The sequence below is a fragment of the Tympanuchus pallidicinctus genome, unplaced genomic scaffold (genome assembly GCF_026119805.1).
Source record: "Tympanuchus pallidicinctus isolate F22 unplaced genomic scaffold, pur_lepc_1.0 scaffold25, whole genome shotgun sequence".
NCBI classification, from domain to species: domain Eukaryota; kingdom Metazoa; phylum Chordata; class Aves; order Galliformes; family Phasianidae; genus Tympanuchus; species Tympanuchus pallidicinctus.
Window position 1 is genome coordinate 7976478 of NW_026294742.1, and position 281986 is coordinate 8258463.

General features: G+C 44.4%; 1 protein-coding gene across 3 annotated transcripts; it reads left to right on the forward strand.

The window, feature by feature from the left end:
* Positions 1 to 55650: 55650 nt before the first annotated feature.
* Positions 55651 to 243194, forward strand: FSTL4 (follistatin like 4). Of its 3 annotated transcripts, XM_052689640.1 has the most exons (17): positions 55693 to 55766; positions 59754 to 59957; positions 60047 to 60182; positions 71111 to 71144; positions 116963 to 117211; positions 153427 to 153617; positions 156731 to 156851; positions 206206 to 206372; positions 216772 to 216892; positions 224185 to 224346; positions 225239 to 225373; positions 226746 to 226772; positions 231149 to 231267; positions 233665 to 233814; positions 234393 to 234500; positions 236765 to 236874; positions 239733 to 243194. In XM_052689640.1, the coding sequence occupies exons 2-17, from the start codon at positions 59851 to 59853 to the stop codon at positions 240430 to 240432; spliced, it is 2637 nt and encodes an 878-aa protein (XP_052545600.1). In that variant the 5' UTR covers positions 55693 to 55766; positions 59754 to 59850; the 3' UTR covers positions 240433 to 243194. The 3 variants fall into 3 exon arrangements, with proteins under 3 accessions (XP_052545602.1, XP_052545600.1, XP_052545601.1); XM_052689642.1 differs by lacking the exon at positions 59754 to 59957 and having other exon boundaries at positions 55651 to 55766; XM_052689641.1 differs by lacking the exon at positions 226746 to 226772 and having other exon boundaries at positions 55694 to 55766.
* Positions 243195 to 281986: the final 38792 nt, after the last annotated feature.

The window sequence follows — 281986 nt, forward strand, 5'->3', positions numbered from 1 at the left end:
AGAGAGTGTGGTGCTGGAATGACTGGTGTGCAGTTTAGAAGGTTGCTAGACAGGGCTGTAAATTATGTCGTGTGTGGCTCATCAATTATATAGATAAAACTGTGAAGGAGAGTGGTTTGTCAGAAAAGATAAGAAAAGAGGGACTGAACTTAGATATATGTTCTGTGCTGATGATGTGGTCGTTTTTAGAAGTGAGAGGAGTCACTTGTGGAAGCCACTTAATAAATTTAATGACTATTGGAAGGGACAGGATAAAAAAAGAGCTAAGATAAAATGTTAAGTGTGCTCCCCATTGCAAAATCAGCGCCACTTTGGGAAGTTTGCTAATGGTTTTAAGTGTGGTCTGGAGATAAAGATAAGTTCAGGGTTACCTTGTTCTGAATGGAAGGGGCCAAGGCTGGAGTGAGGGCAGTGCTGTCATCCCAGATGTCTCATGCTCCCATGCAATGTGATTAGACTGCAGATGTGGCAATGTCAAGCACACCGCTGGCATTCGAGGTGTGAAGAGGCACAATGAAAACATTTCTCTGTGTGCTTTTAACATTTCCTCTCTATTTCACATGGAAGAAGAGAGGAGTAAGGGAAAAACAAGTTGAACGTCCAAGAAAATGCAAATAAATCTTTTTAGATATTGAAATAAGCATGGGTTGGATCCACCAGCATTTCTTCTCTTCGCTTACCCAGGTTTCGCTTCTCTTTGTGTTCCTTGCAGCAGGGAGGTGGCAGAGCCCCCCTTCCCCAGAGGTGGCTGAGCAGAAAGCAAGAAACAAATGCCCCCTTTGGCTGTGGCCCTGCTAACATTTTTCAATAGCAGAAGATGAAATGGCTTCCTTTATGTCAATGACAGAAACTCCTCCGAGCTGTGTTAGAGATGCACCATGTGCAGGTGCTGATGACAAGGACAGTTTTTCTTCACTGCGTTCCTCTCCAGCTTTCAGAAAAAGGAAGGTCCTTTGGGAAGGAGGCAGAAGGGACTTAGCCTAAAAAGTAAAATGGGGACTGGGAGAGCAGGAAGAGCGAAATGTGCAATTGTCTTTTTTGTTTTAATGGTCTGCCCGTCCAGTCATCCTATAGTCTAATTTCTGTGTGCAAGAAATTGATGGATGGGATCAATGGGGTGCTTCATCACAGCCCATAACTGGTACCTAGCACCAAAATAAAACCCTGCTCCAAAAGCAATCTTATTCATAAGTGTTGTTAATAAGTGTTGTCAGGTTGGGGTTTTAACTGCCCTACTGGCAATATCCTAATCTAATTCCCAAAGGCTGAAAAGTCAGAACTTGCAACCACACTGCTTCCAATGCCACCTGCCCTCTGCCCTGCCCAGAGAAACTCCCCTCACCCAGTGCTGAATGGCATCCCCACCATCTCCTGACAACTGGTCATTCGTAGAGCTTGTGATGCTGAAAGCTGAGCTCCTTTTGGTGGGGCACAGCACCTTGTTCTGGGCATCAGTGTGCTGTGCCTCCTGCCATGGCTGCATGGGTGGCTTTGTGGCAGGGCCACCGAGGTGCTCCAATGCTGCCCAGCTTGCAGAGCCTCACAGGGGGGATTTTCATTAACAGAAAAGATGTTGGACGAAATTCACCTCTGTGATACATCTGCATGACTGCTGGAATTCTACCAGGTTACATCCTCAGTCAATTTGGTCTATTATTTGATTTTGTAAATTGTATCGACAGTATTTTTTTTTTAATGAAACCAGATCGTTCCCCCTTTCCATACCTTATTGCTGACAGAAAGCTCGCACACAGCAAAGTTTACCTTTCATTTGTTCCCATGTAATAACCCATTAGGTCTGCTGAGAAATACTGTGTTTCTTATGCAATGTCAACACCTACTTCCATTTACTTTTTCTCTTCAGAAAACATGGTGTGAATCCCAGATGCAGCAATGTGCTGCTGTCCTTGACCCAGTGGAGAGCTATGAGGAAGTAATTAAAGGAAACACATAATGAGGATTTGGGGCGCAGCTTTCCTGAAGCCTGGAGGTCTGAATAATTTCTGGAATGCTGAATTTTGTTTTTCAAGTCTACTTTGTGTGGCTTGCATCAAGCATTGGTGTCCAATTGCACGCCAGCAGGAGGCACAACAGACCTCAGAGGTTTTCTCTGTTAATAATTTTCACTAAATTATGAGGAGATGGGCAGGGATAACAGGATCCCACCCTTTTCTATGGGATGTTTACCAACAGCGTCTCCCAGCAAGTTGTTTCATCTCTAAATCCTATCTTCAGTTGAAAACCGACTTGTTTTGCACACTTGTTGTGTGTGCAGCAGGTAATGCTGTGCTCATTCCCCTCAGCACAGTGGTGGCAGGAGCTGTGGGCAGAGGTTACCTTTGGCTGTGCATTGCATGTCCTTCTGCTGGCAAAGCCCAGATAGCGATGAATAGGGATCTTGCTGAGCTGTGCTTTCTGCTCTGTAATGAGCTGCTCATTTGGGATGAAGTAGGTGAGACTTTGGAGTTTACTTGTAGACAGTTGAATCCATGCAGAACAGCTTCCTCTTCAAAGCTGGAGACTTCTTACAACTCCTTATTCTGCAGAAATGTGGGATATCTGATCCTAACCGCCTGCCATGAGAGTCTCAGGAGTAGATGAGAACTAGGATAATGCACGAGAGGTAATGGAAGAAGGATGGCATTGTAAATGGTCTGAGTAGGGAATAAATACTGCAGAGCTGTCTGTTATGAAAATGCTTTATTGCCACTAATAAGACTCAGAAGACATGTAGAGGAGCTATTATAGATAAACAGTGTTAGCTTTGTGTTTCTCATTCCAAATTCTTCGATTTGTGCTTTTGAGAGCATCGAGTGAAGCAGCTGATGTGTAGTGCCTGGGTAATTGTGTTTGTGCACCTTGACTCCAAGCATCAGGTCATCAGTGTCTGCCTTCAGTACTTAAGGAGGTGGTCTGGCAGCAGGGGAGGCAATTCAGAGCACACCCCAGGAGTCTTCTCCGCTCGGCCTGCATAATGGCATCTCCAGCCCAGCTGGGACTAGTTCTACATTGTCTTTGTCTACTATATTTATAATGTGTAATTTATGTCTTTAATACAATTTGAAAGCTGAAATATTACTTGCACTGAAGTTCGGGTTTGAAAAGTCCCCTGAGCACTCAAGCACTTACCACTGAACAAAATGTATGTTGTGAAGAGGTACCAAATTGCGTCACTTTAATTCCCACGTTGCTGAATTTCTCCTGGTTCAACCAAAGTAGCACTGAGTGTGTTTTTAAAAATCTTCTCCAGTTCACTTTTTCATTAGTTTGTTTTGGATTTGAGCCCACCAAAATCCCCACAGACTGGGAGCTGGGTTGTGCAGCTGTTTGTATTGATTTCTTGCCCTTTTTTTTTAGAGCAGGTGAAAAGAAGCCATTAGTTATGTATTTTGAGACACGTCAGTAAGTGTAATATTTAATATGCACTTATGCAGTTGCACTGAATATTATGTGTGCTTACAAATGCTCATACACTCAGAGGAAGAAGGACTTGCTTGATGCCACCAGGGTGTATCAGTGCACAGATGCTTTGTGGTGAAGGTTCAAACTGACCATTAGGTTCGCTGGAAGACCAGTGGCCATTCACCTGATGGAACTGCAGGCTTCGTTCTGCATTCCCCAGGGCTGTTGTATTAAGTGGGTGAATGGACATCTTCCAGTTCAGAGGGCTTGGTTATTGTCTGCTGCCTGTGGCTGGAGCACTGGTCTGTCTGGTGGGGCTTTGAGCCAGAAGACATGATGGCTGGGTCTGCCTGCGTGTGTGTGGTGTTGGGCAGGGGGGGGAGCATCTCCACACTGATCTCTTTCTATCTGACACTATTCTGAAGTCTTCATCAGAATGGACCAAAGATAAAGAAGGATGGCTGTTCTAGGGACAAGCTTTATTTTTGAGCATGCTTTGATGGTACTTGGGAATACTCAGGAAAGTCTGAAGTTCATGGCATGGCTGCAGTGTAGATCGAGTCTTACGGAACACGCACAGTGACTGGAGCCTGTGGCAGGATAACAGTTGATGGAGGAGACCATGTATTAGGATTTGCAGATTAAATCTTTAGAACAGCCCAGTCAGTGTGTTTCCTGTTTGCTAAAATAGGATGGATGTTTGCATTTTGTTGGGATGGTATTAAGAGGAAAAAATCCAATAACTGTGAGCGTTTCAGGTGCTGGTGACAAACTTATCCAGCAATTTGTGCAGAGAGCTGCAATTCTCTTGGCTTTCTACAGCCACTTAAATAGAAAAGTTGTCACGTCTTGCTGGCTGGTTTTCTTTCACCACGTGCAAAGAGAAGGAGCGTTAGAACGATGCTCTGGACAGGGAAACAATGATGTTGCTTGTTCTTTTCACTCTCCTTTACGTTTTTTAACTTTTATTTATCTAGTTGTTTACGAAGTGTTTGTGCAAGACAGTCGATAATGTGGCAGGAAGGAGAAAAGTAGAAATTATTGAATGCCGAAGCTTTTAAAGATATCTATTGACTTTAGGACAGTTCTCTGCTGCTGTTGTGATCTTCAGTGAGGAGTATTTCACAAATCTCATTTATACAGAGTAATTATCTCAATTCCTTTGCATAAATCCAAGCTGTTGATTTTTAAGAACTACTTTAGAATGAGCACACCTGTTCTTCAGGAGATTTATCATTGCCACTGTTGGGAACAGCTCCAAAACAAGTAAATATTTAGTGATGTCTCTGAATCACAAGGACAAATAACCCACAACTAAATATTTTAAGTCATGCTTAGGATTTTTGGTCTAATCTTGTGGTTTTTAGGAATGGGGTGGAGAGAGCTGACACAGAATACTCTCACTTCTGGTGTTGTCAGTATCAGCAGCTGAAGACAGCATCTCTATTGGGCAGTAAAACTTGTCAGGGGTTAAAATCCAGCTGGACTGATGGTGGGCTGCAGGTTGGAAGGGCTCTCAGTGCTGTTACAAGGTCTGCTTGCCATGGGCTTTGGTACATGCACGGGTTGGGACCTTCAGCTCTGTGAACATCCAATAGCAATGCCTTTTAAGGGGAAAATCCACGCGGTCTGCCAAACATGGGATGCTGGTATAGGAAAACCTACTTCCTTCCCCTGATGCCCCACAGCAGGAGAAGGTCCTCGGTTCCCCACCTCCTTCCTTGGGTACCAGCAAACTGCTTCAAGTGGTTCAGCTCCAGGAAAACAGTCAAAATAAATACACTTCTACTTAGACTAATGAAACCTCAGTGCTACTGATAGGGGTTTAGCACTGTTTAAATGTCTTCTCTATGTAAAAGACACTGCTGTATTTCTTAGTCTTTGTGTATTTCCCCTGACAAGAAGTCTTCATTTTATTTTTCTGTGATTCTCAGTCCTTAAGTAACTCTTGTTAGCTGTTCAACTTTGCTACCTTATGTTCTGTATGCTTCTGAAATTTGCACTGTTTGTTACAGTTCCCTAATCAAACTTTAAAACATCTGTGTATTTAATGAGTAGTACTGGCAGTCTTAACTATTCAGTATGGCTGGATGATGAAAACATTTAATTTTCTCAGTGAGAGATACACAAGACAAAGCTTCGCTTAACAATGGTGCAATTAAATTCAAGTAGTCCATAGTTTTCCCAGACAACAAGAAATTGTTTTTTAGTTTTTGAATGTACATCTTCGATGGCGAAAGTGGAGGCGCTTCGAAAACTAAATCACAGCCTGGGAAATAGCTTTAAAATTCATGATCAGCCTTGTATACACAGCTTCTCACTATGGCTGGTAATTCAGGCTCTTACTTCTGCCCTTTAGCTCCTGAGAGTTTCTCATGATTCATGGCTTGAGCACTTGGGAAAGCATGCCCACTTTGTTGGCAGATGTTTGCATGGCTACAAACAGTGCTTCTGTGTAGAGTCTCAGAGTCCGGGTTGCAGTGCTTTGGTATCTCTTTAATTACAATCAGAGGAAAAAGGTCTGTGAGGGTTCTACCTAATTTGGAAGCAGGAATAATTGTCCAGTGACTGGGAAGCAGCAGCCTTTGGTGCTCACAGCTCACCTGCAGTTGTGCACCAGATGCTGGAGCAGTTCTGCTGCCTGCTGCTTTGGGGTTTGTTAAATGACCTCAGAGCAGCACAGACCTGCTTAGGTTTCCAAGGATGTTTTCTTGCTGTTGTTATAGGGGCTGAGTAAATCAGTTGAAAACCTCTGTGGCAGGTGCAAGTAAAGAGCTTTTGTTAAAAATATTGTGTTAGGGGTGTTGTTAGGGAGTGTTGGAGTCTCTGGTGGAGCTTCCACCAGACTGATCGTGGAAGAAAAGGGGCCTTGTACAGTGCTGTGATCTGATCCAGTGCTGTCTCATCCCTCTGGATGCTGAAATTTCCCACTCACCCTAATGGCTCTGAGACGTGAAAAATGAACAGAATGAGAATGAAACTCTTGATCTCATGGTGACCACCAAGCAAGCCTGTAACAATTATTGCTGCTTTTGCTAATAAACGGGGTGGGTTTTGTTTGGTGCATTAAAAAACTCCTTATTGCACTGCAACTTCTCGGAGAACAGAGACACAGTCCAGAAATGGCTGAATTTCTCCAATAGCCATGACCTGTTGTGCTCCTCAAACATCTAAATGTTGTTTGATACCACAAACCGTTGCTGAAAGGCAGATTTTTGCCTGTGAGTATTCACTAATAGCATGAGTGATTTTTTTTTCCTTGATTTGATTATTTCTCTGTACTAACAGACATCAAAAAAAGAACAATTAGCAAATATTATGGCAAAAGAGGAAATCCAAAGGGAAGGAGGAAACCTGGCCAACACAACCCAAATCAACAGTTCATTACCAAGAGAAATGACACCATCTCCTCTGCAATTGATAGAGACCAGCACCGCTGCCAATATGAGTTAATTCCTGCTGTGAAGGACTGTCCTAACGATATGAGATGGAAGATTACTGCAAAATGTCAATGGGTTTTAAATCAAGGAAGTTGTATTTGCAAGAAAATCTGTTTTAATGACTGGCATCCTGTAACATATGGTCTTGGGTTGATCAATAAGTATAAAATGAATTCCCTTGGGGAATATCCTGAGAAGCTACTAAATTGTTGATAAGAAGTGGTAGGGCTTTGATTAACGTGATTGAAGCAATCTGATAGAGTAATTGTCCGTTTGATACGGGTCCTTCAGACTTGGTCCCACTGCTGTGATTGCAGCATATCCACCAACTTGCTGTGCTTGGACCAAGATCTCCTGTACCACAGCAAATGCAGTAAGCACTGTTTCACAATGCAGATTTTCTTCTCATTTTGTTTTTGTCTATTCCTCTTTCTCCTTCTTCTCTCGAAGGGTTTTGTTTTCATTATAATGTCAATTAAAAACCACTTCTGAGACCTTGAGATAATTTTATGAAGTGGACCTTTGTTTTCCAGGCAGCCTCAATCAAAACCTTAAGTAAAGCTGTGTGTACTTGTTTTCTTGTTTTCTTTGCACCTGATTCTGGTCTGTAAGGCAACTTTCTGCCATTGTGAGGTGTCCTTAAAGGGTTGGGGGTTTCTGACATTTACACTTGCTGGAAGACCAGGGCAGCTGAAATGCTTTAGCAGCTTTATTTGATCCTCCTGCTCTTGAATTATTCATCCTTTATTTACAAGCATTTGCTACAGACCCTCACTAAAAGTGTGCAATGCTTGGATTTTCTCTGGAGACTTCTTGCTAAGAGTACTTACAGTCTCACTCTATGGGATAGCTCCATATCTTCTGTCTTTCAGCTCACTTTTTAGCTGCCATTATTCAAGTTTCTGCTGACTGCTGATGTCACAGGTTTTTTTCCAAGCTTAGAAAGACAGAGCAGCTCCTGCTCTGCATCCCATCTGCAATTAAGCAGAGCTGGAAGTGGAAGATAGGTCTGAAAAGTTTGTCAGCACACATGGCAGGAGGAGGGACCCCCCTGGTCCCTTCCAGGCACGGAGTGACAGCTTCAGCAGTGAACTTAATCCATGTTTAATCCAATCATCCAAAGCTAAATATTTCTTTTGATGTTTAGAGAGGAAAATATGTCATCTGTCTAATTCTTTTTGTCAGGGGAATACATCATCTGGTGATGAAGTCTTTTCTGTGTCAGAAGGTCTCCGTCACCCATTATCGGAGCGTTTCACGTCTTTCTGCAGCCATCTCTTTGCCCTTTCCCTCATGTCAGTGCCAGGCTGCCTGCAGTACCATGGTTTGATGTTCAATTGGCAGCAGGATGGCACTCGTACAACCTGAAATAGCTGTATTTCTAAAATATTTGTTTCCCTACAGCTTGGGGAAATCGATGGTTTTTACATTATTGATGCCAGTTTTATTTCTCCATCTAACTAAGGCATTCCTATTTAATTAAGGCAGGGGAGGTTTAGGTTGGGTGTTAGGAGGAAGTTTTTCACCCAGAGGGTGGTGAGGCACTGAACAGGTTGCCCAAGGAGGCTGAGGATGCCCCATCCCTGCAGGCATTCAAGGCCAGGCTGGATGTGGCTCTGGGCAGCCTGGGCTGCTGGTTGGTGACCTGCACATAGCAGGGGGTTGGAACAAGATGATCATCGTGGTCCTTTTCAACCCAGGCCATTCTGTGATTCTATGATTTTATGATCTAAAGAGGGCAACTCACCTCAGGAGAATCATTTCTATTCCCATTGAGCTTTTGAGGAGTTTGGTTCTGGGCACTATCTGCAGCCACAAGAACGATGATAGATGCTTAGTTGACAACTGTCACTTTTTCCTTTTGGAAAAACAATTGGAGCATCTTTCTTTTACAGTTTCAGTTGAGTTTTTCTATTGTTGGCTTTGATACATACATTTTTTTTTTTTTTAAACCTTTCTCTGAAGTGCTTTCATGTTTTGCCTTTTCATTTTTGTAGTGCTCCTTCTGTTGGACAGAAAGAGGAGGACACTTCCTGACTTCCCCAGTATACTGCAGTTACTGTTCTTGTTCTCAGGTTGGGATTTCACCAGGATTCCTAGCTCTCCTGTTGAGAGAGCACAGGAGAAATAGCTGAAAGTATAGAATGGAGATACTGAGAGTTACACGTCATCAACTCTGTTGTTTGCTGTGGATGATGTGTGGTACGGGCCAGCAGCTGGGTGCTGATCACAGTGCTTCTAGGCAGGCCACACATAACTCTGGGAATCATGCTAAGGTTGTTAGCTTTTTCTTGTATTTTTTTTTTTTCATTGTACTGAGAGCAGAGTAATGCAGCTTTCAGGTAATGAGAGGTCAGGTTTTCTCCCAAAAGCTGAAGGAAAGAACTTCCCAGCAGTTGCTCGTTCTGTTACAGACCTGGAATTAAAAGTAAGCAGGAACCAAGGCAACGTTTGATTTACAGCCAGACCTTTTGTTTCTTTCTTCTTTCCTTTTTTAAAAAAGAAAAAAATCCAAGATGTGATGTTTAGGAGTTTGTGTGGACTTTTTCATGCAAAATCTCTTCTCCAATGGCTATATTTATGTTGATTTTTTTTCTCATGCAATTGCCCAACTGAATACAATCCCCTTACCTACCAAATTAGCTGAACCATTGGCGTATTCCTGGCACTAAAATGTTTTGACCTTAACTTGCAGCCTAACTTTTGTTATTTAGAGGCACATCAGTACAGCAAAGTTTAGAGTTGAGTTGCTTTGGTCACTTTTTGCTCTTTACTGATTAAACCTGCCATGCAGTGGGTAGGTTAGTCTCCTCAGCTATGTATTGTATTATTACTCGTGATAAGAGAGCATCCATTGGTGCTATTACTGATATTCATCTTTAGCCCATTAAAATGCAAATTTTAAGGTGTGCAGCAGATAGAAATCTCTGCACCTTAAAGCACTGAAAAGCCTGGCTAATTATGACTCCAACTATTTTTCAGATAAGTCAGCAGCAAGTCATTATAAAACTTGTAATGTGAATCCTTTTATTTCCCTTATCCTGTGACTATTGAGCTGCTCGTGGTCTCGTGAGGCACTTTTTTGCTCCCAGAGTTAATGCCCAAGAGTTTATTCATTACCGTTAAGGAGAAAGCAAACAAAGCTAAGAAAGCCACCCCGAAGGGCCTATTTCTTGTCTGGTGCAATGGGAATATTTGCAGCCCAGTGATGCATAGCTCGTGTCGACAAGACCAAAGTTCAAGCTTGTTCTTTCTGTGTAGCTATCAGATGGCTCTTTTGGTTGCAGATTTTTGGATAGTCCAACTATTTGCATCCTCTCTCAAGGGTCACTGTGACCCTAGAGATTCACACCATTAAATATGACTCCAGGACTTCTCTAGCAGAGTGCTGCCCTCTGTGGACAGACCCCATCAGACACTGCCTGAAACCCCTCTGTACACCAGCACACCATGCAATGCCCCTCTACAGATTCCTGCCCTGGGCATGTAACTCAGCTGTGCTGTTATGCCAGTGTCTGTGAATACACCAGCAAAAGAATGTGGCTTTGGTGGAATTCAGTCAGATGTGGCCAGGATCAGCTGGGCAATGGCATTTATGTATGGCTGAACCTGAAATTCAGTTTTCATACATGTGAATGCTCAGTGGGCAAAGCATACTATACATGCTGTTCCATCTGAATTTACTCTTTTACTGGAGTGTCTCTTGATCTGGTTGGTCTGGTATTTGTATAGATTTTCCTTTTCAAGTGTGGATGGCCCCATTGTATTGCAGTCTACAGCATGAATGCAGTCACTGTGATTAAATACACAGAAAAATCTGATCTTCTACCTTAGAACTTCTGAATTTCTTATTTAATATGACACATTAATTTTTCTCTTTTCTCAGGATTTAACTCTTTGGCCGAGAAATTAACTAAGTACCTGTTAAGCCAGGAGTAAGCCCCAGGCAATGTGGCAGAGTGGCTTTGAAATAAAGCAGGTCTCAAATATTTGTTCCAAACAGCAGCAGAAACTTTTCTTTGAGTTAAAGTTGAGCTAACTTTCCCCATGTCACAGTTTTTCCTTTGCCTCTATTTGAAGAGCTCACCCCCAGCTGGCTTTGGAGATGTAACCAACACCTTTGAAAGACCAACAGCCACATCAAAGGAAGAACAGAGACCAGTTCTGCTACCACAGGTTAAATTTGAAAGCCTGTCAGGGGCTATAATTACAAAGATGACGCTGTGTAACTACCTTGGTGTACCCTGTGCTACTTGCATGCAGAGATAGGGATGAGCTACAGAAAGCCTCACCAGATACCCCCTGAATAAGGCATGAGCAGGGTGAGATTTTGAATTGAAAATAGCTTCTTGTGATTTGTGATGCAGAAGGAAGCAGTCCTGAACCCCTCTTTCCACTGGGCAGTGGGTACCGTGTGTTGGCAGCATGTGTTTGGGATGATCTCCCCCAGAAATATTGCCTCTGCTGTGGGGATTTGGTAGGAGCTGGAGGGCAGTAGATAACTGCTCCTATTTGAACTTATCTAATAATGATGAATTTGGCTCTGCAGACTTGGAAAGGCATTCCTTCCCAAACTGGGGGGAGGAAGAAGAGTTTCTCTGTAGAAAATGTGCTCATGTTTTGAGGCATTTTCTGAATGTAATTGAACAAGTGCAGCTGCCTCTGGGGTTGCTGCTGGAGATTTGGTGAGCTGAGGATGAATTGCTTTGTGCAGGGTTCCCAGAATGAGCAGAGCTCCTGGCAGGGCTGCCTGTCCCACAGCCTCAGGAGTTACTCTGAAGTTCTCTATCAAACGGTGGAACTGAAAGCTTGACAGGGAGGGGAAATAAATGCTTCTGTAGATTAAAAGATAGAGGAAGGTGGGGGAGAAATCCCAATCTCAACTCAGAAAATAGTGGAAGAGGGGGGAGATGTGCAACTCCTGACTCCATTTATGCATGGATGAGCTGAGGACTTGACTCATGTCTCTTCCAAAGTGGGCACCTGGGCAGTACCTGTAGCCTTGCAGGTAGTGGCCCTTTGACTGGTGCTGTTCTGGGATCTCTACTTCTGCTGTTTTTGAGAGCTCCCAGGGAACAGAAGCTCCTGCTCAGCCCCACCAGCACGGCAGTGTTTGTTGTGCAGCTCTGCAGCATCCGCCTTAAATCTTCTGTTCCATGGCAAGCCTTTGGCATGGATCCACTCTGGGGTGCGTCTGGCATTTCTCTTTATGTTAAGCTGTATGGAAGAGAGACAGGATAATGCGGCCAAAATTGGCTTTTTCTGCCCCTAGCCACTTCAGATCAATGAGAAGATCTATGGAAACTCTCAGCCAGGAGAAAATAAAGAAAAGCAAAGGGAAAAAGAAAACTCTTCTCTTGAGTGATCGCTTAAACCCCTCTGACAGCCCTGGAAATGGAATTTCACTTTCTCCTCTGTGATTCCAGCACAGATTGTTTACTTTTATCTGTGCACTTGTCTTCAATGGTTTCTCACCTTGAGTTAATTGATTGACTGCCACAAGGCAGCTTGTTAAGACGGCTGCAGACCTGGGTGGGTGCTCCCCAAACATTTATTGCAGTGCTGTTACCTGAGGCCACGTCCCAAATTAACACTGGGAACGGGTCAGAATAGAAACCTGTAGCATCTCTCTTAGCTGTTGGTCTGAGTCACTCGACAGATTCATAAATGGTTTTAGATATCACAAATGCTAAGGCAAAATTTATGGCAGGAGAATCAAAGGTGACCTTTCCTGATAGATAACACCCGTGTCATTTTAGTAGCTCAGGAGGAACATGTCAGGATGCAAATACCACCTTAAAATACTCCCCATAGCTGGGATTGCTTGAAAGCAGGCAGTAACTGTGTACAGTGCAGCAGGAGACTGTAGAGGAGCATCTTTAAATTAAAACTAAGTTGAACTATGTCTTCGCAGAAAGCAATTACCCAGCCTGAAATTTGACTCGACCATCAGGATTAATTCACCACCGTTCTTGAGGAAAGTGCCTTTGGATATTTAGATTCCATAAGCAGATAGCAGACTCCTTTTATATCTCAACAGAAGGAGACAAATAGTAAATAGCAATAGCTCTAGCAGCTGGCTTATTACAGAAAACTATTAAAACGTCATCCTCTGTATGGCCAGTGGCCCGGCTCCCATCTCCATTCCACTCAGAGCTGGATTGCATGGTTCACACCTTTGCCTATAGAGCTGTGATGTTTGCATGCGCAACATAAAACATCTTGGCTTTCGACCATTTGTTTCTTTCCACTTGAATAATTTGTTGTAGCTGCAAAATAGTATATCTTTTTATTCAATCTTTTACATATAAATGAGTTTTATTGAATAAATGTTGCCATTGTCCATTCCCCACGCCATATTTCAGCTCTGTAACTCCAGCGACTTTATGATTCCTCTTCGATTCTATTGCAGTAACAAGTTTGTTTATTGCTTTTTAAATCTCCTGCGCTGACACTGTGTAAAATTAAGGATGTGGTTAAAAGAGCGTTTCTGAAATTTTGCATTTCCATAACCTTGAACGGGCAGCATCACAAATCAACCCTGGGATGCTGTGGCCACTTGGCTGTAGCTCACGGCAAGTTGCTGTGGTGTGCTGGCAAAGCCACTGCGGAGCTCTCGAGGTCCCCCATGCAAAGGCAGCACAGTGCTCTGTGTTAATGAGTGGGACTGAAATACTGCATAAGTATTTTCATCTATTTTTATTGTTTTTCCTTTTGTTTTATAAGTCTGCATAAATCCTAGCTGGGAAGCAGTGGAGGTGTGTGACTGGCTCCGTCTGAAGATTGAATAAGCCAACTTTTTGCCCTGCTTGGGTAGCTGTATTTTGTGATTGCCTATGTATGAAACATTAAAACCAAAGCAGTGTGAGTTTGAACGGGCTTGTCAGCAACTGTTATTGACAGAAACTAATTACACAGCCAGTCTCAGTGCTAATACATGCACAAATAATGTGTCTGTGGCAAGAGATCTCTTCAAACATCCAACATAAAATGAAAAACCACAGGTCTTAATCCTCATCTCCTTTAAGTCAACGGGAGTTTTACCTTTCCATGCAATGGATCGTGCCTGCTGTTGCTGTTTGCTGTAACCCAGTGTCAGCTCGGGGGGCTGAGAGCACTTCATGGGCACAGTGGGAGAAGTGGCAGGGAATGCTCTGTTGCCTGGCTGGCAGGGCTGGTGTAGGCTGGGGTTGGGCAGAGTGCTCATATGCTGCCAAGGCTCAGTGCAGTGCAGTGCTGGGCCAGTGCTGGTTGTCTTCTGGAGAAGACAAACATTGCATGAGCTTCTGGTGTCCTGTGCTGGGGGATGATGGGCTTTGTGAACCACTTCCAGGCTCTTTGTGCAATCAAGTTTTAGAGTATACTTAATGAAAACATGATTTGTTGCAGATTTTCGGGTACAAAAAGCTTCTGAAGTAACACAATAGGGATGAAAATAGTACTGTTGTGCATGCACATGCCAGTGTTTGAACCCAGGCACTGTAATAGCTGAAAATAGCTGAAATGTTCAGTGATGAAACAAAGCCAGAGATGTGGCTGAATGAAAGAATTTCAGTCTTTTCAGTAATATAACAAACATATTTTTCTCTCCATCTTTGATCTGTTAATTGGGAATGTTCCAAGCTCTTTGTTTCCCTCATGTGAAATTGGGGCTGCAGTTTGGTGGTGAAGCTCTCTGTGGCTGTTTGCCTCTACTTTGCCCACGCACTCTTGCAAGCATTGCAGCACTGCTCCCTGTTAAGGCAGTCAGTGAGCTGAGTGCAGCGCTTTGTTACAAAGCATCGCGTCGTGGGGGCAAGAGAGGGGCCATCAGATAACAAAACAAATCACCACCCCTACGTTCCCAGGTAATTCAGTGTATTAAGGGAATAGAGGAACTTCTGTGGGAGCGAATGGCAGCTAAATACCTGTTGGAACTGATGTCAGGACTCTCACATCCCCGGAGGATGCCCATAACTCAGCCACAGCCAAATTACCGCTCCTGGATCAGGGAAGGTGACGGCGAGGTTAGTTTATTAGCAGCACAGTAGTATGGAGCTATTTAGGGGAAGAGGATAAGCTTCAGGGTGAGAGGGAACAGCAGAATGAGTTGGTGCCTCCCTCGGATGGGTAACACACGGGCTGGGACCTGATTCTTGCCATTGGCAGAGAGAGGAAACAAACTATTCCAGCATTGAGGCAAAGGAGGGGCTCTTCCCTGGCTCCTGAGCATGAGGCAGCCAGGAGCATCACCCCTAGTTTGAGTGCTCATTTACCAAGACAAGCTAAGAAGTTTTTTGGATGCTGAGCTTATTTTCCTTTCTCTGTCTGCCTGTGGCAAATAATGGTTTTAACTTCAAAAGTGATAGTGGTACATTATACAGCAATAGATTGGAGTTAAGTCTTAAAAATAAACCAAAGTGCAGCTGAAAGCTTTATTTTTTTTTTTAATGGAAAATATTGATGCTAATCTGCTCCTTTTCTATATAACTTTCCTTGCTGTATTATCCGTATTCCTTCCAGTAGTGCTTTGTGTTGTTATGAACATCTGACACATTTCATTCTTCCTACTCTGTAGTATTAAAAAGAAAAAAAACAAAAAAACCCACCAGAAAACAACCAACAGCAAATGATTTACATAATGTATGGGATACTTTTCTTGGAGGAAAATCACACTTTGCTTCAGGGAGCAGCCCTGCCTACTGCTCAGCAATACTGCCCTGCATGCAGTGCTCACTGCCACTCTGATGGAGTGCTTTGTGTCTCTGAATGTGGCAGTGTTTTATGTGACCCACACATATGATCCAGGCTGTTCCTCTGCTGCTTCTTTTGGTCCTTTCTGAGAGATAAAGGTGTGACTGAAGCACTGCAAGTGCATCCAGGCTGGCAATGAGCACGGACTGGGGGGAGTTTCCCTAGAAAACTGCTGGCAACTGAATTAAGTGACCAGCCCAGGGTGAGCCACACACTGCTGCCTTCAGCCCAATTTAACTAATTAAGTCATCTTAAGTGAGTGTACACAGCTTTGACCCTGGCTGGGCAGAGGAAGCTGCAGTGGGGTCTGCAGGAGCATCCCAGGTATGTCTGCATCAGCTGCTATAACAGAGCAACGTTGACACGAGTCAAATACAGAGCCCTCAGCTGCTGGGAGGACAGTTATTTGTACTGTGGATGTAGCCAAATTTTGCAGCTGGCAAATGATGTTAAGTCAAATACTCCAGGGGTCAGGCCTAATTAAGATATTGGTAGCAGATTCTAGTTTAATTATGCAGGGAAAGTGAGCTCTGCCTTGTTACGTGCAAGTGGTTGCACACCAGATGAAGCACACTGAGTTAGTTGTGCAGGAAGGAGCTTTGCATGCGCTCTGCATCACCAGACCCACCGCCAGGCCTGAGTGCAGCAGAGGGGCTGGGGTGGATTCTGGAAGCTAATTGAAGAGGGACTTCTTTTTGAGGAAGCAGCGTTCTGCTGGAGGGCATTCTGCAAGCAAAGAGCAGGGCCAGATTTGTCAGATACCTCATTTGTTGTAAATAATTCACTCTGCTCCAGATGTGCTGTGCGGGCACTCTGCAGCACCGCTTCCAGAGCTGAAATGGTGGCACTGCAAAATGCTCTCAAAGGTGCCCCTGCCAGCAGCCAGCCCCCAAAGTTTGGTGATGCTGCTCCTGTTGTAAAAATGTGCATGATATCCTATGCTGAGCTGCAGAGTACATAACCCTCTTTGTGCAATGCATTTGATATCTTCAGGACTAGGTTGGATGAACACCTGGGGCTGCAGCACAGCGACAGCCACGGAAGCAGCTCCTCCCGCTCTCCACTCTGCCTCTCCCACCCTTTGTGTCCTTAAATAAACTTCTGGTGGGTCATCTTAACTAACAAGCACCTGAGGGCAATGCATGGGCTAACTCCCAAGCAGAGCAATAAATGCTAAGTTCTGATAAGAGCCATTTTACCCAGAACTTTTCAAATCCTAATAACACTCCATTTCAGCCACGTAACTTCTGAAACCAGCCAGATTTTCACACTTCTTCAGTAACTTGTTTGAGCTCTCTGTCCTCCAGCCTTCCCTGGTAGAAGGGCGGCTGTGTGCAAAGGCAGAGCAGGACGCTGTGTCCTGGATTCTCAGGCAGCCCGTGTCACTCCATGCACTGTCCCTGTTGGTTTTCATCAGGGCATTCAAATGACCCAATTTTCTCCTGCATTGCTGCTGCCCTCCCTCTTGCTTATAGGTATCAGTGATGTTGAAAGTCAGCTTTCCTTAGGAAACGTCAGCTGCTGAGATGAGAGGACAGGGAGTAGGAATTGCTGAAATAGGGAAACAGACCAAAATGGCTTCTGGACCAACAGGATGTGTTTTCCTGCAGGCAGCCTCTTGACTGTGCATGGCACACTGGGCTCTGCTAGCAGATCCTTTTCAAAGGCAGCAAAGGGCATGGGGTGCTGGCAGCTGGGATGTGGATGTGGGTAACAGCAGCCCAGTTGTTGTCACCCCATCTTTGGAGCTCATGCAAGGCAGGACAAGCCCTGATGGTAGTACAGCATAATAAATAGAGCCTGTGAATCATCCAGTTCTGCTTGAAATTCAAGTGGTTGGGGATGGAGTTGATTGTTATATGTGCCTCTAAAGTTGATGTGTTCCCTACTTCCCCCTTAGCCTGCGCTGTGTGGTAATGAATAACAGCTTAATCACTCTGGTATCAAGATAGCCCTTTTACAGCTATGCCGATGTTCTTTGGAATATAATTTGTACATGTTTCACTCATCTATTATCATTGTTCTTTCTAAATGAGAAAATGCAAATGTTACACCAAGGGCCCCATCTTCACAGCTTACTGAATATAATTCCTGACAGCAACATGAAGTTGTTTAGCATAATTTTCCTGTTAATAAACTGCCAATTACAGTCATTTAGTTCTTAGCTTTCAAAGACCAAAAGGTACACAGTGATTTCCAGCCCCTTTCCAATTATTGTTTCCATTTATTATTCGGTATATCTGAGAAAGCAGAAAAAGTAGAACACTCAGTTGTTTACAACTACTGCAGCTCCCTTTCACTGATGCAGAAGCTTTTCTAGAGCAGAATGCAGTTTTGCAGTGATGCACTCCCCATTGCTCATACAGCTGTTCCTGTTCACCACACACTCAGCATCAGAGATATCTGTATTACACACAAATGTGAGTCAGCTTGAAAAAGTAGCAAAATAGATTTTGTAAAAGCTGCTTAGAAACACCTGGCAGCAATGGACAACTTTTTTTTTCTTTTTTTTTTTCCTCTCAACGACTTCTGTTTGTAGTGCAAATGCTTCCCAAACTCAGATGGTTACGCAGCATTTTATTAAAGTCAGCAGAAAATACTATGAAAGGGAGAGGAAAAAAGAGTGTTTCAGGAGATGTTTATGGTTGCTGGAAGGGATTCGGAAGTGTTGTATCTAGAAGCAATTAGGTTTTGAGCAGCTCTCCATGCGCAGTAGTTTCTGTTCAGATTTCTTCTCAACTTCTCTTACTGAAGGGAATTCGCATGAAAACAATCTTTTATTTCTTGAGAGTTTATCTGATTTTCCTGCCTATTTCCAACTCCCTGCTCCATCTGCTCCTGAAATGATCCTTCCATGTGGTGCAGCAGAATAACTTCTGGAGCAAGCTGGGCTGATGTTAATTGAGGAATAAGTGACAAAGGGTCTCAGGAATGAAAGGCCAGACTTGCAGTGCAAACATGGAGACAGGCTGTAGGTGTGGGGAGAACTGAGGAGCGTTACCAAGATGCATGAAGCCCTTCAGGTGCTTTGTTCAGGGTGCTGCTTTTCCCTGCTATTTGCAGGAGGCTCCAAACATTCATCCCCTGTTTTGTAAATCTGTTGTTTCAAGAATATACCCATGGATTGTGGGAACGACTTTTGTCTCAAATAATTTGTGTCTCAATCAAATGAGCAAAACAAAAAAATGCCTCCACAAAGCAAAACCAAACGGAAGTGAGACAGACTGCATCCTTCCCACAACTGCATGCCATCCTCTGCAAATGTAAGACGCTCAGCCTCAGCTGAGCCTCCTGTTACCTGTGGGAAGACAGAGGCAGGCTGCAGTGATTAGACTCCAACTGTAATATTTATTAGACCTTCAGGAGGTGGATTTGGCAAAATTTCTGTTGCTTGTGTAAATCCTCACATGAAAGCCTGCTTTGGCTTTTCCTGGAGTGGGCTGTTTCAAAGGACTCAGCATTGGTGTCACTGATGTAGGTAACGAAAATAAATTGACTCTTGAGGAAGCATAGTTAGGTCAACACTGAGCAGTTACTTACGTTCCACCTTCCTGCAAGCTGTGTTTAAAAATAAAGCATGAATGCACGCCTGGTGCCATCAGCAAGTCTGATTTGCCTGGGCAGCTCCCAGCGCTTGGGAATGCCTCAGCCGAGATCTCCAGAGCCCAGCCTTGTGCTGAAATAGCCCTGCCTGCTTTTGTTAGCCAGCAAAGCAGCTGGTTTTGGTGCAGAGGGCTCCTTTCCCATGGCTGGGTCCTGCGCTGTGTGCCAGCACCGCCGTTGTCCTTGCAGGCAGTTCAGTGTGAGCCGTTCTGTACGGCGATGCACGATCTTTGCAGAGAAGTTGCAATTGCTTTGAGGAACAAAGCCAGGTGGCCACGTCTGGGGATGCTGTTGGAGCAGGGCGCATCCTGTTCAGCTGTTGGTGGATCTTTGATGTTGTTGATCGAGCGTTGGCTCACTTGGCCAGCTCCTACCTGCTCCCATGCCTTGGGCAAAGGCTCAAGGCTCCTCCTGTGCCATGAAAGCTGACTTGAAACAGCGTTATTGAGGTTATTAAACTTGAAGAAGCTGCAAGTGTATGTGCCAGCTAGTTCCTTTTAGGTAAGTATAAGCTATTAATAGCACTTGTAAAAACTCAACTCAAGATCTGCAGTCTAGGTATTATTCTTCAAGACACTCTTTGCCTATTATGAGATTAATGGATATGGGGCAGTTTGGAACTGAAACATTAATTTTAATCACCTGGCTCCGTTTGTATTAATGAGAGAGAAGTGGGCAAATCCTATAGAAAGACACTAGAATATGTACCTAAAGGGCATATGTGATGATTGTGCGTTTTGTTAGAAAATTATTACTAGCCCTGGAAATAACTAACAACCAAATTTATTAGTTGAACTCTTTGAGGATATAAAGCGGTGCGGCAGTATATACAGCAGAATGGCAGTGCTACTCATCTATTAGGTTAAACAAATTCTGAAATAAATCTGCAAAGCAAAATAATTGTATTTCTTCCCTCTGGGGAGCATCATACGTTCGTATAGAGAGTCTGCTGGGGTACATTTGTCTGTGCTTGTACCGTCTATAAGGGCTTATGACTGTTTTATGTTGGTTTTTTTTTTAATACACTTGAGCGTTCAGTTGGAGCTGAATGACTCCAATTAATCACATCAATTTTCAGCACCTCTGGTACCAGGTTTTTTATCTATAGGCTAGAAACTTAGGGCTCTGTGGTATTTCCTTGCTGGCCTGCAGAGTAACGCATGCTCTTCTATTCCAGCCTGACCTCTCCTTTGCTTATAAGCTCACTGCCAAAGCTCAAGGCTGATAAGGCTGCCCTGGACCCATGTCAGGTTATTATATGCAGCGAGGAAAGAGCTTTATATGGGAGTGACACCCCTGGGAGTATTGCCTCCTGGCCTAGATGTGTTACATCTATAGGGGAGCAGAATGAGGACCAGCAGCCCTGCTAACCTCAAACCACATCAGGCTGATGTGCTGCTGACGTCCCGTTGGGTTTGCTTTGCTCATCAGACAGCCTAGAGGTGATTTAACATGATGGGATGGGATGGGATGAGCTTTCATCAGTAGGAAGCCTACAAATGTTAGTAGTTATAATTAGGAAAGTGAGAACTCTCCTATTAGCCTGATTGATGGGAAGGCTTGATTAAGCAGAAAACTGATTTTTCCCAACTGGCTGTGACAGAAGATCCATTTAGTTGGAAATGGGAGTTAAAAGGAGTTCAAATTTTTGCTTATTCCTTTAACTGATGAGCAACTGGTTGGGTGCATCTTCGAAGGTTTATAGTGAGGAAAGAAACATCAAAATGAAGATGTGTTTTAGGAGGGCACCGTTTTCTAATCTTATTTTTAGGGATGGATGGTCTGTACATGACCACCACACTCTGTCCTTACATCAAGCAAAGCTTGCTTGTGTTACACTGTTCTCACCAGCTATCTGATCTAGGGCACGTGTCCTTCCAGAAAGACAAGGTCACTTTAAAACTGGAATGCAGTTTTAAAGCAGAAGAACCACAGAAAGCTGAATGTACCCATGCACCCATATGGGGATATAATTTGGGAGCCATGCTGGTATCTGCACAGGCTCGTGCTGTCCGTTCCACCTCAGGTCAATGCTATTTCCAACGTCTCTGTACTGTCGTCCATGATGCTGTGAAGATGTGCCCTTGCTGACCTAATGGATTGATAAAGAAATCTGCTCTCTTTTTAATGCAATTCTGGGAGAAAATTGTCGCTTTTCAAAAATAAAATGGTTTCTGCTGAAGGTTTACCATGGTACAAATGCAGTAGTGATGTGGCTGTAGCTCTGCTGAATGGCTCTTCACAATGCAAAGCTGACCTAAAGAAGAGCTCGTGTGCCCAAAAGCTTTTTTGTTCTCCAACTACATTCAGTAGGTTAATAAAAGATCGCCGCTCTCCATGCAAACCTTGCTGTCTGTACCATGAATTAAACCCCTGTGTCCAAAGGGACTTGATGTTGACCTTAAAAACCTTGAAAGCCTGTTAATATTAGGCAGCACGGAATATATAGCTCCAAGGCAGATCATGTTTTACTTACAGGCAAACAAAGCTCTCCAATATCTTCAAAGGCCAAAAATTAGTTGCAAGTAGATACAACAGAGCCTCAACAACTCTTATTGGACAGTGTTCTGTCTAATTATTATTTATCTATTATTTGAAGTCACAAATAAATTCACTAAATAGCTGTGTATTTTAATAGCACTTCCTGAGCGTGTACAAATTAAGCTGAAGTGAACATACCAACCTTTCCTGAACCAACTTGCAAACAGAGATAAAGGCCATGAGGAGCATGTTGTAGCTCGAGCACATAATAGCCTCACTGCCAGCCCAAAGCTTGGGGAAAAAATAACTGTGGACCTTTCATTTGCTGCAGACCTATTAATTAAATGTCCTGGTTTCAGCTGGGACAGTTGTTTTCCCCTTCTCCTCATAGTGTTTGGTATGATGCTGTGTTTTGTGCTTTGGGAGAAAGACAACACGGGTAACATAACGATGTTTTAGTTGTTGCTGTATAGAGCCAAGGACTTTTCAACTTCTTATGCTGTCCTGCTAAGAGGGGGCAGAGCCAGGATAGCTGACCTAAAGTGGCCCAAGGGATATTCCATACCATATGGCAGCATGTGAAAACAAGGGTCCGCATTCAGTTGATGCAACCTGCAGGGAATACATCCGTGTGACAGTAAGTGCAAATTGGGAATTGACAGATATTGCCTGGGGTCAGTGTTGCGGGCATCCCACGGGCCTCCCTTGTTCTGGGGCTGGCACTTTGCAGGCCCTGTTGATTGCAAAGTGCCCTGGCATTGGCACAGTGGTACTCATCTGAGTTTTCAACGTGCAAAACTCAAATATTGCATTTTTTTTTTTCTTTTTTTCTGCTGAAGTTGCAAGAACTCATGAATGCAGACTTAATTCCCCCAAATATGCAGACAAAATACTTGCTTACTTTCTTAATGATCCCTCTGGGAGAGCTGGCCAAGTCAGACAGTAATGTTCAGTAAATCCTTGTTATCTATGCTTGCTTTGCTAATGAGCCTGAGTATCATGTTTAAATCCCTGTAGTTGCATCTCATATACTGGCTGGAGTGAAAATAAAATATTTTTGCTCAGTATTTGCCTTATATCATGGGTAGTTCTGCTGTGCTCCAAAAACACCTTTTCTGCTACTGGCAGGCTGCAAGGACTTTGTAGGGTTACTGTGAAGAATAGGAAGGTGGAGGCTATCCTGTTTCAAACAGCAAATGTTACTGCTAGTGGAGGGTAACTGAGATAATGACTATTTACACAGGTCTGCCTTGGAAATGCTCCTTTAGCGAAGGCCAAGTTTGATTAAGAGCTTTCCTCCTTGGATTGGGGCAAAGACAAATTCAAGGAGCAAGAGGAAAGAAGAAGCAAAGGAGACGGAAAATAAAGCAGGGCATTTCCAGCACAGCCCAGCCAACAGGGAGCCGGGGATGTCGGTCAAGGGCAGAAGGATGCACCACGGAAGGAGGTTTCTTAGGACACCTTGTGATTTTATCATGACCCATTTTCTTTTGATTGAATTTGTGCTGCATTATGCAGAATATTTTAACCAGCGTTTTCTTGAAGGGTTATTTATAGCAGACTCAAACTTTAGGAACGAGCGTTTGTTGGGCAATGCTCTCCATTCTCGGCGTGTTTTTCTACTTTTTTAACATGAGTTAAGATGAATAAATTCCCTACATGTTTATAGAGGTCTGTGTCCCCTTTGGATCATTAGTAAAATCAAGTCTCCAACTAATGCTGAAACTGAGTTGATGTATTTGATCCCCGGTCCCAAGCTTGAGCTGCAGCGAGGAAGGCAATAGCATTTTAGAGGAAAAAAATCTAGACAGCATAGAAAATAATCACATTTTTTCCTTTCCACCCTCTGGGAGTTTTCCTCATCTGGATCAGAGCAGAAGCAGTGGCGAGTTGCTGCTCTGCAGTGCTTACAGGCAAGGTGTGCTTCCAACAAATTGCTGGTTCTGGAAGCAGGGGCTTCTCTTTTCGTGCAGGAGTTTTTATGGCCTGCCGCCTCGCTATCTCCGTAACTTATTACAGCTTTATGTCTGTGTTGTGCTGCAAATGGACTGCCCATAATCCCCTCTTTATAGACTTAATCTGGCTGGTGATAAATGCTGCAGTGGCAGGGTTGGGTCTTCCTCTGGATGGTGGGGCACAGCGAGAGCAGCTCCCTGCAGGCTGAGCCCCTCCTGCCCGTGGTTTGAAACCCCCTCTGTTCCAATCTGGCATTAAAGAGGTGTTGCTATTGACATATAGAACTGGGTTTTCCACCGCAAGGATCAGTGCCAGCTCCCATAGCTGTGGCCAAATTAACCCCTCCCCCCTTTGATACCTGGAAGTTAACACCAAGATGAGAATCCAAAAAGAGATTTTGGAGATTTTGGTGGTTTATGTTCTTGCTGAGATAGACACGATGAATATTAGGAGTCTTCTCCTCCAGCGCCCTGTGAAATAGCTGTTACAATTTTACAACGCCTGTACACACAAGCTGGTTAATTTGTTTTCAGTGAACATTTGTATGAGTGAATTATTCACCCATCTGCAATATTTATCTTTACAATGATGAGACAATTCAAGCCTGTGTGGAGATGTGCCTCTGTGTGAATGCATAAATCCCTGATCGCTGGCAGGGCAGTTGCTGCGGGAGCTGAGGATCTATTATTCTGCCTTTCCTCCTCTCTAAGGGTTAGCCCAGACCCTCTTGCTTTGACATGAACTGCAAGCAAACAACTTGTATAATATTTTACTACTTCCTCATTGGAATATAAAGCTCCGATGATGCTCTCTGCAACTGCAGCTTGTCAGGTTTGAAGCTCTCACTGATCTTCAGGCAGCAATTTTGTGCTACTTTTCCCTCACACATAACGAGCATTACGTGATGAGCTGAGATGGCCGAGGTAAGGAGGAATTGCAGATGCAGAGTTGGAGCCTTTGGTGCTATCAGTGGTCAGCTGGGAGCCTGCTTTTTTGGGGTAGGCTTTTTCTGTTCAACAATGCTTGGAGCCCTGGGACTACAGGACAGCACAAAAAAGGGCACAGAGGGCTGTAAAACTTCTGGTTTAGATACTGAAAATCATCCTGAAGATCAGTGTAGATGAGTGGAGCTGCATCCCCTGCCTTGGGACTGTCCTGGGCTGGGAAGCAGCTAGGATTGCTCTCTGGTCCAGTGGATTGGGCATAATGCAGAGTTACCTAAGGTAATGGTTCAGAAAATTGTTCCTACAGCTTCATCTTGCAAGATTTTTTGTTTTAAAGGATAGCTTCGATTTTAGTAACCACAGAGGAATGCTATTTAATGGAGCCCCTCTCAGTCAGGGAAGGTCCAGCAATGAGCAGCAGGGACTCCATCTCGCTGGGCTGGAGCTCAACTTGAGTAAAGGAGAGCAGAGCCAGTCATCCAGGTGGTAATTTTTGTCACCTTAGGAAGGAATCCTGAGTATCCATATTTCTGAAGAGCAAATTTACTTAAGAAAATGCATTATTTGCATAGATCAACATTTACTGAAGCGCTAAGGACTGGTAGTGCACTGAAAGGCAGTGTGAAGTAATAGCTTTTACAAACAATTACTACATGTTGAAGTCTTACTTTTGTTAATATTTAACATGTGGCATCCCAAGATCCATCCCTGTATTTCTTTTTTAAGAATCTCTTTCGTGATCTATTTCCCTCAGCCCTTCCCAGAAGAAGAAAAGCCGTGCTACTCTGCTACAAGAGAGCTTTCTCCATCTGCACAGGAAAGGCTGTATTTGCCCCAGCTTTAAATTATTCTGAAATGACTCACAAATCTTACCTTGAAAGTGAAGTGGTTCACTGCATTAAAGCCTTGGGAAGACAAGCAGCTAAAATACTGTAACCTATTTCCAATGATTTTAGGATTTAAGTTCTGCTAATGCATCTGCTAATGCCTATGCGAGGAATAAAGTGCTTTCCTTTTGAACTTCAGTACCTGAAAGTGAGAATAGTGGAGCTGCCATTGCTGTCACAGCCACACGGCAGAAATGTTCTCACCCACCCTGGCTCTCACTGCTCACTGCAGCAGATAACCTGGCATGGGGTAGGGAAGGCTTCTGCTGGTACCTGAGAGGTTTGCCCCAGAAGGGAAGAGTCTAACTGGAAGTTGCCCAGGATGAACAAAACAACGGCTCTCTAACCTGCATGATTTTGTTATCTGAGCTATTATCTGCAGTACGCACCCGTCCACGCTGTTCTAATTACAAGGAAAACTAATGGAGTGCTGTGACACTGCTAATAGGGAGAGCAAAGTTTTAGGTGAATGCACAAATTAGCTTTGAAGTTTCCTGCCGTCTTTAAGATTTTATGGTAATTTTCCATTTCTGCTTAGGCATATTTGCATTTTGCACGACAGTGTAGTTCTAATCACTTGTCAGAGAGCACCGATCTGCTGTCAGGAGGGCAGAGCCACCAATCTAGAGAGCTTTTAACATGGCTTTTCCCATTGCCTTCCATGGGTCTCTGGGAATGGGGCTTTGGGGATCCGATTGTGGGTATTGTAGGGCAGGAAAGGCATTGGGGCATTACCTGGACCTAGGGAACAGTCCAGGTTCAGTCTGCTGCAGGCAATCAAGCCAGCATATTGCATCAGACCAATAACTTTTTGCAAGAGTGTATTGCCTCCCACTCTTGTTTTCTCGTCTCCCTTTGCTGCACAGAAGCTGCTGATCTGCTTCCAGGTGGGCTTGTGTAATCCTTGGGTTTGGGGGCAGTTGCAGAAATCCATCGGTATGTACCAGCAATACCAGTTACACCACCAGCTCTCCTTTTGGTGGCTGCTGTTGGAAAGTGAAGAATAAAACCGGGAATAACTTCAGAGCATAAATTGTCTGGATGTCCTTTCCTCAGCCAGGTGCAGTTTCATTATGGTGGTTGGCAGAAGGCTTTTGCTCCTTGGTTCTTCCGCAGTGTGGAAGTCCAAGTTCCATTATCAAGCAATTAAAAACTGACATCTCGGCGACCTTTCTCTTATTTATCTGTCAGACTGTTTTCTGGTGCTGTGCACTGTCCCTCCTCCCCTGAGCTGTTACCTGCTGCCATCAGGTCACAAATTTCCTTTGCTCTTCCAAACCTTCTTCACTCCCAAACCTTCACTTTGACCTCTTCCACCTGTCTAAAGCTCACTCCTGTTACTGCCCTTGAAAGCCTCTTCTTGCTAACTAGATTTTGCCTTTCTGCCATGCACAAGGCTCCCCCAAGACCTTTGGTCACAGCCTGAGTCCCCCAGAACACAAATAACCCAGCTGTTCCCTTGCAATACCTCTTCTTTGCCTCTCCTCTTTTGCCTCCTCTCTGCTCCTGACCCCTTCTTGCAGGTGCAGCCCTATTTACCACCTACATACTTTCCCACTTTGCCGCACGCTTTGTTTTCAGAGCATGGCACAATTCACACAGGCTCACAGTTCCTCCTGCCCACAGCCCTGATTGAACCGTAACCAGCTCTGTCACAGCCCAGGCCTCATTTGTTCACCCCTGCCTTGTCCAATTGATTCTTTCACTAGCCTTGCTGGTTAAACAGCCTCATTGAAGTTCATGTAAATCATATCTCCGATTTCACTCCTGTTCTCTCTTGCTGTCCCTTTCTCAGAGATATGAATCAAACATTAATATTGATCAGCATTTACTGCCAGACACAAAGGAAAATTTGCTTTCATGTAATACGAAATATTAATAAAACATTAATGAGGGCAAAGGAGAAGGTTGCGAGCATGATAGCCAGCTCATCTCCTTCCTCCAGCTCTAATTCAGCATTAAGGATGTCTGCATTATGCAGTGATCTGGGCTTTCTGCCTGCATTAAAATTTGGATTTGATTTCTGAGTCCAGATTTGGGAAAGTCGAGGGACTTTACACTCAAAAGGATCAGCTGAGGAACCTGAGGTGTTCTTGTTTTCTGCGCTGTCAGGATGGCTCCTCAATACTGTACTCTGAAGTCTAATATCAATCATTTTTGTCAGAGTTGGACTGTGTTAATCACATTCAGATGCAGTGCCTCAATTAACTGGGCGCGTGCTTTGGTATGTGTTGTGCATGAAGTCACGTTCCTGATGGTGTGCACTGATGCTTAAAAAGCAGCAACTGAGCTCAAGTAGCCCAAAGGACTTCCACAGACAAATCTTGGTTCTGATTTCAGGTATTGGGCTCTCAGTTGTTCCTTGGGAAACTCTGAGGTAGAACTTGAGTGCAGTAAGTGCCTTCTCATTACTCTCTTATTAGCTCAAGAGTGCAGCAAGGGGGAGAAAGTAATGAATTCAGGAGTGGAGGAAAGCAGAAAGTTAAATGCAGCTAAATCTGTTTGGAGAGCTGGGAAATAAGGATGTCAGAGCGATATGTAAAGCTTCACTTGGATCTGGTTTATAACCACGGCGGGAGATCACGTGTGGGCTGCAATGAGACAGGCAGTGCCTCTCTGCTGGGTAATGGTTATCAGGTATACAGCAAGGGGAAGATGGAAGGGTAGGAAAAGTGATTGGACTTGATGATCTTAGTGGTCTTTTCCAAGCTTAATGATTCTATGAAATAAAAAAACAGGAGGAGAAGGCAGGGTGAAAAGAACAGAAGACCCAGAGCAGGCTGAGAACAGAAATGCATCTATGAAGGAAAAAGACCTCAGAGTACTGTCTGCTGTTAAATGAGTGTTCAGTGCTGTGGAGTGACTGGAGGAGGAATCCAGCTCCTTGGGAGGCATTGCTGAGTGCCTCCTGGTGTGCTGGGTGTGATGCTCTCCCAGGCTGTGCCTCGCTTTGTTTAAGTGCAATTGAGAGAAGAAGCTGTAATCTGAGAGCAATCGCCCACTAATATCAGGATATAAGAAAAGTGAGGCTAAAAAGGTTGAGAGCTGCCTAACCTGGAGATCTGTCATTGCACTTCCAGCATCAAATCTTGCTGGGGAAATAAAGAAGCCACTCTTACCCCAGGTTGATTTCTTATAGCGAACTTTGAAGTTGTTCCTGAGTTTACCAGTATCTGCTGATTGGTTCGTCTCAAGCTAAGTGTGGCCCCTGCTGGATTTATGAGCTGCTGGAAGAAGGAAAAGCACAGCTGTATTTCTACCAAGCCATAGAGTCACTAGAGATGCTGCAGTCTTCTAAATCATCATTGCTTATTAGGAAAACTTTCATTTTCACTGCTGACAGTTCCTTTTAATTTTCCTTTCTAAGGATCCTCTCCATCGATGACCTTCAGCCTGTGTAAGTAGGAATATAAAGCAATTGACATGAAATCAATATTAATTCAGGAGTGTTTAGGGTTCTTTCCTCCTTTTGTAGCAGAATCTTATCAGGGGTTACAGCCTGGGAATCTGAAGCCATTGAGCTTCCCAATATGGGACTCTGCAGTGCTCAGAGTGAGCACAGGCAGTGGCTGTGCTCTGTGCTCCGCCATGGTGTGACATTAAATGTCAGCTTTTATTTTAAAAAAAAAAATCACAAACAAAACAGTTATTGCAGTTACATCCAAGGCTCAAATAAACCACTGCAAACTTCCCTGCTGTTTCACACAGAAGTGTGTTGAGGAAATGAGTTTGGTCAGCATTCGGGTGGCATGGGTCTGACCTGGTTTGGTTTCGTTTCTGTGGAAGTGGTGTGGTTTGTTTTTTTTCATTGGTGGCTAAAGCAGAATGTCTCACTTGTGAACCTCTGATCAAGACCAGATTTTTCAGCCATTGCAGAAGACCAAATATAAAAGGAAGACTGGGGCAGGTGTTGCTGGGATTTTATCCCAGTGTGAGAGGTTAACTGGAAGGAATAAGTGGGGATGTGTGAATGTGGGATCAGTTTGGCACAAGAGTAATAGCAGGATGCTGCATCAGAAAGGATAGATGTGACACATAGGGACATGGTTGATGGGCATAGTGGGGATGGGGTGGGCTTGGACTTGGTGGACCTAGAGGTCTTTTCCTGTCTTTTTGATTCTGTGATCAGTGGGCTATGCAGAAGATGAAGGTATGAAGAGTTTCATATTTAAGGACAAGAACAAGATATTTCGTGTACTTTTGAAGCAGGTAACACTGGATGGACCACAAGAGAAACTTGTTGAGCAAAGGGGAATGAACTAAGATGATTTTAGGGACAGCATCTTAAGAGAACGAATGAAAACAAGGTTGCAGAGCAGATGACAGTGGAAAGCATTTCAGTCTCTTATCAAGAAATAACCTAAACAGTCAGGCTTGACAACAAGCTTGAGCTCAGGAGATTTGGGGTTTATTTCTGCTATTGCAACTTATTTTTAACCTTGAGCAAGTCATTTTATTGCTCTCAGCCTCAGTTTCCCCTACTTAAGAAAGGCATTTGTGGTATGATGTCCCTTTACAGCATACTTTGCTACGTATTTCATAACAGTGTGCAATAAAAGGTTAGTACTGTAGCTGTATCTGATAGTGAAAAAGACCCATCGAGAGGGGAGACTGGACCCTGAGGGCCTCTCCCTTTGCAAGAAGGGCAGCAAGCTGAAGCTGCAGCACAGCCCTGCCCCCTGCATGCTGCTCCTGTAAGAAGGATGGAGGATTTCAGTACCTTTAAGTGGATACCTATAAAAAGAGGGGGAAATGATGAATCATCATTCTCAGGTGCTTGTTAAGTGCTCTTGTTAGACACTGTTTCCAATGGTCCGTGGCTTTACTCTGCTAAGAGTAATTCTGTTCATCCTCCTGGCTGCCCAGCAGATGAGCAAAATGACTGACAGCAGAAATATTCCAAACCAGGGGATATTAAGCAGGCGCACTGATGACTGATGTCTGCTGTTCTCCCCGGGGAGTTATCACTCATGTGATTTACTTTGACTCTAGTGACACTTCTGCCCTTGAGGATTTCTCTCCTCCTTTGCAGAGCTGCGTGCATTTGAAGTTTTGCTGAAGGCTGTGAGGGGATCATCCTCCACGTGGCTGCATTGCCATCAGAGTCACAGGGGATGGTCAGGCAGGGTGATACCAGTGGCAGCAAAAACCCTGACTGCCCCAAGACCCGCACAAGTTCCATGCTGGCCATTTAGTCAGACCTGAGGTCCCCACACCAAGCTCTAGTGATTTTCAATGACCGTGAGCCACCCAATCTGCAAGTCTGAAAGTCTGCACTGAAAGAACAGCTTTGGCAAGGGATTGTCAGCCTGATTTCCCAGCTTAAGGCAACTGTAGAATCGTAGAATGGCTTGTGTTGGAAGGGACCTCAAGGTGAGTTTGCCAACTACTTGTTAGTACCAAGTACTAGATAGATTGCCAGTGTCCCATCCAACCTGGCCTTGAACGCATCCATGGACTAGGGAGGACCTTCACCTCTGCAATGGGTTTCCCTCCAATATCTTACTGGCCTTTAGGACTTGTTAGCTGGTGTTTGTAGAGGCTACTTACAGAGCTACCCGTGGTGTATCAGCCACAGCAAGGAGTGGATGCATCTTCCTACACTGACGTGCACATCACAACTTATAAATAGGCATGTAGGGTAAATTCATGCAGTATCAAACTAGAACGATGTGATATAACAGCTTCATTACCATATTTATATCCTCCTAATTGCACTCCATTTAGATCACTTGCAAGGCTATGATGGATTTCCATGTAATAGGATCAAGTTTTATTTGATCTTAAGCCTTTTTCAAAAGGAAACCAAAATGAAATGCGAGATTCAGAAAAGATCATGAAACTTATTGCCTAAATTTAATATCAGAAAGTATTTTCACTTGACAAAACTTTCTTCCTGTAGATGCCTGACCCACTTCCTGGAGTCTGTCCATGTATTTAATACACTATGTGAACGCCAAAGATTCATCAAGGCCAGGTCAGGCTGGCCATGAACTAAGCACAGCAGCAATGATGTGTAGGTGCAAGAGGAAGAAAAATGCCTCTTGCATAGATTATGATATTGATTTCAAACATATTAGTAGCTGGTCTCAGAGGTAGCCTTCAATTCTGAAGTACTTTTGGTTTTTGTGGTCAATACTGGATTTAGTTATTGACTGCTTTGAGTGACAGTGATGAGAAAAAAATATGTAGGAAGCATTCTTTAGAGATGATCAGCTTTTGTAGAAAATGGCCAATGAAAAGCAACTGGTCTTTGTCACAACATGATAAACTCTGACATCAGTTTCTGGAAAGAATGGTTTTGAACTTTTCCTTGCCGTTTTACACCTACTGGAGACTGATGGGCAACTCTTGCTGGCTCAGAGTTCTGCTGCGCTGCACAGAACTGGAGATTGCTGCATGACAAATAACATCTGCATTAACACTGTCAGTATCAATACTGATATCAAAATCAGTAACAAACATTATTCTTGTACCCATTTCACAGATGCAGACTGTAAGTCCACAAAAACTGGGATCTCAAGACATCCCATTTTCAGTTGTGTTCTTACACTTGCATCTGAGATTGCTGAGATCTCTCACAAGGGCAGAACCATACATGGAGTCTCAGGCACTCAACCACCACTACAGGTGACCATTCCTTCACGTGAAAAGGAGATTTTAAACAAATTGGTTGTTTAGAGGATTGGTACAGAGCCAGCTTGGAAGCACTCCACCTACGTATGCCAGGTAGAAGCTCAAAGAGGTCCTTGCCAAAATGTTTTGTTGCTGGGAACGTGAAAGACTAAAAACCATTAGCAGGAAAAGTCAGCAGAATCATACTGAAGAGTCTTACCAAAAACTTTCTTATTCCATATTATTCTTGTTGATAGCTGCTGTAAGCATGGTAATTGCCAGAAAGACAGGCAGGGTTCCTGCTCTGGGAACCATTGCTCTTGGTGAACAGTCCATTGGCTGAATCGGTTGCTGCTCCAGGGCTGCATCTGCATGGACCACTGGATGGTTGTGGCTCTGGGCAGCCTGGTCTGGTGGTTGGCAACCCTGCCTGTGGCAGGGGATTGAAACTGGATGATCTTTGAGGTCCTTTTCTATGGTTCTATGATTCTTTGAGTTGTGAAGGGCTTCGGACAGCTGAACCATGAGCTCTGCACTCAGCACCTGGATGCACTTCCAGGGTGGCTAGCAAAGTTAAAAAAGCCTTGGCATAAAACCGTCAAGCTTTATCATTTCCATAAATTTGCCCAAGGACTAGGAATGTTTTAAGGCATATCAACCTAAAGAAGTTTTAGAGTGCACCGGAAAAGAGCTATAGTGCTGCAATTTACAGCCAGGAACACTCACCTGGACAACAAGAAGCCTGGTGCACTGAGCTGAAAAATATGCTGCAGTGTATGGTATTGGCTTGTTTGTAATAAAACACTAGCCTAGTACATTTTATTGGCTTTACAGCCATGTATTGTTTTGTTTTCAGAAATACAGTATGTAAGCAAAACCAATAAAATAGTTTATCGTGTAGTAATTGTTCAAGAAGAAAAAGACCTCTTGGGGGAGGTATCCTGTGATCTCTTAAAAAGTACTCAGTGGGTCTCCTGTCTTGAGAGACAATATGGAGGAGATGGTTGAACACCATCCTGAGTTGTCCACTGACCTTATTGGGGCTGGACAGTGGGTTTACATGAGGTCTTAGACAATTTCCCTTGTGCTTTATCAGCGGGAGCACAGATGAGCCAAGAATGCAAAGCAGAAGCACAGCATTTACTGTTGGCCATTCATCAGCTTTTATTAAATGGGCTCAGCTCTCTTGTGAGGGAACAGAGAGAATACGAGGACACTTCTGAGATGGACACCAATAAGGCACCAGTGTGACCAACCAGCATCGTTTGGTTCTGGCGGCCAGCTGCAGCTCTCCAACTCCTTCTGGATTTTTCTCTCAAAATATTAGATGTGTTTGCTTAAGTCCAAGTTTGTGCTCTGCAGAACCTTCTCAGCCCACTGAAAGGAAATCACCACAGTTGTCATGATTTGAAACAGAGCTGAGTTTATTGTGATCTAAAATGGGGATTTTGCTGTAAATCTGCAGAAACGGGCAAAATAAATGGTAAACTGCTTTGTCAAAACTGTTAGGGAGCAGATTGTTTTGGAACCTTTCTACCTGCTTTGTCCATGGTTAAGTAGTTTGTTTCAGTTGTCAAGTCCTGTAGAGCATCTTAGCATCAGTGCCTGGTTTGTATGGGAGAGCAAAGTCACCAGTGCTGCTCCTGCTCAGCTTGTGTGCACAGCAGCACCCAGAAAGCAGCAGCTCTTCCAAGGGACAAAGTATTTTTATAGCATAGCATTTATCTTTCCAGCCCCACTGAACAAGAATCTCCTGCTTTATTTTTCCATGTAAGGTTAAAAAAAAAAAAAAAAAGAGAAAAAACATATTTTCCTGACTCGTAAAGGTGCAGGTGATTTCCTTTTCAGAGGTACAGAACAACTATGGACCAAATCCCTAGATTTCAGATTAGAACGTCAGCCAGAGGATACTCTTGGGAAGCCCAATCCTTTTGATACACATAAAGCATCCTAAATTTTACTGTACCTGAGCAAGTAAGGAGGAGTGCTGGTGCGTGCTCAGCTCCACCTGCACCCCCTGTGCTACTGCACCCCATGTCCTACAGAGCCTCTGCACAGCCCTTTCCACCTCCTGCACTGCAGCTCCATCCTCATCCTGCAGCAGCTGACTCCAGGCTATTAGTGCACTGCTTAATGATCCTGTTTCAGCTGCTTTGGAAGAGCAGTCCTTAGCTCCGTGTCTCATCCCAGGGATTTAAATTGTCTCGTATATCAAGGCTGAGTTTTGGTGGTTCCTTTATTCCTAGTGTCATTTCACATCACGTGGAAGCCAGGAGGGTCTTCTGAGCAGGAAAATGACTTCCTGCCATTGGGCAGTGCCTGTCAGCAGCCAAGAGCTCTCCCAGAAGTTATATTCTTAACTCTGACCTTTGCTCAGACCTACTGAAGTTGGGCTGGGATAAAACAAATCACAGTTCCAAACGCTAAATTTCTCATCAAAGGACTTGCTTTTAAAAGCGTTGTTTTCATAACAGAGCTGTTTTCCCTGTGTTTTTAAGTCAGGCTGTAAGCCCACACGCAATTCCTTATTGCTGCTTCAAACTGTACCTCTGACAGCCAGCACGCCGACTGCCTGCTTCCGTGTTCTCTGTGCCCATACACCCCACTCTCTTTGTTCCGATTTTAAATCTCTTTAGCCTATGAGGGACTCGTAATACAGAGGAAGCAAAACACCTTTACATGTCTCCCATCAAAATCATAGTTTCACAGAATCATACAATGGCCTGGGTTGAAAAGGACCACAGTGATCATCTCGTTTCAACACCTCTGCTATGTGCAGGGTCGCCAACCACCAGACCGGGCTGCCCAGAGCCACAGCCAGCCTGGATTATATTAAAATGAAGTAATAATCTGCATTGTAGCAGTAATTCAATAGTTGTACTCCTGTGGTTTGTTGAGAACTCCTTTATATACCCCCAATATCATCCCTCCAAAATGATGGAATTCCTGACCTGTTCCTTCTTCCAAAGCCCTCTGAGCCTGCAGCTGTTGGGAGAACTCCTGGACTCTGGGTGCTCTCAGCTGAACCTCTGGCAGTGAGAAATAAGTTATTTCCAGAGTGTGAAACTCTCCTGACCCTGGCTGAGTGCTGCCAGAAATTATAACTGAAGGACTGCTTTGTAAATATTGTTGTTGAAATGGAAGTCTATCAGAAAGGCAGGAGAGAGTGGTGCAGTTCTTTCCTTGGAGACATCTTTATGGAACTTGGAGCTTTTCCTTACATGATTGTGCCCTGGGGCTGAAATCTTCCAAGCAAACTACAGAGGTTGAAAACAATAGAAGGAAGTAATAACACCCAATAATTCTAATTTAATCAGAAAATAGAACCTAGAGTCTATTGGAGGTACAGCCGAGAGTTGGTGACAGCCTAAGTATGTCCTGAATTTTAGCATGAGATTTGTTGTATGCTTGCAAATATACGCACTTAATTACTACCATTCATGTAATTGGAACTTAATGCATTGATAGAAGTTTTTTAGGAAAGTTTGTGGAAAATATTCAACCTCAGAAATACATGAAGTTGTGCTGTGTTGGTGAATGAAATGTCGATGTTTGTGCAGTGATAAAAGTCTGTAAATCATGAACGCTGTATCTGTTTGGATTTTGCTGTTTTTGGGGTTACCAAAAATACAAGTTTCCAAGATAATTTATTTTAAACGTTTGGAGTCACCGTGGTCCAATGTTTTTTAAGCTAGTATATATAATTCTGGGACTGGACGTGCAGCAGCAGCAGCTGGATCCCAGCTGCCTTATGAATGCTGGTGCAATAGGAGCAGCAAGTTACAGAGCTTGCACTGCTCAGAGCAGAACTACATGTGGCTTTTGCAGCTCGTGATGTATGTGGGGCCATTAAGCACTCCACCCATGCTCCTATCTCCATAATTTTTTAAATGAAGTTCTCCAGTATGTTCTGCTGCCATGCCATCGTTGCCTGCAGCCCTGTCCTGCTGCCCATACTCCCTCCATTCTAATGCTTCCCCCAGCCCGCCAAAGAGCTCAGAGTGGCTCCATGGCCCTGTTTGTGTCACACAGACATGCTGTGATGAATAATACACCACACTCATTTGCACGTGTTTGCATTTCTGATGTTAGCCCCCAAATTAAAGTATTTCTTTGGTCTTTCTTTGTCTTCAAGTTGATTGAGAGGGTTTAACCGCATGCAATATTCAAATTACTTTTGTGCATGAAGAGATTTTCAAGAATTCAATGCACTTTTTCTGTGAAATAATGAATGCATGAACTGACTGCCCTTTAAAGACAGTAGTAATGCTCTTTACTAAGACCAATGCACTAATATTACATGCAGTAATGTACTTTTTAAAAGTTAAATTCTTCATCGTTGGTATTTGAGAAGGACACAGAATTAGGCATGCATGCTGTATTTATTAGCAGAAAACTGATTATTATTACTGGCCAATCTGCTTTTTAATGATTCAGCGAGCTCATTGGATTTTTATAGTAATGAATACGGGGCTCTTAATCAGGTGATCTGACAAGTGTGCAATTTGCCTGGAAAATTATGCTGGGCTGAAAGTGTTTTTGTGAAGAATAAGGGACCAAAAACCCCATCAAATGTTGACATTTAGAGGAAAAAGAGGAAAAAGACACGAAAAGGAAGGAAGGATGCAGTAATGCTTTGTGTCTGACTGCAGGTCTTGGGCCAGAATTCCTGGCTGTGGTGCCCAAATGAAGGCAAACTGAAGGTTTGTGTTTGCTCTGTTCCACCTGAGGTGGAAGGAACAGGAGAGTGATGCTTTGTAGGAGCAGAAAGCAGTGCTGGAGCTGGGGAAGATGGGGATGGGATCAGGTGGTGCAGACCCCTTGTGCTGTGGTGGCATGCATACCTTTTTTTTGCTTGTTCTTAAATGGAGCAAACAGGCAATTTCAAGTCTCGTCTCATAAATACCTTCAGTTTTTGTGATATTTTTTTTCCTCCTAGGTTTAGTATTATTTCTATATGTGCAGTGACCTCACACAAAAAAAGGGTGTGTGAGGCTGATAGAGAAAAAACGGCGGTGGTAAATCAATATCAGTGAGCTAACCTCCAGGAGTAGAAGTGCATTGCAGAGAAGCAATATTGCATTATTTCTGTATTGTCTGCAACACCTGAGCCTTGGCTATCATTTGGAAATATAGAAATGTCCTTTCATCTCCATTGTTTAACTGAAAGGATTCCCTATTTGCTCTCTGTCATCAAAAGCTGTTGTCAGTGATTGCGCCGTGTTTCGTATTGTCTTCTGTAAAACTCTAAAATGATTGTTTAGATTGAATGCCTGAAGTGAGCACTGGCTAAGTCACAGTACATTGTATATCCTTTCCAGACGTGGCAGACGGATGCATTGCTCAATGATATCTTTTCTCTTTATTGCAATCACAAGAAGCTTTAGTGCCTTTCTTCCGCCACGATGAAAATTACTCTTTTTTTTTTAATCTGTGTTGAAAGACACTTGGTGGTGTGCAATTTGGTGCAGAGAAATGTGAAGTTTAAGCCTATATTGGCATGATTTGGTCACGATGTTGCCTGCAGCTGACCCTCCCAAACCTGTAAATAGCTTAGAAGTGTTCACTGTTGTCTCCATCCCTCCCAGAGTGTGGCTGTGCTGCAGCTTGAAGTATTCATTATTTTCATTACGGTAAAGCTTGAGAGATTATCAAGAACTTGGCCATGTTATAGCAGGAAGGACATAAATTCCAAATAGTAGATGCTCTGTGCTCTGACGAGCTCACAGTCTAAAAGGACTGGGCTGGAGTTAGAAGTATGACTGCGTTTTTCAATAATCTCACATCAACCTATGGATTTTTTAAAGAGTGATGGAACACAGTCTTCAAACGTTATGATTCCCTGTACAACTTCATATCTTCTTAGTCTTCAGAATAGGATCTCTGAAACTCTATTTTCTTGGCCAAAATAGATCAGTGACGCAGAGAGCATTTTTATGCACTCTTATCCTGACCAGGGAACAAACCAACTCACCTGCTCGAAGCTTCTACAGCTGAATACCACCACCTTTGTGCTGGGATGGCTGAAGTCAGAAACTGCTGCTTTCTAAACACTGGTGCAAGTGAAACCCTAAGGCTGACCCCATGACTGACTGGTCCTTCTGTGATACTTTCCCAGTATTTATGGTTGCAGCAGGTGTACATTCTTGTTGTAATATTTTTTAGGTCTTATCCAACTTGACCAAGATTTCATCAGAAATTCAGATGGGGATGAGCTACGGGTGGGTATCAGACAAACTTGCATCTCTCCTTGATGCTGGTGCAGACCTCTTGAACTCGAGGGTTTCTGAGCATTGCTCGCCCTTATGGCTGACTCTGGAAGTTTAGTTCTCTATAAGCAGCAAGAAGAATGGGGCCAACAAAACCAAACATCTGCCAAAACTTGCTTAAATGCCTGAAATGACTTTCAGTGCTATAAAACCTTAAAAGAATGCATCTTGCCTCAAGTTGGGTTGCTTTTAGCCTTGAGGGGGAGAAAAAATGAAAATTAATCATCATTTAGAGCAAGTCCAAGGAGCTCATTCTGTACATGTAAAATATTTACTATGGAGATCAGATATAGTTCTTTTCAATGTCACCCTTTCTAGACATTCACTGTTCTGACAAATCCTTAACAGCAAAGCCTTTCGGTGGTGACAACTTGGGAACCAATGGAGAATGTCACCAATGCAGGTTTTTCTTTTTCTAACATGAAGTTGATAATCCAGAGGGTTTGGAATAAACTAGTAAAGAATAGCAAGATCCACATCAGAATGGAACTGGAGATCTAGGAATTGTTGGTAAGCAGGAGGATTGTGGAAATGACTAGATTGTGACATGACGTTTGTATTGCTTTCACTGCAGGGGATATGGATGGGTAAGGACAGTGCGTGCACCATTCCTGGAGATGCCAAGCAGCCATCTCCTCTCCGTTTCATGCTTCAGTTGTACTTTGAGAGCTTTCTCGTGTGTTTGTTTCTGCAGTTAATGGTTTTGTCACATCCACGCTGTCTTTGGCCACCCTAACAAGTTCTGTCTGAACATAGAGGTTATTGTGTTGTTTAAGAATTGCTGGTAGCCATGGCAATAATCGCTTTTCTTGACCTAACGGTGTTCTTCTGCTCTCCTGCATACCTCAGCATTTTGGATAATTTAAATGTTTGCTGTTTAAATGATGCAACGTGGCTGTTGTGCTGTTGAAAATACACGGCATAAATCAGTGAGAGAGGTTGCTTCATACAGAACAAAGCCTAGTCCTTGGATGCACACATACATCACTCGGTGACTGAAAGCAATGCCATTTCGTTCACCTGAGGACGGACTTTCTCCCATGCACTGTGTGGGAAAACTGAGCTGACAAAGAGAAGGTGGAACACGCAGGAAGAGGGGAAAAAGCTGATATCCTGTGCCATAAAAATCAAATGCGAAGAAGTTCATAATTTAAAGCTGCCCCGGGTCATAATAAATAATTCAATCCTCAATTATATGCAGTTTCTCCATAACATAGAGCTATCCAGGTTTTTGTAAAAATTAATCCACAGGCTCTTGCCACATATCCATGCATAGGAACAGATAAATATACGCCTATAAAATCTCCTGTCACGGTGATCATTTACCTGGTTTCATCAAGATTTGGTTTTTGTCCGTGAATGGATTTCTCGATGGTCCTTTGTACTGCATAACAGCCCATAACCTGAGCTGTGAAATTCAGGTTTCTGAGTGTGGCTCCGTTGGATTTGCTCCCATATTCTGTGTGTGAATGTGTTCCCATATTCTAGATGTGTGAAGCAGTGCCAATGTGAGATGTGACTAAAACAATAACACTGAGTATATGTTTTGCCAGTAGCCTTAATTCACACTAACTTTCTCTTCCTAGGGTTGTCGCTGATAGGCAATGACTAATCCTTAATTATTATTTAAGTTTAATAACAGATTATTACCTCTTAATGATATGAATACTTTCAGCTGTGTTTGGTCAGAGAAATCACTTTGCATTTCAGGCTCCTGAACAGAAACACTGGTAAACATTTTGCCTGGCACTTTTATTTAGGAAAAGTTTTAAATCCACATTTCACAAACATCTTTTTTCTGAGTCCTTTAAATTCTGGTTCTGCACCATATCAATTGCTCTGGGAAAGGCAGCGAACTTTTCTCAGATACGAGGAAAAATAATTTAAAATTGGATGAATATACACTTATTGCTTTGCTTCATTGCCTCTTCAGTTTTATTTGAAATAGAAAAATGTATATTGAATCTGGTAATAGGAGCTGTACTGGAAAGTCTTTGTCATGCAGCAGATGCAGAAGAGCTCTGCGCTGAGTTAACGTGGCCTGACTCATCCCACCTCATTTGAGGTGATGCACTCAGCAGGACCTCATTTTTGGCATCTGCCAGAACACGTGCCCTGTGATGCCCATCTCCCTCCTAGGATACAAAAGTGCATCTGAGGAAACTCATCTCCTCCCTAAGCAGCCACGACCCGGTGATCTCAGTGGTCTTTTCCAACTTTAATGATTCTGGGATCCTATTTTTTTTTTTTTTTTTAGACTTTGTATCTCTCTTTGAATGATCTTCCATATTGCTGGCCAGATATTTTTGTTTATTTGTTAGCTTATTTATTCTATAATAAAACCCACGAAACTATAGCTTCTTCCTTTCCCACAGGCTGGGATACTCAGTTCTATGGAATAAAAATAATCCGTGAGCCAGCCAGCAGCACTGTGTGAGGAAGTAGGTAAATTTTGCTTCTGCAGAGAGGCTCAAGCAATTAAATTCGTGAGATCTTCCCCAGAAGAGTTATAACACTCATAGATTTGCCTCTGTTTTTCTCCTTCCCACCTTGGCTTCCCTTGGTCCAGGCAGGCAGGATTGACTTCCAGTCTGCGGTGCCTCTGGGACTGCCAATGGACTTGTTAAATGGTGATAATAATTTTTAGGCTGTTGGGCACACATTTGTTATGAAACGAAGTAACTCTCTTCACATGAGCTGTCAGACAGAAATTACTTTTAGTCACAATCAATCTAAATTTCAACTGGAGACTTCAAGGTGAAGGCTGTGAACTCTGCTACCTATTATAGGCCCGTGAAGCCATCCGAGCTTTTTCATTCTTATATAGAACGGCATTTCTATATTCTTGTGATGCAGAAAGTATTGTTTATACGCTCTAACTGCATAGCATTAAATGCAATAAATCATATATTTCAAATACCTACCTCCATCAAAGCTGAGATTTAACTTCTGTGGGTCAAATTCTGACCCTGCCCCTTTCTGTGGGGAAAGTTTCAGACCCCTTAGGAGCAAAACTCAAACTCGATCCCAAATTCTGCATTTCTAACATTTCATCAGACTCAAAATTACCCCTGTTCTTCTCGTGCAAACATTAAAGAATTATCAAGCAAATGGCACTTCCATTATTCGCATTATAAAATATTCACCCTTGGCATATTGAGCCCACAAACTGAGGCTTTATGATCTTTAAAGACGTCTCTTGGAAGGAGCTTGACTACGAGTCAGTGTCTGTAAGCACCGTATGGCTGTGCACACAAGGCTGTACAACATATTTTGCACGTGCATATTTCTCCCACATACTTTTTGCTTACACTTTGTTTTTAATCAAAGTGAATGCAACCTAAACAAAGACCTTTCCCTAATGCTGGGTTTAATGACCCTTTTAATACCAGCAGTACTGGGCTGCATCTCGCTGGCTGCTGTTCTCTGCCACCTTTGGAGAATTAAACATGTTATAAAAATGACTTTTTGATATGACCCACAAATTAACTGGAAGGCACACGGAAGCAGTATAGTCATCCAGCATGAAATCAAAAACTAATCACTGCAGATTATGTTAGATTAGCTAAGCAAGTAAACAATTAGCCAAGTTAATGCCACCTACCCTGTCCTTCAGGTAAGGAATTTGTCTTCCCAGATGAGCTTAGTTCCCAGCTCCTCTTGCTGACATTGCATGTTATTGGATGAATTTTTCAAACTTGTGAGTCTTGAAGAAAAATGAAGGAGGTGTTGGTAGGAGGAAAGCTCAGCTCTCAGGAAGGAAGAGTGGATTTGGATGTGAAATGATGATACAGAGTTGGGAATTGCACTTGAGATTGAGGGGTTGCGCGTAGCTTCTTGCCAGGCTGGGTTACACGATAGCACCCAATGGCACCCAGTGACATGGGATTATGGTGACTGGGGCCTGGCTCTGGCCGTGGGAGTGGTGACTCTTACACCAAAATGATGGAAATGCAAATTCCAGCCCCAAATTCACGTCCTTTCCTGGTGTGGGCAGGGAGCAGCTGCCCCGCTGTCTCTCAAGAAAGGTGCTCTAAGCCTGATGCTGGAGCATTTTTTGTAAGTGTGGAAATAAAACAAGTAGCTGTTTTGGTTTGGTTTATTTGATGTTTTGCTCGTTGTTTTGTTTGTTTGTGTTTAATTTTATTAATGGATTCTGTATCTGATTCCTTCCTCTGAATGCCCCATGCCGTTTTTAGCCGTTAAGATCCCAGTGAAATTGAAATCAGGGCCGTTGGGCTTTTGAGATGGAACACCCTGCTCCAGCACGATGCACTTTGCTTCAGGTCTCACGACACTGCTGCTCCTCTTGTGCAGCTTCCTGGAAATGCAGAGTGTGTGTGCATGGGTCTTTCTGCAATGTGGCATTTCATGTTGGAGTTGTTTGGCCTTGCTTTGTGTTCTGTTTGGATTAGAACCAGCACTCCAACGAAAATAATAATTTAATGATATTAAACTAGTTTCAGAGCATCTGTTTGTTAATAGCAGTGTTACCAAGCTACAGGAAAACACACGAGTCTGGCTTTAAGGTTCTCACAGTAATGCAGGAATTAAATTGTGTTTATTTGCACCGTTAATTCTCTGAAAACAAACACAATCCACTTTTAGCTGAGGTTTTTACAGAATTTCTGATGAAGTAGAATTCACCCAGTGGTCACATCCGATGTGTGACATTGGCTCCTGTCATCAACACAAGCTGCTTTTGTTCTTTTCACTTTAGATGTCTTGCCAGCAGGATGTACCCAGTGATACTTCAGTGGTCCTCATTACGTGCAAAATTTGTGATCCCTTCATTTTTTTTTCCTTGTTGTATCCTTTGCAATGGACTCGCAGATTGCAAGCACTTTTGGACATGAGGACAAAGCTCAGCAGTGTCTGGGCACTAATATGAAATAACACCAACATCTACAGAATATTTCTTTGTCTTTACCAAAACCGAGAGGGTGAGACGTACACAGAAATTGAATACTAATTGAACAACTGACTTTATGAGGAAATTGTACAAACGTTGAAGCCACAGAAGTGTTACTCAAAGAATGCAAATGAAGAGAGTGACTGCTGGGTAAAGGGAGGTGGATTTGGGGTGAATTGCATGCTGGTTTGGAATGGCCTTAGACCATGTAATAGGCCTGGATGTTATCAATTACATTCTATCTATTAGTAATAGTTCCATGGTTCTGCACTTCTGCAGCTTGATGCTGGGATAGCTGACTCATTCGTGCTCATTTCTTTTAACAGAGTCCATTCTGATTTCTGTAGACATTGATATGGAATGATAAGCTGCTAAAATTTGGTGGGTTTGCGTATATATGCAGGCTGCTCTGAAAGTAATGCCTCCCTTTTCTTTTTTTCCATGAAAACAACCTATACAAAGAGCACAGTAACTCTGTTTGACAGAGTTCTTAGCTGCAAAACACTTTTTTCAACACAGTCACCACTATTAGCTGTGCGTTTCCACCAGCAATGAACAAGAGCTGCATGCTGTGCTCATATGTATCTGTCCCAATGGAGGGGACCACTGTTGTTGTCACCACTGCTGAAATGCACCTCCACTGCTCACTGTGCTCACATCCACTGGTTGGTCTCCACAAACATTCAGCAAACACCCATGAATGTCATTGAGTGCCATTTTTTGCACGTGGTGGAATTCACTTCCACCCCTTCGCTTCATTCACACTTCCATGTCAGATGCCAGGCTGTCAGATGACCCATCTGTGACATGGTAGTAAAATATTGGTGGGAAGGTTCAACCTCCATGGCCATTCCACCAATATCTGCCTCTGTTGTCACAGGCCATCATAAAACGGGAGGCATTACTTTCAGAGAACCCCTCATATGTAGACTAATGGACAGAAGAGTAACCATTGCCTGAGACTTCCAGACACCTCTTTTCTTCGTAACATTCTTATGATGTTTTCTGACAAATGTCATGGAATAAAAAGGATCAGATTATCTTCCAGTCCAGGGCAGAACATATGAAAAAATAAGTAGCAATTCAATTTGATTCAACCGAAAATGAAATCTGCTGCTGGAGTCTGACATTTTTTAAAAAGCAAGAAGCTGAAAGATGCATCGGGTCAGACATCTTCAGCTGAGAGCCCCCAGCCAGTACTCTGTAGCCTCGGGCGTGTGTGTATCGATCTGAACCAAGTCATCTAGAATTCACCCTCTGCTAACTGACACAGGAGGCTGTTACTGTGTGCAGGGGGGCTGCAGAACAGCACAACTTTGCACTCACCGCAGCAAAACCTGTTGCTTTTTAGGGATGAAAGTGCCTGGAGGGAGTGTGATGGGAGGAAGCATCCGAGCATCTCTTTGCATCCCTTGCAGAAGAGGATTTCTGCTGGCGGGTTGCTGCGGCTTGTTGGAGCTCTGGTAAGGAAGTGTGGAAGTTTGTGCACTCTGCTTCACTTCAACCAGCGTGTCGTGCAGTGACAGTAAAGAACAATCAATAATCAAGGGGTATGATTAAAAAGAAAAATTAATGACTCTTGGTATAAAATTGGATCTCCAGGTCTTCACTCATCCACTTCAGAACCAGTTCGAAGCCGTCCGACGTAATAAAAAACCTTGCTAAAATAAAAGACCTATCCAAGCTAATAAAAAACTCAACAGAGTTGTGTCATTTTCCAGGGAGCTGTAACTACTGCGTTATAGGCAGCTCATTGAGAACTAAGTGCAGAGCCCAAACACTGAAGGCTCTGGAAGAAAAATGGATCGAGGCTGGATCAGATACGGGCACAGAAGTGCTGTGTTAGAGGTTAAACCCATTCCAGGAGCTGAATGCTTTTGCTGCATAGAAAAGGATGTGACAATGAGTTTCATTTAAAGGCTGAATTCATTTGCCACAGGAACAATGAGGTTTTGCTTTTTTAATCAAAATGCAGACAAGTAATTTCTTAGGCAAGCAAAGCTCTGAATTATGGCAGGGAAGATACAATGAGAGTAAACAGTCTTTTCTATAATACAGCTATAAAATATTATAATATACATATACATGAAATAAAGAAGTGATTGAACTTGTCACTTAATTGTATTATCAGATTTGTAGCTTGTGAAAATGTCAGAGAAAATAACACAGTGCATAGGATGGGTCAATTTATTAATTGTGGATAATTTTTGAGCCAACCACAGCCCATGCTATTGTATTTCTTATTTATAAGTATTCATCACATAGCTTGGACAAACAATTTGCAGCCAGCAGGTTAAGTCTTTCATGGCCTTCTCCTTTGGGTTCCCCCCTGGATGTTTGCTGCTATCAGAGCGTGGTCCCTGGGCTCCTGGAGCATCACCCCTGCCTGGATGTGTGTAACTTTTCCAGCAGGACACTGACGTTTGGGTCAGTTCTGAGATGGTGTAAATTTCAGAAGCTCTGAATATTCAGGACCTCCCATGAAACGCAAGAAAAGTTTATTTAGTCATGAATATCTGTGTAACTGCTGCCCACTTTCCCATTCTCCAAAGCAGCTCTATCATAGCCAGCTCTCAAAGCTGAATTACACTGAGCCTGTACTCCAGCTCCACCAGTCCCACTGGCACCAAGTCTTGGCCTCGCAATCCATTCTCACTCCAGCAGCACTCGGGGGATTTATCTAAATCAGAATACAGGAATCAACCTTATTAACTAGCAAAGGAAAATGCAGGTTAGAGGTGAAGTCTGGGGCTGCTGAGATGAGAATGATCCACCAATATGTGCCTGAAGGGCAACTGACTGCAGTTAATCCCAAGAATACACACAGTGATGTGCACGTTTCTATCAGCTGGAGGAGAAACACTCACATCCCTGCTCCAGGATGGGTGCAGGCCACCCTTCTCTCAATGCTGTGACTCTTTTTTTGGGTTTGAAGTTAAACTTGCTTACGGAGACTTGTTTGTATGTTGCTCAGGAAGCCTGGAAGGAAGGAATTATTATTTTTTAGTTTTCATTTTGGGGTTTGGGGGTTTGAAAGAATGTTTAAATGCAGATCTTTGATTGTACCCATGTGCCCCCAAGGGAGGCAGGATCGCACAGTCCTCATTAAGGCCATGTGAGAGCTGAAAAAATAAAGAAGAAAAAAAGGATTCAGCTCTTCATATTATTCATAGACAAGAATACATTGTCTTGAATATTAGCTGCGGGTCTTATCCCCCGAGATCTGAGCATGCTGACACAATGAGGAGTTTTGAACAGGTTCCCAGGCATTGGGGAATTACACAATATGTGAAGAAGGTGAGATGAGAATAGGGACTAGAGATGTCCCCGTTCTCTATTTCTTCCTGTTTAAAATGCATCAATATTAAAAATAAATAAAAAATAGCAGCATGTTTTGTAACCCTGCCAGAGAAAAAGGAGAAACAAGATAGATACAGCCTGCAATTGACACTAACTTTTTCCTTTCTTTTCTGCCTGAGCCCGAGCTAATAGTAATAATAACTGTGCTGCCTGCCCACTGGCCCAAATGATTTGTTATTGTGCTAATCCACCTCTACCGGTATTGACTGCTGATCTCTAAGGGGTTGCCTTGCGGAGTCAGAAATAAATTACCCATCAGAATCAATGAAACTCGTGACTGCGGCTTACACAGATGTAGCTCTGTCACTCATGCTTGCAAATGAGAAGTGCTTGACAATTACTTCTGTACTTCATCTTTGGAGTGGGGAAGGGTGTGTGAGCTGCCTTGGGGAGAAACCCACTCATCGGTGTGGTCACTTTTGGATCATTGCTATTTCTTCACAGTACCTTTGAGTTAGACAAATTAAAGTATCTTAAAAAAAACGCCATTGCTTTTGCTCGTTGGTATGGAAACAAATTGTTAAGTGAATGGAGGGCCATGACATCAATGTCTCAGTGATATTGAGGTTATTGCAGTAAGATGAACTGATGAAGAAAACTTCCTTTTCCTCCTATCTCAACAGCTCCACCAAAGCTCACATAAAACTGAGAGAGCACAAACACATTGCTGTCCTTGTTGTACCTGAGGACCTTTGGCTCCTGGTTAGTTTTGTTCTTCAGTTTTAGGCTGCCAGATGTGGGTCGTTCACTGTGACTGTAAGAACTAAGCCAGCTGATGGGCGGCTTCTTTGTGGCTTTGAGAGAGGCTCTGCTATCCTTAAAATCAGAGCAGAGGGATGTATGTGCTGAAAGTGTGCTGTCAAGTGTTGGAGTCAGGAAGATGACAGCAGCACCAAATCAGCAGCAGCAGCAGCAAGACTTCAAGCCAAGCCAAGTTACCTCGGGCTGAAGGGAGCTGCAAAGAGAGAACTCTTGAAGCTGCTGAGTGGGTGCTGCTGCACCTCGAGTCTTGTGCTTTCACTGGGTGCCCCCGAGGAGCACCCTGCTCCATCTCGGTGCCTCTCTGCAGCCTTCTCTCCATAAGGCTGAACCGACTCATTGGGATAATCCTTTGTTCTTTTGATTGTGGAGTTACAGCACAGGGAGTTTTGCTAGCACAGCGTAACTATCACAGAATCACAAAATGGCTGAATTGTAGGCTCATAGAATGGCCTGGGTTGAAAAGGACCACAATCATTTAATTTCAACCCCCTGCTGTGTGCAGGTCGCCAACCAGCAGACCAGGCTGTCCAGAGCCACATCCAGCCTGGCCTTGAATGCCTGCAGGGATGGGGCATCCACAGCCTCCTTGGGCAGCCTGTTAATGATGCCTCACCACCTCTGAGTGAAAAACTTCCTCCTAACATCCAACCTAAACCTCCCCTGTCTCAGTTTAAAACCATTTCCCCTTGTCTTATCACTGCCCACCCTCTTAAACAGTTGTATTCCCTCTTGTTGAAGGACCTTTGGAGACCATTTACTCTGATTGTCCCCATCCACGTTTGCTAATAGCTTCGTGTAGCAGCACTGCTCCTGCAGTTATCATTCATGCAATGCTTCTGCTGCCTTCTGTGCAAGTGATGAGCATACAGCTAGGGTGCTCCACCACATTTTGGCTTTGTCTGTGACCAACGGTGCTTCCTTCACACAGGGAAAGTTTGCAGAAGCACTCGGTGCTGCACCACGCATCATTCTGCAGTGCCAACATCTGGTCCAATTGAACACAGCAGAAACATCACTGTTGGTTCCAGTGGGGCTGATGGCTCCTTGATTGATTTTGCTTTTCTTTTTTCTTTCTACAGAAACTGAAAGTCATTGCTGTGATTAAGGAACCTGTCTGAAGCCATCAGAGCCCCAACTCAAAGCGTTCGTAGGTGTGAGCAATTACACGGCTGCTTGTGAGGCTCGGGCAGACCTGATGCTGATGCTTTCTTCCAGGTCAGTCTGTTATTCTCAGAATGGAAAATTTAAAGATCAGAAAGCATCTGATAGGTTGAGGGAGACAATGCGTTTATAAAAATGTTATTGCTATTGACTTGGTGGGAGATTTGATTACAAGGAATTGGCAGGGAAATGATTTAATAGTAAACATTGACGTCTGCGGTACCCAGGAGTTATTCTGACAATAAGAGATGAGAAAAAAAAGGCATTTTCTTTTACTGTGGGAGAGAGTGTTGCTAAAAGGATAACACAGTGATGACTAAAAGTGATTGGCTTCTGAAAGCGGTTTCGAAGTAACAAAAACTCTCAGTAGAAATCTGGCCAAACAAGTACAATATGTATGAAGAAATAATTCCATTAGCAGCCAAAATGTAATATTTATTATTATTATTATTATTGTTACTTAAAATACTTTATCAAGCACTGCTGCAAGAGAATGGCCATAAGGCAAAGCTGCCTAAAATCAATGTCTACCCGAGGTCCCAAGGCAGATTTGTTGAAGGCAGATTTGTTGAAGGCATTCACACTGCTTTCTTACCAGTGTATGTTTGAGCTTTAAACATGAGAAATTTCTCCTACTGGCTCATAGCACGGTCCCCCAAATTCTCTGTCAAGTGCGATTACTTCCCCGCTCTCTCCACTCCACCTCTCCATCTCCCCGTGCATCATTCTAGCTCCAGTTTTATACCTCCTTGTTTTGGTTCAGCTTGAGATTGTGCTGCAGCGCAGCCAAAGATCTGTCCTCCAGGAAGTACAAATCGTAGCACTATTCCAGCTGGAGACTCTTTATCTGTAAAATACGGCATTGCAAAGCCTAATGTCCTCTGGTTTTATTAGCTGTTCTTGAAGGGTGCTTAGCTGGCAAGTGCAGCATCTGGTGCTGCCTCGGCACGGCTGGAGCACAACCTTCCAAATAACCTCTGCTGGGGCATGAGGGCTGCTGGTGGCAGCGGGTTTTGCTGGCCTTGCTTTGCTTGCCCTTCCAGCATTGGGTCCTGCAGGAGGATTTGGGGTGCAGGATGCGGTCCTCACCGGAGAGTGGGGAAGAGGGACCCGCAGGGAGCAGCAGCCACACTGAGAGCTGTGCAGCTCTGCTGGTCTGCCTATCAGAGGAAAGGAGGATCCACAGCTGTGCTTCGTAGGCTGATCCTCGGTGGTCCAAGTGGGTCCCAACCCGGTGATGGAGCCTGCTGGTGTGAGGAGGACATACAGAGGCAGTGACATTCATTTACCAGGAGGGGAAAACTGCAGCGTAAGTGGTCTCTACTGTGTATAAAGCACTCAGTGCCAGTGACGTTTGCCTCTTATCTTAGTGATAAAATATATTTATTTGTGAAGTAGATCTTAATCCATCTCTGAGAAGTGTTTTTAGTTTTTCACGGTAGCATTTATAATGATTGAAAGTGTAGCTGGAGAGGACATCTTTCTGTAGCAATGAACAAAAATAAGAATAACTTTTCAGCATTACCGTATATCAATAGCCAATTATTTTTGTATGGATGGGTTCTGGCTGGCTGCTAATGGACTGACAGTGAGATAACTCTTCCAGGAGAGGAACCATCATTTTAAAGATGGAGTGGCTGGCCTTTTAATTTTCAGGTATTACCAAAATCACATCTTTCACCTTTAAAAATTGTAAATGATCACAGTTCTATTCTAAATCATTTCATTGCTGTTTGAGCTGAGCCTGGCTAATGCTTTGCAAGGGCTTTGTCTTTCCATTTGCGTTGGTGGCATTTACATTTCTCAATTTTTCTCAAAAAACATCGTCCTCTTTGCTTGCCTTCTTCCTTACAGCCCACACTGTCTGCAGAGGATATTTAAGGAATCCATGGCTAAGTCTCCTTTGCCCCAGTGTATTCCTTGAACTTGATATAAAGCATCACTATGCACTGGCATAAATTAAAACCTATTAAGCAATGGGATTAAAACACAGAGATGCTTCAGAAAACTTTTTCACATGTTTTAGACGAAGCAGGCTCACGTGTCTTGCTCGTTTTTCTCTGGTGCACATGCTTTCATCTCCACATGCTTCATTCATCACCTTTCTCTATGGCATGGGGAATTTGGGAGGAGGTGAGCAGCCCTCGCCTCTGAGCAGCTGCCTGCTCACCTGTGTCCTCACTGCTCTACAAAGCTCCTCATTTAAGCATTCCTCTCAAAAACAAGTTGAAAAAAGTACAGATCACCATATGCTTCAAAATATGCACCAGGACTTTCCTATGGCATGACTGCACTATGAATTGCCAAAGAGCTTGGAAACAAAGCTAAACACCTTATTATCCACTGTGCCTATGGATCAAAGTGCTTTCTTGTCTTCAGATAAACACTGTCCACTGTCTTTGATGATCTCTCCAGTGTACGTGGGCGAGGAGAGCAACAAAATATTGAGACAGGAAAATAGAGGAAAGCATCATTCCCCAAGCTCTGAGCGCAGTCCCTGGCCCTGCTGCCAGCCCGCTGCCCTCCATCTCACAGGGCAGTGGGAACAGAGGAATGCTGAAGTCCTACATCACCTTTAATCCAGGTATCTGAGGTTATTTGTTGGACCATTCTGACATCCCGTATGCAGCTGCACTGACAGCTCCCAAGAAGTCAGAATTGTGCCTTGAGTCCCTGCAATGTTCCTATTCCAAACTTTGCCGACGGTTCCTCCCTCCAGTGGCACATTGACTGTGGGTACGCTTAGGGTGGCTCTGATTGCGTTCAGTATTTGGAGCTCATCATCTGTTATCCCATTCGCATTGTCATCCCGGGCCCAGACAGTATCAAATTGGAAGCAGTAGAGTAGAAAATTACGAACAAATCAAAAAAGACTACAGCTGTGAAATGAATCAAACCGCTGTTCCTACGTTTAGTATTTCCTTTGGTATAAAACATCTTTTACGATTTATTTTTTTATTATTCTGGGCTGGCAGCTCCGATGGCAGTGACGAAGCACCGCGATTACCAGCGCTGCCAGGCAGCCAGGGCCAGTGGCCCAGCAGAGCCATCACTTACTAAAGCGTGGCCAAGGCAATGAAGAGCGGGTCACTGAGGGCAGCACCTCTGTAGGTGTGAGCCAAGACCCATTTGGGCCACCTAAAGGACTTGGCACTGGTGCGTGTGCCCATCCTGAGCTATCCTGCTGGCTGTGCAATGGGAGAATGATGCCTGCAGACTCCTGCCTGTTTTCGGCTCTTGACCCCGTTCCTCTCCATCTGCTGCATCCTATGGGGTTGGAAAAGTTCATATCTGAGCTCCCTGTCAGCTTTTCAGAGCAGCCTCTCAATCTGCGAATGCTGAGAGCAGGCTTTGAGTCTGTGTTTGTATGAAGATGACCGTATTAAATTTAAGCAGAAATAAATGGTAATTTAACCAGCACGGATACACAAAGCTGACATAATCTCCAAAGGTTTCAGGCTGCTATTAAATTTGTTCCTCACTATTAATTTGTGACCAAGAAGATAATGAAAAACCAGCAACTCTAAAGTTGACATAAAAAGTAAAAGATATACAGTTGGCATGGAGAATTTTATGCGCTGTCAAAGCGAAAAGGCTTCGCTAAACGTATGTGGGCAAAGATACACACTGCCATCTTAATGAGCAATTAAAAGATGGACTCCTAATAATTGAATTGTGACTCTCGTCACATTTGTATTTGTTTAATATCCGTAGTTTGGGTTGAGTCTGCGGTTGAGTTCTTATTTTAATCAGGCCTGATTATGGCTCTTGGTTCAAATAACGGGGAGTGGTGAGCATGAATCTTGTTGTCCTATTACTTCCTCGGCTGTTTCTTTCCACTGAATACAATGTTCTTCCGAAAACTCGCGTTCAATTACTGCATTTGAACAGCAGGGCAGGACAAAGAGGGGGGAGATGATTTGCTCTCATTCCAAGCTTGAGTTTTCCAAGCGGTAATCGTATCTTCCTGCTCTGAAGATCACGGAGTGAATTTTGGAATTACTTCAGATGCTTACCGGTTAATTCCTTTGCTGATAGAAGCAAGCAGCCTTGGCTGTGCTCGTTGCTGCTTCTTTTTTTTTTCTTTTCTTTTCTCTCTTTTTTTTCTTTTCTTTCCCCTTTTGAAGTCCAATAAGAGAAGACCATCTGTTCTTCAAAACTGTTTCCCTTCAACTCACAGCCGCGGTCATTGCTGAACGCCATCGCATCATCGGTGGCGCGGGGCTCCGCGCTGCCAATCTGCTGCTTAACATTTCTCATCAACTTCGCAGAGCCGCAGCTGTCAGAGCTGACAACAGTTTGCACATTTCCAGCTCCTCTCAGCACAGCACAGCCCAGACCCGGCCCAGCTCTCTCCTTTTCACAGCCCCTGGTTGTGCCCACGTTGTATTGAACACCCCCTGCTTCAGCTCCTCTCAACTTGCAGAGTGCTTTTATTTGATTTCTTCGTGTTTGGTTTAAACACACGTATATATTTTTAAAGTGCGTGGAAGGGAGAATGCCTCATTCTCATTCCAGTGGGTTATCCCACTGAAAAAATAATGGCAAACTCTTGTTTCTGCCCTTTCTCTGTGTGGGAATCTTCCCCTCCTGCAGTCTGTCTTTAAATTCATCTGTTTTTCTTTTCCTCCCAGCTCTAATCACTGTCTTTTGGGCCTCTCCAATTCACAGTTCAAAGGAAAACAAGAATTATTTTGCTTCAAACTCACATGGCCCCAAAGATGAGGAATGTATTCGTGTTTCCTTTATTTCCCCAGCTCCATATCAGAGCTGTTTGCTTTGCAGCTGAGCAACGCAGCGTGGGGGGACAGCAGCTCTTCCAGAGAGCCCTCCCAGCTCCTTTAGCAGAGAGGCTTTGGGAAGGTGCTGTGGGGAAAGCAGTGACATCTCCCTTACCTAAACGGTGGCTTCTGCAGCTTACTTTGCCTCAGTGCAGCTTGCACTCAAAAGAGGAATGGGGCCAACCGGAGGGCAAGGCTGTAGGGAAGGGCTCTTCTTTTTTAGAAATGTTTTCAACAGGTCGGAAAGGCTGGAAACCATTGGAGAATTGCAAAGAACCCCGGTGTGTAAGAGAAGTCCCCCAAATGGGTTTTTTTTCCTAATTGCACCTGTAACGCACAAAGAAGTTGGGCTCTGGGGATGCCTGATGAGGAGCAGTCAGCACAGCTGATGGAGGAGCAGGCAGCACCTTCCATGAGCTGAATTGTCCCATAAATGCTCCTCACTCAGCTGTCAAGACCCAGTGGCCATGGGCATAGAACTGCAGGGCCCAGCTTTGTCAGGATGGGATGCAGGGACCTGGAGGTGCTCTGGGCTGGGGGCAGGTAAGGCACGCATGGCCAGATTTAGGATTGTTTCCCCAAATCTCACTGCTAATGGGGACAGCTGGGCGGAAGGAGGAGTGGGATCACCCTGGTGGGGAAAACCAAGCTTGGTACTGAGTTCCAGGGATCGCCTTTCTGCCCAGCACAAGGACAGGGCCAGATGCTGCTGCTCTCATGCTGCATGGAGCAGCATGACCAGCCATCTCAGCACCCCCAGTCTGTGCACCCCCAGTCTGTGCCTTTCAAACTGCACCAGATTATGCAAAATGAGCACTGAGTGCCAACTGCAGCATCGCCTGGCACATGGTGTGTGGAAACAAATAGAGGCTGTGGGGATACCTCAGGTGTCTGTGAGTACATCTCATGTTTATGCCCATCTTTTAGAGAAGCAGAGGAATGACCAAATGCTTCAAGCTGGCAGCGCAGTCTGAGGTGTTTCCATGGAATGAATGATGTTAAGCAACGAGACTTTCTTCCCTTTGGGAAATGGGAAGGAGATGTCTCCGCTGATATTATTTCTATTTTCTTTGGGTTTTTCTCTTGTAGAGTCCCTGCAAGCTTTTGCACTTTGTTCAGGAAGAGTAAACCCCATCTATTCTAATTTCTTTATTTTGTAAATGCTGAGAATATTTTGGAGGTGCAGCATCGCACTGGCCATAACGAAGTGTGAGCACTGACCTGTCTGACCACTCTGCATTTCCTGCCATGAACAATAGTGACAACAGAGAAGCTGGTGCTTGTCAGAGAGCCTCTTGCTGCCATTCCGGGAGCTAATTTTTCGAAGCCATTTTTTAATAAACGGATTTTCTTCCAGACATGGGCTGCTTTCCTGGGGCAGTCTGTGTCTTCTCAAACAGCTGAGTGGGGGGGGGGGGGTCCCGTTCCTTTCACACCAAAGCCAATGACAAATCCTATTTAAACACTCTGATCCGGCTGGACGTTTCTATATGCGACGGAACACACAAATTACCATATTTTATCGGGTCATTTAGGCAGCTCATCTCCTGCTGCTGCTAATTGTGAGCATTTGCTCCTTTGCGATGCAGTTTGTGCCTTTGAAAGCAAACACCCTCAATCCTCTTTGCGGTCCGGTTTTGTGCTCTTCTCCTGTAAACACTCAACACTATAAAAAAACAACTGAGCAATGATTTGATGGATTTTTATTTTTGTTTTTAACCAGATGAGACGGCGAAGAGGAGAACGAGTGAATGTCAATGTTTGTTTTCTGAGCGACCACGAAAAGAAAAGGAACCCTTTGTGAAACAGAGTGCTGCTGTGCTGCTGCTGGTGAGTTGCACAGTCCTACTGGGACAATTTGGGGCCTCGTCAGGGCAACCCCGTGTCGCAGAGATGCTGGCAGTGCATTGGGGTGGAGCAGCTGTGATCTGGCTGCGCCGTTTTCCCCTTATCCCCGTGGATGTCCGCCCCACTGAGCTGCTGCACGCTGTGAGGTTGCAACAGCAGGGCACTCGGGGCAGTTAGTTTGCAAATCTGCAGTATGCTGGGAAGCTAAACCCAGCAGCCCGACACCTTTCCTATCCCCCTTCCCCAGCAGATCCTCCTATGTCCTGCCAGCTCCGAGCGGCACCGTCCCCACGGAGCGGTTGGGACCCCGCCCCCCACGCTCCAGGTGTGGCCGCCCCGGGACGGCGCCGCAGCCCTCTGCCCTCCGACCGTGCGGCTCCGCCGTCCGCTCGCGGTGCCCCCCGTCGGGTCCCTCCCGTACCGCCGTCCCCATCCCCGCGTGCCCCGTGGGGGCGGTCCCGGCGTCCCGCACAGGTGCCGGCGATTGGGTGGAATATGCAAATACCACGCTGACGTCAGGCGGCTCCGGCCCAGAGAGCAGAAATAGGGCCGCCCCGGCCCGCGGCGCGTACACGGCCGCCGCCGCTCCCGCCCCGTCCCGCCGTCCCGCAGGTGAGTGCGTTCCGCGCGGCCGTACCCGCAGCTCTCCCGTCCCGCTGGGGGTTCCGCGCCGCCCCTCCGCCGTGCGAGATCCTGGAGCGCTGCCGCTGTGCGGGGAGAGCCCGCGGGGGACACTCCGCCGTGCGCTCTGCCGGGGATGCTGCGGCTTCGTCAGTTCTCGGACAGCGATCTTCTTTCCACCCCCCGAGTCCCGCAGCGTGGGGAAAAAGAGGGGAAGGTTCCTTCCGTGGGGTCGGGGCGGTCCCCTCCCGGCGTAGTGCTGCGGCAGGGCCGCACCGAAGCGGGCGATGCCGACGTCCGCGGTGCTGAGCGTCCCGCCGCGGTCGCGAGTGGGGATAGCGCTTCTCTTGGCGGCCTCCGGGTGGCGCTGTGGAACCGGAGCGCCCCGTCGGGTCCGCGCGTGGAGCGGCGGGGGGACGCGGGCGGTGCTCGGCATCCGGCGCCTCTGTGCCGTTATCTCACCGCGGCGGAGCGGTGCGGTTGTTACTGGTGGCGATCCCGGGCACGCTGTCTTGTGTAAAGCGTTTTCTTGCGTTGGGAATGAGTGGTTTTGCGGTGTTGCCGTGCGCTGAGCCTCGGAGCCAACCCGCGGCAATACGGTTCTGTCGGGTTCGGGAGTTTCTTCGTGGTCCTTCGTCCCCGCGGAGCTGATGTTTCCCAGCGTTTCTTTCTGGGAGCGCTGAAGTGTCTTGAAGAATTGGAAGTGAAATTTTCTTTGAAATATTCATAAGTGTGCTTTTGCTCGAAAGCAATGCAGCAGTCGTGCAGTTGGTTCCAGCGAGTTCTTAATGCATCCAAACTTTGTCTGTGTCAGATGGTGCAGAGAGCTGGCTGAAATCATTGCCTTCCCTCTGCTTTGCTGAAAGGCTTTTCTAGAACGGATCTTTCCTTGATTTTGTAACTTTCTCACACTTGATGAGAATTTCTGGACGTCGGCGTTACTTGCAGAGCCCAGAAATGATGTTTAGATGAGGCTGAAGCAGTGGGAGCGGTCGGTGGCAGAGGAATGAGGATCAGATTTTTATCTGGTGTCATCAGAGCCAATTTACAGAGGTAAAGCTCTGGTCTGAGTGCTTTCCTTTTGCTATGGCAACAGCCATCGTTTCAGGTAATGAAGTTGATTCTCATTCTAATGTGGAGCTCATTGGAAATTAGTGAAAGCTATTGTGAGCTATTAATTTCTCAGCCCTAAAAAAAAAGCCAAAAAACCAAGCTGCGAACAGAAAACATATTTGAAGAATGGTTCGGGCAAATGGCTTCATCTCCTTGTGGTCACCTCGAGGAATTCCAAACGCTTCTTCTGTGCTGGGGAGGAAGAAGTTGTGAGCTCTGTGCAGCGATCCCGCAGCCTGACTGCTGGCTGTGCATCACACAGTGCTCTGAGCAGCTCGGGGGCTCTGTGCTCCGCTGGCCCTTGGATCAGTCCCTGTCTCTTCAAGGTGACCCTCTTTTTTGCTGGAGCAGCCCTGAGACCTGTGCTGGTGCCTTTGGTTTGGCTGCTTGCTGTGGTTCTCTTCATTCAGATGCGTTGCACTGATTCTTATTTTTGTCCCTGTGTTGGTGTGTGCACAAACCCATCTGAGTACAGGATAGGCCGTTCTTGGGTTAATGGTTAATGGTGCTGCTGTGCTGCTGGAGCCTTTCCTGGTAAAGCAATGCCAGCTGCAAGCCAGGCTGCAGCTCTAGATCAGTGCAAGGAGCCGTGAGCTGCAGGTGAATTTAGCTTTTCTGTAGCACAAGAGCATGAATGGTTTTGGAAGGAATTGCCCTGAAACCGAAGGAGATGTCATAAATAGATGTGGTGCTCACCTTTGTTGAAAATAGCCGGGTTTAATTCTGGTGCTTGAGTTACACAGGAGGTTGGTTGATTGCTCTCACAGGTGGCAGAGAGCAGGTGGGTGGCACTGCCCCCTCCCCCCTTGGGTTCCAGGGGGCTGCTGGTGTTTAGCTGCAAACGTTGTTCATGGTTTCACCTGTGCAGCAGCGTGTTTTGTGCCTGGTTTCTGTTTGTGAGCTTGCAGTGCTGTGAGCAGTGGTGTCTGTATGGGTTCATCTCCTGCAATCTGTGCCTTGCTCGAGTGAGGAAGCTGCTAGTAAGCTTGGATGCATTTTATAGTGGGGATCCAAATCTATCCCATTGGAATTTTTCTTTTGACTTTGGAGACTGGACCACAATCCCATGGCTGTGCTGTGCAGTGCAGCTGTGGATCAGGCTTTGCAAGGAGGCTGTGGCTTGGCTGTGTGACACAGGTGTGCAGCTCAGCAGTGTAAATGCAGAGGGAGCTTTGGGATATCAGGTGACACAATCACTGTGTCTTCAGTTAACTCTTGCTTGGTATTTATGGTGCATACTTGTTGCTTGGTTTGAGCTATTTGGTTGCATAATATGTATGTCTTTCTCTTGTTATGAATGGGAGCAATTAACATGCTGTCAGTCGGTCTGCAATGAAAATAAGTAATTTCTAAACCGAGAGGATGTTTGACCAATTCCATTTCTAAAACCAGCATGCAGTTGCTGCCCTATTGGATTCATTAGTGTTATTGCATCCTAATCCAAGCATCATCGTGTTTTCCAGCAGTTGTTTACTAAATACACATGAAAGTAGCCAGCTCTCTGTTTTGCTCTAGGACTGGGATTTCAAGCAGCATACGAATGAGAGGTCTCCAGAACTGCAAAGTGAGAGTATTTGCTGTGATGCTATCAACAGAGAATACCAAATACCTCTGTAAAACGTGAGAAACAGTACTGCTCTGTAAGAGCAATCCATAATGTAACAATGTACTTGTAGCTTATTGATATAGTGACTTTGGTTTATTAAACATTTATTTGTAGCCTCAGTAACATTACATCTGAGGCTTCTAATTGGAATTTAGAAAGGCTAATAAATTTTGATTTCATCCTGAGTGCTCTCAATTCAGGGTGTTTACATTAGCGCTGAGGAAAAGCGATGCCTTAACTGCATGGGTGAGTGGTGTGCAGCGACTGCTGGCTGTGCTGGCGTTGTTGGCAGTGTATTTGGGCAGCAAACAGACCGAGGCAGCATTGGTGTGAATGGTCACGGCTCCAAAATTAATAGCGATGCGTCAAGCCTTGGATATACCCTGCAGCAAATGCATGGTATGAAAGAGCTGTAAAATGAGCTCTGTCAAGGCAAGGTATGTCACGGTGACTTAATACAGCTGGGCTTAATTTTGCCATTAGCAGGTAACATGTCTTGTTAATGCATATTGCTCAAACCAAGCAGCAGCCTGTCACTTGCATGCTATAGAAATGCCATCTCCTGCTTCATTAAGTGGTCATTATGCTTCATTATGGTCTGTGTTAGCAGATGCTGTGAAAGGTCAAAGCTTCCCTCAGCTCCTGTGGAAATGGAGCTAGGGTGAGGACTCCTTTGGTATTTTCTTTATGAGAAGTAATGGCACAGGCTGGTGGAGATGCGGAGCTCTCTCTGGCTGAGCTGTTCTCCTGGAGCTGCCTGTGCCTTGGGATGCTCTTGGCAGCTCTTCCAGGCATTAGCTCAGGGTTATGCACATAAGCAAACATGCAGCAGTTTCACCTGGCAACCCTATGAGTAGCTTGCATTTGTATTCTTCTGAACTAAAAAAAAAAAATTCAAGCTCACTTTAAAAGCCACTTTTCACATCTTCTAATTCCATGCCAGAGAGCAGGATGAGCAGAGAAATCTCAGCCTCAGGAGAGGCTGACATGGATGAGGGGTGGGAGCAACACATCGGACCTTTTTGGTACAGAATTGTTGTGGGTCTCAGGTTTTGGTGGGGTCAGGGACCACTGGCCAGATGCTGTCACCTGGGAGAGGCTTGGCAGCTCCTGGGTGCCAGCTGGAGCCCCAGGCTGCTGGCTGGCCCTGCAGCTCTGAGTGCAGCCTCTGCCCGGGGCAGCAGCATCCTCTGAATGTGAGAAGAATAATGATTTTTAGTCGCATCACCTTGTTTGGTATGGTTTGCTGCTCATTACAGATTTGGAAATCCCAGTGCTCCAGTTCGCAGGGGTTGTGCAGGAGCAGGCTGGGAGCAGCGTGCCCTGTGGGGAAATAGCTCACAAAGTTGTTGCCATATGGGAATTCATTGCCTGCACACTGATGGGTGCAGAATAGGAAGGCTGTGTCTCACTGAATGTGCCATGGGAGTCTGCAAAGCCCCGCCAGCAGTTACCAAGCGGAGGTGGGCTCTGTTGGCTCCTGCCACTTCCTTGAATCTGAGCTGGGTTTTATTTTGAGCCTGTTTCATGACTGTTCTCTTGTTTTCAACAGACGTGAAATGATGAAGTCGAGAAATTTTCCGTTGTCTCTCGTTTTGCTTGGGGCTTTCCTGTCGTTCACAAGGGGATGGATGGACTTGGATGGGAGCAGACGGCCACTCTCAGACCTGGGGAGGCTGCACCAAGAGGTACGGCAGATCGGCTGCTGCTGCAGCTCCTGTGTTTGTGCTGTTCTCAGGTTTTCTGTACTGTGAAGACAAAACAAGTGGGGGCTTGTATCTGTGTATTTGTACAAAGCACACGCTGAGGAGGTCAGATGAGAAGCAGTGATTGTGTAGAGGCCATGAAGTATGAGAAGCTGTAGGTCTGGGAGTAAAATTGTGCGCCCGGTTGTAGTGGAGATGTGGTCTCAGCCCTCAAAGGCTTCATGATATGCTCTGTCCTGGGGCATTGGGACAATTGAGCTAAATTTAAGGAGCGAACTCTGACCTGGATCTGTCTGGGTCACTGAGACTTCAGGTGAAACCTGAAGAAATCCTTTCCCTGCTTAGCCCAAGGGAAACTGAGGCATGTGTAGTTCTGAGGGGACCAGCAAGCTTAAAAGGCCACAGGATCCCTGCTGCAAAGCACAGAGCCATCAGGAACATACCGAGGTGGTGGTGTAGCCTTAATGAGCAACAGTGATGTTGATTCTAGCATAAGGGGACCTGAATGCATGGCCTGAAAGGGGAGGTGGGTGCATCAATGCAGTGTGGTGATGCTCAGCAGCATTCAAGCCCTGGGTTTGTGGTGGTGGTGTAGCAGCTGAACCCACTCTGTGCTGAAGGTGACCCTGTTGACTTTCCTCGTGGTGATGCTGGTTAGGAGTCTGCTCCCTGCTCTGTAATGTGTCCCACGTAGGCTGTCCTCACCAGAATTTGCAGTGTGATCTTTCTGCTCAGATTCTCACTTTGCTGAAACAGAGGCGAGACAGCAGAGCCGTAAAGCTCCAGAAATATGGTTTTCATAAGAATAAAACAATGAATGTTGGAAAAATTTTAATTATTTAATGAGTTTCTGATTACTGTAGGTTTGCCAAATGATTGCTCAAATGGTTGGAAGTGGGATCTGGTGGGGAAGCAAGAGGAAGGACACTTGGGTATTTTGTTGCCTCAAATGCTTGTGTGCTGGCAGTCAGCGCCAAGCTCTATGAGCCCAAGATGGAATCCTGCAGCACTCAGATCTATTTAAGTCTCAGGATTTTTTGTTCTACTTGGAGAATCCCATTTCTTCTGGCTGACTCCCAACTACAAATACCTGTGTTTGTGTGCTTAATTTCAGTGTAGCAGCTTAAGGCAGTGGAAAAGATGCTTTTTACTGTTTAGCAGGCCTGACAATCCTTTGAATGGAGTTGAATGTTGTGCAATTCTGAGTTCTGCCACAGGTGTTTTTCCCTTGAGGTGTCCCTCCTCTGTTCTGCAAAAGTGAAAGACATGGTTCCCCTCCTCTCCCCTTGTGTTTTGCTGCTATCTGGAGTCACCATATGCAGGCACTGTGATGTTAAGCATGTTTCTGTATTGCCTGAGATCACTTTTGCCCTCTTATTAAAGAAAAATAAGTTTTTGATGTGTTTTTGCATCTCAAAATGAAGTCATTCCTCACTAATGCATGTTTGTTACGATTTTTGAAAATGTTACCCTGAATAATTAAATTCATTACTCAAATGATTTTTTTAATATAAACTGTAGAACTATTACAAGACATGAAAGGCTCTCATTCATTTGATCTTGCTCTAAAAACCGTGAAGTTATTGCACCAATTACTTGATGTTGCTTGAGGTGAAAGGATCTAAGCTGGAAATGTATTTGTTCCGATTTGTACAGAATTGATAGCAGGTGTGAATATTAAAACTTTTAATGTACAAAGGATGCAGTTAAAGTAGCTTCAAGGGGTGTCAGAATTCAGGTTTTTTAATAAATTAACTGCACAGAAAGCTCGTTCCAAAAAATGATGCTGTTATGGTGCAAGTCCAAAATGAATCTGAATACTGAATGCAGCTTTAAGGTAGGGCAGTGAAATTGAGAACTGCTGTTTTCTCTCAAAATGCATTCATTATCCTTCAGGATCTTTAGTCTTCATACGTTTTGTAACAAAACAGTTTGATCTTTTTCTAGTGATATTGGCTTTGATCAGATGGGAGTTCATCTCCTGTGCTGCCTGGTGGTGGCTGTTTATCCATGGGACCTGTGGCACCTGGCAGCTCGGAGGCTGCAGTCTGTGCCATCCTGCCATGCTGCTCTTTATTCATTAGGAATGTTTGTTAGTTACCAAATACGTGGCTGCTGATTAATGTGTAATTCCATTAACACGCGTTTAAAACGTTGAATCACAAATGGAAAAGCTCCAAGTGATTCTGAAATTGCTTTAGGAATACATAAAGGGTTAACTTACAGGTGAAATAATTTGGAGTGTGCTCTGATCTGAAATGCCTACAAACTTCATCAAAGCAAACGCTTGGCTGTGGGTCACTGACCTTCACTAATACTTGTTCCTATGTAGATCACAACAAGTTTCCTGAATCAAAAACATTACTTAATTTATGTTCAGATTGCCAAATCGATTTCTTCATGGTCTGTTGTGAAATTATTGCAGTTGTGCTTTGCATTTATAAAGGGAAAAATAAGTCTTGAGGCCACAGACTGCAATATACACTCTTCTGCATGAGAAATTAACTTTCCAGCACTGCACTGATGCTCAGCCTTCCACCTCTCAGATTTATGGCTGTTCCTGAGAAGAGATTTGTTTTCTGAAATATTTTTAGTCTTGATTGGAATAGCAATAAACATGTGGAGGCAGTCTGAACTTCCTTGGGTATATAATGAACTAAAATAGGAAACCTAATTAAAAAGGATGGTGTTAGTACTGCACTGAAAAGCATCAGCTTGCCTGGTCCGCATTAATTCTGGAGGATGATGCTGTTGCTTTTGCACTGTGAACCTTCTCAGGCTCCTTCTGCAGGCTGCTCCAACACTTCTACAGCTCCTGGGTGCTGCATGTGGAGCACTGTGCAGCTGGCATCTGCAACTTTCTGGGGTGAGCCATCAGGAACCAAGTCCTTCTGAGCAGAGTACGTGTCAAAACTCCTGAATATATAGAGCTGCTCAGCTCTGGGGTGAGACTTATGGAAAAGGCTTTGCTCTGCATTCAGCAAAGTTGTTTTTGTGCTGAGGTTGATCAGTGGCTGGTGACTCTGCACACAGCAGGGGGGGGTTGAAACTAAAGGATCCTTTTCATCCGAGGCCATTCTACGATTCTGTGATTAGAGGTGGCCACGCTTCATGGACGGCTCTGTGCAGTCCTGGAAGGGCTCTGAGGTGCCTCTGAGGCAAAGTATGGGGTGTTCTGAGATCTCTGTTCCCTTCTTATGTGGGAAGGAGCTCTCAGAAATGCAGTTTTGTGAGTCAGTGCTCTGAGGTCATAGTAACTGATTTTTTTTCCAGCTATTGGGGCTCTCTACCAAAGTATCTTAGTGAACATTCATATTTTCCCTCTGTTGCAGTCAGTATGAGGCTGCTTTTCTGTCTGTGCTGAAGCCAGGCTGCTTGCCATGTTTCCTGGGGCAAGTTTCTCCTATGAGAAGGGAAGGCACAGTTCTCAGCTGGTGCTTCATCAGAGCACCGCTGCAGGTCATCAGCAGGACTCCACCCGCTGAAGGGAACACAGATATGCTGGCACAGTGCTGCACCTTCCATTAAATCTTGTATTATCATGTTTTGCAGGGTGCAGCTGGCAGGTAGCCTGGCATATTTGGTAGTGGCTGGATAGTGTGAAAGTTGAGAATAACCCTGTGCTGTTGCTGGTCTAACGGTGATATTTGGATGTTACTGATAGCTCCCAGGTTGCAGTGCAGGTTGGTGGGCATTGGGCATTTTGCCTCTTTGGGCCACTGAACCAGAGCTGTTCCGATTTTGTAGAAATAATCTCATTCATGCTTGGGTTCCTTGATCATTTTTGCCTACGATTGTCACCTTATGCCTTTAATTATATAATCAGCCTCAAAGTATTGTGTGTAGCTGTGCCAAGTCTTACTTATTTTTATGCTAATGGCTGTTGAAAACATGTTCTTTTTTAAGGTGTTACAGTTTTCTTATTGGCATCTGGAAGCTTTTTTGGCTGTGTAGATTATCTGTTGTTTGACTTGCTCATTACTTATTACTTGCACAGCACCCGAACCGCTTACAATCTGCACATAATAAATGTCACCTTCACCTGCACTGTGACTGCAGCCAGCTGAGTGGTCCCAACCCTCCTGCACAGGGTGAGCCATCCCTGTGCCCACACACAGACTGAACTGTGCTTCTCCAGGAGCATCAGTTACTCCTGAAACTTCTAATCACCTGCAGGTTCTTGCATGTTGTTTCACTTAATGCTGCAGCTAAAGACTGCAGCTGCTTAATCTGAGCAGCAGGGGAGTGATGGGGATGGTTTTGTGCTATTTCCCCCAGCAAAGTTTTATTTCTGAATCTGACTGGGAAGGGAGCTCTTTGGGAAGTAACATACAAAACTGCAAAGGCTTTGGATAAAAGCTTTTGCTTATAATTCAAATAGAGGCATAATTTCAGAGCATGAGCTTGGAGTAAGACAGGCGCAGTGTATCAATTTTATATGCAGTTGAAGATCTAATGTCCTGGTATTTATTTTAGGAATTATTATTGGTAATGTATTCTGTGTGTGTGTGCTCTTCCTGCCTGTAAGTCACTTTTCAGAAAGGAAGGAAAGAAACAGCTGAATTAAAATCTGTGCTGGGCTCCAGCCTGTCCCTCCTCTAAACGTTAATGAAGGTGAAGGGAGACAAACAAAACCTACATTTATTTTTGTGTCACTCAGTTGTTCACTGATAACCCACTCCCTGTTACGGGCATCTCTAACAAGCCGCAACTGCTGCTTGTAGACCATTCCAAATCTAAACTGGTGCATTATCCCTTTGGAGATGAAAAGCTTTTCTTCTGTGCCCTGGGTATCAGCATATCCGCAGTTGAGAGTACTGTGGAATAGTTTCATGGTGCTTGGATCACGTTAGGGTCCTTCATCTGGAGTTGGGTTGGGTCTGAATGCTGCCTCTTGAGGAACGGTGGGACTGTGAGGATGGGGGCACCTGGCTCTGCTGAGCGGTGGCACAGACTGACCAGCAGGAATCAAATTTGCATTGATTTCTAATGTCACAGTTAAGCAACTGTGAAAAATTGTATCTAGGTGGGGAAATGCTGAAATATGCCTGAAGCAGAGAATAACATCAGAGTAAAACTTATTTGGCAAATTGGGGGGAAAAAGAAGTCTGAGGTGATTTTTAACTTGGGTATGGTGTGCTGGAGGGCTGTGTTTTGTGATATTCTCTTCAGAAGTTAATTAACCTGAAAATAAAATGACCATTTTTTCCCAAATGTAGTGTATCTTCCATTCACAAAAGTCTATAGCAGTGGCTTTTAAGGGAAGGCAGCGTGACTTATAGTACTTCTTAGCATCAAGCAGGGCAGTTCTTGGCTTTTTATATTAGGAAGGATACATCTGCGTACTTGGAATTCCTGAAATGGGCTTCCTGTGAGCTTCCAGATCACAGTGTGGGAATTTATGAAGCTCTACCTGAGATTCTAATCTGAAGTCCAGAAATAGTGAGTAAAATCAGAGGCAGTCATTATCTCAACTGGTGACCATATGCATGAGCAGATGATAACGTGGGATGTGGCACATTAAAGATTCTCTCTTTTTTACCAGATAGGGTAAATCTAAATTTCCAACTTCTGCACCAATTCCAAGCTTTCTCTAAACTGTAATGTGATTTCTTTTTTTCTCTTGTGCCTGGACAAAAAAAAGTGAGGTGGATAATTCTTATTAGCATTGTTCTTTACAAATAAAGTATATTGTTTGTGACTGTAAACATGACATCCTGGTGGTTAAAGCAAGCTGCATATTTGTCATAACAGCTGCATGTGCTGCAGCCCATACGTACAGTGGCTCACCCACCCTGCATTAGGTGTCAGTGCAATTTTCTTGACTTCTCTACTTGATGTAAGGAAAAACATGCTCTGAAGGGGGGGGAAATGATCCCTGCCATATCATTCTGCTAATAGAACAGCTCCTTTTTTATTAATTTGCTGAATGAGTTAGGGCTGCACATTTGGAAATCGTACAGCAGATAGGCTGATCCTGGGAGCACTTCCCTGGAGACTTGGTGTGTCCAGACATAATGTCTAACTTTGTGGTAGACCCAGCACGAGTGCAGCTGCACGTGCTGAATTTGCTTTATCTAAGTGCAAGCACTGCAGTCCTGTCGTAACTACTTAGGAAGAGGATTGCTACAGTCCAGCAATAGCAGGACCGTAGATCTGAAATGTTACCTATTCTTTTGGATCTCTTCCACACACTGCATTAGTCAGCTTTGGCCGAGTCCCCTTGCATTTGCTTATAGTTATTTTAAATAAATAACCTTATTAACTAGGATATTTTGTCATCTATTGATGAAATAAACATCAGTATTAAAGGACAAGACTGAAAACGCTGCAAAATGATCCTTTGAATTGCTGTATGCTGCCCCTTAAAGGGCTGTTTGTATCTGTTTGGTGCCAAACTTGGTACATGTTAGACACATGCTTGAGTGATGAGAATAGCAAATGCACAACCACTTACAAACATCTAAATAGTGGTGTGAAAGGGAGGCAATTAAGGAAAGAAGCAGAAGTACAAAGGTGCTGTATGGTAAAGATTCAGTCCTTAAAATATTGTTCTGGGCTATTGCTTTACTGCTTGTCGTGTGTGGGGAGGGGTTAAGAAGTGGTATTCTGGTTTCAGTTGAAGGAAAGCAGACAGGAGATTGTCTTTCCTGATTTCAGGTGTAATTGTGACTGTTTAATTACTAATGTTGCAGTGTTCTCACTCTTCTCTTCAAATCAGAATGCCAGGATTTTCATGGGAGTGCATGTGGGTGTGCGGGGACAAAAAACAAGAACAGTTACAGAAGGTTTATGGATTATGAACATACATTGCACGTCAGTTACAAACAGAGTATAAAGTGCTGTTACTTAATGTAATTCCTGAGAGTGCTGGACTCTGCGTGCTTTTCAGCAGTGCTTCAGGATGGGGAGCCTTGTTCTGCACTCCGTCTTATTTCCATCACTAATGACTGCCAGTAAATCCATTTCTGGCTCCTCAGCCACCAAGCAGTGTGTTACATTATGCATTCCCTATGTGTAGTTGCAGTTAACTCTGTACAAATCTTTTCTACCTCCCCATGTTTGTCCTGAATGAAATGTGATTCTTATTCCAGAAGTACTCTGTGTGCCCATGATTTAGCATTAATCAGGGGCCTGTAATGCAAACTGGCTATTATGTCTTGGCAGGACATCTCAATGTTGTCTTCAAAAAGACCATCATTCCCCTTCTACAAAAGCAGAAAAAGACTGTGCAAAAAAGTCATTAAATTGCATGAGTGTCATGCATGGATGTGTGTAACATTTCCACACGGCAGCTACTGGGAGAGTGAAGCTGTAATAGAAGGCAGTGAACTGTTGCTCTTTTTCCTTGTTCCATCTACCTAGATAGAATTAATAATTGTACTTAATGACACTGCAACTGCTCTGATTTGTAGATGCTGGTTTGGTTAGTCTTTCAGAGAGCAGTTTTCCAGTAGGTAGTTGTCTTGTGAAAAGCAATGCTGTAGTGAACATACTACATTGATTTCCACATAAACAATGATTAGGCGCTTCACATACAGAGCACAGGGGCCTTTTGTTCTGCATTCCATTAACTGACTTTAAAAGGAAGGAAATAGGTGCCGAAATTGAGCCTCAACAAATAAAACTGCTCTGTGGCATGAATGCTACAGTTTTCGTGATGTTTTATAGAAGGGATGATTTTTTTTTTCCACTGAAGACTTATGATCTATGCTCTGGTAAAACTAGATCTTTAGTTAAAGAAATTTGCAGTCACCAAAAGGTGGCTGTGAAATAAGTCTAATATATAACCATCTGCTTTATGTCTTCTGCAGAACAGTGCTCCTCAGGCAATGCATCTGAGAACTTTAATGGCATTTTATCAAAACGGTTTGGTTCTCTGCTAATGTTATTAAAACTTGTGTGATTCTCACTGGAGAACAGCATCTGACACTTCAGAGAAGGGGAGGCTGCTCCTGTTTGTGAGGATTGCTGCCGTCACAGCGTGCGTCACGGTGCTGTGCCTGTGGCCAGCCGTAGCAGCAGTGTGTCTTAGTGTGTAAGATCATTAATAGAAAGGTTGCCTTGTTCAGCAGACCCTCAAGGAGGGAAATTAGCATTGTTTCTTATTTTCTGTGCTATAAAAATGAAATAATGAGGCTTGGGAAGTCTAAGAAAAAACAAGTCCTTGCTGTAGCTCCACTTTACTTGGGGGGACTGAGTTGTTTGTACCTGGAGCTGATGCCTTTCTATGGCCACTGCAGTCCTATCACAGCTGTCGGGTATTTTTTTTTTTCCCTTTCTCAGCTCCTGTCTACATTTCTGCAATACTTCCTGCTTTCAGTACTATTGGCCTTTTCTCTGTGAAAGAGAGTGTCCCAGGCACTGATATTCTCCCAGGTAACAAAGCGATGCTTTGTGGCATAACCTCATGTTCTCCTGTTGAATTGCCATCAAGATTTTCCTCTGTATACTGTCTGGTTTGGTGGTTGTTTTTTTTTTTTTTTTTGATAGTTTGCATTCATTAGGGCTTATTATTATAAAGGGAAGCAGTGTGAAAGAAGGGGAACTTTGAAGACCAACCTTTGTTGTTTTTTTTTTTTTTTTCTGCAGCTCTTTCATGGAAATACCAAAAGGGTATTTAATACAAGAGAGTTGACACTTGAATTTTTAGTAGTGCATGGTTGTCTTTTTTCTCTTTTGATCAATATAATAGTTGTAATTAGTTCTACTGTTTCTGAGCCTTTGAACTGCAGAGAATTCAAGCAGCTTGTTGCAGCGAGGGACTCCAGAGGAACTTTAAAAGTACTCTTCCCTTTTACATATATTACATGTACACGGGCTTAATGATAGCAGGCTGTGTCTGGATTTTTTCATCCTGTGCCCCACCTCTCAAACTAATATTTTGAAAAGCTTTGAGAGGTCCCTGGAGTGTAACTGCCTACACAGCTCGGAGCTTTGCTGCCTAAAGAGGATAAATGCTTTGAAGTCTGTACTAATCCTGACTGCCATTTCACATATTTCTCAAGATCACTGAGGTAGAAGCCTATGGGGAATAAGGAATAAATGTTTTTATAAGCAAATACCCTTTCTTTATTGTTTATCTCCCTCTGGTAGCACAGAGGGTTCCAAGAGCCTCTTTCTGCCTTTCTGATGATCTTTTTGGTGAGAACTTTGTTTTCAAGGTGTACGTCCCTTGCAGGGGAGAGAATCTCCCTCTGTGGTGTGCATACCAATGGTGATGATGGATGAGCTGCAATTTGTCTCTGGATGGAGCAGGCATGGCCCAGGAGCATGATGGGCTTCATCCTCAGCCTGCAGTGAGGACCAGGCCTGGCTGGGAGCCCCAGTGTCACTGCTGGAGAGCCTGGGATGACAGGACAGAAAGGGCTGGAAACAGCTGCAGCCACGTAGTGCAGGTTGTGAAACTGCTCACGTTGATGTGATCCTGTCTGGTGCCTCCAGGTTTGGGGATGCAAGGCCTGCAGGAATTAGCAGAGCAGGTGCTGCTGTTACTCCATGAGCTTGCTTTGCTTCTGCTTATTTCTACCTTCTGTCGTTTAGAAAAGCTTTTTCTTCTCACTGTGTGCTCCTGTGGCAGCAAGTAGATGGATTTCATGACATGCTAAACTGTTTTACTTCCCTTTGTCTAAGCATGGTCTGCAGGGAGTTATTTGTAAGTGCAAATAAAGCTGAAATAAAAACCATAATAAGCATCAGGTGGGTCAGAAGGCTCAGGTGGCTGGGAAGGCTGTGTGTGTTATTTTCTTATCAAAAGGAGGAAAGAAAACACCTTTTTATTTCATTCTCAGATAAACATCTGACAGCAATGAACACTAAGGGGGTGAAATGAAGTTAAATAAAGCATATCCACAAGACTAAAAGACTGCTTAATGAGTGCTTAGTGCAAGGGCAGAAAGCTTGCTGCTGTTCCCTCTGTGCTGTGGGGGATGTGGATAGGAAAACAGCTTTTAAGAAAGGGAAGCAGATTATCAGAAGGTGAGCTGTTAGTGAAGGTTCATCTAATGCAGCAAGGGCAGCCCTGGGTGCCAGCATGGGGCTGGGTGGGAAGCAGCTGCTGGCACCAGTGCTGCCGTCTGATGAGTCCCCAGCTCCTTTGACAGAAACTGTGCTGGCGTCCACCTGAACATCTTTGGGATCTTCCAGCTATAGGATCGTGCCCAGGGGGCTGATCCTGTATGAGCAAGCAGTGGCCAGGTTGATATGACGCAGAGCAGGTTGTGGGAAGGATGGCCTCTGACCCCACTGTATTCAATACTGGATACAAGGCGTAATTTGAATGGTAGAAATCGAGAGCATTTGTAATTAATCTGTAAATAGCTTTCCCACTTGAAATTAAATATTTATTACCTTGGAGTATCACCATTAGAATGGGTAGGTAAGTTGTTGGGAGTGCAGTACCCAGTGGGACTTCACACAGTGTGTGTCTCTAAAAGGTGTATGGTAGGAAGTAGTAGGGATGCTTTGCAAGAAACAGAGCAGATGTAGCTATGCAAATACTGAAGTGAGCACAAGTACCCTGGTTATTTTGAGATTATTCAGGTCTTTGAGACGGGTCCTGCTGAAAATTTCTAAATCTTCCTTCCTCCTTGATCCCAAATTCTTAGTATATTAATAAAAATAATAAAACCTTCTAACAAATGAAAAATAAATCAATTTTGGGTAAGAAGTTGTGCTCTGTCATGTAACCTACTGCAGAATGATGAATCGCTTCAGGTGATGTATTAATCTACCAAAATATTTGTGAACAAACCTAAATGTTTATTTGCAATTATTCATCTACTGCGTAGAGCTTCACGGATGGCTCTCTGTGACAGTGATTGATGTTTTTAGGGATTTCTGTTCTTGCTGCCTTTGAACAATTCTTGTACTTTTCAAAAAACCACAAACTATTCTCTTTTTCCTTATAGGTATCCGGAAGGTTTGAAGTCACAAGAAGAAAAGGTAGGAAAGTTTTCTTTCAATCTGCTTGTTGGTGTTGAGTATTCTTGCCGCGGCTTCTTAAAACAAACATGAGTTTACACATTTGAAAGGATGTACTGCTGCCAGATTTCAAAGGCTGCCTCCTAGCACTTGCCTGACAGATTTTTAAAGTAGTGACTTGTAGATTTTTTTTTTTTTAAATGCAAAGTTTTTCTTCCTGCACAGAATTAAATGACAGTCTTGGGGATGCAAATCCAAGTTAGAGAGCTGGCAGAGGATCTGAACTCTGACCCTGGGAGCACTTCAGGGGTGGAAAAAAGGCTTGAACAAGGCTTTCAGTGCATTTATGTGCTTCAAATCCCCCTCCCCACAGTGCAATAATGTTGAACATGAATTTGCTGGTGCCCTGAGCCCAGGTCCTGCTCCTGCATACTCTTTTGCATTGGTGTTAGTAACTGGTTGCTTGCTGCTGTGAGCAGCTCATTGGTGGTTCCTGGCAGCTGCCTAAGCTGCCCATCAAAGAGCTCCTTATGGTTACTTGGTTTTGATTTTGTTTTGGAGAAGTTTTCTGAAAGTTTTCATGCAGTTTTATGTCATCTCTGTTGGTGTAATGTGAAGTGGGAGGCACTCTGCTGTTAAACAAACGAATGCTTTCCCTGTTTTTATTCAGTAACTGCTACTATTGCTTTGAGCATCCTGTGTATCAGAAAGAGTTTGTAACTAGCAGTGTTTCATTGTATAAAAGGAAAGGCCAGGTACAAGTGTAACTTGTCATCTGGGCAATGATTGGATTTCTTGTGTTTTTCAAGGTGGTCATGGCTCTCCAGGCCAAGGCTGTGCAGCCCAGTGAGGCTGAGACAGCAGAGGGACTTGACCAATTTAAATCATAGCTGTTGCTGTAGAAGAAATTTTGTTAGCTCAGTTTTTTTTGGCACGTGCATTTTTGACCAAACTTCTGCCAGATGATTTTCTATCACTTTTCTAATGAGGAGATTCTGTTTTATCAGACTTTGGTCAGCCTCAATCTGAGGAGGGCTTTTGGGTTGTTGAAGTGGATCTAAGATGTAGAGAAACAGCTTTGCTCCCTGGATGTGGAGGCATTTATCTAACTGTGGAGTGTGTGGTGCAGCTCATTACTGATGTACAGACCGAGTCCAGCCTTGCTCTGGTGGAAAGAAGGATTTAATGAACAAAATTTTGTGAAAGTACCGCAAGTCTGAGTTGAGATGTGATTTGGGTCTCCAAAGTCTACTCACCATTGAAAGTATCCAGAACACCTACGAATTCAAATAATTTTTGAATGTAATACTGAGTTTATGGGTCGTGCAGGTGCTTTGAAAATGCTCCTTGCGAGCAGTGATTGGCTTTTAGTTCAGTGGCTCTAAACACAGAATTTCCAGGCTCAGGTGGATTTTTTTGTCTTGACAGAGTGGGCAAGGCTTGATTTCTGTTTGGAGGGCTTAATGTAGCAGTCTCTGAACAGAAAGCACTTCTTGAGATCGGAACAAAAGCTTATTGTATTGAGTGTGCTTCTGCTGAAGGAGTTGTCTGTCAGGAGGCTTAGAGGTGAGGAGGGGAGTGGAGGCAAGAGTGGTAGCCAAGAAGTCTCCCTTTGGTGTGGTCTCAGAAATGAGGTGTCTGAAGGACTGCAGACTCCTTGGAATTCAGGAAGAAAATGCCAACATGGAAAGTAGACACTGGCCAGTAAAGCTGGTGGGTTTGCTGAGCTGCCTGGGGGTTTCTCAGCAATGATTAAGGATCGTCATCTCTGGAGTCAGTCCTCAGTAGTTCCTGTACAACAACCCAACAAGTCTCCTTCAGGAGCCTGATGAGCACTCGATGTTTGCAGAACAGGCATACTTAGGCCTAGAAAAAACAGGAGTGTTTAAAAACAAAAATAAAAATGCACACAATCTATTACAAATTTTGTTATATTATGTGATCTGATTTTTAAAATTGAGGCTTTTTTCTTTAGAGTAGTAATTGTTGAATTACTTGTTGTGAATTCTTTTCACTTGAGGAAACTAAAGAAGCTCACAAGAGGTTTGAATGTTTCTTCTTGGAGAAGGTGGATGTTGTGAATGTCGTCCCCCATGCCTGGGGGAATATTTGGCTTTGTGGTTGAAAGCTGATATTTTTAAGTTTCATTTTTTCAAACAGAAGTCACCTCAAATAAGAGCTGTAGCAAGCATATTCTATTTATTACATTTATTATTGCTTTTATGTAGTGATGGTGGAATTGTGCAAGGGCACTTTTAAATGTTTTTGCTGAAGTGGGGGGCAGTCCTGGCTTACACTTCTCAGATGTTTTTCCTTTTGGGCTAAAGGCTTGATTTCTTTAGATTGAAGGAGTTTCCTTCTTTCAAAGGAAACAAAGCCTTGGTTGCTGTCAAATGCTCTGTGGGTAAACACTGACTGTACTTATTTCTTTCAACAAATAGTCCATTTAATAGGCATTTGATGGTCAGTTCTGCCTGGACTATAGGGTTGTATTTATTAGATGGAAGAAAGATGTGAAAACACTTTCTTTTTTTCAGCTGTGGATAAGCCTATTTAAACTGGGATGCTTTTGGTTTCCAGAGTCAGGACTGCATATGCTGGAGAAATTTTGAGGCAGCTCCAAAGCCCATTACAATCGATGAATGGCTTCATCTGGCTTCTGTTGGCACAGGATCAAATATAATTAGATGAACTTTTAATTGCTGTGATATGGAGGGGAGATGCCTCCCCGGCTGCAGCTGGCAGACACCTTCCTCTGTGATGTATGAAGACTGATTTCATTCTGAATTTAAGCGGCAGAGCTGGCAGATCTGTTTTGTTCCTGGGATGTCGAGCTGGTGTTTGGTTATTATCCTTTGAAACTAAAAATGCTGTGTGAACTGAAGAAACTCATTCTGGTTGCTGATTAGAAGCTGCAACAATATTTTTGTACTTCCCATTCAATCCCATCGAGTTGAAATTTTGCTCTCAGACACAACCCAGTGCAGTTTGCATCTGCATTATATTCCTATAATGGAAAAAAGAACATGACACGAGACACAGGATTTTGTGATGCCTTCTTTAAAGAGAAAAACAAAACCCAGCATGTGGTTAATAAGCACAGGATTTGAATACCGTTTTCTTGCTCTTATAAATTCAAGTTGGGGAGCAAGTTAGAGCAGGCAGGCTTTTCCAAACTGTCCAGCCTTCTCACATTTTCTATCTAAATACTTGCTAATTACTTACTGTGTACATCCACACAACTGTGCCTCCATGCAGTTCTTGCAGTAAAGATGCAGTATTGCCTCAAAATTCTTGCTTTCTGAATTATTCTCATCTCAGTGCCTTCTGGCACTCTGAGTGTATGCTGAACAGATGAGCTCCTTGCACTGGGAGGTGAGTGGGGGTGTGATCTGTCCTTCTGTCCAGGTGTGGATGTCTCTGATGTCAGATGTTTGCATTATTGCTGGTTTCCTGTAGCGTTCAAGAAAGGGAAATTGAGCAAAAATGTTAATAACCTGTATTTTCATATCAGTTGCTGAGGATAGTGATAAGGTGCAGGAGGACTGGTGGGGCACAACAGGGCAAGAGCAGGGGTTGAAAGGAAAGCTGCAGTTCATGCTGGCCAGTGGATGATGCGTGTGTTTAGTGAAAGTGAGAAAAGTATTCAGCAGAAAACTGGGAGGCTAAGAAATTTATAGCAAAGCAGAAGTGCCAGGCCAAACTCCAAAGGGTTTACCTGTGAGCATTTGGCTTTACAGTGGCTGGACTTAACTTTGAAGGTAGAGATTGCACTGTGTAGTGAGTAGATATGAACATATGATACTCGTTGGTTGGTGTTAAAGATGAAAATAACTTGTATAAAAGCCATGTACTTCGACATCTAATTCTGTGCATTCAGTAGAAGGGGCATCTGGTGGTTTTCCTGAATAATTAACCACATAAGGTCTAATTCTATAACTTCTGGAGCTGACAAATGCTCCTACTGCTTTTGGCAGTGCAGGGCTAAAGGGTGCTCAGTACCCAGAATAAGTTGTATGCAGACTAGAACTGTATGACCATATGTGTGGGTAGTCACTAAGCAGAGAGCTAGATCTTCAGACACAAACAAGCAAAGCCATGCTGAATTTAATGGACCTCTCTCTCTTTTTACTAGCTGAGGATCTAGTCCAAACACGTAAAACTTTTAATTTGTTTTTATGTTGCTCACAATCATCCATTCAACAAATTAGTGTCAAAAGATGCTTTTTAAAGCATTCAGCCAAGAAATGTTCAAGCAGATTGCTTCCACTCTGTTTGTCCATATAATCTTAAATGAGATGTAACTCCAGGCTTATTCAAACAGATGACATCTAACTACCATAAAGACCTGAACTTTGGTTATCTTTTCAGCATTAAAAGGTTGAAGCCTTTTCTTTGAAGTAGTCACAAGCTCAGTATTGTGAAAGTCTTATATGTATTTTTATATATTTAATGGTATGGAATCATCATTGCTGCAGTGAATTACTGGTCACCATGAAGACTACAGAACAGAAAACGCAGAAGCTTTATTGAAAGTGCATCAGTTTAGCAGTGGTGGAGGATCCTGCCAACAGCTTAAGGAAAACTTCATGATTTGCCACTTTTGCCCTAGATGAAAAACTGAGTCATGGTTATGAAACAGAAATGCCCTTTAGAAATCCTATTGACTTCATCCTTTCCTTTTGCACATTGCAAATTTCCACCTATCCACAGAAGACGAAAGGCTCTCAAAACTTGGCAGGAGCAGCAAGTTTCTCCCCTCAGCCCCTTCAGGGGCACAGTGAAGCAGTCCGTTCTAATTTCTTTTATAGTAAATCACCTATTAATTTCCCATCCCATTGTTCTCTTCCTACTGCTAGAGTCCAAGAAATCTCTGTTCCTTATATCCTGGTCAAATCTCCTGGAAATCAATAGCTGTGCTCCAAAAGATCTTGGCTGTCAGATAATTCAAATGACATCTAGATTTGAAGGTACTACACAAATCTATATACCTTTGTGTGTATGCTATGTATGTATCAAGTTGGCATGTTCCTGTGGAGGCAGACTAACCCAAAGTGGGATCAGAGGTTAGACAAATTTCTTCACTCCCACATATGTCAGCATCAGTCTTTGATTATAATTCATTATATTTTATGGCTGTAGGTGATGTGAGTTAACAGAGTGCAACCATGTGGAGGGAGAAGGACCCAAAATAGTTGACTCATTTGTTGGTGTTAGCCACAGTAGTTAATAATCAGTGATATGAGTGGTCCCATACTGCCTTATTGTAGCTGTTGGCACTATGCACACATGCATGGGGCTCTGAGCAAGGATGAGTGGATGCAAACACCATCAACGTTCTGAACAAAACTGAGCCCCCTTCCAGAGCTTGATCACTCTCCTTATGAAGAAATTCTTCTTAATATCCAATCTAGACTTCCTCTAGTGCTACCTAAAGCTGTAACCTTTTCCGACCACTTGTCACATGAAAAAGACTGGCAGCTTCCTTGTTGTGACCTGGCTTCAGGTAGCCCAATTTCAGCAATCATTCCTTTCTAACTCCTGTTTTCCAGTTCCTTTGATGTTGTCACCCTCTTCTCTGCATGTTTAAAAAAACTCCCTAACTTTTTTGTCTCTGAGTGTGGCACACTGTTTCATTTAGCAACCTGTGCACCTGTCCAAGCCATAGTCAGACTGTGGGAGAACTGGGAGAATGCTGAAACAGCGTCAAATGCTTCACTAAAAACCAGGTAAATGGCATCTCCAGCCTTTCCCTCATTTATTAAGAAGGTCATCTTGTCATAGGAGACCAGGTAAGCCAGGCAGGATGTGCCTTTCATAACACTGTGCTGTCTGTAGCTGATCACTCAGTTGTCATCCCACAGCACAGAGAGGACAATTGAAATGATCTGCTCTATAATCTTCCTTGGTACTGAGGTCGGACTGACAGCCTGTAATTCTCTGGATCCTCCTTCCTGCCCTTTCTGTGGATTGCAGTTGCATTCCCTGATCTCTGTTCCCAGCCCTCCCCTGTTAGACAGGGCTGCTGGTAAATCACTGAAGTCAAATACAGTTGTTTCACAGCCCAGTGCACGATGTGGAAGCCTCTCTCCTATTGAGAGGGCTTGCAAACAATGTTGAAAGGTGCATATTTGCTGGAAACCCCGAGTTGCCAGACCACAATACAATAAACTGTTTTGTGAGGGTTAAAGAAAAATGAGCAGGTGTTTCTAGTAAAGGCAGCAGAGTGTAGCATGTAAATATTCAAGTCTTTTTATTCACTGTGTCTCAAACCAGCGAAATAGCAGACTGCAAACTTACAGTCAGAAAGCCCAATGTCCAGGATTGCTTCTGGTCTCAATGAATTTAAGTCATGATTTGAAATATGCTGCTAGGCCACTTAATGTGCAAGAGCACAGTATATTTTCAGTTAGACTTATTAGGTATCAGCATGCCATTTCTTCCTAAACTGAGCTTTTATCACAAGGCAGAGCAATTAAGCTAATGTTCCAGGGCTTCAACTCGCTGCCCAAAGATGAGATAAATGAAGACAGAAATTGCCCCCTTCATGCTCTCTCAGCAAGCAGCCATAACCAGGTGGCTGTGGCCTTTGTCTATGATGGCAGTGGTGTGCCAAGCATTCCTGGTTAGCCCAGCTGAAGCAGGGAGTGCTCATGCTGCCCTTCCATTGCCTGCTGGTGCTGCTGGACTCTGTCAGGGCAGTTACTACAAGGTGACCATTGGTGGCATTTGCAGTACATACCTGTGTGTCCAATGCCATCTTCCACTGTGTCTAATTCTCACCAAACCCAGGGCCAGGCTGGCTGGTACTGTAGCTAAGTCCTTGGGTGCTGCTGAAGGAAACACCCAATGAATGTGTTCTCAGGGGGCTCTGTTGTGTTGGTGAGTGTTTCTTTCAGACTGCACGTTTCCAAGCCAGATTTCAGCTCGGTGATTAGTATGCCAGTATATTTTTAATAGGAAATTATGAGTCTGTAAAATGTTCCAGTTGTTGTTGGTGTTTGGAAAAGAACTCGTGTGCATAACATGGTGCAGTTACTTTTCTAAAAGGGTTTTCATTGTGCACCTAACAGCACATTTACTGTATTTGGTAGACCAAAATAGAGCTAGAATAGAATGAATAAGCCATTTTGGTCCATTGGGTAAACTCTGAATGTTAAAGCATTTGTAAATATGTATTTTGCCAGCAGAGCTGATTGGTGATTCTGAGTCTGCTCCAGTCTCTGAGACAAGTAATCAAGGTTTAATAGCCTTCCATAAATATTTCCTTGTTTGTCACAAGGCAGTAGTTATTTATCTATGCCATACTGCTTGTTTGCTGTTTGATGAGATCTGTAGGAGAATATGAGAGCAGTTGGTTGTTTTGCATACAACTGTAAGGCATTATAACCACTGAGAGCCGCTTCCTCTGTGGGATGAGGTATGAGGGGCAGGCTTCATTTCATTTGGAAAGTGGGACTGTGGTCCTCACATCCCAGCCCCTTCTCCCTTTTTTCACCCTTGCCTCTCAAAGGTGCTTTGTCCTCAGATCGCTCCTTTTAACCTCTCAGTTTTGGTGTGGTTAAAAAATGTGTCTTCCTTCTGACTTCGGTCTGCCCCTAGGGTATGGCATTCAGGAGAACTGAATCCCAGCCCAGCTGTCCTTCTGGTTACATAGCAAACCACTGGATGCTTCAGAAATCAAGCTACATATTCCACCAGCATGAAATCAGTGTGTGAAAAGTGATTCTGGACCTATAGGACCTATAGATTTCAGAGCCTGTTCCTTCAGAAGGGATAAGCTGCAGCCTGTTTTCTAATTTTATTCAGCCTATAGGTTCAGCTCTGCTGGGTTATCAGTGTCTGTAGCTGTAGTTTGTTGTATGGAATAGTTGGTAGAAAGACCACAGCTGAAACGCAGCTTGTGCAGCCAGCAGATAATAGCTTGAAGTTATGCTCCTGCTTGGAGAATAAAAAGTGCAACAAGGAAAAAAGTGCCCTGTTCTCTATCTGCAGGATTGGAAGTTTTTCAAAATGTCACTTCTTACAAGATTTCAATTTAGTTTCTCACTGCAACCACAAAGCAAGTGGCAATAGTATGCAGTGACCCTTCATCTATTTGTTTTCCTGCTGCCATTGAAAGTCCGTGATGTAAGCTGCCTATCCTATGAATTTGCTTTACATATTTGTATGATTTAAACTCACTTTTTCTCAGAGCTACATAAACTGGATCTTTCATTATCCTTTGTAAGTTTCCTGTTTTGTTTTCCATAGTCTTTCTTTTCACTGACTTATTTTTTCTAGAATTATTTTTCTTAAATTACATCATAGTCCTAGGTTTAGATTTTAACTCTTCCTTATATCCCATTAAATAAGTTCATCAACCACGTTTAGCAAAATCAACAGTATGGCAAACTTTATTCTCTGGAAATAGAGTGAATGAAGCCAGAAATTGGAGGCAGCCCTGTGCAGCTGTTATCAGCAAGTCTGACTCTGTTGGCATCCGTGTCAGTGAGGGATGATCCATTGCCAGGTATGTTTGTACAGAGAAATACAGTTCATAAAGGATGGGATTGTTGCAGTTAGCTCAGCTGTGCTGCCAGTCATGTGAGCTGGGTATTCCTGTGCCCATAGCAGGGGTAGATATTGATGGGATGTAACCAGCATGCAGGAGGGGGGATTTGAGCAGCGTCTCAACTACGAGGGAAGTTCAGCAATAAAATGACTGACACAGGGGAAACACTCAATGGACTACATTGTCCTTACTGTGCAGCTGTACAGAAATGCTCTATGTCTCTATAGCTGCTTCTGCCACTGCGACAGGGTAAGCTGCCATCATGGGCTGCAAAATGTTCATAGTGGTCTGTTGGTCTCAACACCACTGCCAAGCCACTCCTTGCTGCTATTCCCAGCATGGGGCATAATGAAAGGCATGCAGGTACCTTGAGCTATCCCTGAAGCCCTGACTGCTCTCAGTACTAAGCACCATCTTAGAGGAAAGTTTCATATGAAGACAGTGGTAAAGGAATGTGGAAAGCAGGAAGTCCCCTACTTCCTATTTGAAAGTAGAATAAACGCCCCCACAAAGCGTGAAGGTTTGTATTTGGGCAGCATCTCTAAATGTATTTGAAACAGGTCACCTGGATTAGAGGCTTTGCTAAGCGAGCATTTCCTTAAGTCTGAGGTTGCAGTTGCCATTGGAATGTCCTAAAGTATCTCTGGAGAGTGTGGAAGTGCTGGGGAGCTGATCCAGCTCAGGGTGAGCTTTAAAAAGATTTCTTTCAGAGTGCAGTCCTTCTAAAAACAGATCTTTACCACTTTTTAATGTTCACCTGATGCAAGTAGCATCATCAGAAAAAATCCTTGCTGATCTGTGTATCAGGGGCTATAATTCACTCTTCAAAGGAAGTGTGCTCATCGGGGCATGTTTATCAGAGCTGAGCTGCACTGCAGCTGCTTAGATGACCCTGTCATCTTCCAGACATCTCTAACTGTGCACCTCTAGTATTTTAAAACAGAAGAAGCAGTAATTAAAGTCCCCTGCCTTCTTCCTCACCCCTCTCCCATCCAGCAGGCAGGAGCTCTATGATTATTTCAGGAGATGCTTGTTCACCAGAGGGGAAGAGTCTGGTCTTGCTGCGAGAGCAGCTCTGCATGCTGTCCTTGTTGAATGTGTGCCCCAACATGGACTTTTGCCGTGGTGTCTTTTTTCCCTGTTCATTTAGAAAGCCTGAAGCATTATTTTCACTGCTGCAGGTATCACAATTAATAGAATGAATGACATAACAGAAAGACATTTTGTTGTATTCGTTTAACAAAAAGAACGCAGGGGGAAGCATTAAAATTACCCAACTTATTTTCTTTTGTTTAGATAAACCAATATTGTCTCAGCACTCTAATGATGGCTCTCTCCCTTTTCAGAGCTTCCATTTCACTTTTGTGATTTTGCAGCAATAAACTTCAAACTTCCTTTAAGCCAAACCTATTGGTATTTTTTTCAGAGGAATTCCCATGGGATAACAGGATTTCTGTCAACACAACAATATTGCTCCTTTCAGGAGATTGATTTAGAGCAGAGGGGAGGGAGGGAAGCTGGGCAGCAGTGGCAAGGCGTTCCAGGGGGAGGCAGCACTGATGGGACACCATTATTGTCCCTGCCCTCTGTCACTGGGAACTGCATTGCACTTAATTTAGATCTTAACTCTTTCTTTGCACAAGCAAAATCTCCTCAGCAATGTGTAATTTGTGAACTTACCTTATAGCTGCTGCAGCTTGTAGCTAAGCTCCTTGTCAGCAAGAATAAGGTAGAATTAATAGAACTATTAGTTTTTAAAGCTGAGACCCGTGCTGACTTAAATACAAAGAAGTTCAGTTTTTAAAATTAATTTCCAATGAGAAGAGATGGGTTTAGATTTTGCTGCTTCATACAAAAATGAAGCTAAACAAAAGCTAAACACAGCAATAAGACTGGAGGGAATGGCCTCAAGTCACACCAGGTAGGTTTGGGTTGGATATTTGGGGAAAGGAAAAAGAAGTAAAGAGTGGTCAGTCAGTGGAATGGGCTGCCTGGGGAGGTGGTTGAGTCATTGTTCATGGAGGCATTCGAGAAATGTTTGGATGTTGTACGAAGGGAAGATGTGTTAGGGGGGAAATATTGATGGTAGGTGCATGGTTGGACTGGATGGTCTTGGAGGTCTTTTCCAACCTTGATGATGCTGTGATTCTGTAATTCACTGTATCTGTAGTGAGGCAAATTTCTCATTAATTATTGCTACAAATGCTGCTATGAAGATAAATGAGTTGTTCTCCACAAATATCACCTTTGGCAATATTTCCTTTTAACTTCTGGAAGCTTCCTGATGTCACCAGGGGCGCCATCCATCTCCCTCGAGGCATTCCATATGGAAGAAAGATCTGAGGCTTCCATGAGCATACCTTGAAGCTGCTGGGAATGTTCTATAAAGCCATAGGGTTGGGTTGCTTTAGGTAGGGTTTGGTTAGTCCTTGCTGAGGACAAACATTTTCTTAAGATAAAAATCTGTATTCTCTGTGCCCATTCTGTATCAGGTGCTAGGATGTGGGAGTCAAGGCTTGTAGGGAGAACTCAGTATCTTTTATTATGCCAAGTGAGATAGAAGGAAGCCAGGGGAACTTGAGTGCAGGAGTAGTCTGTCAGGTGTAGACATTAATGGCAATTGTCAGATATGGGATTGCAGCTCTTTATTCTTGAATGGAATTTGCTGATTTGTGTTACTGTAAACACATTCTGCTTTCTTTACTTGCTGTCAAAATCTAATTGTGTGCTTTCCAGCTATTAAGATAAAAGTGGCCTTCAGGTCTCCCTTCTTTATCTCCTTTGTCTGAGTTACTTCTAATCTTTCTTTTTTGGCCAAAAACAAAATGACAGTTTTGACAGAGAATATTTAATATGATGCCAGCTGCGTGGAGGACTTTTAAATGTGTGTATATTTGTATTTTGTGTTTATATGTACTCTGACCTGGCAGCCAAGGCTTTAGGGGTGTTCTGTGGTGGTGGGACATAGGACAACATGGCTTACTGGGATGTGAACATCACCAAAGCTGATGTGATTTCCAAGATAAAAATCTACTTAAAACTAATTGTAATATTTAACTTCATAACACTAGCAAAATGTCAATCCTCTGTAACCTCCTAGCCATGATGTGCTTCTCCCTTGCAGGGCAGTAGCAAATCCTTCAGGTCCTGGTTAGCATTCAGCCTTAATACATAGCAGCTTGTGGCTGCTTGCTGGGGCACTCTGTGCTCCTTGCTGATCCCATCTCAACGACTCTGATAAGCTTCAAATAACAGTGTGCATACGTTGAAGAAGGAAGAAAGGCAAGATTAAGTTGCAGATTATCCTCCAAAACTGTAGTGTAGCTTTTAGTGTTTTTCTCTGCGGTTGGTGCCTTTTCTGTCATTTTTGGCTGGTCTGTTGTTGTTGTTGTTTTTTCTTTTAAGATTGAATGGCTGGTGCACTGAGCCTGTGAGTTGTGCCCCTGCCCCTGGCACACTGTCTGTCAGGTAGTTGTGGTGCCTCTTTCAAAGGCTTTTGCAGAAGCACACCCAGGTGCTGCAGATCTGACTCCGTTGATGCCTGAGAGACTCCATCTATTCTGGTACTTCCAGTAGCAGAAGCAGAGCAGAGATTTATGAGAGTGGTTAAAAATACTCCTATTGATTCCTGGAGCTATATTAGTCTGAGTGATTTGGTACGCTTTGCTTTCTGTGTGCAAACCTCATTCGGTTGCTGTTCTGTGCCTTTGTCATGATTTCACTGAGGCAAGTTTAAAGGGAAAGTAATATCCATTGATCTGATACAAGTTGTAAGAGGAAAAACAGGAGACAGCAGCAAGGAGGTACTGATACCTCTGTCACTCTGGTGCTGTGATGCTTTATCCTGTATTAGCACTGTTTATGCTGAATACATGGATGCACTGGGTTTATGTTACAGCTAACCCCTATCCCTTGGTCTTCATTGAGTTGGAGACCCTGAAATGCATCTTGAGTGCTTGGAGCCTAATACCTCTAGCTGAGCCTGAGCTTCTGAAATAATTCAACTTCTATTCATGCAATTCTGAGAATAGTAGGAATTAATAGGAATTTCTTGTATCTTTGTTGGCTGCGTGCATGCTTTTGAATGAATTTCAGAGTTTTGTATTGAATTCGTATTGAATATGGCCTTTTTGTCCTAAAAGCCTCTGTATTATCTCCATTACAGCAAGTAACCTTTCTCTTTCTCATGTAGAAAGTGAGGATAACACCAAATAAACTTAGTAACATTGCGTGGGGGGGAGAAAGTATTTTGGTATCCTTAAAATAAAGCTGTTAGTGAAACGGTGTGCATGTGTGCCAGCAATACACTGCAGTAGAAGGCAACAGTGCTCTGTCTGGGTTCAGGAGATGACAATGAGTCAGCCACAGTAAGCTGTTAAAAATACACACAGGTTGGAGACCTGGGCTCAGGGACTGGGCAGGGACAGTGGTTTGCTGAGCTCCTGTCCTTCACCCAGCAGAGCCCCTCTCCACAGTGCAGTTCCACCTTTTGTCTACAAGTGTTTCTGATGTTGCCTGATTATTCAGTGTAAAATTACAGGGAGGCATTAGGTTTTGGGAGCCTAATGAAAACTAAAAATGAGGCTGTTTATTTCTGGTCTCACGTATACAGCAGTGATGCTGGAGGAGGCTGGGGGTGAGCTGGGCTGATGGTGTGTGGAGCAGAGCTGTCTGCCCTTGGCTGTGCTTGGTTTCCTGCAAATCTCAGCCCTTCAATAGTACTGGTTCCTGCCAGGCTAGCACTGCAATGTTGCATCACGTGCAGGCAGGCAGCGAAAAACAATTCTTCAAGTCTTTGTGGATAGAGCTCTCAGGCTCTCTTATCTGGAAATAAATTTACTGGCTAAGGGCAAGTTGAATCAGATCCTCTTTGAAAGAAAAGCAGCAGAATGAAAAGGCTGCATGAGAGCCTACTTGATGCTGGGAAGGAAAACCCAACAGGAGGCGCAGGAGGGTCAGGAAGAGAGGCAGTTTCTGTCATATGGCAATTAGAATGGATGAGCAAGAGAATTGTTTTGAAGAAGAAGAAGACCCTAGCGCTGTGAAAGAAGAAAGCCCCGGGTCTGGTCTGCCTTGCTGATCTGAATCTTTTAAAATCAAATTAGTCATTCAAGAAGGTGAGGCAGGGACTGCAGACCAAGAGCTGAACAGATGGATTTGCTTGCTGGGGAAGTTATTTACCGGGCAGCTGCTAATGCTTGTTGGTGCTACTATTTCTCCCATGTATGTTTTCAGAGCAGGTGGTTTTCCTGTTGAACTCTGAATGTTGCAAAAGAACTTGACATCCTTAGGTGTACTACTTGTCAGAGCAAATCTAAAGGGGTACCCAGGGTATTTTAGCACTGGTGTGCTGCAGCAGTTGTTGGGGTCTCCTTTTAACAGTGTAAGACTGCAGTGTGCTCTGGGTGCAGGGCATTAAACCCTCACTTCTGCACAGATATACTGACCTGCCCCAAAAAGCAGGGTCTCCTGCCTGTCACCACTGCATTGCTTTGGGCCAGACCTGCTTGTGGAGCCTTTCCTTTCCATGTTCTTCTTGCTGCCAGGCTCACCCTGCTCTGGTTCTGCTGGGAGCAGTGCACCTGGCTGTGTTTGCAAATTTGGCCTTTAGCTGCTTGGTCTCCCATCTCATTGACGGCTAGAGAGATCATGCAGAACATACAAAAGGATGCTGTGGTGTGCAATGAATAATTATTGAGTGCCTGGTTTGTGGCATTGCTTGAGCCAAGTTTGAGAGGCAGCCTTTGTGGTGGTCGTGTTACAGAGCCTCTTCTGGAGCAAGGGTGCGTGCAAAAGAGAAGTGGATGAAATTCAGTGCTCAGCAGTGCTTCCAGGAGCAGCACCTCCTGTCTGCTTTGCATCACTTTGCACCCTCCCAGCAGCAATTCCCACGTGGGGGTGAATGGCACCAAATGTGCTGGAGGTGGAGTGTCATCAGAGGAGAGCTCAGCTGTCAAAGTCAGTCTGACTTCTCTGTTCGCTGTGCTGAATTATTTTTGATGGACGTTTCTGTGACATGGCCGGCCTCAGATGACTTTCTGCTGTACCATGTTGTGATACACAACTGCATGAAGGCTTCACACAGCCCTCTCTGGGGAAGGCTGTGCTTTACAGGGAGATGAGATTGCCAAGTCTGTGCTTACCTTCCTTAAAAAAGAGTCGGAAGCATTTTAACAGCCCAAGGTAGCTGCTATGCTGATGTTTTGTAGCGCCTCCCTTAAATACACTTAATACTGTGGTATTGCAGTACTCCACAGCTGACACCTGCATGATCTCCTCAGTTTTGTATTCCATTATTTCAGCTGATTTTTACTCATCCTGAAGGTTTTGGTTCAGGCTGAGAGGAAAATGTGTGTACCTGTGATACCAAATCATGAAAGCAGCAGCTGTGTGTGTGTGTGCATGTGCTCCTGGGTGCCCACCTGTAGGAGATAGAGAGAAAGTGAAGCCTTTACAGATGTCTGTGAGCAATGGAGAGGGCATGCGGAGCCTTGGGCAGGAATAGATCACAAATAGAGCTGCTTATCTAAAGCTTGTGAAGATCTTACCTCAAATAATCCATCCCACTCCGTCCTTCCTATCCTTCAGCTTCACAAAATGTATTTCACGTGGGCAGTGTCTCTCTGCTTGGGCCCGTTATCTGGCTCCCAATAGCTGTTTATTCTTTCCAAGTACTCTACTACTGCTTGGATGTGATATTTCTTTTTGTATATACACAATCATTTTGCTATTGTGCTGGCTGAGTGTCTGCAGATACAGGAGTGCCTCACCTCCCTGCTTTCCTTTATGCCCCATCTCTTGCTGCTGTATTGATATTTCTGTACCTGGTGGGAAAATTAATTAAATTGTTCTCTATGAACTACTTTATTGCTTTAATTATTTATTGCGAGTGCCGCTAATTTGGTTTAGGCAGTATTTAGTTCTGTTTCAGTAACTTTTCGTTTTATAAACAAACTGCTGGTGTGAATTCATTGGCATTAACAGCCTGTTATTGATTAGTTTGGCCTCACACTGTGATAAGGAAGAGTGGCTGCGTGAAACCTGAAGGTCGTGGTGTTAACAGCAAGTTAAAGTGTGGTTTTCTGGGAGTAGTTCTTTGGTTATTCATAACGGCTTGTGGTACTTATGGAAGGTTGAAGGCTCTCCACTATTTCTGTGGCTTGAGCTTGTCTGTACAGTAAGGAAGGAGGTAAAGGATGCAGCAGTCAGAAATCGCAGTGCATCCTTCTACTTTCACACCTCAACTGCAGCACTGAGATGGTTTTTGCTGCAGAGGTTATTTGTGATCAGTTGTAACATCTGTAGTAGTGGGATTGCAGCCCTGCCAGGCTGTGCGTCCCTTATGGGCTGCGCTCTGTTCTGAAGAGCTTAATTCCAAACCCATTAAAACCGTAAGGAGGTTTCCTCTTTTGCTTGTACTCATTTCGTACAACATCTCCAGTAATGACTTGTGAGCCTTTCTCTGCAGCATTATATTCTGCTGACTGTTTGATTTTTTTTTTTTTTTTTTTTTTTTTTAAAAGCCTGGAGAACTCTGTCCTCATAACCAAGAGGTTAAATATTTTCTCTTCCAGCATCTCTGGTTAGCTGCAGAAAGGCTCAAGGGCTATGCCTGCAAGTAGAAAATGAAGGTCTTGTTTGGACATCATAGTTCAAGGGCAGCTTGAAGAGTGTTTCTTGAAGGACTAGGGCTGATCCTTCTCTTCTGTTCCTACCAAAGTGGCATAACTTGCATGCACTGCTTACATCAGCACAACTCTGGTTTTGGTGAGCTGTTGTAACCCAGGCTGTGCCCATGGGCAAAGGAACCAGCCTGCATTTAGAGGGCAGCATGGAGGCTGGTCCCAGTACTGCTCTGAGCTAAGAGGCTGTGGAGGAGAGCAGGAACTCCCTGCTTTGTCTTCGGGGTCTGCACACCCATCCCGTCATTTTCTGTCTTGGAATTCTTGTATGGAAGCATCAAGGGTGATGGGAGTTCTTTCTGTACTCTCCTCCTTCCTGACAAACGTCCTCCATTTATTCTGTGCTGTGGTGCCTTGTTTACAGCATGTGCAGCTGTATCAAACAGCTGCCACATCTCGAGGCAGAGGTAGCTGCCACGATCCTGGAGTGCCTGCATAAGCTCACGTTGAATCCCTAGGGACGAGGGGCTTTATTAAAAATGTAGGATCATTATCACTAATCTTGAAAGTGGACCGATGCATTTAACATATATAATTATAAACTTCCAAACAAGATGATTTCATCTGGTGGAGCATCTGGGAATTGTTTTTTCATTATCACGTTTCAAAGAGTGAGAAATCTTTCTGTTCTCTCAGAGGATTTTATGGGATTAGTTGCTGCTGTTTACTGTTGTGTATGTCTGCAAATGTTTGTATATCTGTGCACGCCTCTAATTTATTCTGCATCCTTTTGAGAGGATTTTGTGGTGCCTTCTCTGGTGCTGTGCTGGGATGGTCCCTTTCCAATGGCGAGGAGAACAGGAGCAGGCTTTCCTTGTGATTGCTTTGAGAAATGCTCTGACAACGTGTGCAAGAGTTTACTGATGCAGCAGAGCACTTGCTGGCACAATCAATTTGGGAATAACCAAGGTGACTGAGAAAATAGCTTGATAAAACGATTTGCATGAGTGATATTTTCAGTGTGAAATGCAGTAGTAAACACTGATCTGTTTTCATCCGAGTTGTCTGAGCACTCCTCTGAGCCCCTGGAATTGGGTCACCCTGTGATTCTGGCCACTCTTTCACAGGTGTAAGAAGAGGCCCCTGTGATGCTGCGGATTAAAATACTTTACTTTTGAAGGAAGTGCTTCCTGAGTAAGATTTTGAGATAGATGATACAGCCAAAAATCACTGCCAGTGTGTTTTTACCTGATAAGAACAGCTCATCTCTGTTCAGATTTTCAAAGTAAGGAGCTATTGGCATGGTTGTTGACAACTGGTCTCAAACATTTCCAGTAAGGAAAGAGAGAACCAAGATATCTACATTTTAAGTTAATAAGAACTTAATTTCATCTATCACCTTAATTCTCTTGCTCTGCCTAATCCTAACTTTCATAGGGAGGGTACCCTGTTCTGGCACTGCTGGGGGAAGTTGGCTGCAGTGGTCTGGAAATGTCATCATAGACATTTGAAGTCCCATTCTTGGAGAAGAAATAAGGCAAACTGACGCAAGAAAGGGGGGAGAGCTCTTGTTTCTGATGCTTAGGAACCTGTAATCCAAGAAACGTGGGTATTTTTGCCATGCCCCAGCACAATGTAGGCCTGTGTTGGGTTTTTGAATGCACTGTTTTTGTTTTCTGTTAAAGAATGTTGGTAGTGTAGCAGCTAGAAATGCTGGTGAGTCAAGATAGGCTCTTAGCAGAAAGCAGAGGGGCGGGAATGGGGAGGAAAAGCTTGGGAAGGAGAGCAATTCATGGAAGAAGGCTTCTGTTGCAGGTGGGATCTAAGTTCTACGTGGTTGCAGATGGCACTGTTGGGAATGCCCTTTTTAATCAGGATGCTCTGGGCAAGGGAGCTTTCCTGTTCCTTCTCCTGTTTCATGGTTTCACTTTATATCCAGGAAAGGTGCAGATCTTGGGCTGGGTTGGGCATGGGGTATGGAGCTGATGTGTCCATAGCTGGGAGGCAGCTGTCTGGTGTGGGAACAGACAAGTGTTGGAAGCAACTTGTGCTGAAAAATGCTCAGGCTCCTGTTGAGAAAGGATCATGGTAGATGTATCATTTTGTGCCAAAAGTGATGCTTTTCTGGCCAGCCAAGTATGTTTAAATTAGATCTGTGCATAAGGCACTTAAATCACAATCTTTTATAGGGTATTTTTAGAGTATTACAAGTTTTTTTTTTTTTTTTCCCCTGTGATATTGCTTTCTGGTTTCCAGAGGCTAAGATAGGAGCTACTGATGGAGGAGCAGGCAGAGCAGGTTTGCTTGGGAATGAGGATACTCCAGAGAGTCTTAAAAGATAGAAGCTAAATGGGAAGCTTCTCCTTGTTGTTGCTGGGGAGAGAAGATGCATTGCGGCTGCCTGCCAAGGGCAGAAATGCAGCTCACCCAGCAATCAGAGAAGCTGAGGGTTTATGGAAGCCCATGAACCGTTCTGTACAGTGTTAGGAGTCAAAGGGTTTTGTAATGAGATTGCAGAACGTTTTCACTGGTGGCGGGCATCTTGGAAGCAGTTACAAGTCAGCCTCTGAAAGGATCAAGCTAAGGAGGTTTTTCATTTGGAATTATTGTTCTTCTTGGGAAGAAATGCTACAGCACTGCAAGCTGAAGTATTGAGAGAGAAACTAGCACATAATTTGAGCAATGTGAGCACGTGATGGAGCTTTTTGCACACATTGGAAAAATACTGAAGAGTTGCTGAATTTCAAAATCTTATCCAACGTGTGATTTTGGTATCTAAAGTTTTAATGATCTTCCCACAAGGAACATAAGGGCAAAATAGAACCTTTTCTGTGGACTTGTAAAGCTTAATTATTTTACAAGAGTATGCTTAACTAATAGAATTAATTGACACCTGCAGCTGAACTGGCTAGCACATTCTTTCCTCAGTGTTTAACAGCTAATTATAATATTTTGCAGTCTTCTAAGGCATTCCTGACTTTGTTCAGCCTTGGAGAAGCTCAGGGTTTCTTTTGTAGGAAGCGACCTATAACACAAGTGATTCCCAATGCCAAGTCTTCACTTCTAGTTGGAGATTCCCAAGTCCCGCTTTGCTTTTCAGTTGCTCAACCTGACTGCATTGTGACCCCATCCTCAGAGAACATCTTTCTCTGTGCCATCTGAGTTGGGCATCCAGCCCTGAGCCATTGTTGGCCCCAATGTCCCCATGTCACCTTGCCTGGCAGAGCCTCATGGCTCTGAGAGCTTTCTCCTTGCGCAGAGCCCAGTCTTGCAGCTCAGTCACGTATCCAGAAACCCTTTCAAATCATTTCAAAATCAGAATTCTAGGAGTGTGTGCAATGGGATTCCATGCCTTAACACCTCTTGAAGCAGAGGAACTCCTGTTATGCGTCTCTTTGCTTGTAAGCATTTCTATCAAGAGCATTTGAAATCATTGACTTAATTTCTTCTGTGCAGCTGAATGTCTCATAGAAGGAGTGAGAATGTTGTTGAAAATTCAAATAATGACTTTGGAAACCAATAGCAACATGAAATGAGCAGATCAGCAAGTCACTGCGGTCTCTGTGTTCCATCAGAGGACAAAAGGTTTTAAAATACACCTTGCAAGGATGCCTGTAGTGATGCTTCACAGGGTAAGGGTCAGCAGAGAGCAAGGGAAGAGAAAGGAGCAGAGCGCTGCAATGCTGCATGAAGTATTTTCCATGCTTTTTTCATCTTTGTTGGCCAGAGTTGTGCAGGGCCGTCATCTCTGTGCTGCCCAGAGGGCAGCTCTTCCCTCCTCATTCACACGGAGTCAAATGCATTCAGGCTGGATGTGGATTTATATTGTTATACTTCCTCTACCTGATCATCAATGTGCATACAAATGAACTTCTCACTTAGATGCCCCTCTTGATAATGATAAGCTTTTGTTTCCTGACACACAAAACAAGTGATTCAAGTTAGATTGTTTTGCACTTGTATGGTGTCTTGATTATAACTTTAAAAAATGATGGTTGATTTAAAAAAAAAAAAAGAGAAATAAAAGGGGATATTAATTTTACTTGATCTGTAATATTGCAGCAGTAATGTCCAATCATTTGTAAGACACAAAGCTGTAAAATACATCCTGTGATGAGGCTATAGTAAAACTAAGCATCATCGTAAATAACAAAACTCAACTATTCATAATAAGGTGTGATTGGAGTAAGTATGATGGGAGACATTTAATTAAAACTGAATGAAGGGGTGTTGTAAACATCACAACATTGCCACTGAAAACAGAAAATTAATGTGCTGGCAAACCAAACAGATAAGACTCTAAAATGCATCTATGGTGACGTCCTTTTGATGAATGTTTCAGTATCTCTGTGAATGCTTTCAGATTGATTCAAGGACATCCAAGTGCCACAATATCTTGTCCAGCCTCTCAGTCAAGGCTGCTGTCCTTATTTTTTCAGTCAAAACATTGCAAGAGTGTCTTCCATAAAGAGAAAACTGCCTAATATCCACAGCTCTATAAAGATGGGAATACAATTTGCGTTTGAGGGATTGATGAGTGTGTTGTCACAGACGTCAAGCTGTTCTGATCTTGGTAGCTCTAAATCTCTTTCTGTGGATTGTTTCTTTTCTCTTTGCTATTTTCAGTAAAAATGTCAAAACACATTTTAATTGATCCGCTGCTATTGTTCTGCTCCTTTCTCCTGTTTTATGTGGAAAATGCTAGATCCTGAAAAGGGATGATTCAGCCTTCATCAGGGGGACAAAACGTTGTCTAGGATGCAATGCCTGCTAGAGACAAGACTTGGAGTAGCCAATAACATTCAGCCCAAAGCATCCTGCTGCTGCACTGAAGATTTGTCTCACAAAATTGCCATTTTGTTGCCTCCATTTAAATTCTCTCTTTTGTTAAAATATTATTTTTCAGGGGCAGTCCAATCATGCTCAGATTCTAGCAGGCCAGCTGTTTTTATCCTGTTGCTTGTAGTGTCACCACGGGGAAGCTGCTTGGGGTACAGAACCAAGTCTGACTCTTGAATGCATCTATCTTTTAAAATATGAACAGCAGCAGCATCTTTGTTTGCCACCATCGATAACCAATGTTTCTTATTGCATAGTGGAAAGGTAGGAGGGGTTAGCAAACATTGGAGGGATGTCAGAACCATGAACTTAAAAGTTGGTAAGTAGCTTTGTGTTTCTGGAGGATATCCACCACAAAGTGAGGTGGAGAGGAGTGCAGGTTAGAACACCAACTATGCTGCACAGACAGATGAAACCAGAGGCCATTAAGAGCCCTATCTATTGAAGTGTACTTTGTGATAAAAGTACATGACAATTGTTCACTGCAGGTCCCTGTGTGTGATGACATAAATGGAGCTTTGAATGGCACGGTGCAGCATTGATGGGTTCTCATGGTTTTGTCATGCTTTTTCTACTATTTCTGTTTTATGTTCAGTGGGAACAAGTCTCATCCTCTCTAGTCTTCCTATTTTTCATACATGAAACGTGCAGCACCCTGCCAGGGAGATGGCAGCACTGCACTGTACCAGAGTGAGTGCACTGAATAGTCTTGTGAAGCTTTGCATGCTCCATGGCACAGAGTTTTGCCCAGCAGTTCCTGTTCATGCTCTCCCTTCTTGCTGCTGCCCCAGAACTGGGCTGTGGGTGATGAGCACTGCTTGGACAGCAGGCAAATGGAGCTCCTTGTGTTCCTCTTCCTTGTGTATTTAAATGAGCTGGGAGCCGAGCCCCCATGCTTGACATTTTATCAATACTGCCTTCATTAGGAGTTCACTTCTGTTCATTAAAGTTCTTCTTTTAGATGCAATTTGTCACTTCATTTCAAGTGAGAAGAAGGAGATCTGGGTGAGTGGGGTGGTTGTGTTATTTCTTGGAGTTGTAAATTGCTGAAGAAGTGGATGCTGCTGGCATGTTGTTTCACTTTCCCACTGCTGGGCTGGTTCAGGTCCAGATTAAAATCCTGCAGGTTAAGAACTCGGTGCAGTTCTGGCTGGTACCCACCAGCTGAGCTTGTAACCAGGGTTTCATCAAACCACAGCACTCTTCTGGGTTTTCTGCCCCTCCTGTCTGTGGTTTGGAGAAGCCAAGGGTCCGTCCATCAAGCCAGTCACCTCCCTTACTGTAATGTCCTAAATAAAAGTTCTGTGTGGTGTGCTGAATGACTTTGGGATGGGTAACCTTCATTCAGTGTCAAGGGACCTGTTTGTTAGCAGCTAGTTGATTTGCATCTGGTATTTTTTTCAGATACACAAAAGGAACAGTTTACAAATCAATACATATTTGCAGTGCTAGGTTTGCATAGAGGCAAGGATGGTTGTTTTTTTTTTTTTTTTGCTTTTCTGGAACCTGGTGATTCCTGAAGTCTCTCTTCTAATTTGACCGTAAGTGTGATGACCTATGTGCCAATTAGAACCAATCATAACCAATAAGAAAACTTTCAGAAAATTATTCAGGCTCATGAAAGTGTTCAGAAGTATTCAAAATATTCTATATTTTTAGTTGTTTTTTCCCTAAAACATACAACACTCAAGCTGAATGTGGGAATTTGGATAAAGCAATCTTACTAATTAAAACTCTCATATCTGCAGTGTTGTAAGATTTCCCAATTCATGCAGAAACAGCATGATGGTTGTAGGATCATCACAAAAAAACAAAGCTTACATACCAGATTGAAATTGCTGGCCTGGCATGCTTGAGGGAAATGGTGTGGCTTTCTGTGCTTTGACTTGTATTTATGATGTTCTGATGGAAAGACTTGGTGGCTTCTTGGGAAACAGATGCAACGTTAATGTGACAATTAACCCAGTTGTTTTACCATGCAAAAAGGTGTAATTTTCCTCTTCATGAAAAATTAAGACCTGCTTTCATCATTTGGAAAGTGCAAAGCAGACTAATGAAGCAACGTTAGGACATGAATTCCAGCGTTCTTGGTGGGTAAACACACAGCATTGCTCTGCTTAGACCCAGAGGATCTAAATACAATCTTAAAACTGAAAACCACAGAAGAATTTGCGATTAAATTTGCAAATATGTTATGTCTGAAATGTATTCGAAAATGTGATGGTGTCATCCCTTGAAAATCTGTTGTTTATTCTATTAATGCATACAGTGTTTTTCCTCTTCTTTAGAGACAGCAACAGCTCTCCCAATAGAGAAGCTGACATGGGGGATTTTTCCTTGTTAATGAAGTCAGAGATCCAAGATCTGAGGCAAGGTATTGATAGAGTGGTCGACAGTGCTTGCAGAATCATGTCTGAGTGCACCCTGCAGGAAGCACAGAGATGGTGACAGACTGCCAAGGAATAAGTCCTGGCTTACTGCACAGATCTGCCTGGTGAGAGCAGAGCTTGCTCCAGGGGCATCCCATGGGATAATGCAATATTGTGAGGTGATGGCTGTAGAAAAAGTTCTAGTGTTTTCATTCTGCAAGTTCAACTCCTGCTGTAGAACTGATAAGCATTGGAATTGTCCATACCTATCAGCATTTGGGGACTATCCCTCTTAAAAATCCTTTCAGGAGATACAAAATTAGATATAAAATTAATCATAGAACGGCCTGGGTTGAAAAGGACCACAGTGATCATCTGGTTTCAACCCCCTGCTGTGTGCAGGCAACCAACCAGCAGCCCAGGCTGCCCAGAGCCACATCCAGCCTGGCCTTGAATGCCTGCAGGGATGGGGCATCCACAGCCTCCTTGGGCAACCTGTGCCAGTGCCTCACCACCTTCTGTGTGGAAAAACTTCCTCCCAAATGCTGGCCTGCACCTTGCAGTAGCTTTGTGAATACCTTGTTGTTATTGTTGGGGTTTTTTTGAGCATTAAGAGTTATGTCAAAACAGTGAGAATCACTGAATGCATCGCAGGGCTGTGCCTGCACAGCAGTAAGTGTGGGCAGCTCCTGCCTCATGGGGAGCAGCATGGACAGCCCAGCCAGGGAATTCTGTTCTCTCATTTATACATGGATATGTCTCACTGAAGAAGAAAAGTATTATTGTCATTCAGAGAAGAGTGCCAAGATGTGTTTTGAAAAGCATGCAAATGTTTTGATAAGTTCTGGACGTCACAGCTTCTCATGGTGGGTTGTTTTTTTCCCAGTTGGGATGGTATTTCTGCAGCATGATATTGTATCTATAAAGCATCTGAGTTTACACTGATCTGGCTGCCATTTTCATGCTAAAAGGTTGGGAGCAGCTGAATTAAACTGAAGCCATAATAGATGGGCAGGATGCCTGTAGGGTCTCTTTAAGGCATCATAAATAAGAGTATTTCTCACATTCCTGGAACTCTATTGTTAAGTAAAAGGAAAAGCAAAATTACCACTTTTCCTTCTAAAGACCTCATTAAAAATAATGAATGTGTTGTCCTATTCCTTGCTGTTTTATCTATTGTGAGTTTCCACGCTCAGTAACACTGTCACAGCGCCTGCAGAGTGCTGGCTTTGCCCCTAGGCTTTGCTCTGGGTGGTGCTGGCTGTATGCTGGGCAGAGGGGAGGCTGCCCTGGCAATGGCAGCAGGGAGCTGTGCCTGCCCAGGGAGGGCTTTGGTGTGGCTGCCTTGCAGTGCCGGCATCCAGCAGTCAGCCTACCAGCTGCCCTCGCTGGGCAGAGTGAATTGTAAAGCAGAAAAACCTGTTTCCAGAGTCAGCCAAGTCTTAAAGAATTAATAGAAAATGGGCCATGGGGATCGGGATCATTCAGCTGGTGAGCACAGTGTTTCAGTTTATGTAGGGTCAGTATTGTTTTTCTTGCTTCAGCGTGGAAGAAGTGTGCAAACTTACAGTAGTTTGGGATGGGGAGAAGCAATCCATATGTAACGCTGCTGGTCCCAATTTCTAATCTTGTCACTGTGCCTCTTGCTGTTAAGCACTGAATTTTGATAAGGAGTTCATGCACAAAGCTAGGGGGATAAGGCCTTTGTCTCAAAGCATCATTTCTCCTTGCTGTGCCATCTTCCTCCTCTTCTGCTTTCATACAGCACCATCCCTTATGGCAGTTTTGTGATGGGAAAAAGTGAAGGGTTTATGGGGATGTGCTCACTTTGGCTGCTTTTGGAAACTCCCTGCATAAAGAATAACATTCATAATGCCTACTGCACAGCGATTAAGCTTGTAAGGGCAGCTAATATTTACATGGCATTTTGAAGGAGTACAGTGATAAATTCCTTCATGATTTTCCAAAGATGAACCTAATATGAAATCCTTGAACAAACAAGCAATGCCACGGGTAAGAGAACAAGGAGGACATCCACACCTTGCATCCTCAGTCCTGCTGCCCTCCATCCTTCCTGTTCCTGCCATACTGCTCAGCAAAGGCAGCAGATGTTGGGATGCTCCATCGCAAAAGTTTCTCACTGTACTCTCATTCCCCTTCTCTGCGCTGACTGCTCTGTCTTCTTGACTTTAGGTCTATATTAATGGGTGTTTGTTCATTCTTCTGTGAATAGATCAGGTTAGGTAAGAAGTAGTTATTTCAGAGTGAGAGGCTGCACTCTCTGCAGAGCTGCCTGCAACTGAGACTTGCCGGAAGCAAAATCAATTGGTCAAACTTTGAGTATTTCAAAGTTCAGTACTGCATGTGAAGAACAGAGATGAAAAATGCTTTAATGCACTCAAGCTATTTTTTTTTTCTGGCTAAAAAGAAGGTATCTGATGGGAGAAACAGCACCGCTCAAGTTCGCAGAAGTAAACAATGCTACCAAAAATAAGTTAATTGCTAAAATGGCTGCTCTCAGTCCGCAGCAATCCAGCACAGAGGCAGAGCTTTGATATTCTGTAAACTGACCATCAAGCAACTGTGCTGCAGAGCTCTGGAGAAGGAAGTGATTAAAACATACCAGGTCTGAGCCGTGTTCCTGGCTGCCTGGCATAGCAGGGCACTGGCAGTGAGTGAGGCTGTGCTGATGCAGATGTTGCTGCCAGCACGGCTGCAGTCCAAGTCAAACAACATGCATTTCCATGCAGGAAGGCACACGGCTGGGTGCTTTGGCTGCATCTTCTGGGGCTCCATGGGGTGTGTGGGTGAGAGCAGAGCCCAGGGATCAGGTTGGCACCTTCCCACCTGGACAAGGCCCTGCTGTTGGCTATTCCCCATAGCACCGAGCCCAGGTGGCACAGTGAGTGAGGACTGCTCTGGTGGGAGGACAGCAAATAAAGCTGTGTGAACTTGTCATTTATTCCTGGGTTCTTGGAGGCTCTTTGGGTTTCTTTAAAGAATTTATTGCATTCTCAGTTGGTCCTTGAGGCTCGTTAAATAGCTGCTGCTTTAAGACTCACAATGTGCAAAGAAAGAGCTGTGAGCTCTCCTGTCCTTGAGCAAATGCATTTCTTTTGTATTTAAAGACATGGCCCTTTCTCTCTCCAAAGTCAACTGCAGTACGCCCCGGTTAGTGCTTTAGCAGAGCTAACAGGGAGAATGCATTACCAGGGTTTGTATTTTAATCTAAGTATGACAGGCAGCCTTGGTCTGCAATGGTCTGCAAATCTCTATTGCCTTTTTATTGTCTTATTCCATGTTAAGTACTCTTTAGGAACAGTGTGCAGTGTTTGCTGGGTGATCTTAGCTGTGCCAACTTTACATAATAAAATATATTTAAATTCCCTCTTGAGAAGAGGGATAAGGATTTTTTTTCCCCTCTCCTCCTACCGCAGTCCTTCCAAATTTTGGGAGGAGGAAATATGAAATGATGCTGTACATGAAAAGACTGAATTTCAGCAGGATAATGTTTGCTAACCAGAAGTGCTGGTTTTGGAGTCCTTCCATGCTTAACTCTTCTTGTATATAGCTATATAAAAAACTTTTCTGCTCATCCAGCTCTGTGGTTGCTGTCTGCATCCTTGGCTGTGACACTGCTCTGTGCCTTTGACTCTTAGGGTTCCTGGGGAGCCCTGCAGCAAGCAGCATGCAATTGTATGGCACTTGGAATTAAGAACAGCTTAAAATGCAATTAAGTGCATAAGGAAAACAAAGATCTGCGTGAAAACCTGTATGTTTCTGGAGTTTGCTTCTCAGTCCTGTTGCAAACCAGCCTCACCTGTTAACCACACCAGCAGACATATTGCAGCTGTCGGGGTGCTGCGCTTACAAGAATGAGAATTTTATCTGACAGCACAGTGCTGAGTTCTGTCTGGATATTATTGCTTACAAACTCCCCTACGCCTCCCAGCTGGACCTTCAGGATCATCTCAACTGATGGGGAAACCAGTTGTCCTTTCACCAGCTGCTCTGTAAGAAAGTCTCTATTCTCAGAGGGCGGGTTGGCACAGTTCTCATTTCTGGGGCAGAAACTCCCAGCAAAGCACTGCATGAACAGGCTGAGTAGGCAGGGCCATGGAGGGCATTGCACTGTTGGCAGTGGGCAAGTTCAGCAGGAAGAGTTGTCCTGGGAATTTAAGACGTTTTCTCATATCTTTTTCATTCAGCAAATGCTATAGTTCTGGCAAAGCCTGATGCCTCCTTTGATGCTGATGGTGTCTGACACGGCATTAATGGTGTAGTCAGACATGAAAAACAATGCAGGTAGCATTGATTTGTTATTTTCCAGGTTGGTTAAGTTCCTTCCTATTGAGGAAACGGATTTAAATATAGCTTGGTAGACCAGAGGGAATAAATATAGGTAGGAGTTCCTGTTCTTACAGACATTAATAGCAAAGCTCCCACCACATGCAGGGGATTCAGGATGGGACCCTGATTGTGCTTGTGGGAAAAAAAGGATGTCTAGTTTATTGCATTGCTGTTAAATGTGCACCTCCCATCCATGCTTGTGCAAAGTGGCACCTTGACTGTGCTCATCAAATTTAGTAATGTTGTACGTGGGGCAAAATGCTGCTAAAGATGAGCAGAAGTATTAAACACCATCCTGAGTAATTAGAACTGCTGTTACTGGGTGTGACGTTCCCTCTGGCTGGATCTGAATGATTCTCCAGCGTTTCAACATGCTGCAGAACTTGCCTTTGTGAGCTTTGCTGCTTTCTGCTGCTGCATCCCCATGTTCTAGGGCAGGAGCTGTGCTGTGCCTTGTTGGGCACACGTGGGACAGCACTGAAGCTCTGTGCTCAGCAGCTGAAGAAGGTATTTTAAATGCAGAAGTCCCTGCAAGGATTGGGAAGGGCAGGCTTTCACCGAGAGGTTATGCAGATAATGGGTATAGATACAGCACGTGCTGGGTAGAATCTTTTTGTACTTAAAGCAGTTTGGATTTAAAAGCTGTAAACTTGACACCTCCAAATTTTCCTATTTTGTTGGGTTTGTGCTTCATTTGAAGTGGGAAATTGATTGCTCTGGTGTAAGGCGGCACCCGTTTACACCTGGGGAGGTCAATCTCTTGATTGAACATAATGGGACCCAGGTGTGTGTGGCAGGCAGAGCAAGGTCACCTTGTTAATGCATCACAGCTGGTGGTGGTGGTGCTCATTTAGGGCAGGGCACCCATTTTGTGCTGCTGATAAACCCAAGCTCCTTCCATTTGCTGCCTTGCTGTTGCTCTGGTGAGCTGCAGAGTCAGTATGGAAGAGGATGGGAAAGAAGCAGTGAGAAGCGTGGCAGCAGGCAGAGGTGGGTGTCCCAGGTGAGCCCCCCAGAGCAGTATCATAGCAATGGCCGGTGGTTCATATGATCCAGTGTGGCCCAGGGATTCCTTTCTCCTGTTTTTGGGCAGGTCTTCAGGAGAGAACAAGTTAAGGATTATCTTGAAGACTCTGTGAAGATGTGTCCTTTAGTGCAAAAGGGTGGCTGCAGAGGTTCTGCGTTTGGTTGTTAGGTTGGGGTGAGGGGCTTGGGGTTTTCTTTCCTCCGTGTTTTCATTATTCAGGAAGCTGCAGGGTATCTAGCCCAGAGGGAGAGATTTTAGCAAGTCACTCATCTTATTAATTTGCTCAAAATGTTTGTTAGTTCCAGATGTGCCAGTAATTGTAACACTAAGTCAGTATGAAGCGGCAGCAGGGATGCCATATATTGTGTTTTGTGAGTCAAGGAGTAACATAATCCTGAGATTTCATTGAGTTTTGTGGATATATGTGGAGATTTGGATGTTCAAGGAAGTTCTGGAAATGCCTAATTTAAATTCTTCTCTGGCTACTGGAAGAAAGAATATAAATCATAAACTTAAATTATGTTCTGCCTCCTTTGCGGATTTCTCTCCCCGCCTCCTGGGTAGGGAGATGGGTGCTGTAAATCCCCTGTGAAGTGCTTTATGCTGGCAGTTCACGTGGCAGTGTTAAAAGGGATGCTCTGTGCCATATTTCAGATGTATGCCTTTTATATCCCGTGTGCAACCGTGCTCCTGGGTGCTGCTGCAGGAGCAGTTTGTCTAGACAGTGTGCTCTGCACGCTCTGATAAGAATGTTGGATCGTGACCTAGAGGAATGAAAAAAAAGTGGGGGAAAAAGCCCACAAGATGGTGGGGGCTTTTTCCTTCAGGTAGTGTGGGATGTAGTTTGGCACAGCTGGGAGGGAGAGCCATGGCCCTGGAAGCAGTGACACTGAGGAGTGGAGGTGCTGCTCACGTGAGGAGGAGAAGGGGGAAAGATTGAGACTATAAAAGAAAGAGGGGAAGACTCAGGTCTTTGTTAGCACCACTTGCTATCATACCTGTTCTGGTCCTGCTTTGCTGCTTAGAAATCAGAAGGTAGGGAAAAATAAAACCACCCTAAAAATGACCCAGACTCCCTCCCCACCATGTTTCTTGTTGTTGTGTGCTCACCAAGTTTTGTGTGAAGAGATTGGGAAGTGTCTCATCATCTTCATGCTGTGCAGATGCTGAATCTGCTCTTGGGAGGTAAAAAAGGGATTTCTTGACCAAGCGCTGATGCTCTGCGCTGATGGTGACTTCTTGTTTTAACCATAGCTTAGCTGTACTTCCTAGCTGAGCACGGATGAAGGAAGCAAGAAATCTGTCCATCTTGCATTGTAGCATTAACTGCAGAAAGGTGGTGGACTGGTAATGCAGTGATGGCATCCTGGTATGTGCAGGGTACTGCAAAACCAACTCCAAAAAGGAGGATGGCAGCATTCATCTGTGCTCTCTGTAGAAAGCTCTGTCTTCATATTTGCCTTATGGTTTCTTTAAGTGCACGGCCTCCTGCAGGAAGACTTGGGGTTGAGAGGAGGCATGGCTGGACTGCAGGCTTTTGATTTCAGCTTTCTGGGTTTAGCACTCATCAAATTCACCTTTGTAATTGTGGATGGTATTGGTTATATTCTGCCTTGTTAGTCATTCTATAGCAAATTGCAATGGGAGCGAGGAGGTGGAGAACAAATTAGTTGAAGAAGCGAATGTACAGGTTTGAGTTTTGGTGGCCTATTCCCTGTGCCTCATCCCAACATTGCCCAATAATGTAATGCTGTTGTGTGATACTTCGTTTCTGGGAAGTTTGGATTTTCTCCTGGAAAAGTACACTGTGGATGAACCTGGGGATGCTGGGAGGATGCTGCAGCCGTTCCAGGTTTCTCTTGTTTCAGTGAAGCTTCAATAGGACTTATTGACTAAAAGCTGGTTTAGATTGAACAATCAATTAGTACCCCTCAGTGCACACACGCTGAATTAATTTGATATTCCCTCGTGTGAAGGCAGTGGGAAGAAGAATATTTTTGGATATTTTACAACAGGAAGAAAGTGTATCTTCTAAAGGTAAATGTCGCAGTATCGATCAAAGCTCGGAGCAGCATCTGCACAACTTGGTGCTATTGCTGGAGGTCTGGCTGCACTGAAGATGCCGATGCTTCTTCCTGTCTCTCCTCCTTTAATTCTAAAGGTAGCACCTTTCACAATCAATGGCATCACGAAACTTTTCAAGGTGGGTTTTTTGTGCTTTTTTGTGCCGCAGCGCGTGCTTGCCTGGTTGTTCCTGAGATTCCTGGGGAAATCTGCCTTCACCAGTACTTGGTGGGGCAGGGCTGGATACCAAGCAAGGGGAGGAACAGTGCTGTGCCGTAATGGAGCTAATGGCACGACGCTCAGGACAGCTGCGGGTACATCTGGTGTTAAACTACTGTTATTTAAACTTTATGATGCGAGAGACTGCCAACTCTCCCACTCGCAGCATATAAATTATGTCAATTGCTCATGCACTTTTTTCAACCCTGATTTCTCTTGAATTATGGATGATAGACAGGGCCAAAATTTGCTTTTAGTGTTCCCTTGTGAGCATCTGTATGCTGAGTGCACTGAGCAGTCATAATCTCAGTGTGTGCAGTCAGGGGATGCGTAATATAATTTGTGCTGTGACCATAGAGCTTGAATCCCAACCATTAAGGGAGTTTTGAAATCAGGAACTCGGGAGCTATTTTTGGGCAGGGTGTTTATTTCCTTGGGGGCAGGGGAATGCTTTGTGTCTGGGCAGAAAGCCTCAGGGCTTGTAGATGTGAGCTACTTGTTCCAGATGTGTTTCTGAAAGGTAGTGTGATGTCCTTTTTCAGGAGATTCCTCCATTGTAGAAGTCTTGATCTTCATTGTAGGGCAAAATAATAGCTTAGGTTGTTAGAGAAAATATTATGATGGGCTTTCTTGGAAGTACGTGTGGTGGTTGAGGGTGTTTGGCAAGCCATGCTTTTGTTGACTGAGCAGTTCCCATGTTGGTAGATGATGGTCTGGTTGTGTAGCAGCGTTGTGTTTCCAGAATTCCCCTCAATATGAGCTCACTTCCCCCTAAAGTAACCTGGAGGGGACTGCAGTGTGTCTGAATGCTCAGAGCTGGGCTGTGCCAGGCACAGGGGATGGAGGGGCTCTGGTGACTCTCTGTTCAATTCAGTTTTAATAACCTGCAGCCCCATTATCAACACACTGAGCTGAAGCAGTTTGTTTGCCGCTGCAGTCCAAAAAATTATTTTAATCAGTTTTATTAATATCTCACAAATCCTAGCTTCAGTGTGTGGCACCTGATTCCTTCCCTTTTTGGTACAAGTCCAAAAAGTGCCCTCAGAAGGTAATGGGAAATCTGCTGAAGCTGCTGGTCCTGCAATGATTTCAGCTGCTCATTCTGATGCTTGGAGGGAGAGTAAAGCCTTTCAAGGGGCTTTAATGCAGTGTGCAGGTATCACAGTGCTGCTGCAGCAGCAAGTCAAGGTGCTGCCACTTTTAAGATAATTTCCACTGTGTTTATTGAATATTGTGTGCTTTAAGGTGTAACAACAGCAAGTGTTTGTAAATAGTATAAGCCAAACACAAATACACAGCAGAAGCATCTGCTCTCTTGTTGCATTTGGTCTCCCTGAAAAATATGACCATTTCTTTTTCCATAGCTGTTACTATGGGCAGTTAGTGCAGAGATGCTCACACCTGAGCTGCAGAGCACCCAGGGTTTGTGCAGGAAGGTTTCTGGCAGCAGCCATGGGGCTTTAAAGTTCATTAGGACTCTAGGAAGAGGCCAGTTCTGCACTGCACTTATCAATTTCACTGGCTTTAATCAGACAGCACAGAAGTTTTGCACTTACCTGTTCTTTGGGAGTGAAGTGCAAACAGTTCACAGTGGGCTGGTTGGGTAAAGTCTGTCATTGCTGATGGCATCTGAACTGTCCAGTGTTGGGAGATTTGTAGGCAAATCTTGTGCTTAGAGTGGTGGCAGGTGAGGTTAGAACTGTGGAAATGACTAGGGGAAGGGAACTGGGAAGGTTGGGTATTGGGGCGAGAATTGCTGAGGTTAAGAACCCAACCCAGGGCTCTGAAGTTGAGGGAAAGCAAGCTTTGGCTCTGAAGAGGAGGGGTTGGGGTGAAAGCTCTTCTGTGTGCTGGGTGAATCCTGCTGCTGCATCTTGCATTGGGATGTGCATTGGGATGGGGCCTGGGAGCCCAGACTGGGTGCTGCTGCCTGGCTGTGTGTGCCAGCCGTTGTGTTTGTGATGCTGGGCATCAGCTGTTTGCACACATTGCTTTGAGGACTTGTGGACATTGAGCATTCAGGGTCATCAGGTCTGGCTGTGAACCTGACCTATTGTGTCCCATCATTAAACCAAGTTCCTTAGTGCCAGCATGTTGCCTAAATCATTGTGCTTTAAAATGACTAAACCAGTACATTGTTACAGTAATGTAAGTATACCACCAAAGCTTTATTTTCTTTGATATTTTCTCTATATTTCCCTGTTGTTTTTTTGTTTTCTTTCTACATTGCTGGTTTTTTGGTGCTTTTTTTTTTTTTTTTTTTCCCTGACATATCCAGGCAGGCACCAGTGTGCTACATAGGCTAAAAATACTCAGAAAGCACTTCCAAAACGCTGAGCTAAATCACTTTGCAGCCCACAGTCTGTCACACAGGAGCATGTACAGTGCTGTGTTATGAGATGCATTTGCTGGGTGCAAGTCATTAAGAAAAGGCAGCGCAGTGGCTGCTCTCCACCACAAAGAGCCACTCGGTCCCCAAGACGCTTTGCAAGCACAGCCCTCTCTGAAGGAAGCCACTTAATCCTTGGGTGAGCAAATATGATGATAATGTGCTGTGCTTTGTTGTGTACTGTGATCTAATTGAGATTTAATGCATTCTGCCTTGTCCCCGCCGTGGACTCCCTTTGGACCATGCAGTACAAAGCTCGGTGTTAGCAGCTTTCTTTGCTGTTTCCCAATTTATGTCTGCAAAGACAGTCAGGCGTTTGTTATTCGGTTTGAACACGTGAAACAGTTGTGCTGGGAAGGATACACGAGAAGGGGGGGAAACAGATCCTTTCTTGTTCTGTCAAAGCAGAATATTTGCTCTAAGTACAAATATTGAATGAGGAATCTTTCGCTCTCCCGTCTTCCCGTTTAATAAGTATGTATTTGCTGCTGGCTGTGTTAAATGCACCTGCACCTCTTGTGTGATGCTGTCTAGTCCTGCAGTAACATTCCACTATCAAATAGATTGAAATTACAGCACAAGTGTGCACTCTGACTGCAGTGGGAGAAGATATATCCCACAGTGGGACCCCTGTGCTGCAGCATAGGGCTTCTGACTGGGACATGCCTTGAGGTTTTCATAGTGCAAATCATGAAAGCGGTCTTATTTCTTCCCACAACAAACTCTGTTCCTGGGAAACCTAGCCCTGCTCCTGACAGAAGGGCATCTACATGCAAATAGATCTTGTTTTCAATTTTTTATGTGCTTTGTAGGCTTGAGTGCTGTTGAGACAAGTACAGCTTCAAATGTGAACTTTGGGGAAAGTCAGTTTTAGCTCAGGATGACTCCTGCCATCACACTCTGAGAACAGTGTGCTCTTCTCCCTTTCCCCAGCTGCTCATTCACTCCATTTCATGCTGGATCCTGGAGGGATTTCTTTCATTGACCGTTTCAGACCCTTTTTTTCCTCCAGAATGAGCACTGTGTGTGTTCTTTCACCTGACTAAACCAGAGGCAGCCATGTAGTCCCTGTCGTGCTGGAGTCAGTGCATCGCCCCCAGGACCCCCTGCGGGACCCTGCTCTGCAAGCACAGCTCCTGGAGGTGTTGGTGAGGATTGCAAGTGCAAACAGAGGCAGGCTTTGTTCTGTGCCATGGCTTCCAAGGAGTATTTCTGTTGAGAAGTACTTGTTTTTTTTTCCTAAGTCAAATCTATACTGTATTATTTAGTGCAGAAAAATCTTTACATGAAATACAACTTTTTTTTTTAAGCATTTGCTCTGTCTCTTGGATGATCCCAGCTTGTAGCAGCTCTGAAGTTGTTTAAATCCGCCCATGCTGGGTGTTAATGGGAACAGGAGCAGTCAAATACATGCGCATCAGTAGGAAACTCGGAAGCATAAAAATTGAATTCTCTCCCTGCCTTTTTCTTCCCTATAGAGAAAATAGGCTCCATTAGCACAGAAAGCTCTGGCAAGATGGTATTTGCAGTCCAAGGCTGGAAAGCAGCTGCTATCCCTGGTGTGTTGTTGAGCAGAGGACTTAACTTTTCACTGCTGCCAGTAATCCTATTCACCCTGGCCACAACATGCCTTCTGGAAATGTTCCCCCATTACTGATGGGTTGAAGCAACATCTCTCCTTGTGGAGCAATGTGTGGGTACAGCAGGAGGGCTGCAGCCGTAAGCAATGGGTGCAATGGGATGAGCCGTGCTGGATGGGCAAGGAGTAGGATTTTCTCTAATGCAAATGTTGTTTAGTGAGCTAATTCCTAGACCTCTGCAGTCGTCCTGTTGCTGCTCGTGCATTTCTTTTGCAAGTTATCAACTGTGCCAAAGTGTAATGAATATCTAGTCCCTTTAAAAAAGTAAGTTTTGAAGTTTATTGCAGCTTCTCAAACTTTTCTTCTGAGGGATAAAATAGTAAGGCTGCTTTTATCTGCTGGCATAACTAAAAGATAGTTTGAAGGACGGCTGTAATTGCAGGTAAATTGGTAAAAGTTGTTTCTGTAGTGTTCTCGCTGTAGATCCAATACAGAGCCTCTGATTTCTTTATTCCTTTCTGGACAGTATTCTCCAGAGACTCTGGCAGATCTCCTTTCCTTGGATCCAGTTCCCAAGCTGCCTGAGAGCTGCATGTGCCAGAGGCAGTGATAGTGAAGGCAGACTGGGGAGTTTCTTCCCTTGTTCCTAAGTTTGAAAATGAATATTTTACTTGCTTTTTTTTCTTTTTCCTAAGGCACCAGGGAATGAATCTGAATTATAAACTGATGGAAAAAGCCTAGTCTCAGTCTTCAGTCTGAAACGCAGTGCCTGTCCTTTTGTGCTGTGTGCTGGGCATCTTCACCTGGTGGCTCAGCTGGAAGCTGCTTGGATTCTTCCTACAGCCAGCTTCTGATCAGGTGTAACTGTAGCCTTGGGTGTCTGCACGCCTCTCCTCTACTTGTAGGATCAGGCCTGTACTGTATTGGTGTGGATCAGCTTAAGGGCAGAGAGAAGCCCTGCACTGAAATACGTTTTATTCCATTACCTATCTTAAAAGAATAAAAAGCCCTGTAATGCTGCTTCAGCCCAATGCGCTCTGATGTTGATGAGTGATGATTGTGGCTTATTCCTGCCTTTTATCTCAAGCTTTCCCTTTTCTGCTATTAAATGTGACCCTTTTGTTTCCATCGGGGGCCTTTGTATTCCAAGAGAAATAATGCTGTGTTGATTTCTATCAGTGGCGTTTTTTTATTCCTCATACAGAACACTTTTGAAGGGAAAGCAGTGAATACATGTGCTATTATTATATATGTACCCTTTCAGATTCAGCTCCCCACGTGCTTTCCCAACATGAATGAACAAATACTGCTCCTACACTATGGGTACAGGCTGCTGCCTTCATCCATGGGTACAGCGTGGCCCAGGATTTCCCTAGGGATGCAGCTCTGGGAGGCTGGCTGCAGGGCTGTGCTCTGCCCCACTGGACAGGTGCCCTGCAGGGACCCATGGCTGTCATCCTCTCTTCCAGGTGGTGTTTGCATTAATGTCATTTGCTAGTGGCAGAGGGGTGGAGGTGTACAAAGGTGGGCACATCTCACATGGCTGAGCCCATCCCTTCCCTGGCTGTAATATCTGCCAGTCCAAATCCCCATCCGTGCAAATTAACAAAATTCAGATCATGATACTTAAAGCAAGTAACACTGCTGCAGAAACCCTTAATCTGTGACAGTTATTTTTATCTATTTTCACCTCTTCTGGATTGTTTTCTGTTGTGACTCACAAGCAGCGAAGCTGGTGATTTTCCTACTCCTCAGAATAAAAACAAAGTAGTTAATGTCAGTGTTTTAGTGTTTGTGTTCCATTTCTGCATTGATACCCTCTGAGTCAGCTTTAACAGTGTGTGAGATTTGAAGTCTTCACTTCCAAGCAGACTTCTTAGTAGGTTTTTACTTTATTGTGTTATCTGTTTGGTAGGCTGTAACTCTTCCATCAGATAAATGCATTTCACGTTGCTTCCTCAGCAAGGAGCAAATGTGGGGGGAATAAAAGGTTTGTGATGCATTAGAAATGGCTTTAATTCTTCTGTCCTTCTTTGTAGAAGAAGTATGGAGAGAAGTAACTGCTAGAGGGTAAATGGGGATAAAATGGATGTCTCTTGTTTAATTTAGGAGATTAAGATGTTGATGCCTATGCTTCCAACCACTTGGTGCAGTATATTTTTAAAACATTAAATATCTGTCAGAACAAGGCTGAAGCTATGGACAACTGATTGACAAATGAATATACAGAGAGTGCTGGAACATGACAAGAAGATATGAGAAAATTTTCCAGAAACTTAAAATTATCACCTTGAGTTTGTAGAGAAGAGGGATGAATAGTAATGTGGTTCCTGAGACAGAAATGGTGGCTGGCTCTGGGATGGGGAGGGGATAATTAAAGGTAACAGAATGGGAAAGTGGAATGCAAGTGATTATTGATTTGTGTGGTGTTGGGGCAATGTTTCAGGCTGGCTCCAAACTTAGGGAGCACCTACTGCTCACTCAAGCTGATCAGCACTGAATTAAGGCTTATGGGCACTGCTGTGTCCTGCACTTGAGGACAGGTTGTTCCTCGAGCAGTATCTATAGCTGGGGATTTTGGTGGACATAATTTTTCTTTTTTTTGGCTGTTTTGGTGACATCCCGGTTAAAACTGGCTCATCTGCCTGGCATTGTACGGCTCTGAGTACAGCATTCCCTCTGAGAACATCCTCAACCCACAGCTAGCCCAACTTGGCGCAGCTGTGAGTTGCTGAGCCCATTGCCATTGCTGGGCAGTAACATCTGTTGAAGATTTAGCTGCAATCTCAATGAAATGTATTTCCACAGCAAATTTCTCTCGTGCAGCGTTTGGGCAGCAGGTAGGGTGAGGAGGAAAGATCTTGCTGTTCTCTTGGAGGACGTGTAGGTGAGGGCGGTGCCATCTGAGCTCAAGTATTTTCTTGGTTTTAGAGCAGCTGAAAAAATGATTTTGGCTGTGTGTGAGGCAGAGCTGGTGGGGGCAAGATTGAGCTGGGAGTTGCTTCTCTTGCACCATACTGGCCAGCTGCTCCTCCAGCTGGTGAGTGGTCCTCAGGGCCTCCCTTTTCCTTGTTTTTTCCTTGCAAAGCTGGAGGAGCAATGGAGAGGAAGGGGTTGGAGTGCAGCAGCTCACCAGTGCCTGCAGGCTCCTCCATGGCTTTCTCCTCCTGCACTCACTTGCACACTGCAGTTTTCTCATTGACAGAGATTACATGGTTCATTAAGAATGAAAACGGGATGTGTGCAGGCCAACAACCAACTCCCTCACATGGAGCAGCTGAGTGGGTCCTTCCAACAGATATTTCTCTTTCTGAGGAGTGGCTTAAAACTGACTTATAAAAATATCTTCCTGCGTCCCAACGCAGATGTAATGCATACCTGTGGCTGTATTTCTTCCTGTAATGGCCCTATTTGGCTACTGGCTCCCACTTCTGGTATAACTAGCAAGATCTTGCACTTGTAATGTATGAGGCTTGAAGGCATTGAGTCAGGAAAACATAAATGAAATGTCTTGGGGAAAAGAATGTGAAAAGCCACAGTGCAATCTCAGCAGTTTCCAGGAGGAAGCTGATGCTGATTTAGATGTGATACAGGAATGCTGCTCATCCCATTGGTTGGGCTGTCTCTTCAATCAGGTGAAGTAGTCATGAGTCAAACATGCATTATGCTTCACCAAGAAGTAAAAAAAAAAAAAAAAAAAAAAAAAAGGCACCTGCACTAACACAAACTCCTTTACAGCTAAATAGCTTTAACACTTTTTTTTCCCCTTTTTTCTCAATTTATATTCAGCAGATGTTGAGTTTTGCGGAAAAATGTTGATGCTCAGAAAAAGACTCTCTCAAAAGCTCTATCCAGCCCCTAATTTTCCCCCAGTTGTCTGCCTTCCTGCATGTGTTGTACAAAATAAAAGGAGTGCTGCAGGCTGTGCGTGCAGCTGGTGATGGCTCTGTCTGGAAACCTCTATCCATGAGAATCACAGGTTGGGGGGGCGGGGGGGCAGGAAAGGAGCCTATGTGTGCCCCTGGAAGTGGATTTGGAGACTCTCACTTGCTTCCTTCTGAGGGTAAGAGCTTCCCTTGGTATAGGATGATGCCTGATCTGAGAACTTCATATATGGCTGCTGTAGGAGAGGTGGCTCTGCTATGGATCTGTGTTTTGAGTATTTGCTCACGGCATGAAGCCTATTCTTCTAAGCCACAATGCGCTTCCAAGTAACACTAATAATAGGGTGGAATATGGAAGTTACTGGAAGACCTGGAGCCTGATCATTGTGTTCTAGGTTGTACCCAGTGCTGCTCTCCATCCTTTCCTGGCCATGAAAGTCTGCAGCCTTTCTGTTTGTCGTCCATTTTTGGGACGTGCCTGCAAAATGTTTCTCGAGGATGAGACTTCATTTCTAGGGTTCAAATGTGCTTCCTCAGAGAAAGGAATATTAAGGGTAGTGCTGACACTGGTGTTGCTGTGATGTCTATAATCAGTCACCCTGAAACCTTGAGCAGTGGCAGTTGTACAGACAGGTGCAAGACTGGTGATGTTCACTGAGAGCAGAACTCCAGAATAATGTAATGTGGGCACACAGTGAGTACTAACTATAAAAGTTTTGTCTATCCATCTTTCAACCAGAAACACATTATTAGAAAAATGTTGTTTTCTGAGGCAAATGCAATGAGCTGTTCTTTTTTACTCAGTGAGCCTGAGAATTGATGCGCTGAGTGAGAAAACAAACAGGAAACTGAAAAAGAGAAACATTATATGCAGTGTGAAATAATGCTTGACTCGTGCGTGTGTAAGGGAAAAAGAAATACACAGTAAACAAAATAATACTTTTCTAGTAAATGGTATTATTGGAAGGTAATGAGTCAAAAAACATAGCAAATAGACTTTAGAGTGCCCCTTAGAGAGAAACATGGAGTCTTTTGCTCTGGAATCACTGCTAATATTACAAGGTGTCTTGTAACTTTCATGTTGGGGTGATGAGTGATGGCTGAGTGCGTGTCCCCCTTCCACTGCAGCTGTGTATCTGGGAGAAAACCAGGAACAAAGCAAAGGCAATGTGTGGGGCTGGGTTTAAAGCTTAATAACACGGGCAACTGGAAGCATCTTGTTTGTTCAGCTTGCCTCTGGCAGCTCTGTTGGTAATATAATTGGCGAATTCACCAGGAGAACACGCACGTCACCTGTAGTTATTTCATTATTGAATTTGACCCTCTTCACAGTCTCTGCCACAAGAACTTCATTGAAGGAATAGCAGAAAGATGCATGACACTGTTATTGATTTCTCATAGCTTTTATTGCAGCCTGTAGAGCGCTGGGGCTTGCTGTGCTGGTCAGAGGATGAAAGGGAACTGAAAGCAAGGAGAGCGAGGCAGGTCCTGAGAGGGGGAGCGAGGGGCTGGGGCAGGCAGGAGATTGATGAGAGAGATTAAAGGCAACAAGGCTGGTTTTGAGCAGTCACCTGTGGGAATTTCATTGCCTTTCTTCAGAAGAGTGTATTCTTCTGACACGGTTTTGTCAAAGAAACCCAAGTATTAATATGATCTGTTCCCTCAAGATCTGACACTGGAAAGTTTCTGCATTATTCACACCATGCAGCACTGAGGTAATTAAATGCGTGATCAAGCAAAACAGATCCGTGTGTGTGCTCATCCTGTCCAACTTTACCAGGATGTTCACAACATGCTAAGTGTGGGTGCTGAAGGAAACACCACGTCCCATCCTCCAGTGAGTGCAGGCAGCATCTGTGTGGACCCCTATATAACGTGTGCTCAGCAGTGCAGGCTTGGGCACAGATCCTGACTTGCTGCACGGCAGCGATGGGATAAAATTGCCTTCAATATGAAGTACTTATCACAGATAAACTTAGGTAAACATTGAGTAAAGAGCAATTTTATGAATCACCTTCTTAGCACTTTCAATAGCAGAACAATCAGGCAAATTGTGCGTGGTAGAGTCTCATGGCAAGGGCCTAAATATATATATGGTCTCGTTTTGGTCCGTGTTTCTTCCTCAGTAATCTGTGCAAAGACTTCACATTGCTTTAGATTTTTTTATTTCTTCTGGCTGTTTTTCATGTTATACCTTCATAAACCAAAGTGCCACCCAAAAATGTAGTTTAATTGAGCTCTTGGTGTCACCGTGGTTAAAAGGATTTGAAAGTGAGCAAAAATAAGTCTAATTACACTGGGATGACATTGATCCCGATTTTCAGATCTAACTGTTGGTAGAGAAAGCAATTCTATGATTTTGAATGTTTCATGCTGTTGTTTGCAGAATAACTGCACGTCGTTGCTGAACGTGGAGCAGTGTCTTTGGTATTAAATGGCAGGCGCAGACCCTCAGTGTTGGTGTCAGCCCTGTAACTACTGCCCATGGGACTCCTGCATGCAATTTCCCTTTCCTTTAGGTGCTTATCGTTTTTTTAAAAAAGAAAAAACTCTGCAAGAATTCTCAGTAGGAAACCTGAAATAATGAGAAGTTTGGGTAATTTTTGTTTGCAGGAGGGTTTGTGTGTCATCCCGTGTTTCGCTCCCTGTAGAACATCCAAATTAGTGTGTGACTGATTTGCTCCTCAGCAGAGGCTGATGCATCCTTCCCCTTCTGTTCCAAGATGTTTCCCCCCAGTTATCTCCTGAGCCTGGAAACCAAATAGTTAGCATCCTTAGAAAAACACGGACTTGAAGACATCTCATTTTCTGTGTTTTCCTCCAGGACAAGTTGCTGGTTTTGCTTTGTAAGAATAAATAAGTTACAGCACCAAGGGCAAGTAACAGAGCTAATGGCTGTGCTGCTGCCATTCCCTGCACTAGGAGTTTCACTGCAACTTTTCTGCTTAGCCACTTCCATAACAGGAGTACAGTGAAAAACAGAGAAACTCAGAGCAGTTAATTATGAAATTCTTGCTTTGTTTCCTTTCTTATTTTATTGCAGTAGTAACAATGTGTGCAGCACTGGCATCTGCTCATAGCAGCAGCCAGGTCCAATAGTCATGCACCTGAACTTTTGTTACTTCAAGGCATGTGTTGAAGTTGTGCTGGGAAGGGAAGCTCTGGGGCCTCGTGCTGCTGCGTTGGATGCTGTGTTGCCAGCAAAGAGTGAAGTTTGGCTGATCACTTTTACGTGTGTGTGGATCTGTGTGAACAGCCAGCAGAGTAATGCTCAAGCACATGTGGAACGTATTCAGCTGGCAAATGGACATCTGCATGTACCAGCAGGTATACTTCACAGCAGTAAAAAGTGCTTGCAGGTGCACTGCTTCAGACCTCAGCATGGTAGCAAAGGAAAATGCTGTAAGTCAGTGTCAAGGTGGGGGAGGAGTGGCTGCTGACCTGTGAGCTCACTGCGTTCCTTCTTGGAAGTAACAAATGAAGTTTGGAGACTGAGTGTTTTTACAACTATAGAAGATTTCATTTTATTGCTTTACAACAATTTGCCTTGGAAGCAGTTGGAGTGAGAGCTTCCAGTTGTAGTTACACCCATCTCTGGTTCCTCATAATTAAAGCTTCCAGTTCTGGCTGATGTAAAGCCTCAGCTCTTTCCTTCACAGATGAACTGGGGTGTCCAGCTGCCTGCAGCAGTGCACTGCTCCTTGAAGACAAACTGGCTTCTTAAATGTAAATGTAGTAATTTGCATTTCTGCAACATGTGAGCAGCAACCTGATAGAGCTGTTTGGTTTTTGGCTTTGCTCTGTGTGTGATAGGTTTGTCTGCTTGGTCTTAAGTCAGTGCTTGTCACCAGCCCAGCCTTTCCTTGAACTCTTTGGGGGCTTTGCCCAGGTAAGGAGTAGGGTTGGATTTGGATGTTGAAAACACTGAATTGCCTGATAGCTCCAGTCTGATCTGTAACATGTTTAGTGACATGTAATAGCAGCTGTTGCCCAAGTCATTATAAATTAACGAGCAGCCAAAGGACGTGTATCCTCCAGTGTCTAAACAGAGCAATAGCATCTTCATTTCCTGAAGTCTTGCTTGAGATGAAGGCAGCCATTAGCACCTTCCCCAGTTCCCAAACTCGGTTATTGTACCGCCTGTACCCAGCTTTGTTGGGTTTTGAGTGGAATGCCAAATTCCTCGTGGGCAGCAGAAGCTGATTTGAGGAAGTGACGGGGATTTGCGAATGTACACAAATGGGCTTCCTCTCTCCAGCAAACTGACTTGACTGTACCACCACAAATCAATCACTAGCCATGTTGGGTAAACTTAATTAGCATTGAAAAGTGGCTTGTTTGGCAAGACGACCCATCTTTAACCTAAGTGTATGACTTTCTTTGCAACTAATAAATTGAATATATTGTGCAGTGAAGCTCATGTGTACCACATGTACGTACTTGGTGGTTTCACTTGATTACCTTTCCTGTTTTTAATAATCCTCGTAAGAGTGAGGAATGCAGTCACTTCTAATAACACAGCACAGCTAACGATGGCTTTTGCTGCTGCCCTGCCTGTTTGGTCCTGGTGTCGGTGCTGCTGGAGGTTGATTGCTTACCTGGGTAAAGACAGCAGAGCTTTTACAGGTGGAAACCTTCCATCCTCTGGCTTTCCACCACTGTTCTGTGTCCTGTGTTCCTTACTCTTCCTAGCGCAGGGCCTGTCTGCATGGCTGAGTGTGCGTGCGGGGACCTTTAGTTCCTCCAAGGAATATTCAGGGAGTAATTCAATTAAGGGGCTATGAGCAGCATTATCAGATTCTGGCAAAGAAATCCTATATTAACACTCTGCTTGCTTGCGTGCTGCTATCGGTGGATTTGGGTGTCTGGATTACTGATTACACAGCTCTTGCTTTCCATGCTGTTTGTGGGCTCTCCAGCCCACCTCCCTTTCTGTTCAAACAGGAGTTCTTCATCTGGGAACACAGAATAAACCAAACTGAACAAAAGGAGCAAGACATGAAAGCACACAGGCTTTATGAGGCTTCTCCATAGTAACCAGGTGGTGATAGAAAAGCCAGAGTGCTTTGCTGTATAAGCTGGTGGTAAACAAATCTTTGCTGTGTTGTTTAAAAAAGGAAAAAATAAAACAACGTTGTCTTTGCAATAGGAATTGCTTTTGCTTTCATCAATGCCAAGTTAATACTGATACTTGAGGCTTCAAGAGGTGCTGCTGCTGTGTGTGATGGCCATTGGGGCAGGATGTGGTCAGCAGGAGGGGCGATAACCTCTGGTGAGGTGCATTGTGTGGTGCTCAGCTGGTGCTGGGTCTAGGGAGAATTGCAGCTATCAGCATGGGGGGGGCTGTGCTGTAGTTGTACCCAATTATGTGTATGTAGGCAGTAACACCAGAATCTTGGTTGTAAGTATCACGGTGGTCACTGTGCCCAATGCATGTCTTGAACCTTATTGAGCCTCAGTGGTTCAATGATTCTAGGATGCTTGGAGCTGACCTGAGCCTCTGTGCTGCTCCAAAAGGCAGCAGGGCTGAGTGCTGGTGCCCTCGGCAATGAGCTCACCTGGAGGTCACAAAGTGTGTATTCTTGAGGATGTTTTTCAGAAACCCTGGGACAATTAGTATATAAATAAAGAATATTTAGATATGCTTTCCAGGGACTGTATTTTTTTGCACTGCTCAGGGACGCTCTGACCTTCTAGTTTATTATGAGTCAGGAAAAGTCAATATTACCTAGCTTGCTAAGGTTGGAAGAATTTTAATGAGTTATTGAGTCAAATAGTTAATCCTCCAGTAGCAGATATTTTCCCCTCTTTCAGGTAAAACAAAGACTTAATGGGGACCAAACCAAATGGAATTTGTGGGAACTTTTACTCATCTTTATGAACATGCTTTAATCCCTTATTGCTTGATGGAAAAGTGGACTCAACATGGGATGTTTCATGTGGCTTGAAGTGGTTGGGCAAGCAGGGACTATGTGGTTGTTAGCAAGGAATTTAGCATTAAAAAAAATAGGACCAGTAAGTTGAAGCAGCTATTGCTGATGCTCCTCACATCTCCATTGTGTGTGATGGAGGTTTTGGGGTGAGAGGTTGGGACACACCAAAAACTCACTGAGAACCAATCCTACATGTGGTGAATATGGACAGCTGGGGTTTGCTTCATACCTGCTGATCCAGATCGAGTCACAGCACAGGGGTGGCTGCTGTCGGGAGGCTGTGCAGAGCAGGCAGCAGGTTGTACGCTGCTAAATGTTTATTCCTCCTTTAATTATGCCTTTTGCAGCTTTCCTTTACAATTTGCTGCTTTGTGTGCTCCAATTAGCATAGAGTAATCTAATTCCCTGCAACTCTCTTTGCTGAATGTAATGCTAATTATTGCTCTGAGTAGTGGCTTGTTTGGGAGTATCCTGTCCTGTATGAATTATAATGATGTTCTCTTGCAAGCCTTCTGACTTCAGAAGCAGAAAATGTTACAGCACTGGGGCAGCTCAGTTTGCCTTTTAATGGTATCAAACAGCAGACAGTTGCAGTAACATTCAGAGCGTTATATGCAGTAAGTCTGCCAGAGTGTAGGCTTTCAGAATGGCTTCTTGAGTCCAAGTCATGCCCAAATTTTTGGCACTGGAATACTCTCACTAGTTCCTATTGTAGGGTCTAATTTTGCAGAAGCTTAGAAGAATGAACAGCCCCACGTCTGCCACTTCTCAGGGAAGCACTTTCTGCACATACTTGAGATGTTGATGACTCAGAGCTGGAGGTCTGGGAGCACAGAAGTGGAGATGCTCTGCAGATTGCCACCGTGCTGCTGTCACAGTGTGCTTTTAGCCTTGGGAACCTTTTAGCTTCTGCACTTGTAATGACTGTGCACTGCTGTGCAGCAGACAAGGATGGTCTGTTAGGTAAATATTGCTAATGCTGAATTTTTTTTTCTCTCTCTCTGTGCAGTTCTTTATGGTCAGGATGGCCTGCATGCATCATGTGAGAAGAAGTACTGCGGCCGAGGGAGTAGGTGTGTGGTGAACAGGGACACCAACCAGCCTGAGTGCAGGTGTGTAGAAGACTGCAAGTCCAGCTACATGCCAGTATGTGGATCTGATGGCAAATTTTATGAAAATCACTGTCAGTTACATCGAGCCTCATGTCTTCAGAGGAAGAAAATCTACATTATCCACAGCAAGGACTGTTTCTTCAAAGGTAGGACATCATTAAAAATGAATACTTCTGTATAACTTCCATCACTCATCTTACTGTAATCCTGATAAATGACTGAATAATGTGCTTTATTTCTAAAGGATGACTTATTCTGGGTCTCTGTGGAACAGAACACAATGTTTTATGCAGTTATCTAAACCCCTGGGTGTCGTCACCCAAAATGTAATCAAACTGTGATCTAATCAATAATTAACATTGGTGCATGCTTTGAGTGCGCTGCAAGTTATATTATACCCAGTACTTACAGCTTCCAGTGTAATAACCTTTTAAAGCTGATTCATTGGCTAAGGATTTGACAAGGACTAAGGCATTATGAAAAATGTATACAGTATTAACAAATATTTGTTGCACAAGTGAGGGGAAAAAAAATAATTGTCTCCTAATACTGAATGTGGAAGCTGAATCTCTACGTGCTGAGCAGCATCGTTCACTGACTGCTCTCCAAGCCCTGGCAATGAGAGTCTGACATCTGGTAGTGTGGTCGTGCTGGGAACATTGAGGGATCTGTCATCTCTGTGGGGTCGATGTTTCCTCCAAAAGCACCACAGCTGATAATTGCAGTGCAGCCCATGTAGGCAAATGACACAGGCAAAGGAGAAAAGTTGTTGAGATGAAGTTAGAAAAGCAGGAAACACACCATCAGAGCTGAAGAACAGTGACAGGCAAATAAATGATAAAGTGTTGGAGATGTATTCCTGCAGAAAAGAAGTGGCAGATCGGTTGGTTGCAAAAATGTCTGTGCCCAGAAGTGGAGCACTTCAAATGGCTTTCTGAGGCTGGGTGTATGCACAGAAAGAAAAAGGTTCTGAAGCAAGGCTTATATGCATCTGTTCACAAATGTTTGCTGTTTTGTGACTTTTTTTTCCAGATCTTTGATCTATTGATCTTTGGATCAACTTTATAGCCAAATAATTATGTATGTAATGCAGAGGGAAAAAGTAGATAGCTTACTGCTGAGATTTAGCTCATAGCAATATGGGCTCCTGCAAATAATGAACAGGAAATTTCTATCTAAGATTGAAGCCTTGCTTTGGCCTTGGTGGATCTGCTCTTCTGATCTTGGAAAGCAATGAAGTTGCTAAGAAAGCACATGGAGACCACGTGCAGGAGGAGGTACACAAACAGGAATGTCAAGGGGCAGAGAAGCTTTGTGCTTCTGCTTTGTTGCCTCTCCCTTTGTGTCAGGAGACCTGAGTCCAGTAGGAATTCAGCTGTGCTGATGTTAAAGACGGTTCTGGTTTACCAGTAGGATGCAATCATCTGCTGTTGTTGGACAGGTACGACAGTAAATTTCATTATCATTATTGCACTGAAGTGCTGTTGGGATGGAGTCTTTTATCTTTTTCTGTTAATAACTTGTGGGCTGTGTACCTCCTGTCACAAATCAAGTGAGGCTGCGGTACTGGGAGGAGTGTCATATAATGCCAGGGAGTGGAAGTAGTCGTAAATTATTTTACTTCTAATGAGAGGCCACATAAGGGTCTCACTGGAGTATATCTTGAAAACTGATTGTCGAATATGCCTCTGTCTACCTACAGAAAGATTAGAGTGGGCTGTTGCAAATATCTCCAGTGACATTTATGTGATCAAATATGAAAATAATTCTTTTATCTTCAGCTCAATGGGCACTTGAGGCCCTGAGGAGTTTGACTGTGTGCACGGCTATCCATCAGAAGTGCTCATTTACTAATACTTGCAAGTGGGTGATGGTAGAAGAGTCTACTTATGAAAGAGGGGCCCATTTAAAGCAGCTTTTTATAGAGACTTAATTTATCTTTGTGATACCTTTTGTAGATAGGAACACCTTAGAGTTCTCGTGCTTTGGAGGAAGTCCTGAGACACCAGCCCCAGAATTCAAGACTTGTCTAGACTCTGCTTTGCTCAACATTGCAAAGTCTTGTTTACTCTGAGGACTTGTCTTTGGGTCATAGAGTCATACAGTGGTTACGGTTGGAAGGGACCTTAAACCCCAAGGATTGGGACTGGATGGGGGGAAATACAGATCTTCTTTTCCAGGGATGCTCAGCATCCCCGAATCCCACTTGGCACTGCGGGTTTTTCTTTTCCAGTTCCCCACAAGATGTCTATAGATTTTTTTTTTCCATTCTCGTACATAGCCTGCCTTTTTACAGTGATGTTTCTGGCCTGGGTTTTTATTCATTCCTTATCGCATATACTGCTAAAGAAGATGAGTTCTCATTGCAGTAATCAGTGCCTCTGGAATGGCTGTATTATACCTAATGGTACAATGTCATGCTTGAATGCTTTCCTGAACAGGCCATGAAATGATGTCAGAAGTTGTAGTTTTGTGTCCCAGTTTAAAGTAACCCTTAAACTCTTGCAATGGGGCATTCCTTAAATCTGCTTTCCAGCAAAATAAAAGCTTTATGGAAAGAGAGAAAGAAACAAACTCTCTTCACTTCCATCATGAGTAATAAAGTACTTTTCATGACTGTCTGCAGAGATAAAATGTAGGAGAAAAAGAGTTTACCTTAAGGGAGAATAAACAGGCAGAGTAGGACTGAGGAATATTTGGTTTCGGCTCTTCTTCCTGATATGTGGCTCCTGGGGTAACCATCTGTGTATCATTTCATTTCTTTGTCATTCTTGATTTACAAACAGGAGACTGAACAACTTCTTTATATCAGTAGATTTATATTAAGCTGTTAATCTACAGATATGCACAGTAGCGTTGTAAATGCAGTGTAAGTTTTGTGACTGGAGAACCATCTGAAAGGTGCACGATGTATTGTTTCACCTAGATGTTAGGTATCTATCATGGGCATACGCTATTTGTTTTCTCTCGAGTAAACAGTTTACTTATTTGAATCTAATTAGGCTGCTGAGTGGGCTTCCTCGTGTTTTTTTGTCCCAGTTGGCTTCTTCAATTAGGATTGAAAGCCCTGCCCAGAAGCACACAGCAGCATCTGTGTGCTCTGCTGGTTTGCCCAGTTATCAGCAACAAACAGGAGGGCTGTCAGGTGCAACAGGTAAAAAGAACCTCCGCTCCCTTTTTAGGGCTGTGACCTCAGATTGTCCATAGTAGGCTGATAACAAAGCCCACAGGAAAGAGCTCTCTTTCTTTCCTGTGTTGGTATGTTGGGGAATGATTGAGGTCTTTCAGCATATTCTTCATGGTGTGACTAGAAGCACTGTGCTTTTTTTTCCCCTCAGCACACAGAGGTGGATTGCATCAATGTTGTGGTTTTGAAAGGTTTCCCCGAGGGCAGCAGCACCCAGACTGCAGACTTGGAGCTGGGTCTGCTGGGGGAGGCTGGTGAGATCCAGGAGTAGAAAGAGGCAGAAAAATACCTACGTTCCCCCTTTTGGTTGATTGACAAACAGTCCATAAATAGGTAGGAAACCTTCCTTAGGAGTTGAGACCCAAAGGGGAGTGCCACAAAGCAGAAGTCCTACATCCAGAGGTCTCTGGGGAAATATCCCTCGTGCACTGAGCTGCTGAACCCCTCCCTGGTCTGTCTTCACCGTTACGAAGCAGTTTTGTTCTCTCATTGAACAAGGCTTTGCTTGAGACTTCATGGTTTTTTACTTATTTGCTTTTTAAACATATTTTTACTGCTTTTTTGATTTCTTGTTGTCATAGAATTGCTTGGAGATTTTGATTCTGTAACAAAACACATCAGGAGAAAATGATTTTGCTCCTTGCCAAAGAGAAGAGGTTTCTCTTCCCCAAAAGCACTCCAGTAACTGAAAACCAGAGAGACGTCTGTGCTTGTAATGACAATTGTCCCACAGATATCCAAAATGAACAGTTGCCCTTGGAATGTTCCTATCTGAATAAATGCCTCACATAATGCTGCTATATCATTTTTGCTCAGTGATTTGGACTATACTTTGCTCTTCCATGGCAGCAGTTCCTTTATTTCTGCTCTATTCATTTTTCTTTCCTTTTGAGTTCTTACACCCACTCAGTCTGTTCACTTATTTTTTTCTCTCATTGTTTTTGGCCAGCAAAAGCTGCACATTCACCACTCAGCACAGACTTTCCTCTCTTACCTCTTCCCTTTCTCTTCAAGCACAGGAACAATTTACTTCTCTAGCAGTGAGCATATCCTAGGAAAAAAGAATAGCTCTTCTATTTAGTGCCATGCTTTTCCATTTCCAGGATTCAGTAATATTCTTCCCCTCTGCCACTTCTTCCCACTTGCTGTTTCCTGTGAGATCAGCAATCCTAAAGCACAGCATCAGCTCAGCCCTGTTAGAGGAAGGGCAGCCATGCTATTGCCCAAACTCGTTCCTTATCTGCTCTGGTTCTGGCATACTCTGTTTATCCAGCTGTATCATTACTGCCTTTAATGAGATGCTCAGTTTTTCTGGCTGGGATGTGTAGCGACTTTCTACTGCTGCTGGTCAGATTTAGTTGGAGCTCTCACATGGCTTCAGTGCAGCACAGCTGACCACGTTTGTGAACTTCACATTATGTAAATGTAGCTGTTCTTATTACCTTATTCTTTAATTTTTTTAATTCAGTCCAACTTCTACTAAATGTCCAATTTTAAGTGATCTCGCAGAGCTCGTGTGGAAAAATGGGGCGTTATAAAAACCCATTCATGCTCTGGTATTTCAGTCCTGTTCTTGTTCTTTTTCTATCCTCTCCCAAAATGTTAGCAGTAATTTTTTCAATAATTTACTGTTATTACTTAAAGTTATTTTTTTTTCCTATTAAGGAAATACTTTTAATTTTCCTTCTTAGCCAAGGGCAGTTTTTGCCTCATAATATGTTATACTTTTATACTGATTTGGGGTGGGAAATGGAAAGAAATGTGTGGTAAAGCGCCTGCCTGCCTTCTGTACACAGTCCTGCTGCTGAGTTTGAGCTTTGCAGTGCTGCTCAGAGGACGTTCCATACTGCAAGCCCTCTGTGCAGCCTCCCAATATAGGCATTGCCAACTGCCCATTCCTGAGATTGCACCACCCCAGACCTGGCTGGGAGCAGCCCTGAGCACCCTGCTCAGAACGGGAGGTGATGCTGGAGGTCTCAGTGCTGGGGCCTCTCCCAACTTTTTTGCGTTATCCATGGTCTCACCATTTTCACAGTCTAAATGGCATTTTTCATTTTTGACTTCTTATACATCCTTCCTCCTATTCTCCAAAAGTTGTTTTGCTTGTTCTTCTTATGTTATGGAACATTATAATCTTCTGCATGATGACAGCAAACTTTCAATGCTTAAATGTTAAGAAGAATTGCAAACTGGGAGGAGAGATAAAAAACCAACCGGGCTGATAACTCATGCAAAATGGACTGCAGCAATCTTCAGTAGTTATGAATTCAGCCTCAGATGGTGGTGGTTTGTTTCCTTGCTACTTTATTTATTGTCTATGTGTTAGTTCTGTGTTTTGTTACTTGCAGAAGTAATTTCTTCTAGAAAAGAGCATTCCAAAACATCTTGGAGAATATCTTGGGTGTTTTTCTCATTTAGTGGTGGCAAAACAGATCCGTTGGGTTGGCTGGACTGCAGGCTGCAGAGAAACCTGCTCCATTTAGCACTGCAGCTTTCCAGGTGGAAAAATTGGAGTGTGAGCTAATGGCACGTTTTCCAGCCCACAATTAATATTTGCCAATTAGAACCTACAGCACTGCTGCCTGGCTGGAGGCAGTAAGATGGGCTTGGGGAGTTGGGATTTGTAATTAATGCCTCTGGGGAGAAGGCCAGGGTCTCTAGCATGCAGGATTGGCCTTTAATGATCTTTTTGGTGCCCTGTGTAAGCATGCTAGAGCTTTCAAATGTTAGAAAAAGAGATAAGCATTTTGTATAATAGAGGTTTCTGTTTCATTTCACTAGGCTAATACAGTTCTTAATACAGCAAATACTTCAGGATTCTGAATATCCAAAGGATTCCTTGTTATTCCCATGCTGTTTTATCAGCTTTTTTTCTCTGAGACTTTTGAAGAATGATCAGTTTTACCTGCATTGTCAGGCTGATTCCTTTAAAATGTGATTGACAGCTTGATTCCTATATAAACTGACTGCATCTGTCTTTGGGGTAAGCTGTGCAAGATCCATTGATTTATGTGAGAATGCAAACACGAGGCGGTTTGCTCCTGGCTGTGGTAATAGGGATCTTGTAGGAGTTTGTCTAAGATTTGTAAGATTATTTTCCATCCATTGTTGTACCTGCAGAATTTCACCTGCCTTTTATCTCAAATGTTAACTGAATAGAAGAGGCTTTCTTTCTCTGTAAATCTGGTGTTCTGATGCCAAACAGCTTGCTGGCATTTCCTCTTGGACCTATTGTGGTTGCAAGCACCTATTAATTCTCAGTGGAAGGATAATTTTAAATTTATTCTTTGACTGAAACAAGTACATTTAATGTTAGTGGCAATACCATGTAGAGCATACTGCTGCTGCCAGAAGAACCATGAAGAGCCTGACAGCCTTCCAAAACCAGCTGCTGGTTGTCCTCATTAACTGGAAGACATGTAGGATGACTTCTGTTGGCTTTTGCATTCCAATGTTTTTTTCCTAGACTCTAATACAAAGTGAACAGAAGCCTTCATTGAATGGGAAGTTGTTGGTCTGGGGGTAGAGTTACAGTGAGCAGCAGTTACCGACAAAGCTCCTGTTTCTGGTTTTGGAGGTTGGGAGTGGATGTTCTTTAAGGCCCCCAAAAAGCAACAATTGTGAAAGACCAGGCGATCACTTTAAAAGACAGTTGAAAAGGTTGAAAGGTTGAGACGAACATTAAAGGTTGAATGATTCAATTGCAACAAAGGCCACTGGAAACTAAGTCATGGAATCTGCATATATCAAATACATCTTAGAATTAAGGGAGACTTAGGCAAAGAGATTCAAGAGTGCTTTAAAGATGAAAAGGACTGACACTTGAGAATGGCTGATTAAAGGGTGTTCAGCCCAAACACTACTTTCACTGGGTGCTGAGTATAAAAATCCTTGGTACAAATTGGGATTCCGAATGCTGGGGAATACCATCAGACTCTATACTGTAGATTCAATTAAGTGGCTGAGGAAAACCAATAGGCTTCCATCAGCGTTAGCTCCCCTTCCTGCCTCAGCTCCACAGTGTAACAGATGTGCAGATCCCATTCCCTGTGGTAGAGTGATCAGTCACAAATTAAGACCCACAAGGAAGATTTCCAGGTGAGATTTAAATGGGAGGCTCATGCTAATAGTATTTTGTGTTTTCCATCAGTGTCCAAGAAGGCTTTACAAAGATTAATGAATTAGATATTGCAGCAGCCCTGCGTACTGGGAAAATATTAATCCTTCTTCTACAGAGAGAAAGTCTGCAGTTTAGGAGGGAACCAGAGGCTTTCTCAAGATCACAGAAGTGGACATCAGAGCTCTTTGAAATCATCCCTTCTGTGGTCCATTAAAAATCCCATGGCACGTGCTGTTCTTTTTCCTGTACGTTTGCAGGGCTGAAGGGGAGGGAAGGTCTGGCTGGGGCTGTGAGTTCCAGTCAGCAGAGATGTGGCTGTGGGCAGTGATGTTTGTGAACAGGGAGCTGTGCTGTGCATGGCACTCGCAGTAGCAGGCTTTGAAGCCTATCCAGCTGTGATGCCATGCAGACAGTGGCTCTGCGTTCAGTTTTGGGACAGAAAAGGAAATGCTGCGATTTTACAGATGCACTTGCAGTCTCCTTATCTCATAAGGATCTTGATGAGCAAAAAAAAGAAAAACAACTCCCACAGTAATAAAAGTACAGAGGAAAAAAAAAAAGGTGGAAAAAAAGCACTGTTTGGGTTTATTTTGCTCATTGAGTTAAAAAATCAGAGGTGGGAAGAACTGCACAATGTGGAGCAAGACACACGCTTGCTTAAATGTAACCTGCATAGTGAAAAGGCTGGGGCGTGAGGAGTCCATGCAAAAGGAAGGTGTTTGTTTTGCTTTCAGTGGGGGTTCTTTTCACTGCAAGCAGCCTGATGAGCAAACACAGGTTTGCCTGCAGAGGGTCCCCCTGTAAAAACCTTGGTGTTTTCTCTCTTCCCATAATGATTACAGTCTCCTTTCAGATTCTGTCTCAGGGATTTGCTTTACCCTGCTTGCTTGCTTTGCCTCTGCCACATGGGCACTGCAGTTAAAGAGAATTTAGTGACTGCACCTGTTGTTTGGGGATAACACGAGGAATTTTACTTTTGAAGCAGTTTGGGGGGAATAACAGAAGTGTCAGTGGAATTTTATCTGTTTATCCTGTTCAGATCATTATGATCAAGGCATAGAAAAGCCTCAAGGGGCAGAATTTGATTGCATCCAGAATACGTGCAGAGCTTTTGCCTCACAGCCAGAGCTCAGGCAGTGCTTGGCTGGGCAGCAGTACTGACTCTCTGTTGTCCTGGCCCAGCAGCCCCAACCCTGGTTCCCCCTGCAGGATTAGGAACACGAATGCCCTGCTCACACTGCACAGCTCCCTCCATCCCTGCTCTCCCTCTGAGATTTTTGGCATTACCATGACTTCATTGACTTTTTTTTTTTTTTTTCCCCCTCTCAGTAAATCTGGAGGAAATGCTGCAAAAACATTTGCGGTGAATATTTTATTTTAATTTTGTCTATAATCGCTTTGGCTGAATCTGCAGCCCTTTAGTTTGCTATTTTATGAATATTTTAGCAAATTGGTTTACCAACAGGCGCGTTGCCAGCAAGCAAATGTTCCTGGCTATTTGAGGAAAATGGGGTTTAGCTTTGTGTTTGCTGCAGGAACTCTGTCAGGGCTCCTCTGGGAGGAGCTGCATGGCCAATTAGAGCAAGTCTCATTAGGAAATGGGATTCTCAGACCATGTCAAAGGCTGATGAGTGGCAGGACCAGCTGCATGAAGTGGTCCCCGTGCACAGCAGCTGGGTGCCTTGCAGGTAAAATGCTATAACAAAGTGCTTGTGGGCTCTCAGGAACCTCTGGTTTTTTTTTTTCATCTTTGTTTTGGATCAGAGCTGTGCTTGGACTGTAATGAGAGAAGGGCATAGAAGTAAGAAGAGATCTCTCTTGGGCATCCCTTGCCATGCAGTGGGTTTTGCTGGGCTGTCTTCTGCTGTGCTCTACTTGCCCAAGGTGTACAGCAGGCTGAAAGAAAACCACTGCAGTGCTGCTTTGGGATGGGACTGCCAGGGGTGGGGAGGTCACAATGCTGTGCATCTCCATCCATGAGTTCCTCTGACTTCCCGACTTGTTCCATGCGCTGGTTATCATCAGACTTCACCCTCGGCCCTGCTGTAGGCAGGAGGGAGACGTGGCTGTTTTCTGGAGAATGTAATTGATAGGAAGCAAGAGCACTGGGATCTGGGACACCCCAGGTAGCACTGGGCCACAGCCTCATGTCCAGCACGGATAAGAGGTGTCAGCACACCTGGCAAATATCTGCCTCGCGCTCATAATTGGGCATCACAGTCACACAGGGCTCTATGGAAAATGTTTAATTCTCCCAGTCACATTTTGTTTGGTTTTAAAGGTGAAATGGCTTGTTAGAGCCAAACAGAGCAGCAGAAAATCTTGCTGTAGCTGTGTGGAGTTGAGGAGGTAAAAGGCTGTTAGGACAAAAAGCCCAGCACCGCTGGGCCCATGAGATTTTGGCCACACCGTTGCTGGAACAGAACCTACAGGTAATTGAAGGCATTTTGCAGCCCCCGCTGGCATTCAGCTAGGCTTTATTTTACATAATGAGCCTGTGCAGATCGGAGCACAGCTACTTTGGGGTCGCTTCAGAAATGTGGACAGGTTGCAGTTTTGGGCTCATCAGTTCCTGCCAATTCCTTGGGCTCTTCTGCAGCTGAACAGCTCGGTTCTGCCGGACTCTTCCAGCTGGGCCTCTGTTTCAAGGTACGTTCAGTCAGTTTCTTAGACTGACAGCATTTTCCTATTGGACAGAAATTACTGAATATAATTTTGGGAACACTGTTTTCCTTTTTCTTTTCTGCACTCTCTTTCCCTGTGTTATATGGACATCTGGCTCGTTTTTTCCCTTTCAGTCTTGCTGCAGAGCACCTGCTCTGAATCAGCAGAGGTCATATGCGTCTCCTTTACACTTTATTGCACTCACCTTTGTTTTGGAGGCTTCAAAACTGTGAAAACTGGAGAAGTATTTAAGAACTGCTTCTTACATGTTTGCTACTGTTAGGGTAATAGAAGTGGCTGTTGTTTGTAGTGGCATCTGACCTGCGCTGCATTATCTCTGGTAGTCTAAGCTCTCCAAATGGAGCAATACAACTTATTTTTCTTGACAATAGCACATGTAAAATACCACCAGTATCCAAAAGTGCATCCAGCAGACACGTAGCTACCTGGAATCCCTGAGCTTTGTCTCCTTGTTCCTCAAAAAGGCTCCAGAAAAAGCTATTGGTCCCCTACAAGGAGCTGGGAGAGCTCTGACATTTTCAAAGCAATCAGGTAGAATTACCACATCTCTAAGTATATCTTTAACCTATTTACTGATATTTTCTTAACATCGTCTCATGGTGTTCATCACTCAGAAAGCAGCTGAAAGCTGCATCTGCCAAATTGCTTTAAGAGGCGTTTCAGTTTGGGAGCCCAAAATCTCTTATTTTAAATGGGCATGTTTTTACTCACTTAAGCTTCCCCTTTTTTCCTGCTTCTGGTCACCCAACAAGTGCTCTTGTGCTCCTGGTGCCAGGCAGTGGGCTGCTATGTTCTTTTTCCTTTGGGAAAGCCAAGAAGCTGCAGTTTTAAGCTGGGATAAGAAGGAGGCCTGCAGTGCAGGGCAGCACTCCGAGCATTGGGTGGGTCAGCATCCTGCAGTGCTTCTGAATGGTGGAGATGAACGTCTGAAAATCCTTGCTCTGATCAACGGGAGAAAACTTAATGTATGAAAGAAAGTACGTTAAGCTGTTATAGAAACGATGTTCCAACTCAGTCTCAGGCTGAGTTACATTGTGAGTGAGCAGGTATTGTTTAAAACAGAGCTGAAGTGAACTTTGTGCCTTTTGAGAGATTTCAAATGCTGAGAAAGTAGGTAAGATGATCACGCAGAGGTTTGATGCTACGTCCTGCCTCTCTGTGCTGTATGCAGCTGTGCATGTTTCTGGGAGGCCTGCAAGCACCTGCCTTCATCTGTGACGTTTAAAGGCTTTAAAAAAAATCACGTAACATCGATGCAAAATCTTCTGCTTTGAGCTCACTGGTAAATAATGCAGAGTGAGGAAACTTCTGAGCACTTCCAAAAGCGCTGCACTCAGTTTTCCTGTTATTACTGTGTTAGGCTTGATATTTGCTACAGAAGGGAAAAACCTGAGCGTTCCATCACAAAAAGCACAGAATAGGGTGTTAGCTAGTGGTTTATTGCAATTGTATTTCTGCTGGCAGTTTGCAGTTATCTTTGATCTGCAAAGCATGAGCTCGGTAATATTGTTTATAATCACATGAGGAACTGTACATAGGATCATAGCAGCTGTGGCAGGTGGCAGTTGCATGACTTCTCTGCAGACCTCAGCAGTACTGAGAGTTGGTTATAGCGACAGTCACTGCTTGTACTGATACCACTGCTCTGCAGAGGGTTGCTTTGTGCTGCTTCTCAATGCAGTAAGAAGTGCAGAGAGGAGAACTGATGTATTCTTTTGTGGGTTTTTTTGGTAGAGGAGACGTGTCCCATGTGGACATCATCCCCTTTGCAGGTTCTTGGCCTCCTCCATAAGTCCCTTAGACTCCATTTACTACAGAGGATTCCATGGCAGGGTACGTTTGGAGTAACTCAGTCTGTCTTTCTGGATTGTCCCCCTCACTTTTAATAATTGTCTAATGAAAATATCAAATGTTGAATTCTGGATATACACCTCTCTAAAACAGCCTAGCACTGATTGATCAAAACTGATGTAGGGTCTTCATCAGCATGCTGTCCTTAACTTATTACTGCAAGAACAGTTTTTAATCCTTAACTACACAGGGAACATTTGTGGGAGTTTTACAGCAGGGAATCCGTTCAGGTGAAGTATTGACACTCAGAATTTCAATACAGTATTAAATCCCTCTTAAGCTATAGAAAATGAAAAAGTTTATGAAGGGAAGTAACTCATGCCTTCTAATTTTATTTTTATGAAGCAGTTTCCCCCTGAACATCTCTGTAAACTAATACCTCGTAATCAAGTCTGTCATTGTAAAACAAAATAAAATGTTTAAAGAGCATAAAACAAAATTGAGAAATTGTGGGGGAAAATGCTGTCGATGTATATTTAAAGCAGAGTTCTTTGCTGCAGGGCGTTGAGCTGTGATGCAAGAAGGGATTCTCAGCATGGATAAACTGTAATTTTTAACTAATTGCAGCTCACCCTTTTGGAGAGTGCTGCAGTGCAGCACCGCATGTGGTATGGCAGTGTGAAGCACGGAGTTAGAGCTGCATGTTATCCTGCAGTTTTCAAGCTGTTAGAAGCCTGAAGAAGCATGGTGTGAGCAGGCAGGTGGCACGCACTCAGCAGCTTGGCAGGCAGCTGGGTGGTGCTGTGGGTGCTGCTCGCTGTGCAGATCTCATGATCTTTGGGCGCCCTCAGCACCCACTCCTCCTCACCTCCACATCTCCCTGCCTGCATTGCTGCCTGCATTTCCCACAGCATAGACTTAGGCTGGCAGCTCCGGGCCAACTTTGGTGTTAATGCTGTTCTCGGGGCAGAAGGAATTTCTTCCCTCCGGGTTGGAGGGAAAGGAGGGCAGGGCTCCTTTTATACCAGTGAGAACAGAAGTGCTTGCATCAAATTAACGCTGCAAAAATTGCTGCTCAGCATGTCTTATTTATTGTCTTAACCAAGCACTTTCCTCCATGAGTTTGTTTGCTCACATGGCTTGTGCCTTCATGCAGCCTTTGTGCGATTTCTTCATGCAGCAGTTGCAAATGAAGATGCTAACAGCTATGTTCCAAAGCTTTGCTCTCCAGCGACCGAAAATGCTATCAGTTTTCCCACGTTTCTGCCATCTGTTGTGGACATCCTTAAATACTACAGCCTCACACCTGCTCTGTGCAGACTTTTCAGGTAGGAAGTGATGGGAACGTAGGCAAAATGCACCACACATCCCACGATTCTGTGAATGGGCACGGTGAGGGTGGGTTGCTTGGTTGTGGCTGATGATTATAGAGGTCTTTTCCAGCCTTAATGATTCTGGTTTTCTCTGCCAATCATTGATTGCATGCAAAAACTGATGGCACCCTAGGCTTTATATAAAACCTTTGTAGGTTTTGCAGGTGCTGGTTATGATCATGGAGTTTCAGTGTACAGTGGAGTCAGTGGGGAGTGAGGCAGTATGAATGAATGTGTTTTTATGTGCTATAACACTGAAGGATTTTCATGGTGCTTGGGCTTTTGAGGCCTGTAACAACTTTTGTTGAAGTCAGGAATTTAATTTTTTTGCTTTTTATATAAATGCTTTTGCGTTTTATTATGGCTGGATTAAGGCTTAATTGTCAGTGCTTTCACAGATTGCACTGCAATAAATACCCAAAAAAGTGGATGTAAACATAACTTGTGGAATAAAATGCAAATATGTGCATTTGTGTAAAACGTGTTTGGATCTTGCACTCAAATTTACATTTTTAAGTAGCTGCTTTTAACAGTTATGGCTGCAGAAATCCCTTAATGTTAAATAGATGAATCTTTATCTTCAGACCAGGTTCAGATGTAGAAATAGCTGAATATATTTCTAGTAGAAAGTAACTTTACAGGGTCATGCACTCTATCTAACGCCTTGTCATTTTAATGGATTCTGGTTTAATTGCTCACATCCCACAGCTGAAAGCAGTTTTTCCTCATTCTTCTCAGATCTCGTTGTTACCATAAAATACTGTCCATGGGTCACAGCCTAAGCTGAAGCAATTTGCTGAGTGTTTTCCCTGCATTTGGGGTTGGAAGTACAGGTGCTGAGGCTGGCAGCAGAGCTGTACAAGTTAGTTTGGCGCTGGGGCTGTGAGGGGAGGAGCATCCATGGATGTGCAATGGAATCGATGCAACCCACACTGTGAGCTCAGGCAGGTGGTGATAATTCCTCTGTAAGCCTCAGCATGACAATGAAGCTTTGCCATTTGATGATGGAGGCTTATCCCAAATCAGCCTCTGCAGAAGTGGAATTATTTGGCAGGAGCCCAGGCATCTCGGGGGAGTTTGGTCAAAGGGCGCTCAAGGTCCTAATAGCGATTCCCAAATTTTGCAGATGCGTTAATGCTTTCTCAGCTCCAACTGGTGTATCTTCTACCCATGCATGCATACTCTTAAACATGCCTGAAAAGCAAAGCCAAGGGGTCACGTGTAGGAAGGAGGCAGCTGTGGATCCCAGTTGGAGCCATGGCTGCTCTCACTGTGGGCACTGGGAGTGGGATTCGGTGGGGATGAGGAGTGCATCAGTGCTGTGTGCTTCTTGCAGTGCTGGTAGTTTGTTGTAAAAATCTTTCCATCAATTCAGTTCACATCGTGCCTTAAACTGCTTGTAAAATAAATATAACTGACAGATCTGCAAGTAGCAATACACAGATTGTGCACAGAATATTTTTCTCTCGAAGCAACCCAGAGGTAAAAAGTAGATTAGATGCTCAGAGCACCGGGTTGCATACCTGTGTGTGAAGGATGAGAGAGATAGGGCCTAATATATTTTGGATGACAGTCATTCAAACTCTTTGCTGTGTTGATAATGAGAACAAAGTGACCAAATTTGATTTAAAATAGATTCTACTGAAAATGGGGAAAGCATTATAGCAACTGTAGCGTATCGTTTACCTTAGGAAGTCTCCTTGACTTAATTTGCCTGTGGAAAGGAGGAATTGAAAATACCCCCCCGGTCTGCTGCCTGGCAGAGACACTTCAGCCTCTGGCGATGGCAGAGCTGCAGGTTTCACTGGGACTGCTGAGCTCAGCACACAGCAGTCCTTAGCTGGATGCTTTCATACCAGGGAATTCCCCCTGGTGAAACACATGACTCTAGGTGACAAGCTTGTTTCTGGTTGGTTTTTGACCCTACTTTTAGACATTTCCTTTAAATCGAGATGGAGGAGCATGGCCAGCTGCCATTCCAGCTGCCATTGTGCTTTGCTGACTTGGAACGTGGCAGCTTGGGACTGCTGAGTGTGGCTGCTGGGAGCTGTGCAGTGCTGAGCACCAGCCTGGACTGGGCATCTCTTGGTGCTCCTGGAGGTTGGGATGAAACAGGGCTTTGGGGAGACCTCATTGTGGCCTTCCAGTATTTGAAAGGAGAGTATAAACAGGAGGGGGTACGTCTGTTTATGAGGGAGGGTAGTAATAGGACAAGGGGGAATGGTTTTAAACTGAGGCAGGGGAGGTTTAGATTGGAAGGAGGCTGTGAATGCCCCATCCCTGCAGGCATTCTGGACCAGGCTGGATGTGGCTCTGGGCAGCCTGGGCTGCTGGTTGGTGACCTGCACACAGCAGGGGTGGAACCAGATGAGCATTGTGGTCCTTTGCAACCCAGGCTGTTCTGTGATTCTGTTCACGAGAGCTTATTAGTGTAGACACGATTAGAATGCATCTTTCATATTTCAGTAGGTGTATCTTAGATAATTAATAGAGAAAGGGGTAATACACTGCAGCTTAAAGTACTCGGGAATGGTGAGTTTGAGTCTCTTGTTGCACTTCAGCTGACAGTTGTCGGGGATTTTTGCAGGAAAAATTTCTTTCTGTTGTATGCTTATGAAGAATTGGTGACATCTGGTGATCGCTTATAATGAGCTGTCTCAAGACAGCCAACAAAAATAAACCTTTTGGTAACAAGGATTTGTCTTGCTGTGTGTCGAGGAGAGATGCTGCAATTAAGACGTAATTCCTACCTGCTGCTCTGCTTAGAGGAACATTCAAACTGCGTCAGATCAGATGCTCTCTTCAGCATACTACAAAATGAGAAAGGTTGTTCCCAGACTCGTGGGTCTAATTGAATAAAGGCCTATCCAAATGAAAAGGGCACAGATGATGCTCTGGATCCTGCGAGACGAGTGTAGAGCTCCTGCTAATGTCAGAGAAAAAGCTGCTGCAGGATCAATGCAATCTATGTCTTTAAGTTAAACGCATTTATATCGGTAGGCAGGGCATGCTGGCTGTTTTACTTGAGTTTTGTCATTGTGTCTTTGACATGTAATAACCCCATAGTGGCAGCATTAGCAATGTAGCTCTCAGCATCGGCAAGAAGAGCAGCCCCTGTGAGCAGGGATGTTGGCAGCAGTGTGAGGGCTCCTGCATGGACTGTCTGCACCATGCGTCTCCATTGTGGTCGTTTTATCACCATCCCAACTTGCTAATATATCAACTTTCATGATTTTATTTAGCCAGATGTAAGGCATGGCTTTTGTTCACTGGCTCCAAAACAAAGTTCTGTTATAATGCAACTCTTAGTATGTTTGGGGTTGAAGAATCATGGGGCCAAGAACTGTTTGTGCTTCTTAGTGCCAGAGCTGTGCTTGGGGCAGGTTGGCTCGCCATGGAATGGAGAGGTGTCTCAGAAGTGACTTTCAATGGTTTTCAAGAAGAAAAGAGAATCTTGCCTTGTAGAGCTTTGCCTCTTTTTATTGACACACAAAGGGTACGATTTCAGTGTTGCCTTTATTTGTAAAACAGTGTTTCAAAAAGGATTTTTTTTACAGCACTTGGTGTGGCCTTGGCTTTTAAGAAGTTTTGTGACAGCTGGAGAATTTGACAGTTTTTTTTCCCTTTCAGACCTGGTTTTATATGATGAAATTCATACATAATGTCAGAAGTCTGATATTTTTATTTGTAACACAATCGCCTTGTTAATAAACAGCTATCATTTTATTTTTAAAAGCTTTGAACAGAATTACTATTCATATATTAATTAAAATACTACATTGAAAATTCAAGGTATGCTCTGAATGGCTCCTTATCTCTCGCTGTGTTCTGCCTTGAGCTGCCTTAGATGTTTAAACCAGCAAACGCAAAATTAGCATTCGGAAAAGGTGAAAATACCCCTCAAGAAAGTATCACCCATTTTGCACTAAGCTAGTTTTATTAAAGAAACCTGGATTCTTGGAATGCAAGTGCTGAAGCTGAGTAAAATTAGAGCTTTTTGGATGCTGTGTGTGCTGGAAGATGCACCGGTTTAGGAGTGCCAGGTAGAGCACCCTAATTTATCTTTGAAGCACTGCACCATTAGCACATGTCCAGCACACCTCCCAGCCCAACAGGCCAAAGTCTTTCATAGCAAAGTGGGGGTTCCTTGAGCAAAGCAGTGCTGACCTTTGGCTGCGTTTGGTGAATGTGAAGCTCTGGAAAGAACTTCAGTCTGATTTATTTTTAAGAAGGATAACTCTTGAGTATCCTGGATTTTGCAAACCTAAAGCCTACCAGTGTAATCCCTGCAAGAAAGTTGTGAATAAATTGAGATCTGAAATACAGAACTAATGGCCAAGGTAGCGCTGCTTTTGGTTGTTTGATCAAGTAAGGTTTGCTCTTGCCTCTTGGTGTTGCAGCCATTTACAAAATAACAGCTTTCTAACCAAACCACAGATGTGCTTTTTCTTCTCCATCTGCATGACTTTCCCTTCCAAATCCCATGAATAGATTAATCAATGGGAGAGGTGCAGTGCTGGCCCCAGCCGACCCTCTGTCTCCTTCTGGTGCTTCAGATAGATCAGCAGCTCTGGATTAAATGAAAAACAAAGCAGTAGCTGGCTCCTTGTGCATGCAGAGGGTAATGACACACTGATATGGAAACTAAATGCAAGCATATCCTTTGGGCTCCATGCCTGAATGCTCTGCCAGGGGAGAAACTAGCTCAAGCATCAGCAGCTTTGAGGCAGTAGTCTCAGTGCTGACTCAGGCAGGACTCAGAGCGTTAAGACCTGGCAGTGCAGTTTCTCAGTGGTCAGAGGTAGGGTAGTCCGAAACATCTTCCTAATATTGTGGGTCATTTAAACAAGGTTTGCAAAAACAAGATGCTTTTGTAGAGTGGTATTGGCAACTGCCTGTCCTCTGTAGCATGTTTGGATCCATCTGAGTAATTTCAGCCAAATTTAACTGTGGAGGCAGAGACAGTGGGTAGAGCTTTGTATGAAATCCAAAAACTTGCAGCAGGTTCCCAGGAGGCCAAAGCTGCTTGGTGAGAGGCTCTGAAGAGCTGAAACCAGAGGGAGCCATTACGTGTGAAAATATTTGGAAATGAGCTCAGTACATCCCAGTGTCACAGGAATAACTTCTTTGTATGTCTGTGCAGAAGGAGTCACAGTACTTTCATGTCAGAGCTCAAGGAAGACAGATAGAGGGGCTCAGTGACTCTTTGAACACAGCATCCAAGACATGCTGTCCCCGATCCCATTTCCACTGTATCTGCTCTGTTGGGTTGAACATATTGGGGTAGAGAGGCAGGGCCATCTCTCCTGCCCTGCTGGCCATGCTTCTCCTGGTGCAGCCCAGGGTACAGTTGGCTTTCTGTGCTGCAGGGGCACGCGTTGCTGTCTCTGACAGTGAAGGTATCATCTTTGCTTGTCTTAATGAAGAAATCACCCATCTGTAAGGAGGGATATCATCTGCTTCATTCATGTTTGAATGGTGCAAGCCCTGGTGTAACATTTATTTCATCCTATTGTAGTTATTTATACCACTTCTTCCTCCTTTGACAGTCATCGTTTCTGCCTGTGCCATCAGCCTCCTGCCAGAGGAATGGGTCGGTTCAGAGCTGTCAGCTGTGGGCTGTTTGCCCTCTGGTAGCTCAGCCCCCCACCTGCCAGCCAGTGTGCTAAAAGAAAGCATCTGATTTCCACTAATGGCTGCTTTGCTTCAGAGGTCAGAAAGGGCGGCTGTGAATTGTTGCGTGGCTCCTTATTCATTGCCCAGACAAAAGGAATGCTGTTGATTTTGAAATAACGGTGGAAGAATAATAGACTTTCCTGAAGATTTCTTCACAGGTGGATTAAATGCTCCTCATCTTGCTTTAAGTAAAAACTCTTCTGCTGTTGCTGATCATCTGCTTCCCTTGTACTTCTTGCTGTAAGGTCAGCTCCAAACCAAGTGCACAGAGGGGTTGTTGGCGTTGCAGTCCCACTGGCAAATCACAAAAGGAGCAGGCTGGTGTTACTAGAAGATGCCTGATCACACATTACACAAGCACAACAGTAGGTTCCAGTGCTGCACTGTGGTATCAATCACATCCTCAGCACTCAAACCTGCTCTGTGATGTTGGGGAGGGTGAGAAGAGAGATTGTCTGTTGTGAAGCAGTGCCAGTTCTTGCTTACCTGAACATCAGAAAGGGGAATGTTAACACTGATGGAGCCCACCCCGTTAAGCTGGAACTTCTGTGCTGCCCTCAACATCAGATAAATGACAGTTTTGTGTACCCGTGAAGCTCGAGGATGAGATAAACAGAGCATAGCCTGCAATCACAAATACAGCTTGATGAACTGTTTGCATTGGGTAGATATTACAAGCTAGCATGCTCGTGTCTGAATAATTGCACTAAAGAGGAATCAATAAGCAATAGATTTTCCAGAAAAGCAGCACGTTGCCCATCTGGTCCAAGCAGACATCACTGGGCCAGGCTCAAAGCACTGCTCTTTCTGGCATTGCTGTCTGGCTGATGGGTAGTTATTCACTGAAGCGCTTTGCCTTTGTGTTTTACCTATCGTTTAGGTTTAAATTCGTGATCCAAATAATAAATTTAGCTCCATTAAGTTATTGAAGGGTTCTAATCACAGCTGTTTTGGTAAGGATATACAGCCAGTAAGCATGGTATGAGTAAGGCTGTTTCTCATTTTTGTATCAAATTTAATGTGCTGATATGATCTTTTCAAGACCCAGATTTGAATTTAACACTGTTTAGAAAACAGAAACTTGTCCAAACTGGTTCTAGGTGTGATTCATTTCATTTTGTGTTTCACAATATATTTTTAACAGCTGATGTATGAGTGTGCTGAGAAGCTGCCAAAGGAGAGACGTTTCAATCCAAGCCAAAGAAACCAAACCTCTGACTCCAAAATGATTTCTTTTTTCCCCAGTGTTTAAAAAGAGTTCCTAATTACTTATTTTAATGAAATGATTTTTTTTTCTGTTTTACATTAACATAATGAGAGTTGCATGTAAACAGTCTTTCTGCCAAGGTGCAGTCATGGCTGATATTGCAGGCTTTAAGGCCAGAAAGGTGATGGTGTGACCACTCTCTCTTACTGAGTGCAGCTGCAGGCTTGGGTGAGCTGAGAAGGAATGGACCCCCACTAAAGAATGCTTTTGTAGATTGCAAAGAAAAGGAAAGAAAAATAAAACTAAGCGAGTCCAAAATAGGTACAGATGATCCTTTGAAAACTCCTGGTTTTGACTCCTGAGATGCCTTTTTTGCAAATACTGACATTTTCTTTCCTAGTTTCCTTGGAGCGAGGTGGTCTTTAAGGTCCTTCCCAACCCAAAGCATTTGATGATTAAGGGAGGACAAACTTGCAGTACTGCTCCATTCCTAGGAAATTTTATTTTTTTAATTTAATATTGATTTTTCTGGGTTTAAGCTTCCATGTGCAGAGGATGCTTGCTGCAGAAGCAGGTGTATATCTGAAGCTTTGCACCTGTTAGAGATACAGCAGCCAGCTACTGCAGTGTAGGGTGCAATTTATAGCAGCAAGGATGCCAGTGCTGCACTAGGCAGCAAACAGCTCCTCTGTGCCCTGGCAGCTCAGACCTGAGTTGCAGCTCTGTACCCATGTGCATGCAGTCATCTAAAGTTGTTAGCATGGTGTGCATGCCCTGCTGAGCAGTGCATTGCCCCAGGAGAGTTCAGGCTGAAGCATTTCTGAGTTTGTAGGTCATAAATTGATGCTCCCCTGTGCTACTGGCCCTTGTTGGGCAGGAGGAGTTCTGTCATCAGGTGTCCTTGTTTGAGTTGCAATCTGAGTTTGAGGGCCTTTTAATTCAGCTCCATGGCTGAAGTTGGAAAGAGTAAAAGTATTCCTGCCGATGCAGATCAGCATATTTCCTAGGCTCACAGCATGCAGCTGTTTATTTAATTTTCATAAGTTTAGTAGTCATCAAAACCTTTAACTGAAGTCTCATAAAGGCGGTTCTTACAGTGTTTTCCAATCTGCGTAATTTTGAGGCTGAGAGGCCTTTGTATGCAGATGAGGACATGCTGGTAATGTCTGCTCCCCAGGGGAAGAGTGACTTTCCTACAGATGCAGGCAGTGGGGTTTTTGAGCAGCAGTATTCATGGCCATGATTGTGTAATTAGAAAGAGTTTTAGCAGCAGCTTGTAAAATGTACAATTAAAAGTTGGGGCCAACTCCTCCTCCCCTCTCTGCCTCCCAGAAGCCCTTGGTATTGAGTTTCAGATAATTTCAAGCTCATTTCTACTTGATGACTGTTAGATTGGGGAGGAGATATACAGTAGCTGCTGAACTTGGTGCTTGAAGAACAGCTGTGTTAATAGCATCTGATGATATCATTAACAACACCACAAAAAGGATGGCAGTGTTAGGGAGTTTGCCTTGATGTTGTGGATGGTTCCCATTCTGTACGTACCAGTGCAATCTCTATAAGCTTTGAGGCTCTGTAACAGCAGAGCCATCGTAGTGGGATGATGGAGGCTGCTGGTGGCATCCTTTTTTTTTTTTTTTTTTAGCAATAGCTGTAATCTGTCAGCATTCTTTTCTCCAAGCCTTCTGCAGTTGTGACTTTTCAGCATCTCGCTCCCTGAAGGAAATACTATAGCTGCAGTCATTCCTTTTATGACTAAAGGTTCCCCACTTGCAAATTCTTCTTCAGGTGTTGTTTTAAATATGCTGTTACTGTCCCTTTCAGCTGTGCTATTCATGTCTTTTCTTGGGTTCTTCTCTGGTTTTTGTTGCATCCTTTCCTGGCAGCTGCACAGAGGGTGAGCGCATGGGAAGTGAAGTACCCAGGAATATGGCATTAGCCAAATGTCCTTGTACTAGTATTTTCCTTTCTTCACATCCCTCCATGGATAGCAGATGCTCTTGGAGCATACCCCTGTCTGGTAAGGCTCTTGTAAAGGTCTTTTGAGGTGTTAATATATTAAACCTGGGCAAATAATCTGATTTCACGGTCTCCTTGGCCTCCAACACTCCAACACAAATTTCATGCTTCATTTTTCTGGGTTAAAAGACATTTTAAGAAAACTGGAGTTCTCCTGTCTGACATGAACATTTAATTTTTTTAAAACTCAATGAATAGAAGCAGAGGAACTGTTTTGACATTTGAATATCTCTAGGAAAGCAGTTATGACAGTATGCCACAAGACAAAAATTTCTGGTAATGCGTGGCAGAGCAAGGTTGTACTGCAGCAGGATGGGGCTGTGCCAGCATCCCTGGGTTAGGGAACATCCCATAAATCTTCCGGACTGGTTTCCTGTGGAATTCAATACTTTAAGGCTTCCTATAATGACTTCCTGCAAATGGAACATAGGGAAGGAAAGGGAGAAGAGTCAGTTGAGAGGGAGATGCGGGGGATAAGAGGTGGTTCCCATGGAGCTGTATCAACAAGGCCGTTAACACTTTGCACCAATGGGTTGCAGGGACCAGTATGGCTGAATGCCTCCTCAGCAGCCCAAGTGCAAAACGCAGGCCTGATCTGGAATCTAAAGAAGAGGATTCATTTTGCCTAGTGAGAAGTCTTTAAAAGGCTCCATGCCAGTTATCTAGGCTTCCTCTGTTCCCTATGGGCTCACACCATTCATCCTGCTGTCTGGGATCTCTCATGCCTGCCTCATCTCTCCCTGAGATGAAAGGAAGGAGCATCAGGGCATCCGCTGGCACAAAGAGCTCAGTGATCACTTTTACCCTTCTGTTGTATGATGTGTTGATAATGTGATAGCTTGCAAGGCTGAAGTGGCCATCCATGGCTGTGCTACTTGACCTGTTTGGTACAGACAGAATTTTACTCCACAATGGGATGAATCGTTCTTCCTCTTTATGTAAATGGTTGCTATTAAAGGTGGTCATGTGTGGATGACCTTGAACTGTTGGGCAGTAATCTAATTGTGATTACGAGCAGATAAGTTTCAGTGAGTGAACTGGAAGCCAAAGGCAGTAAATAACACAGCTTAAGATGGTGACCTGGGGAGCAGGGAAGTTAGCCAAAGAGCAATCTTTGTGTATAGCAGGGAAGGATGATCAAAATTTAACGAGCGTCATAAAAAACGTTGTCCTGCTGATGGTTGCTGGTTTGTGCAGGGCCTTGACATATGTTGGTTGTTTTCTTCAGGAAGATAGAGGGGATCAGAAATGCTGGGCACAGTGATTTGCAAAGAACTGACTGTGCGAGAATGCATATCTGTGGTTTCTCTATATGCCAGTGCCATACAGACATTTCACACTGCACAGGCTGAGTGGCTGCTGACCTTCTGTTCCCTTTAACATTGCTTTGGGTATGCAATCTTTCTACGTTTCTTTTTAAATGTGGCAGGGTTACACTGTTGGCTACAAATCTACCCAGGAATGCCACCATCAATGCCACCATCATGCCACCAACCTTTTCTGTGTGGGTCACCTGCAGTATCTCAGAAATATGAGCAGGGCCAATGGGCTTTGGGCTGGCATCATTGGGATGACAGGATGCTGCCTTACATTAGATAGCAATATATTGTTTTTTTTACAGCTCCAAATAGATGTATCTGACAGTCGTAGGTGCATTTTCTGCTCAATTGACCACAAATCAAAACATTTTGCAGTATTACATATCCAAGCTTCTGAAGCATAAAAATTTAGAATATTCTGGAAGTTTTCGAATACTTGATTGCTATTATATTTAAAATAATAAAAAAATGAAATCAAAACCCGAGAAGGATATTTTACTTCTTGGAGAAGCTGCAGCTGGGCGCTCACTGCCATCACTGTGACTGCCCACTGCTTGTCACAGATGGCATCAACCAGCAGTGGGAGAAGGAGAGGTTAATTTATTTTTGTTGAGTTGAAGTGAATGCAGACAAAGCTATCCAGTCATGGGATGAATCTTCTGCTTTTTTGTTTGTTTCATGGGAGAAGAATGCCATCATCCTGAAATTGCAGCATTAATAGACTTGCGTTTAACTTGCTTTAAGAGTGAAGGGATAACAATATGGGAAACTACAAATTCTGTGCAGTTTTAACATGCCTGGCTGCGGTTTGGAGATGCTTCTGAGATAGGCAGTAGCTGTGGGAGAATCAGGGCTGGCAGTGCTACTGATGCCCATTGCCTGCTGTGCACTTTGGCTAAATTCTTAATTAGAGCTTAAACGCTGGATCCCCTTTTTACTCTTTCTCATTTTGCAAATGGTTTAACTGAAATCTGGACTGATACATCCTGGTTTGTGCATCACAAAACCACATGGCGTGTGAGAGCGACCTGACGTGACCGAGGGCCTGACCCTGCTGCTGCTAGATGATGTTACATTCCTTGGCTTGCCTCACGGAGCAGAAACCTTCACCCGTTTTCCATAGCTGCTGTATGTTATGCGCTGCTAAAGATGAGGGGAGAAATATTGGTGCAAGACTGTACATAAACCATTTGGACTCTTTCGTTAATGTACAGTATTGCATGCTTGCAGGTGAGTTGAGCAGAATCCCGAGATGATTAGGAACAGTTTTCACTGGGAAAGTAGGCATGTTATAAATATGTCCTAATATCTTACGGAAACTGCTGTAGTGGAAGAACTTTCTTACATCAAACTCAATCACATCACATTTTCAGTGAGCCTTGCTCACTTTGCAGTGCCCCAGCAGCACAGCGAGGCAGCAGCATCCCCAGGGACAGAGCAGCATCGTGGTGTGCACAGCAGGGCAGAGCTGTGCCTTGTGCTGCTCAGACACAGCCTGGGGACAGTGTGAGAGGTCATAGGGCCAGGGCAGCAGGTCCCCTGGGAGCTGATGGATATGTCTTCTGTATTTGTCACTTGTGCTGTGTTTCACGTGCCTCAAATTTCGAGTGTCAGGAGTACAGAACAGAGATTGAATTAAAAAATTTTGTGGAGTATGGAACAATTTCACTCCTGTAGCCAGGTCCGTTTGTTGTAGTGCCATTTGGGCAGGAAAGTATAAAGATGGCAATTGCATTTAAATGCATTTGGAATAGTCTTGTGTAACTGGCTTAAGCTCTTCCTTTTGGCAGAGTGTGGCAATGTGCTATCATAGAATGGCCTGGGTTGAAAAGGACCACAATGATCATCTAGTTTCAACCCCCCTTGCAGTTTGCAGGGTTGCCAGCCACCAGACCAGGCTGCCCAGAGCCACATCCAGCCTGCTTTGAATGCCTTTCCTTCTGTTCCCTTTACTTTCTTGCCCTGAGATGCAATGTACCATTGGGCTGCCCACGTCCTGTGCAGCAGGCAGTGCGGGTTTGCCATGGGAGAGGAAATCCTCATCCAAGTTCTGAAGGGAAACCGGGAAGCCCATTTCTGTGGTGGACCTTGGAGAGCAGAGCACAAGCTGAGGCTCTGTGGGGCGAGGACAGAAGCCCCAAACCGCTGCCATCTGGCAGGCAGCTCCCTGGAAGCCATCGCTGCTGGCATCCCAGCCCTAAAACCATGCTCATTCCCTCCCAGCACAGGCTCAGTGCAGTGCTTTTGCAGATCACAACACAGCGATTTGTCACTCGTGCTTTACCCCGGAATATCTGTCACTCTTGGTGTTGAAAATCTTCAGGAAAAACATGTTTTCATCCTCTTATTTTTACAGTAAGAAGCTTCCCTCTGTACTTTAGTGACATATAATGAAAAATCCCGCTGCCGACGGTTCGGAGCAGGGATGTTGTTATCTTGACAGGCCTCCAGCAGATCTACTCCACAATTGGTACCCTGGATCGCAGAAGGGTTATTTGCGTTGTCAGCAGCAGAGCACTTCCAGTGCTCAGATGCTGTCCCATTCATCATCTATCATTGCAGCGCTTAAGGGAGAAAAAATCAAAAGTCCCATGTGGAAACAGGAGTGTTCATCCCTGAAATTCAGCCTGTTGTATTTGCGAGTTGTTATTTATTCATTCTGTTTCTTGATCTGCTGTATTTACTCCTTGTGCCTGAGTTTTAAGTAGAAATAAAAATCTAGTTGTTCCTGTTGCCTGATCTCTAATGGGGGAGGACAGGAGGAGCAGCATGGAAATTGTAGTGTTGGAAATTGTGGCTCAATACACAGATCTGTATTTTTCTCTTTGCTGCTCTCGGGTCGTAGTGCAGCTGCTTTGGTGTGGACGGGTCATGGTGAGCCTATACAGTGCTGTAGTCAGTGGGCTGCGTTGGTGTGCTAGGTGTCAGAGTCCTCGTCTGCACTTTGCCACATGGAAAGGATCCGATTTAATACTTGACTGAGTCAGGAATTCCTATAATTAAGTGGTGAACCATGGCTGTCCATCACAGGAGGCTCTCCTGAGTTCTTGATTTCTGGAGCAGTGTATGATTGTGCTGTAAATGTTGCCCTTTGATCTGTCATTGCTGGGATCATTTAAGAGCTTGATGTGAAACTTCTTACTCCTCTTTATTTTTTTTATTTTATGCTAGAAGTGCTTTCTCCCTCCTTGTGCACATTTTCCTCCTTAGAAGTCAGTGTTTTATAATTGCCATAATGCCCTTTAGGAGGGTGTATGTTACGATCTACTAATGAGTTGCCTTAGAGGTCTCCTAATGACAAGCTGAACAACAGCCACAGCACATCATTATCAGACCATTACACGCATCCTTAACAATAATAAATACTCAGCTTGCTGTAATCCCATTGTCCTTCATTACTTAGCAAGAGGAGCTCAGGAACTTCATGGTTCAAGTGCAGGGTGGGGAAGTGTATCCCACCAGCAACCAATCCTCCAAATGCTGGTGGTTATGGGGCGAGAATCCCCCCCCTGCAAGGGAGTGGGGAGAGCTGCTTAACGAATACCTAATGAAGAAAATCAACACAACCAGGGCATCTTCCCAAGCTGCTGACTCCTCACATCACCAGGGGCAGCCTGCAGTCGGCCAGGCCCTGGGCCATTCATCCCATGCACAGATGGCACCCCGTGGTGGCTGTAAGGGGTGGCTCAGCCAGGTGTGCGTGGCTCATCCCTAATGCAGAGTGATGGAGTAGATGGAGCAGAGAAGCCAGTGAGTTGGTTAGAAAGGTAAATGTTTCAGAGCACGGCAGCGTCAGTAAAATTTACATTAGTGCCAGAGGGTTTTAAAGGTTTATTAGAGCTTCAAAATAATACATTTGCTATCTGGAAATGCTTGATAGGTGTGCCAGTCAGCTGTAAGAAAGTGAGTGTTGGTTACATCCCAGAGGAATCTGGCCAATTTTGCTTCCTCTAATAGAAATAAGGTGGAGGACTGTAAAAATGTCAAGCAGCAGGTTGCAGAGCATCAGCAGCTGAAGTAGCCGTTTATTTAACAAAAAGCCCATTTGGTTCATTTGAATTATGGGATATCTGACATTTTCCATATGGGAATTCTGGGCTGCTCGTGGCTGCAGCAGGATGGGGTCCGAGGGACTGAGCTGCCTGGTGTCACTGCTGGGGGGAGCAGCTGATAGCCAGCTGTTGCTGCAGGAGCTGAGCTGCCCTAACTCAGTGACATGAGTGGATGTGCCATAGATTTTGCCTCCAGGTGCTTCAAATGGCTGCAGGGAATTGGGTGGGTTTTTTTTTTTTTTTTTTTTTGTTTATTTTTAACAATTCTTATTAATTGTTATTTTTTTAATTGCTCAAGAAAATTTGGCTTCTATGTCAGTGAAGGAATGCTCCTCAAACATTAATATCCTACCAGATCAATTCCCTCCATTTAAAAAGCAGCATTCTCCAGTGCAAGACTTAAAATTAAAGCACAGCAACAGATGCAAACTGGCGTCTGTACACAGAAGTGTTGCAACAAGAAGTGATTACAAGTCTTCCTCTTTTTTTTGTTTACCTGCTGTCTTTTTTTTTTTTTTTCCTTTCTGACTTCTCCATCTCTTGCTTTAGTTCTATCCGTACACGGAGCCGCAGTCCTTTGTTGATAACCGTATCTGAGGTTATTGATCTCAGTCAGTTGTGTGGCACTGCCTCTCTCACTCCCCACACAGCCTGCAGCTCAGGGTGCCACGTGGCTGATGTAGCTGAATTGTTTTCACGAGGGAGAGCAGTGCAGTCTGAAGATGATGCGACGTGAGAGAGCACTGGACAGGCACAGAGTGGTCCATGCATACCTAGCTGAGGTGGTGGGACAGGCACATAGCAGAGCAGGCAGTGCTGTTAATGAATCGCTCACTGGACACCACCAGCTTTCTGTTTGGGAGTTGTGGCTGACGTGCTCCTGCTTTCTGTTACTAGGCTGTGCTCTGTGCATGGCTGGGCTGAGCGGTGCAGGGGCCACTTTGAGCCACGTGCCTTCGTGCTGTGTTCCTATGCATGTGCTTCCATATCTGTGGCATTGTTGCTTCTTTGGGGCTTGACAAACGTTTTTGATTTTTAACAGAAAATAAAAGCCAACGCTCTGTAGGCAATGAACGATTAAAGCAGCATCAGGAACAGCCTGGATTGCTTATGGCAGCAGATAGAAAACTCTCCCGGCTCAGGCACTGCTGTTAGTTACATTGCTGTGCAAAGTGAGTCTTTGGGAATGCTGCCCAAGTGCCTCTTTGGGAGCGATGTCCTGTGGGGCCGAGAGCACAGCCCTGCTGCAGTGTGTAGAAATTCCTGGCTTGGGATGCTGCTGTGCATTTGGGGGTGAGGTGCACATTCATGTGGGCATTCCTGTTTGGGAGGGAGCGGGTAAGATTGGGATAGTTCTTGTTTATAGAGTGGTGAATTCATGTTCTGACATTACCAGTTCTGAATGTGTTTTCAAAGCTCACAGAGCAGTAGATGGGTGCTTTCTCTTGTTGTAAAATGAGATGCTGAAATAAATATATGCCGAGGCGAGTTTTAGCTTTCCCAGGTCATAAATGTCTAATTTTTAATGCTATCACTTTGTAATATATCCCATCCCATTTCTGTGATTATATTCTGTGAGCTCCTAGTTGCTATTAAATTATATACAGATATCTGATAAATGTACATGTTATTAACTGGAACATATCCCTAAGATAAGCAGTAAGTTTTGGCTTTTGTTGTTAATTGATTTTTTTTTACAGCAATAGCAGCCAAAGGATTGCAAACATTCACGAATTTGCATGATGTTAAACATCTGCTCCTCCTGGTGGGAACTTTCACAGAGTTTCACTTAACTTGTAAATTCACATCAGGAATAAGGGAGGTGGTCCTCAGGCTTGGAGGGTATAGCTATGAGCAGAGCAGATGGGCAGGCAGTGTGGCAGTGGGAGCACAGTGTCATGGGCCAGCTTTGCCTGCAAGCTTTCAGCTCACTCTTTGCTCGCTGCTAATCAAGATCACGGTCATTGGTACTCTTCAGTGGCAGCAAGATGCTGTTGTGTCGTTATCAGACAAGGGATGTTGCATTGTAGCTACCTGCAGTATGATTGCTGCAGAGCCCTGCTTGCTGTTTTATACAGAGCATCCTCTGAACAAGCAGAAGTCAAATGGCTGATGTGACTGGTTGGATTAAAATTTGGTTAATTTTTATTCATCTGAAATATCTCCACTCAAGCACAGTGCTTCCAGCCCATGAAAATCAGTGTGTGTATACGGGGGGCTCGAGAGTCACAGATGTCTCTGCGTTGTGGGCAATCATTGCATCTCACCTAGCTTTTTCAGTATGCTTCTCAGTGCAGTGAGCTGCTCATTAGCAGGCAGAGCACTCAGAATGGGATCTGTCCATGTACTTTCACAAGAAGAGAGGGTTTTCCTTCATTCCAACCACTCAGGAGAAGCAGGAGGGAGGTCCCTCTGGCATCTCCATGCACGTGCAAAACAGAGCAATTAGAGGGAGAGGAAGATAGAGGCAGAAAATTGGCCCAAAGGAACAGGGATTTACAAGGACTGAAGTCACCTTTTATTTTCCTGTCCCTGTATGCATCTGCTCTGCCAGGTCAGACGGGCCATGGGGCTGCAGGTGCCAACAGCCCCCATACTCCCAAACTCATCGTTCTCAGATTCATCAGTCTGATGTTTGGGGACCACGTTTTCTCAGTTTAGGCATGCAGGCACTTCCATTTGGTATGCATGAAAATGGGCCATTGCTGGTAGGCAATTTAGCTGTAAACAGCACAAGAATTAAGGAGCTACGCTCATAAATAAATTTGTATCCCATAACATTTTAGTTTAGTCCTTTTCTGATGCTTCTAACAATGCCACACGAAGCCTGAATAAAGCATATGAAAAGATGGACTCTTGGGGAAGAAAAAAGGCTTTCTCAAATCCCTGTAACTTTGCCCACAGATGGTATTTTTGGTAACCATCTCATGAGAAAACATGTGCCCCCAAATCCCACACTGAATTTCTTCCCAGTGCTAGCAAACTGCCTTAGGAACAGCCAAAAACAGCCAGCGTGGTGAAAGGGGAGCTGTCAGACACAATGACCCCGTGATGCCTCCTGCTCCCAGCAGCTCTTGGTGGCAGTGAAGTGTGGCATTGAGTACTGGCACTGCTGGAGGTCACGTCGGTGGGAGGTGGTCCTGAGTGGTGCTGGTGGTCTGGAGGGGAGTCCCCCGTGGGGGTTGGCAGGTCAGAAGAGGTTTGATAGAGCTACATGTGTGGGTTGTCACCTGCTTGGTGCTTAGCATGGATTTGAACAACCACTGCGCTTTTGTACTGGAGGTCCCTTCCAACCCCTACAATTCCATGATGCTGTGATTCTGTACTGGGTTCTATGGAGCACTGCTGGCAGCAGCTGTGGTTGTGCCCAAGTGCAGCTTCTGTGGGGCTCACATCCTCCAAAGAGTGCTGGAGGTGTTAGGTTTGTTCACTGCTGGGGACCATGGGATTGCTGCTACATCATAGAATCTGTAGAGTTGGAAGGGACCTTTAAAAGTCATCTAGTTCAACTCCCCTGCAGTGAACAGGGACATCCACAGCTAGATCAGGGTGCTCAATAAGTTACTTTAATATTGTTAGCAGAATAGCTTCTTACCAGAGCTTTCTCAGGGAGTTCTTCCCCTCATCGGTACGTATATATATGCATATCATTTTTTATTTTTATTTAAGGAAATACTGCTGTTTCTAGCAATCATCACATTGTAAAGCACCTTGCAAAAGAATATTTTACAGCGAGAGAAGTTTGCCCGTCAAAGGAAGCTCTGCATTTCATCACCTGACTTTTGTTTTTATTCAATTTTTCCCATATTCCTGTGAAGGACAGCAAATCCCCAGCCTTGTTTCTTTTGTTATCTGCCTCGGCTCAGATCAGGCAGGGATCCTCCTGCGAATCCCACCGCAATTCACAGAAACCAGCAGTAAAATTCTTAAAGAGGGCAATTATTGAGGGAACTGGATTAATGATCTGTCATCACAGTTTAGCCACATTCACCACTGACCTTTCACAGAGAGGATGGTCTTGATAAATGCAGTTCATTACAGAGTTCTGACATGAAAACAGAATGGCACTCTGTGTTTCTTGGCAGGCTGATCAATATTTTATCTGCCAAAGCATACAGAAGTGCTAAACAGGACGAATTACGTAGCTGCAGCAAAACAGAACAAGAAACAGAATTGCTCGGGGCGAGCAGAGCATGTACATGTGACAGTTATTGGCCACACTTTGGCAATCAGACCCTGAGACGCTGTTTTTTCCCTTTCTTTTCTTCTGTCTTACTGTTTTTCTTTGCCTGTCATTCTTTTCTTTTTCAATACAAACAGGGCCGGGCTTCACTGGTTCTGGAAGCGTTATAAACAGATAAGAAGGGCTTGTTTTTGCTGAGGGCTTCCAGCATGGCTGGGAACCCACTGCCAGCATCCCCAGCCAGGTGTGGGGATGGCAGTGGGTGCTTCGAGAGGATGTTTCATGTCTCTATTAAAAAAAAAAAAAAAGAAAGAAATCAGAAATCCTTGTCTTTTGAGCCTGGCCAAATATATTGAAGTTTTATCCCAGGAGCTGCTCCTTGTGCAGGGGTCGTTTGAAAGTCACCAGCGTTTTCTTTTTAGGGCTATAAAGGAGGATGTCAGACTCGCAGAAGGGATCTGGGCTGACCCTCCAGCAGAGTGCTGGGAACAAAGGCAGCGCTGCCCAGGGCATCCTACAGCTGGGCAAAAAGCATGCAGCTCATCCCAGGGAAGGCTTCTGTTTGTCATACAAAGCATTTGTGTCAAATTAGGTTCTTGTTCAAAAAGCAGAGGGGCCATCAAAAGCAGTGATGCAGTCTCTTGGAATGGGGAAAGTAGCCTTTTTTGTTCCATTTTCCCTTTCAACTTAAAATAAATTCCTAAGCTGGGATCTGAAGGCATGGTATTACACGTTGTTAACACTATTAACTTTAAAAAAAAAAAAAAAGCCCTGCTCTAGCAGATCAGCATCTTAGTTTTGAGATCAAGTGTCTGCAGTGTGCCTAGAGCTCTCTTCTTCAGCAGTCAGCAGAATAAATTCTATTGGGATCGTGCTTACGGATGGAAAAACAACTTGCATGACTTTTCTTTTTCCTAACCGATCCTTATACAAAGTAGTGGAAAAAGATGTTCAAGCTTGCAGAGACCCAGTTTAAGGCATGGAAGCAGAAAAGCAGTTCTCAGCTCATCCCAGAGCTGTGCAGCCGGCAGTTCTCCATCTGGAGGTGGTACAGATGAGAGCAGGGGGCACTTGGGCTGCACACAGAGACGTCTCCAGCACTCAGAAACAGAGCAGGGAAGAAGTGCCGCAACAAAAGCAGCAGAGGCAGCTCCTGGTGTGCAGGCTGGGAGTCTGGGTTCCAAACAAGGCACTGCTGGGGTCTGTGGGGACAGCAATTGCAAACAGAGCCCAAGTGCCCAGGGTGTGCTAACAAGGAAACCCCACCGAGAGACACCAGCAGGGAGAGCAGTCAGTGGCTAGCGCTGAGCTCGTGTTGCAAAGGAAACTGCTGGAGGCACTTAGCAAAGCACAGACAAGAATGGGAATGAGTGAGAGGGCATGAAGATGATTTTTCTGTGATTCAAGTAGCAGCTGTGGTTATAATACCTGAAAGAACAGGAAACATAGAAGAGACAGGAGTGCTGCCAGAAACTTAAAGAGAGTATTTAGCAGATAAAGTTGGTGGATCCTGGGCACAGTGTAAGAAGATTATAAGTGTCACTGACAGCAGGAGTTGGGACTGGGGAGGAGAGAAAGCACTGAGCTGTGCTTTGCAGGACCTGTACAACAGCCCCAAAGGACTATGAGCTGAGTCCACAGGGAAGATGGCTGGATTAAGGATAAGAGAGCAATGTCTGGTAAGGAACGGGAAGGGGCTTTGTAAAAGGAGAACCTGGTTAACCTTAGCATTGGCTTGCCAAATGATCCAAGCTGCCTACGTGTGTCCTTGGTGGAGGGCAGAGGCAAGAAGTCTTCTGCAGTGCCTTCCCACTGCTTTTAGAGGAGCATCAGGTCCAGGTTGTGCGGATGGGTCTGACATCCCACACAAGGATGGCAATGAAACCAGTGCTTTGGCCAGGTGTACTGAGAAGTTGGGTCAGACAGAACATGTCTTTTGACTAGGACATGTTCTTTTTTCCCACGTGTTGTTTTTTTTTTATTATTATTATTATTTTTGCTATAATGAGATTAAATATATAAATTATGTAATTATTTATATGCACCTTCGTATATAAGCCTCAGCACGTTTTCTCATCAATCTTTTAGTTCCACTGAACAAGCACAAATGAGGAATCTTTCACCTCTGTGACAGAACTTTACTGCTTTTTTCTTTTCTTTGTGTGCTGCTGAATGCCAATATGTGCCTTGTCCTGAAGGAACTGCTTCTGCATCACTGCCAGGCTCAGGTGTCACAGGTGGCAGGGGAGGATGGCCAGAGGTGTGAGCTGTCACCTCCGTGCTGCTAAGAGGTGCTGAGGGAACGGCGTCCAGCAGAGCTGAGCAGCGCTGTTTTCTCCAGGGGAAAGGGAAGATGATGAGGTTTTGGAGCAGTGTGAGCTGGGGCAGAGCTGTGGTTTGCGTTAGCGAAATGTGAAACAGAGCTGATATTTTAAATAGGTGTAATTGTGTTATTGCTGGCTTCCCTTGCTGTTTGGGGGGGGTGGTCTGGTGTTACCCTGCTGCTGGGATGGGCTGGGCTGGTTGCTTGGTCCCTGACAGCAGCCATTGCAGTTATGGAGAAAAACATCTTGATGTTTCAATATGAACACAGAGCAGCATTTGGGGTGTGTTGCTGAGGCTGCCACCAGCTCTGTCTTCCCTCCAGTTTCCTTTATTTCACTCTTTATGTGCATCGCATCTGCCTGGAGGTGACAGCCGTACCCCTCTCAAAGTTCCCAGGTTGGCTCCTTGGGCTGTCCTGCAGCCATGTGAGCCTGTGCGTTTTGGGGAAGAACAGTTTTGGGGGATCTTTGTTGTCAACGTGTGGATAGAGCATGGGGGTGAAGGAGATCACCATCTCTTCCCTCTTGGCAATGCAGCCATGGGCATCGTGATGCATCCAAATGGGAAGCACCACGCAGGAATAAGGTGGGAAGCAAACTAAATAGTTTTCTCTGTCTTTGTTAGCGTAAGATACATCTTAGAATAGAATTAAGATTTGACTGGAAAGAAAGGAAAACTTCATCTCAGAGAAAAGCAATTATTGAAGTAGCTAAATCTGTATTTATGACAAGACTGCAAAATTGTGTGATTGCACTGGAGAAGGCAATCAAAATTTCTTTTAAATAAGCACATGATTGTAAGGAAGGCACTTCTTGCCATCTTCAGGATAGCTATCAAATGGGGGCGGGGAGAAAGGCAAAACAAATAAACAAGGCTGATAGCAACTGAGCTGCAGAGAAGCCTTGTTCTTCCATGGGTTGATCTCCAACTGAGATCTTTGGTGGTTGTTTAAGAGAGAAGGAAAAATGTTGCGGCTGCTCATTATCGCTGGGCAGTGAGGAGCCCAGAAGGGTCTGAGTTCAGGATGGGAAGTGAGCCTGGTTGTGTGGTTATTGCAGCAAAGCAGCACGGTGCTGGCCCCAATGGTGGGTGCATTTCCGGCCCCTTTGTCCCCTTCTACCTTCTCAAGTCATGATGTTTTTGAAGCTATGAGCATTAAATAGGAAAGGGGAAAAAATCTTGCCAGTAGATGGGTTTGCCATCAGAGAAATGCCTCCCACCTGGAATTTTAATTGGGTTTCAGTTGTAGCAGGACAAGAGGTCCAAAAATGATGTTGGCTCAGCAATAAAAGGACAGGAAGGCTGGCGGTCAGTATGACAACCTGCTGTTATTTTTCAGAGGAATAACATTTGAAGTCTTTGGGGAGCTGATCTGCAAGAACATTGTCCCTTAAAGAGTGGAGAGACCCTTCAGATTTAGTCCAACATGAGAGCTGAAATAGAATTGTTTCAAAGCTGTCAATGCAGAGAATAGAAGCACAGAGAAAAGGGCATCTAGCAGGAGCAGCGGGCAGTGCTGTGCTTTGCACTAAAGCAAACAGATCTGCACCAACAGGAAAGCGGCCGCACTTCATTCTGCTAAGCTTTGCCAGACAGCAGTAGAGCAGAAAAGGGCAATAACGCTTTCGGTGCTCCGGGCACGTGGGTCAGCTTCCTGTCTAAGAGGATGCCTTTAAATCAGAGCAGAGCACTGCTCAGAGGATTGCTGGCAGCCGCGAGCACAGCGGGAGCTTTCAGGGTCACAGAGGTTTGGTCTCATTGCTCTAGCCAGGCTGGTGTCACTTCAACGCGAGCGGCTTGAGGGCTTCTCACTGATCATGACGTTTTTCCCTGGTCAGGGGTCGAGGGAGGTGGCTGTGGCAGCATGCAGTGTCACTGCAGGCAGCAGGCTGCTCCACACCATCCTTCCCCACCAGCCTAGAGTCTTGTGCTGTGTCTGAGGCTTCCTCGTGCTCTAACACCTTGAGAGTGAGATGTATTTGCTGTCCCTGTGCGCTTCGTGCCTCATTTACCCCAAAAAGGTTAGTCCCATGTGTTGCATAGGGTGACACTGGAGTGTTTGTGCCTCGAATCAGCCTCCTATGATTTATTTTTCACTTTGTGATCACTGGACTGATGATATTTAGACAAATGTGGGGCAAATGTGATAAGGGTGGGGATTGCAAAGCTAAGTATGAAAGTCTGTTAGCAAAGCCCTATCATCTGCAAGGCAACGTTCTGGAGACAGCCCTGACAGCAGGGCTCAGCCAAACTGTCAGCTCCTACAAAGGATGACCACTGCAGGAGCTGCAAGGCGCAGCCTGGCACTGTGCCGTGTGTGCAAACAGCCCGGCTTTGGCTGTGCCATATTTATCATTGCTTCAGAAGCAGAATCCCTTAAAGGATCCTTGTGCAGTAACTCATCCCTCCTTCCCTCTCTTCCAGGTGACACGTGCACCATGGCCAGCTACAGGCGGCTGAAGGGCGTCGTGTTGGAGCTGCAGGCGCAGCGCTCAGCCCCACCGCGCCGCCCAGCCGCCGACAGGGCTGCCCAGAAACGTGCTTTGGTGGAGGAGCTCTTCCAGCACCTGGATGAAAACAGGGATGGGCACCTCAGCAGCTCGGAGCTGGCGCAGGTGGGTGCTTTGTTGGGTGCAAATGGAGTGGGCTGTGTTTCTCATTTTGGAAAGGAGAGGTTGGCTGTGCCACAGCGGGGGGAGCGGTGATGCTGCAGCCCCCATGTCTGCCTCTGCATCTCTGATGTGGTGTCCAACACTTGGTGATCCTCCACAACAACAACATGGCAGTTTTCCAGCATCATCCTTGCTCCTGAGAATAGCTGATAATCTTCACTGCTAGCAGTTCCAGGTAGCTTTTGATTCTGTGTAAGTTAGGAAGAAATCCTTTCCTTCTTCCTCCTCTTTTCTGGATCGTATGGTGACACGACAGTAAAGTCAGAATACTTTTAAGAGGTTTATTTTGCCAGGGTGTTGAGGCAGATACTGAAATTTTGATTAGCTGATCCTAATAACATTTGAAAAGGTGAGAGCCTGAAGAAACTGTTATTTCTAATTATGGGCCTGCTGTGCTGTTGGAATTCATCTAATTGGTAAAGTGAACCAGCGCAAGCACTTCTGCTGATTACTTTGTGTTCTGAACTTGTTTTCTTAGTGTGAAAATTTGACAAAGCAGCCTTATAAATATGAGCAGCAGCACTACACCAGATGTGGGAGAGTGTCCCCACACTGATCTTGTGGTTCTCTATGTTCTATAGAGTGTCCCTACATTGATCTTGTGGTTCTCTGTGTTCTATGAGGACAATGCAAGCTTGCTGCTCCTCAAGCAGGACCACTTGCAATGGATTTGCTCTGAATTTTAATCCTAATGCTGTTGACACGATGCACAGTCCTGCCTGCACAATGCCAAGTGTCAGCATAAATTCCCTTAGATCTGAGCTATGAATGTATACAATACTTCATCTGAATTCGGTGATCTCTTATAAAGGCATGGGTAGGGATAAGAAAGCACTTCTCTCTGAATTCAAAGCCTGCTTTTGCACAGTTACATCTGAGTGTGAGAAAGAGCACAGAGAGGGCTCCAGGCCCAACAGCAAGCAAAGGAATTGGCTGCTAGTTTTTTTTTATTTCTTCTAACTATATCATCAAACTCAGTAAACGTGTTTGCAGCTCTGTTGCTTGCTGCAGTGTAATGAACTGACAAAGTCCAGCCCTCAGCTGGAGCCCACTCAGCCACACGTCCTCTGTGCACACACAAAGGCTGACAAAGTGCCAGCACCTCTCAAAAGACAAAGCAACACCAGGTAATGCTGAGTGCAGAGGGGCTGGGGATGCCTTTAATGCTGAGCTGAGCTGCAGTGCTGTGGGCCCCACTGGGGCAGTGTGGGCAGGTCAGGCTGTGCTGGGCACCACCTGAACCCTGGGGCTCTCACACTGCCTATATTTCTTCTTAGCTCCAAGCCAGGATGACTTCCATCTGCTTTCACCTGTCTGCTTTATTCACTCTGCTTCCAAGGGATTTTTGTAGGCAATGAGCAATTTTTAATTTTCAGTGTTACAGCCTTAAGAGAAAGTTTCTTGCCTTGAGAGGCAGATCTGTGACTGATTTGTGTTGGCTCTTTTAATCTGAAACTCACCACAACTTTAAAGTTCCTCCGAAAATGGGAGTTTTATTGCCCATGGGTAGAGGCAGATAAAATGAGCATGGTGCACAGGGAGGCATGTGATCTCATTCTCTCTGGCCGCTGGATGAGCTGTTGTTGTGCATTTTCTTTGTTTTACTTAAAAGAAAAATAGTCTCTTGAGCACCATAACCTTGTCTGCAAGAAACAACCTGAGGCAGGTAACACACACTGCTGCAGGAAACAAAAAGCACAAAAAAACCCAAGAAACAAAACAGTCATTTCTAAAGCCTGAAAGGGGTCTTTAGGAGGCTCAGTGCAGAGGGATTTGTCCCAGAGGAGAAACTGGAAGCATAGTCCCTGCAGCAAGGACAGTCCAGTGCCAAGGTAGCTTCCAGCACAGGGACACAGTTGAGGGCCTGTGCTTAATTGCTTACTGTCCATTACACAATTGCTTTGAGAGAAAGAGTGACAGCAGATGATCCATCCCTTCTGTGTAGAGCCCGCTCTGTGTCCTCACTGCCAATGGATTCCATTGAGCTGTGTTTTCCTCTGGACCCAGCAGCGTGAAGCACCCATGTTGTCCTGCAGCCATGGGTACACAAATCTATTAACAAAGGTAGTAATTGGAATGGTATTTCCATTTAAAACCTGAATGTATTTTCTAGTCAGATTCATAAATCCACTGAACACATTGCAGCTGAAGTGCCTTGTGTGTTGTTGTTTTTTTTTTGTCTCTTGACATTAAATCAAAAGGAATAGTAAAAAAAACTTGTAGTCTGATGAAAAGCTGATCAATTTTCAATACGAAGATAAAGGGAAATTTCCATCTTTAGAAGATTGATCTCAAATGTTATGGTTGATCTCACTTTTATTGAACATTTTTACTGGCTAGGTGAAGGGTCATTTTTTTAGCGTTATTGCTTTAAATTGCTTCAGTATAATGGGCCAAGACTAGAGGAGTAAATAAGAGAGTCTCTGGATTGCAGCAAAAGCCTTCCTGCCCGGGACATGCAGTATTTCAGGAGTTTTCTTCATGTTCCACAATAAATTCAGAGAAGCCATTGTTTTCATTATGCTTAGGTCTGAGTTTAACTGTTTGCTAACTTGGATGTATGACTTTCAAATCTCTCTTCATTTTTCATGTGGAATGTGTGAAATCCTTTGCATGCAGAAGAAACAAACTGTTGAGAACTGAAAAAACACATTCATTTTGAGTATACCATCATCTCTTGCTTGTTCCAGTCCTAAAGGGGAAGGTGAAAGCACTTGTGGAGTGATACTTTTTTTTCCTCTTTGCCCTATAAACCTGGTCCTAATCTGCTGACTTACGAAAGCACTGTTCTCCAAAGCCTCTGCTGCTCAGAGGCATTCAGAGAATTCTCATGCACCAGTGCCAGCAGCTGGCACCCCGAGCCAAGTTTGTGCCAAGTCAGAGCTCCAGCTTGGAGGGTTTCGTGGTGCTGGGAGATGAGTTGTGACCATCCTCACGCCCCTCTGAGGAGGAAGAGGAGGATACTGCCCAAGGGTCATTTAATGGCGCATCTGCTGGGTGACTCAGAGCCACCGTCTGTAGCTTTGCAGTGAGGTTGAGCATTTTCTCTGCTGCAGGTAATGAAGAAAGAGGATCTGGAAGATGATTTATTGGATTGTACGCTGGAAGACCTCCTCCGGTTTGATGATTATAACAACGACGGGCGCTTGACCCTGCAAGAGCTCTACACGGCCTTCCGTAAGTCCTGATGCTTCTGTCTGTCCTCAGTGTTGAAAGCGTGTGAATATCTGAGATGGCAGTGCTCCCTGCCCAGGCATGGTCAGCAAAGATGATCCCTTTTTGTATTTCATGTAAGGCTTGTTTTTAAAGATTGCTGTGCTTCAAAGGGTGGGCAAGAGCCAGGAGGTTGGTAAAAGCGTATGGGACTCGGTGTTCTTGTGGGTTTTCTCATGCTTTGGGCTGATGGCATCTTGTTGGTGGCTGTTGAGAGATGTTGGGGGAATGCCATGTATGTAGCCGTGAGCGTGTGGCTCCTGAGTAGCTCTGAGGAAACAATATGTACAAGCTGTTTTTGCCAAACATCATCTTTCTAAAGAGAAGGTTTTCAATTTGCTTGACTTTCATTTTAAAAAAAGCAACTTTGGATAATAACATTTAATGTGCTTTCAGACTAGCCCCAGTAATCACCTTGCACCTATTTGAACCACATATATATTTAATTCAACACAGCACACTCAAAGCAGCAGATATACAGTAAAACATAAAACTTCATCCGTTAAGAAGGTGATCAAGTGAGTTACCCCAGCTATAAAGGTTTGACATGCAGTTATTTGGGAGTGTATTTGGATCAACGCGTTCTCAAAGTCACGGGAACTTGAAGCTAAATTCCACAAGTCATCTGTATGAGTTCTTGGTTCAGTGGATTTTAAGCAGGCAATGAAAATAGGACAGGTACAAAATATTAGCCCAGGGACAGAGGAAATAATCGATAAACTGCAGAAAGTATTGCTGCAAAAAAGCACGGCGTATTGAGGATTTATCAAAAGGATTTTGAATATTAAAAGAAACCAAAGTTCAGATTTCTCTATTTTCAGTTTCCCAGAATCCCTGCTTTTATCCAGAGCATTTATTGGTTGTTGGTTTTCAGTTAAAAAACAAAGCACGTTGCTTGCAACTTTGGAAACTTTACAAGATTCTGCATGTGAACTTCAGTGCTTGGTTAAAGCCTGGCTTTTTACTTTATTGCATAGTCTGGGAACAACTTCTCAAAAATATGTTTATGAGCTTTGTTCTTCATTATGAGGCAGCCCTGGCCCCTGACAGTAGTTTTGCAGTACATCAGGCACATTTTTCACGTTGTGTTGCTTAGAATTCAGCCACGTCACTTATTTCTGTGTGCCAGCAGTGGGGATGGCTGCTCTGCAAATTGAGGAACCTGACTTTCAGAATTCAGTGACATCAGGAAGTCTCAATCTGATTTATCCTCTCAAAACCTCCGTTAGGTTTGTCTCAGCGTGCCGCGCTCCGGTGCAGTGTTGCAGTTTGGAAAGGTTTGAAGATGACCTTGATGGAGCAAAGAGCTTTCCAATTTGTCATTCTTGCCATACTTTTGAAGCTGCAATTCATTTTCTTGACTCCCATGGCCTTTCTGCAGCTTACAGAGATACAGAATTGTACCTCCTCACTCCACGGTTCGCTCTTGCCTTTTTTTGACCCATCTTCTCCCTCTGGGGCCCACAGAGGTCCAAAGGGCATCTTTGGTTCTGTGCCCCACTGGTCAGCTGAGAGTGAATGAAAGCTGTGTGGGTGAGAAGAAATTCAATGCCTTGCCTTATTGAAACCTGGTCTCACCATTACAACTCCTACATGTAATAGGTGCTGCTTTTAATAATCATTTCTAATCAGGCTAATCAATTACATACGCATCTCAATGCGGAATATCAGATTGAGGGTAGAAATAGCAGCCCTCCTGCTAACCCTCTCTAATGTCTCATCTTTATTCTATTTTTTTCTGAAAATTCTTTTATCCCTGAATAACAAGAACACAATTTTTAGAAATTTGCTTTTGTGTATGAGGATGAATGGAAATAGCTATTAGCAGAGGATTAAAGTATCACTTTCCAAATCATCCTAATCATTCGTACACGATGAGTAACATCTGAAACAGTTTAAATGTTCTCCTGGCAGCTCTGGAAAGAACAAGTTTAGGTGTCTTCTAATTTCTTATTAGTAAGTTTTATTAGATAAACAGGATTAGGGCAGTAATGAAAAGAAATTCATTTTTAAGATGATGAACTCAAAGATTTTCACGTTCCAAAGATAGAAAGTGTAGTACTAAGTGTACTTGTCTGTTTTAATATTGATATTTTCACAAAAGATTCAATAGATGAGTAATAAATAGGAAGCTTTGTTTATATCAGTACTACAGCAGTGCATGCACCTAATTAATCAGCATGGAGATGGTCAAGGAAATTGGCAAGCACGCCGCCCAGCTGAGTCGAGCTTTAAATACACTCAGATGAGTGATGTTTGGATGTAACTTCTGGAACAGTATCTGACTGGAGGTCATTAGAATTAGGCATGTCACTTTTGGCTTTCCCGTTGTCTTCCCTAATGGGAAAGTAGCAGGTTGGCAGATGTGAAAGCCCAGCTGAGAAAATCAGTGTAATCTTCTGGATCTATATTAGCATCAATGTGGACAGGTCCATTTGTAACACAAATATGTCGAAGAGAGGGAAAACATGCATCCCATCAAAATGGCTTTATCTTGTCAACATTGTTTAGCTAATAAGAAGCTATTAACCCTATGATAAAATCCCCTTAAGTTCTAGCTCACTGCCAACTAGGGCTCTCTCCTAAGCAGCACGCCCTTCTGACAGCTTGCCTGTGCATTTTGCTCTACCTCAGAGAGCACGAAAAGGCCTTTTGTGAGCATCCTTCCTACCCCATGGCTGTTGTTCTGGCAGCAGGGAAATGCTGCTGGCTGTGAGATGTGCTGTTATCTAAAGAACACAAACACAGTTTAAATGCATTTATACAATCATAGTATCACCGAGGTTGGAAAAGACCCACAGGATCACCCAGTCCAACCATCCATTTAGTGCAGGAATGAGTGCAGAAGAGGCTGCGGGATCAGCAGCCTCTTTTCACTCCTAAACTTGCTGGTGTTGGCTTGTGACTGTGCTGTTGTGCTCTTTGTAAGAAGCTTGTGCTGTTCTCTGATTTTGCTTTAATTCAGATTTCCTTTGTTGAACTGGCCTTAATACTTAGTGAACAATGTACTGTGGGTGAATTTGAGGAAATAAAAGGAGTGAGGAGCCGGGGCTGGGCATGGCTGTTGGGAAAATCAGTGCCAGTGTAGAGGAGCAGCAGTGGGTTGGGCTCCAGGCTCCGTAAGTAAGACACACGGGACTGTTCCTTCCTGACTCTGGACATCTTCCTGAGCCAAATCTGCACAGCAGAGTATAAAGCAGATTTATTTTTGAGGGGTGATTCTTGGAGACAGAGCTTTGTAGCTGTCAGCCAAACACTGAGGCTTCATGCCAGCCAGGACAGGCAGAGATGTGCCTGGTGAAAGGAGCAGGGGATGCAGGGCACATTGGGAGAGCTTCTATTCTCACGACTTAAGGAAAGATAGAAATAACTCATGTTTGAAGAGAATGGAACGTGTGTGTTTGGAAATGTCTGCAATCAATGTATTTCACGTCCGCCTGGCAGCCCAGGTGTCCAGCAGGAATTGCAGCTGTGAGTTCCATTCCAGGGCTGTGTGTTGCAGCCCAGTCCTCCCCGTCGGTGTGGCACGTAGGGTTGGACATGTGTTGCTGCTATCTCCCAGTCAGATTGGTCAAGCCTGGTTAATTATATTGGACAACTATATTGTGAGATAAAATTTTGCTTGAGGTGTTCTCTTTAGCAATATTACAGCATCAGTTATCAACAGGATCAAATCGTAGTCCAAAAATATTGACAGTCTGCGCACCGTGCTCAGCCTCTTCAGCTGCAATCTCCTTTGTATGTGATTTTTCTTTCATGTTGCTGCAGATATTGCTACGGAGTTGGAAATAATTCATTAGCTTACCAACATTGATTTGTTTCTCCTGTGAGCGGTGTGATATCCAGACTTCAAACACGCCTCAGCAAGCAGAGCAGCGCGGCGGTGCTTTGGGTTGGCGGCGGTGTTTGGGGTGCCGCAGTGCTTGGGAACAAGATGAGCTTTCCTTTGCTGGCCAATGTGAGCAGCTCCAGGCTGCCTTGAGGGGTCCCATGCAGCTGTGTTGCTGAGGATAATGGCAATTCTGGGGGGGGGTTCTGGAATAATGAATGTAACGGTGCATTCTTGCAGCAAAAATAAGCTAAAAGCTAACCGTGGGGCAAAAAGCAGAATTTTTAAGCCATTTAGCTAGATTTCTGCACCTTGGTGTCTAAAGTGAAAATTTCTGGTAGGGTAGACATGGTTGGAGTGATTTTGTGGGTTCTTTTGATCAGGAATTGCTGTCTGATTAAGGCAGAGAGCGCCTCCTCCTGGTGGTGCACGTGGTGGGAACTGCCAACCTCCAGTAGTTCTTGAAATACCTCTCATTTCAAAAGATACCGCCTGGAAAATGTCAACAGGCTTAATATATAATGACTGAATAAGAGAAAATGAACTAATTACAAGTTGTTATTGGAAATCCATTCTCTACGAATAGCAAAGAAAGCTCACCAGAATACAACGTCCTGGTGCTTTTAAACTGCTCCTCGGGGTGCATTGATTTGTTAATCTTGGTTTTAAATGAAAGAATTTGCATTGTGGAGTTGTGCTTCGGAGGTGATGTAGTGCAAACCGTATCAAATGTCTACGCACACTCTTGCAGGAGCAGAATATCTAAATATTTATAAGTGCTTACGAGTGACTCAGTGGCGCATAAAACCAGGCAAATGCCATTTCTCAAAAAGTGATTTGATCCGTACCAGCAATGTTCACTGAAGCAATCTCCTACACACAAATAACACTATTCTCAGTTGCTTGCAGACACAAAATTACGTCAGTGAGCAGCAAATACAAATGTTGGTGAGCTCATGAAATGACTGACAGCCCCTCAGTGTGGCATCCACACCTTCAGATCACACAGGTCGAGATCTATATATGGTGATTTGCATTTTCAGTGAGCTGGGGATGTGGAATTGCAGGCTTTTCTATGGCTTTGTTCCGTTCGTGCAAAAGCAGAGCAGACCTAGACTTCCCACACTGTCACTCCTTTTTTTCCAGTAGATGTCTTTCTAAGGAATTTGGGAAACAAATGAAACAAAGTCATGAAGCAAAAATAAGGTGGTTTTTTGTTTTTTTTTCTCCTAAAAATGAGGGAAATTATGGTGAGTGAGTGCTAGAGCTGTGTTTGCCTTGTGAAATGTGCATTCATCTAAGGAACGCTGCCGTGTGTTCTGTTCTCCCATTCTCACGGATGCTTTGCATCACTTCTCCATCTACATGCTCTTCCAGTTTTTTTTCTCAACTGCTTCAGCAGATTCATGAATTTTAATGTCAAAACTGTTCCTTAATATACCATAATCACAGAATTGTAGGGGTTGGAAGGGACCTCCAGAGATCATCAATCCAACCCCCCTGCCAAAGCAGGTTCCCTACACCAAGTAAACCAGGAAACCGTAAGGTTTCCCAACATCTGCCTCAGATCCATTGGCTGCCACTACCTCTCCTCAGTTCTTGTTGTATTTGTTTTTGGGAGTTGATGGTGCCTTTTAGGTTCAGCTCCATGTGATGCCACTGAAACAGCCCCATTAGAGCGGTCCCCAGTGGGAGCTGCTCCCTGAGATCTGTCCATCAGCCAGCTCCTGCTTCATTTAGCACATGCTTCATTGATACAGCACAGTGCTACTGAGCTGCAGTGCTAATTTTATAATCAAAATGCCAGAGCAGCCATCAGAAAATTACTGAGTACAGTCCGTATCCCCAGTGCAGTGATACGATTTATGTAGAGCCACAGCTGAGATGTTTTTATTTCATGTTCTTCACAGGAGAAAATCTCCTTGACAAATCCAGAATGTCCTGATAGGAACTGAAAAAAATAGCAGTAGGAAATTGAGCAGGCTGAACTGAAAGGATGGTTCTGACCTCGTACTTTACACCACGCTCGGACCCCGTGTCTTTGCTAGGGCACCCAGCAGTGCTATGGGGATCTTGCTGCCTGCAGAAGGGATCTGTGGCTGTGATTTACGAGAAGAAAAAAGAAACGTGCTAAGTATATGCCAGCCTGTGGTTTTTCTTTTTGGTTGACGTTCTGTTCATGGTGAAATGCTGACTACAGAAAAACATGGCAGGTGCCACTGATGCTGACCCAGCTGAAATGCAGCAGCACTTTTTATCGCAGCCCCAAGGAAATGCTGGAGAGGCAATGGAGTCATAGAATCATTAAGGTTGGAAAAGGCCTCTAAGATCACCTAGTCCAACCATCCACACACCACCAATACTGCCCACTAACCGGGTCCCTGTGTACCACATCTACCCTTCCCTTGAATGTATCCAGGGATGGGGACTCCCCTCCTCCCTGGGCTGTCTGTGCCAACCCCTCTCTGCTCCTCAGAAGAAATTCTTTCTAATATTCAACCTGAGCCTCCCCAGGTGTATAGTGGGCAGATGGGAGCAGGTAAGGGAATGGGAACAACATTAATTCCAAAGCAAAGCACCAAAAAAGGAGCAGGGTGAAAAGGGAGAGTAAAAATATCCTCATGCTGTGATTGCAAAAGCTATAGGTGCTTTTGAAATACGAAATTAAATGGAACATTTGAGAGCTTGAAAGACGTTGGTAACTTTCAAAACACGCTTTCAGGGTGTACTTCAACATGAGCTGTATCTCATGGGGCTTTCCTGGATTTTGTGTGATTTCAGTGCAGAGCTCTGCTCTGATGGAACTGCTGCTCAAATTGCATCCAGGCAGAGGCTGGTTTTGAAATTGCAGGGCACAAGATGCGGCCCAGCCTGACTTTCTCTGGGTGTCTGTCTGGCTCTGTGACCTGATTTTCCATGTCATGCATGCTTCATTTTAATTGCGTAGAAAATACTGCTTTGTGCAGTGCTCCATCATACCAGAGGTTATCCATCATTCCCCACTTCGCCAAGACCAAATCTGCATCCCCGGCCTGGATTTCCCTTTTGCTGTTCACATAGGAAAGCAAAAAAAGAAAGGAAAAAAAAGAAAGGAAAAAAGGAGGGGTGGGGATGAAGGGGAAGCATATTAGTTTGTCCCTGGGCTGTGAGGGCCCAGAATCCATTTCCACTCGTGCTATGTATCAGCTGGGCTCAGGCAGTGCCACCACCACCCCTGCGTTCCTCTTTACAACAAAAGCTGTCATCTGCATATGTTGAATATACAGTCACACGGCTGCTGTTTGATAGCTCTCGCAGGTAGAATCCTAAAAATTTTGCTGCACGAATGTCTGCCTTTTATATTCCACTCGCCTCCCTAAGGCTATTGATCTAAGGAGCCCTTTGCCTGGGGAGAAACAAATCATTTCTGCCATGAAATTTCGGGAGCTGTAGTCTGAGCCTGTAGCAATCTGATGAGAGAAAACGCAGCGCTGCTGCTGCCTGTCCAGGCTTAATGTTGTTCTGCTTGTCTAATCTATCTCCGTTAGCACAGACCTCTTGAATACTCTTAATAAAATCAAGGGCTGGAAGGAATACTTTTGCTAATGCTCGTATGATGAAATAGGAGAATGCTATGCTGTGTCCCGTGGTAGAAAGCAGCTTCCCAAGGGGAGGGCTCCTCTCAAGGACAGTCTTCTTGTTTGTGGGTGTAAGTGCACGTGTAAAATCATCATTTCCTGCCCTTTTTAACAATTAGAAATGAGCAATCCATGGGGCCGAATTGCTTGGAAGAAAGCAGCGTTCCTAGGCTGATGGCTGCCAACTCTTCATCCCCTCCTAACTTACATCAGGAAGTTCTGCTGCATCAGAAACAGCAAATCTCCTTTCTTAGGCATCCCCTTTCTGTAATGATCCAGAGAAGGCTGGCATGTTCTTTAACATGCAAGTCCTGCACAGGATGACTGTGACTGCATCCTGGACTCTGACTCCATCTCGGCTGGGGATGAGTGGACCTTCCTATTGGTAGCTGATACACGTGTGTCTCTAAATTGGGTTTATATTCCTCTGGAACAAAAAAGCAAAGTAGTCTCAGGAGTACTGATAGTATCTGGTTGCATTTGGTCATCACTGGTATCAGAGTCTGTTGCACTTCATTATAGTAAGAAAAAGAGCTTTGTGCCAGAATCTGCTGTAGCACTGTCTGTCTCCAGCCCCAGATGTAAGCCCTGATTTACAGGCTTCAGAAGGTATAAAATGGGTACAAATACTGACTGTGTGAGTGAGCACATCTCCACTTGCTTTGGCACTAATTGCTGTTGGTTTTGTATCACCGTTAGCCGATGTAAGTGCATTATGAACTACCAAACATACGTGTGTTTCACGCAAATGGAGTGGTTTGGAGCCTGTTGGGAAGCGTAATGCATCTTCTGGCAGGGCTAATAGACTTGTTTTGCTTTTAAATGCAATTTACCAACCAGTCATCTACTAAAATATAGCATGCCCAGGTTTAAATTTGTTATAGAATTTTTATTTTCCTCCTTACTTGGTTTAAAGATGTGTTTTTGTGAATTTGCTCCAAGTCAGGCAAGATGTGTTTGTAGAAAGGCTCCAATATGTTAATTGGTGTTTATTGAATACTTCAGTGTAATGTGATGAACAGGCATTGTGGATTGTAATTAATGCATTGACATCCAGCTTCTATAGCTGAATGGAAGATGAAAGCAAACTTGTAATGGCCATAACAGTCATTCATCTTGTGGTGATGCGTGGACACCTACCGAGTCAAATAGCTTTCAGAGAGAACAGAAATGCATTTTCTTTGTCAGACACGGGGGTTTGTGGCCATGGCTGGAGAGGGCTGCTAATGTAGCACCTCTTCCAGCAAGCAGCGCTTCCCTCCGGCGTTATCGAGCTCCCAGGATGGAGACAGGCACTTAGGCAATGAGAAAACAAGGTGGGCTGCTGGCATCCAGGTGAGCATTATTGGTGCTGCTGGTATCCCCTCATTGCTGTGTGCCCAGGCTCTCCCCTTCCCCTTGCCTTCTTCTTCTCCCTCGCTCACTTGAATCTGCTGAGAGCTGAGTGTATCAACAGGAGGGATTTGGCTCAGAAAGTAGATCTTTTCCTTTCTTAAATGCAGTGAGAGAGTAACCCGCTTACTCCTTTGATGCATTAGCACGGGTGGCCTCTTGAACGCAGTGCATTAAACAAATTATATGAACTGCAAATAACATGGTTTGTATTCTAGTACACAAACAGGACTCCCACAAATAAATAAACCAACGGCAAGAAGCTGCTTTTCAGCTTTCCCTTTTTAAGCCCTGCAACTGGGCACTAATACAATTATGTCAAAAGTATGTTGAGCAGATAGAAGTAATGAACTGTTGGATTCCTTTTCTGTAAAAGCTCTTTAACACAGGATGTTGGGGAATAAAAGATTTTCCCTGCAGTAGGCATCACGCGTACAAGAGCTTTAAAAAAATAAAGAAGAGTGGCAGATTAGCTTCTTTCTTTTGACTCGTGGGAAAAGACCAGCAGCTCCAAGCACTCATTGATTAGCTTTCCCTTCATTAAATGTGAGGTAGGGGAGGACTTGACAGGTGCAATTTCCTTTAGGGGGGGAGCTTAGGGGCCTGGTGCCGCGTTGCACTGAACCATCGCTGCAATGCTCTCGTGTGGCAGCTGAGTTGCAATCTTGCATCAGGCTTTCAGATGCCTTTCAGGTTCTGGTTGGAAAAGACCTCTAGGATCCTCGTGTCCAGCCCACCCCACCATGTCCACTGACCACATCCCCAAGCACCACATCCCCACATTCTGGAACACCCCCAGGGATGGTGATGTCCCCACTCCCTGGGCAGCTGTGCCTGCGCATCACCTCTCTTTTGGAGAATAACTTTTCGACTCAACCCTCCCCTGGTGCAGCTTAGGGCTGTTGCCTCTCATCCTACTGCCTTACAAGCATTCTTCTGCCCACGAAATAAAAAATGCATCAATAATTACTAATTGATCCACAATTTCCTGTAACAAAAGAAGCTTTGGAAGAAACAGTAGGGCCTGTAGCAAAGCAATTTCATTGTTTTTCTCTTAGTGTTCTGGATAATTTACTTTGAGGACTAGGTACAAGTCTCTCATAGAAAAGGCTGCAATATCTGGTGAAGTGCTTCTTGCAGGGATTTTTTGTTTCCTACAGTTATTATAACAATTGTTATTAGTTTTTGTGGATGATGCCCCATAGGAGTTGGATGGAGATGCCCAACCAATTTCACATTGGCTTCACAAGATGTCAGATGATAACCATTTTTAGTCACTTGAAATAACAAACCTGGTTCATTTTTTTGCGAATCTGTCACTTGTACCAAGTTTATACATGAAATGCACATTTTACATGCACCAATCTGCTTTGTCTATTCCACGTTTGAGCTGGTAAGACCTCTGGCTGTCTAATTCCACTGGCACATGCCTGTAACTCCTTCATAGTGAATAAATAAACTAATGACAGCCTAAAGGGATAGGGTTAGGGCACAAAAAGAAACAGAAACTGTTTTCTTCTTATTTTTATCTTTTTCATCAACACATTTGTTTCATTACTTTGTTAGCAGCGTTACTGCTGCCTCTGGCAGGTGAGTAGAGCTCAGCAGTGCCCGAACCAGGAGCAGCATCCTGGCACACCACGCTCTATTGCCATCTCCCTGCCCTTCCCTGGCCTCGCCTGGCTGCCTTTCTCTCCTCAATTAGTTTGTATTTTTTTCATACCTGTCTCTTTCTTCTGTGGATATGAAGAAGAGGGTTTTCAAATGATGGCACAAGAGGAACGTGAGCAATTCCCATTATAGGATTTCTAAGCCTCCTCCTCGCATATCTCTTGAAAAATATTGACCATAAATATCTTGGAGATGTTTTGAAAATGTCATCCCCGCGTAGAAATGATCTTGTGTCAATAGCAGATGGGTCTCAGCTGTCAGGGGCTATAGCATCTCTCTACAGTTCATAGGCAATGAAAGTCTGGAGAGTTCTGGGGTAATTTCTGTCTCTTGCTTCACAGATCTTTTCCTAATCACAGTGAGAATGAAATTGCTTCACCGCCGAAATCCCCCACAGCAATTCCTGCTGCAGGACTTGTGGCCTCCTCTACTTGTGGGCAGTCTCCACTGTCCCTTCCCTATCCAAAGCAGAAAGGGATGTGCTGGTGCTTAAATAAAAAAGGCAGCGAGATTCCTATGCTGCAGGCTCTTCCTAGGCGGTTCCATATCAACGTTAGCATCTTGTCTCACAGCAGGTGGAGATATGGAAATAACACTTCAGGAGTTCTTCTCTCATTATGGTGGGCAGGAAATCGAGAGCTGCACACAGAGTTCACATCATGTAATTTTCTCATAACTGCTTTTTTGCAGCTTCTCCCTGAATTGTGGTGTGTCCAGCGTTGGCTGGGAGACTGTTGGTGGTCCCATGGAAACACTCCCTGCCAAGGAATGTATCTTTGTTATAGTGTGTTAATTTGGGTTGGCTGTACTGTGGGAGAGGCGTTTCTTGGCAGAGAACAAGGCAGTGGGAACAGTCATCCCTAATGGAGGAAAAATATTCACCATTTCACATGCTCAAAGTTACAGTGTCAACTTCCCAGTCTGGTCACATTGCAGGGTTTAGTTAAATGGAAGTGATAGGAAATGTCCTTGGATTTTACCCATCATCTGGAGAAACTGGCTCAAGCCTGAGTTCCAGGAGCACAGACTTGGAATCACAGAATAGAATGACAGAATTGCTCAGGTTGGAAAAGACCTTAAAGATCATCGAGTCCAACTGCAACCCAACCAAACTAGCCTAACTCTAACAGCCCTCTGCTAAATCATGGCCCTGAGCTCCACATCCAACTGAGTTCTTCCTCTGCACCCTCCCTCTGGTTTTGCTTTGAGTTGCAGGGCAGCTGCTGTCTGAAGGAAAGAGTTCTGTGCTGTGTTAGGCTGTCATTTTTTCAGAAAAGTGGGGTTTTTTTTTGCTTTTTTTTTTTAAATATTATTTTTCTTTTGCTTTTTCCACCCTTCAGAGGTGCTGGGCTCTTGGCAGTTATGCTGAGAGAAGCCAGCTACAGCATTGGCATTGGGTTTAAAGATCCGCAGTGTCATCCTTTGTCCTTCAGAGAAGTGCTTGTCATGCAGTCAGCACAGCAGGGCTCCCCAGGGCTCTCCCATCAGTGCTGTAGCATTGTCTGGGTGCTGCTTTTGCAGTGACAGATCCTGAAAGTGTCTGTAATGATGGGAGTGACTTACAGAGAGGCTGAAGGAAAGCACTGAGAAGTTTTCGACCCCCTCTGGCCACCAAGAAACCATAGGACCAAGGTGCCAAATTGTGCTGTGATTTAAATGCTGCTCTGTTTTATTGCAATATGTGAATATAACCTAAGTGTGATCATAGAAGGTAGAGGCTTTTACCTTGCACCGTGAGTGAAAGGTTTGCCAAAAAGTGCATCATTTCATTGTTGTAGAAAGAAGCTGCGTTAGGCTTTTCAGTAGCAGCAGATGAAGAAATCAGATGGAAAAGATTCTTCAACAGACCAGTTTCTGAGGCAGCATCCAACCCGTGGGCCCTGCAGCACGTGGGGCAGCCGGCCTGCCTGCCTGCCACAAGCTGTAATGTACCTCGTAGGAAACAATAAGCAAGGGAGCGCGGCGCTGTCTGTGCTCCAGGGCTGTGTCCTTAAATCAGTGAACCTGAATCTATCAGAGCCAACCACCTGTCAGTTCCCTTGGAGGGGATTTTTTAAAAAGCAGCAATGGTCCCTTAAATCACCAACCTTGTCACGGGAGGAAAAAGAATGGCTCTTTTCCCATCATATTACCTGGATGGAAACAGTAAGTAAGAACAACAGAAAGATGTTTTTGTGTGCAAGCGTTCCTGCAGGAGGACAGGGAGGGGCCCACATCTCAGTGCAGCTCTGCTGCGTTTCCTGCAGCACAGAGCATCCCTGGGAGCTGGCACCAAAGCCAACCCTCCCAGTGCTGGTGCTGGCAGAACAGTGCTACCCAGTGCTGTGGAGATGCCCCTCTGTGAGCATAAGCAGATGCTGCTGCGTTCCTTCTTAAGTTGCTGCCTTGTTATGTGCCTTGTAGTAACAGTAACAGCAGTGAGCGAGCTGTGAATGATGCTTTGCTTTCCCTGGTAGAATATCCTGGTTAATCACAGAATAGATGCTACTCATCTGCTTTTATTTCATGAAAGATTTTAAAGAATAATAGTCTAAGCCATTCACCCGGTGCAGTTTCAGCATATCTCACTCTGACTGTTCCAAACCTTTTGTCTCTGCTTTGCTTGTCATTAAGATTCAGAGGTTCGGTCAGTCCGTGAGATGAGGGGCAGCTGAATTGATCCACCTTTAAGCTGTCTGTTCCCTCACAGAAGCCAAAAGCCTCCTCAGCTTCCTCCTGACCGAACCCAGAGAAAACGCCGCTTCATTTGTTTGCCTTCTTTACATGCAGACATCATAATGCAAGCTAATTAATCCTGATGCAGCTCACGAGGCAGGATGCAGCCCTTGTTGGGATTGCTCTGTCGCTCCAAGCAGAAGGAACTTGCATGGATGCTTAACAAATTGGCTGCTCAGCTTTGTGTGGAGTACTCATTTTTCTTTTGGACTTTCTTTCTTGGAGGGATGAAAAGCTTTCAATTGGCTTCTTCTTATTGCATCTGCGGACAAGTGGAAATATATTAAGAGAGGACACAGAATTTGTCTTTACTTTATTTGCATAAAAATACAGTTCAGGCCAGTTTCTCTCTCCAAAGAGGTTTTCTGTATTTCTGTATGTACCCTCCTCGGGGACAGCAGTACAATTACCAAAACAAGCAGAGCTGCATTAAACTGGTACATCTCATAGCATGGCAGGGGTCTCTGCTGACATTCTGGTAAAAAATGCACACAGTGGACATGGGAGGTGCAGGAAGCCCTGTCCAGAACTGAAATAGGAAAACATTTGCTCTATTCCTTAATTATGTCACTTACAGTAGTAGATTTTAAATCTGTGTTTCCTCTCTTGCATGTTTGCCTTTGCTCATCATCCCTTTTCAAAGATGTAATCTCTTTCCTGTCTTTAATCTGTGCTACTTACTCATTACGTAAGAAGTTTGTAAATCTGCAGTTTTCTTTGGGAATTTAGATTCTTTTAATTAGTTTTTGTTGGTGCTTCTGTCGGAGAGCAGCTCTACCAGTGATCTGCCCAGAGACCAGGGAGAATAAACACACCCAGCTGTTCTAACAGGCGTACCATGAGAATCCAGCAAGGCAATTGTGCCATTGTTACCACTTTATAATTATTTTATTATATAGACACTTATTTTGTGTCTATCAGCTCTTTTGAAAGGCTCAGTTCTTCACAGCTTCATTAAGTCCTGCCATCTCCTCCCAGCCCCCTCCCATCTCTATTTAGATAGATTGGACAGATTTTGTTAGCTTTCTCATGGTGATGATGGGGACCAAAAAGTCATTTAAACATATTTGGCAGGCCATACATCTTAATGCTATCTAGTAATAATTCAACAGGAAAAGGAGTCATGTGCCTGTGAGCTAAATGAAATGAATTTCGGGCTCTGTGCTCCCCGTGGGCCAGGCTCCCCTTATCTCACTTCTCATAAATGAGGTGTGCAGTTCAGCTGTGTAACTGAGATGGAGAAATGATGTTCAGGACTCTTTGCTGGGGAGCTATGGGACGCCCTTAGGAATGCATGGGCTGCTCAGTGGCTCCCTGGGAATATGCTGCCTGCTTTCGTGGGCTTCTTCACACATGCTGTAAACGCCAAGTGAGCACTGTGCACCAGGACTGAACCCAAACACAGCCCCAGAGCTCCTGCAGCAGAATCATCCCAGGGTCAGCGCCTGCAGGGCATCCCTCGCTTGTCCTTTGCTCTTCTCGCTCCGTGCTGGGATGCTGCTCCTGATGTGGTGGCCCAAGAGCAGAACTAGGCTGTGGGGTCTCGTCCTTGACCAGCCAGAAGGTAAATTTGCCTTTTTCTCCCTATACTTTGTTGTTTCACAGAGCTGCCTGCATGTTGAGGTTGTTACTAGTCCCAGGTCCTTGGCAGCAGCGGGTCCCTGATCTCTTCTTCTACATTAATTGCTATCAGTGCAAGAGGAAAGGTCGTTCCATTCCAATCAAACTAGTTTTCCAGTGGCCTTGACCTTTTGAGAAAGAGTTCTGTTGGAAAGGGGGAACATCCGGCAGTGTGACAACACCCTTCCTCATCTTTCCCTGTGTCTGCAGATCTGGCACTGAGGTACCCACATCAGTTTGAATCCCGAATTTCTGGCTTTTCCAGGGTTAGTGACACTTTAAAGAATTGAAAAAGAAAATTCACATCAGTATGATGTTCTCTTCAAAACAGCTGTCTGCTTCCCACTTAGAAGGCCAAGCACACCTATTGCACGTGAGGCAGGAAATATATTTCTTTATGATGTAATGTTGAGCTGCCCAAATCAATGAGTTCCAGGGGGCAAAAAAAGCCAAAACTAACAGCAGGAATTGCTGTCATGATTGGATCGGCCACATTGCAGTGAGGTTTGTTCCCAATGGAGCTGATGTGGCTGAACACTAATAGTCATCATCAGCCATTGCTTCCATGGCAGAGACGAGCCAGTGCCGCTCTGTGTTAGCTGGTGTGCAGACCCTCTGGAAGATGCTGCTGTACCCAAATCTGATTTTCCAATGAAAGGAAGTAATAAGCAGGAGGCGAGCAGCCGTGAGCCGGCAGGGATGGCAGCCAGGGTGCTTCTGTGCTCAGAGAGTCTGACATGCTGTTCATCACCACTGCTGCAGGAGCTAAGGAATAAACAGGGCACAGACATTTTTATTACTGCGCCATCAAACTCTGCCCAGGGAGATTTAAGGCATTATTGCTGGAAGTAGCACTTGGTGTAGTCAAAGAAGCGCCTAACCTCAGCGAGGAAATTATCTGAGCTTCTTGTTACAATGAAATTTATTTTCCCAGCGTTAAATAAAAAGGGAGGAGCCGTGTGTGGGGTGAGAGATGTGTCACTCAGCACGCTGTGTGCTGCTCCCCGCTGTCACGCAGCTTTCATTCCAGCTGTAGACTCCTCATGCAGTTACACTGCTCTGTGGGGCAGTGGCTCCTTCTGGGTTGCACTTATTGATATGAGCCACATAAATACTTGCTGTGTTGTGTTTGTTTTGGATTACGGCTCCTGGGCAGTGCAGGAATGCTGTGGGCAGCCCTTACATAGTCCCAACCCCTACAAAGAGCCAAAATGCCCCATTCCACAGGGTGCTAAATTATAATACCCCTACGTGTGTTAAGATTGCGCCTTGGTTTGGTGTGTTGAATGCATGAAATGCGCTAAACGTTGCCCAGCAGAATGTGGGAAGTCGGGGTCTGAGCTGTGGTGGGGCTCTGGGCTGCTGTGCCCACATTTGCAAACCGATGGGAAGCCATCCACAGCCACCAAACAGCTGTGAGAGGCAATGAGGCCGTGTAGCCTGTTCTAGGATTTTGTTCTTGCTGCCCTGATTTTCAGTGTTGTTTCACTATATGTGTTCTCCTCCTTCCTTTAAACTGCATTTCACCATCAGCCTCCAGTCTCAGTCCTGGAGATTTGATTTGGATGCTGTTGAAGGATTAGATCCACTTGTAGAAAAGTTGCGTGGCCAAAAGTCCTGGCTTATTCCATGTATCAGTGTGATGTCAGGTTGTACAAGTTCTCCTATGAGTGTTGCATGGCTGTAAAAGGCAACACTCAACCAAAAAAAATACAAAACACCACACCAGAGGCTACACACAAGAAAAACCCTGAAATTAAAATGGCTACATAAGACAATAGACGTGTGAGAGAAAGGATTTTGGCTCTGTCTCTCCTTTTGGAAACTTCATTATCAAGTTATGGGGCTTTGATACTGCTATTGATTTCACATAGAAGATATTCAGTGCTACAGTGGTGCCAATCATATTAAACTTCAGGATGGATGACTGCAAAAATGTAATAAGGTGATGGTTACAGCTTACATTTCTAATGAAAAGTTCCACTAATAAATAGAAATCCATAATGAAATTGCTTCTTAAATGAATTGTTATTCAGGAATTTTCTGATTAGTATAAATCCTCTGTTATGTCACACCCCGATTAAATTAGACAGGATATTATTTTATGTAAGATAGTAATTAACTAAGCTGGAATGGGGCCAAGTAGCCATAGCTTATACCTGGACTGCCAAGAGATAGATGAGACTTTTAATGCTTGCAGTCAGTTGAGAACCGCTCGAGTTTTCCATTCATCTGGAAGGTGATGTTTTACCTCCGCTTTCATTCCATCTGATGAACTGGGAACATTGTCACCACTCAGTAAAAACTAAAGTTAGTGGGAAAAACCTGAATCAGTACCTCTGAGAGGAACCGTGGCCAACACAAGGGCACTGTCATCATCTGTGCTCTTTGTTAACGTGGGAAAGCCAACCGAGGGCTTCTTGGCTGAGCACCGCTCTGGCTTTGAAACATCATCACCTTCACTTCTGTGATGTTTTGTCCGGGTTTGGGGTTGTTTTTTCTGGTTGTAAAAGGAAAAAGGTGATGGTGAGACATGGGGCACGTGAGCTCGTGCCTTGCACCCACGTGTAGGCTGGGGCAGTGCTGCAACCAGGAGGGCTGAGAGTCAGGAAGATGAAAAGATATCTGGAATCAATACTTTCTGAATTAGATTTCTTTTTTTATAGGATTAAAAATGTCTCGTGAGTGACCCAGAGGAAAAATGTAGACTGGAGGCAAAGTAGAAATGATTACTGTATCTAATAACTTCCAGGTGTCCGCGGTGTTTGCAGTGAAGGGGAAAGCTCCAGTGCCTGAACATTGTGCATTATTAGCTTCAGAGCAGTGCTTTTGTCTTTGGTTGGTTTGTTTCCTTTATAATTAGCGCAAAAGCCATTTTTTCCAGAGAACTGTTGTATTTTTTAGAGAATAATTTTACAAACCTTATGATTTTTAATGATTACGAAACAGCAAGAAGGTAGTTGTAATGCAGGTGTAAGTCCTTGTAGTTGTGGACATCACACTGAAGGGAAGCAAGTCATTTACAAGGAGTGTAAATGAGCACGCCAGGTAGTTGGGTCACAGTGTGCTGTTACAGAGTGGGATGGCAAGCCTGGTGTGGATCTTTGCAGAGTTAATAGATTTGTCATGGAGTTACATTAGTGCCAACATCATCTAGCTCAGAGTTGCTCCACATCACAGTGTTTCATTCCATCTTTCAGCATTGAATCTGACAGGTCTGTGTCCTACCCCGTACCCAAAGTCACGAGATCTGTTGTGCACAGCAGCTCGTGGTTGTCAACAGCAGAGATGTTTTATAACCTTGCAAAAGTTGGACTCAAATGTTATCAAAAACCACCCAAAACGTTGAACTTGTCAGCATGTATTTGCTTAGATCCCTGTGAATACAAACCCTTTGGTTCTTGCTCTGTCTTTAATAAAACCAAATCCCCTTTCTCACCTGGCAGCTGTCAGCAACAGGGAACTTTACCCTTCAGATTATCGCTTATTGAATCTTCAAGAAATTGAATTGTTCATTATATGTGTCAGCTGTAGTTTACCAGAACGCTTCTGTCCCTCCAGGAAGGAGCTGATTGCTCTAATCATATAAGGCAGTCTAAAATGTTGGAAACCCATATGCGGGCCTACAGCACATCCATGCCTTTTCATGTTATTGTAGGAAAGGTATTGAGTGTATATCACTGCCCATCACCCATAAAATGCAGGCTCAGTTTAGAAGCTGAAAATATTAATGAGAAGGAACCCTTTGTTTTTTATGAATGCCTTGCATTAACCTTTGCCTTTTCACTCTTGATGTCCATCTCTCTTAATCTGCACTTACAATTCGCATGCCCTCATTTATATCCCAAACAACCAACCTTCCATTAATCTGAATTTGCTGGATCTGACTCTCTCCTCCACGTAACTTTTGGAAACTCACATGAGGACCATCCCCTCCATTGTGTGAGCAGAGCATGCCATCAGCAGCCAATGCTCACAGCATGCCCTGCTTTATTCCCAGCGCAGGTTGGCTGCTGCTGGTTTTCCCAGTGAGTGCAAAGACTCTCCCAGCTCAGGTCAGACTCCAGACCATCAAAGAAAGCGCTGCAGTACTTAACTGGTAATATTTCAAAACAAATTACCTGATTTGTGGAGGGATTGTTAGCTCTCGCTGTGCACGGCATCAATGGAAACCATTTCAGAGTTGAGTGATCACATACACTGCACAATACACACCGCTTGGCTTATTATAATGCCTTGATTCAGTGGAAGATAGTATTTTGAGAGCAGCGTGTGGGTTCTTTAGCAAATATTTTATATGAAAAGAGTATAACTGTGGAGCTACAGAAAAGGAAACTTAGAAGGATTCATATATCAGGCCTGAAAATCAGATAAAGATTCAAATCCGAGCTCATTCAACATGACAAAATCCTTTTTTTTTTTTTTTTTTACTCCTTAATGATTGTGGAAAATAAATGTCGTGGCAGTAGCTGCCATAGCACGAGAAACCTTGTAAGAATAGAGAAGGTGGTTAGCAGAGGTCCCAGCGGGAGCGTATTCTTCACAAATTGAAGAGGGATTTACAAGAATGAGGGGAAGGAGCAAAGGGAGAAGCTCTGTGCGCCAGTTAAAGGACTCAGCAGTCTGCCTGTGTGCATTGCTGGGGTCTGCAAAGGGAGCCATGTAGCTTCGCTGTGCGTTTGCAGAACACTTCTTTCCTGGGAAATGAGGATATTGGTGTGGCAGCACTTGAGTTGCTTTAGAACTTCGAGCTTTGTGCTAGTGGGAAGCAATGGGAAGTGTGTCAGCAGGTGGGCTGCATGTGAGCCCGTGATGGCCAGTGTTAGCATTGCAGATAACCAGCACCAGTGGCATGGGGTAATGAAGACGGTCCCAATCTGAGGGGCCTAGCAGGATCTCAGCTCTTCTGAGATTTCGTTTTCTGTGTCCCAGCCTTGTTTTCCTTCCTGACTTGTGTTGGACACCAACAATAGTTCCTGTGATGGAAGAAAAAAAGGATGGTGTAAGGCTCTTTTCCATTGAATCAGCAGACAGATCAGATTGAGGGCATTGCGTTGAGAGCTCAGCAACAGAAGTGGAAAGTCTTGGGTTCCCACAGGCCAGAATTGGCACTTAAGACACTTTATAGCCAGCTGCAGCAAAATGGTCTGGGCTTCATACACGTGTGTGTCTGTGTGTATATGTATGCCTTTTTGAAACATTCATAATGCTAACACAGTGATCTCCCATGTTTTTTTGAGATGTTTTCTTGAAACCTTCTGCCCAAGTGTGAATGTTTGTTTTGTAACTCCGTGTAACATGGAGTTGGTTAAAGATGGGGCTGTAGAAGCAAGAGTAGAAACTGCTGCTCTGAATGACTGTCTGGCTGTTGGGAGGCATCATCAGCTCCTAAATTCAGTGCTGGAGAACTGGCAGTAAAACTTGTTGTTTTATCTGGTGAGAATTATGTGCCTGATATGGACTACCAGCTCTGATGGTGAAGTCCTACGACATAACCCACAGCTGTTTTCTCACTCCTAATTCATTCTAGGCCAGTAGAACTGATGTAGGACTCTGTGTATTTTTCTTATCTCAAGAGAAATGTTGCCATTTGGAGTAAATATTATTCTCTTTCTAATGGGCTTGAAATTCATTTCAAGTTTTCCAATTACATATTTCATTTATTTCATGAATGTGAAATGACACTGCAGAGAGCAGAGTTGTGAGCTGCCCTGCGCCGAGCTGCAAAAGGTTTCACTTCTGAATGTAAACGCGCAGAAATTAATTAATGAAATGGAAGTTGCTCGCCATGAGATGCCAGGCATTTCTCTGGCTAAGAAGCAGATGCACCAGGAAAAAAAAAAAAAAAAACAAAAAGGAAAAGAAAAAAAATAAAGAACGTTCTGCAGTGACTCAGCGTAGCACTTTGTGCTGACCTGAGGCAGTGAGTGGTGGGGAGCTTGGCATGGTGCTGCTGCCCTGTGCAGGCAGGAGGAGCTGATTTGTGCTGCTCACTGCTGTGCGGCCGGCGTGAGAGTCCGACCCAATAAATATTTTAGGATTGAAATAATTACTGATGGAGCATATGGAGCTCTGTGAAGCCTGAGACAGTCTGTAGACTCCTACAGTTGATATTGTGATACTTATGTGAGACCGGTGATGTCAAAAACAAGCTTTTCACAGATTAGTTTATATTGTTGCTTCTCTACTTGAATTGGACTCAGTGTTGCTTGTACTGTGCAATTCAGTTCAAGAAAAGGATTAAGGAGGGTTAATGAGAGTTATTGCAGCCTGGGTGCCTTTGCACACGGTACAGAAATACCTGCTACATTGTTCCTAATGTATTTCATCCTCAATCCTTACGTCCCAGGATGTCTAGGTTTGATTTTGGGGTCTCTTTTCTCTTTGTTTCCTCCTCGAGATCTCAGTTTATGTCCATTTCTAGATATATCTGCATGGTTCTGCCTGCCAAGCTGCTCTTTAGTGCAGTTATTGAATTAATTATGCACACAGTTTTGAAAAACAAAATGTCTTGCTGATCCCATCTTTGCTCCAGGGAGTGGTACTGGAGAACACCAGGTGATGCCAGCCATGCTGTCATTTCATATCCCAAAAGCACAGGGACATGAGATGGGAGGTCAAGAGCACGAGAGCACATGTTCTGAGGTTCAGGATATCACATCATGCTGTCATCAGTGCTGGGCATTGCCTGGCATCCCTGACATTCGTGGGAAGTGTTAGTCCAAATCCTTAAGAATCTGCGTGAGAGAACGAATGACCAAATCTGCAACAGCAGAAAGGTTGGTCCGTGCTGGTTTAAAACTCTGGATGGAAGCACATGAGCGTGTTCCACCAGCTGCACTGCATGTCTTGTGCAGGCAGGGGCTCTGTGGCAACATTCACCCATCTGGTGCTCCGTGCCAGTTGCAGGCAGACCTGCAGGTGTGGTGTACGACTGCTGCTCCACTGTCTGAATTGGTAAATCCAACACAGATCTGGGGAGGATGAGGCTGGAGAGATGGGCTGCAGCAGTCCCAGCACACAGCAAGGAGCAGCGCTGCCTTTGAATGCAGAACCCGAGTGTTTGGAGGGTTTGTTCTGCAGGATGAAAAGAGAAATTAGAGCTCTTTGTTCGGTGATCACAAAGGAAAAATGCCCACATCAGAAAAATGCATTCACATCTTTGTTTTTCATTTGTGCCTGAAAAAGATCAGTGAAAACAAGATGTCTCTTTCACAAAGCATAGGAAGCAGTAGAGTAGGACCCAGCAGCCAACTGTCCCAGTGGTTCAGGTCCTAATAAAATCTTAAACCCATGGTTCTTCCCCAATCTCACATGCACAGAAAGAAAGATAATTTATTTCATCTCAAGCTGAGAATTTTCTCTCTTAAAACATGGCATACTGATTTACAAGGTTTCTCCTGTAAGTCCCTTACAGTAAATTACCTGTCACAAGGGTCGTGGATCCCTGTCTGCATGTTTGAATAAAATGTATAACAGATTTACAGCATTAATAATGGGACTGTCTTTGGAAAGCTCTCAATTTGCAACAGTGAGAGTGGAAAGATGGCAGCTGGGTTATTTAGCATCCTGCCTATCCTCCTCCTGAAGTTGTGAGCAGAATATGGCTGCTGATTGCTGAAGATGCTCAGGTGCATCGACCTTGACTGGAAAACCTAAAAATCCTCTTACCTGAAGGGAGCATCAGTGCTGGCAAAGCCTGGGGATGGCTGGAAATGCAGAAGCTTTTGCTGGGAGAGGAGTGAACCCATAAACCTGTGCCACATCGTTATTTTTATTACTCTGACCAGAGGAGATGTGCTGGTGAAGTCCACCTTGTGCCACTCATCTCTATTGTCTGAGCAGAATCATTTTAACAGAAGAGCACAGGATGAATGGTTTTTTGACATCCCCCTCTTTCCCATTGGAAGAAGGGACCACGTGCCAGCACAGATGTTGTATCTCTGACAATCCCTGCACAGGAGTGTGAACATGCCATAAATTAGCCAAATATTATGAGAGCATAGGAGGAGTCCTATGCTCTTATAATCACCCCCAGTTCACTGAGAGGGTGGTGAGGCACTGGCACAGGTTGCCCAAGGAGGCTGTGGATGCCCCATCCCTGCAGGCGTTCAAGGCCAGGCTGGATGTGGCTCTGGGCAGCCTGGGCTGCTGGTTGATGACCTGCACACAGAAGGGGGTTGGAACTGGATGAGCATTGTGCTCCTTTTCAACCCAGGCCATTCTATGACTTCTCTTAATTTAGAGCATGTTCTTTGACCCAGTGATGTCACAGCCTCAGGATCACCTGCCCATCTCACACAGCCCGGTGTGGAGCAGCAGCCGTGATGCCCGGCACACTGTGAGCCCAGCAGCCACATTCTCATTTTTTTTACCCAAATCTTCAGCTGACAAGCAGCTCCAAATCAACCAACTGATCCCAGCCAAGTAGATAAAATTTGTTACCATTCCTGCAGAAATGGAAATAATGAAATTGCTATTTTAGAGCCTCTCTTTAATAAAATACACTATCATCGGGTGAACGTTATATCTCTGCAGAAATTCATAGACTCGTGTGTACATCTCTGAAATTAGACTGGTGCACTTGAAATAAAATCCTGCTCTTTACGAACAATTCCAGCTGGGGCCTGCTGTAATGATACTTCTATATCAGGCAGGGATGAGTGTCACTGCCAAATAGAAATAGCTGCTCTTCCATGCATACGCAGGCCATTGTTTTATATAAATGTGTGCTGCGGAGCCCCGGTGACATGGCCTGTATATCTTACTCATCTGAAGGGAGTTTACATTTCATTCTCGTTTATCTGTAAACAATCTACACAGCTCCACGGCAAGTGAAAGATGGATAGAGTCACTGATGGGAAATTTAATGCACATCTGAAATGCGAGCCAGCATTCAGATGTATGTCTTCTCGTTTTTTGCCAAATCAGCTTGCTTGGGGTTTGGACAAAGTTTGGTTCCTCATGGCAGAGCTGTGGCTTGGGCAGGGTGCCTGCAGGAAGGGGCACAGGGGTCCAGGGCTGGGCATGGCTGCCTTTGCCTGTAGCTACATCGTACCTTCTTCAGACCATCTAGAGACAGTGCACTGCATGGCTGGGGGAGCTGGACCTTTCCATCCTGCAGGAATGAGCATCTTTCTGTTCACCTTGGGCGTTTCTCTCTGTTGAACTTCATGGAATTCCTGTTAACCCACTTTTGCATCCCATTGAGATCCCTTTAATGAGGTTTTACATTGTTTTACCCAGTAACCCAACAAGGGGATCATAAAAGCTCTTCTGATCGCCTTGTTGGGTTACTGGGTAAAACAAGGCTGGTAGCAGCTGAGCTTGGTAGGTTGCTTCTTGACCTTTTCTGTCCTGTCCTGTCCTGTGTCTTGGCTGCGTGCAGCAGAGAGCTCTGAGAAGGAGAAACCCTTTGGAAGCCCTGAGGCTTCCCTTGGATCTTTGCCTGGTCCTTCACTGGTACTGCTTCTCAGTACCAGTGGTATTTAGGGCATAAGTACGAAATGCTAGGTGCCATTAATTGCTGGAGAGTGGGGCCGGTGGAAATGTAAGCGTCTTTGCAAAGCAGGATGGTTGCGTAGCAATGCAATTCAAATTCAAATGTGCAATTCAAATATTGGCACCTGGCTTGGAGATGTTTTCTTGGAGGTGTATGTAGCTGTGTGCCCAGTGCAGGGGGAAGGACAAGAGGAGCAGGCTGGGAGAGACATAAGTGCCTGAAGGGTGACCTTTCCAGCATCTCTTGGTTGCATCAGTGCCAGAGGAGCCGTCCCTGCATGGCTGTTCCTGCAAAGAAGGGGAATGGCTGCACGAGCCAGAGAGCAGAGTGCCTTCCTGTGCTCAGCACTGCATGCTCCAGCAATGCTTCTCTGGGGGGTGGGTGTCCTTCTCTGACAGATCACTGGAGGGAGGTTTGCACAAAGGGTTTGTATTTCACCCTTCTGAACAGAGAGAAAATAAAGAAGATCCTGATTTTGCCTAAAGACAGAACTCTCATGTACTTTGCACCTTGACTGTGTGCACTGGAAGGTTTTCTGCTTTCTGTATCTGGGAATATTTAAAGTGAACGATGTAGTTACACTGGGATAGAAGAATCATATTGATGTGAGTTAGTGAGGTTTGAGACAAAGGAAGTTGGAGCAGTATCAATCATCCTTAAACTGGGAGAGACAGTATGAACATGAGAGAGCTTCTGCCAGGATAGGGGACTGCATAAAAAATCACCGCTGTGCTGAGAAAGTCCCAAGCAGTCTCAGGCTGCCCCTGTGCCCTCCTGCACCTTCGTGGGGCAGCTCAGTCCTGAATGACCTCTGCAGTGTCTGCCCACACTCAGCATCACAGACTCATGGGTGCTGTCTGTGCCTTGTTGTGTGTCACAAACTCTTGGGTGTGCTGGAGATAACGGCAAAGGAAGAGAAACCCACAGACAGCCTTGAAGTTGTTGATGCAATCCAGAAAACTTTCATGGAATACCAACATGAATATGATTGTTGCAGTGCTGTTAGCAGTCCCAAAGTGATCTTTCTGTATCGTTCTGGTTGATGAAATACTCACGCTGAGTGTTTTGGCTTATTTGCAAACCTCCTGCCACCTGGATCTGAATCAAAATAACTCTGCTTTCAGTGGAGTAAGGAATAAGGCATGCCTAAAATATTAAATTTCCCCAACAATTTCTATTGCATTATTTTTAATTACATTAGAGTTCCTGCTATGTAATTAGCCTGCAAATGTGTTCCTGTGTTGAAGATGTGCAGGTTTGTTTTGCACTGCTCTCTTCCATTCCCAAAGTCAAACGCTACTTTTTGGTAGGTTTTATATGTGCATATTTTAGCTGGGAAATTGGTTAGAGTTGGTTAGACCCTTGCATGCACACTGTGACACTGACATTGGTGCCCCAGTGAAGCAGTGCCTTCCCCTGGAGCCTTTGCATTGCTTGGCTCACACCGAGTGCTGCAGGATTTGGGGGGTTGGAGCACAACCACAGGGGAAGCACTGCTTTTATCTCCCTGGGAAAGAAAAAATGGGGCTTTAGCAAGACTGTGCTGGGAAGATCACCTGCATGGCTGTTGCTAAGGTGGAAACCCAGCAGTGGGGAACGATGATGTGCCACAATTAAAAACAGAAAAGCAGAGAGGAAGGTAGAGTTGGTTTCGGAATTGGCCGAGGGCAGGATCCATCCCTTGGCTTATTTTCATGGTCATGCCAAGTTCCAGTTTGTCTTGTTGCTCCGCTGTATTTCTGTCCACATTACGTGTAGCACCCAGCAGCAGCTCTCTGTGGTACCTTGCAGTAGATAAAGATGAAGTGATGCCTATAAAATGTGATGTTTGCTTGCTTGGTTGTCTTCTAGATTAAATGATTGTAACTTAAAATTAGGCTATTCCAATCTGTTACATGCAGAGCTGTTAATTTAATTTCAATACATTATTGCTTGTCCATTCAAGTGGTGTGCACGGTCCTTTCCGAGAAGTGTGACACTAATAACGTAACTGCAGCGAGAAAGGAAATTAGCATTAAGATGTTATGTGATTTTTCTATTGATCCTTCGTTAGAGCTTCTCAGGGGTCTGCTGCTGACACAGGGGGACGTCATGGGCACAGGAAATGAGCTGCTCGAGGTCTGAGAGAGCAGAATTGCATTCAGCATTTGCAGAGGCTGAGGAGATTCTGAGCAAGCTTCCCTCTGCTCCCAGTGGTCTGATGCTTGGCAGGGAAGGAGGTAAATTGCTCCCTTGGCACTCAGGCACGATTTAATGATTTTGCTAGGAAAGTGGGCATTTTGGGCAATTAAGTGTGAGGATCTGACCTGGGAATGTCACATGGTGAGAGGTGTTGGACTCCCACAAGGGTGTCATTGCCCAAAGTCAGAGGCAAACCTTCACTTTAGTAATTCAGTGTTACTCTCAAATGCTGTGGGATTGCGGATCCCCTTCTGTTCTAAAACCATTTTGTTTAAGGCTGTGCGATTAGAAAAAAGCTCCAGAACCTTTCATTTACCTACTATGAAACGTGTGCTTCATTCCTGGATTTGGGGTTTCCCTGCACTCATGCAAATTTAATGACAACAAAGCGGTAACATCCAGCGGGGCGTTCATGCTGAATTGCTGCTTCCATACGTTGCTGGGATTTAAGCACTCTGCAAGAGCCATACCAGAAAGTTAGACAAGTGCTTTGCTTGAGCAGCAGTCTGCTAATGAGATCTGCAGGCCTTGAAGTAACCTTGTCTGGGGTGTGTATGGGTTTCTAGCAGGAAATTCTTTACAACCTTCCTTCATAATCTCAGTCTGGAATTTGCTTCAAAGGGCTTTGACACAGCAGTAAGAACCACACTGTAATATTTGTAACATTAAATGTGCTGTGCGCAGTGGCATTTATCACTGTCACAGTGATTATCTGCCTCTAATTAGGAAAGAGCAGAGGAATCTATCAGTGCAGAGGGGGGGGTCCTTTAACCTCACATCCGAACACCCCCAGCAGAAGGAGCACTTTGTGATCAATCCGTGCAGCTCTCTCTTGACACCTGCAAGATGCCAGCACAGAGGGACTCATTAAAATGCATTCTTTAAATTTGTGATGCAGATTGCCATGCAGTGTGTTCCAGCAGTTAAGGGTGGCTCATACATTTACCTGGGCTGCCAGCACGGCTCTCCTGCACCCATCCCCTCTGGCTGTGGGCGCAGAGCACAGCAGGGTGATGGAGCAGAGCACTGAGCAATGCTCTGATGGCACAAAGTCACAGGAGCACGTGTGGTTTTAAAGATTTCCAGGGATTTATGGAGCGGGGTTAGGTTTGTGTGTTGATTTGTTTCAGTCTGAATAACCACAGATAAACAAAGTACCCACGACTGTGCTTGAACAAATTGAACCTGAGCTGCAGCAAAAGGCAGCAAAGGGTAGGAGCTGGGCCAGGAGGGTGCTCTGCTTGGTCTCGTTTGCTGTTGAGGAGAGCAAGGAAAAAGTGGGCAGAACAACATCTGTTGGGGTGGGGGTGAAGTTAAGCCCTGTGGTATCCCTGCTGCGGGTGCAGTGGGTTGTCACATCACTGCTTTGCTGGGACAGGTATTTCAGTTCCATAGGCTGTACAGCAAAGCTCATTTCCTACCCCATAAATGGCATGTGGAGTCTGCGTGGGGCCAGACCAGCAGGAGTCAGCCTCCAGCTCGGACTCTGTCTGAGCCCTGCACGTACCCAGAATAGTTTGCTGAAGGCATTGCTTGCAAGCATTTAATATTTAAATACCTTTTAATCATCCTCATATCCTTATTATCGCCTACACATGCTGCTGGTCTTTATGGATGCAGGGGGATCAAGAAGGGCTCAGCTGCAAATTGCTGCTCCTGTTTTAATGTGGGCAGTGGGAGCATCACCCGACACAGCGACGCCGACAGGATCAGAGCAATGCTTACAGCCCAGGCAGGAAAAATGCAAAGCAAGACCTTTGCACAAGCAGGTCTTCCACTGGCTGATAAGGAGTAAAATATAATTTGATTTTTTCTGAAGTAGGGCAGTGAGTTGCATTGCCGTCTGAAAAAACCAACGAGACTACAGTATTCCATTAATAATGAGCAAGGAATAAATTACCTGCAGATGACATTTTGTAATTGAATCACAATCTAATATCCCGGTAATATATTACAATAATAAGAATATTAGGATGATTAAAAGATATTTAAAACTTCAGCCCACAGAAATGCTAAGACCCAGCGCTGGGTAAAAGACAGATGCTGTGTATGTGTTTTGCTGATTCTCAAAACCAGGCAGGTAATGTGATGGGTTTTGGCTCCGCGGTGTCATAAAGTTCCTCTCTGATGTGTGCTTGAAGTCTGTTTGTTGTCAGTTCTAAATGTTTCTTCGCAACAACAGCGGTGCTGGGGGCAACCTTAAGTGCAAGCGCAAGATCTAATACATTTTGCATACATCTGGCATGGTACATAAGAAATGTCCATGTGGGAAACCATCGTTCATTCCCCAGCTCTTCTGGGGAGAAGGCTGGGCGCTCAGCACCAGAGCCAGAATCATTGGAGCGAATGAGGGGGATTCTCTTGGTGCTGGTGAGTTCACTGAGCTTCTTAATCCTTTGCGCTGCTGACTGCCCTGGCAGAGCAGCCAGCACACGTGGCCACATGTCCGTAACACTGTGCTGAGATCCACGGAGCCCAGCATGGGTGTGTGGTTGGGGAGTGCTCGTGCTCACACAGTGTGATGGAAATGTCTTCTGTTTGCCCTGGAGATTTGGTGAGTCAGTCAAACAGAGCCTTCCTACGCTTCTGTCTGTCTCACGCACTTCCGTCACGTTAATGAATGGCAGGTAATTGTGTGAGGGCTGCGGGGAGGAGGAGGAGGAGACCCTCCTGAGTGCTGCTTGGTGTTAGTGAGCTTGGCAGTTCACTTACTAGCAGAAATGTCTGTGAGATCAAATGGGTATGAAATACTGTTTTATTATATAGGTATAAAAAAATGTTTTGTATTTAAGTCCTGAAGCGGACCTGGCTTTGATAAGGAGCAGAATGGCATCCCTTAGGAAATTCATGGCCACCACCCCACTCCTTGCCAGGAACACCACAACTCCCAGCCCCTTCCCACCCCATACCCTTCAGGTTTAACATTAGGAGAAATTTCTGCTCTGAAAGAGCAGTCGGGCACTGGCACAGCTGCCGAGGGAGTGGGGGAGTCCCCATCTGTGGGGGTGCTCCAGAGCCATGGGGATGTGGCACTGGAGCTCAGTGGGCACAATGGGGTGGGCTGTAGCTGGGCCTGAGGATCTGAGAGGTCTTTTCCAACCTGAATGATTCTGCGATTCTACAGTTCTGTATCTTCCTTCCTCCTGTTTCCCTGTATCTACACATATCAGCCTCCGCTGGCTGACACAAGAGAATGAGGAAAATGTCCTTTTCTCAGCTTTCCCATTGCTGAGATGTGCAGTCCTAGGCAGAAAGGCACAGCAATCTTCTATTGCCACAATCTGTTCTAAAATTTATTATGCTTTAATTGATCTTTAATCAACCCGGCTTGGTTAGTGCTTATTTATTACTGAGTAACACATACTCCAGAACCCACTGAAATAAAAACCCATTCCAGGAAGGAAACTGCTGACTGAAGGCTCCAGCTACCAGGGGAAACTAGTACAGACAGAATCCCATTAGATGAATGCCTATAAAGAAAAAGCCAGCCTTCTGTGAACGGGAAGATAAAGTGCAGCCATAATTTAAACTGTTTGATATAGTAAACAGTTAGAATATGTTTTGCAAATTCCTTTCTGTAGGGGTGAATCACTCCCAGTTCACTCGCTGCACAAATATCAGGCTTGTCAAAGAAAAAGTATTTCCTATGTGTTTCTGTTCGGAAATTAAATGGGTTTGGGGGATGTCTATAGAAGTGCATATTCTGAAGCATGCTTTGGGGCTGTATAGCTGTGTGCATACGTATGTACTTGCATTCTCACATCCACACGCTTGGATATCTGAAAGACTCCAATGGAGGCTGCTGGTTTAAGTTGAAAACCACCAGATGTCAGTTAGGAAGAAGCAGCACTCTCAAAACAGTGCCTGCTCCACTCCCTGGGTGGACATTCATTCCCCTTCCCCTTCTTCCCAGGGTCTGATAAATAGATGCTGCTATTCTCGAGGTGCTCACGCATTGCAATACAAGGAATTTTCTAGGTGCTGCTAGATAGAAATAGGTTCATTGAGTTTTTTCACCACGTTTCGGTCAGTAACTTTGCTCTCCTGAGGTGTTTTTTGGTACAGAACAGAAATCCACGGGTGGTGGCAGATTTTAGTGAGAGCCAGAGCGAGTCCTTGAACCTCAGAAGATGGGAACGTCTGATGGCATCGTACCCTCAAAGTGCCACCTGCTCCTCTAGGAAATTGTTATTGATTATTACTCTTTTTAATTATAGCTCCACTCAGAGCCTCACGTAGGTCCGTAAACAGTACTAGAAGTCCTTGACATCATGCATGGGAAGCGTCTCTCTGCCTCGTGGTGATTTCAGGGGATTTAACTCAGTTTATAATCTCCATTCAGTTTAAAGCTCAAGGGTTAGAACTCAGCTGAAGGGAAGGGCTGTTGTGCTGCTCTCCATAACCAAGTGCCCTCGGTCCGCATTGCGTGAGCGCTCGGACAAACCCTGCCAAGTGGAGAAGCAGCCCCCGACCTTTCGGGGTTCCAATTAACTCCCTTGCCACTGTCGGTTGGATTTCAGCCTCTCTGGTGGGCACAAACTTTCAACGCTATAATTTGCAGAGAGCCTGGGAGCCACGGAATGCAGCAGAGAAGAAAAGAAGCAATCATAGCTTTGTCATCTGAGGAGGAGGCTGACCTTTGTGTCCTATCAAATTTAGTCCTAAATACATTTTGCCAGTGCTGTGGAATGCCCTTCAGCTGGCACCGGCGTCCCTCGCATGCTGAGCTAATGCATTCAACAGCACAGACTCTTTAAAGTGGGAATTGAATCTTGTTGCCCCTTGACAGAAATGGAATAATAGTGTAATGCAACAGAACATTTTTGAAATGCTAATACTTGCCACCTGCAACTTAATTTTATTTTTTTTCTTATTGCATCTTTTTATGACATTTCACAGTCCCATAGCCTCAATGGATGGATCTGCATCATAAAAGTGACACGCTGATGATTTAGGAAGGATACTCAGTCTGAGTGAAACGGATGGAGTGCTTTAAGAGTGTCAGTTTAGCACCTATTACATAGGGTCAATGTTCATTTTCAATACATCATTAAAGCATCCTGCTAAATCACTCAGAAAATGTTCATGTTCTCCTCTTTGAGCCACCATGTTAGATTATAGGGATAATGAAGTGTAACTGCACATAAATGGCAGTTTTACACAAGCATATTTTATTGTTTTCAGGGCCACTGTTTGAGGTTATTCTGAATATGAAACATTAAAATATCCCCAGTGAAATACTGAGTACCTCTTTAGGTGATAGTTGCCATACTTAGGTTGGCAGTCAGCTACCAGCTCCATCAAATTTGATATCTACTGAAGTCATTTTCCCACTCTATCAGTTTTACAATATGCGGTGTTCACTAAACTAATATCAATAAAATCAAAACTGCCCTCAGCCCAGTAGCTGGTTCTGAAATTGCATTACAGGAGATGTATTTCTATTGTTTTGAGCAGAACCTTGGAAACTCGGTTATGTCAATAGAAATCCCTTTGCCAAGGTCAGTTCAAGTGCAGGGTGGTTTTTGCTGGCGTCAGGTGTTATTAACAGTGCAGAGTCTCAGAGACACCTCTGTCATGATCACCATTTTTATTGCCAAGGTAATGTTAAAAATCAGAACTTGGAAGGCAGGGAATCAGGAGTTACAAACATGAAATGTTAAATATTTAAACAAGTCCTTGTAGTCTATCCCTAAAATTGACTGTTCCCACAGTACAGGTGGTGCTGGGAGACGCTTGGTATGAAATTGGATTTATGGGTAGTGCATAATACCGAAAATATTAACTTCTTTTGTAGTGAAACAGAGAGCTAATGCTGCCTCTGCCCTACTAAGGAGGGAAAAAACTGTCAGGTTCCCTCAGGCTCATAAAATATTTACCTGCTTTTATTGCATTTTGTAATGGGAAACGTGGCTTTTATTTACAGAAAGGTGATGCAAGTGTATCACAGTGGGCACCCAGCCCTTCTGAGATTTCCCTTCTACATCCCACCCCATCCAGGACTTCTTATTAACTTCATGCTTGATTACTTTTGGCTTTCACTGCATTCACTAACCAGGTGCAGACGGGCATCTTGATCTTCTCTCTGTTCTTTATCCCAGAGCTCTCTATTAATTGCAATGGGACTCTCCAGTTTCTAGGTTCGGACGTGTAGATTGCATCTATTGAAATGAGGAGGTAAACATACCTGCTTTAAGACTGCTCTGTGGTTATGGAGTTTGATTCCACACATCACTCTCAGGAGCCAGCTGCTCTCTCTGTTTGGATGGTGCCATTTTGGTTTGTTATAAATAACATTATATGAAAGCAGAACAGTCTGAGACATGGGAACAGAGCCTCCAGGACACCACTACCATTCTCTTTGCAGTGCAGGAAGAAGGGACCAGCATGTGGCAGAGCCATGACAGGCCTTGTAGAGAGCAGGAAGCACATGGGAAAGGCTGCTGGGTGCAAGTGGCAAAGCGTGGAGCAGAACTTGGCCCTGGCACTGTGACGTGGGGCTGCAATAGCAGAGAAGCTTTCTGAGGCAGCTAATGATGCAGGGCATTGCAGATTTTTTTAATGCTTCAGCTGGGAGATTCCTGCCATTAACAAGAAGTTTGTCTTAATGACAGGCTTGTTTTAGGAAGCGTTTGAAGCTAATAACTATACTCAATAATGATGGTGAACATTATAGAGTTTTCCCTATTCACCTGTAAAGGATTGTAAAAGGCTTCTGCTCTACTGCCAATACCACCTTCTGCAGGCTGCGTGCTCTGCAGCTCAGCTGCTGGAGACCCAGTTTCTTCCTGGGCTCAGGACAGTGCTGCCAAAGAAGGATCACAAAATCAGGAGGAATTATGGAAAGAAAGGGCACTGAATAAAGGTATTTCCCATTGCAAATAAAACAGACCTGATCTTCAAGGGGACAGTGTTATGTGAAGAGCAGGGGGTCACATTCCTCATTTTTCTTCCCAAGGGCATTGGGTTTTTATGCACACAGTATCCCTTCTGCAGGACAGATCTACAGGGTGTTGAGCATCCTAACAGGGAGAAGAGCTGAGTTCTGCTGTCCTTCTCCTAGGATGAGCTCCCGGCCTTATGTCTGAGTTGGCAGGAGTGCCACGTTTGCCTTAGTTTATCTAATCTGTTCAACAAATGGTGTGAAGCCTTAGCAAATACCACACAGCATTCTTTGAGATGCATCACAAGTGCAATTATTATCATTTATTACAAACAGATGAGTTGGCGAACCATAACCTGGGTATGGATGTGCAGCAGTGGTTTGTTTAGCACAAAATCCTCCAGTTTAAAATTCTGAATGTATTTCATGTGCCTGGATCCACCAGTCCCCTGCCTTGCTTCAGAGATGCGTGCAGTGACCTTTGTATTGTTAGGGCAACATCAATGGAAAAGCTGTCATAAACTATGGAATTTAGCTCGGATCCCTATGGAGAAAATAATTTCCTTGTCTTTTCAATTTGTTTTCTAGCTTTCCCTTCAGAAACCAGCCAGTGCTTCCTCCACGTTCTTGACTTCACTTAATTGCCAGAAAAAGAATTATTTTGGAAGATCTGCTTGTTTTATTTTACGAAGTTATTCTGAGTTCTCCACTCTGCTCGTATTTCCTTATTACAGTGCTCTCTACTCGTCCTGAGTGCAGCAATATATCAGTATTATCCAGTCTCCAATCCTTTAACATCATGAATGCTTCCGTGGGTAATCCTGGTTCTGTCCTCTCATGTGACTGAGCTGTTATATGTGCCCTGTCCTCAGTCTCAAGCCAGCTCTGAGGCTGCAGCATTGGTCTCATGGAGCAGTGACACTTTGCTCCTTGCCACCTGGGTACAGTGAGCAACAAGAGAAGGCACAATGTTTTTGTTTGTTTTCTCATACCATAATAGCTTTGATTTGATGTTCTTGCTGAAAATGATGGTGTGAAAGGTTTCTGGTCAACATGAATAAATTAATAAATCAATGCTCGTGTCCCTTTAGGTGTTGTACATGGCTGCAACAATTAGCAGCTGCTCCCTCTGCGTGTGGGATAATTATTTCATATTTATCAGCACTGATCAACAGCTCATTTCTGCAGTTGCAGTTTCTCGTGTAATGTAGAACTTCTGGAAGACAGTTCTAGCTGTCCTCGTGGTTTGCTTTGCTTCTGAACCTGGGGAAGCCTCCTGTCCTTTGTGGTTTTCTGTTGCACGAAGCAAAATCTGAATATTACCTTGAGGACAACTCATCTGATTTATTCTCCTGGCATTTTACTGACAGGGCAAAGGCAAAAAGCGTTCTGTGCACTTGCACAGCGATGCTGCAGCTGAAGCTTTTTAAAGGATCATTATTGAATCTGTTGTATGCAGTGCTGTGCAGCCATGCTATCTTCTTGCAGCTAACCTTCAAAAACCTGTACAGAACTTTGAGTCAATGATCTGTGTGACACGTCGTGTCATTTCGATGGCAAACCTCGTTCTGCAGATGACCTTAGCAGAAATTAGTCAGAAGAAAGCATTGTTCTTCAGTTAGTACAAGCAGATGATCCTGAGCATGGGCACAGTTTGGTTGTGGGGATCTTGGATAGGGTCTGAAGGGTCATAAAAAAATGATGGTGCTTGTGCCTGTGGATCAGCATAACTCCTCCTGCAGTGAAATGCAACTGAAGGGAACCGCTTTGGCCTGATTCATATACATCCCTGCATCTGAATGTTATGCCACTGTAAAACAAGATACAAGGGGATAAAACTTTAAAGGTTGGTAATAAAAAGGTAATAAATGGGATATACAATAGACTGATTAGAAACTTCATTTATTTCCCTGAGTTACGGATGACCTCATAACTCATGAGTGGTGGAGCGAAGTGGAGTTATGAAAGTCATGAAAGGTCATCAATAACAAGTGGAAATAAATGAGTTAGTCCATTGTGTTTTCTGTTTGCATACATCTCCACTGATAGATGTGACAGCAGTGTTGAGCTGATGAGACTCAGGAGGAGCGGAGCTGGGAGCATCCTGCCTACAACTCACTGCCATCTTCTCCATCACAACTGAGGGATTAGGAGAAGTTTTTGTGAAATGGAAAAGAGATCAGAAAGGTGCCAGCAAAGTGAGGGGGTGAGTTGTTGCCCTTTCCTCATAGGCATCTGTAGTGAATATGCTAAGTCACAGCTTGAAGCAGTGATGGAGCACCTGCTGGGAAGGCAGCTCCAAGGGGAGCTCAGGTGCATGCAGTACAGCTGAGTGACCTGAAGGGCTGGAGCCAGGATCCACCCCTGTCCAGACCTCATTTAAGGGTCAGCAGTGGAGGTGAGGGTGCCTCACTGGAAGTTCCTGCCTACCTGAGGTCTTCCAAAGGTAAGCAGGTTCTTTCTTCTGTTTCTGTGTCCATGGCTGTTGCACTTGGGCTAATCTACACTTGCTGCAGCCTAGGCTTTGCCACCATGCTATTGCTGTGCTTTCCATTGTAGTATTGTGTTACAGCACTGTTACCATGGGGTGGCACACTGTTTTGGAGCATGTGGCTGCAGAGAACTTTGTAGCACATGGAAAGGCGAGCAAGGGCCAAAAGAATGCAGCAATGCAGATTCAGATGACTTATAGTGCAGTATGGTAGTGAGAGAATGCAGAAAGTCTGTGATGATGTTTCTTCTGGTGCCAGGCTGTTAGTTCAGTATGTTTTACTCCAGGCCCCGGTTGCTTCTAAGACTGTTTTTTCAGGTGTGATGCTAAATGTCCCTTCTGTGCCCTTCTGCAAACTTTAGCATAAGCCAAGGTCAAAGCAGAACATAGCAGTCACTAATAGCTCAGACCCTGCTCACGTTTTAAGGGCTCTCCATGAAGGCAGCTGCGTGTACGTAGCAATTCCACCCATAATGGGATTATAAAGTAATCTCAGAGAGGCTGCAAGAGTAACCTTGGGAAATAAGGCATGTGTCTGGTTCTGGTTCAGATACGCTGTGTAACTGCAGCTAAATAGCGTCTGTCTCTGCTTCAGCTCGCCATCTGTAAAGCAGGGGGTTTTACGTTCTTTTCATAAAGGAATATTGCTGGGAGGGGAAGAAAAAAAAAATCATGAATTGTGCAGATATTCTTGTCCTGGAGAACCAGCAACAGAGCGGTACTTGAATGGAAAGTCACCAGAGGAAACTAAGAGACCATTGTTTTGATGAGTCAGTTAAAGAGCCAACGCTTCCTGCTGACAGGATTGAACTTCAGAATTTGGTTAGAAGGCACTGTTTTGCTGACAGCACTGTCTTTCAAAGGACATACAAAATCAACACCTGACCATCTGTAGTCATTTAAGATTCACCCATAACACTTTGCAGCAGAAGAGCTGTCGTCAACCTTGACATCTGGACGAACGCCAACGTCTCACACTCTTTATTAGTCACCCTATGTAAACCACTGCATCCTCTTCAGTCCTGTAGTACCCTCTTGAGTTCCTGAGCATTTTCTGCATTTCATGCTTCCAGAGCAAATGCAGATGTGGATCTCCCACTGCAAGCTGCAGCAAACTTACCCTCAGTAGCATAGTTCTCCTGGAGCTTCAGACATAAAGTCTTCTCAGGGCTGTTCACCAGAGACCATCTCACATGTGATTTCCCCCAGTGCTCTAGCAGAGGTGGCAGCCAAGAGTCTCCTCAGGGACACACAAGGACAAGGGCATACAGTGCTGCTAGGCAGAGCCCTTTTGCTGTGTATGAGCAAGGCTCCAGGGTTCTGCTTCTGACCTTGGTAGATAAGCATGCATTTTCTTTAAATGTGTGTCCTAAATTTGAATGAATACTTCATACCTTCAGCTATTGCTAAGTGAAAAATCTAGAGAAATAGTTTAAGCAATTTTCCACAGAGCAGTAGTCAGTAGAATGTATTAGAGATGATATTTCTGTGCTGCCTTGCTTGACAGTATTGGGGAGCAGTGACTTACCTGGTTTGGTGTCCTTGGCCCTTCTCCTTCCTTCAATCACTGTTATCTGTAGCATGGGAATAAAGGCTCCATTCAGTTTGGAAGGAGCAGTTCTGCAATGGTTTATGAATGCTTTGTTTGCTCAAACATCTGACATACATTACTCTGAATCATTAAGAGCCTTTTTTCACAATATGTCCCTGACTTCAGCACTTAATCCTTGACGATTCTTATATGAGCATTATTCTTGATTTATGTTGAGCGTTAGTGATTTGAAGTGCGTGAGTACAACAAAATCATCACGGTTTTGTGAGTGGGGGTATAAAACTATGCGGATAGCAGTGTTTTAATCTGGGGCCAAGAGCAGAGATTCCTGTGTAAGACAGCCCTTGGTGCATGCTTTAGGACCATGCTGCTGTGCTTTGAGGTCAGATGCATTCAGTGGCTTAGTGAAAAGGGGTGAGGAACTGCAGCCCTGTTCATCTGATGTGGACCTGAACTAAAGGAGCAATATCTCTGACTTTTGCGCCAGTTGGAGGCATTTTGAGCAACCCCGTCTCACGAAAGATGTCTGTGCCCATGGCAGGGTGTTGGATTGGATGATATTCGGAGGTTCCTTCCGATGCAGATGATGCTCTGATTTTTTCACTTGGTGATGCCCCTTTAATAGCACCAGAGCTAATCCTCTCCATTCCACCAGTGCTCGTGTTTGGCTGTGTTGCTCAATGAAGAAGGGAAGGGGGGAGAAACTGGAGGTTTGGTAAAAGGTGAAACATTACGATAAGACAAATGAAGGAGCATTCCTGTCACTTGGTTCCAGTAGGATAATTTAAATAATTATTATTAAATCCCTTCCACTTAAAATTAATAACTGCTAGAAAAACTCGGTCTTTGAGCTGTTTTCAGTGTGTGTTTGAACAAAGCTTTGCACCAAGAATCCCTGGTCCTGGTTGGGCCTTTTTGGCGTGCTGTATCTCACCAGACCTTGTCAGGCATTGTGTCTGCTGTCAGATATGAGATGGCTTTGAAGGGATACAAGCCACAAAGGACTGTACATCAATTAAAGCACAGCAGGACGCTGCTCACCAAATGCCCTGCAGGTACGTGTTATATCCTAGTGGCTGAATGTCATGTTACATTTGTGAAAATCATTCCATTATCAAAGCAGTGATTTGCACAACGGATTATACTTACTGGCAAAACACAAACCAGGCACTGATCTTGCTAATACTCAGGTTGGCTGTGTGTTTTATGTTGGAAATCTTTAATTTTTGCCTTATCATCGTGAGCAGTAGCTACACTTAATGCTGTTCTGAGGTTTTCCTATCTCAGAGCTGTTATTTAGATAAGATACTAGGAAAAGCAATCGAGGCAGCATTGCTTGAGATAGTGGCTTTTATGGTGCACTAATTTGTGTCTGACCTTTGGTGAGTGAATGAATGCATTCTGTATGCTGTTTCTGTGGCTCTGCACAGCTGCATAAAACAGAGGAGAGAGAAGCTCTGCTGCAGCAGGCAAGGAGGGCTGCTCAGGTAAAAGCCAGCTCTGAGGAAGGGACGCTGCTTTAACTACTCCTGAGATGATTCTGCCTCGCTCCCAGACTGAGATCTCATTCCTTGTAAGAGCTTTCCTAAGGTTACTTTAAGGTTCTAATATAGCAGCACATTGGCTGTACCTGGGGGTCGAGGTCTGTGTGTGCCTGTGTGCACAACGTAATGGAAAAGATGTTTTGTAAATGCCAGCATGTGGGTTTGCAGTCTGAGCACTACGATGAGCCCCCTGACCAGACAGGTACAAACCACCCCAAGTCAGCTGATAGATCTGCATTGGCAGTTCAAGTCAGGAGTTAGTCAGCTGTGTTAGGAGAGATGACTCCCACCCGGCCTTCCCTTTCCCACCACGTCCCTCCTGGGCTGAGCCCAGCATATTCTTACCCTCTCTGTAAGGGGCAATGCACCCTCCAAGTGTTTGTAGTTAGGAGTGAATTGTTTCTTGGAAAAACAGAGCATCTGGTTGGTAATATTTGTGATGAGTGCTGTGCCAAAGATCTTAAAAGAAAATATCCCCAGACTCTTGATGAATGTTGTTGTTTGTGGCACTCAGCATATGGTCGCTTTGCTAGCAAATAATTTAGCATTAAACAAGCTTTCATTTGGTCCACTCAGTTTCTTCTGGGCTGCTGTAAATTAAATATTTATTTAAAGACTATTTGTATTTACGTTACAGACTTGACCAGGAGTAATTCATCGTAGATAAAGCAATGTGAGCTTCTCAAGTGTTGTTTAGAGCTAATTCCAGTTTGTGATTGTTAAATGTCAGTAAGGCATGCACCTATTGCAAGTGGTCTGAAGAGTCAGTATTTAAAACCAGTTACCAACGTGAGAGGAGTGTCAGTGCAGTGGTCCCATCTGCAGGGGAAGGAGCTGGTTGGTAGCACAGAGCCGGAGAGATGAAGTTGGTAGGATCCAAGAAGGGAATAATTTGACACCCCATCCCTGGAGACTTTCAAGGCAAGGCTGGATCAAGCCCAGGGAAACCTGATCGAGCTGTGGAGGTTTCTGTTCATTGAAGGGAGTTGGAGCTTTAATGGTCCCTGCCAACTCTACGGATTCTTGGATTATTTGGAAGGAGCAATAGAAATAGCTGATGCCCTGGGCAGCCTGATGTGGGTAGCAGCTTTGCCCACAGCAGTTCTTGGGACTGGATGGAATGTAAGGTTTCTTCCAGCCCAATCATTGTATGATCCTATTAAATATGCCCATTATTTACATACTGTTGGGTTGAAACAGGTGACTGAAGCTATGCTTGCATCCAGTTGGCACGTTGAGGTGGGGATGGGATGGAGGAGCAGCCTGAGTTCATCTGAGCTTCAAGGAATGAAGCAGTGGGGAGGGGAGTCTGGGATGGGGTGAAGGAAATTGGGTGCCAGCAGGAGGACTGGGATGGTGGGAGCTGGAGCAGCTGGGGCTCAGGAGGGCTGAGAGGTGTTGGTGCTGTGATCCTGCTGTGAGGCTGCACGGCCCCTGAGGGCAAGTGTCAAAGGTGATTCTGTAGGGGATTTAACAGCAAAGGATGTTAGGGAATAAACATGAAGAAATGTACCATTTCTGCTGTCAGAGCCGAATGTGAGAAGTTGAAAATAAGGTCGAAGGATGTAAGATAAGAAAATGAAAATATTGCACAGCAGGATGGGGAAGGGACTGCAGCCCCGTGCTGCCTGTGTCCCACAGCTGCTGCCCTTCAGCCTGGCCTTGCTGGTGTCTGGGGTTACGTGCCATGGCATTTGTAAGAAAGAACTGCTCCTAAAAAATCATTTTGCTCTGAAGATTGCAGAGGTTCAAGAAGCTGATGTTGTTGGTTAGTAGACAAAGAGTACTGGCTGCACTGGGTTTTGCTGCCGTATCTTGCTTTTCAAAATGCCTTTTTGTGTGATAGCACAGATGATTTGTTTTCCCTGTTACTTCCAGCGATGCAGCATTTATCATTCTTGTATTACTGGAATTTGAGTTGCAGCAGTCACTGCAAATCTCTGCTTCAAAGTACTTTTGTATAATTAAATTTTGGTTTTATATGTGGATTTTATCTGTGAACCTTTGAGGGATTTTAATGAGAAATCCACAGACATGACATGCCTGTGGCTGTTTGCACAGCCCCTATTGCTTTGCATGCTGAGAAATCTTTCCAGATGGGTTGGTTCTTCCTCAAGCTTTTCTGCGGGGAAACTGAGGCATCCCCAACTCCGACCCTCTCTGCAGAGCCACTTCCCAGCCCTTTGTTGTCCATCTTGCAATTCCCAGCAGAGATAAAACTCTTGGAAATGCCAGGCTTCAGTATTGTGCAGCAGCTGCCTACTGGGTCTGGTTCCAGCTCTGGGCATGGCCTGGCCCCTTCTGCAGCTTCCTAAAAGCTTCCAAACTGCCAGGAATTGGGCTGGGAAAGGTTTAACTGGGACAAAAGATGTGCTGAGAGCATGAAGCAGGGGGTTCTTCTCTAGGGGCTGCTCGCTGTGCTTTGGTTCCATTCACCTGCCTCACCGGAAGGAAATGTTATTTTTAATTATCTGCTGCTTGCCAAATTAATTCTGTGCCATCTTCACATTTCTGACTTTCATCTACCCTTTGTGTTTGCAAGATGGGAAGGGCATGCATGAGAGGGCTGATCCAGAAGTTCCTATCAGCGGATGTTTTTAAAACAGGAGGTGCTGTCGGGGGGCTGCTGCAGCACAGCCTTACTGTGCCTTAGCCTGGGCAGAATGTGGATGGCTTTGCCCCATCCCTGGTGCCCAAGGCCATGGCTGGGCCCTGGGCAGCCTGACTTGGTGCAGGGCAACCAGCCTGCAGCACGGGTACCTGGCAGGGCTGTGAGTTCCCTTGCAACCCAACCATGCTGTGATTCGGTAAGTCTAAGCACGGTGCAGTTCTCCCAGGCGAATCTGTGCTACTTCTTCATTTCCAGAGCTGCATATTGCTGCAGCATACATCAAATTGGACTGATGCCTGCAGTTACAAGGCAGGACAGCAGCATGTGGAGAAACGCTTCCTTTGGGTGCGCAGAGCTCAGCCTGGGGCAGCCAGGTCCTGCCATCAGCCATCCCACTCTGCAGCCTGGAGGAGGCATTTCCATACAGCAGTGTGAGCCTGGAGCACGTGGCAGAAATAGCTGCATATGCCTTTGAGTCGTTGGTTTTTCCTCCAGTTACATAACCACAATTTTCAGGTGAAAGGTGCTCTGGTTTTATACTGCTGGCTTGAGAGCGAGGTTGCTGTTGGTATGGAAAAGCACCAAAAAAGCCCTGGGGGAGAGGCTGAATTCTGATTTGAATGAGGCAAAACCCAAGTGAGCAATGGCTGGAAGATGAAGGAGGGGGGTGGAATAGTTCCATTGGATGGTGTCAGCCTGGAAAAGCAGAGTCCTTGTGTTTTTTAAGTGTCCCAAGTGTGGCCGCAGTCAGAAAAGATGCCAGATCCATGTAATTACCACAGCTAAGTTTGCAGTCATCCATACAAAGAGCAGTGAAAGCTCTGTGAATACTATTATGAATGCTTATTTACAACTTGAGAGTGTGGTATCATTGATTTGATGGTTTATGAATGCAATAATATGAGAGAGTATGAAGGAAATAAATAGATCCCATTTGAAATGCTTGGGTTTTTTTTTTGTTGTTGTTGTTGTTTTTTTTTAATATTTTTTTAGAAACCCTTAATCTAGGCTTTAAAAGCAGTGTGGGCCCTTTTTCTCTGCTCCTTGTTTCCCATTTCATGCATCTTCCAGTTTATCACATTCATTGCATATTGCTGGCCCGGACCCCGAAATGAAATGAGTGGGGAGGATAAGATTGCAGCCATTCAATGCGGCCATTTCAGGGGTCTCAGTGCTGTTGCTGAATGCTTCCTGGACCCCACACACCCTGCAGCCTGACTCTGCTCTATTTCCTAAGTAATTTACGTATACTTTACAGTGGTTCCCACAAGTCATGCTGTACTTAATGATCTGACAGCATTTCCATGATAAACCTTAGGGGTTTATAGTGCAGCCATAAAAATTCGCTTCTAGGAGAAACTTGGCATGCCACGTCCCGTACCAGAAGCTATCTTTTTCTGCCTTGAATCAGGTATAAATCAGTTCAGCTACTGCAGCTTATTGAAGTTCAAAAAAAAGAAAAAAAAAAAAGTTCAGTAGTTTCATATTTTTTGGTCCTCTGAAACTCAAACACCACATTTTAAATACAGATAGTGACTGCTCTTGAAAGCTCCATTCCTTTGGAAGAACCATTGCAGAGTTCCCATCTTGAAGCTAAGGAATTGCTAATGGAATGGCAAGAACTTCCATTCGCCCTGTAATGAGATGAGCCTTTTGCACGAGGCAACAATTGCTTTTGGGATGGTGAAACTGCAGTTGCTACTAATGGTTTCTTTCAGTTCCAACTGGACGTAGTAAAGTGCAGAACTACAGAGAGCAGGTGAGGCTTCTCACCTGTCCCAAACCACAGTCTTCTTTTTTTCCTGTGATTTCAGTGGAAAACTTCGGTACTTCTCTCCTTTGGTTCTTGGGAGGACGCTTTGGACTCTTAATAAAAGAGACAAATCTTTGGAGTCAAGTGTTGCAACGATCGCGATTACCAGAAGTAATGGTGAGACATCAGGCCATTAGCAATTCTACCTTTCAGATTAATAAATTGACTGGGAAAATGCATGGCTGTTATGGTGTAGGCAGGACACTGTTGACACAACATGGGAATATTTTATCAAAAATTAATCATATCAACATGGCTCTCGATATGCAGGAAATAGGAATTTAAAATAAAAACAAATGCATTTATGTAAGCTGTTCTCTAAAAGAGACTACTTGTGCCTATTTACATAATGAATCCATCACTTATCACCCTCAGGAGATTAGATAATTAAGCACTGAGCAACTTATATTTATTCATGTACTTTCAAGAATGAATGAATTATCCCTTTCTGCACAAAGTGAATGTTCTCTGATTAATAACAGGAGGGCAGGGATGGGATTTTTACAATGGAAAGTGTACTGCTCGTTTTCTTAAAAAGAAAAGAAATTGATCTTTACAGTACATCAAGAAGCTGTTTTTGATTGAAAGTCAATATAAATGGTTTTAGCAACTTGTTAGCAATGCGAATGCTCCTGATGCAACTTCATGTGGCAAAGCTGGGCTGAAAAGTGGGAAAAGGCATTGCAATATTTCCTTATTATCTGCTTCTCTCGTGTTGAATCTCGGGTTCCTGGTCACACAGGTTAGAAGGGTGTCCAGCCTTGACAGGAATGCGAGACAGGGTCTTGTCCTGCAGCACAGTGCTGGATATCACTGATGTTTTGCATGAATTTATGCCAAATTCTGCATCGAGATGGGCTGCAGGCCTCCTGTGCCATGCTGGGACCTGTCTGAGGAGCCCTCACCCATGGCCTTTGTGAGTAATGACAGAAGAGGGCTTGAAGTGCTGAATTCTCTCATACTGCTAGAAGCATAATGATGCCTTTTTATGACTTAGAAAACAGCATTACTAATTTAGTGGAGAATTTACAATAAGATACTTCCTGAAGTAGCATGCCCAAGGTCCTGAGGATTTATAAATTACATTAAGAACTTGAATTATTAGAGCTACAAAATACAGCTGAGGTATGAGCATTTCTACTTAGCATTAGAAATCATTTTATTGTTCACATTAATTAAACCTCTAAGCCTTGGAGGAAGGCTGCGTTGTGGTCGCTCTTTTCCTGGGAAGCCAAACTCTCTGAGCATCCCATGGAAGGCTGCTGATGTTCTTTGCAGGTTGTGAGGCCAGAAGCCTGATCCCCTCCCCTGCTCTGATCCCAGGTGGGAGCTGTTGGAATTCTCCAGGTTAATTAATTGTGAACAACCTGCATTGAGTTCATTACCAGCTCTAATGCGGTTAATTAATAATGCAAACATTCTTGGCTTTCCCGTAATTCAAGGTTGGTGTTTGGAAAATGGAGTTTTCATCTCAGGTTGAGTGATGGATAATCCATCACTGCCAGCAGACAGGTGAGGGGATGTAAATATTGCTGGAGAGGCTGGGCTTGTCGAGCCTTAATCTCCAGCAAACTGTGTTAACATGGCAACATTTCTTCTGGAGCTGGTCCTGGAGGCAGCACTGTGACAGCTTTGCATGAGCACGCAGACCTGGGGTGATTTGTGTGGCACTGGTTTTATCAATTCATTTATTTGCTCCAAGGAGTAGGGTAGAAACTAAATCACAGGGTGTTTGGAAAATACTGTAATGCTAATCTGAGTAATTTATAAGTGTGTTAGGCAGTGTTTTACACATTCAGACCCACTCTGAACTGCCCTTAATATTTGCAGTGGCCACATCCCATCCCAGGCAGTCACTCTTTGGCTGGCCAGATCTCATGGTCAGTTGTTGTACCTCACCTACAGTCATTTTAAAATCCATTAGCTGCAATCCTCTCAGGTTTAAGAGGTTCTAAAATTGATCTTCTCTATACCAAGCCAAACACTTTTCATCAAAAATATTGGAGAAAAAGGAATTAAAAAAGGAATATCTTATTTTATACTCTTTTTATCCCACTAATTGCTTTGGCTTTCTTGATTCAGTTAGGTCCTCACCTGCAACTATAATCAGAAAGAAGGCTTCTACCTGTTGAAACAAATGCTAACATCACCTTTGACCTTTGTGCTGCACTATTGGCCACAAGGCAATATAGAGGTGTACCGACCCAGTGCAGGGCCTGAACAACAGCTGCAGGATTTGGGGAACTGAGTGAGGACAAAAGTTTGCGTCCCATTAAATCAGTCCCAACTTGACCAACTGCTGGGGAAGCACGATGTGTTTGGGGCTGTGTTACCCATGCTCCATTTCCCAAGCTGAAGGTCTGTGTGAGTTAATTGGGAGGTGAGGATCTGTGTGTGAGGCTTTCTATAGCAGTGATTTCTCCCATCCCTTGCTTCCAGCAGTGTTACATTTTGGTACATTGTGTACTGTGCAAGAGCCAGTTATAAGATTAAAAAATTATTTCCTTGTCCCTTCAGCATAATTTAAGCAATAAAGTCCTTTGCTCCGTATTCTGTTTTAGCAGGATGAGATACCCATGAACAAATGTAACAATGATTAAAGGTGGTAACAGTGTATTAAAAATATATTTTCTTTAGGTTTAAGTGAAAAGATCTAATTAATGATATGAAGCACTTTAAAAAAAACATGAAATCTTTTTCTGCGTAGTGTAGCACGAGCAAAGGCACGCAGGGAAACGACATTTACTATGTAAATTATCTCTACGCCATGCTAAATCAATGAGTTTTCCTCCATAGATGCTCATTCCAGGTTGCTCCCTATAATGACCTCAATTATACATGTCTTCATTGTGAAATTATGATTGCCTTTGGCGGGCTGCAAATGACAGCAGAGGAAAGATTTCCGTGATAAAACAGCACAACAAGTAATACCTGCGTGCATTAGTATGCAGAGCGTGCAAAGGTGCAGCACAACTCCTGCTTTAGAGCCTTAAGAAATAAAATTGGAGAGGAGGAGGGGTGCAGGGAAACGTTTGGCAGTGCCTTGACACTTTTAACAGGAAAAGGAATTAGTGAGCCTTCACCATCTCAAACGTCTTGTGAGAAATTCCAGTGGCGGCACGGCGGCGTGGTTGGCCCAATGGTCTGCACTGCGTCACAGCCCCTCTGGGATGGGGATAGCAGCAGAGAAAAGAGCTGTGAGGAGCAGGATTTCCCTGAACCGCCCTCCTGCCCAGTCCTGGTGACTGTGATTTAATTTGGAATTTGGCAAAATGCTGTAGGTGAACATGGTTGCATCTGTTCCTTCGTGAAGCTGATTGCTACCGAGCTGTCTTGAAGTACCCAAAGTTGAGTCACAAGCGTTGGGGATCCTACTGGTGGCAGATGGGTTACAAGAACCACTTTTTCCTCTCCCTGCAGTAGGCTGAGAATTTGCTTCAGATGAATTATCAGTGAAGAATACAAGGTTTGACATGGCTTGATAAATAGGATAAGCTAGGAGTGATATTTGCAGAATCCATGGAATGTATGCAGAGCTACTATGCTTACATGCAGAATTTCCCAATAAACTTGAAATTGCCCCATTTTAGGGTCAGATTCCATTCCAGTCTGCGTTCTGCATGTGAGCATGCTTTGAATATTCCCCATTCATTCCTGTTTGGTTTTTATGCGTGTTCTAAAAATCCTTTTATCTCGTAAAGATTTAAAAAAAATAAAATGAGCAGCTCAATACTTAACCTAGAGGATTCCACCCAAGATCATTATGGTGACTTGAACAATTTGTACAACCAGCATCAGAGTGTTTGAGGTCTGCAACTTAAGAACAAGATTCTGATTTTTCTAAGCAGATTTGTGTTTTTAAACCAAGGAGCACAACCTTAATCTCCTTGCAGGGCATTTCTGTTGTCCATCCCAAGGCACCTGGTTGTGTAAGTGCATTTTTTTTTTTTCTAGTGATGCCAAGAAAGCTGTGACTAAAACCACACAACATAATCCTCTATTAATAGAAAGACCCTTGAAAGTCAGTGTGGTCATGGTAGGATGCCTTCAAATATATTCCATAGAAGTATTTGAGAGAGGTATGTGATTATTTAAGTGATCTATCTATATTACATACATGCTGTAGCCTAAAAGTCCCATCCTGACCTGATTCAGTGCCTTGATGTGTGGCAGCCTTCCCAGATGCCTTCTTAAGGGACCACTGGAGCTCGGGAACTGGGCAGTGTGAGAAATGGCACATAGAGTTGAGGAGAACAGCTGTAAGAAGGAAAAAAGAATTCTCATAAACAAATGACCCTTTATTTCATTTCTCCTCAAGAAGAGATGGTCCTCATTAGCCCTACTCCATGCTACAAATTATTGTAACTATCGATTCTTTATCCTGTCAAGTGTGCTCCAAATATTTTATTAATAAAAAAAGGAGCTTTTTTTAATGCAGAAAGTAACTGTTACCAGCACCTCTGTGGGGTTTACATGCTTCAGGCAGGTGGGTGAAAGCACAGGGCTGGGGCACTGCATCCTACACTGACCCCAGTGTGAGATCTCTTCCTCCAGCACATACCCAAGGGTGATGCCTAATGACACGTGGCTTAATGAGGTGGTGTTTAATGAGGTGTTCAGTCCTGGCTTTGCTGCTAACCTGACTGTGGGTGGGTGATGTTCTTCGCTTTTTGCTCCTCCTCTGTCACTCCATCTGGGCTTTAAGATTTCAGGGGCATAAAAGTTTGATGTGGCCAGACTCTTCTTGTGTCTGCACTATGGGAGTGACTGCACCCCAAGTAGTACCATGATGTTGGTCTGACTTTCCTAATTTTTGATTGATAGATTGACAGCTGTTTATTTTAACTCATGGTGTTTCTAAGCAGTGCTGAGAATATTAAGTGGGAGAACAGCTCATGGCTGGCAGACATGGCATGCAATGTATTGATCTTTGCAACCCGAAATCAGCCTTGGGCCTCCAGTAGTGAATATGGTTTGTGGCACACTGCACTGACTTCTTGCTTGGGTGGAGGAGGGATGCAGAGCTACTCAGCATGGCTTCACAAGTGGGTTCTGCACAAGGGGCTCACAATCATCAGATGGAGCCCTAAAGTCAGTCCTGTCGGCTGCCCAGGTTGGGGAAGACATCAAATATTTTAATGAACAGATCTTCCAGAATTGTTACTTGAGAGTTTTAATAGCAGTTTTTCATGCAGGGAGTATGAAGAGATGGGAAATGTTCCTTGAAGAAGTCGGTGTTGGGTTTTATTGAGTATGCTTCTGTAGTGGAGGCCAGGTGAAGAGGATTTTACCACAAAAGCTGTTAACTCTTAAGGCAATATCGCATCTTAAGCTGTGACTTGAAATGACAGAGATGGTGTTTGCAGTCACTGAAAGCCAGCGGAAGAAAGTGCATGAGGCTTTTAAATCTTCTCAGTGCGGAGAGTGGTACACAGATGTTGTGTGGGTCACACTGCAGATATATGAGAATGAGCCTGATGAATAGGGTAGCTCTGCCAGCTGGTGCAAGGAAGGGAATATCACAAGCCCACGCAGTGTTTTGTAGTGTCAGCAATGCTGCACTTAGTTTTCTTAAAGCACACAGCCTGGGGCAGGGCAGCATCCATCTCTTTGGTCCCTGTTTGGGACCACATGCAGTGGGATGAGGACAGAGGGGCTTTGGGAGGTGGGAGGGGCTCATTCCCCAGGCCAAGTTTCTGTCTCGGCTGAGGTGCTATAATGCCAGTGGGCTGTGAGCATTCCTTGATCCTCTCAGTGGGAAAGCTGAGAGGACCTTGGCTTTGTTGCTTGGAGATCTTTTTTCTTTACACCTAACGCCTTGCAAAAATCATTCAAAGTTATTCCTGGAATGGAGAAGAAAGGGAACCGTGGTGCTATTTGGTGTTATTCCTTTGCAGAGGTGGTCCAGCTCACACTGCCCGAAGAGCAGCGGGTCAGCATCACCACCATCACAGTGGGCCTCAGCACCATCCTGACCTGTGGCATCCGCGGGGCGCTGCGGCCGCCCATCATCTGGAAGCGCAACGGCATCATCCTCAACTTCCTTGACCTGGAAGACATCAATGTAAGTCCTGAGTTGCTCCTTCTCGTGTATTGAATGCGGCTTCATTTCACGGTGGATAGTTTGAAAGGAACAAGTTTTGTCTCGTTATTGTCATGGAAAAACAAAGCTGGTGTGAATGTTTTGCTTTTATAGGAATGTCTTAATCATAACAGCTGAGAGCGTGGGTTCTTGAGATGCACAGGGTACTGCAAGTTGCTTAGCATTGATACTTCATCCCCTGTTCCTTGTTCAGTTCAGTGCAACCAGAGCAGCCCTGGAAAGCAGGAGAAGGAGCTCTGCACACCATTAACCTCTCGGCTTTCTCATTCCCAGTACAAAGCCGCAGGTTCATTGAGAGCATGAAACAACACATTTACGGCTGGCAGTGAAATCTCTCCTCTATCTAAATCAAATAAATCTGTTTCTCCCCTTTCCTTCGCCTTTCAGCCTGCTCCCATCTCTCACTGCTCAGGATTTCTGATGAGCCCTTTAAAATATGGGGTAATTCAGCGGGGTGTGGTGATACCTTGGCAGGAAGGGAGATGGATCTCTTTTAATTCGCAGCGCTGGTCTGATGTGTGAGTCACAGTTGATAGTAAAAACAATACCTGAGTAATGGCGTAAACTTCCTCATTTATTTAATAACATTTAATTATGGAGAAACTGGGAAGTCATGTAGAAAAAATACGGTCCGTATTTAATTTCTCTTTGCATTACAGTACACGGTAAATCAGTTTTTATTTTAATTGCGCTACAGAAAGAGTTGATTTATATTTTTGTTCAGCTCTTGTTAATTTGATAACCACTCAGTTCAGAGTTGTTACAGCCATAGCTCCCTAAATTGTTGTGTATCTGGGATTGCTGAAATGCGAGAAGTCTTTGTTATACTCTTTACTGCAACATAACACATTATTTGTTGCCTCTGCCTTAGTAGGAGCCTAGTGCACGCTGTATGTAAGTGATTACTGTACACACAAATTCAGTAATTACAGCTATCTAAAATTTTTCTTTTAATGAAAGTAAAAATTGCCTTTTCCAAATGCATTTCTTGTTGCCTTTTGGAGCGTGGCATGCAGTATGAAACCAGCAAACGTCCCACTGCAGTGTTGGCAAGGTTTATAAGGAGCAGTGCTGAAGATGCTTAGGATTGCACAGCCAGCCCAAGGCTTGCAGAGCTGACGGGATTTCTTCCAGCCATCCATCAGTGCTGTGGTTGGGATAATGGCCGTTGGGTCACTGCACTAAAAATACATGGAACACCACCAAGATGCAATATGCAAAATCCACCGTTCCCTCCTGCAGTGGGAAAGTGGCCGACCTGACAGCTTATGGTCCTGTCCAAACATTCTTCAGAACAGATCTATTCCTCGATGCAGATTAAACTGAGTAAAGATTACACTTGCTGCCAGCATGCTTAGTTTAATCCACAGCAAGCAAACTCAATGGCTTTGTGTGACCAGAATGTAGAAAGGAGCCTTTCTATGGGCAGCAATGTTTGCAGGGTTGATCTGAGAGGTCCTATTTTGAGGCTCATGTTTGCTGCTGAGCCCAACTGAGTTAAAGGTGAGAGTCAGCTGTTCTGAAATCCTATTTCCTCATCCTCTGGAGCCTCAAGAGTAGTAATAGAATCTTTTGGCCCAAACTAATGAAAATTCCAGGCATTTGTATTGTCTTTATGAAATTTTGGTTGTGATCGCATTGATTTATTTTTATTTTTAAAAGAATATTTGAAGCTGGTGTGTGAATGGAGCACAGAACGACAAACCTGGGTAGTGGAGCATAGAGGCATCCCTGGAGGACAGCATGTGGCTCTGAGGCTTTGTAACCCAACTGTTTTAATTAGGATTGGAGCAGTAAATTTTCAAGCTCAAATGCCAATTCCTTCGTAATTTAGTGCTGGTCCAAGTGGACTTCTGGTTTACTTATGAGTAATTCACTTGAGCATTTGTTGCTAAATGTTAGGAAGACTCAATTCTTTGAACATAAACTGGATCCTGCGTGATTACACGCTCCTTGGACAGTCCCATGCAATAGCAGGAAAAAATACATAGTTTTTAATCTGTTTGAACTGATATCACTGAGAAACCATATAAACGGAGCACTCAGGCTCTTACAAGGAAGCAAAACAGGATTTATGCTCGCTTTTGATGTTTTGTGTGTCAGTTTATGATCCCTCTCACCTTGTCATAGAACACCTGGTGCTATTGCGCATCAGCATTTTTTTTTTAATCTAATAAACACTTGAGCATCTTTTCCATCTTTAATTAAGCTGTAAAGCTCTTCATGTTCCATACACACCATTGCCATCTGCGTTCTGGTGACTTGAGGTGAGGCAATGTGGGGGGCTGTGACCCTTTTATTTCCCCCTCTGGGCAATGTGTCTGTGGCTGCCCCGGTGGGCCCTTGCATGGCTGGGTGCCCTTGTTGGGAGCTCAGGTGGAGATGGCTCTTTGGAAGCGTGAGCATGCCTGTGCTTGGGGTTAATTCTTGCCTGTAGGCACCAGGAGCAGAGCTGCAGTGTTTGCTTTGAGGCTGCAGCGTGGGGCAGCCCCTCGTGGGCGCAGAGAAGGACATAAAGCAATCAACTCTTTAAGGGCATCGACAGCGGGGAAGTGAGGGCAGCGTGCTTCTTAATACACTTGAAGTCAGTTAATGAAATTACTTCAGTTTTCTTTTAGAGTGCCTCGAGCAGAAACTCAATTGCATTTCTGCTTTTCACAATAAGGTTAGCAATTTGACTAATTGGAAGTGCAACAGGAGATTAATTGTACCTTTTTAAGTTGAAGGAAATCCTCCCTGCTACTGGCACAGTGGTAATCACACAGAAACCTACAGGATATTCATGCACTTGGAAAAATCCTTGTATTATGTTTCAATTAAACTCTTTCTCTTCTAAGTGCTAATTGAGGAAATCAGATGAAAATATTGGTCCAAGTCAGAAGAAGCAGAGCTCTTCAAAGACGATGTGAGCACAGCAGAGGGAAGGAACCTCTGCAAAGTCCTTTGTGGCTTTATTCCCCTAAGATGATTGATAGATGTGATATGAGAAGGTTGACTGTGTTCCAAATTAATACTAGAAGTGACAAGTTCAACAAAAACCAAAGTAATCCGAAATTCATGCAGAACTGAGAGGCTGAAGATTACTGTAATGCCTGGATGTTTATGTGCTTTACTTAAATCATTTTTATGAGATATCTCGAGTGGCAACAAAGTATTAATAACTTTCCATTTCTCTCTTAATCAGAAGCTTTCATAAGCAACATTAATTTGTCTTGTTGGTGAAGAGCTCTGTTAATGAGTTGCCACATAGCTGGTACAAAAGAGCCATCTTAATGGTACATGTAATTAAACGATTTTTCTAGCAAACACTTAAGATTGCTTTTTGCATGAAAATATTATTTATTCATACATTTCCCATCCAGGTTATTTTATCCATTATAAATGCTTTTGCAGCTGTACTAAAAAAAGTCACATCAACTTTTCTGGTGAAGAAAATAACTACAGTGTAGCTGAAATGGGTGAGTTTGTGATAGCTGCAAATTGATGTTTGACTACAAATAGCAAACTGGTTAAAATGTGTTATCTTTCAAAATAATATCCTTCTGCCTCCCAGGAAAAAGCAATATGCTGTCCTAAATCTGTGATTATGAAAGCATTCCTCAATTTGAAAACATAAAAAAAACTCCTCGTGGAATTAAATGTATTTATAGGGTATTGTTTCATGTGATTTAACATTATCTGGAGAAAAATACATCAATTTATGAACAAAACTTGTAAACAAAAGCTTATCTATAGCAGCACGATGAAAACATACACAAACAACAGAGAAGAGCATATTATCATAAGAAAACAAGTGTAACAGAGCACAGGTAGATAAGAACTTGGTGAGTTACCAATATGATGCAAATAGCTTGAACTAATTCATGAGCAGTTCTCATTATTCTTTTCATGTTCATCTGTACAGTTTAACCCAGATCTACATTAGATCATTAGTTCACAAATGCACTCTTTGTTGCTCGTGTTCGAAACGTGGGTTGCTTCATTTCTGCAGATGCCGAGTAGGGGAGCGCGTCCTTCCTCTGCAAAAGAAATCCTCATCTAGGAACAAATGCAAGACTCCAGAGCCAGCTCCCCTCAGGGGAAGCACTTGGGGAATGAAGGCTTTCTCCTAGTCTGATGAAAAATCAATAATGGCCCTAAAAAGCATTGCTCCTGGGAGCTAACAACGTGTGGCCTGTCATTCGTTTGCTATTGTCACTTGTGTGTATCGATTAGCTGATCTTGCAGAAAGTACAGGGAGAGGGTGTCCATCCAACATGAGATCCACATGCCAAATTCTTGATGTCTTGAGTGCTCATCTCCAGAAGAGACCGGTGCCAACTTCATGCAGGTTCAGTTGTGTAATGCTTGGAGACCAAAGCAAATGGCCAACCTTAAAAGTAGAAGTCAGCTGGACCAGATTGCTTGTTAGAACAGACTGCATGAAGTAGATACGTCCCTGTTGATGGTGCTAATGTAATTCCATTGTTAAATAATAAAAAGATCAGGTGTGAATAACCCTACTTAATACCCTGCTAATAGGAATGAGGCCCTTAAAATGATCACACCTGAATGCTGCGGTAATACAGTGATGTGAGTACATTGCAGGAACTTGCATATTTAAAGCCAAATTTCTTTCTTTTTCAAATCAAAATTTAAGAAATTACTCAGTGCTTGTAGTGTCTCAGGTCTCGGAGGCTCTAAAATAGAGGTCAAGTGGAAAATTAATGCTTACAGTATTTTCTGAATATGTCATTTCTCACTTTTCTCTAGTAAAGTCCACAGAAGTTGGATGCACTTGGTGCCTGCAGTGGGAGAGCTTAATTTTGTGTCACGGCCCAAAGTTTGCAGGTGATTACTGCAGATGGAGGAATACTTTCATGGGGACACTGCAGTTGTTCACCTGGTCCTGTCTGTAGATGATAAGGGTTCACCTCCCCAAACTTGTCATTTTTGTGGAGGAAGGATTTCTCCCAGCAGCCTGGGTGGTTTGGTTTGTACTTCTTCCAGATGGGCACAGACCTCGTGAAGTTTTTGAGACACATGAGATGTGACTCCTAGAGATGAATTGCATACGCTCTGTCTGGGTTTTATAACAGGAGAGCTATAAATACAGTGTGAAACTTCTAAAAATGAGCAGGAAGAAAGGAGCGAGCCAATTAAAATCATCTGCTGTGAAGTGCTGAGTTAACTGGGCTGGCATGCTTACAGAAAGCATCAGAAGGGCTGTGATGGTGAGATGGATTAGGGCTCTGTGGAATCAGATGTGTTGTCCAACACTTGCTCAGGCTGATGCAACCAAGAGTTGGGTTACCAACCAAAGTCTCTGTCTCTGTGCCCTCGGTAGAAAGCCAGAGTTGATGCATCCTGTTTTCTCCCAGAGTCAGTTGTTGTTTGATCAGACTCGTTGCTTTTCTCTGCAATGGGTGGTAGATCCGATTAATAGACACGCTTCCCTGAATCATCCCTCCTTCCACCAGCAGGAAGACCCACCGTGGATTTTCTTCTTCGTATCATCTCTCTGGGTTTCTGAGGATATAAAGTCATCCATTTTTTATCTGTGCTATAACTGTACGGTTATTTTAAAAGGCTGTATCCAAATAAGTCAAGAAAAAACTTTTTCTGGCTCACCAGCAAAGTCTTCTGTTGTGCTAAATTCTTTAAGCAGCAAAACAGGAACAGAGATAAATTAATATCCCACTGGGCTGTGTTTGCAACAGTTTTCTGGCATTTGCTTAAGGCTGAATTTTTCTCCATGTAGAGCACTAAAGTGTGAGCTGCCGTGTGTAAAACCAAGAACAAATAATATTAATGAAGCATAAGTTCTCAGCTTGTCTCTGGGAATGAATTATTAAGAGCACCAAAGAAAGTGATTTAAGAGGCCATGACTAATTTAGTTTTTATTATTTTTATATGAATCACTCATGAGTCTATTGTAAAAAAAAGATCAGAGACGTTTGATTAGTGTGGAGAAATCACTTTCCAAGTGATAGCCATTGTTGGAGATTTTGCATAATAATAATCTCATTAAATGCTTGGGTACATTTTGTTTTAAAATCCCGTAAACATTATCAGAGAGAGATTTCCAGGACTCTGAGGATCAGGCAGGCTTTTTAAAGCAAACAGTTGAATTTTCATCTCTGTGTTGGTTGTTATGAAAGTGTGATGGCTTTGATTTCCCTCTAGTGGAAACCCAGTGGCACCAGCAAGCCTCAGCACCAGGACTGGCTTTGTCTGAAGGAGGTACCAGAGCTGTGAGAAGGTTTGCTTGAGCTCATCTGGGTTTGTTCCTTCCAACCATTTAAGACTAGTTTGGGTTTGTTTTCCTCCAGTAAATGGAAGTTATTCTGGCCTTCTATTCCAAGGCCAGGCTGGATGTGGCTCTGGGCAGCTCAGTCTGGGGGTTTGGTGACCCTGCACATAGCAGGGGTCGGAACGAGATGAGTGTTGTGGTCCTTTGCAACCCAGGCCATTCTGTGATTAAAAAAAAAAACAAACAAAAAAACCCTTAATCTGCCAAATGCCAATTGCTCTTTAAAATAAGACCTCCTGGAAAACGGTTCCTTTTTGCCAAAATTTCAAGCCGTTTCCTATATGTTCCCCCTCTGTGTCGGAACAACCCCAAGTCCTGTTGGAAAGCTTTCTGACAAGGAAAGCACGTGGATTCCATCGCAGTGTCTGCAGGCTGCCCCAGCACTGTGCCCACTCCCATCCCTGCGTGTCAGAGCTGGAGATTTGTGGCATTCCAGCTCCATAACGCATCGCACCTGTGTCAGCACAGGAGCTGGATTTACAAGCAATAGGTGATGTTTTACACATTTCTAAGCGCCGTGTCTCCGAGCAGCAGCAGATTGCATGACCAGGGAATGCATTAGAAAGGAGGAATGGGTAAATAAATGTGAAAAATCTTCTGTTTGGAGGAATTGATGCCTTGGGTAATCAGTGGTGATGGAAGGGAAATTCAGTACAAAAAAGTGCATATCTTTTTTTGGATCTGCTTTGTTATTTTTTGAAATGGAGTGTGTGCAGTGGCAACTTGGGCTGTGTGTTTCAGATTACTGAGCAGTTATCAATTTAAATGCAGGGTGGTGGTTTTCTTTTAATCTTGAGAAGTTCAAATGTATCCCGAGATCACTTAATCAGCCCTTTGTTTGAAGGGTAGCTGCAAGGTGTAAAAGAAGCTCATGAAGGGCAGAGAACTTTGATTCCAAAAAGAGAGAAAGAACACGAGATGAACTGCTGGGGGAGTCCATTTGTCAGCTGTCACTAGATGACCTTATCAATTATGAGAAATTATAAGCACAGCTTGATGATTTTTTTTCTTTTAGTTTTTAACGCAGAACGTATGATATTATTTTATAATGAAATTGATAAAATGGAGGTGAGAACACCTTGTCCTTACCTGACTGCTTTCCTTGCAAGCTTTGCTGTTGCTCTGTAGCTGTTAGAAGGGCTTCTGCCTCTTGCTCATACATTTACATTGCTTCTATTTCTTCCCCTTCACAAGAAAACTCAGCTTCAGCAGTAACAGAGGGTAACTATGCCCCAGAAGTGACTTTCTTCCCTTTCTCCTGCTTGCTTATCCTTTGTCATGGGTCTGTACATAAACATGTCTCTGCTGTTTGCCTTTCTGCATTGCGGGGGAATTGTAGGGCAGACCCAGCTCCCAGGGTTGCACAGCAGCGTGACTTTGGGCAGCCATGAGATGCTCTGCTTGAAAGGTGCGATAGCTTTAGGGGGGAAGAACTGTGTTACATCATTTTTATAGATGCTTATGGCTCCTGAGTGCTTTCAGGCTTGTGGTGACTTGGGAACTTGGCTTTGCAAGCCAAAGCCATCTGAAAAAGTCAAAGCACACAGAAATGTTTCCTCTGCCTTTTTCAAGCATGAATTCTTCTCGTTCCCTTTCAACTTCTTCCCTCCAGTTCTCCCCAAGAAACTTTATGTGAATGTGTTTGTATGGAGGGGTGGCTGGGAGGATGGATGGATGGATGGTGGAACAAGCTCAGAACTTGACTCTAAAGAGATTTTATGGTAAATGGTTTTTGAGAAGTTTTATTGGGAAAAAATTGCACCTTTATGTAACGGAGAATAAACAGCAAGTGTTTGTGCATAAGAATGCATGCATATATATCAAATGTAACCGTGAAATCTTCATGCACTAATTACATCCACAGGGAAACACAGGGAGAAACTGTAAGCTGCAATAAATAAGCACACGGGAAGAATCACTGATTTGTTACAGAATTCAGTGTTCTTTTTGTGGCAACAGAAGATTCAGTATTGAACCTAAATCTGGTGATTACGTTTTCCTTCCCATCTCTAACCCTGGGGTTCTCAATAATGTTGTGGTCTCATGTGAGCTCTAATGTAGAGCAGATTATTTCCCTTCTGAGCCTGACAGGAAGGGTACAGCATCGTCAGAATTGCATTTGATGACCTTTTTTAAGTGCTGGAAGACAGAGAATAGTTTTTTAAATGCTATAAACCATGCTTTTACCAACAAAAGCTTCTCTTTACAAGAAAAATGCATTTGGAGAGGAAGAGAATAATCCTGTAATCTAGCATCAGTTTGTTTTTTATAAGACTTATTGTATTAAATGTATTACGTTAATACGTTTGTATGGGTTGAAAAAAAAGCAGGCTGTCCATAAAAAGACAATTACAGAGCACAGACCAAGCATTCACAATATTTTGCTGCGATATCTTTTTCAGTTCTAAGTGCATTGCTTCCTTTAAGATTGCATTCTCCTGTATTTCTACCACTCCGTATAAATCATTCCATAAAAATGGTCGTCCTGCTTTTATTGACCTGAACTCAATCTGAGTTGCTTTGGGCTTAACTTGAAAAACTGTTATTGAGTCCCCTCTGCTGCAAGCGTCGTCTCTCTCTCGTGCAAATATCATTTGAGCAGGGGTGATAGCTCTTCCATTTGCAGTTATTCCTGCGCCTTTGTTTTTCAGCAGGAAAGATCTAGCTGGCCAGAAAGCAGGCAAATGCTGGAAAGGGGAAATTTTCAGTGTGTATATCTGTGATGTATTGGGTAGCTTGACCTCATTCTGGATGCCCAATCTGCCTGACACCCAAAGCACCACTTGTGTCTGAGATGCTTTTGGTTGTAGATAACGAATTTCAGGGGCATCTTTGGCTTTGTTCTTGCTCAGATCTGTGCATGTCAGAGCAGCAGTACGCCATGGGCAGTGGAGAGCAGAGGCAGTGCCCTTGTTTCTGTCCCCCTTTGCATCAGAAGAGAAACAAAATGTTGTCCCACCTGCAAGCTCTGCCTTGTAGCATGTCTAAAAATCAGGGAAGACCCCACACTTCCCTTTGCTGCCCCAGGGCTGGGCTGTGGGGAGGAAGAGCAGCAGAAAGATTGCACAAGGAGTGTGACTTTGCCACTCTAGCTCTCCAGCACTCACCCTGTTGCGCTGGTTTCATGCCACCCTGATTAATAATTGCTTTTTACCATGCTTTTGTGATGAAATTGTGCGAGGAGTTGAATTTAGCATGCTTCATGCATGGAATTAATTAAGGGGAAATCATTCTTTAAGCTCATTAACTGTTCTTAAAGTATATCCTCCTGAGTTTCCGTGAAGGTATGAACACTTTGGGGGCTGTAAATAGAGTAACAAAAGAAGCTGCTTTGTGTACCCATCAGTGCTACCATTCTGTTAACTATAATTTGACATATATTCCTAAACAGAGCAGTTATGCAAAATATTCAGTGCCCAAACCTCCCTAATAGCAGACCTGCACCCTGCTGACAAGCAAACATTGCAGCGTGACAGCAGATGTGGGAAAGGGAAGGGATAAAAAGAAGGATATTTGTCAGCCAGTTATGGATGAAGGCAGGCTGACTCCAAGGAAGTTTCTCTGACAGAAAGCCTTTGTTTTTTTTTTCCCTGTCTTCTGCCTGGGATGTGGTCTGAGAGCTGACAAACAGCCTCAGCTCTTCCTCATCAAGTCTCAAGGTTACCGTGTGTTTCCTGAGGACCAGCACAGCTAAAGGAAGCCTCAACCCACCCCAGAGTTGTGTGCTGTGCACCTGAGGTTAACGGCTAGATGTTAAATTTCTCTATAAATTAAACAGCTGGAGACTGCTATCTTTTTTTTTTTATTTTTATGTGCAAAAAGCACCTTGTTAACAACCGGCACAAAAGTTCATATTCTCAGATGAGTTACTTTGCCTTACTCTGAAATTGCTTCTCATTTTCTTCTTCACATTGATTTATGAACTCTGAAATTTGCTGTTCGGAATTCAGGCTGTGTTCCCAAGCTGTGCTGCTCTCCAAACCGCTGAGCAGGTCACCTCCCTTCCCGCGGTGCGTAACACGCTTTTACTAAATAATAAGGTGCCTTTCCTGTCTTTTGTTGCTACAGGATTTTGGAGAAGATGATTCCCTCTACATCACCAAGGTAACAACTATTCACATGGGCAATTACACCTGTCATGCCTACGGCTATGAAGAGCTGTATCAGACCCACATCCTTCAGGTGAATGGTTAGTAAATGGCATGTGTGACAATCCACTGAAAATGTTCCTGTAAGCAAAGCTGCGGGTTAATCTCCTTCGCACAAAGACACGAAGAGGCACGCAACAAATTGGCTTTGTGTAGCAGAGCAGAGGCACCAGCAGTTGGCTCACTTGTGCTATCACATGGGCAATCGAAAGAAAGGGAGCACAGGGAGACGTGTGTGCCGTTAGCTGGGCTGTAGCTGGCACTGACAGCTTGTTTTTACCATTTGTGTAGCATTTCCAGAGAGTTTTAGAGCAGTGTTTTGGAGCCTCTCTAGGACTAATGACTGCTTTTGTTGCTTCAGTACTTTCATTTTCCAGAGAGTAATTTCTGTTGCATGAAATAGGCCAGGATATTTAAATAAATACAGCACTATGTTTCCAAAACTAGTGATCCACCTCACAGCAGTATACAAGTCGTTACCTGGCTGTAGCCAGCTTGGTTGAGCAGCGGGCTGTTCACATCAGCTGAAGGCATTTTGCTGGGCTGCAAAATGAGGGCAAATGGTTTTCCGAGTGAGAAAACCACGCGGGCCCTATTCCAGCATCTCATTCAGCCACGTTTGAGCCTGGTGGGACTTTCATTCAGATGTTTGCCATCCTTCCTCTGGGTTAGACTCAGTTGGGCTGAGTTTAAGATTACATTGACTCAGACGGGTGTTTCATGGGGCATTTGTTTCATGCCCATCCTACCCTTGCACAGAGCAAGGGACACATTTCAGTCCCTGCCTGCAGGTCCCTCTGTGCTGTACCCATGTGATATAATCCCACAGCTAATCCAGCCCTCTGGGTGTGATTCATGTTCCCATTTTGTGTCCAGTTCGCACAGGAATGGGATACAGATGTCGCTGCCCCACTCTTTGTTGGGGTGAGAATGAGAGCGCAAGGGACCAACAAAATCACAGTCCAACTTGAAACCTCATAAATCCTATCCCGTCTTTACTTCAGATTTCTCTGCGTTCTGCTATGAATGTATCAAATCAGCAGCTTTGTTACAGTTGATCCTTTACAAGGAAAATTACTGTTTAGTTACTTCTGTAGGTGTGCGCAGACCTCTGCCAAAGAGAGCTCATCAACAGATGAGAGCAGGTAACTACACCCGGTTAACAGAGGCTGATACAAAGGGGAACAGCACAAAGAGACATTTAGGCACTTTAGGGATGCTCGGATGTTGGGTATAGGTTTAGCTGCAGCTCAGGTCTTCGGCCATGCCTCCATGCTCCACCCATGCAAGTGCCTGGGGAAGAGCGCGAAGCATCCGCTTGATTTGAATGAAAACAGGCTTAATGTTTCCACATAATAATTTGTCATCTTTTGAGAGAGTAAACTGCGAAATCTGAGCAATATGGATAACTAGATTGTGTGTGCTGCAGCTGGGAAAATAGGTTTCCTTCCTCAAAGTGCTATTTGTTTGACAAATGGCAGCTGAAAGGAAAGCATGCTAACAACTTAATCCCGTTATATTATGTGATATATTATGAGGCCTGAATGGAGTTTAGTTGGCAGGCGACAATGTAGTCTTTATCATCACTGAGAATTTAAGGCCCAATGCTTTGAAACTAAAGCCAGAATGGGAGGAAAGCTGAGGGGAGTGCAGGGAGGGCTGTGCTCATGTTTCAGAGCTGCAGTGTGCTTGTGCCTGCTGCTTGGGTTGAACTCCATGTTTGCTTTTTAAGTGGAAGTTTCATAGCATAGCTGCATGTGGGTTTTCTTATTAGTGCAAGAACTCAATTATACAAAAATAAAAAGGAATAATAATGTTATTATTATTATTATTATTATTATTATTATTAATATAATATTATTATATAATGTTATTATTATTATTATTTATATAATATTATATAATATTATAATTATTTTATATATAATAATATTATTATTATTATTTTATGTGTTGTATTTTCAGTGTTGCTACATGGTCATTAAACACTGCAGAAAAATGCTGTGCATTCTGCTGTCAGCCCAGGCTCACTAGAAAACTACAGCTACAGAAAGGAGACTGTAGTGAGGTGGGAGCCAGCCTCTGCTCTTCGATAACAGCATTAGGATGAGAGGGGATGGCCTTATGTTGTGCCAGAGCAGGTTCAGCTTGGGTATGAGGGAAAACTTCTTCTCCAAAGAGCAGTCAGGCACTGGCACAGCTGCCCAGGGAGTAGGGGAGTCACTGTCCCTGAAGTTATTCCAGAATGGGGGGGATGTGGCACTTGGGGATATGGGCAGTGGGCGTAAGGGTGGGCTGGGGTTGGATGTGGTGATCTTAGAAGTCTCTTCCAACCTGAATGATTCTATGAAAACACCATAGAATGAAAACACTTTGTTTTAGAGCACCAGGTATTCTCAGAGGAGCTGCTAGGCTATGCAGAACCAGGCTGCCCACAACCCTAAGTTCCCCCCTCTCCTGCTGGTGGCATTGCTTCTGTAGCTGCTGATGGTGGGGCTGCAGGGTCGATGGCAGCACAGCGCTGCTCGCCCTCAGATGCATCCTGAGGCTGAGCACATCTCAGAAATCCTTCTTGCTTTTTAGAACCATAAAGGACAAATTGAGCAATTTCTTCTGACAGGAGAAGAGGGGAAAAGTTGAGCTGAACTGAGTGAAGATGTAGAGAATCTAAGTATAGTTCATTGTCTCTGTTCAGCACTGGGGATTCTCTCTGTCTGTCTGCATCAGGCTGAAAACTCCATCTTCAATGTGGACTTTTTGCTGCTGCTGTTCTGTATTAGGCTAAAGCTGTAAGGGGATGTGACAGCAGTAAGTCAGCCAGAACTGGGATGTATCTGCTTGCGTGCCTCCTCCAGGGAGGGGATAATACACTTCTAACATCAAACAGACAGTTCGGATTTTGTTTTTGTTTTGTTCTGTTTTATTCTACAAAAAACAATCTGATTTTTTTTTTTCTTTCATTTGAAATAGAGAAAACTCCAAGTTTCTCTATGGGGAATAAAGAGGGAAAGAAGAACCACTTGGAAGCAGTGGGTTTATCCCCAGTCCTTGCCAAGCTCTGTGTCTGTGCAGGCAGGTCCCCACTTTGGGCAGGTTTCAGTTGATTCAATGCCTTTGGGAGGTGCAGTCCCTCTCCCAGGGTCCTCTGATCCTTTTTGTATTGTCTGGCTCATTGCTGAGGCTCATAGCTTCAGCTTACAAGGTCTTTTCCTTTTATTGCCTTTTTCTCCTTAAAATGATCCGATCCCAGCCACCTAAACCCTCTTTGCATGCTCTGTTTTGTTGGTTTTTTTTCTGACCCAGCTGAAGGGGGGAGATGCCACGCAATGCTTCCCTGGTATCCACTTTTAGTACATAGAATCAGGTGAAGCATGCAGTTGTTGGACCTCTGTGGTACCTGAGCAGGTATCCAAACAATGCTGCCCTAGTGTTCCTGTGCAAACTACTGAGCAAACCCACTGAAATATTTATCAGAACTTTTAGTGCAGGGCTCCAGGAAGCTTAATGTGCAATATTCATCAGGACTTGCTCAGCTCTTCCAGGATCCCATAAATAACAGGGACGGACCCAGAGGCTCCTGTGGACAAACAGAGGTGAGAGCTCTGCTAAGCAGAAAGCACAAAGCCCACCACGTGGATGGCCCAAACCCCTGGGTAGTGTTTGCTGAACAAGGGGCACAAAGCACACGTGTGACATGTGGTTGGGGTATCTTCAGTGTGGGCTCACTGACCTTAGGATTCCCAGCAGTTATAACGTGTAAATCAGTGCCTTTATAGATGTGGCCCTTCGTGCCTGTGGAAAAAACAAACCTATTGAAAGGCAGCACTGAGCTTAGGAATGAAAAATTCATCTTGGGTGCTGTGACTTTGATCAGGAAAAGTGAAGAACAGTAGGAAAATTATGTTCTCTCCTGTGTATGGATATTGCTTGGGAAATGTGTTCAGCATGCACCGACTGTAGGGAAGAAAGGCCATTTATCACTTTCAAGAGGAAAAAGAGTTGGTGAGGATAAAGAATCTCATAAAATTGTAATCAACTATGAAAATTGATAGTTTGCAAATCAAGAGACTGCTGAGTGTGGGGCATCATTTTCCTTGGTCCTTGCACTCTGCAAAGCATCAGCATAAATCAGAATATTGTATTCCTTGAAACTAGCTGGGAAAAAAAAACAATTCAATCTTCAGCCCAATGTCCAACAGGACAAGTTTTCAAATAACGGAGATGTTTTAAACGCAGGTTTTGTTAATGTGGCATTTCAAGAGAAAATACGTAAGGCTGGAAACTCCTTTCAAATCATAAATAGGAAGATTAAACATCTGAAATGAATGATTAATGTATTAATTTAAATAACCACTGCAGTATATAGGTGCTGCAGCAGCAATGTATGTCTTTAGGGCTTGACAGTGCTATCTGTAGCCATCATGTGCTTTGTCACCAGAGTTGTTCTACTGTAAGGAACTGTAAGGAAGGGACTACTCAGTATGCAGTAGTAGGCAACCTACCTAATCTCCTACTTGTTTGAGTGCCTTTTTTTTTTTTCTTTCAACTTTGCTTAAGATAATAGCCTTTTTATATTGCCTTTGGCTGCAGGCACAGTAATGGTTAGTAATGATATATATTCACCAAGGGAAATAGCAAAGGGTAATCCATATATTCCAAAGTCTGGAGCTGAAATCTTTGCAAGTTTAAAGTAAAATGTGCTTACTTGGAATGTATTAATTTGTAACAAGGACAATAAAAATACATTCTGCAGTTTGCTGTTATCACAAGGCAGTTGCATGCAATAACTTACCTGTGCAATGAATTATGCAAGACAAGTGAGGAGAAATAAAGAGTTTTAAAATGAAAGGAGCAGGAGAATGGTAAGAAAACAAGAACAGAGGTGCAACACACTTTTTTGCAAGGTGAAAACAAGCAGTCTACTTAGTAATCACTACTGAAAAGGTGCACGCCTTGCTGTGATTTCAAGTTCAGCCAGTTTTCAGAATGTTGATGCTACATTGTGCAATGAGTTCCTTCCGGAGAGTTGGAGAAGCTCTCTGGATCATTGAGCACCAATTGGCTTCACCACAGTTTGGGAATCTCACCGGCTTGATTCCTGTGGCATTCTTTTTAATGAGGTTTTTCTAGAAGGCAAACCACCTGCTTGTTGTTGTATTCAGGGGCATGGTTTAATGGGGAAATGGTGGTGGTGGGTGGACGGCTGGCCTGGATGATCTTGGAGGTGTTTTCCAACCTCAGTAAATGATGTAGGCTTTCGGTGGACCTCAGTCCTAAATTTAGTTCCACAAATGCTCTTAGTAGCAAACAGATCTCATGTGAAACAGGCATTGGCTGCAGGACCTTTGTACAATTCTGTCAAAGCGGATGGAAATGAGTTTCTTACTGTACCCGGAGATATTTGCTCATAGGAACTGAAATTAACTTTCCAAGGTACAGCAGGAATCAGAAGCTCCTGACTCTTACTCACCCAAACCACGTGGATGCTGTATCTCGTATTGATGCACAGAGCAGCCCCAGCTGTTCCAGCTGCAGAGCTTTCTCTGCTCTTCTCCCACTCCATTGGGCATCTCCTGAAGTCAGGTGGAGCATCAGTCCTGACAGTAATGGCAGAAAGAGAAGGTCAAAAAAAAACAAACAGCAAGTGTTTGTATTTAGAAACTGCATACCCAATTTAAAGAAAAGTCCTGACTTCTTGGTATCCCCCTGATTAAAAAGCTCTCACGCAGTGCAGTGCTGACTGCTGTGCTCCTTACAGCCACATTTCCTTTTCTTTGTAAGCAAAGGAAGCGGAAGAAAAGGAAATAAGTCCACCTGGCCAGTGCAGAAGCAGGATTTAAAGATATGCCTTTGCTAAATGTCCTCTTTTTTTTTTTTTTGCTTCCCAGTTGCCTCCAGGCGTTTCCTCTCCGATTACACTTGAACAATCTCTCTCTTTTAAAGCTATAAAAACAAGTAGACTTGAGGGCTTTCTGTCATGGCTGATTTCATTCCAAGTATTAACCAGAGCTGATGACTCAGTGCTTTTTTAAGCAGCTGGTAGGTTAGACAGGGGTAAAATACGTCTCTCTCTGGTAAGGCTCATAAAAAAATAGAAATAGAAAGATGTAAAGTGTGTGTGCTAGTGAGCATAATTATTCAAACTATCCCCAGATGGATATGTGGATATATAGCGTGCTGCAAACACAGATTTCATTTTATTCTAAAGCAACTGTTGAGTGCGTTTAATTTTGTCAGTCCTGTAGGCTAACGATGGGCTCTGTAAAAGCACAGTAGGGGGCTAGGTACTTTAAACCAGTGTTTTCCAGTGGAACTTTTGTACTGACTCATTTGTGCTTTGCTGTGCCCTCCATCCACACTCGCACGTTCTCCTTGATCCCTGTCAGCCCCTGCTGACCTTGGCACGAGTGGCTCATTTTCCTGGAGTTGGGCCCCTGGGTTGCCCAGACCCACGTGTTGCATCCATTCTGAGGATGGCTTTACAGAAGAGAACAACTTCCTACAGGTGCATGTTGAGTCCCAACAACTCCTGTCTGGCTCAAAGCTGACCACTTGATTATAGAGCAGAGCAGCCCAAGACCGCCCTTCCAGTGCCATCAGCACTGCTATCTGGGATGGTGCTGGTCCTTTTGTTCTCCCCAAAATTTTATCAGTGAAAAGTTTTAATATGTTTAATTCTTGAATACGTGTGCCCTGGGAGTGCCAGGAGGAACACTGTGCAGAGAAAGTGAGAATATCGTTAAGAAATAGTTAATGGGAAGTATTAAGTCTGGTTGGTTTGAGCAGTAAAGCAGCATGATTGAAAATCGATGGGCTTGTCTGAAATGGTAATATAATTGGTCGTTCTGCCAATTTAGTGTATTAAATGGTTCAGAGGTGGCTTCCTGAAACAAGGTAAGTCACAGTTTGAAAGCATCTCAGAAAAATAAGTTATGAACACTTTATTTGTTTAGAATAACAGGCAGTAAATATATAGGCTGTTTTATTATGCATATTTAAAATGTTGAATTGTGGTCTATCTAATAGGAAAGCAGTGTGCAGGGCCTGAATTCCTCCCTTAAAAGGATTCAATAGAATTTAAATGTTAATTTCTCAATGAGTACCTTCCTTAGGTGTTAATCCAACTTCACCCAAGTTCAATCAGTCGCTTAACGAAGGCAAGCCAGAGTGGCCTCAACACCACATGCAATATCCAAGTTGTTCCCTGGCGTTGCTTTATTAGTTTGTTCTCTTCTATTATTTCCTGTGTTCTGCTCCAAGTCGGGCTGTAGCTTTGAGCTGAGAGCCGTGGGCTGGTGGCTGAGCTCAGCATCTCCATTCCGTGTCCCCGCAGTGCCGCCGGTGATCCGTGTCTACCCTGAGACGCAGGCGCAGGAGCCCGGCGTGTCGGCCAGCCTCAAGTGCCATGCTGAAGGCATCCCTAATCCCCGAATTACCTGGCTGAAGAACGGCATGGATATCGTGCCAAAACTATCCAAACAGCTCACGCTCCTAGGTAAGAACGGAATCGTGATTAATTAAAGTACTGTAGGTGGGGGATTAAGGAGAATTATTTTGCACTTTAAGCTGGAGGTTCTTGTACTTTCACTAAGCCACAGTTGTTGAAAATGGTGTTTCAAAGCCTGTTCTTTCTTTTTATCTTTTTCTCTGGTGAATTTCTCGGGAAAGACAGTATTGATTGATATAAGTGGTAACAGTGCTCTGTTAAAAGACATTGCTCCTGATTCTTCGCTGCCTTTCCTCCTGCGTATGTCTTTGCACATCAGAGGAACAGTGTATTAAATTGTTCGGGTCTGACGCATTACATGGTTTGTTCGTGTCTTTCCTCAGCCGCCTTCTGTTGGTCCCTACATTGCAAATAAGGATGTAACAGACACAGTGAAAAATCGATCGCATTTCTTTGCGAATTGCAAAACTATTAAAAAACAGCTCCTTGCTGCCCTGTGCCACGGGGCATTGCAGCCCTCCACCAGCACTGGCAGCACAGCTACTCTTGCCTTGGGTGCAACATCGCAAAATCTTCCAAAGGTTTTGGATAATGATCCCACTTGGGAAATCAAAATGATGGGGGGTGTTTTGAGAGACCTCTCCCAAACGCAACTTTTTGGCGATGTGGTGAAAAACCATTTTGCAAAGTCAATGTGTTAATTTTGTTTTTCCATTGAACCAAGCAATATTTAACAAGGCATACCTTTAACTTACCGTCCACCTTCCGTATTTTCCTTTGTTCATTTCTGGCACCAAGTTTGTATGTGCTGATGGAAAGAAGCAACACATCAGCTCTCATAAGGATTCCCCCAAAGCCGCTGCTGTCGTGGGAGCAGGAGGCTGTGATGGAGATGGATAGCAGTGATCAGGAGCTCTGCTCATGGGTTTCTCTCTTGCAGCAAACGGCAGTGAGCTCCACATCAGCAGTGTTCGGTATGAAGACACTGGTGCCTACACCTGCATTGCTAAAAATGAAGTGGGAGTGGATGAGGACATATCTTCACTTTTCATAGAAGATTCCGCAAGAAAGACCCGTAAGCTTCATTTACCACATACTTCTTTCTTTAAAGTGTATTTAAGAGATGAGACAAATGCAGTTTAATAACGTAATCCATTGCATGCATTACGTGGGGCTCTGAGTCGTGAGGATGGGTTATGGTTTTGAGAAGGAGTTGTGTGGGGAAGGTAAAACAGCTTGTGCAGGACAGCGATGCCTTTCATGTGCCAGAACTGTGCTGGTGTGGGTAACAACTTTACTGAAGTAATGAACTGGCAGTATTTTTGGATATCAAAGAATCCGAAATGTAATATTTTGTGGCACGAGATACGGTTTCAGAAATACATTTTTTTGTTTTCTGTACAAGACTTTTTCAGCTAGTTGCAAGTTGAATTTCTCAGATATTTAGACGCTTGAAAGATGCTCTGATTGGGTTATTTATTTTGTCTTTATTTACATCTCTGACTAGCAAAATAGGTTTCCCTTGGCATGAAATTATCTTCCACTTCAGAGATAAATGTTCTCACAGAACTCCTAGCTGTGTGTCTCCCACTGCAGTGTGGCACTGTTGCCTTGTCTGTGCTGTCCCCAGAACACAATGAAGGAGGTGATTAGTTGTCCCTATGGAAAAGCTCACAGAGGCCTGAGCCTTCTTAATTCTGCTGCCTTAACTACCTGGGAGATTGCCTGGGTTCTTGGTGATACTAAAAGTCTAGGTGCAAATGTGATTTTTGCTATTTTCTGGCTGTTAATACAGAAGTTGGCCATAAATATGCATTCTCATGGCAATTCTTCAGGAAATATATTCCTTTCCTCATTAAACAGATTTATGTACTCTTGTTAATATCATGAATACTTGAGCAAGGAAAATTACAGTATGTTGAGAAATAATTGGATGTATCCTAAATAGAAATTCAAATATAGATGTAGGGTCTGAATCCTAAAAGAAAATGCAGCTCTCGCATGAAATTCAGAGAAGAAATGCTGCAAAGCGTGTAGCTGCCATAACTGCCCATCTCCAGCTTCTGAAAGATATCATGTGTGCTCACTGGAACTGTAGGAAAGTCACAGCCTGTACCATACCTCCAATTACATTTGAAGATGGCATCTTCAGTTCTGTAAGGCTTTGATCTTTGCACAGGCTGAAGCTGTCTTCCTACCAGCGAGGATTTGGCCCGCCTCATAGCTTCAGAATTGCCTCCATGCAGAGCAGATGTGTTCTGAAATAAGCACCTGTCCTGATGGTTTGCTGTGTTGGGATGAATGTTTCGGACTTTTCACAAGTTAAACAGTTCATTTAAACTTGAATATTAATCCAGTTACTTGCTACAATGAGAATTTTGACATTGCTTTGTTTTTTTTCTTTTTCTTGATTATTTTCTGGCTTCCCCAATTTTCTGATGCTGCAGTTGCAAACATACTGTGGCGAGAGGAAGGTACTGCAGTAAAGTTCTTTTGTCGTAGTGATAATGTGCTTGTCTGCTTTAGTAATTCCATGATGGGCCATTCTCCACTGACCTGCCACTAACTCTGCCAACGTTTGCAGTTACCACATTACGTACAGAGCAGAAGTTTAAAAGCTAACGTATTCAATTGAGAGGTGTTGCTCCAGCAATGTCAGTCCTGCTGATAGCTTCTTACGTTTTCCCACCGTGAAATAATAATAGATAAAATACATAAAAATGCAGATTTTATATAAAACTGCCACCAAAGCAAGTAGCCTGAGATTCTCAAGCTACATTAACAATTATGCAAGTGTCAGAAGTGCTCCCAAATTACCATAATCGACCAAGTAAGGCATAAATTCAATATGCTGCATTTGTAAGCAAACAATTCAAGCCCTTTCTCCTCAGTAGCATGTATTGATGTTTACTAGGTGAGCAACAAAATGGTGTTCTTGTCTGTTAAGCAGAAAAAAATCCCTCAAGTTTTACTTTCCTCCGTCCTTTAAATCGATGCAGGGTAAAGGTTGCCCCGTTTCTCCTTGTTTTAATTGGCAGTTAAGATCTTTAGTTCGATTAAATTTATAGTGTGCCCTGCACAAGGTCAACATCTGCGTACCTTGGAAGCTAAATGAGAGGTAAAGCATCCTAAACAGCTAATTGACTCAAATATACTGTGGAAGCACCTGAAGTCAGAGCTGATTTGATTTTGTATGCACTAGTACTGTGAATGTTTCTAAAACACACAGTGAGATGCCCACGGTGGGCATCCTGCAGGGAGAAGGCTCCTGAGTTGCCCAAGGAGCTGCTTCGTAGGTCTGCCACATGCATGTGGGGAAGCCAGGACCTTGCAGCCCTTCCAGCCCCATGGAGGTCTCTGTGCACAGCAGAGCTGCCTGCTGCTAACACCCCTCTGTTCAGGTGATGGCTTAGGAAAGGGCTTTGGAGACCACGTCATAAGGAATGTCTGCATCTACCCAAATGAGAGCTGTGCTCCATGTGTTGGCTTGGAGCTCTCTGATTTGCTCAAATGGTTTGGGGAGCAGAAGGAAAGTGCCAGCCCTCGGTGACCAGCACTGCCCCAGGGTGCACCTGAGGTCCTACTGGTAGTGCAGGTATGCGCACCCATCCAGTGCCAGCTGAAGCCAGTTGAAGACCATATGAAGCAGTTCTCCAGCTTTTATCCCCAAATAGGCCACCTGCAGGTGCCTGATGCATGGCCACAAAGAGTGCCTTTATACTGCCAGTGGTCCTTAAAATGGCATTCCAGGCACTAAGAATTTCTGCTTAAAAGTTAAATCTTTAGTGCATCTAATCATCCCTCGTGCTCCTTTTTAAAGAAAGTAGTTGGATAACTCTATCAGGTGCAGAAGCGTAGTAATGCTTAATGAAAACTAAAAAGTTGGTTGCAAAAAAGTCTTAATGTAACTTAACAATTTGGACTTGATGCTTATCAACCTTGCTCATTTTTAACAAATTATGAGCAGTTCACAGGGAAAACACAGGCATTGAGAGATTTGCTGCTGATGTTCCTAAGCAATTCAGCATCTTTAAAGGAGGTTTATTCCCAGCTGCATTCTGTAGTATTTGTCCAGTACCTCCATTCCAGGCAAAGAATCCACTGAATGGAAGCAAGCATGTCAAATGTGGCACATAGAAAGCCTGGAGAGAGGAGTGGTGTCTCGGTTTTTGCATTTTAACATATTCTGTTAAAATGAAAGTGTCTGTGTAAGCAAGGGGAAGTATTAACAGATGGGTTGGTAGACTTGAGCTCCCTGTAAATGATCACATCCTCACGGCACAATGCCTGTGTCAGCTAGAGGCCTTAGGAAGATCCCAGTCAGAACGCTGCACAGAACAAGCTTTTGCTGCAAGTCAGAGCCGCATCACAAGTAGTTTGTCACTTTAAGTCAGTCTGTCCTCAACACCTTTCATAGACCACGCAGAAGGAAAGCTCCAGAAGTGAGTGCGCACAGCACGACCTGCCAGTTAAACGTGAGACTGGAAGCTCATGAAATATTTATTCAATACACAAGTAAGTTCTTAGTTTTTGCACATAAAAAGCTATGAGTAGCCCAATTGTAAAGTAGAGATTTGTTTTCATGCCAGCCTTTGTTTTCACAGTGAGTGTTGCTTGCTTTATTCTTGGATAACGGGAGCCTATCGTGGCAGCTGGCAGCCATCAGTTATATAAAGGCATGCACTTAAAAAGCTGAAAGCCTTTTAGTTACCTTATGTAAGTTCTAAAATACTTCCAAGCGTTTAGATTAAACTGAGGAGAATTATTCACATATTGGATCAGAAGAGAGTATTCCCCAGTGACAAATTCACCTGTCTTAGATGGGACTCTTCCTCAAATAAGGAAAGCGCTTGTTCATGTTTGTACCCCAACCAAGACTAGGCAATACCTTTCAAGTCACAGCAGATCACTTAAGTTTCCCTAGCAAAAAGCTTGCTTTGTTTAAAAATCAGTGTGAAGGTTACTGACTGCAAAAGCATGTTGATTTCATTCCATAAACTCTGACAAGGGTGCACCCTCAGTGTACCTCAGTGCCATTAGGAAATGGTGTCCAGTCACCAGGAAAGCTTGCACTCGTTTTACTCCAAAGTAAGTGGTGGGACTTGCCCAGTCAAAGCCTGCTGAGGTGAAATCATTACAAAAGTAATTCTGTGACAAATTGAGGCCTCAATTCTGAAATACACATTCATTGTACTCGGAGCATCAGATAATCATGCTGCTATTGTGCATGAAAATAACAGTGAGCATCTTCACAATGATCATAGTTTGTTGCCTGCCTGTTTCCACTTGTTAGGATTAAAACCTTTTCCTCGTGGAAGTGTTGTGCACTCATTCCAGGTGGGGCCAAGCTCTGATGTGTTCACTCAAATCCCATTGCAGCAGGTGGGAGCTGTGTGCATGCTGCGAGCGCAGATTTTGGTCCAAAATGCCCCAGTGAAATGCTTTAACCTTATACTCATAAAATGAGCACTCAGCCAATAATGTAACTTAGTTGTCAATGGGAGTTCAGTGCCTTTTTTTCTCTGTGCATGATCCCTCTTGTGGCATCACATCTGAGGATCCCAGCTCCTGGTGCCCAAACCGGGGTATTTCTGTGCTGTGTTGTAGAGAGACTCAGCTTCAACATTGTCCAAACAGCAACACCCGATGCTGAGAAGTTGTACTCTGAAGCCACTTAGTTGGTGCAAATAGAGGGCTTTTTAATTCAAAAAACCCTCCTAGCCTCACTGAACTCTATACTGTATGAAATTCTCCAAAAAAGACATTTATCCAAATTACGTGAGTTCATACTGTGAAGTTCTGCTATGATGATTTGCCTTAATCCTGCAATCCACCTCTGAGAAGTGAGAAACCCTGTAGGCAGCTGCTACCACTGGCCCAGCTGAAGGCACTGTGATGTTCAGATCCATAGACCTGGGAACTTCTCTAAGCTCAAAATATAATCAACAAGAAATTACAAATTAACACCATACTGTTGGCAGATAAGTACACGATCAACATTACTGGGGGTGACAGTGGTCATTGCAAACATTTATTGGTGATGGTACCAAAAAAGATTATTTAAAAAACTAAAAAAGAAATGATGCTCGGATCTTTCTAACTTGAGTGTTGGAAAAGATCCCAAACATTTCTTAAAGATGCACATTCCTGCAACTGCATGTAGCTGAAGGACTAAATTGTCAGTTTCATGACATTTCTGCATGACAGAAATGAGAAAGCGTGACCTAAAAGCAAAGCAGTGACAGACAGCTCCCCATATCTCCTGGAATGCCCCTGTTGTGGATAAGTGAGTGCTATTGCAATGCTGAAGTACTCCACATTTGTGAATTACAGTTTGCAAGATTTCAAAAATGTATTTGTTTTGGTGGCTATCATTGAGTTTAAGGAAGAAGAGGATATATTTTTATTTGTGGACAACCTTTAAGCACGTGCATTTTGCATGGTATGAGAAGTTGACTCTAATAGGACAACCCTATGACTAATTTGAGCTAAAACTTCTCTCTCAGTTCTCAAATTATTAGCAAACTATATTGAATGAACTCATAGGGAAACAAAATGGCAGTCGGAGTTGGTCGCAGTGTCGTGCAGGGGCTGTGTGAACCACGTCCTGCTGTGTGCATCGGTGTAGAGCTGAGCAGTGACACTTGTGCACGGCTGCAGCCACCAAGGCAGTGCATTTTTGAAGGTGTCTGTACCTCTCCACTCCTTGAAGCCCTCGTTGTGACATGAAATTTGATTTTGTGAATGCACCGACTGCATCCGAATGACCGACGTTTATGTAAGGCAGGTTTTGTTTGGGGAGGATACATACAGAAAAAATTCTGCTTCTTTTGCTTTATTTCCCTTCAAGGCCTGAGCGTCGGGAATATGTTCTATGTCTTTTCTGATGATGGGATCACAGTCCTTCAGCCAAACGAATGTGAAATCCGGAGGCACATCAGGCCCGAGGAGAGGATCTTCTCCAGTTATGTAAGTCCTGCAGCTGCTGGCTGGGAAATGTTTCTTAGTCTCTCTTGAAAGGTTGTTGTTGCCTCAAAGGTTGGACCTTGGTGGGCTTCACGCAGCATCCCTCTTGAAAATTAAGAGACCTCCACGTGGGAGAAGTGGGGGATTAATTTCCCAGATTAAAGCACAGCAGGGAGGCAAAGAGGGATGTGGAGAGGGTGGCTGCCAGGAGGCCAAGCATTCCCAGTGACCTGTGTGTGTGTACTGCACAGAAATATATTCTCCCAGGCAACAAAGAGGACCTAAGGGAAAGGCCACAAGTTGTACCAGAGGAGGTTTAGGTTAGACATAAGGAAGAACTATTTCTCTCAGAGAGTGGTCAGGTGCTGGAATGGCTGCACAGGGAGGTGCTGGAGTCTCTGTCCTTGGCAATATTCAAGAGGTGTCTGGATGAGGAGCTGTGAGATATGGCTTAGTGCTTGTGGTAGCAATGGTGATGGGAGGACGGTTGGGACTAGATGATCTTGTAGGTCCTTTCCAACCTTGTGATTCTGTGATTCTATGATGCTATGAACTATTGCATCTCCTTAAGGGACAGGCTTAAGAGATGCTTTCTTAATCACTCCATTGCTTACTTTTATGGGAAGACCCAATTAACAGAGAGAGCTGAGCATGTGGTTCCTTCCCTTCTGAGGAAAAGGGCTCAGCCTTTCTTTCAGTTCACCTCTGCCATGGGTCACCATCTTCTTGTGAGTCTGCATTCGGTGTTCTGCCAAGTCTCCTATGTTTGTCGTTGATAATGTTTTGTTGATTTGGGCTTGTTGTTGTATTTTTTTCCCACTGATGTATTTATAAACCTTACTGGAAACCCACCGATGCTCACCCCAGGATTGGCCATTAGCCCTTAGCATGGACTTAATATTATTAACCCACACTTCAGCTGTTACTTCAGAAGGGTGTACACACCTTGTCCTTCCTTTACAGAGAGCTGTAAATGTTGAAGGGGTGGTTCTGGAGAAACGACTGCAAAGCGCTGCAGAGAGAGGGCACTTAGAGAGAGAATGTCAGCACAGTGGTGGGCATGAAAGGGATTTTTATCACCATTATTTGGCTGCCTTGCAGAGAGACCTTTCAGCATTTCCTGCAGATATCACAGGGCCCTTTGCCATGCTCAAGGGAGGTTTGGCTTTTTTTTTTTTTTTTTTTTTTTTTCCCTTTCAGCATCTTGAGTGTTTGCCATGTGGACAGTGATATCATCCTGCAGTTTTAGGATGGTTCCTACACTAAAAGTGGTTTTGTTTGCTATTAGAAGTGCAGCAAAGCATGTAGCAGAAAAGAATGGTGAGTTCTCCTTGGTGGGGTGGGTGCTGTGGCCAAGGTGCTCTCAGGATGAGGAGGGCAGTCCAGAATCTGTTTGGTGCTTTTGCAGCATGCTGTACTGTAGTAGCACTTCATCCCTTGCATGTGGCCTCCAGCAAGTTCTTGATAGGGCTGTGCTGCTTGCAGGTGCAATCTCTGTATTCCCACTCATTGCTCTGACACAGACTTGGTGGTGGCACTGCTTTTGTTTCTGCATTCTCTTTCTCTGAGCAAGCTTTGCTGTTCCATTTGCTTCCCCCCCTAGGGGCAGTGCCATCATTTAAAGTGACCCGGCTGCTGTGCTGACAGGATTTAAACCAAACACTTGTGCTGTTGGACATGTTCCCTTTGGTTTGTCCTTTCCACATCACAGCTGGGTCCAACACAAACGCTTGTTCCCATAAAGCATCTCAGCAGAAGGGAAATTCAGGAGAAAGAGAAATGATTCTGCTGAGATCCTGTGTCGCTTTTCCTACTTGGGGTCCCCTTGAGCTCCTGTGGAAGCTAGTACAGGTTGTGCACAGGGCTCAGAGATTTCAACAGAACAGGGCACAAGGCAGCTGAGATCAGGGTTTGGTCCAGGGCATCTGGATTTGGTTCCTTTGGAACAGGGTAACTTTCTATGTCCACATGTGATGGAACCCTGCCTGCTTCGCTCTCATGTCTTTGTTCACAGCCATCACAGAGCAGGCTCTCCCGAGCTGAAAATGAAGAACGTATGAAAAAATATAAAGCTGTGATGTAGTTAATATAAATGCTGACAGCACTGCTAGTCTTGATAAACCAGAGTGTCCTTCAAAATGCAGATCCACAGACAACATCATCATTTAAATGCAGTGTGTGTCTGCCAGAGGTCCGGCTGCGTGATGTCCTGGGGCAGAGCCAGGCTGCAGCACAGTGCCACGCCGAGTAATTATTTCACATTTTCCAAGACAGGAAATAATAATTTCAAAAAAGCCATTGTGGAATTGTTTTCTGTGGTTTTCAAAGCCGAACTTCATACTGCTCCAGACTCAGAATTTGCAGACATGAAGCCTCTTTTCCTCCCTTTTGTTTCTGCAGGAGGAGATCTGTCCCAGAGTGGAAGGGGAAGGCACTCAGTCCTGCCTCTGGGCCTCTGCAGTCAATGTCCGAGACAAGTATATCTATGTGACACAGCCTAAGCAGAACAGAGTAATGATCATTGACATCCAGACACAGAAAGCTGTGCAGGTACCTACAAGGGGAACTCTTTATTCACTGATGGCAACAGACTTTGCTATGGGAAAACAAAAGTAGGTTTCTGTCCAGAGGATCTGACATCACTCTGCATGATGCTGCACCTGTGTTATTTTCACCCATGGGACCACATTATGTTATTCTGAAACCACACTGCCAGGAAAAGAATCCCTTATGAGCTGCTTATCATCATCTCAGGGCTGTGACTGCAGTTGGGTTTGCAGCTACCCTGGTAAAATGGTGCTCCTTCACCATTCTGTGCAGGTCAGGAAGAATGAACTGATGCAGGTGGGGCTGGGGCAGAAGTTGACCCCTGAGTTGCTGGCTGCAAGCAACAGAGCAAGAGGTGCAGCCAGAGAATGAAGCTGAGCAGCCAGCTTTTCTATTGCTGGAGCTGCTGCTGATCACCAGATTGATTTGAAGGAAACTGTACAAAGCTTACAAATGAGTGTAGCAGAGGTACATGGGAATGTCAGCAGTGAGCTAATGTATCTGCCATGTGCCTAGGGACATTTGTGTCACTATGTAAACATGTATCATCTCCTATTTTATTTTATTTTATTTTTTTTAAGTCTGTGGACGTGGACCCTTTGCCAACCAAACTGCATTATGACAAATCCCACGACCAGGTGTGGGTGCTGAGCTGGGGTGATATGCGGCGATCGTCGCCAACACTGCAGGTGAGTCCTTCCATTGCTGAGCATGGTGGGTGGTGGGCTGCTTGCAAGTAATTTAACAGCCTTTAATCTGGGAGTCCAAGTTTTCTGCCTATGCACTAAATTGTTTCTTGTTTTCCTTAAACTCCGTTTATTTTGTGGCTTCCCCCTCACAAGCCTTCAGCTTTCTTTTATTCTTTCTCAGTGGTGATGGCACAACAGCATTCTTCTCAGAGTAAAATGCAAATCATAAGAGAGAAGGTAGTTTGTTCAGTGCTTCTGAAAGCTGTGTATGATGAAGTAAAAAGGAGAAGTCAGTGATAGTGTTCCGTAAATCCAGCTTCACATCTTCTCCCCCCCAAAAAATAAAAGAAGCCAAGCAAAAAAAAAAATACAACTCTCAATGGCATGAAAGAGGCATAAAGAGCAAAACAGGACCTGAGGGGCACTTTTTGTGTCTGTGACTCTGTTTTTTGCTGTCTGTGCTTAGCAGCACTGTAGGTTTTCAGGGCACGGCGGTGCACACGGGCTCGGCCATCCCAATTAGCTTCCTTTTTTGCATGGCCCTGTGGGATTTGCTCGTCTCGTGTCGATGGCACAGAAGTGCAGGTGTCTAACTGGGCATTTTGCTGCTGCTGTATGTCCTCTGACAAACTAACACCAGCCCTGATCTGATCCAGCCAGGCGTTCCCTACTGCAGTAGTTAATTTCCAGCTCTTGCTGCCCAACCTTTCCAGACCCACAGAGGAAGGGTGAATATTCACTGCACCACAAAATTTGCTTCTAGGGCTGCATGAAAGCATTCCCTGACAACATGAGGATGGCGTGGGGAAGAGGTTCTGTGCTTTCTGACCTGAAAACAGCACAGGCAGAGGGTGCACTCTGAGCATTTCCAGGAATAGGCATCAGAAACAGAATGGAGGCAAAAGGAAAAAAGGTTCTGAGGCACTGATGCCAGTTCACCTCGCCTGGGGACTGCAGTGGGCTGTGCAGGTTATAAGGAGACAAAATGGGCTATTTTTACTCTCTCTGACTTAATTTCCTCCATCCAGCTGTGAGAGGTTTCTGTAATTAAGGGAGAGATGTCTCAAGCATGTGATTATTGAGAAGAACACACCATCTGCGCAGCTGGAAACTTGTTATGAGGCTCCAGCTCAGATAGTGCTTTCTGTTATCGTTATAAAGTGCAGTTACACATGTGGTGACTGAGATCAGCATCCTCACCAGCAGATTCTTTTGGGTTTTTTTCCCCCTGTCTTTCCCACAAGGTGACCAGCAGCTCATTTGGTGAAGTTTATGCATGAGACCAGCAGAAACGCAATCAAATGTTCTTGAACAAAAAAATGCTACCATGGAAGCTGCCCTAAATTTCCACCAGTTCTGGGATGTCAGAGGTTTGTCACACGGCCCACGAGCTGGCTGAGGGGATGCTGTTGTTTGGCCATGATGGGCTCCTGGGAAGGAAACATCCAGTGCTGTCTGTGGCCCTGAGAAAGCACGGTGCAAGAACAGACATCTTTCTTGAGCAGTTTAATTGGAAGAAATCTAAATGGCATGGCTGGAACAGCTGCCTGAACCTAAACCTTGAAAGGCTTTAGCATTCCCTCAATGAATTATGTGGCCATAAATTCAAAGCAACTGCTGTTGCACATTGCATGAACAGAGTATCCTAATGAATGGACTGAAGTCATCTTGAGCCAAACAAACTGTTTGAGAACATTTTAAGTATTGAAAGCTGCCTCTCTCTGTTCGGTGAGGTAGTGGAAAGGTCTCTGTGCTGGGGGACAGAATGGGAGGAATGAAGAAGGGACTCTGTCACAGCCCATGAGTCCTCCATGGTGTGGCAGATGGATGGACAGGTCTTCTCCTTCAAAGTGATAATTAAGTGCTGTGAGTGAGAGGCTGAGCCTTCAGGCTGGTAAATTATTGTTCTGCACCTAAGTGAGATTAATAAATATGACCATGAACTAAATGTTTATTTTAGACAGTGAGGAATAAATTATTGTGGTTTTTGCGCTGTCATGCTATTTCAGCTCCGCACAACTGCTCTTTCTTGCAATATAAATGCCTTATGAAAGCAGAGTTGTGTACTTACCTTACAAATGTCAAGCCTCAAATACTATTTATTAGCCCACTTTTTCAAGGCAGCTACACCAAACGGTATTTTGAAGCCGTTAATCAATTTGAGCCCACTGCATCCTTGGGAAAAGCCAAGGTACCAGGTTTGGCTGTGTAATCTGTATTTACCTTTCTGCCTCAGTCACTGCTTCCCTGTGTATTTATTGCAGGTGATACCGGAGGCGAGCGCAGGGGAGGAGCAGCGTGTGATCCGCACGCCGTTCAAAGGAGTGGATGACTTCTTTATACCACCTACAAATCTTATTATTAATCACGTTAGGTAAGAAATTATCTTAATGAATAGCAACGGTGCCCATACTGCTCACTGCTGTGGGACCCGTCAAACATCCTGACAGCACTTCACCCATGTTAATGAATGAGCGTGTGCTTGAGCTAAATACTCTTATCATTTTTGTGCACAAAAAAAAAAGGAGAAATGACTGAGCATGCTGGTTAGTTGTTATGCAGCAAAGCACTGAGACAGCAAGGAACAAATCTGGGCTTCCCTTGGCCCAGGCTTTGCCAGCCGTGCTTCTGTGCAGCATTGCCCTGGTGTGTTGGTACCAGGAACACAGTGGTTAGAAGGTTGGCTTCCCTGCCTGGAAGCTGCTTTAGAATCAAAGATTTACTGCCATTAGTGGTAAAGGTTTGTTCTGCTTCAGGCCACGTTTACAACTGCTTGTTCAAATCTTGGCTCTGTCTGTGAGGAGCAGGGTTTGAGCAGAAAAAATGATATGCAGTGCACATTAGAAAGAAGAAAATCAGTTCTCTGAACTATCAGTTTTGAATGTTAATGTGATGGAGTGGTTAATGAGATTTTATAACTAACATACTAATAACTTACAGTAATACTGACTGCTTCCCAGCAGGAACAGGAAGCTTCCCATTAAAGTTAGCAAAATGGATGATAACTTCACAGCAATTTATACTCTTCTTACCCCATTACAACAACTGCTTAATCATCTCCTGTCACCAATACAGTTTAACTAAGTTAAACTCTCCAGAAATCATAATCAACTCCCTCCATTAAGCTTAGGTTCCCTGCAATGATCACTGGGGACGGAGGGTCACGCTTAAATGATTTGGGGTTGAACGCGATACAAAATAAATAACTTTGCTTGCTGAAACATGAAATAAGACATACTTCATGGCTGTCACTCTTCATTTTCCCCTACCTCCTCTTTCCAGTTTGCATTTAAACCATTGTTATAAGTGAGAGCTGTGCAGGGGTGTGTGGCTGCTACACGTAATGGATTGGGATGAGGAGGTGCAGTCCAGGTTCAAACACAGGAAGGTGGAATAATTGAATTTTTTTTTACTCCTTTTATGTGCTGGGTTTTTGTTTTGGTTGTTGTGGGGTGTTTTTTTTTCCTTCAATACAATTCATCAGCTGCAAACAGATGATCTTTCATGAGAAATATTAAATGCAGGCAATTGCAGATAGGTTTCCCCGTGCAAAACAGGCAACGCTGTGCCTAATTTCCTATTTCATTTGTTCAGGGCCAGATCTTTCTCAGTTTTCTCTCACCTTCAGCACAAAAAAATAATTGCTCACAGTCTAATGAGACTTACTGGGTTCATGTGCTAAATTCTCCACTCAGAAACAATAAATGGTGATAGCAGCATTTCTCAGGAAGGTGAATATTTAAGCAATCTCTTCTGAGAGCCCAAAATATTTGTATGCAAATGTTCCTGCATGTCTTTTGGCTGCCTGTTATTTCGGATGGATATCTGGAAGCCCAGCCATGTGAATGAGTTCCCAGGGTAGGTTGCTGTCTATTACAATCTCTTTAAGTGCAAGGTCCTCATTGAGACTTTGCATCACAGGTCTCACATGAGCACTGAGCTTCTCCTGCAGCTCTATGCACACAAGATACATCCTGACCCACTTTTTTAAATTGAAGTTTGTGTAAGAACTATTTTTTTTTTTTTTTTTTTTTGTAACTTCTTGAGGCATTTGGCCAAGAATTGAAGAAGTCTCAAGGAAAAAAATACTGTCAGGAGAAGCATCTTTTAAAGTGTACTTTAAAATGCGTTCATCCAAGGGAAGCGTAAGTGCCATATTCAATTTCCCCACACACTCTGCACTATGAATCTCTACTGCGGGTATTTTGTGAAGCCTCTAATGGATGTGAGTATAATGGAAAAATGAGAGGCTTAGCCCAGTGATTTTCATGGGATCATACACTGCATTGGCTCAGTCCTCAGATGTGAAATCATTGCTGAGCATCTCATTGACAGACGGATTAGGGATAAAAAATAATAAATGCAGTGTTTTAAGCAAAATATCTATTATCTGCAGCAAGCACAGTCCTCCATGTTTCAAAAAGCAATTTTAAATCTTTCAGGGAAAAGATGCAAAATTAAGTGCTCGCTTCATTCCCTTCCCTCTGCACTGAATGGACAAAAAGAGATTCAACATAAAATTAGTTTTTTCTAAGTCAGTACCAGCGACCTATGAATCCAGGGGAACACAAACAGGCTGCTTCTATGGGCTCTGCTCAAATTAAGCTGAAACCTTTCCTGGCTCTCTTTTTTTTTCCTTCAGCAAAGGTCAGCTTTGCTGCAACATCCATCTTCTAGAGAACATTTATTCTCTGCTCACTGTTGTCGGCCCTCTGGAGTAAGAAAACAAAGACACTTTTCTTCAGCCCACCTTTGCTCGTTCTGCTCCTACCTTCCAGGCTGCTGGGACGGTCTGCTCTGCCCTCCCATGCTCCAGTTTCAGATGCAGGGTTGGGCACGTTGGGTCACTCTGTAGTTACATGCAGAGATCAGAGCTGCTCTCCACCCAGAGAAACAGATCGAACCTGAAACAGATTGAATACTTAGCTTGTTAGTGCCTGCCTACAGAACACCCCAAGCTCTGATGTCATTGTTACTGAGATGTGGGATCTGGAGAACATCAGCCAAGCACACACTCAAGCTTCCAGCATCAGGTTGCTAATTGTAACCGAGTTCCTCCTTGTAGCACATTTAGAAGCACTGAAACAGGAGGGATTTCTTGCTGAAGCCAGACAGCGTTATTGCACACAGAATGAAGAGGAAGGGATCTCCCACTTTTGCTGTCTTCCTTCTTTCTCCAAGCTTACCCCTGAGTTTCCAGAGATGACTTCAGTGTCATGTTTTCTCTTTCAGGTTTGGCTTCATTTATAACAAATCAAAACCCACCGTCCGCAAGATCGACCTGGAAACAGTGACCCACATCAAGACCATCAGCTTCAGGAACTACAGCTGCGCACCACAGACCATGGCCTACACCCACCTGGGGGGATACTTCCTGGTGCAGTGCAGGGACCAGCGGGGGGCTGCTGCCCCACAGCTCCTCATCGACAGCGTCACCGATGCCGTGGTCGGCACCAACGGCGCTGTGCTGGGCACACCTCACATCTCACCGGATGGGCGCTTCCTGGTCAGCGCGGATGGGGATGGAGGCAGGATCCAGGTCCAGACTGTGACCATCCAGGGGGAAATCAAGCTGATTTATGACTTACAAACAAACATACACGTATCTGATCTGACATTTCAACCCTCTTTCACCGAAGGCAATCAGTACTATATATATGCGACTTCACATTTGCAAACAGATGTGCTTTTCGTAGAGCTGTCGACAGGGAAAATGAATGTACTGAAGAATTTAAAGGACCCTATCACATCCAAAGACTGGCCCTGGAGCAGCTACAACAGAATTGTGAAAGACAGTGGGTTGTTTGGACAGTATCTCATTACACCAGCGAAAGATTCATTGTTTGTTATAAATGGGAGGCAAAACACGTTACGCTGTGAGGTTTCAGGTATAAGGAGGGGTAACACAGTGGTCTGGGTTGGGGAGGTATGAAGGGGCAGCAGCAGCAGAGCCTTTGGCAGACAGTACCAGTTGGACCTTTATGCTGCAACAAGTGAGCAGTAGCATTGTATATTTTTTACACCAGGGGAAAAAAGAAAAAAAGAAAAAACAAACCAACCCTGTATAGGCTTCATGGTACAACACTGGTCTACTTGCAAGTTTTATAATACAAGGTATGCTCTGCTAATAGGAAGTGGTTTTGAAGGGATATTTTTTTATTTGGGGGTATGAGTTGTGGTTATGAGAAAACGCTGGGAAGCAAATATCTCCACTGAGCTACCACGTAAGCCACAAAACCCAGTGATTCTGTAGAACAAAACCGATTTTGAGTTCCCATAGTGAAGGGCTTTTTGTTATATTCACACCACCCGTTCTCTCCCCTCCTCCCTCCCCCGCCATGCCAGCTGCCCTGCCCAATTTCTGCATCTAAAATACACGATGACAAAGGAAATTAACCATCAGAGAGCAGTTTTCAAACCACAGAGACCTGGGAGAGAGATTTAATGAAAACCGATCCATTTTCTCTGCAGGTTGGCTTTGGGAGGATTCATGGATGTGGTTTCAGAAAGAGGCACAACAGAAATAGTAACTGTCAGCTTGCTGTCTTTGGTGCTTAATTTTGCTCCTGGTACTACTGAAAGCAATGTTACGAGCTCTGCCTCTTCTAACACATACATATAAGATTGCATAGGAGAAATTCAGCATGAAATATCCAGGCCATTAGAGTGCGTAAAAGCCAGAAAGGACTGGGAGGGGTCAGATATTGTTAGAGGGAGAGAAAATGGAGGCTTTAGTCCTTAAGCATCTTGTGAGCGCCGTCAGCTTGGGCACAGGATGCAAAATCTGCTCCTCAGTGGGCAGAGAATCAATCGTAGTCAGTAGGAGGCAGCAGCACTTCTGGAAGTTGCTGGTTGCTCTCATCAAATATTTAGTAGTGCTGAAGTTGCTAGGCTCTTCATAAAATAACTACAATCAGTATTTTAAGCAGAAAACTCATTTTCTAGCCTTTGCTTGCCTGTTTCTTTTCAGACATTCTGGGAAACTATTCTTTGTTTTCTTTCTCCCCATTTCCAGTACATTCGTTTATAGCCAATTATCTTTTAGTTATGAGCAAAGAAGTTCATGTAAAACCAGCAGAATTACCCAAGAATGCAACAGCTGGCATCAAGAAATTCCACATCAGTTCCCATAAAAATACAGATCCATTTGGTAAGACATAAAAACTTTTCTAATTGCTTTTTATAATTTTCTATATTCATTACTGTGAAGTAATCAGGGCAGGAGCAGCTCTGGCTCGCAAATGGTGCAAAGCCACAGGAACACCACAGCCACAAGCAGTTGGATCCCAGCACTGCTTCGAAGTGTGGCCTTGGTGTGGGGGCAAGCTCTCCCCACAGGTCAACATCTGCTGCATCAGAGCCATGCACTGTCCTTTTGGAAGACCCAGCTCCTTTTGAGAATGACCTCATTGCCCAGAGTTGTATGGAAGCAAGCACTGCACACACACACACACATCCAGACATATTTAGAGGCGCAGTAATTGTTTTCCAACAGAGGTGCTTTAAAGTCAGCCATTTCACAGTGCACACAGAGGGCCTTAAAGCGAGTGAGTGAAAAGGATGCAGACTGGCAATGGTAATCTGTGCTTTAAGTGTTCAACTGTAACCAAAAGAGAAGTATTTCAGCATGGCTGTAGACCTGAAGGAATTTAAACCATTTCGGTTCTATAGAAAGCATATACAAATCTGCTCAGACAGACAAAGAAGAGGAGATGAATCCTATGAATTCATTCAACACGGCGTCCTTTAAATTGCCCTTCAACACTCATAGGCTTAAACCTACATGTATTGTCACTGATGAGCCATAGGGGTTAGAAGAGACTATCCCCTCATTGCAGCACAGGCATAAAAAAGAGATTGGCATAGCCTTCCCTTAGCAATGCATGGTGTCCATGATTTTCTACTCATCTGCTTAGGAAACATACTCATGTCAAGAAAAGGAGGAGACCAGCTCTGTAAGTACCTTTAAATATGCACAACTCCTTTCTTGAGCAAAGCTGTATCCATACATTGCAGTTCATCCTAAATGTGTTCTACTGAGGCCAAACACTGCTCTCGTGTTCTCTTTTATGACTTCTCGAATATTTTGTTATGCCTATGTTTCCCTGTAGAGACGTCCATTGTGTCATAGATCAAATATTACTTTTTTAAGAATACTTAAAAGAAAAAAAAAAAAAAAGGAAAAAAAAAGAAAAAAACAACCTGTAAATATCTGTTCAGGTAAATACTCGAGGCTGGTTTATATGTAGGCTGTGAAAGATGTGTAACAGACCTCACTGCTCCCTGTTTGTCGCAAGATATCGGACTAGCGTTCACTTGGAAACTCCCACTTGGACCTTCCAAAGATGTTCCCTTCCTTCGCCTTCAGCCCAAGTTCTGGTGATGTGTTTTCTAAATTATCCTAATGGTTATATATCATACTTAGAAAAATGAAGTACAACTTAGATTGTCCACACTACTTGTGAACAGCTCCAATGACGGTCAGTTCTGACATTAAAGTGCTGCACATTTGTTACTCGGATTTTATTTTTTGTTACGACACAAGTTTTATATTTGCTCAGAAAGTGTTTAAGTCGTTTTATTTTGCCTTCCAGCTCTGTCAGAAGGAGGCTGCACTGCCTTCTCTGCCCTTTCTTTCCCGCTCTGTGTGCTCCACCAATTAACAATCCCTGCCTAATAAACTGACTTAATTAATCACAGTGATTAATTGAAAGGAAATTGAAGTAACAACAGTTTAATTTTTCTATACAAGTTGGGTATTCTGACACAGGATCACAGAAAAAAAAAAAAAGTCCTGGTTGACAGGAGGTCTCTGGTCCGAAGATCAGATGCATTTTCCAATCAGTGCTAATGTTTAATAGCAGTATAATGCAAATACTAATATGCAAATACTATAATATAACTACAGTGCAAATACTATACTGCAAATACTGTCTACCCTGAGCATTTCTCTCAATATTGCACTTTTTTAAATGGGAGTTTTTACTTAACCTCTCTACCTATGCAGCCCAGTGACTGTTTTGAAATTGCCCACATGTGATGTTACCACTTGGAGAGAAAAGTCACAAGTGCCTTGAGATGAAAACTGACAGTAAGAAGCCTTTTCTCATCATTTAATACATTTTATTTTTTTTTCCTTTACCACCACATGCAGTAACACAATTCCAAGAGGTTCCAGTGGGCAGAGGTTGGCATTGCTATGGGGTCAGTGTCAACTGGAGACTGCTGAGTGCTGAGCTGCTCAACCAAGAGACCTGGCCATGGTGAGATGCCACAGCAGAAGGGATTTGGCCATTGGGCCATGCTAACCCCACAAACAACTCTGACATGAGACACAGCAGTCCTGATGACCTGTCAACATGTGCTTATTTACTTGATTAGTACCATGATTATGTCTTAATTACTGCAGTGCCCAGCAGCGTGCTTGGCACTGTGTGAAGGAGATCGAGAGGCCGCGCGCTCTGCTCTGCGAGGAAAAGAGCCAATTCCTCACCTGACCTTACAGCAGGTCAGCAAATCACATAAAGCAGGACCTGGGGCTGGGGAGAGCTAGAAGTGAACACAAGCACACAGCCTGGCTGCTCACCAGCAGTGCAACGCTGGCATGACACGTTGCCTGTATATGTGCCCATTCAGAGCATTATTCCAAGCCAACTTCCATAGGGTGAATCACACAACTGTTCTTTCTCTTTGTTGAACCCCAGGATGACCCGCTTGTCCCCAGGGCAGTCCATAACTGACTGTGCTCCTATAAATCACCACTGCATGCTTGGATTACTTCCCCCTTAGAAAAAAGATGGGGAGAGTCATAGAATCCTGGGATCATTATGGTCGGAAGGACAACTAAGTTCAACTAATCTGATCACCAATAAATCACCACCACACCACTAAACCACATCCCTCAGTGCAATATCTGCCCTTTTCTGCAGCACCCCCATGGACAGTGACTGCCTCCTCCCTAGGCAGCCTGTGCCAGTGGTGCATGACTGCTCTTTGCAGAAACCATTTCTCCTAATATCTGATGTCTACTTCTGTGAACAAAGATTATCCTGCAAGGCAATTAGCCAGCGTGCAGCTTCTGATTTCAGGATTTCTGAGATGTGCTCAGCCTCGGGATGCATCTGAGGGCGAGCAGCGCTGTGCTGCCATCGACCCTGCAGCCCCACCATCAGCAGCTACAGAAGCAATGCCACCAGCAGGAGAGGGGGGAACTTAGGGATGTGGGCGGCCTGCAAAATCCTGGTTCTGTACAGCCTAGCAGCTCCTCTGAGAATACCTGGTGCTCTAAAACAAAGTGTTTTCATTCTACAGTGTTTTCATAGAACCATTCAGGTTGGAAGAGACTTCTAAGATCACCACATCCAACCCCAGCCCACCCTTACGCCCACTGCCCATATCCCCAAGTGTCACATCCCCCCCATTCTGGAATAACTTCAGGGACAGTGACTCCCCTACTCCCTGGGCGGCTGTGCCAGTGCCTGACTGCTCTTTGGAGAAGACATTTCTCCTAATATCTGATGCCTACTTCTATGAACAAAGATTATCCTGCAAGGCAAGCAGCCAGCATGCAGCTTCCATTCTGGATTACATCTGACACCACCTTTGTTGCCTGACTCACTGCTTTGCATTTACTTTTTTTGAATGCATCCCCCAGACACTTGGAAGCATGGAAGTCTCTCTCCCTGGAGACCAGGAAAGCTCTTACGTTCCTACTAAAGAGGTGCTGCAGCTGTGTCTGGCACTGAGCACGGGATGAGTTCCGAGCCAGTTGGGGAAGCAAGGACCAATTGCTCCAGTCTTCCCCAAGAGCACACAGACACCAAAGTGTAGCTCATTTCCAACCTGCTGCCACCAAGGCAGCTTTGTTCAATGAACAAAATAGAAAGCATGCTTCACACCACCCTAAAAGCAGCAGCTCGAGAGGCAGGCCGTTTTACCTCTATTTACACATGGAAACGTCCCCAGAAAAGCCACTGCTTCAGGTACCAGTGTGAACAGATGGGACTAACAGCCCATGTGGGACAGGAGCAGCACAGAACTGCTTTGGACCTGACCCTATCCAATCACTGCATGGCCACACTGATGCCCAAAGCTCTTCATGCACTGCTTCAGTGCTCCTATGTGCCTCGCTGTAAGGCCCTTGGGTACCTTTAGTCCACCCAGGCACAGCTGGCTCATCATCAAATCCAACCTGACCATGCTACCCTAACTCTAACAACCCTCTGCTCAATCATGGCTCTGAGCAATTATTATTTTTGTATTTTCCGAATGCTTGTAGTTACAAGGCAAAGAGAAAAAGAAAAAAAAAAGGAAGGGGGGGGGGGGGGAGTGAAGGGGAAAAAAAAAGAAATAAGAACAAGAGGGAGAAGGGAAAAAGTTGGGTTTTTTCTTTTTTAAACAGTGAAAGGACAGCAGAGCAGGAGGGCAGGTGCCAGTAATTTTTTAATTAAAAGGAAAAAAAACACTTGTCCCTTCATACTTTCAACCACGATCCCTTTGAACACAGCTGCACCCCATAGCCTGCAGTAACAGGTGCTGCACTGAGCTGCACACACAACATTGCATTGCACTCTGGTCTCACTCCTACACAGCCTCTAAAAGATTTACTTCAAAACACAGTATTGAAAAGCCAGAATGCACAGCACTGCCAAACCACCGATAAAACACAGACCAACATCGTGCACTGCCATTTTTTGGCCAGCAAAACCAGTGCAACCAGAACCCAGCATGTATCAGTGTATCAAATGGGGATGGAAGAGAAGGGAGGAGGAGGAGGAGAGATTGCCCCGATTATTTCTGTTTAGAAGGAAAAGCAGCAACTCCTGCACTAAACAAGCAGTTTTAGCACAACTTAAGACAGTGCACAAACAAAAAAAAAAAAAAAAAAAAAAAAAAAAAAAAAAAAAAAAAAACCCACGAAGTCTTTATACCCTTAATTACACATATGGGAAGAGTCATTATTGCATCCCTACAGCACAGCACCAGACCTGAACTCCTTGCTGGGAAGGCGCTGAGCCCTCCTACAGCAACCGCTGCCCCATCCCCACAGCTCAGCCAGAAGGGACAACCTGAGCAGGTAGGAGCCCTAGGAAGAGGGCAGACCTGCCGCCAAATGCTTGCTGTTCCTCCCCTGAGGCCACCGAAAAACCCATGAATACATGGAAACTAACCAACGCTTGTCATTAACTAAGAAAGCAACAGAAACCAAACGCTTTTGTCAAGACTTAAGCACAGAAGAGCAAAGAACAACGTTAACTTGCATTTAAAGAGACAAATACCTGAGTTTAACCGGGTGTTTTGTGGATTCCTTGCCGAGCTCCTCGACGTCCTGTGAGCACTGCTCTGAAGGCAGCACACTGGGAATATAAAGGCAGCTCCCACCCCCTGTCCCACCGGGCAGCACAGGTGGAATGCATTTGTATTTACTTTGCAGCAGCACCTGGTGTATGAGGGGGGTGAAAGCCAATTCCAGAGTGCTTTCTCTAGAAACACTGTAAATGCTCTTTTTTTTTTAATTTTACTTTTTTTTCTGCCTATTTCACAGTAAAACTTTACAAACTTGTGCTGATGTTGTCTGGTTTATCCTTTTGGGGTGGTTGGTGACTGCAGATCACCCCCTTTTGGCAGTCTGCGCTCAATGGCTTCTTACAGTGAGCTCAGCTGTGGGGGGTGCAGTGGTTTTGGGGCACTGAGGGGTGGAAGGGGTGAGCTGCCCAGGCACGGTGCTCCATTCCAATGGCTCTGCTGTTCCTCTGTCATTCGTAATTACAAATTTGGCCTGGCAAGAACAAGTCTGCCTTCACATGGAGCCATCGGAATGCCGAGACACAGATGGCTGATTATCGAAATGTCTGATGGCATCTTTGTAAGAGTCCTAAGGCAAAAAGAAGCGCTTCTGACAAGCATTATTTGCTGAAACAAATTCCATTTAATTAAGACACAAGGTCTGCATTGAAAGACTGCTTGTCGACAACGCTAACTGCAGCAAACACTGCTAGAGGTTATGCTTTGCATTACGGCTGAGCAATAAAGGACGGGCTTTGCAAGGAGATTCTGAACCCCTCCTGTGCAGCAGGGCTCAGCTGGTCCTTTTCCTTGTGTGCTCTCCTACCTCCAAAGCTCAAATCATTGCTAGTGAAAACCCCCAGCTTCAGAGGTTAAATCATCTCTGACCCCTCAAAGTTCATTCCTGCAGCACAGGGCTGCTCTGTGAGGTGTGCAGAGCTCCTGTGCCCCACCTGCAGCTCCAACCCTTGTGATGGCACTTTGGAGGCTGCAGGACCATGCATTCTGAGCATCATTCCAGCAATGGGGGTTACAGGCAGAGCAGCAGCCCGGGGTCCATGGTGCCCCATATGGCAGTAAAACTACTCAAGGAGAAATTATGCAGATAGCCAACATGCTCGAGCTGAAATGAATTATGTCGAAAACATCAGCACAAGCAGCAGTCAATTTGTGTTACGGTCAACAAGCGCAGTTTCATTTGTTTTCTCCTCTCAGAGGCCCCTGGGGGGTTCCAGGGCTGGGATGTGGTAATGAACACCCCAAAGCTCCTCCATCCGCACCCGACACGACAAGGAAGAAGTTCACTCCTAACAGCTATCGTGCAGGCAGCATGTCTGGCACCTTGCTTTACAGAGGTCAGCAGTGAAGGTCCTGCCTAATTTCTGCAGTTTGGGTGTGGGCTGAGCCCCTGCTCTTGCTGCTCTCCCACTGCTCCTATCCCTGTTGCAGAGTCTGCTTCCCGTGTGCAAAACCAGGAGAGTGCACTGCTCCATGCCATCACCACATCAGGGAAACAGGCAGTTAGTAGATGCATCTGCAGTTTTATCTAAGACAAAGGTACAGCAAAAAGCAAAACCTACAAGCCATGAGCCCATTGCCTGCTGGAGGTGGGCTTTTCCCAGTGCTGCCTGAGCAGTGTGTGCAGAGCATGGGAGGCTCTCTGGTGGGGTTTTGGAAGCTGATGCCCCACCAGAGCATTCCCATGATTTCTTTTTCCCCATCAAAGTTTTTCCTCACCCAGAAAGATATGGGGAAAAAATCCCTCCCCTGGTACAGGGGGCTCATAAAGCAAAGATGCATTCACCAAAAGCCCAGTGCCTTCACGACCTCAGCCCCAGGGGTGCCTTTTCCCAGCCAGCCTTTATTACCTGAACTAATGTCCTGACTGGCTTCCAAGTAAATAAAAGCCTTCATCTTACTCTCCGCGGCACAGTGTGAACAGATTTCTCCTTGGTCTGTCTGTTTCCTGTAAAATAGAATGTGGCCACTGTTCAGAACAGCATTTGTTATGATGGAGTCACTGCAGATGAATGAGATCATCCCTGCAGGGCGCTGGTGCACACAGAGCTGCAGATCAGTGTCCCTTTTCCTGGGGTCAGCAGCCAGCACTGCCCCATCCAAGGCAACACCATTGGGACAGGGAAAAATCCTTTGGGCAGTAATGATGGACGTCACCCAACTCCCAGACTCTCATTATATCGTATTTTTGCACACCTGTGATTTTTAGCATTTGCAATGCAGGGATGCCCAGCTTGTTCTCTGCCTGTGGCCAGACCTGTGCTAAGATACAGCCTTGGCTTCTGAGAAGCTCTTGGCTTGGCCAAGAACCGTTTCCCTCCAATCCATGTAGTGCGACGTGGCAGTGTTCCCCAGAGGGACAGAATTTACTGAGCACTTGCTATGGCTCCAAGTAATGAGCAACAGGAGCCTTTTGTGACCAACAGGAAAGGGCTTTGTCATCCTTTGTAACAGAATAAAGCAGGTACATGTTTAAAACTGACATCTTCACCTTCCTACAGCCTCACAGGCAGCACAGCCCTGCCCTGCTGCCACCAACGTCTTCTCAACATATTGCAGCTCTTCCCATTATGTGCTTTAATCAACATTTTCTAACTGAGCTCACACATTTTTCAGCCTTCCTGCAGCAAATGAAGTTCCCCTCCAGCTGCCATCTCCTCACTTGACCAAAACTCTCCCCATGTTCACTGGGAAGGGCTCCACGTTGGCACAGCCCCATGCTGGACCCAAAAGGTTGTCCTGTGGGACTGGAGACCATATCTGGTGGTTGCACCTCAGTAGAGCAAGTCACACCACGTTGACTTGATGTATGAGTGCAGGAAGAAGGAGTGGGAAGAAATAAGGAGACTTTAGCAGAGATAAATAGGATTTACAATGCTGTCATCTCCAGCAACTTTGGCGTTTCAATTCATTAAAAGTCCAGACAAATTAGATGTTTGTATTCATTTAAAATAATTTCTCCTCTTTGACCTAGCTTAATTTATCACACTACTTCTTTCTGCTGTGCTTAGGAAGGCTGCTGTTTAAAAGGACCCAAAGGAATATATGAGTAAAATATTAAGTAGTTATCACTAACAACACAGAGCATTAAAACCCAGCACCATAGCTTTCCTGCTACTACTTTTCCCAAGCCCAACAGAAAGCACTTTCCTGCAGATACAGAACCTGTATTGGTGGTACTGCTGGGGCACCTCATGCTGTCATGTCATGTCACTTCTCATGACTAACACACTTATCTCTAGAGCTCCATTGTGGTCACTGCAGAGGAATAGCAGAGGCAAAGGGGAAATCCTGCACATCACCATGAACTAATACTGGTTTGTTATTGTCTTTCCTCCAATGTTTCTAATAAAATTCCTCCTTGGCCTGTATTTCATATTCTGTGCTTCCACATTTCTGCCATTTTTACAGGTACTTTGCAATTCTGTTGGCAAAGGAGCTGTGCTTCATTCAGTAGGAGCTGCAGCCTGTGCTCATGTGGGCAGACACACAGTGAGAAGCCCCAGAGAGAAAGAAGTTTGATATAAGGAAGCTTCAGAGGTGACTGACAGCTATGATCACTCTCCTAATGTTGTGTTCCACACACACGTATGTATATATACACATGGTATATCCTAGTGGCTCCCTGATGTGGGTTTTCTTTACATTTCATGGAGTCAGGACAGTGTCCCTCTATTCCTCCTTCAGCAGTGCTGAAGTCTGTGATGTGGCGTTAATGCTGCTTTGGCCTTCCTTTATTAACAGCCTTTTAAAGCAGCCTTGATTTAAATGCACACTTTTGCTGCTTAATGTCATGTGTTTCCCAGGTGAGAAGGCTCTTCGTGTCACGACCACCATCTGTTGGCTGTCTGACATGTTCAGGGGATCGTTCCGTGCGGTCTGATCCAATTTCTGCCTGAAATCCCTGCTCCTTTCTCTGGGTGGCATCCAGGAAACACCTATGATTTTTCATTTTGAAATACCATTTGCATCTTGCTGCATGCTGACAGGGGAGTAAAGAGAGCTGTGGGGAAATGAGTGACACCAACGCCAGCAATTTGTTATAATGACTCAGAAAATTACAGGATGAAATGTAGATGTCAGCATTACAATAAAAGTAGAGCTCATTCATTCTCCCCTAAGGACTTCCTGCTCCCAACCAGCGCCCTGCTCCCATGCTGAACTCAAAGCACAGGGCAATGGGCTCTGCCACAGCACCAGGTGCTTTTCCAAGTGATGGGCACCGCTGCTTTCAGCCCAGCCCAGCACTGCGCCGTACCCAGCACCACAGAACGGCTGAGTTGGATAGAATGATTGGGTTGGAAGGGATCTTTCAGCTCCCCAACCCCATGCCTGCCGCAGGTTGGCTTCCTTCCATCAGCTCAGGCTGCCCAGTGCCCATCCATGGCATTGCTCACCTCCAGGGATGGGGCAGCACAGCGCTGGGCTGCAGTGTCAGCACCTCACCGTCCTCTGATGAATTTCTACCCAACATCTAGCTGAAGTTTCTCCTCTTACAGTTTGAAACCATTCCCCCTTGTCCCACGCACAGAAAATAGCAGCACACAGCGATGATAACCCACTGAGCCCTCCTGTTGCAGCCGCTCTGGATGTGACCATATGTGACAGAAAGGGATCTCTGGCACGCTGGCTTGTAATACCATAACATATGTGTAATATCTGAAGACCAAGATTATCTCTCTATTAAATTAGATAACAGATAATTAGATAATTTTAATTTACTTTATGAATCTTTTAGAGAGTAAACTGCTTACAGGCAGCTAATGCAATAAACTTACTTTATAACCAGAGAGCAACATCTGTTACAGTGGAGAGTCTGCAGCACACATTAGGATTCTGTGCATGCCCCGCAGTAGTTAGAGTAAATGTATCATTAAGTTGGTATCCTTTCCCATTCAAAGCACACTTTTCAAGATTTATGTACTGCAGACAATAAGATAGCAGGAGAATCAACTTGCACTTGGCTCCTCTTGCATTCACCCCTGTCCCATGGTGAGATAATGTCAGTAAGATGTAAGGCAAAGTGTGGAAATCATGTCACTTCCACACCTAGCAAAAAATACAGAACTGCCCCCCCACCCCCACCCCATGCATACACAGGCATGGCAAAGGCAGAAGCTGTGGTAGAAGGGCATCAGTAAAGTCACAGTATCAAGTCCTCAAAAATCAAGGGACTTCACAGAATCACAAGGTTGGAAGGAGATCATCTGGAGTCCTACTGTCATCATACGGCCCTCTTAGCACACACACGCCTACTCTTGCAATGGATGTGGCATGCCTATGCCAGACCCAAAAGTGCAAGAAAAGATATGTGGGCAAAGCAATGAACGTCAGGGAAAACATCAAACCAACCCCACCTATTCCCAAGGCACAACACTACCATGTTTTCAGCAGTGACCGCTGTTTGAATGTTAGAGCAACCTGGGTTTGGAGGCTGAATGCTTTCCTGCCATTGACACGGCTTGTCTGTACTTGTGGTTGAGGCAGCAGCACAACATAAAAAGCCAAACCAAACCAGATGAGCAGTGCTACTGAGTTCCTGAGCAGTAATAGAAAACCACATTGTCTCTTTGGGCACATGAGCATAGCACCAAAGATATCTCTTGACATTCATGCATTTTCATTTTAAATTGATCTGCCACATCAGACACACTTGCAAACCCTGTCAATGGTCAGCACACACTCCAAGAGAGCTTTGTGGGCTTACTGGGCAAATCTCAGTGCAGCCTCTGACCTCAGTGCTCTGGGTCAGCATTTGGAGACACACATTCCATATTGAACAGAGGGCAGGTTTGACGTTTTTCTGGTTTTGGAAAGGTGTCCTTTCCCAAGAAAACACCATCCAGAAACAAGTGTGGACACTGCTGTGTCCATGAACCTCACCCTGAGAGTGCAAAGGAGGATGGGGACTTGCACGCCCCCAGCCACAAGCACTTTGGACCTTTAACATGAACAGCTTTAGATGCTCCATGTGTTAGCTGAGGTCTGTGCTCACAGTGCTCTAACAGTGAATACTGGGCTCAATGCTCCAGGTTCTGATCTCTTATCTGCACTTAGGTAAACTAGCATACAAACAGGCACAAGGGAGCTGCCTCAAACTCATGGGCCATTCAGGAAACTGCAGCTCCAGTGCGTGCAGAAATCCCTGCACGAGCCATGGCACGAGCTGCTGTGGGGCAGAAGTGTCAGTATGCGATGCACTGACAACATGATAGCTGGGTTAGGCACTAGAAAGAATTTCCTGAGGTGGGGGAAATGCACAGCTCCTCCACAGAGAAATATTTCTGGTCCAATCTCATTTATCATGCATTCATTCGTTGAGTAAATATTCATAATATATAAATGCTGGTGTCACTTTAATGTTCTGATTAGCATGGTACATCTTTTCCTCTGTCTAGATAATGGTGAAAGTCATACTAATTGAAGTAATGTTGTGTGTCAAATGATATAGAGCTGATTTACTTAAGACTTGGATGTCTGCTTCAATTAACTTCCAAAGTATATTGCGTTCAAGTTCCTCTTTCTGTCTTTGATGAAATATGGTACATAAGATGTATGTGAGCTGCAAAGCAAATTCACCAGCCTTCTATTACCTCTCCATACATCCCCTGACCTCCTGTCAATGCCAAAGCAGAGAGAAGCCTGCAGCACTCAGAGCAGATATCCCCTCTCCTGCAATAAATCCGTATCTATTTGCAAACACCAGATCCGTGCACTTTCTGCTTTAGAATTTGGGGTTTTCTGTACCTGCACAGCTGTTCCAGCAAGCAGCCATTCAGGGGGGAAAAGCTGCATGTGGAAAAAAAAAAGATGTGAACCATATAAAGACCATATGGTTGAGTGAAATCAGATCATCATGTACAGATTGCTTTTTTAACAGTTCTTGGACGTGTTTTTAAATTACCTTTGCAAGTCCCACAAAAAGGCATTGCATCTTTGGGTTACGACTGAAAGGTTGGCCTTACTGCTATCCATTTTACCTTGTCATTGGGGTGTTCTTACTGGAGTGCCTTGTACAGACTGTCACTGTATTGCCATGGTCCAAAAGGGTGTTTGAAGAGGAGCTTACATGGCAATGGAGCATCTCTTTCAGGATGAGTGAGTGGGATGAATTATGAAAGAAGAGATGTTAAGTGAGCACCAGCAGGAAAACCTATTTTGGCCACAGCAGTTTCTAATGAAACAAAATAAAATAGTCAATGGTTGTGCAGATATTACCTGAGCAGCATAGGAAGAGAGGAATCTTAGATCATTTGATTTTCAAACAGCAAAGCTGCAAGTTCAGTTGCCAGCACACCGCTCAGATCTCAAACCCATTAAAATTAACTGTCGGAGACCTCAGCCAGGCTTCAATTCAGAGCACTTCAGCTCAAGGTGCAACTCTGTGCTCAAACAGCAACCCTTTCCTACTGAGAACCACATCATGCCCTCAGTGCTCAGCACTGGCATTCAGTACCCATGGAGTACACTGTGCCATCACCCCAGCGCCCGCCTGCTGCAGCCCCGCTGCACTCCGTGCTTAGAGTGCTTGGAATTCTCCTGGTGAACCACAATTGCCCGAGAAGGAACAAGTAAATATTTGATCTGTTGTCTGTAGGTTGGATGAGAGCTATTGAATTTCTACCTGCAAAGATGAGTTGTGTGCTGAGAGAATCAGAACCAGGCGCTCATCCTGGGATGGTGAGAAATGCAAGCTCTGTCTGGAACCATCTGAACATCCAGCTCTCCTGCTGGGCTGCTCACTGTTCTCCCAGAGCTGAGAGCGCTACACGAGCGCTCATGCCATAGATTAACCTGGGAAGCTGCACCCCTCCCATAGACTTGTAAAGGAACAAAGTTGATCAGCACCAATCAGCCACCAACAGCAATACCAGCCGCAGCTGGATCAATGGGAGGTGACACCACGTTGGGTGTGTGGATGTGCATCCACCCATGCTCCAGCAGAGTGGTGGCCATCAGCTCCATCACCAACAGGACCTCCAACAGCATGACCTTCTGCAGGACAGAGGTGAAAACACTCAAGTCGCAGCTTTCTTATTTTTAATTAAGTTAATTCCTTCCATTACTTTAATTTAGTAATTTGTATTTAATTTCCTGTTCAAGGAGGAAGAGAATGAGGAGAAGCAGATGTTGCCCCCCGCGGTCTGTGGAACAAAGGGAGCCAGGAAAGCTCATCCGTCCATCTGATTGCTTTTTTATTAGGTAGCACAGATGCTGGGAAGGTGGTGAGAGCAGAGGTATGTCGAAGCATTAACTTCTGTGTTGTGGTTTTTCACTGCTTTTTTCCATCCTGATGTGAAATAGGCAGTTAAAAATAAGATGGAAAATAAGGTAGCAAACAGTGCTCTCCCAGCCACTGCACCTGCAGACAGTGGGTTGTTGCCTGTTTTTCTGACACGTGAGAGAGAAGGGTGACTGGGGACTTTTTGCAGTAAAGAACTGTGTTCTCTAAAGGACGTTTAAGCAAAGGTTTATTTATGTATTTTATCTGTAAAGCTCAGTGCATCTGTTTCATGTAGAAGTTCAAAGCAGTAACTGCTAAAAAGGTGCAGGACTGGTTTAATGCAGGTTGACATAACCATGGGTTTGGCACACAGATCTGAAAACTTTTCAAATGATGCAGCATCTTCATCTGTGCTCTGAGCTGCTTGGTAGCAGTGGTTGCAAATGCAAAAATCATCATACACTGCAAAGCAACACGGAGGAATGCTGCCCCATCTGCCCAAACCATCAGGACAGGAGAAGGAAAAGGAATCTTTCCAATCTGTATGGTTTATCCTTTTTTGCCCCCTGAGATTTTCCCAGCAGATGAATAGTTTTAAAAGCTGCAGCAACAGATATGTGGCTTAAATGGGGAACAACCTCTGCTGAACCTGAAAATCTACCAGTCCATCTTCCAGAGCTCTGTGCTCACAAACCAATGAGTTTAACATGACACAAATTAAATTGCTGTAACTGTCCTTTGAGTGCAAGTCAAGGCACTGCAGAATGAGGAGAGCTGAGAGGCTGACGGCTGAGCCTGGAGAAACACATGGGCAGACCCAGGGACAGAGAGCAGCCCTGGTTTTGCCCTGCCCTGAATCTCCTCTCCTTCTGCTCTGTCAGCTGAACTGCACCATGCTCCTGGCTATGGCCTTTAGCTTCCACTCACTGATTCACTCACCAGCTCAGCAACGTCTGTCTCAGAGATCACCATCACCAAATCTGACAGAGCCCCTCCAGATGGCTCTTGTTATAGCACTCGTCCCTGACTGCACCTTCCCACCTGGACGATACCCCAGCCCTGCCCGCTGCCTCTGTGGGCAGCTTTGCATTGGTGTGATTGAACCCCTCAGAGCACTGAGAGCTCAGTGCATGCAGCTGCAGGTGCTCAGCCCCACATCTCCACCGTGGCTTTGTTTCTGGTACAGAGAAGAGAGCACAGCGTGGGTCTGCTGGGCAGAGCAAAGCCATGGCTTTGTCCCAGCAAAGAGCACAAGCAGCACGGCTCTGGGGAAGATTTGTGCCTTGTGCTGGAAGAGAGCTGTGCTCTGAAATAATTTTGTGGTGAAGAAAAGTCAGTAAAATATGCAAAGCGTTCTCTTCTGTTTCAGTCATTCCAAACTCTAAAAATTCACGGCTGCATCCAGCTCTGTGGCAGGCTGACACTGCGAGGAGACCAGACCATGACTTGGTATGTAAATAAGCCCATAAAGTCTGGAATTTTTACATGAAAATCAGATTGCAGCAAACGTTGTGTGGATTGTTTCATTCCTACGTACGTGACTACGCAGCGTTTCTGTACAGAGAAGGCATTTAATAAACCTTTAAATGATCAATCAATGAAATAAACACAGCATCTCCTGCTAAGCCACGCTAACTTCTTAGGAAGTGCCTCTTCCTTCTGTCATTAATGTAATAAGCCTGAATAACACTCTCACAGCAATTAGGGTCAATGTCTGCTATTAGCAACCACGGATTATGAACATTATAAACCACGACGGCCCCAGAAGACAACATGTGTCACAAGACTTTCTCCAGTGCCAGTGCCAGGCTGCTGTAATGTGGCACTTACTGTGACAATAGGCTGTCTGGGATCACTCAGTGCAACAGTTTTTTGTCTCTGTGGGAGTTCTCTCATTTCGAGAAGTTCAGCAAGTGCTGTAAGTCTGTATGTTAGCATGGATGCAAGAGAAAAGGACGTCTACGCCAAAGAAAAGATCAAAAACTGCTCTTTCAAACTCCTCTCCCTCTGCTGTTACCTTCTGGCATTGGTTCACGTGGGGACAAGCGGGCACTTTCCAGACTTTAAAGCATTTCCTTGCAGAAGTGCCAGTGAAATGTTTCAGAACAAGCAGTACTCAGCCACTAACCTTAATTAGAAGCAATGTGATTTAAGTGTAACACCGGGGGTCACCTGGGCAGGTTGTGGATGTTAATTGTGATTGTTACTGTATGATGTTCCAAACTCAAATTTCCATTCCTTGTGTGCAATAAATCCTATGAATCAGGTTATAGAAAGAGTTGCAGTGTACAAAGCATGCATCATCTCTAACTCAAATACAGGAAAGAGTTCAGCAAACTGTGATTACCCCTCTGAATACCTCCATGCAGCTGGAAAATATCCCCTTTCAGTGGGGGAAGTGGATATTGCTGCCTTCATGCCGACCTCCACGGCTTGTGGTCAGCATTTGGGGAGCAAACCGAGGTGCCACCTGTCTGTCAGAGCCACCTCAAGCAGAGTGATGGAACACATAATGGTACAAAACCTTAAAATAGACCTTTTCCTCATAAATACATCCATGGGCTTTTTCTGTCTCCTGCAAAAATACCTGCACTGCCAGATTTGCCCTCAGCAATCATCAGGTTGCCCTTCGTGCATCCACCCAATGCAATAACATACTGTGCTTTCAACAACCAGCCCTTACAGAGTGAAACCATCACCTCCCCAGCTCAGATTGTGAGCTGGGCTCTACAAGCAAAGGGCTGCGGGGATCAGTGGAACACGATGGCCACTGATCCCACAGCGAATAATGGTGCTGGATCTCCTGGTAAGTGCACTGTTAACAAATAGATAACCTAAAGCTATGTCATTCCTGCAGAGTATCTGAAGTGCTGACTTGAAAATAAACTCTACACCCAACTTTAAATTCTCTTCTCTGGCCATTTTGGAGTATTAAGCACACAAATCCCACATTTGGTACTGCAGCACACCGTACAGTTCTGTATTTAGCCTGCAAGGTTCAGCAGGATTTTGCTTTAGTTTGAAAAGGAAAACCCCACCTCTGCCATCTCCTCCTGGAAACACTGCTGTTCTCCCTGGTTCCATTACACTCAATTCCAACGGTGTGATCAGCATATTTAAAATTCAATCAGCCTCCTCGTTTAAAACATTCCGTGTGTGTGTCACACTAACAGTCAACAAGAGTCCTGAATTTAACATCTGTTCCTACTAGTAAGTGGTTTTAATTTGAGGACTGAAAAAATATATAAAGTAATTACTAGGCACTCAATCACAATGAATAATGTGTTTGCTCCCAGCAGTTCTGTCCCGTCAGCAGAAACTCTGCAGAGGCAGAAAAGTGTAATTGCTAAAACTGGGGGAAAAACCTGAAAATACCAACACTGGGAGCAGGCTCAGAACAGTTGCTCCAGCATTGCTGCTCCTGAGGTCCCTCAGCCCCCCAGCAAAACACCTCTCTTTCACAGTTGCTGGCCCTGGGGTTGGGCAGAATTTGCTCTGTGAGCAGAAAATGAGGTTGAGGAGAGAGGGAAAGACAGCAGCGGTCAGAGGATGGTAGGGAAAGAGCAGTGGTGCTGGCTTGGTTTTGCATGAGGCTAAGAACATCGTGCCACCACTTATTTAGTTAGTCAGTGGAAATCAGAATTCAACAAGGAATTATCACAGTCCCAAACACTGAAAGCTATAATGTTGGAGTTTGCACGAGGCATTTTCACTCGAAGAGAATACAGGAGAGGATGCCAGCAGATGGCTGGGAAGCCTGCACCGAGAACACCAGCACCAGCACGAGATTGTAGATATCAGGCTTGGAAGAATAAATTCTGCATCCCACAACTTGACTATAAAGCGTTATGAGGCACTGCTTTTGCATACTGCAGTGCCTTTGCTGCTCACTCAGATAAGACCAGCTCCAGAATGCAACTTCTTCCATTCCACATTTCCATTTAGCATTCCTGTTTCGTATGCTATTCTGAGACCCGTTACTTGCAGTCTGGATCTTAGTGCAAATATTTAAAGCTCAAGATAGGCACAGGAATGGGGAGCTCGAGCAACTGATCAAGCATTAGAAAGCCTTCTATCTTCCCAAGTTACCATTTCACTTTTGATTCAGCACAGCAAGTAATTGTGTGTATTCCCATTAATGGCAATAAGGACAACAAGAATAAAGAGCCAAAATAAACATGAAAACTGGACCTGCCCTCCTCCTCCTCCTCCATTTCCACGCCACTTGCAGCTGATCTTCCCAGCATCCCTCAATCAGTATTTCAGATCCATAAGAAAAATCCCAGGAAGACATTACTGGATTGTGTTTTCAATTGCATCTTTCCTTACTGAGTTAACAGCAAAATGCCCCTAATGCTGCTTTTATAGGGGCAATCAAAGATACGCACCGTAGCAAATGTATCTCTAACAAAATGAAATGTCCAAATTGAAAGAAATGAGATTCTACTGATATCTTCAGCTGGAAAATCAACCTGATTCTTCTGAAATTAACCTGGCTTGCGGTCTCTGAACACTTAATTGTTGCTTCTCTGGTATCCACTAATAGGCTATAACTCAAAGGAACGCGAATGATAATTGGAACTCTTTAAATTCCATATTGATTTGGTTCAGTAGTTTCCAGCTTCGTGGCTCTGCTAGAGCGCAGTGAGCACATGCATCAGTGTATGCATGAGTGTAACAAACCCTGAGCAGCAGCAATCCATGAAATCCACCTGGGAAATGGCAAAACCACAGCCACGGGTATTCACCAAGTGCTACGTTTCTTTTTGGTGACCAAATCCCCCAGATCTGTTAAAATGACAATACATCCTTTACAATACATCCAATACATCCTTTTCCTGCAGTGACTCCCCTCAGGAGGCTGCAGCCAGTTCTCCAGCCCCACGTCTGACCCTGGAATGAGGCATGCTGCAGGCAGGACAGCAGGGTGCTGCTGCATTTTACCTGCTTCTACTTCCCTCTCTGGCCCCAGATGACCACTTGCTTTTGAGATACCACCACCTCCAACACACAGTGACAAGTTTGACAATCACTCCCCTTCAGCCCAGTCAGAACTTGCCAATTAAATCGTAACAAATGAGTTTAACATTCCAGCCATACCCATCTCCTCATCTGGCTTCAGTACCACCAGCCAGGTTGAATTTATGCTCAGTGTAATCAACCTAGATAATTTCCTTCCCTGATAAATTTTGTGTTCGTTTTTTTCTTTGTGTTGTCCCTTTTGATTCTCCCTCCTTGTCACCAGGTAGGTGACCACTGACACAGCTGTCCTGGAGGCAGTCTGGAGGCCCACTCCAAATCGGGGTGAGTTGGAGCATGTCAACTCCCAGTACCTCACAGCCATGGGATCTGGCCTGGAATCACACAGGTTCTGCAGCAGTAAAGGTGCAGGTTTTACCTGTCCATAATTTGGTGGGATGCTTTAGAGAGCTCCAAGGGAGTCACCATCCCTGCAAGTGCCTATGGATACCCAGAAATGTGGCACTGGGGGTATGGTCAGTGGGCATGGTGGGGATGGACCTGGGGATCTGAGAGGTCTTCTCCAACCTGAATGGTTCTGTGATTCTACTCCAGAGGTTCCTTTCAACCCCTATGATTCTGCATTTCCCTCTCTGAGGGCTCCTAGTGTAGCATGTGTTAATTTTGCTTCTATACCACGTCAGAGAAAAATGAATTGCACGTTATACTATGACTTGGGTCACACAGCAGCTCCTCCAGGACCACACAGGCTGAAAAGCAGCGGGTTTCTCTCTGCATTACTGCCCGTTGGAAATGTTTATCTGCTGAAATGAAGAGAGAGAGCTAAAACCAGTAGGTGCCAAAAAAGCAACACTTGTAACACCGAAAGAGATAAAGGTAGCGCCATTCACAAACCCAGATATATTGGAAGGATTTGAAGAAATCCCACGATTTGTCTCACGTGATTGCACTAAGAGCTGCAGCATCCAATGGCAGAGCTCTGCTCCCAGCATCCCAGCACAGAGTGTGGCTTTCATCTTCACAGCACCAGCACCCATCCTCATCCCACTGCTGGGCGCTGCTCCACCCCCCCTTCCTGAGCACCCTGAAGAAGCACACATCCCTGAGCGCCACATCTCTGGGTATCCATAGGGACTTGCAGGGATGGTGACTCCCTTAGAGCTCTTTAAAGCATCCCACCAAATTTCAGACAGGTAAAACCTGCAGCTAAAAGAAAGGCATCCCCATGCATTATCCTTCCTGCACACTGTAGATGTTTCAATTGTTCCAGCCCTGCCCTCAGCACAGCTAAACCTTAACGTGTTGGCTGTCTCTGTGTTAACCCCGTTTCCCCAGCACAGCTCTGAATGCAAAACGCCTCAGCAAGAGCTGGAACTGAAGCCAAAAAGTGCAATTTTACACTGGGCAAGGTGAGAAAAATCTAACTTTTTAAATGTTATCAGTAATCAGGTTTTAATTTCTTCCCTCAGAATCCCATCAATACGGAGCATTCTTGTCAAACACAGCTAACACGGTGCAGCACTCCTGCAAGCACAGAGACATAATTCACCTGGCTTTAATTACTGCTCCTTTCAGGATTTTTGGCCCCAGCAGGTCCCAGCCTTCCTGCAGGCAGAAGGTGCAAGACAGCTGAAAGCCACCAAGCAGGGGCCTCTATCACTGGCAGGGTTGTCTGAAAATAGCAGCACTTTGTGCACTGAATATTTTCTCACTCAAGACAAGTTGGATATTTTCTATCAGGTTATCAGCAGACAGTAACATGTTGATGCTGTAATGCTGTTGAAATAGAGACATTACAAAAAGTGCAGTATGGTGGTTTTGGCACTGCCTTTCCAGCTTTGTGGCATTTTGCTCTTCCTCTATTTAATGCAGCATTGTAAGATAAATGTTATTAGAGCAGAGAGGTTTAAACTCAAACCACTCAACAGTTTAGAGGAATACATCAGTGCCTACAGGCTGCAAGCAGCACCAGGATGAGCAGTGTGCCTTCCTCACCATACCAGTGAGTATTTCAATCATTGGGGAGAAAGCTCCATTATTACATACAAGGGAAAGTATCTAAGCAAGTGAATACCCAGAGATTTCCCCCGGTGGAAGGGTGCAATGCTGCAAGGCTCAAAGACTGCTCAACACCACTTTGCAGTTCAGGCAGGAGCTGATGAAGAACAAAATGTGATGGGTAACGAGAAAAAATGTCATTAATTAGTGAGCTTGGAAGGATTCTGAAGGGAAAAGGGAACTGGGAATTTTCCTGTTGATGTTACAGATGATCCTTTGCAATGAGAGGAGGGAGAAGGGAGCTGGGTTGAGATGTACATGCAGTACATAGCAGCAACCTCCTGCTGCTGGCGGATCTGCATGAACCACCAAATAACAAAGTAAGCATTCCCTTGATTCTAAATGGAAAGAGTTCATCTCTGCAAAGGTAATTATTCCCCTATTTCACAACTCAAAGGCTTTGGGGTGCAAGGATGCATGGGGTGAGTGGGATGCTTGACTGGGCTGAGCACCACTGGGGTGCCCGGTGCTGCTGCAGACCTGCCTTAAGAACCAGGGATGGGCTTTCAGCTTCCAAATTCAGCAGTGCCATATCATGCTCAGAGGCCACCATGTAACACTACATCACACAATAAGCAGATACACCCTTTGCCAACATACCCAGCTGCACTTTAACAAATTGAACACGGCAAGCAACAAGCCCAGAGTGCTGCAGATGAGGACCCGAGAAGCAATAAGGGATGCTGAGCTCCAAGGAGCTCATTCCATGTGTAAAACTTATTCCCCATCTGCAAATTTGCAGCATTTATCACCTGGCAGTTTTCTAGTAAAATTGTTTATTGACAGCTAAGTTCAAAGAAACAGCATTTTAGGGTGAAGATCCATGCAAAGGAGTGTATGGTGTCAAATATATGCTGCAGAAGTTTGTTTCCAAGGGGTGTGATCAGGGATGGAGGATGCCAGAGCCCAACCTGTCCCTCCTGAGGAGCAGGAATGAAACATATGTGAGGAAAACCATGTGGATATGAGGAATTATTGAAAACTAAGCAATTCTTAAGAACAGCAGCTTTCTCCTGGACAATTCCCACATAATAAAGAGGTTGGGATTTATCAAGCAAACTGTTCACTCTATAGAAGCTGAGGAGAGTCTCCTTGGTCCCCAGGCCATTTTTCACCTCAGGATGCTGCATGGATCTCTCCCTTTCTGCCTGGTTCCCAACCAGCCATACCAGCACACCATCCCTCTGGGTGCAAGCTCCGTTTGCACCTCATGCTGAGATAACCAGGGCTATGATCGACTACACGAAAGGAACAAAACGTATTTAAACAGGCTACAGTTTTATGAAAACATGACGACTGTGTAATTAATTCTTCTCTGGCACTGCAAATTCCCACATGGACTGAATGGATGACTTCCCACATAGACTGAATGGTGTAACATTTGGAAAAGACACGACAAAACCAGCCAGCAATTGAGGTGGAAAAGCACTAGGGAAAGTCTAGGGTTTCCTGCTGATGGTGCCAACCAGCACCCAAGGCTTCCTGCACCCTGAGGTCCTCAGAGACAGAAGGCTGATGTGTCCCATGGGCATCCCCCTCCACCTGGAACCTCTCCTCCCCCTGCAATGATAAGACTAATGTCTCTGTGAACTCTGCCCAGATGCTGTCCCTCTGGAAGTTCCACCTGAAGACTCTCCATCTCCTCGGCCACTCCTGCACGACCCGATCGCTGGGACAAAATGCCCCATTTGGATCTCAAATTCTTCTTATTAATAATGTCATACATTACACTTGACAGCCTCTAACTGATTCTCTGACTTTCGTATGGCAAAAACTTCTGGCAGCATTATTGGCTTTCCCTCTTTTATTAACTGCTCTGGCTGGCAGCAAAATCCCCAGCTGGGTTGGATGCTCCTAGGGGAATTTTTCAAAGGTTAGATCCTCTCATGCTGATGCAATGCTTTTGGCACTGTTCAAGAAGACAGATTAATCACTTAGCAAGGCCGATATCCTAACCACAGAACAAGAAGGGAAAAAATAAGCCAGTCAGTTGCTTAAAAATAATTTTAAGATACACCTTATATAACTTTAGTCCCTGGTAATCAGGCCCCGGACCAAGGAGAGCAGCAGAGAAAACAATGAGGCAAAGAAATGAAAGTTCCTTACAAACCCAAAGAGGAGGAAGCAATATAGCAAAGAATGGGATGGATGAGATCGCTGGTGAGATGCAGGAAATGTTGCTTTTTTCTTAAGGAAAAAAGGTGCCGACCCTGCAATTGCACTTGGTGATAATTCACAGCTTCTGAGGGTGCTGATGCCACAAGCTGAAGTTGCTCACAAATGGATTCTTTGTATTATTGTGCAAAAGAACTCCACTGTTTCTCCCACAAACACTTCTGTCTGCATTGCTGTAGTGCCAAGCATAAGAGCATGGAGCAAGAACCAGCACACAAACATTCCCAATGAGTAACCAGGTACTGTAGCTATGTCCAGTCCACTTGCCCACCTTACCCTAGGGTTAAAGTGTTACCTTTTGGGTACACTGGTTGTAGAGAATCCAAGTCACTATAAAAGAACTTAAGATTAATGGTCAGCAGTGAGATAATTAACTGCCTTCATAGCAGAGACCCTGAGAAACATCTGAGTGTGGTTGAATGCATTTGTAGCTAATGGCAGAATGGAGCAGGAGCCATTTCAGCCATCCAGCGTGAGCTCTGATACAAGTACTGACTGCAGCCAGCTGGGCAGGATGCTCAGGTTTCTCTCACATCCTTCCCCAAAAATGCAGCCCATCAGTTCATCCAAACCCTGTACAGCCAAGCAAAGCCCAAGGCCAGCTGAAGAAGCACATCTCCTCGATCTGCTTCCTTCCAGCCCTGCTGTGGGTCATGCCTAGGACCTTTGGCTCTTAGAGGGCAGAGCACTGTTTCCTAACGAGCTTATCTTCCATTGTACTCTCGGCTCACACATTGTGCAATGCTCTATTTTGACAGGTGAACTGTGTCCTTCTGTTGCTGGGCCAGGTGTTTGCTCTGCCCTGACTGTTTACATTCCCATGGCATGGTCCGGTCCATCACTAAGTCAATGTGAGGTCCAATTTCTACTCTCAAATGACTCTTCAGGCAAGTCTAGCATTGATCACTGAAAGCCCTGGTTCTACTGACTGTGGTCCTCCAAGTAACCCCCCAAAATGGGTAGAGCTGTTGCCCTGGGTCATGGAAAATAGGATTCCTGTGCACCAATACTTTAACCTGTCCTCACCGGGGTTTTGTTACAGGACTCCTAGTTGGCACTACATTTGGCTTTAAAAAAAAGAAAACATAACAAAAAATTCTGGTTCATGCATAAAATAACACAAGGCAACATCCTGAAAGAAGTCTAACTTAAGTCTTCTATGAGGCACCTCAGAGCAGCAGAGCTGAGGAAGCAAGGCTTCTGCACCATTGGCACGTGAAGGTAGACACAGACAGTAGGATATCTTTTCTTTGTACACTTGGAAAAATCACAAGGAGAGTGCTGGGGCTTTGCTCAGGTTCCAGATCCTTAATTCCATCACTTAACAAAGCTGACGCAGTTTATCTTCCAGGAGTTAGAACATCGGCCAGCAACTTAAACCAGATCAGTCAGTACTTGTCAGATCAGTGCAAATCCTCTTCTAACATTCAGGGCAGGACAAGCTTCATATTAATATAAAGAAACTAGAGGATATCTGGAGTTACGTGCACCATTTTACAGGTTAAATTCTGTTAGAAGCTACTCTGAAATGTTCCTATTAACTTTGCTAGAAGCTGGGTTGTACTCCTGGACTTCTGCAAAGATGTTTGTGCAACAATAACCAGAACAGCTCACCTGGCCCTGATCACTGCACAGAACAGAGCCTGGTGTTTTGGGAAGCTGTGCTTTAGATAGAAGAATCTATAAAGCTTATAAACTCATAGCCCCCTCTTTTCTAGAAGTAATCTATCACAAAAAAATTGGAAACCAAAATCTTAGCACCAGTTCATCAGAAGTAATGAGGAAATTCATTTATTTACTCTGAATGTCTCCTTATTTCAGGACAGATGGCCCTTTGGAAAAGCTGCTGTACCTTTGTTAAAATACAGCAATGCAGAAGCATTGCCTTTTCAGACCCCCAAGCACAAACAAGAAGCTCTCCTATACAGCCCAACTGATTTTGCACAGAGTACATAGAGGAGGAACTGAAGACGTGCTGCTTCAGTAGTGAATTCTTCACCTTCCTGAAGGCCCTTGTGCCCATACAGAGCCTGGCTCAGCTGTACTGTACATCACAGCACAATTCAGAGAGCAGAAGCTGCCCATTGCTGCAGTGATAAAGCATTGTGCAAGGGAACAAGCTGCCCCTCATGCAGCCATACATGGAGATAGCTGGAAAACTCAGCTGAGCGTTCAGACTAACCAGTAATTTATTTGTCAAGTTTCATTTATTTGCCTTAAAAACGTTCAAGAGAAGATGTGGGATTTATTCTTGACATTTCCCCCTTGCAGATAACGGCTTGAATAAACATGGTGTGAATATTCACTGTTCAAACCTTCAAATTTGGGCTGTCAGTTAGTTACATAAATTGCAGCATTATTGCTTTTCCTTCATGACATATGTAACTAAGCAACCAATCATGAAATTAAGTACTAAGAGTTATGCATTCTGCCCTTCTCGTGGTGATGGGAGATAAGGAGCAAGAAGTGGTCCTGCAGCCCTGGGGTGGAGAATGAGACCAACCTGTCAACACCCAAACATTGCCACCTACTCTGGATCAAAACCACAGATGAGCATTGCTGCCCCAGCAAGGCTCAATTTCTCAGTTATTCCTCAAAATTATTTTAAAACACCAAGGATGGTGTTCATGAATCACTTCGTTCTTGAATGCAGAGAACTGCATGCAGGAAAACCTGGGTGTTCCCACAGCCTCATTTGCTGGCTGCAAATTGCAAAACAGCCTGGAGAATTTAGGACTGCTGCAGTTCTTTGTAATCAGAAATAGGATGTGCTGAGACACAGGGCTGCAAAAGGTGTGAAACAGGGAGCTTGGAAGAGACATTTGTCACTTAAAACAAAAATTGAAGATTTTAAGTGAGAAAATGGCAGAATACCCTTAGAGTAAGAGGCATTAAGGTATTAAAGGGAGTAACCTTTAAAGTCTGTCCACAGAATGGTTCCCTGAAGTCCTGAATTGTAATAGCAGAGGAGAGGAAGAGAGCCTGGAAATAGATGAGCATTACTCCCCAAATCTCCTGGAGATGACAAGAAGTGCAGAAGTTTCAAGCTAAAGTATTTTATTTCTTTGATAAAACCTGAACTCTTCAGCAGCACGGAGTGCAGGGGGAAAGGAGAAAGAAAGGATAACAGGAAGGGAAATAAATCTCTTCTGCTAAATGCATTCAGCAGCATAGCGATAGGCGTAGGATTACACTCAATTTAATCTGAATGGATAAGTCAGTCTGGGATATTATCTGCAGCTTCCTCAAAATCTCCTCTGAAACAGAGCTTCTGCTGCTCACCCAGCACTGCTGCTCCGCACTGAGAGTAGCTCAGCTCAAGGCAGCTGGTGGATGGGGAGGCAGAGTTCCTGCAGGTTCCCTTGCATGGGATTCATCAGTGACAAATGGGAGGTGCTGCTGTGAAGCAGAAGAGATAGAAGGGTCTGCAGGAAGACCTACACATACACACACACAAAAAAAAAAAAAGAAAAAACAAAACAAAACAAAATGGCTATTTGCATTCACCCCCTTTGTGAGATGTTTGCAAAGCTGAGCAACCATTCATGGTTTTGCAGCAAGAGGTCACAGTCCTGTATTTGCAATTAGGCACGCTTACTCAAGATGTGGCATCCAGAGGGATGCAGCTCCTGGCTGTTCCAGCTCCCCAGAGTGACTCCTGCAGTCACTGGGATGCAGGAATGGATGACCCTAGAGACACTCCAGCTCAAACAACCGGTGAGCACTCCGCAGCAGGAGCACATCCCTCAGATATCATAGAATCATAGAATCACCACGGTTGGAAAAGACCTAAAAGATCATCCAGTCCAACTGTTCACCTATTACCAACAGCTCCCACTAAACCATGTCCCTCAACACAGCATCCAGTCTTTCCTTTTTCCTGAACAACCCCAGGGTCAGTGACTCCACCACCTCCCTGGGCATCCATTCCAGTGCCTGACCACCCTTTCTGAAAAGTAATACTTCCTCATGTTCAGCCTGAATCTCCCCTGCCGTAGCTTGAAAGCTTGATATCAAGCCATAGCTTGATATCTCACTGACTCACTCACATTCCTTCTGAAGATGTCACCAGACTGAGATTACTTCATGCCATCCAATCACACTGCACCAAGCACAGAACTGACAAAAAGGATGGAGGAGATTTGTTCTATTTTTATGGCAAACATCCTATAGGTTCTTAATTAGCAGCATTCCAGCAGCCAATCTCCGGGTGGTCCCCAGCTCCCCCTGTTCTCTGATGACAGTAGGGCTCCCAAAGGAGTGAGTGTCTGCACCGCCTCATCTGTCTCTTTAGGAAGGTCTGTGATGCCATTAATTGGGTTCATCATTGTTGCCTGTCTGGGCATCCGTGCTGCCAGAAAAGTGAAGGTAAACACCAACACCTTGAAATGCAGTGGGTGAGGAATTTGGCTGTGGTCACATTCAGGAGGAGAGAAGGGTGTGTGAGCAGAACCCTCCTGGCCCCTGATATTTTCCTAAGCACAGAAGTGATTTCTAGAAACACAGTTTCCAGAACAGATCCTCCACTCTACCAGAACAGATGTGGGCACATTGCTCAGTAAATAAGCCAGGCTGAAACACAAATGGGATCTGGCAAAAAGAAAACACCAGGGGAATGTTCTGCCTGGAAAAACATTCATTATGAAGGAATCTACAATACTGAAGGTTTCTCAGCTCTACTGCAGTACCTTTATCAGAAAAACTCCCGTGAGGAAGGGGTTACTGTTCTCTGGATCACAGATCAAAACGCTCCCACCTCCTCCTTCCACTGAGATGGGCGCAGGAGGAGGAAGCTGTAATTGCTGTGGATAATAGCAGAGCTACAGGTAAATGGTAATTTAACCTGTATGCGTTGAGTTAGACAGCATTTTGTGAGTACTCCCAACTAAAGATGTACTGTCAACAAGAAATAAGACAGAGGTTTGGGTTTCTTCTTTCCCTGAAGCGAACACTTAGAGTGTAACTGCTCTCTGTGATCGACGCTACATTTCAGATGAGTTTTGTTTTTCCCTTTCGTCTGCTTTAGAGAGTGACACCACGATATTCCATAGGATTTGTGACTTCAGTAACACGAGTGGGTTGGCTGTGCTGATTAGCAGAGTTAAAGCAAAGCAGCGTTTGCAGAGAATTGAGACAAAGCAGCCAACTATGGCAGCTTATTAAACGTGTAACAAACTCAGACAACACATAAAAGGAATCAGCATTCTGAAACAGAGCAAAGTGAGGTTCCTAACTACTACCAAACTCCTGCAAGACTTTGAGGTGATGCGAGATTATGATGGAGTATTTACTGAACAGACATAAAACTAAATGCACAAGCATGGGAAAAGAACTCAGGACAGCAAGTTGCTCAGAAAATAATTTCAACAAGACAGTATTTGCCCACAACATTTCTGAAGGGCTCTGTTCAGAACCAACCACTCCTTTCACCATGGACCGTTTTTTTCTGGCCACAGAGGTATCACCATTTAAACCTGTGCACCCTACATTACTTATGATCTGCCTTAGCCCCCTGCCAACTCCTCTACTCCCCCATCCCATACTCCACTCAGACCCCCCCTTTGATTTTGACTGCTCTCCCCAGCTTTGTCCTGCAGCCCCCTCTGCAGCCACTGCCCAAAGTGATTGCAGCACACCTGCTCAGCTCATTGCTGCTGGTGTGCAGAGTAAAACTGCAACGTTTACAGCAACATTCAGTTTTCTAGATTAGTTTACCCACACTGTCAGTCTGGCCAGCTTACCTGCATCTTCCTCCTCCTCCTCGCAATGAAATTAGACTTGGATTTTACAGGACTTCTATAGAATACATCTGAAGACATGCAAATCTTTGCCTCTAAGACACAAGGACTGCTTAAACAGGCTATGTAGGCAGGTGTTTCAAATCTCATCAGCCAGTACAAGATATTAGGAACAGCTGTAGGTGAGTGAGAACCATGGCAGGGCCTTACTAGGGCCATTAATCTGGATGCTGTCATGGCAATAGATTCCTTGTTTCTACCAGGTTACCAATGCCCCATTTCTTCCTGAGCATAGCACAACTTTCATTATCCAGCCCAGCACACAGACGTCCCTGCTACCAGGATTGTGCTGTTTTATGGCTGCGTTTTGCAGCTACAAAGCAGTGCTCCTCCTGCTGCCTCCCGGCTGCTGGTGGCCATGCAGGAACATGGGGTGAGGCTGTAGGGTCCACAGCACAACAGGGACATCACACCAGAAGAAGCAAAAGACAAACTGTTGCAAACTGAGAGTCCTGTGAAACCAAAGCACTGGTTTCTTGCTTGCTGTTAACGTGACATTGTTCCCCAGAGCCTCAGACACCACTGGCACGTTCCATCAAGCACATCGATCAGCAGACAGAAGTGCAGCTGCACTGACACTCACAGATCTGTCACCTTCCCACTCCTCACACAACTTTAAATATCCCATTTCCTGGTGAAGTTCAGGGGATGGTCTGAAAGTGAATGGAATACACTAATTTATCTCCGTGGTTATCAGGCAGTTCTCCGATGGGAGAAATATGTGCTATCTCTGGGTTTTATAACCGTGTTCCTCCCATAGTAAGGACAAAGTTTTTTCATTTCCTTTTGTGGAGAAACACATACAAACGAGGCAGGAGGAAGGCCTCAGAGTTCATGTAAAATACAGGGAGATATAATGGAAGTTCCACAATGCCCGTTCAAAGCCCTTAATACACATTGAGCAGACTATTTCAGCTCCTGAATCCGTTCAACCTTCCCCCAGTTTTCAGTTGGAAACTTGTGAAATATGCAGTTTTTATGATTAGAATGCTGTCGTTGAGAGGTCTGCCTCGGGTCATTCATTCTGCAGGAGCCCTTTGTCCAGCACAGAGCACAATCCCAGCTCTCTCTGCTTGGGCCGAAGCATTGGGGCACTGTGCCACAATCTTTTATTTCCATCCTATTGCTCCCAACTCAAAGTTAAACAAATTATTTTAAATTGACCAGCCTGAAGAACTGCTCATTCATGGGTAGCTGATGGAAGAAATGCAAGGGATGTATTATCAAAGGAAGAAAGTGGCAAAAAGAGACGTTTACAATTCACTTGCAGAAGCGCTCGCATGCCAACAAAGGCACTGCTGAGTGCAGCGTTGGATTCCCATCAGAGAAGGGGAAGGGAGGGCTCTGAGATGCAGCAGTGGGACAGAGCCCTGAATGCAACCAGCCCGCTTTTCAGAGCCAAGAGATAGCAGAAATGCTATCACAGCACACGCACAGTGCTCCCTGCAGGCTCACACAGCCTTTGAAAGGAGCCCCATGTGTGCTGTTTGGTGACCAGGTGGGCTCCCATCGCCCTGCTGTGAGCACGCAGGGCGGCCAGCACAGCATTGAGGAGAATGAGAGGACAGCAGGAAGGCTGCAGGAATGGTCCCTGGGAGATGTGTGATGTGTGCCCTTCCTTTCAAAAGAAACCTTTTGGTTTCAGGTGAAAAGGGGAAAAAATATTTGCCTTACTAATTCTGGGCTCCTTCTCCCAGCAGATTCTCCATTCAGAGGGAATAAAAAAAGAAGGTGCAGTGAAAGGTAGGGAATTAGCTGCAAAGGGCAGATTGTGACCTGATGGAATCGGCATGGCTATTTAGGGAGCGAGATTTCATTAGAGTTGCTATAGCAATTGGAACAGTTTGGCAAAACCTAATGAAGGATTATGACAGAAATAGAGAAGGCTATAAAGCATCAAAGCTATAGAAACATAAGCTTCAGAGGGTTGTGAGCCAAATCCCCCTGGAAGTGCACTGATCTCCCTGGAAGATATCACACTCATTTCAAACATTTCTCCAGGGCATTTGCTGAGCAATGATTGCAATACAAAACGGAGCGTTCCCTCCACTGCAGAGTTATTTGTGGATTTTCTCCTCTGAGAGGCACACTTTATTATTAAATGCTTTATAGCATTCAGTACTTGCACAACACCTCTCATTGGAGCAGTGCAGAGGTTACACCTGGTGCTGCGTTCAGCTCAGTGCAGGTTTGAGAAGCTGAACAACACTGATTTGGTGCAGGCAAGGCTGGAGCAAGACATCAGCAGTGTCAGTTCTGTGTGCTTCACATTAGGGCCATAGCCAACACCAATGGGAAAAGCAGAACAGCATCAAACCTACCAACAAGTTACTGGAAAAGCCACAGTTGGGAGTGGGTTTTCATGATGCACATCAGAGCAAGGTGTTCAGCTACAGAGCAAGGAACACCTGGGAAAGCCTCCTGCCATCTGCAGGAACAGGAGCAGCACTTCCCACACCTGCAACGTGAGGATGCTCTGGAGCTGGCAACGTGCTGGTGGGCATTCAGGAGTACAAGCTTCTAATCTCATAATTTTGGGGGCTTTTTTTTGTTGCTGTTACCTTTAATAACATCAACATCTGTTTATCATACCAGATGTCTAATCCCTCAACAGGCCCGAGCCCTCAGTCCAAATGCCACGCCATGGCATTCCCACTTAGCATTTAGGCTAAGGACTCCATGCTGGGAGAGGAATTAGGTATTTTGTATCACCCTATTCCACATTCTAATAACACACTGGAGATCAGAAAATGGCTTTTTCAAAGCACCTTCCTGTTTGCCACCATTCAGTTTTAGTGAACATTGCTTGGTGCTCGCACAAAGAGATCAGGACAATGGCACTTCCAACCCTATACAAGAATATAAGGTACTCCTGAGCAGAAAAACACATGCTGTCTGTTTTGCACAACCCATTCAGCTTGAGCTATCACTCCTCCCACCACCACCAGCACTGCCCATGTATCTGCCTGTGCCACAATGGTACAGCAGGGCTCAGCAGGGAATGCCACTTCTGGATGTGACCGCTGACCATTCACGTTTCACATCAAATCTCTGCCCTTGTTCTAAAAGAGTAACCTTAAGAGACATTCAGAATCTAATCATCCCTACAGAGACTTAATACATGCAAGGGCATGAGCAAGACCTGAAGAAGGAAATTATAGTGGTGTGCTTCTGAAGGAGGGCTATATGCTGATGATCTGCAGCACTTTGTCTTCAGAGATTACAGGGTGTTATCAATTATAATATCCTTATAACATGATTTTTATTTATTTTTTTGTCTGAATGAAAATTCTTGTAGAGTTATTACCGATAACTGTTGGGAGTTGGAACTGTTGGAATAAGGAAGATTCAGGTTGGGTGTTAGGAGCAATTTCTTCTCCAAAGAGTGACCAGGCATTGCCACAGCTGCCCAGGGAGTGGGGGAGTCACCATCCCTGGAGGTGTTCCAGAATGGGGGTATGTGGCACTGGGGGACACAGCCAGTGGACATGATGGGATGGGTTGGGTTGGACCTGGGGATCTGGGAGGTCTTTTCCAACCTGAATGGGTCTGTGATTCTATGAAACACACTGCTGTTGCTGGATGGGGTATGGTCCAGTATTATAACCTATTTCAATTCTTTCAGTTACTTAAGTCACTTCAACACAAGGACATTAGCAAACAGAGCCTAGCACCCAGCACAATGTTATCAACATAGCACAAATAGCAGACAATGTAGATGACACAAGACAATCTAGAGAAACAAAAGTAAAAATCAGAGAGCCAGGAGAGGGAGACCTTGGATTCTCTTCTTCAAAAAGATGACCAAGGGGCCTCTTCCAGTGCCAGAGATGTGGGCTCAGCATGTGAGGTTTTAAAATGTTCCAGGTACATTAGTGGTGGTAAATGGAAGACACGTGCACTGACCTCTGCAGTGATGTAATGCTTCACAGAACTGCCCTCTACTTGCTCTGAGGAGGGCTGAGTTCTTCAGTAACAAACAAAAAAAGAAAAAAACGAATCCTTGGAATAGGTAAATAATTACATGGGCACGTTTTAGGGATGCAGATCTAAGCAACTATTTTTCTTTTCATTCACTTAATCATAAAATTCCTCAACATGTATGGTCTTAGGGTAGCAAGAACTTGAAGTTATAGAAGAATAACCACATACTACGTCATCATTTGAAAGAAAAAACCTAACTTTCTAACTAACTAATTAACTAATGAGATTTCAACTGCCTGCAGGAACAGCACTGCATCCCTCCACTGATAACTGCACAGCTGATAGCAGCCGGACCAACGTGCAAGGAAGAAGGCCGAGAGGTGACAACAGCTTTGGGCATAAAGGGAGCTACCTTAAATCAGATACTTTAAGACACTGAGCAATTCCTGCAGATTCCAGAGCTGATGGCACTGGGAACTGAAGTCATTCTGCATTAGCTCCTATTCTTAGCAGCTATGAAGGAGGAGCTTGGTATAGGGTAGTTATCATAAAGACACCTAAAAAACCCTCTTCTGCTGGCTTCATACCAGCCTGCATTAGCAGCACTCCCCACATCCCTGATGTCTGCAGGCTGCTCTCACACCTCTATATCTCAGCTCTCCCGTGGCATGGCCACTGGTGCACCCAAATGCATGAGCACGTTGAAGGAGCAGAGGGCTGAGGCAGGAGCCCATACAGCCCCCACATCCATCTGTTCAGCCGGCCTGCATATCACCACTGGGAAGCGTGAACTGCCCACTGCAAGAACCTTTCCATCTCCAAGGACCTCAGGGAAAACTAAATACCCTCAGAGAAGGTGATTCTTTTTCTGGAGTGGCTGAGCAAACACAAGGATACGGTGACAACATGAGGAAAAGAAACCAGCAATCCTTAAAAATAAGTCAGAAAATCTCCCAAACAGAGTTCTTTGTCCTCCTCCCTCACACACTTGCTGGGCTGCCCTGCTATTAACGCTGCTCCCACGTGTGGCACCCGGGGTCCTTGCTGAGCAGGAGGTTGCAATCTGCTTGGCACAGACTGGAGAAGCCCCAGCAGGCTGTCGTGTTCTTAGAACCTCAAAACAGGGAACAAAAACAAGACAACGCAGCATTTGGGGAGCATTTTTTCGACAGATGGTTACGTGAGCAAATTTCAAACATGTGGGCAATCAAAGACTTTCAAGACGTGCAGGAACCCATTCAGTGATCACCAGGCAGTTATTGCATGGGATTTAATGGGCAAAGATATGCTGTTCAGCCTTGCAAACAACCCAGAGGCACTTCATCCACAGGAAAAAAGTTGGAATTCGCTTCATTTAAAGGGCATTCATTGATTTGTCCGAGAAGAGGAACAGCAGTGAGTTACCTCTGGGAGCATTTCTCCTCGTTGGTGCTGGTGCTAACCAACATCCATTTGCTACCAAATGGAGAAGAAAAGAAAAAATCAAAACGCTTATTTAACTTCACAGAGGATGTGCAGAGAGTTGGTTCATCCATTCTCTCTTAAAAATGAGAGCAATATTAGGTATTGTTGATCGTATTGTTCCGCTGGGAGACAGAAATAAACCCGAATCGGAAGCTTCAATCACTGCTTTCCATTTACTAAAACCAAACAGCACCTGAAAGAAGTGTTGCATCTTCTCTTTTTATAGCAATGTGCAACGTAAGAACGTAATTCACATTGGTGAATAAATAAGGGATGAGAGCAGATCCTTTGTAATACCACAAATTTGTTACACAAAGCCGCAGCGTTTTCTCCTCTGAGAACTGAAACACTTAATTTCGTCTTAAGGATTACAGAGAACCATAAGGAATCACCAGCTTGGAGGGTGAAACAAATATACTGTAAGAGCATGGCACTACCTCTTCCCTACAGCATGTTCCGAAATAAAGATGTCCACAGTAACTTATGCAAAGATAAGCAATGCGGATTTTAACATCATTTGTAGGTTATAAATAATTCCTATGGGCAAGCCAGAGCCATTCCCAGCAAAACTTGCTCAGCCTCAGCATTGCAGCAATAAACTTCAAGGTTTTGTTGGTTTTTTTTTTTGCTTTTTGCTTCTTCCCTATTTCTGGCTGCTTTTCTGATGCCCTGGGACTTGCCATCCGTGCCCAGTAGGGGTGAATGCATCTGCTGCTGCAGTAATGCCATCCCTGCCCATCAGCTTCTCCAAGAGCTAATAAAAAAGAAATAATTTTGGAAAGAGAACAGCTGTGTTGGAGCCCAGATCCCCGAGGGCAGTGATCCCCCTGCAAGCAAGGATTAACCCATCTCCTGTATATCTGCACCATCTCCAGAAAATAAGGATTCTTTCAGCAAATAGCATGAGATTTCTGCCAGGTTGCCTTCCCTGGGGAGAACAGCTGGGACTCGACATCCTTCAATGAGCAGCTCCCTGAAAGGTTCATTAACACTTACTGAGAACACATCAAACTTCGGGTTCCACCTCTGGCAACCTGTTCATGGGCATTGAGGTACCACAGAGCCCCCCAGCAGATGGGGCACAGGTCCACGAAGGTCAAACAAACGCAGAGGTTGGAAGAAGAAGAGCAAATTGGGATTCCAGAGTGGCTGGAAGTAGAGGGGACAGCTGGGGGGGGTCCCATAAACCAGGGTTCATGCAGGAACACCCCAAGCTGGGAAAGAAGGAAACTGTTCTTTCTCCACACCCTTCATTGCCTTTAATGCCTCACAGATGGAGCCCAGTGAGCACCGAGGACTGCTCTCTGCCCCCAGGGCTGTCAGCAAGGGAGTGCAATGGAAAGGTTAACATGGGGAGGAGGCGTTTTTAAGGGTGAAGTAAGAACACAGCCAAACTCCCCACAGACACAAGCTGAGATGCAAAAGGTAGGACATCACCCTTCATAGAAGAGATTCTTTAAAAAGTGACTTTTCATTCAAAGCCATGGAAAATCATTTTTGAGAAGTGGACTGCATTTTGCAAACTCAGAGAGTAAAAGCTGTGCAAGGGAAGCATTAAAGTTAGCATCCAAGATAGGAGCTATAATAGGCAGTCAGTGCCAACAGCAGGAGCTCACAGGGTAAGAAGGAGCCTCCTGGCTGGGGGGGTTTCCATCTTACAAGTGATTATTGGCCCATTTAGGGCTGGGATGGCTCTGATTAAACGCCTTGTGAAAGCTGCTGCTTTTGGAGTGGGAATGAGAGGTTACTCTGCTTGCAAATGACACAGTGCATGCTGTCCATCCCTTGGCACTGATTGCCACTAGTTTTGAACTTAGCACCGTCAAGCTGGGACTACTTCCACACGGGGACCAAGCTGGGTTCAGCTTGCTGGCCTGCAGCCTCACACACAGTACAGAGGAGCTCAATAAGGGCTGACAACTTCTGCTGGGGCATCCCTGCCCATCAATACCCCAGTTCCTCACACCACAACATGCAAACAGTCAGAAAAAAAGCAAGAACAGGAAGATTTCTGGCAGGACAAATCACGTCCCATATCCTTCCAATCTGCTCCACATTATAAATCACCACTGAAGGTGATAAATGCACGCACTTAAAACAAAATACAGGCTCTGCAATGCCCAGGTTGCACAGCATAACAAAGCAGCCCAAGGGCAGCTGAGCTGGCACAAGTGCGTTGTGTTGCTCTGGTTGTGTTTTTCTGGGTCTCTGTGTTCTGGTGCAATGAGGCTTCCCCAGGCTCTTGGCACCCACAGCAGGGTTTGAATAAAATGATCCTTAAGGTCTCTTCCACCCCCAACCATTCTGTGATTCTGTTTCCCCAAACAGAGCCTGCAAGGTAAGCTCCAGGCTGGCAGTGACGCTCATCCCTCTGTTATGTGCTTTCTCCAAGCACCTTCATCTCCTTGCCTGCAGGGTTGCACAATCCAGGTAAATTATCTGATTTATTTCTGCAGTTTTTCTTATAGCATGCCTTTGCTAATGGTCAGAGCCCTGTGCTGCCCACATGCAGCACCACCAGTTACACCTGCTGGATGTGGCATCTCACAATCAACAGGATGAAATTAAACTTAGGTGTAAAGTAAGCAAGCCTTATTATACCCAATTTTACAGTTGGGTAAACTCGTACACTGGAGACATTTCAATGACTTCCTGCAGCCCTATGGAACAAGCTAGCCAAGGCACAGAGCCTGGAAAAGTCTGATGCTCCGTCACCTGCTTTGTGCCCCACTGCACGAAAGCAGATTTATTAAGCACGTGGTTAATGCTAAGCTTATGGCCAAGGGAACATTAAGCTGTTAGAAAGCTGCTTTCCTTCAGCAGCCCAGAGCCTGCTGCTGCTCCAGCATGGTACATACAGATGGAACCTGCCTCTGCAGCCTGCAGGCAGAGGTGACACGTCACCTAGAAACAGAGGCAGGGACACTGGGAGTCTGTTTGACACTGAAACTTAAACGGAAGCGATAGGGAAGCAAGCAAAGGGAGAAAAAGCAATGCTGCTGTCAGAAAAAAAAGTTTTGCAAAATTAATGTATCCCTTGTGGGGATGTTAGCAAATGATCAGTTGCCAATGGTACTGCACTAAATGCAGGGACTTGGGGTTTGAGGTGATTTTCAGGGCTGGGGGGCAGACCTGGTTTGGAAAAGCAGCCAAGGGAAACACTGCTGTGGGGAGTTCTAAACTTGGATTATTCCAAATTCAAAGTGCTGGTTCACCAGCATGGCTGGAAACATCTTAAGATGGGAAAACATTCTTTGGCTCAATGTGGAATTTGCAAGGTACTCAACGCACGTGGAGCCATACTCTCATACCTCATTTTAGCAGTAATTAGTGACTTATGACACTGGGAAAACAGGAACTAATTAAACACTAAGAGAAGAGACACCACTGTATAATTAGACCTGGGATACCAAGCCAGGCTAGGAAAGATTTGGGACCTGGAAGCAAATTTGTCATTCCTGTCTTGCCCCCACACAGACCCTGTGCCCAGCGCTGGGTGCAGAGAACTGCAATGAGGCCACGGCCCTGGAGGAGCCCCTGCAGCTTCCTTCTGCTGTCCTAATTGAGTTTTTGTTCTGAAAAAACACTTCTTCCGGAGGCACAAGAAAGGGGAAGGACGGGTCCTGGCTGCCTTCCAGGAAGCTCTCCTCATTTCAACATCATTCTGAGATTTAGGCCCTACAGTGAATTATAAATGGACCAATTTTGCACTGCTTAATGGAGGCTTGTACGAGGCAGAGCACGGGTTCTGGGTCAGTGCTGTGCATTTTATAACTCAGGAAAAACCTATTTGGGAATTCTTATCAACAAATTCAAGGAGTCCATCATCCAGTGGTCCCATCGTTCTGCTCTTCAGAAACAACCATGCACACGTTGTTCCACTAAGGGTAAAGGCATGCTATCACAATTTCTCCCCACCAACCTCCAACAAAGGGTGGAAGAGGAAATATGGTAGCATTTAAAGGAAAAATGTAGTGTTGTTTCTGTAAGCATGGCCCATTCCATTTGGTGCTCAGTCCAGCAGCCCAACGTGTGCTCTGAAAACACGAGATGACATTGTGCCCCAAATAGGACTTGTCACATTAATGCTTCCTCAGTACACGTTACACAGAGACAAAGGAATGAGCTCTGTTTTATCACGTGAACTTTACAACCAGAAAAACAGAGCACGTGTCAGCACTGCTGCAATTTCATCTGTTCTCTGGTCTCCACAGCATATGGTCTGATGGTGCTATTCCATTTTCTGTCCCTGGGAGAGCAGTTTGGAACGAAGAGAAATAGCATGGTACATTTGAGTTTATGGGGTATTAAAAGGGCTACAGTGAATGGTAGCCCAGGCACCAAAGTGAATTATTTATAGAGCAATTGCACTTTCCCCCAAACTATCCTTCAGATGGGTCAGGCCTCAGATATATACATTCAGACCTTGTTAAATCCAAAGTCAAAGCAGTATCCCACAGCGTGGGCACCCCAGCATTGCAACAAATGGCATTTGGGCAAAATTCCTTCAGAATTGGCACCCTGAGAACAACAGCACTCGGCTTATGGACAGACACAGATGTTACATAAATCTCTCTCTCATTCCTTTGGGAATGGAACCACCTATGTACTGTGATCTAGGGAGAAGATCGCTCTATTTTCAACACCAGATACATCTTTCTGTCCTGGCAATGTGAGTTTGCCAAGGTATCTCTTTGCACTCATCTAGTGTCCAAACGTGCACAAAAAAGGGACCCAGCTCTGCACTGCGGAGGGGTGCAGTGATTTGCTGCACCCTTGCTGTGCTGCTGTGATGTGGAATTTGCAGTTTGCAGGACAGGGCTGCCCTTCCCAGGCAGATAGAGGGGCTTTTGAATCAGTGGAGGAAACATTCATATAAATTCATATAACATTCGTTCCTTTTGAGCCTCCACTTACTCCAAGGTGAGATTGCAAGCTCGAATTTCAGAGCAGGGCTGGACAACACCGCTGTTCTATTCCCTCAAGTCCCGAAGCATCCCATCCCAGTGCTCTGTACCCAACAGGATGCTCTAATTGGCCACTGCTCTCCTGCTCCAGGGGGAGAAGAGCTTTGCTGCCCTGGCACACAGCCCTGCTCCACCTCGGACATAAGCAAATAGAGCAGAAGTACTATCTCAGCAGTAAACTAACGAGTGAATATTTCTACAGGATGTGATAGCCCATTAATTGATTTTATTGCAATTTGTGGCATTTGCATAATGATGTGAGTCAATATGAAGATAGGGAAGCAGGGGGTTATGAAAAGCACTGCAGAGTCCAATCCCATTATTTTCACATTTTTGTTCTCTAGGTTTGGTCATGCTGTGGTTTTGCAGAACTTTCTGAAGCAAGCAGCAGTTCTGTCCCAATGCACTCATTCCCAATAGCATCTAACAGTGCTACCTAGCAAATACCTGGTATCATCAGCTGATTGGATTTTATCTCTAATTACAGATATTTTTTAACCAAGGAATCTAATTTGCACTGTTATATCCCTCTATCAAGCAACTTCTCCATCAAACCAATGACCTCGCTCAGCTAATGGCTGTAGAAGAGGTGCCACTTGCTCAGGCCAGCTGGCTGCATTGCTTTTCCCCTCACTTCCCAGGTTTAGGGGATGCAGAGGCACGTGGTGATGCAGCCCCACTGCCTCCACCAGAGGCACAAGCCATCCCAGCATCCAAAGCACAGGATGTGAAGGTGATTAAAGGGATATCGTTACGACTTAAATGCAGCTGAAGAACATCTTGTTACCCATCATTCGATTGAACAATGTGGAACCAATGCAATGAGGCTCCATTTGAGAGGAAGACGTATGGGTACACCTGATAATCTGCTCTACTGGAGTATTGTTTCCAGCACTGACGGCCCAGCAGCCCAGATCTCTGCATTAAAAGCAGTGCTCAGTGGGCACAGCATTGCCAGCATCGTGCAGTGCTGCTATGAACTGGAGCTCTGCCCACAGACACCTCACCTGAGAGGTGCTTCACCTCAGCAAACACCAAGCAGCCCCACAGATGATGGGTTTCACTGTGCCTTACAGCCCCCTGGCTCCATTCTACTCTGTACCAACAGGACTGCACCACAGAGTTTCTCCTCTGAGACTCCAACAAATGGGAATTGATGAAATGAGAATTCTAATTATAAGCAACTAAAAAGCTGCAATTAGTGCTTGTTAACAAACTTGTGCTACCAATTAGACTACCTTTCAGCAGAAAGCATTGTATCTTGATGCATGTTATTACTGTTATTGTACATCCCTTCTAGATCCTCCTCCCTGGATCCTGTCCCACGCACAAACATCCAACAGGCCACATTTGTGGTAAACAAACTCCCACAGCGCTTCCCAGGCCATGCTGCAACCCAGGGATTGTTTCCTGAATACCAGCAATTAGAGTAATTAAAGTGATAAAGCACAAAAGAAGATGTAGGAATTAATCAAGTCTAGATCAGATCCAAATAATTGCTTGTTTATTCAAACGCATAAACACTGTTTTGGTGCTAATATCAAACTGACAGCTGGAATACGGCATTCCTTGAAAGCAGAAACAGCAAAGCCA

What these genes read in the sequence shown, in the direction of transcription:
- FSTL4 (XM_052689640.1), top strand. Translation starts at nt 59,851, where the DNA reads ATGGGAATTCATTGCCTGCACACTGATGGGTGCAGAATAGGAAGGCTG. An exon ending in CAAGGACTGTTTCTTCAAAG is followed by an intron (nt 117,212 to 153,426) that starts GTAGGACATCAT and finishes CCTCTCTTCCAG; the next exon opens with GTGACACGTGCACCATGGCC. An exon ending in AGAGGATCTTCTCCAGTTAT is followed by an intron (nt 231,268 to 233,664) that starts GTAAGTCCTGCA and finishes TTGTTTCTGCAG; the next exon opens with GAGGAGATCTGTCCCAGAGT.